General features: G+C 40.4%; 8 protein-coding genes, 1 long non-coding RNA gene and 1 other non-coding gene across 21 annotated transcripts; 2 read left to right on the top strand and 8 right to left on the bottom strand.

Annotated features, from left to right (window-relative positions):
* Positions 1–436: 436 nt before the first annotated feature.
* On the bottom strand, positions 437–57,717 carry ncor2 (nuclear receptor corepressor 2). Of its 3 annotated transcripts, none has more exons than XM_049716699.2 (46): positions 57,314–57,717; positions 46,173–46,374; positions 45,524–45,639; positions 41,284–41,461; positions 39,110–39,292; positions 37,503–37,616; positions 35,406–35,462; positions 34,813–34,865; positions 33,476–33,542; positions 33,076–33,248; positions 32,867–32,960; positions 31,028–31,206; positions 30,188–30,242; positions 30,002–30,100; positions 28,232–28,383; positions 26,462–26,622; positions 25,143–25,205; positions 21,062–21,204; positions 20,819–20,957; positions 18,452–18,872; positions 17,562–17,682; positions 16,785–17,046; positions 16,039–16,203; positions 15,808–15,944; positions 15,595–15,694; positions 14,437–14,538; positions 13,769–13,860; positions 12,208–12,358; positions 11,163–11,312; positions 10,981–11,073; positions 10,634–10,851; positions 10,179–10,524; positions 9,814–10,014; positions 9,465–9,713; positions 8,646–8,741; positions 8,317–8,559; positions 8,031–8,208; positions 7,459–7,940; positions 5,677–5,807; positions 5,400–5,578; positions 5,054–5,188; positions 4,731–4,873; positions 4,601–4,654; positions 3,895–4,092; positions 3,281–3,460; positions 437–2,776 (listed from the first exon to the last, which is right to left on the bottom strand). In XM_049716699.2, the coding sequence occupies exons 2-46, from the start codon at positions 46,275–46,277 to the stop codon at positions 2,586–2,588; spliced, it is 7,149 nt and encodes a 2,382-aa protein (XP_049572656.1). In that variant the 5' UTR covers positions 46,278–46,374; positions 57,314–57,717; the 3' UTR covers positions 437–2,585. The 3 variants fall into 3 exon arrangements, with proteins under 3 accessions (XP_049572656.1, XP_049572655.1, XP_049572657.1); XM_049716698.2 differs by having other exon boundaries at positions 8,646–8,798; positions 57,314–57,715; XM_049716700.2 differs by having other exon boundaries at positions 7,573–7,940; positions 8,646–8,798; positions 57,314–57,709.
* A 16,164-nt stretch (positions 57,718–73,881) lies between these two features.
* On the bottom strand, positions 73,882–77,849 carry LOC125994620 (uncharacterized). Its single transcript, XR_007490654.2, has 3 exons — positions 77,710–77,849; positions 75,284–75,389; positions 73,882–74,738 (listed from the first exon to the last, which is right to left on the bottom strand). It is a non-coding gene; the product is annotated as an uncharacterized lncRNA (long non-coding RNA).
* Positions 77,850–79,059: 1,210 nt separating this feature from the next.
* ep400 (E1A binding protein p400) lies at positions 79,060–99,786 on the bottom strand. 4 transcript variants are annotated; one of them, XM_049762532.1, is made up of 53 exons: positions 99,607–99,786; positions 97,451–98,807; positions 97,260–97,367; positions 97,088–97,169; positions 96,721–96,840; positions 94,797–95,191; positions 94,405–94,704; positions 93,821–94,006; positions 93,601–93,741; positions 93,436–93,514; positions 93,316–93,347; positions 93,182–93,239; positions 92,993–93,076; positions 92,406–92,516; positions 91,850–92,040; positions 91,597–91,774; positions 91,379–91,515; positions 91,131–91,300; positions 90,804–90,978; positions 90,572–90,708; positions 90,118–90,304; positions 89,658–89,827; positions 89,384–89,565; positions 89,032–89,196; positions 88,504–88,656; positions 88,321–88,376; positions 87,934–88,223; positions 87,497–87,699; positions 87,155–87,324; positions 86,576–86,772; positions 86,353–86,464; positions 85,939–86,229; positions 85,761–85,835; positions 85,291–85,425; positions 85,161–85,205; positions 84,898–85,051; positions 84,534–84,769; positions 84,233–84,406; positions 84,097–84,144; positions 83,871–84,007; positions 83,692–83,748; positions 83,526–83,604; positions 82,720–82,887; positions 82,580–82,625; positions 82,392–82,498; positions 82,109–82,313; positions 81,715–81,836; positions 81,349–81,585; positions 81,003–81,177; positions 80,788–80,921; positions 80,346–80,507; positions 80,195–80,272; positions 79,060–80,020 (listed from the first exon to the last, which is right to left on the bottom strand). In XM_049762532.1, exons 2-53 carry the CDS (start codon positions 98,774–98,776, stop codon positions 79,730–79,732), a joined length of 9,051 nt encoding a protein of 3,016 aa, XP_049618489.1. In that variant the 5' UTR covers positions 98,777–98,807; positions 99,607–99,786; the 3' UTR covers positions 79,060–79,729. The 4 variants fall into 4 exon arrangements, with proteins under 4 accessions (XP_049618489.1, XP_049618488.1, XP_049618487.1 ...); XM_049762531.2 differs by having other exon boundaries at positions 81,715–81,842; positions 84,534–84,766; positions 99,607–99,785; XM_049762530.2 differs by having other exon boundaries at positions 81,715–81,842; positions 99,607–99,785.
* LOC125965913 (small nucleolar RNA SNORA49) lies at positions 86,866–86,993 on the bottom strand. The gene has a single exon (XR_007480008.1). It is a non-coding gene; the product is annotated as a small nucleolar RNA SNORA49 (small nucleolar RNA).
* Positions 99,787–100,149: 363 nt separating the features above from the next.
* On the bottom strand, positions 100,150–111,184 carry ulk1a (unc-51 like autophagy activating kinase 1a). 2 transcript variants are annotated; one of them, XM_049762535.2, is made up of 27 exons: positions 110,675–111,184; positions 110,509–110,601; positions 110,126–110,167; positions 109,075–109,107; positions 108,950–108,986; positions 107,675–107,848; positions 107,510–107,583; positions 107,327–107,428; positions 106,487–106,545; positions 105,673–105,755; positions 105,441–105,491; positions 105,265–105,353; positions 105,022–105,178; positions 104,874–104,934; positions 104,316–104,408; positions 104,072–104,188; positions 103,862–103,989; positions 103,644–103,744; positions 103,402–103,508; positions 103,171–103,286; positions 102,901–103,026; positions 102,040–102,194; positions 101,734–101,906; positions 101,526–101,644; positions 101,222–101,379; positions 100,996–101,131; positions 100,150–100,887 (listed from the first exon to the last, which is right to left on the bottom strand). In XM_049762535.2, exons 1-27 carry the CDS (start codon positions 110,762–110,764, stop codon positions 100,829–100,831), a joined length of 2,733 nt encoding a protein of 910 aa, XP_049618492.1. In that variant the 5' UTR covers positions 110,765–111,184; the 3' UTR covers positions 100,150–100,828. The 2 variants fall into 2 exon arrangements, with proteins under 2 accessions (XP_049618492.1, XP_049618491.1); XM_049762534.2 differs by having other exon boundaries at positions 101,734–101,909; positions 110,675–111,183.
* A 174-nt stretch (positions 111,185–111,358) lies between these two features.
* adgrd1 (adhesion G protein-coupled receptor D1) lies at positions 111,359–137,291 on the bottom strand. 4 transcript variants are annotated; one of them, XM_049763768.1, is made up of 26 exons: positions 136,921–137,291; positions 136,789–136,819; positions 136,168–136,284; positions 135,512–135,610; positions 133,888–134,010; positions 133,620–133,796; positions 131,994–132,251; positions 131,064–131,131; positions 130,271–130,417; positions 130,134–130,184; positions 129,154–129,274; positions 128,804–128,911; positions 127,884–127,959; positions 127,013–127,154; positions 119,147–119,220; positions 118,444–118,567; positions 116,281–116,384; positions 115,235–115,346; positions 114,966–115,119; positions 113,980–114,046; positions 113,705–113,771; positions 113,453–113,544; positions 113,245–113,371; positions 113,126–113,167; positions 112,886–112,978; positions 111,359–112,806 (listed from the first exon to the last, which is right to left on the bottom strand). In XM_049763768.1, exons 1-26 carry the CDS (start codon positions 136,972–136,974, stop codon positions 112,711–112,713), a joined length of 2,724 nt encoding a protein of 907 aa, XP_049619725.1. In that variant the 5' UTR covers positions 136,975–137,291; the 3' UTR covers positions 111,359–112,710. The 4 variants fall into 4 exon arrangements, with proteins under 4 accessions (XP_049619725.1, XP_049619724.1, XP_049619727.1 ...); XM_049763767.1 differs by having other exon boundaries at positions 129,154–129,277; XM_049763770.1 differs by lacking the exon at positions 135,512–135,610 and having other exon boundaries at positions 129,154–129,277; positions 136,192–136,284; positions 136,921–137,290.
* A 602-nt stretch (positions 137,292–137,893) lies between these two features.
* stx2b (syntaxin 2b) lies at positions 137,894–143,838 on the top strand. Of its 3 annotated transcripts, XM_049763824.2 has the most exons (11): positions 137,894–138,156; positions 138,224–138,298; positions 138,363–138,462; positions 138,997–139,071; positions 139,167–139,240; positions 139,426–139,534; positions 141,299–141,372; positions 141,511–141,648; positions 141,874–141,984; positions 142,247–142,364; positions 142,623–142,786. In XM_049763824.2, exons 1-10 carry the CDS (start codon positions 138,127–138,129, stop codon positions 142,340–142,342), a joined length of 882 nt encoding a protein of 293 aa, XP_049619781.1. In that variant the 5' UTR covers positions 137,894–138,126; the 3' UTR covers positions 142,343–142,364; positions 142,623–142,786. The 3 variants fall into 3 exon arrangements, with proteins under 3 accessions (XP_049619781.1, XP_049619784.1, XP_049619782.1); XM_049763827.2 differs by lacking the exons at positions 142,247–142,364; positions 142,623–142,786 and adding an exon at positions 143,175–143,838; XM_049763825.2 differs by lacking the exon at positions 142,247–142,364.
* An 885-nt stretch (positions 143,839–144,723) lies between these two features.
* Positions 144,724–210,976, top strand: rimbp2b (RIMS binding protein 2b). Its single transcript, XM_068650162.1, is given in 30 exon segments — positions 144,724–144,774; positions 144,852–144,983; positions 153,535–153,672; positions 175,887–175,970; positions 179,944–180,033; positions 181,048–181,170; positions 182,686–182,790; positions 185,396–185,446; positions 185,672–185,692; positions 186,956–187,157; positions 187,372–187,520; positions 187,808–187,887; positions 188,972–189,081; positions 189,161–190,036; positions 193,394–193,545; positions 195,006–195,659; positions 195,771–195,920; positions 196,549–196,722; positions 198,166–198,915; positions 199,815–199,923; positions 200,405–200,530; positions 202,696–202,877; positions 203,238–203,406; positions 203,539–203,580; positions 203,954–204,057; positions 205,158–205,184; positions 205,677–205,748; positions 206,611–206,745; positions 209,684–209,745; positions 209,747–210,976. Coding segments are annotated over 30 exon segments (5,172 nt in total). The 5' UTR covers positions 144,724–144,771; the 3' UTR covers positions 209,847–210,976.
* A 443-nt stretch (positions 210,977–211,419) lies between these two features.
* On the bottom strand, positions 211,420–220,461 carry piwil1 (piwi-like RNA-mediated gene silencing 1). The gene is made up of 21 exons (XM_049762311.1): positions 220,309–220,461; positions 219,763–219,868; positions 219,267–219,369; positions 218,869–218,997; positions 218,514–218,728; positions 218,272–218,393; positions 217,552–217,632; positions 217,211–217,408; positions 216,978–217,086; positions 215,990–216,113; positions 215,703–215,820; positions 215,003–215,117; positions 214,755–214,942; positions 214,597–214,669; positions 214,256–214,456; positions 213,768–213,871; positions 213,627–213,697; positions 213,397–213,550; positions 213,194–213,319; positions 212,958–213,105; positions 211,420–212,038 (listed from the first exon to the last, which is right to left on the bottom strand). The coding sequence occupies exons 2-21, from the start codon at positions 219,844–219,846 to the stop codon at positions 211,922–211,924; spliced, it is 2,580 nt and encodes an 859-aa protein (XP_049618268.1). The 5' UTR covers positions 219,847–219,868; positions 220,309–220,461; the 3' UTR covers positions 211,420–211,921.
* Positions 220,462–233,817: 13,356 nt separating this feature from the next.
* On the bottom strand, positions 233,818–235,983 carry fzd10 (frizzled class receptor 10). The gene has a single exon (XM_049762312.2). It carries the CDS (start codon positions 235,605–235,607, stop codon positions 233,856–233,858), a length of 1,752 nt encoding a protein of 583 aa, XP_049618269.1. The 5' UTR covers positions 235,608–235,983; the 3' UTR covers positions 233,818–233,855.
* Positions 235,984–273,609: the final 37,626 nt, after the last annotated feature.

The following is a 273,609-nucleotide window of genomic DNA, read 5'->3' on the forward strand; positions in this document are numbered from 1 at the left end:
ATTTAAAGATGTATATTGTAACTGAATTTGAAAAAATAATCTATATCTTGGACTAGAGGTCATTTGTGATTTTGGAAAATTAAACAAAGCAGGTAACACAAAAAGGTGTTTTCTTCAGGAATGCTCTACAGTTCATGTTTTAATTGTAAATACAAATTGAAAGCATGACTGCGTGTTATTCAACACTACATATACTGAAACCTGATCTTTTTTTTTTTTTATCTCTTCTGTAGCATGCCCTCAGTAGCTTCACAGGCCAACCGTCCAAGCTGACTGCTCACATGAAACATGTTTTCCCAGACCAGTCCAAGAATCTGTTCTCGTTTCAGTGACAAGGAAAAATACACACGCACTCATGCCACCTAGTGGTAGAAGACCTTTACTGCAGACCTACTGTCCACTTGACACCACGTAATGAAGACACCAAGACTATGAATGGCAATAAGCTTTTTATTTAAACATTAAGGCAGTGTCTTATTCGTTTCCGTGTGTACACTGCTATCCACAAAGCTTGCTGGTGGGCATGTAGAATTTAACCCGGTGTTTTTTTTTCTTTTCTAATACCAACCTAGAAGCAAGCCACATAAATATTTACATCTATTAAGTTTTATATACAATCCTTGCTATTATACAGTGGGTTATAATTATATAAAAAACATTATGAACAAAATGCTTGAACAATGTTATAATTTCCCCCACAGCCCTGCCCTCCCTCCAAGGACTACATCAGATATTTTGAGACGTAAAGTAACTGTGGTTGGACAAAACTGAACAAAGGCAAAATAAAAACATGTTAAACTTCAATTTAGTATCAATGGAAAATCAATGGATTAGTCTGTCATCCGTTGAAGCAACATCTAGATATGGCTTAGTCTGTTTACGGTCACATCCTTAAACTTCATCATGACCAAAATGTGGAGACTGATATATTGTTTAACATGTGGCAAAATTACATGAGCTCCATTTGTCTTCACATGGGAAAAAAAAACACCCCACTCCCACCTTAAAGATGGCCGAGATGAGCATTGTGCAGGCGTGACATGCTTCACCATCAACAGGCAGGATGGAGGAGGGAGAGGAGGTAGTCCTAGAATAGTCAACACATAGATGTCGCTGTGCTCAAATAAACTACAAGATGGAGGGAACTCCACACTAGCAGATAATGGCATCCAACCTTGGACACTTAACACATGCCACTTCTTTTGCAATCCTTTCCCTCTGGAATCCCACTAAATGCAGGTGCAGTGAAGTTGCCCGTCACAGTTGTTACCATGGAGAAAACATCGACTGCAGGACTGATTGCTTCTATGTGTGGTTTCGAAGCTTGGCGGGTGTAATGTGTGACTTACAGATGCACTAAGACATTTCATTTGCTTCTCTGCTAATACAATTCCCTGTATGGACAGTAGAATCCCTGGCAAGGGAGGGGCCCAAAAAAATAAAATTGTGCGTCACTTGGTAACTTCGGTACTGTGCGTGTAAAATAAATGGCACTTAACACTAAGAATATATTATAATGTACAAAAGCCGCACAGAGGAGAAGCTAAATTGTCTTCCCCTATGCAGTACAAGGTCAATGGTCAAACTGTCACAAAAGCTCAAAGATGAGATCCTGGCAGGCCAGCTGAAGACGATGCAAAGGACTGAGGTACACCTTGTCAATGTGAAGGAATAGCTCGACTTCTCCTTCACTCACGTGATTGTCGCTTGTGTTATTTGAAATCACTGGTGGTGAGAACAAAGTTAAACAGGTGAAGCACGGGGACACCTTCCACCACGGGATGCCATTGCTGTTTTCGGGTCCATTTGTCAGCGGATTCGCCACTGCGCCATTGTGAACAGGCCATCAACTAAGTGCTTAATATCCAAAAAACATTTCAACAAACACAGATTCGGTTAATATAAAAACAGCGAGAAAGTGTCACTTGTCTGAGTGCCATCATGCGGCTGAACGTCTCATGGGACACCTGACATCAGCAGGCCTCGGCCGTTCCTCTGGACTTTCGCAAATGTATGACGACATCAGCAACGAACAGCATGTTTACCCTGTAAACCAATGATATGACCCTCCTGTGCTCAAATCCCTCCCTACCCGAAAAGCATCCCTCATTGCAGATCGAGGACCACACATACAGTATAATCATAGAACGTTCACCATTAAAACGGACTTTAAAACGCTGCAATCGTTTTCCAATCAAAAGGCTGGACTCAGTTTAAAGAAGAAAAATAACCAGGAACAAAGAAAAAAAAGATTACTTTTGTGCCATCCCTAGCAGTGTAGACACTAAAGAAATGTTAAAAGGGGGTCTTCCAAGTTGGGCTGCTGCACTTTAAGGCAGGAGCGGCAGCCATCACATTTGGGAACCAACTGAAGTCACCAAGAATCCCATCCATCAACGAGAGTGTAAGCACTTGAGTGCGGCGAAGGTTAATGCGCCCGAGTTGCTAAGGCCAATGAAGAGATGCAACATGCTTTGAAGAGTCGTCCTTCCAAGAATCCTGGAGTGGGGGCATGTGGACTGCAGAGTGGAATGGTGTGGGATGATTTTGCCTAGGTGCATCTGCGCGTATGCTGGCATTGCGGGTCACTCGCTGTCAGACAGGGACTCGTACTGAGACATGAGCAGCGGCTTGGGCTCCTCCTCCCAGGTGCGGCCCTGTCCCTGACTGGGCACATGGCCGACTGGCTGCCCGGATGAAGGGGAGGGAACTGAAACCGTCCCGCCGGGGAAACGCATAATCAATGGGTTGCACGGGAAGGGTGTTGGCGTTGAACCTGAAAAGAAGCACATGGGTGTTGATGACTTGCTGGGGCACTCTTCGTGCGATTTACTTATTCGCTATAGTTGTACTAAGTTCATCTTGTTTTTCCTTTTTTAATCACTTCACTGCTTTCTTTTATATCAAACAAATTATTTTAGGTGCATTACCTGACATGTTTCGGCGGTTTCTTCCGCCTTCATCAGTCTGATGAGACCGCCGAAACATGTCAGGTAATGCACCTAAAATAATTTGTTTGATATAAAAGACACCAGTGAAGTGATTACTTATTCGCTGTTTGACCTTTGTGAATTCACCTACGTAGCTTTATTTTTTACAACCGATCCTCCATTACTCACTCATTGGCTGTTTTGTGTTCAGCCTAAAACATTTAAAAAGTATTACCATCTTGTAGTGCTTTGGCACCAAGACAGATTTGCTCTCCTACTGGCAAGAAACGGCATTGAAAGGAATTGAAGACTTTGCCTGAGACAAAAAATGAGTGCTTTGTCACCATTACCTGTGGAGGAGGGTCGGTCTTCCCAGACTCGGTTAGTCAGTGGCGTTCTTCTGTTACAGTCTCCTTCTGAGTGGACTGAGGACACGGAGGACGGCCTTTCACCCCCTGACAGACCGGGTCCTGGAGACTTGGCCTTGCGCCCATTAGAGCGCCCACCACTCTTTGAGAGCTTCCCACCACCTACAAAGAGTAATTGAGGATCTTGAATCTGTTCCAGCATTTCAAGTCAGACCAGATGTCTCTAATCCTGTTAACAAAACTATGAAATTAAACTATGATTAGCATTTTCTGTGTTTGATACAGCTTTTGTGTTGTGTATTTGCTGAGTAAGTGCTGTTCCAAAAAAGATTGTAGACTGCAGCAATACATTTGCTATTAAACCAGTCCAAGACTATTTGTGCTATGTGCTCTTGCAACAACCTTCAGATTATGTTTGTCTTGTTCTGTAAACTTATTTGGTTGAGTCCGATTTGTTTATTTGCCTCTTGGAGTGGACCAAAATCAATTACCAGTAGAAATGGACTGCACCAAGTGGAAAAACAAGCTAGTCTAATGACGCGCCCTTAGACCGCTGGCCACATTAACAGGTTATGACATTTGGAGAAACTTGTCACCTTGTGAGAAAGTCTCCTCAGGTCGTCCATCATTTCCACTCATTGCAACCGACGTGAATGGGTTAGCAGCATTGGCTTGGGAGCGTTCCTCGGGCTGGTCATCGTATTTTCCCATTAGGGCCTTTCTAATAATGGCCTCCAGACCTATGGAGCTGCCAGGTGTCTCTGGAGCTGGGTGGCTGCGGACACTCACGGATCCTATTAAAGAGCAGGTAAGGGACAAATTTATTCTGTGTTTGGATTAAAAATAATCCACTGAAATTGTTAAACAGTGGATGAGAGCAGTTGCTGACTCACAATTATAACACTGCTCAGTAACACTGGACTTGCTCAGTTCAAGAGTTTGTGATACAATTAGTTTTTGTCATTATAAATTAAAAGTTGTCAGTACTGAAAATGTGGTGTTTTCTTCAAAAATCAAGCTCCCAAATTGTATATATCAGTATATTTTAAATGTATTTAAAAACAAATCATATATATTATATAAATGTATATTATATAAATATTTAAAAATCAATTTAGTTCAATTCAATGCACTCACATCTTTTAAATCAAACCAATTTATAGATTCAAATTGGTTTTTGCTATACCCCGAATGGCATAAAAGAAAAATATCGACTAAGACATGGAGAAAGCCATAAAAACATCTTCGGTCAAAAAAAGAACATTAGTTGTGTAGTGATGACAAAGAGGGGAAAAAAGTAACCTGCTGTTGTGGATGCTGGCATATTGAAGATTTCAGTTCCAGGCTGACCTGCATCTGAAAGTGTAATAAGTATGCACAATTAGAAATTGTTATCAGGGTGCAAAGGTAGCAACGCTTAGGTAATACTCACTAAAATCATTGTCACTTCCTACGACAGTCATCTTCTTGATCATCTCCTGCTTCTTTGATTTCACAATCGCGGAGGTGTTCTCAGTCAGCTTACTGAAGAAAGCTGGAGGCTGAGAGGTGTTAGGTGGTGAACGGGAGGTCATTCTGTGGGAGGGAAAAGAACTCTGTCAACAGCACACACACCTGAACCAGAACTGTGAGTGCTAAACACACTTGATAAAATGGAGGAAACCCATACATGAAGTCTCAAAAGCAATGCCAACTCAAAATGATTTGTTTTAATGCAATATTTGTAAAGAGATCCAAAGAAACATTAGGTCTTACGCTTGCTCTCCTTGTTCATTAGGATAGGACACTCCTCCCTGGATTTCCGGCTCAGAGTTACCCCCAGCAGGAGATACCGGTTCAATACAGTCATTAGAAACACTGATTGGAGAAGACTTGGACTGAAGAGGAGACCTGCAGAGCACACACAAATAAGTGACCTTTTTCTAGACATGTCTCCCTTACTTAGCCTCATGTGTCTATGAAACATGATCCGTGTAGCCTATTAATACATTTATTAGAGGTCAGAAATAAAATCGTGAGGAGTCATGCCGGCTCTCTTTGCACAACCACAAATAGTCGATCATGTTAACTGCTGGTGATCCTACTTCGTAATGACTCTTACCGGTCTCTGTTACAATCCCCCCCAAGGCCTTCGGGATAGCGGGTCACTTGGGGAGACTCCTGGGCAGTGGGCGGGGGCTGCGAGGCACTGGGAGGACGGGTCAAGTCCAGGATGGGTGAGCCATGGTAACCTTGTTGATGCTGCTGCTGATTCTGCCTGTAATCTTTCGTTATCACCTCCTGTTGCCGCAAAAAAAGTATTGACATGAAGTTGTACCACGCTAAACTCAACACACCACAACAGTTACGATTTTTTTTTATTTTTTTTGTGGACTTACACTGATGTGCTGAGCCAGGGTGACGACCCTTTGGCTACCTTTGACACAAGGAGAAGGTGGCTTCTGACCTGGGGACAGCCTCTCCTCAGATGGAGGACGGTACAGAACATGTGACTCCATCTTCTGTTGAGCTGGGAGTTAAAAACAAATACATTGAGGTAAAAAAATTCCAAACCTATGGAATGTGCTTGGTACGTTCAAAGAAAGATAAGAAAAGGTACTAAGAAAACATGCAGAATTAAAAACAATCTTTGTCACATGCCATAAAATGTCTGATCAGGAAAGAGGCCAGGTAATTATTTATCCTTTAAACAAAAAAAACAGTGTTAAAAAAGCAACAATCAGGCAAGTAGATGTTTTTTCCCTTTTGATAAGAACTGATATTTTGAAATGAATTTTCAACTTATGGAATCAAAATTGTACTAATGAAATATGTCCTGCATGGCTGCTGTATATTGCTTTTCCAGCAGGAAGAAATTATTTATAAAGGTTGCCATAAAATACATCTCCCCGACAGTATGATGCAGGGGATAGCAATGATTGCGTGTAATCCCTCAGAGGAGAAATTCCTCCAAAGGGACAGTTGTTTTGGCTTCTGTTTGCTCGTAATGAATGACAAGAATATGTGTAAACAACATCTTAAAATAGCCCACCTTTCTCCCTTGAGACTTTTCTACTTGCAAGTGAAAACCAATTAACAGCATCAGCAACACCTATGAGACTGATGTTCATGTTGATTTATTTTCAGCATTCTTAAAATTAATAGTAATTGCACTTTTAATATTAATAGGGCAGTAAAAGTACGGAAATGTAGCAATAACTCAACAGCCCATTTTTAGGATTAAATAACAATAGCAATTCTGAAATGGCAAACGTATTTCAAGAATATCAATTGATTGAGCATTTGGTGTGTGTTTGTGGAGGTTGGGGGTAGCCCAGGAGTAAATTATGACAAGCAGCATGCAATGATTTAGTGGGCAGGAATCAGCAGTACCCCGTCTCCCTCTCTCTGACAGGCCTAAAGCTGCCTGAGATACACTGTGTAGCATGTAGCGACTGTTTGGTGGTTGGCACAGCTTATAGCATTTCCGGGCCTACAGGATTAATGAGGCAAAGGATCTCAATCATACCAAAATTTCAACTTAATTTCAATTGTGCCCACTACCACTTTCAAACTATTATGCTTTAAGTGAGTTGCTAAAAGGGAGGGAGGAGGGGTGCCTACATGTGAATTGTCCGACAAGTCTCGGATATAAAAACAATAAAAATAAGAAATTAAGTGATTTTCTACTTGATGTCTGTTTAGCAATCACTATTTGAAGCTGACCCCTTAAAGGTTTCAACTTAATTTTAATCGTGTCCACTACCACTTTCAAACTATTATGCTTTAAGTGAGTTGCTAAAAGGGAGGGAGGAGGGGTGCCTACATGTGAATTGTCCGACAAGTCTCGGATATAAAAACAATAAAAATAAGAAATGAAGTGACTGTAAAATGCCTAAACTTTAGATTGCATCAGTTCTCAGTCAGACTCCTCGTTTCATGTTAGCCAGTGAAATGGAATATGGGGTATGCAAGAGTTTTGTTTCCCAGAATGCACCCTTGGTGGTCTTTAAGTTTGTAAAGAAATTGGGAAAGAATTGATATAGTGTAACAATTAAAGAAATAAAATGTAAATGAATAGACTGATTCGATAACGCCAACCACCACAGCGTGCAAAAGGCCACAGACTGACGGGGGCGTGTCTGGGTGATAACAGGACCCCAGGATCCACAGCTTCTTACCATCAGTGGCGCTGCTGGCAACAAGCGAGCCCGTCTCTGGCATCCCCGTTTCACAAGAAATTTGACGCATAATAATCGCGTTTATGAAGTTGGCCGCAGTCATGGTGGTCTTACCGAGTGCTCTGAGTTCTTGTTCCTGAATGGACATCGGTTTGTTTTGAGTCTTTTCCCTACTAGGTGTACCACTTTCCCCACGGCCGGTAGGGTTATCCAATTGCAGGTGTGGTGGTCGTCCCGAAATCGAGGAATAAGGACCTGGGTACATTCCTCCCTGACTAGGGCTGGAAAGCTTGGGGTCTGACTTGCTAGCGGGCCCGTGGTGGTCTTGGACTTGCTTTAGTAGTCCCCTGCTTTTGCCATCACGACTCTGTTCTTTGGCGATGCTCGAGTCTAGTGTGGGTGCGTAGGCCTCAGGGGGCAAGCCAGTCCTTTGAAGATGACCATGGTAACCTTGGTATCGGGAGGGTCCCGAGGGTATGGATCTGACAAGGGGAAAAAAATGCTGTGAGTGCCTGTGTGCATTTAGCTAACTCTTAAAAACGTTTTGTTTGAAACACTTATCAGTAATTTACCGTAACACGGAGGAACCGGAGTGTTCGGCAGAAAGATTCTTGCTTCCAGTGTTGTGCAAGACACTTGGTCTTTGCTGCACATTCTCTTGGGTGCGAGGGGACACTGGGGAATGCTGGTGACTGTATGGCTGGGAAGAAGGTCTCACAATGCTACTACTTGCTAAGCTGTGCTCTGTACCTGAGGCACAAACAGGTAGACATGCATTCACAAAATAGAGCATTTCTTGTATAAAATACATCTTTTGTATGTAATGAAAAAAAACAACAGTCACAATCTGCTCCACACCTGGTCGCCAAATGGGGGCATGCTCCACATTTGCTCCACCCTTCTCTCTGTCCCGATCTCTATCTCTGTCACGATCCCTTTCGCGATCTCTCTCTCGTTCTCTCTCCCGTTCTCGTTCACGCTCGCGCTCTCTCTCCCGCTCTCGGTCTCTCTCCCGATCCCTGTCACGATCACGTTCTCTTTCGCGCTCGCGTTCTGATGAGGAGGAGGTGCCTTGCATCTTGTTCATGTGCGATGAGCCGACTATGCAGAAAAACAGAGAAGCAATCATTATATCAACAACAATTAGTGGTCCAACCGGTAACAATTACTGGTGTGACTCATCATACCGGGTGAGATTGGGGGAGTGGTGTAAGGCCTGCCAGGGAAGGCGGTGCTTCCTCCTGGGATGTAGGTGATACGATCCATTGGGGAGCTGGCTGTCCCTGCAGAGGGAGGGACCAGGACAGGTAAGTGCGGCACCTGAGAAAGATCAATGATTCCTATAATAGAGGGGGAAAGAAGAGCAAAGCAAAAAATGTTTTAATGGTAAATTTCCATGTTATGGTTTAAAATAGGGGCTTCAAAATCATTTTAACCTTCGGCCACGTCGGCATTGCGATTGCCCTCAGAAGACAACTAAGTGAAGAAGACGTCGCCAACATGATCAATGTGTCGTCATTAATAAGAATAAAAATGTCATTTTAAAATCAAGATAAATATTCCCTTGCAACACCTAGCGTACGTCTTGTCAAAGTTAAGGGGGTGTCAGAATGACAATAAACAAATAATACCTTGTTCTAAGATAACACACTCAAATCAATTATTTGTTTTTCTAATATTTGTAAACTGTGAAATTAACAAGCTAATGAGCATAAGATAAAACGTGTTTTGAACTCCTCATATATTTGTGCAAGGTACAGTAGAGGCTTAAACTCAAACAAAGCAGTAACATGAAGCGAACCTTCGTAAAGGTGAACCCAGAAATACCAAACTATACTACACACTCTCACGCTCTCGCTCTAATGACGAAAGAATCTCTCATTAGGTCACTATATGCTTTTGTTCAAGCCCAACCTTGGTTGTAAGTATATTTTGACTCATTGATGTACAAATTGGTGGAGTGCCGTTAACCCTTTAGCCAATGAACACCAACAAAGTGGTCTTACCACGAGGGGCAGCAGAGTAAGGCAGGGAAAGGGGCTGATCTCGTGGTGTAAGGCCCCTTAGCATATCTGAGCGCTGGGCAGCCATAGCAGCTGCTGCAGGCCACTGGTGCATTTGCTGGGAAGTAATGTAGTCATTGAGCAACGTCTGACGGTTCTCGAGGGCCGCTGTGTCTGGAAAGCCCCGGATGAGGTAGGGATAGGGATGAGGGTATGCCGGGTTGGGAGCCAGATGGCGAGGCAAGTAGTAGGCTGTAAAAGGGAAAGAGAAATATGCTGAGGGTTAAGAATCATCAAATGAATGCTGGATAAGATGCGCCAAAAGTCTTTTCATGCCAAGCAGTTACTGTACCTGGGTCAATGGGGATGCCACGAGGCAGAGCTGCTGGATCAAAGGCTAAGGGAATTTGTCTGTAAACATCAGCTCCAAGGCCTTGCAACAGACGCTCATAGGTCTGTTGGTCAGGAACCCCTGGGAGAGGGGATTTGGTGGAACTCATCTCCCTTGGGGTCGGTGTGGCTTTACGCTCCTGAGGTTCTTTCTTATTGCATCCTAGAAAGAACACAACAGATGTACAATTAGGATTAACTATTGAACATGACATACCTGTTCCTTTTGTAATATTTGGAGAAAATCACACTATTCATCCTAAATTTTACAGAAATCATTTTTGAGTAATCCCTGCAGAGGTAGTGGAAAAACCTAAAAGACCTCACCATCATGTTGCCTTTGACTTGTCTCCCTTGAAAGAGGTGAGCTACGATGTGATGGTCCAGGGTAAGGGTTTCTTAAGGTGCCTTTGTCCTCGTAGCCCACTGGGCTATGGTGGGATTTACCTCCCTGCTCCGAAGTTAGTGTGAGCGGAGAAGAGCGTGCTATTGAGCTAGCGGTGCTGACCACTGCACTAGGGCGTCCCTTTGGTGCCTCTTCATAGCGTCCCCTTTCTGTCCGCATCTCCAGGTGAGGGGGCGTGTTATGGTAGGAACGTGGTGAACTGGCTATGATGGAGCGAACATCATGTCGTTTACCTGAGCCAGCAGCTTCCTGCTTCATGGGTGCTCCCTAAAGATAATTATTAACGACATCAAGGAACATACAATTATCTTTTCGAAGATAAAGTAATGATATTTACAAGACACTTGGATGCATTTGGAGGAAATGTGTAGCTTACCTGTGTTATAATGCCTTCCTTGGCTGACTGCCTGAGCTCCTCCCTAGGAATGAGGTGGATGGAACGTCCAGCCTCCTTTACTGTGGGCACCATAGCCTCCCTGCCCTTCATTGGGTCGGACAGGAGACTGGCCCCACGTGGTGGAGAGTTTTCTCTTTTCATTTGCTTGGCCTCCCTTCTCAAGTAGCTATCCTGAGGGTCCAGATGACGTGGTATACCTAACACCATGAGAATATATGATTTAAAGAGAGAATATGTGGGAATGGGACAATCTTCATACTAGTTCTGTTCTTGAGAACACTCAGCAAATACTTGGTGAACAATTGGTGAATCCATAGTTATTTTACCTTGTGAAATGGAACCGCGGATGTGGTGAGCATCTTTATAGGATGCGTGGTGTGGACTATCCCTGTCATGAGGCATGGCTCGACCGATAAGACCTGAGTTTGGACAAGTGGCGACATTTGTTTAATACAGAGGCTGATGAAACCTGAAAAATCCAAACAAGATCAAATCTAGCAGATGCTACCTTCACAGTTGGATGCCGAGAGTGAATCCCTCATTGGCAGACCACGTGAGATGCCTCCCTCCATGACATCATAAGGACGCTTGACTCCAAGAATTTCGCCAGGTTGGCCTGACCCTCTACCCTCGTCTTTAGAGGTTTGAGAAACTGGACCTACGCATTTGAAAGAGAAAGATATTATCATTTTGTGTTACATTCACAGACACTGGACAGACTTATAAATGCAAAACTCTCGTTTATGCTCCTATTTTTCATTTGCTGACTCAAAAACTTTTCACAGAGAATTGGAAATTTATATCATAAATTTGAATAAATCAGTTTTAATGAACACTTTTCATTTCCCGAGATAGTCCAACAACCTCAAAGGCGTGGCATATTAAGATGTTGACTGGACAGCATTTTCACTATACAAGACAGTTGTCAGACAGCATGGATGGCGGCGTCATAGGTGTAGGTGTAGCTCATGGATGGGTACATTTTAATGACGGCAATTTGAATGTACTGCAATATCGTAACAAAATCCCAAGGCCCATTGTTGTGCTATGCAGCCACAGCAATCACCTCATGTTGCAGCACGGTAATGCACGTCCCTATGTTGCGAGGATCTGCACACAATTCCTGGAAGCTGAAAACATCCCAGTTCTTGCATGGCCAGCATATGTACCGGACATGTAACCCATTGAGCATATTTGGGATGCTTGGGAAACAATGTGTTCCTGCCAATATCCAGCAACTTTGGACATCCATTGATAAAATGGACCAACATTTCACAGGCCAAAATCAACAACCTCTATTTATACAGTATGCCACACATTAGAGGTGAATGGATTATCTTGGCAAAGGAGAAAGTGGTCAATAACATCAACCTAGACCGATTTGTGAAGAATATTTGAATGGAATAGGCTTCTTATGTAGTTCAAGTTCAGGATTATGAAAGATGGGAGCAAAAACTTAAATGTCACATTTGCTTTTTTGTTCAGTGCACATACTATGTTCTGTATTTAAGGATATGGTTAGCACAGACATTGGGTTGGTGCAAAATACTCACGGTCATATGTGAGGATGTGACCACTTATTCCCTCATAGACCACATGACCTTTTGACAGTGCGTCATCCCGCTCCCTGTCAGCACGGCTTGCACTGTCCTCTGTGATCAGACGGGTTATAGTTCCCTTATACAGTACATCAGCCGGTGTCCCCTGTGGACACAGTGACAACTCAGACCCATACTCACCATTTCACTATAAAGTAGATGGTTGAATTGAGGAAGTGGAAACTCAAAATGTCTAATAATTTGGTTAAATCGGCAAAACATAATCTTGACTTTCAGATAGGGATGAGCAATCAAAAAATATATAATCGTGCACCCCCAATAGTGTGATAGTGTTTCCAATTGTTTTTTGTTTTTTTTTCAACTTCCTCTTTTCATTAATTGTTTTTGAAGGACCCTTATCATGTTACCAGTAACAACCTTTGGGAGATTTTAGCCATGTTTAAATGCTAACTTATTGGGACAAACTATACATTAATTAATAAACAAACACATACACTGTGTGCGTGTGTGTGTGCGTGCGCTTGTGCGTATGAAAAAATTAAAGCTTACCAACTGACTGAAATGAGGCAGTGATTTTTTTTCCACCAAAATTACAGCTTTGCCATTTGAACATTCTACTACTACACTGTGATAATTTTAATTAGTCAGCCCCAATCTCAACATTTACCAAAAATTTATCTATAAATGATAGCAAATAAATGGCCTGCCACAAGACAACAGCTTGTACACTGCTCATTTTTTCTTGACTAATCTGCCTTCACAGACCGAATGAGCCAATTGGATATTAGATTACAGCGGCTTGGTTAGAATTAATAGATTCGGACACAGCACACCGAGTACTTGTTGCTAGGGTAACTAGGCCTCGTCACAGCAATGGTTATGTCACAGATGCAGTCCCTGCTCCACTTGGTCTGCTTCATGACCTCTCTCCAATGCTCTGCCCCATGCTCTGCCCCATATGAGTCCATGATTAACAGTGAACGAAAACTAGTTATATGGATTCAGATGGAGTTGAATTGGGGGATAGCCAAACAACCGTAATAACGGGATAAGAAATTAATATTACAGTATGTGAAGTCTTTTCTTCTTGTGGCTCTTCCCAGGTGACCTAGCGGTTGTACAATTTCATCAGCTCAACACTGATAAAAGCCTACAGGCTCCTCACACTCTTTCTCTGGCCTGACAGCACACCACCTCAATTTGACTATTTTCTTTTGCTTGTTTTGGTTACAGTAAACAGATGGATTTTCACTTTATGGAGAAAACCCACACAGATACTCCACTTTCCTCCCACATTCCAAAAACATACACGTTAGGTGAATTGAGCATTATGAATTGACCCTGGGTGTGATTGATAGTGTGAACGGTTGTTTGTCTATTTGTGACAACTAATTCGGGGTGTACCCCGCCTACTGCCCAGAGACAGCTAGGATAGGGATGCCGTCGTAGTTGCAAGACAAGTTAATGATATAAATACAGTATAAAAATCATGTAGGTTTAAAACACTATGATAATCATAATGGAAAAAAGCTAACTAACAACAAGTTCAACTCACCTGAGTGATGGAGCCACCTCTGTAGGAGATGGAGGAATCTGGATGCATTCTGGTCCCCGGGATACCTTTTGTGATACTACCTCCCTGGACAGCTAGAATTTAATTTAATTTAAAAAGGTAAGATTGATGTTTCTGACACAAGATGCAGCGTATATGACTTTCAATGATATTAACAACTTAACTTGTACGTACATGCCTGGAGATTTCCATATCAATTCACACATTAGCATTCCACAGAAATCCATTATCTCGGTAGGTTTTTCTTAATTTCTGAGTTATGCGCATTTTGAGTTGGGAACCCTTTGAATTTGTATGATTGAGATTACTCGATTCAATTCCGGTTCCTAATGTTTGTTGATTGCGATTGGTTTTTTTTTTGGGGTGGGAGAAAAAAGTAATTAGAGAGCTAACCCTCATTTCCCCATTCAAACAAATTATATGTCATGCATTTGTTGCCATGATTACGGTGGCAAATAATTTTAAGACATTACTGCCACCTTCTTTAGCACGCGATAAAGAAGGTGGACACTCGCAGTAATGTGCATGTCTTTACTGTCTGTCTTTTTTTGGGGGCGTTTTTTTTGCACCTGAGAATAAGTCGTGGGACCAGCCAAAATACAGAAGTTAATATTATTATTATTGTACAACAGATTTAATCCAAAACATACCTCTACCACCGTCATGAGGTGTGCCTTGGATAGATGGGTTGTCTTGCAAGGAAGAGCTGCGAGGTGACAACTGTTCTTGCTTGACAACAGGAAATGGACCACCTATAAAATACAGAGCGGTTTAGTAAAAGCACAAAAAGAAAAGAGAAATTATTATTACCCGAAAGATGCACTTTGCTATCAGGGCTGTGGACTTGGACTCGGGGACTCGGTCGGACTCTGTCATTTTTGCCGGACTCGGTGCTGATTTTGCCCGAGTCCACCGAGTCCGACAATAAAAAAAATACGTTCAATTTTATTTTCATTATGCTGCTGAGAATGCGCGTAGGAATACTGTCCACAGCCCTGCTTACGATCAATGCGGCCACGTTGAGTTGCACTTAGGCTAATGTTTACATTATGTACCAATGTCAAGGACGATTATGTCACCCAGCTTATATCATTGATGTGTTTCGATAGTTGTAGGGTCGTCACTAATTATTTGTGTTTAGATAAATGTCTCAGCTATAATGGTGTAATTAATGATTAAAAAATATTATCTTACATGTCCTGTGTTTCACAATGGTTATTTAATTGGGCGAGAGTGTGTGTTTTCAAGCGTTTTGCCTCATGCTAATGGAACTCAGGGCTAAGGGTGGGCTTCAATGACTATTTTTGTAAAGCCACGCATTTAATACCATGTCAAATAATATATTCGAGTGTAGGTTATGTTCCAATGTATCCACTTCTGTCGGTTAAATTGTCAACCGTACATTTATGACTACGCCATGAGTGATCTACGTTATGAACTAGTACAACTCCGGTAGGGCAGGGAAAATGTTATCGACCCGACGTCCGATTGGAACGTCGCCTCACTTTTACGTCCGCGCTCTCAGCAAGGGATCCTATATAAGCCGAACCAGCCAGTGTGAAAGCAGTTGCGTTCGTTCTGCATATATAATTAGCTATTTTGTCCCTCGGATAATCATGGCATCCAGAAAGAGTCATGTGATAGCCTTGAATAAAGACTAAGCATTCACATGAATTAACAGAAAAAATGGACAGCCGGACTCGGACTCGGTGGTCAAGAGGCCGGAGTCCGACCGAGTCCACAGCCCTGTTTGCTATCCATTTAGTCAGAGACAGGAACTTAGAATAAAACCAAATACATTCACGTACCAACTTTCCTCTGATCAATCCAAGACAAGCTCATCTGAGTAGAAGGCATCTTTCCATGTTCGAACCCATGAGCTGGGCTGTGCAACTGTACAGGAGTCCCCTGGAAAAGCATTCACTTGATTAATAATATCCGCAATACTTGAGCATATGTTTGCCGTTACCTAATTTGAAGCTTTCCTACTGTTCAGAGCAACCAACTGTGTTGAAATCTACCTGTGTGATAGAGCCTCCAGGTTTGGTTGAGGAAATAAGAGGTGGTGGCTCTGGTATAATGAGGGGTCTCACTGCTGCTTGCCTGGCACTATCCTGTTGCAAACCAGGAAGTACTGGGTGGCCCACTTGCTGGAATGCTGACAAGGAGAAGAAATGATGAACAAATGAGAAAAGAAATGCATTGGAAAAAACAAGAAAATGGGCTTAAGGAGAATAAAGATAGGACTTTACAGTTGAATTGGAGCAGGTGCTGGTCGTGACTGATCTTGGTCATGTCTCGTGGGGACATGGGGAACGGGGACAAAACTGGTCGACCCAAATTAGTGGACCTTAAGTCATCCGGGCCCAATGCGGGCCTCTTGATTTCACCATGTGATGAGAAAGCCTGCAACTTTTCTGTAAAAGCAACACATATTCTTCATCATCTTGCATTTCTTCTTTTTCTAAATTCTTTTTTAGTCTCTTTCTTGCAGGAATGTATAAGAGTTTTTCCACAGTAGTCTTTCAAAGACATGACTGATCTGATTTTCACATCCAACAAGCTCATAGTGATCAAGTGCACTAATCACAAGTGATCAAGTGTTCTGGGTCAGTAGGGTTACAATAATTTATCAAGTGCCTCTCAGCCAGTGTCCCAGAAACACACGAGTATACAAGTGACAAAAATAGAGAAAGCATATAAGCAGACAACTATGGAAAAAAAACCCTAGTTCAAACGCTACTAAATGTGTTAAATAAACTGCCAAGCATCATGCATGAGTCTTGGCGCACCTCAGTTTTTTCTTTTTTTGACAACATCGGCCAAATTAGAACAACTTCAGCATGTCAACAAAAACAGTACAGCTGTAAATCAATTAGCCCATAAAGTGTTTCTCTGACGTGTCTGTTTAATATCAATTTGTTTGCCAAAAATCGTACCGCTTGGCACTATAATAAAGTCAACATTATATATCCAATAGGCAATAAAAGAGGCGTACCATCCTTGTCACCAGTGGAAGGGCTGCGTGGGCGGATGCGAGGGCTGCTGCTATGAGGAGCCTCCCTGTCTCTTTCTGTTTGTTGGGAATAAGGCTGCTGTTTGCTTGGCTGCCCTGAAAGCTGCTGCTGTTGTTTGACCTCCTGAGACGACTCCCCATGAGCCATGGTGATCTGCTGCTGGTACAGTGCCAAAGCATGGGGGGGCAAAACAGCCTTGGTACCCCCACCCCGCTGATTGCCTTGGATTGATGCTTCTGGGATCTAGAAGGAGATCAATGGTTCATATTATGAATTTGCACATTGTACTTAAATCCTCCTTCGTGTAATTCACATAATTAGGAACTTTATGCAGTGTTCGATGATGATTGTTCTACTAAAACTTGAAAAAATAACTTTAATCTCTCCAAACAAAGCATGAAATTGCATCAGCTCATGGTTCATGCAATGTTTTAAAAGTCAAAGACAAATTCAAGTCTTTTTAAGGTACATTTTCAAGCAATTGTCAAATTGATCGTTTTTGTTTGCCTGGCATGATACTACAACAAACTGTGAATTTTGTAAATGCAGATAGTGAAGAAATCATAGGAATAGCTAGGTAAGTTTTACGCAAGGTTTATGCAAACATTTCATTTGTGCATTGTTATTAAAAGTCCTATGATTTGGTCTGATAAGCACAGTATGTGAAATATTCAGTTTAAATTTAGTTTCATATACAAACACTGCTTTGATGGAAGGGCTCAAGCACAAAAGCGGAGGTTGGAAAACAAGTGACTCACAATGGGTGGTATGGCAGCAGCCCGCTGTTTGAGCTGTTTAAGGTCCATAGGCTTCTGCAGAGGGGAGGATATGACCCCATCATGAGTGTAGTTTAGAAGGCTTGGACGGGGAGAAGTCATTCTGCAGATATATAAAATAATATAAAAACATTGATGGATGCATCCACTTCCAACATTTATAACTGTATATAACTATGATAAAAACTACAGCAGCACAACTTATGTATACTCAATATAAAATAGCAGAAAGACACAATAGAACAAATGAGAGAAAACACACACACACACGTTTCTTTGTTTGCTTTGGCAGAGGGCAGCATTTTTCTCAGCTCTGCCAGTGTGTTCAATTGGCTCTCATGGAAAAAAAAAAGAAATGAACAAATACAGCGCAAACAAGACTAATCATTCCTCCCACGCACTTTGACACCCATGTCTTGTGGCCTCATTCACAGGCATGCAGATTTACAAATTACACTTAAACATGCACATTATAAGCCATAAGTGCCACTGAAACAATTTCGCTGACAGAGAGGGCCAAGTATGCAACACATAGCCAGTGGCGGTTGGGGCACTATTTAAGAAAGAAAAAATAAATTGATGCAGTGATCCCACATTTATCACAGGGGTTCCATTCCAAAAATGATCCGCAATAGCAGAATTGCTGATTATAGGGTGCATTCATTAATGATTCTGATTGGAGTGCGCTGTGCACCCCGGCAACACACGAGGGTGAGCTGCCACAGCACCCAACTGTTATTTTGCTGAAAACTAATGACACAGTTTCCGCATGATAGAATTCTATTTTATCTGGAATTGTTCAATGCATAGAAAAATTATTGGCAAATGTAAAAGATGCATATATGGCATATAAAACCTATTGTGCATTTCACCTGTTCTTTTCTGTGTTGTCTGCCTCTTCCACTTCATCAGCACTGCAAGTGGCACTGGAATCGCTGTCCCCATGGGAGCCTACTTTAGCCCCATGCTCCTTCTTTGAGCTCTTCTTGATATCCTCAGCCTCTGTTGTTAAAGGTTTTTTGTCTGTGGCATCGTTGCTTGGTGATGGTTGGGTCAGCTCCTTGTTTGTCTCCCCTGTTTCAGTCTTTATTTCCTGCTTGATGGAGACCTCTCCATCTTCTTTTAGAGGAGGTTTCACATCTCCAGCCTGCTCTGTGCCAGTTCCAGCTATCTCTTTATCCCCAGTATTACAGCTAGCCTTGGACTTATTAGAAGTCTCTTCCTTGGCCTTGGTATCATCAGCTGAATGTGGTGATGGCAAACTCTCTGTGTCCGAGCTGTTGTTGGCACCACCTACCAGAAGGCAAAGCAAGGGACTTGTGAGAGAGTTGGTATGATACCAAATTAGAAATATGCGGCCTCAGATATAATTTGTCATACACTTGAATAAATAAATGCCAACGTTCAAATAGAGGCCTCATTTTCCTACTCGGGAATAAAATCAATATGCATTCAAATCGATTACCGCGTAAGTAGGTAAGTTTTAATTAGCTTCTTTTTTTTAATTAGGGTGTTATCCCACAGTAGACATGGCATGAAAAAACTCTGCAGTTGTGTCTGCCAGAGCAACACGAGGCAAAAGCTGCTAAATGTTTCAACAATGACAAAAACAAAATAGGTATCGGGAAAACAGTTTTATCCTCCTCTGACAAGAAGAGTATGTGCAACTCATTGGAGAACAAAGAGGGAGAAACACTAAAACTTTCTAAGAAGTTGAACAGAAGAATTTTAGTGAAAATGTTTCATGTGGATAAAAAAAAACAAGTCGCGACCAGAAAATTAAGAATGATGCTGCTGTACTCGTCATTGAGTGACCGAGGTCATAATGCAATCTAGAAAGTGCCTTGAACAAGTACTCATACCCTTTGAACCTTTTCACATTTTGCCATCTTGCAACCACAAATAAATGTTATTCCTTGAGATTTTATGTGGTCAACCATCACAAAGTGGCACATAACCATAAAGTGGAAGAGAGGTGATATGTAGTCTTCTATTTTTCTTAGCAAATAAAAATGGAAAATATATGATCTTTGAAACCCGTTTCCTTCTACTTCACGATTATGTGATGCTTATACATAAAATAACATAAAATCTCAACAAAATAAATTCAAGTTTGTGACTGCTGGGAGTCATAAAACGTGGAAAGGTTGCATGGGGTATAAACACATTTTCCAGGCACTGTAGTATATTAGGGTTATTAATAGATGAATCGATGACTAAAAATTGATTGATCGTATGAAAATACATTGTTGACGAGTCACATCTTGAAGCAATGAAAATAAAATTGAATGTGCTAGAATACTTTGCTGCAGCCAGCATAGGTGCTGTTGATTCTGTCACAACTATTTTGCTGGGAACAAGACTTTAATGTAAAACAGGGAAAGTTCAATTCAATGCGGGGCTCTCAAATGGCACAACAAAATTTGTCCATCCATCCATTTTCTATACCACTTGTCCAAATGAAGGTCACAGGTGAACTGGAGCCTATCTGACTTTGGATGAGACAAAGGTGGGGGAGGGGGGTCGCCAGCCAATCACACGGCATTAAATTCAATATAGTTTATCAGCACTATATACATATTGATATTTAAGATAATCAATATCCACTATTACCAAACAAAGAAAATGTATCTGATTGCCCATTTCTAATTTATTCCTAATCTAGCATTCGGAACATAAGAAATGGCGGGCATTTTTTTGGAATTAAAAAAAAAAAAAAAAAAACGACAGGTATTTGAGCGCTTCAAATATCCTTCAAATCCTCCATATAACACAAATTCACAAAAAAATTACAGCTGAAGTACCTGACCTATTCCACTGCCCACACTGCTCTTCTCACTCAAATGCTTCAGTTTGTACTTCTTGCATTGAGTTAGCTTTGAAACATTACAATAATATTGACCTGATGACATTTTAGAGTTTTGTACGAGTAATTGATGGTTCTTTTTAACTGAAACTTATTAGCCAATCGGAAAATGGGGTTCCCCGAGAAGAAGACGAAACAGAAGTGGGTCCAAGAAAATGTTGAAATAATCAAGTTGGTGTTTTTTGGCCAGATATTCTATAGGCGATATCACACAAAATCATTTTTTCTCAACACAAAAAAACCCTCAATTTTTCTGTTACCCATCATCCGCTATTCAAAATTCTCTGAAAATTCTGGTTGAAGTGGCCACTCCACCAGACTTTGAATTGAATTGTTTCACGGTGCAAATGTTATCTTTCTCGATTAAGTGTACCTTCTCCATCTTCAGGTGCTTCTTCTTCATTACCACTAGCCCCTGAGCCTTCCAACTCTTCTTCCTCTGCAGTGAACTGGGCAGTGGCCTCTTCATTTTGAGGGGTTTTGCCCTTGCGGCGCGCCTTTCGTTCCTTCTCCTAAGTTAAGATCCAATACACAAAAATTAATTTAATAACACCAAATAGGTCACAACTTTGAGAAGCTGTGAGAAAACATGTCCCTCTCTCTTTTTCTTGCTTACCGATTTCATTTTATGTTGCTGCAAAATCTCATCCAGTTTTTGCCTCTTCTTGTAGTTGAAATAAAAGTTTTTACATTGTGACACAGTTTTTGATCCCACCATCTTGGCAATGGCAGACCAGTTCCTACCATACTGAAGAAGACCTGCAACAAAAAAGACCAAATTCCACAGTGTAACAGACAGAGTGGATAAGAGGAACATTGGCAAACTGCCATTGTATTCCGAAATGCACAAAACCATAGAAATCTTAAGGGGAGTGGTAATATAGCAGCAATGACATCACTAACTCTCCCTCACTGAGGTCACGCTGTGTTATATTCTGACTAACTTTGATGTGACCCAGTTCCGAGAAACCCTAGTCCTTACCTCAGTCACCACATGATTGTGCCTTTAACAAGACTCTCCATGAACCCACCAGACCAAAGGAGGATAGAAAAAGCCGGCATGAAATTCACGTCACATGTGCTCAAAGAAGCGGTCACCATGTTTGTGCAACAGAGGCCAAAGACAGATAGTGTAGAATTTACTGTGGTGGTTCCTTCCCCTTCAGCGTGTGCTGTTAGCTAAAAGCAACCCATTTGCCGTGTGCGCTGTAAGCGGCTTAACCTACACCACCCACTTATTTCCTGTGCCAGTATGACAGGTCCTGGCAGGGCACGCTCTACGAGGGTTGTGGGGGTTAAGAATAAGCGTGGAACCGACACCTAGCGGTGTAACCTTATACAAGCATTCAGAGGTCACTTGCATCTTGTTAGTCAATGGAGAATGGAAGACAACAAGCACTCTTTGATATTAATCTTGAAACATGACTCATTTTATGCCAGCTCTCTCAAATACAATGCATCTTTGACATAAATAGCTGTCACTGACTGATTCCAAAGAGATGGTGACTAGAAACTAATCCGACACATGCAAAGCAGTGCATCATCTTGCAAGTGTGAGATCTCTAGTATTCCTTTCATAAAAATACATTAATGACAACACTAAACAAGCTGCAGGAACATTTGAAGGGTCTTGAAAACTGCACGACAACTTGTCCAGAGAAGACATTGCAACTAAAAGCTATAGAAAAAAGCAGACTCATATGTTGTAACTAATTCCATAAGACATGTAGACAACTAGTAAGGCTTATATTCGAGAGGGTGGTGCCTCATGTAAGCTAATTGCCATCTCAAACAACCTAGAAAAAGCATTCAATAAATTCAAAGTTTTAAGAGTTCAATTATTCTAATGAATAAAAAGTAATGACAAATATCAATACCTAGTTTAATCCTTGTATGCAACTGTACTAAGCGCATTCCCAAGCAGTTGACTCAAAGCCTTAGAGGCAGGGGAGACACGTGGATCAAACATCCAATCAGTCAAGTTATTCCGAAGCAGGTGGTTGCCTCACACCCAATCAGGACCCTGAAGGGCCTTAAGCACCACCCAGAGACGTCCAATCAATAGCTGGTGTAGCCAGAACGTGATTGTCACTGTGTCACATGCCTGTTACTTCAGCCGCCGTCTTGTGGCCCTTCCGGATCACACGATCAGACTGTCTGATCTCTGGAGGGAGAGCCTGGAATGCTCTTCAACATGGGGCCTTCCCATCCGGCGCAAAGACGAAAACAGCTCAATCCCTCCACTCTTACTTCCAGCTGGCTTGTTACTTGATACGGGGTCAGGTTGACATGCTCCAAAACACCACATGGTCCTGGTCTCTCCCCATCGCTCTGCTATTCCATAGAGCTTCAGTAATTGCAGCTCTGTTTTTGTGCTGCGTCTCTCTTCAATGGCGGCCGTCTAGTAAGACTTCCACAGGAAAGTGGGACTATGAGGCTGTGCTCACTCACCCTCTCTTTCTCTCTCTCCTCATCTGATCTTTCCTCTATCTCGCTCTCTTTCCCCTCCCTCTCTGTCAGCCTACCCCTCCCCCTACCTCTCTCTGCCAGCAGGCACCACCGACCAGTGCACACACAAATGCATGAGTACACACGAACTCGAGCCCTCTCGCTCTCTCTCTCTCTCCTGTTAATACTTTAACACACAGACACAAACACACACTCAGGCGGTCCAAGTGTAAACAGAGGGTGCAGCGAGGTGGGGGAGGGAAGTAGGGAGGGAGAGAGAGGGAGCGAGAGAGAGTGACAGAGAGACAGAGAGGGGGGGAGAGAAGCGGGGATAAAGAAGTGGAAAGTAAGCAAAGGGAGAAGATGGGAGGACAAGGAAGGCAACAGAGTTGATGTTGATACCATGAGAAAGCATAAAGGCTTTCACATTTTTCCTGACTGACCTGCTTTTCATCTTGAATGTGACCTCGCCAGTCTATAATAAAACAAGAGTAAGGAGAGAGGGCAAATGGGGGGCGTAGGGGGTCCCCTCACTTGCCAAATCTTCCACAGCTCTTGCCAACTTGGACTGGTGCCATCTCCCAAACCAAAAAGTGGACAGGGAGAGAAAAAAATAACCGAGCAACAGTGGAAAAGAAAGATGGTATGTGCTTTTCTACCTGCAGCTCCTATATGTGGGTTCTTCCACCAAGTGGAGTGGGGGCCTTGAATTTGAACTTGCATGAATTCTAGCCAAGAAGTGTGCACACACAAACACACAACTTGGCTCAAGATCCAAGAGATACAACCTTTAACAACACACAGGCCCGCACAAAGAGATTGTGCTTGTGCATCTAAAAAGCAGCCTGAGAACAGCTCTTGTCTGTTGGGCAGCAATGAAGATGGCTTATTGTTGCAATACTATCCTGAAAGGTAGGGAAATATTCAAATGACCTGTGACGTAAATGTCTTTTTTTTTTTTTTTTTTTTTTTTTTTTTTTTTTTTTTTTTTTTTTTTTTTTTTTTTTTTTAGATCTTAAAGGAGACGGCCACATCAAACTTGCAGACAATTAAGGCTATTTAACACATCAAGAAACTAAAAGAGGGAGAGCAGTGAGCACCTTGATGAACTGGGGGGGTTAAATACATTGGGGATATACTCTGGTCTATTTAGGAGAGTAGGGTGTGTGTGTGTGTGAGTGAGTGTGTAGTGGTGGTGGGGGAGCGTCTGTTTGAAAAATGGCAAGACTTTGTCCTTCTTCAGCTCTGGCTGCTGTCGCTGGAGTTCAGTGATTACATAAGCACTCCATAGAAGCCCTGCATCTACCCAACTGCCGGGCTAATCCTCTGGGATGGAGCACCCCACTAATCCCACTGCAGGAGAATGGAACTGAAGACATTAACCGGGATTACTACACAGTCCTGTGTTCAAGCCAAGCAGTGCCAGATATAGACAAAAAATAACCCCTTAACAAACAAATACTCTACAAACAAACAACCGCATTGCTGGGACCAATGCACGTGTAGCCAAAGAGCAGCAGGGGTCACAGTCGGCACTAGAGCAACAGTACTATGATTAAAAGGAAGGCTAGATTTAATTATTCAGGCGCAAAAAGGGACACAAAGCCACAGAGCAGACGCAAATCAGCAATTTGCAGACCGCAGGTCTCCCTTATTAATAACATTCTTAGAAAATGCTCAACAGCATTTTAATATATGCAACACAGATTACCCCTTTTGAAAATTCACAAATAATTAAGTTTAGATTAAAATGTAACATCAGCAATATCGTCAAAGTGATGATACAGTCCTTTGTGGAATCCCGATCTAACTGAGGAATTATAAACCACTGAGAGTGAGCCGCTTAATGAGTATCATGTACTTCGCACAACATACAATCGCAGAGTACAAGTGTGAGGACACCGGGCACAGTATCAGAGACCTCTGTGAATCAGCCTGGGTAAATCTTCTGTCAAGATAATAAACAGGCAGGTTAATGACTGATAAGGGACAGACTTTACAGCCACCATGATAAGAAGACATGCTGCCTTGACCCAGAGAAACGAAATGGTTAGCAAGAGCAGCAGCCACAGTCCACTTGACACACACAGAAACAGTTTCGAAGCACGTGGCAATCGCTGCCTCACTAACAGGAAGGCACAAGATCATCATTTGTCTGGTGTGCTTTCAAGCCATATGAGGCATCTCTACAATGAACAATAATGTTACAAACAAAGTCATAGAGGAGGGAAAGATTTGTTGTGTGTTACCTTTTTTGGCAGTTTCCATCTCTTCTTCAGTCCAGCGAGAACTCTCATTCATTTCTAGATTGGCTGTCTCAGACACACACACATACACACACATACACACAGAAAAAAAAAAATAAGTAAGAAGGAGGAGGAGGGGGGAGTGGGCAGTTGCAAGTGACGAATTCAGTTAGGGAGTGACTGACAAGAGGAAAGCAAAGAGCAAATTAGAGAAGAAAAAAAAAAGACAATATGTGGGGGAAGGGTATTTTAGCTACTTGCTAAAAAGGCACTGTTGCCTAGGTCACTGGGGACTGTTTGTTTTAGATGGAGGAAGCAGGAAATCGAAGTGGAGAAGTCAGTTAATGATTATAAGCAACAACTGGCTTTTCCCTCGCTACACAAGTTATTAGCTGGAGTGACCCTGGCCCTGCCCAACACGTAGAGAAGTTGGCTCTTGTACGTTCTCTACATGGACCTATGAAGGACAAAGCAGCCAGCCAAGCACTGCTCTGAATATTGAGACAACGAAAGAGGGAGTCTATTCAGACTTTCTGCAACTTAAATCACTGGGGAGTTCCACGTGATAAAAAAGTGAACAAAAATCAACATGCAGAATATATTGTACTGTGTACACACAAAGGATGATCTATTAAATATGTGTAACCAATAGAAGAATTGATGTTGAGTACAGCTAATTGACAACCTCTGAGGACTCGTTAGGGGAACAGGATTGGCACTTAAATAACAGAGTGGGAAGAGGACAGAAGGGCCAACAGTGCACTCTGGTGGTATGGGACAGGAGCATTATTTGGAGCGATAGTGAGTGTCTGAAAATAGTGGGCTAAGTGGTCACATCCCAAACATCTGTCTGATCTAATAATAGTTTGGGAAGATGATAATTGCCAGAACACTGAATTTAAAAGAAAGAGCTGAATGGAATATTGGATTGCCCCTTCAGTGGAACATTTTAAACTAAATCTTCATTTAAACCACTATTGATCAAAAGATATGTTTCTTTCTGCATTTACAAAAATGTGTATAATCCAATTCATCTTCTCTGTGGCTCACTATGTTGCCATACAGTTAAATACTATATCTTATATGCACAATGAACATAATTACTGTCGATTCCAAATAAATGTTAATGATGTAATGGATAAATATGATAATACAGTTGTCAGGAAACAGACTAGCATCTCTCAATGATGAGCTGATTTTTAATATTGGTCCACAGGGGGACACTTAAACTATGAGACTCTATTTTGACGTCCAAAGAACGTACAGATGAGCTCGCATAACCCCCACAACCTGCTTAAGTGAAGTAAACCACCAAGACTGACCGAGCTCATTGTTGGCAGGCGGTGTGGTGGTCTCCTCCACCTCACTGGTCATCGAGCGGGTGATTCGGCCCTTACGGCGCCCCTGGCTGTTGGCTGTGCGTCGACCCTTGACAGCCACTGCAGGCTCTTTGTCTTCTGCGTCTTCCCCAGACGTTTCATCTCTGCAAATCAGAAATGGAAAATTTACAAACAACATTCAAACTCAACTATAAGTCACGTTTCCAAGTTCAGCTCATCTTGCTAATGTACAGTATGGAAAAGTATTTGCCACCTTCTTAAATCTTCACATTTTTTATAGTGTACCTACTTTACTATATAAGATCATCAAACAAATGTAAAGATCAGACAAAGATAACTCAAGGAACTTGCTCCTCTTCTTAAATCGTTAATTTACTGCGTCTAATTTACATTTTCAGTTCCTTTCCACTGACCACACCTAAAATCTCCAGATTACCTCCAGACCTGCTCAATCACGCCGATGTGAAAAGGCTGCAACCGAATGCCATGATCTAAAGATATTCAAGAAGAGATGAGAAATACAGAAACTGACATCTATCAGTTCATAATTGGTTTCAAAGTTATTCGTGAACCATTAGGACTCCAGCTAATCACATAGTGAGAACCGTTATCCACAAACTGAGAAAAAATGGAACAGTGGTGAACCTTCCCAGGAGTAGCTAGCCTCCCAAAATTACAGACACAACTCATCCAGAAGGTCATGAAAGAATCTCAAACAACATTTCAAGAACTGCTGGTCTCCCTCGCCTCAGTTAAGGTCAGTGTTCAATGACTGCGCAAAAAATGAGAGTTCCAAGGTGAAAACCATGCTGACAACAACAAATATAGAGGTTCATCGTACTTTTGCAAAACACATCTGAATGATTTCCAAGACTTTTAGCAGACCACTCTATAAACGTATGCACCGGTATGCACGTATGTGTCTCCAAAATATCTCCGAAGAGATGTGAAAGTCTCATCATCAGTTATTGGAACCACTCAGGTGTTACTAGGGGCCAATTGCTTTTTCACACTGGGCCTAGTTTGACTAACTTCATAACTGACAAAAAATAAATCCATTTTCAAAATGGTAACTGCACACACTGAGTTCCATTCATATTAACGTGAGGTACAGGTGTTTCTCCGAATATAGGAGAGTACGAAAGCAGAAGACTCACAATGTCTCACTACAGGCAGAAAGTAGATAATGCCTCATCAGCATGACACAACTGCTCAAGAATGTACATTACCTCTACAGTACAAAGTACAAGCTCAGATTAGATAATAGAGTGCCTGCCTACACAGATTGCGTGCATTCATCTATTGATTTCCAAGGAGAACAGAAAGAGTGCTATTCCATCTTCTGCTTTGGTATCTGTCGCTGTTTGACAATATTGCACAAAGCTATCCACCCACACACAAACAGATATCATCTGTTTACATTGTCAACAGCAAAACCACAAAACAGAAGAAGCCTCTAAATGTGTTTCCAGAGGAAAACAGCTGTTTTAATAAGGTGAATAAATCGACTTCCAACCTGTTGCTGGTGGAAAGTCTGGCTAGAGATGCGACTTTAAAGAGCAATAGGACTTCAGGATGAACTTTCTCTCTAAAACATAAGCAAGGCATGAAAGTAAAGCGACTTGAATGAATAAAAAATTGTGGGCTACATAGAAGTGCTTTTTTCTATAGCGTGATTTCAAAAGGAATTTATACATTGTGATACAACTGTGGACTAAATGCTCTCTCTGTTGAATAGATACATTGGCTTACTTCATTCCATCCTCCTTGTCTTCAGCTTCTGTTTTGTCCTCCTCCTTCTCTCCTTCCTTGTCTTTCTCCTCCTTTTCTTTGTCTTCCTGACTGTTTCGGTTGACTTGCTGCTGCTGCTGCTGTTGCTGTTGCTGCTGCTGCTGCCCGCCATGCTAGAGATTATGGGAGAGGGCATACTGTCAACCCACATGATCTACTTATGGTGAATCAGAGTTTTCACTTAATGAGACTCAACATCAGCGATGTCATTTAAGCCTCAATGTTATAAGTTTGTATTCAGTGAAATGACAAATGGCTCAAGCCTTTCTAGCAAAATAATTTGACAAGTCACTCCTCATTTATAAATTTCAAAATCATTTCAATTAACATTTTCTCTGGTTATGCCTTTTTAAACACGTTTTGTGTCAAAATACTCTGAGCTGCTATAGGAAAACATATAAAGATACTTTAACAGAAATCACCAAACAGATCAAGTTGGTAACACTGTTGTTTGTATCTTGTTTATATAACATTCATTCATCTGTACCATTCATCCTCACGAGGGTCGCAGGCGCGCTGGAGCCTATCCCAGCAGACTTCAGGCAGTAGGCGGGGGACAACCTGAACTGGTTGCCAGCCAATCGCAGGGCACACATAGCCGGACTATCATTCACACTCACAATCACACCGACGGGCAATTTGGCATGCTCAATCGGCCTACCAAGCATGTGCTTGGAATGTAGGAGGAAACCGGAGTTTCAGGGGAAAACCACCACAGGCACGGGGAGAACATGCAAACTCAACACAAGAAGTCCAAACCCTGTGCTGTGAAGCGGACGTGCTAACCATTGCGCCACAAAGCAATCTGATTTCACAGAATTTCATGTAACTAAAAAGAATGCCAATGCCAAAGGCAAAACAGGATGTGAAAGTTCAGAAACCACAGAATAACTGTTCAGCTGTATGACTTTTGGTTTTGAAGAAAACACTATCACTTCCTCACCATGCCTGTCTGGGTTTTAGGGTGAGAGTTCAGATGAGCACTGACATTCAGGCTGATAACTATTCATGCACTATTGACATCATTGCTATTTGTGATGTATTTGACATTGCTGCCGTAGGCCAAAGCAACACCTTCATTTTATGATGATGATCTCAAAGCAGAATCTTTAACGTGTGAGACTGACAAAAAGAGTGAGAGGCAAATTATAAAGATTAAGAGCAGGGCTGAGGGATGACTTTGATGATGGGCCTATTTATTAATTAATATGAATAAACAAACTTTCACTATTATTATTATTAATATTATTATTATGATTATTATCTGCTTCAAGTGGAGTGCAACCACTTTTCCAAATACCTTATATGTAGCTGGCTCCCTTAATAAATCGTCAATGACGATAATGTCTTGCCATATCTTGGCTATTTGCCCCATTTGTCTAGTGAGACCAGATAAATCAATATCGCTGTGCCAGTGTTATACCGGTGGTCATTATGGGACACTTTGTACCATCCCCAAATTAACCACATCGTGTTCTGTTCTTAAATTTTATGTTTGAAAAGGAAACACTCCATTTGCAATATACAAAGTAGAAGAAAGGTTAGCATAGGTTATTCCTGTCTGACTTGTTTCACCAAGAGGTTCTGGCATTTTGCCCAATGTATGACAACTACAACCTCAGGAACGCTAATCACTTTAAAAGTAATATTGTCGTTCGTTGAGATAGCATGTGTCCCTTGAAACATAAGATGACATGATTAGAAGTTTTATAGATTGAAAGCTGACAATACCTGGCTTCTTCCTCGCCGTCTGTAGTTTCTTCGCACAATGTTCTTATAGTTCTCATTCTTTTTGGTCAGATAATAAAAGAGCACACATTCTGCCACCGTCTGAAAAATGAAAGAAATGTGATTTGCCTGGGAAACGTGTGATTTCCTGAGAAGATCAGATTTCTCAAGTGAACACAAAACGCATACCTTTCTTTCGAGAAAAGTTGCGATGAGACCAAAGTTTTTAGGGTGTTGGATGAATCTGTGGAAGACGAAAATAAAAAATATACGCCCTGAAGAATCGATATTTTAAACATCACTTGCATAAAGCACTGAGCTCTAAAACCTCTTATTTTAATATTACAAAAGAAGAGGGATTTGTTTCAGTAATAGAGTACATTGTGTATTCAATAGTTCATTAGTGTATTGTTTAGTTGATGCTGTCAGTAATAATCACATTTATTGTACATCTTTATGAAGATAAATTCAACCTGCATGTTAGAACATTTTCAAGTTTGTATCACAAAAATCTAAAAATGACTCTTCTTTCTTTTGTTCCGGATAAGAAGAAATCATAACATTTTGTGTGACATGTTTTGAACTGGACATTCAGTCAGCGCTCCTGTGTGGCTGTGCTTCAAATGTCATCCCTCATTTGTAAAAGAAAAAAAAATGGGGAAGATTCACTTCCTTTCCTACAACTTCCTGACCCCTTTAACGTTCACATTTAGTATAATCTTGTTCAAAGAACATTGAACTAGTGCTGGATACCAATATATCAATGTGTAAATGCTAATGTGGGTCTCAGGTCTTTACAGTGGTCATATCTGAAAGTTTTTGGTTTGAACCCATGTGAACCAATGTTCTATGTCATTGCGCAAGATACTAAAATCTATTTTTGCCCCTGATGTGATGTTTGGCAGTTTGCATGGTGACCTCTACCATCAGTCAATGAACGTGTGAATGAGCCGCAATGCAATACTGTCAAGCATTTCACATAAACACACCCCGTTTAGCACCCTTACTATACTGAAGAGTTGACCTTACTTCTCTCTGAAAGTGTCCTTCTCTTGCTCACTCCACATGTTCATGACCTGCCGGTCCTTGTACACCTTCATGGGGTCATCCATCAATCCATTCATGTTGATGAACTTGATGCGTTGCTGCTCAGCATCAAACAGCATCGGAGGGATGACTGCCAGCTGTCGCATTTGCTTTTCAGTGTTCTAATGTTCGCAGGTGCCACACAAAAGACACACACACACACACACACACACACACGCACATTAATAAACATCCATGAATGAGACAGACTATTTTCAAAAAGGAAGGGACCTAAGACGGTGCTCATTGTTGTCATGAACCGGAAGTAACATTACAGCGGTTTTAAAGCACTAGAGGTCAGGCGGCAGGGGAGGAAGTTAAGCTTCCTCAGCAATTTTAACTACTGGTGACATTTTCCACATGAAATGTGAACTCTACACACATTTCCCTCTAACTCTTATCTCAGGGAATGAAAATGCTCCAAATGGTTCTGCACTGCAGGGACAGTTATTAAAGGCAGGCAGTGCCTGAACATCTATCTTACTGGTAGAGAACAGAATAGAAAAACTTTGTACAGTACATACGCACGTAGTGAAATTGGGGTGGGTGCAATGCTAGGTTTGTTTTTCAAGTAATACAAAATATAGTATAGAAAAATAATATAAATACAAATCAATATTAAATTGTGCTTTGCAGTATGCAATGGCACCGGAGCAGAGGATGTTCAACTGTACTATATTTGCAGTGCAAATGGCAATAAGGTACTTGTGTAAAGTAGCAGGGGAGCAAAGATTTCTGATTGTACAAGTAGGAGCAATATGGGAATTAGTCGATATTGGTGTTATTAGATCAGTGTGATGATGCCTTGTGGGGAAAGAAACGGTCTCTATGTCAGTTCATTATGGTCCTGATGTACAAAGTGCCTGTCCAAGAAGGCACAAACAATGAATAAATAAGAGTGTTGAATATTGAATAAATGATAAATAAACAAATAATAATAAATAATAATAATAAATATAAGAGGAGCAAAAATGGAGCAAGTGTACATACAGCAGATAGTGGACTTGGTTATGGTGCTTTAAAGTGTTAATTGCTTTATTTGATGTTTTCTCTATTTTTTATGTTTTGAATATGTTCAAGATAAAGATATAAAAGCATGTGAAGTGATCAACTATACTAAAAATAACATGGGAAGTGGTCAACTATACTTGTAAGTGATGTCTTAATGATCAAGTAAAAATTTGTGGAAAAAAAAAATATATAAGTCGCTCCTAAGTATAAGTCGCCCCACCACCCAAACTATGAAAAAAAAAACGCGATTTATAGTCCGGAAATTAAGGTAGTCTTCATTGTGGCATGTCTGTAATTTTGTTGTGAAACCTATAATTAACGTCATAACTCCACCTTACTTTTTATTATCGATGTTGCTCGAGCTCCACATTCACCTCTCGAAACACGTTTACAAGACTTCAATGAGCTGTCTATGACGACAAAACTAGATACACATATTTGTTGAACTCGGGTATCCTAATTCGTGCTATGTTATGTGAATATGTGTGACAATAAAATTCCGTGAATCATTGAGGAGACTGACTGAGCACCATACAATATGGGATGAAGAATAATCCCCTCACACTCTGTTGGCAATGTTCTGTGCGGCCAAATCGTTATTATAATATTTCATTCTTTATTCATATTTTTCTGTCTTTTAAGGCAATTCAACTGTGTGAGATTGTGGTGTCCTAGCACCCACTATTGACGGAACGTGAATGATTCCTTGATTTTTACAAAGTGAAAAAAATGTAAGACAAGGGACACAGAATCTTTGACAGAAAAGATTACCTCATGTTCTGATATTCCGTCAATGATCTCGGAGACCTCATGCTCACTGCGAGCTGCAGAAGAGCTCAATCCGCCGCCTCGCTGCCCAACGCGGCTACAAAAAAAATATGGTAGAATAAACCATATTTCACTATTTGAGTTCTTACAGTATGTATTGCACATGACATCAAGTCAGTTGGAGTCACTGGGATTGAAACCGTGTAGCTCACCTCTGAATTCGTTCCTGCATCTCTCTCTGTTTCCGAATCTCGGGGAACTGTTTCTCGTAGTATTCCCGTACCTTGCTCTCCTTGGCTCGGCGCCGAGGATTGTTTTCAATGCGCTCCACCTTTTTCTCCCAGGCTTCCATCAGTTGGTCATAACGCTGGCAGAATTTCTGCTCCTTTTTTTACACAAAAAGGCAGGCATTTTAATTTACTATGCTGATTCTAATGTAACTTAGACTTAGCTGTGTATATTTTGTGATGCACACCAGACACAAGCAGGGAGCAAGGAAAGATATTAGCGTGAAAGGAACCATAACCCTTTGGATCGAAAGTCCTAACCGATCAGCCACTGACGCTCTAATGATGAATTAAGGTAAAAAAATATTGATTTTTCTACACTTACCCATTGCTTACGAGCATGATTTCTTCTCTTGAAGTATAAGATGAGTTTTTTTCTCATTGCTTGGTTTCTAAGAAGGTTGAAAGAAAATAAAGTGGTATGAGGAAAATAGTGGTAAAGCAAAAAAATGATGCTATTTTTTTTTTACACATTTGTCACTTGATTTCCCATGACATTTATATATTCTAGATTACCATATACAGCATAAAAAGCATCCACAAACAACTGACAATTTAGAATGGGCAGGACAGCATGGGGGACAAAGAAATACACTTGTCTTGCGGCTCCTCAAACAAAGGTCAGGGCCAGTAATCTCCTTAGGCAGGCGCTCAGTTTGTCTCTTTCCTTGCTGCAAGACAGCGTTTTATTCTTGACACTTAATCTGTCAGTTGTAAGGTCACACTCCCCGCTGATTGATGTAATCTTATTCTACATTAGTCAATTTAACCGAGCAACGGTATTACAGGCTAGGAAAGAAGACTACAAAGTGGGTTACTATATACCACAGAGAATGGACACAGAATAGAGCTGAGTTTTTTTTTTTTTATCAAATATGTACTTTTCAAGATGTTAACCTCCCATCGCCGATGCATTCCTCAATGGTGGCGACTATGTGCAACCAGTGGCGTTTTACTCTTGATCATAGCTCACAGCAAGGATCTGTGATCTTTTTTTTGAAATCATGTACATGAAGTTATATTTTTCTTGCTTTTAGTCCATTTTAATTTAAGCAAATAAAATATAGAATTTAGAGACCATCACATTTTTCAAACAATGTTGTCTTTTTAAAACAATTTATAAGATACATTTGTAGTAAACTAAATAGTGATGAATGAATGATGTGGCAATAGCCATCATTTTTACATTTTTATCTTGTTTCAGAAAAGAGATTCATTTCAGACCGGAGTTGCCCATCGGGCACACCATGAAAATTCCCGTTGGACTTCCAGGGACCGCTAGTTTCGAGGATTAAATATTCTTAAAACGCCTTGATACACTAATTTGTTTACAGTATAGTGTATAAATTTTATTGTCTAAAGAAACATTTTACAATTGATTCGGATGCAAATTTGAAACGAAGTTGTCGTTAAAAAGTGAATTGGATTTTTACGGTCATTATCAATCAAAATAATTACTTTCACACCGTAGCAAACAACCAACATGAAGTCATTATTTCTCCTACCACCCGCAGTTAGCTTTCATGAGCGTGTGTGCATATAACTCATGATTTGCATGACAAGAGATCAAGTATGCAACATTTTAAACAAAAAATCTGATTATATTATTATAATTTATATTTATTATCATTTTGGCATAGGAAGTTGTGCAGGCTGACTTACATTTTGATGTTCTCATGGTACTGCTTGGTATCAGAAGGCTGATTGTACAGTGGCTGAAAGAAAAACAACAGCTTCACAATATGCTCAGTTCATGCATCAGCATGGAAGCAGCAGATTACACCAAGATCGATCTGTTGCGTCATCACATAGATCATTATAGATGTGTGACTTAATAATTTGCTAACTCTTCTTTAAATAGCAAGAAGGGACACTGCTCTAATTAATGGAAGTAACCTAGTTAATATGCTATTTCTTCCCAGAGAGAAAAATTCACCAACTGTGCAAGACAGGTGAAGATGGATGATGTTTTGACAGTGCAATATGTAGGAATAATGGATTCTGGTAGAAATAAAGTACAATACTTAAATAGGATATTCTATTTTTGAAATATGCATAGAAAAGATCAGATTTCCATTGCTTAATGAATCTAGTGTAGTGCACTTGGAGAGCTCCTTCACAACCATTCAACCGCTTGCGCCCTGATTGGTAGGAATGATGCAATTCAAATACATTTTCCCATGTCACTTATTAAAAAATAAGAAAAAAAAAATATAAGAATAATATGGAAACAATATGACCGATATATAACTCACCAGTTCTACCCTAGGTCCAAGTCCCTCCAATATTCTGTGTGCCTCTTCTGCCTTTTTCTGGTAAGAGAACACAAACAGAAGTACTAGATTAGCCGGCAGCCTGCACCTCAGTCATCACCATGACAACACAGTGAGCACGCTCACTTGAACACCTCGACTCCACTGGAGCCGGCTGGGTGGCTGGATGCAACAATGGAGCGATGGATGAAGTACATTGACTATTAGAGCTTTTAGCGCAAGCTGGACCATAGTTCCTCCTTACTCTATCACTACTCTTGACATAGAAGAAAAAAGTCTTACTTTCCCTGAAATGAAAGGGAAGTAGCAAGGGGCAGAAGAGATCGTGGGAGTCGAAAGAGTCAAGCAAAAGCAGCAGGCGGAGTGAGAGGGTCTGTTTTAAAAGGGCTTTGTTGTTGTCATGGAGACCTCTGATAAATGATAGAAATTAAAAGATATATTCGAAACTAGATGTGCATGCACATTAACTCCTCATGGACACCACGAAAGGTTAATTGGCAATGCCGGGAAAAAGGCGAAAAGGTTAACGCTCACTTCTCCTGCTCTGTTGTGTGGAAAAACAACTGGTTCTGCAGTATTAATTGCATACATCACACTAAGGCATCAAATTATCTGACTGGCATACTAGGTACCTGAGTATTGAAAACAGGATCTTAATTACTCAAATTGTTTATGATACTACATATTGTATACAACTGTGGTTACAAGTTTCATACATGGTCATGTATTTATTTAAAAATTAATTTCGTGGCTTCAATTTATTTAATTGACCGGTTTAATTTCCTAGGTCCAATCATTTAACATGACAAAAATTGGGTGCACATGTTTTAATTGATTCAGAATTATCTGTAATTATCAAAGTTAAAATAATAGGGATCATTGTGACTAGTTTTGGAAAAAAAACACTTGAATATAAAAGCTGTATACTGTTTTCACACTTGAAAAAATACTGTTAAAAGCCCCAAATTCATCTGAAATTCATGGTCACGTTGACTGCAACACTGATTTGCATCCCTTTTTATAAATGCACTGACTGGCCGCAATTTCATAACTGCCTGCAAATGGAAAAAGGCCTTTTAAGAAATGTCACCTTAATACAATGTTAGTTTTGATTGACGCTAAAATAAAAATGCTCAACATAAATTGTGATAACACACAACAAAATAATTTAAAAAATGCTCAAAATAAATTGTGATGACACACAGCAAAATATACAGAAATGTACTTGGGAAAAAGACATTCCTAATGTACTATCACCTACTGCAATTGAGCCATTTTCACGAATTCATGTATGAATCATCATTATTATGTTTTCATATACTGTAGCAATCTAAAGTCATTTTCACTACCCCTAGCAATTTTTTTTCAATGGAGGTAGTATACTGTTCTTATTCATCTGTCATAATCTGAAAAAACTCATCAAAAGGTTTGTGTGTGTGACCATCTCTTGCGGCGTGGTTCCAATTTGAAGCAACATGGTCATTCGGGGTGCTTTTGTACTGCAGGAGAATATTTACGCAAGATTTTAAAGGTCACTTAAAATATAATTAAAATGTTGTAAAGTCACATTCAGTACCGGGGGCATAACAATGGCCAACATCATGTTGAAGCAAAGACGATTCTGTTCTTGTCAAGCAGAATCCCAGCGTATGGGGTTCCAAAAGTTACACATTATAGTTTTAACTTCTTGGGTAAAAATGTTTTAAATTATTATTCAACATCATAGGTGACTATATCTTTTAAACCATAACCTAACAAAACATTATCCCAGGCTCTGTATAGAACAAGATTTAGAGAAAATGAACCTTTTTCCGTGCATGTCAAATATATAGATTAGAGGTAAGGTGCAGCCACTAGGGGGACTTGTGAGCACATAGAATCACTTGAAACTGCTGCATATGATTATTTCATATTCTTGCTGCCAACTGAGTTAAATGGAGAGACTGACTTCATAGCATGTAACAAGACATTGGAATTTCTATGCACACTCATATGCTTGTGCATGCATACAAACAAATGCATATACACATACTCTCTCACTTTTGGGGTTAAATAATGGGGGTGTTTTATTCCACTGACCCTGTTCTCATCGTAGATGATCTGTACCAAGCTGCGGTGCTTGGCCTCACTGGGTGGAGGGGAAATAGGCCGCTCAGGCTCATGAGGTTTGGCAGCCTCCTCCTCCAGCTGTTGCTGTAACAAAACATAAAAAAGTATAACACTTAACATGGAAAACTCGACAAAAACATAAAACCTGTAATCTTTCAGATGATTCAAAATTCACTTGCGTCTGTTACATCAACATCACTAAGGCTAAAGATGCCAGTGAATTGTGACAAGGCTTTTAGGACAATGTTATATATTAATATAAGATATTATGAAATAATATGACTTAAAATTCACTTATCCACACCCCTTAAGGCTTGAATAATAACCTATTAAAATGGAAAGTTAACCACGATTGAGTATAAAATCAAAGCGAAAAAAAGATATAAAATAGGATCTACTGCACTAATACATGGGCGTCAAACTCATTTTTTTCACGGGCCGCATTGTAGTCATAGCTTCTTTCGGAGGGCCATTATGACTGTCAACCCAAATAAATGTATGAGTACCTCATATTATATACAGTAAAAGCTACAAAACAAACTGACAAATAACTTGTTTTCAAATCAGAAGCGTAAAAACTGGTCAAATGTTTAAAAAAAAAGATTAAAAGTGAAGACAATTTGCAATTCTAGTAATGACACACGAATTTGATGCACAATTTGAGGGCCTCATAAAATGATGTGGCGGGCCGTATCTGGCCACCGGGCCTTGGGTTTGACACCTGTGCCTAAGCCGACCATACTGTTTCTCTACTAAACATGGCAGGCAGCCAAAAGGAAGAAATAATGGAAGGGATGTGAGTGCTTTAGCAGTCCCAAAACCGCTACCATAATCCAGCTCCTCCCCTGGGGAAAATGTTATTTATAGCTCTCTATGTATTTTTAACCTACTCCTCTCCTACATAAAAAGTGAAGTCGAAAGGCGAAAGGAATGCAGCTGCCTGGAGGACTGTGTGGCACCATCTGCATGAACTAGCAACAGAACTTGACAATAGAAATAACACCTGTACAATATTACCATGCCAAATAAAAATTCACACCGCAGCTCAATTAAGATTTTTTTTTGACATCATGCTTTGTGCATACATACGCAAATGTGTCACGTCATGGACACATTTCATTTGCATAACAAAGAATCCAAATTGAGCATCACACCCTGCTGTGTGAGTGTAGTCAAATTCCCAAGTTCGTCAAACTGTGGTGATTTGAAGACAGGGATCATACATGCTTCATATGTTCATAAATAATCTTAGAGTTGTTAAGATCAATTTTCAGCACTGCGCCGTGTTGTATATTTTCGTGCATTCCATTTTACAACAGAACAATTCATCACATCACATGCGAGCATGCAAACAAGGAAGAGAAGTGAGTGAGACTGATGAGTCAGCGCAAAGGTGTTGTGCCCCTAAGCAAATTAAGGGTTCATTAAACTCATCATGACTCAGAAAAGCAATAATTATGCAGTTATAAATAATTTATAGACTTCTCTTTTGTAACCAGTCTTGAATTATGCTTTTAGCACCATGCAGGTAGAAGAGCGCTATTAAAGCAAAAGTCTATTTCCATAAATGTGCAAACCTGTTTTTTGCGAAGCTTGCAGATCTGCTGTTCCACCATAGTGATCTCCCTGTCGACACGGTCCATGTTCTGGATCAGTTCTTCCTTGGAAAAACGGGCTGGCACCAGATCCAAATCAGGGTCCATGTGTACAGGGCTCACGGGGGAGATTGGCTCAAGCTTCCCCATGGCATTTCCACGATCCTATAAAAAGGAACAACGTTACTTGTGAATAGGTATGAAAGTAGCGTTTTCGTACATGGGGGCTACAGTCCAGGATGATGGTACTACTTACCGTCAAATGAGCATTATTTTCTCCTTTGCTTATTTCCCTGCAGGGCAATCGCTATAAAATATTTTATAATCGATTATTATATCAATCTGTCTATTGATTATCATAATTGAAGGTGTACGTATTGCAAAACCATTCGTACAAATGATTTTTGTTTAGCAAGACTTTATTATGATTTAGAAATGGTATTGTCAATAAAGCGATAGAAATTAACATTTCCCATGACGGATGTTTCATCAACCTTTTTAAACTGATTTAGGTTTGGTCACTGTTTTCCAGAGCTAAAGCACACATTTGCTTATTTTTGGTTAAACAGAAACGATAATCACTTTGCTTTCGTGAATAACAATAGAAATCAGAGAATAATTATTGCAGAGAGGCTGAAATCAGAGGATTTGTACAATTTGAGGTTACACCATAGCTCTAAACAATTGTCAATTAAATTCATAATTGATTACTTGCCAATTCATCAATTAATTTTGACATCTTCATTTCCCTGCATGACAAATTATGTCTTATGATGCATGAAAAAAATTCACAGAACCTTTAGTCTTCATGTGCATTGCCCTTCCCCCCCTTTTTTTTTGCTCTACACTTGTGCTGCTGCACTTCCCCCTCTTGTCCACCATCCTTTGGTGCACTTCAAGAAGTGATTGTATTTGACAGGTCTTACATAATGACTTTAACACCGTGCAGTGTTCCGAGAGCAATTACTGGCAACTCTAAATAATACAGAAAACACTTTGACCATACTTGCTGGTACGTGTGATTCAAGTTCAGGGTCTCTGGGCAACTGAAACTGGTGTCAGAAAGACAACAAAATTAGCAGTTGTAAAGTTCTGAATAATATGTGAAGAAGCCACTTCAAGACCAAATTTGGCTGACTAACTGTTACTAAACACAGGATGTTTTTGTAAAAAAAAAAAAAAAAAACCCACAAATAAAATCAATACAAATAAAAAATAGTTGACTGTTCCTGGGGGCAACATAGCAATGTATTTTAACTGCCTGTGTCCTAAAGATCGTTGATTGATCAAATTTGATTTAATTGATTTCAACGGTCGATAGCGCCACCATGGCGGCACAAAGAGAATGAACAAAAATATTATTTTATTGAGTTTATCAAAGCGCATACTGCAATTTGGCCTTGATATTTGTCGCCAGGAGAACAACGCTGCACTGAGGGACCCCGTTTTTTTTTCCTTAACGTTTGTTTACGACGCTCTCTTACACCTGCAAAGAGCGACTCCACTACAAAAAACATTGCCAGCCTTTTGGAATTGTTGAAAGGAACAAGAAAAGAAAATGTGACTAGCTCACTGAAAAGAGGGGAAAGAGTAGCTAGGGATTCCGCCTCCTCCTACTTTCAATAATTACATTTATCGTAATGGTGAGTTCTACATTTTGGTGAGTTACATGTTTTTTGCGGAACAAAAAAGGTTGAGAGCCATTCAAATCTACATTACAATACTATTTTGGTGTTGGCATGCACAATATTTGGGTTATATTCCTTGTAATGAATGTATTTCATACAGAATAAGACTCAAACTAAGTGGAACCGGAGGGGTCACCATCCGAACCACATGCATTTTGAATGTCCTTTATATCATTTTCACGAATTTCAATGACAATATCCGGAAAAACAAAATGTTCCATGATTTACAGGCAGCCTGTGCTGTGAATGAAGCATGGTTCTTTGGTCAGACATCTCATTAGGAGAATAACCTTACGCATTAAGTCCAGGCCCTTACAAAGGGAATTACACACAAAGATGGAATACGGTCCTTGTTAAATATTTTGTAGCCACTGATTCTTGTAACAAATTGAGAAGTAATCTAGTTAATTTGATAGTTTAGTTCACAAAGTGTCAAAATTGTTATTGTAATTTGCAGCTGCTACTGACCTTAGCAAAATCCTCAGGTCCTCCGACAGGCAACTGAGGACGATGGGATGAGGGTCTTATCAGAGAATCTGGTCCCATCTCCAAACGAGGCCGTTTGATCTCTCCGAACTCCATCTCTGAATGGCTGCTCGGCTCCGGTAAGTAGATGTGCTCATAGCGGATATGCTGCTCTTGTCCTCTGCAACAACAAAAGTGTGTAAAATAAAAATGAAAATCTCTGTAAGCATAAAGTAAACCCAGCTATTCCAGCGAAACAGTGAAAGTCCCAATGTAATTGATGGACCAGCTTAAATCATTTGCTTTTTTGTTTCCCAAGTCCATCTCCATGGTGACACCCAATGACCTTGTGGACAGCCAGCAAACAATCTGAGGTGTTCTGGCCAGTGTAAATCCACCATCCAGTGCTGGTTCTTGGTTGTACACTGAGTTGTTGTTGTTGTTGTTGTTGTTGTTGTTGTTGTTGTTTTAAATCGACTTCCATGGGAACACTACAAGTACCTCACAACCATTTCTGGGCTTTCTAAATGAATTTGACTTGATCTTTTTTTTACTTGACTAGTCAAGTAAATTGTATTCAGTAAACTTAGAATCTCTAAGGAAAGTATAGACTGGCAAATTGACAGGACATAAAAACAACAATAAAAAACTGCCATAGACCAACCAAATCTGTCTTGGAATGCATGTAAATTTCAGTGTTAGTGGTTACTCCAAAAGAAAGCAACACATTCAGGCGCTAAGTACATCTGTCAAGGATATATACTAGACTTCAATTCTTGAAGAAAAGATTATTGCAAATCTGCCCCGCAGTCAGATGCCAAAATGTCAGCAACTTTGCTGCCAGTGTCAAAATGGAAGTGGCTTTTGAAGAGCAGAGGGGGAATACACAACCATAATTGATGCTTTGGGCCCACAATGGCCTAGTGTGTGGTTTGTGTACATACCAAAAAAAAAAACAATCTAGTTGGGTCATAGTGGGGTGGTTTAAAACTACAAAATGCTACTGGTAATGTATAAATGATGGAATTTGAAGAACAATTAAGGATGTTGTTTAACAGAGCCTATCTTATCTAACCACTGCTAAAAAAAAAATCATGCTAAAATTCAGTCACATGGCCAGATGGATAAACTCCCCAAAGCACACCCCCTCCCCTCACTCCCATTCTTTTTCATCTTCATAGATGGCTGGCACTTACATAATCACATCACGCTCAAGCACAACCACCCCCCCTCACCCCATCTCTCTGTCCCTATTTTCTTTCCTCCTCTCGTGAGCGTGCAGAATAATCTGATCCCCGAGGAGGATTTGTCTGGAGGATGAGAGAACGAGATGCGAGTAGTGGTGGGGGGAGGAGAGCGGACAGAACAACACAAACACCAACACCTAACAACCAGCTCCATTAGATTTTCATTGCCTTGGCTCTGATTATGACAAGAACAGAGATTACGTGTGCTGATAGCAGCCTGATACTGTGAAAGCACGGCAATGTTTGTGCGCCTGCCAAACTATCTACTCCAAAGGGGTACCCATGAACAAGTGCTAACCAAAAGGCTGCACTGAGGATGGATGAATGAAATAGAGCACAGAGAGCAGCAATAACCAAATAAATAAATAAACAAGCAAACAAACAGATCCAGATCATAAAATCCTTAGGTTTATATTAAGATTATGTATGTGCCAACAGAGGCTTGTTTCCGAGAGTAGCATAGTTCATCTTGATTCTCACGTTTGCACTGAATCCGTTGCGGAATACCTGACAATTTTTACATAAGCCTTTTTGACAATGAAGTGTTGGACACATTGACAGACAAAATGGTGAAATTTACAGCAGTGAGTAAATCCTTGTTCTGTAATAACGGATCATGGAAATTTGTTGTTCGTTTTTACAGACGGCAGACATCAAAATAAATCAACATCACAATTAAACCGTTAAGAAAAGTAGTTTTTACAGTTATTTAAAATGTTCAGCAAATAACCTGTAACTAAGTGGAAAATGTTCTTTGCAACCATGATACGACCTCATTTGTGCTCTGCAAAGAAGCCCAATTAAGTTGGTTTTCATTTGTAACGCTCAGACGCTGGGAAGACAGAGTAACAAAGTAAGATGACAGCAATCAGTTGTTAACATATGATTACATGGTTGTGAATGTGTACAGTGATTTGGAGCATGAATACAATAACATAATTTTACCTTGCTTTAAGTTTATTCCAGGACAAACTGCTCAACGGCAACAAAGATCCAGTACACTGAGTACGGCCATCGAATAAAGTTCCAGGACTGATGTCAAAGATATTTTTCAAATCCAAACTAACTACATGCTTTCAAAGTACCGGTAATCCCCCTTAAATTGAATGTACTTTCCCAGTCTGATTTGCTCTGTCTTTATACTCTCCTGGAAGTATTGTTCTGATGTTCACATCTTCAAAATGGGTCACACTGGGGCCCCTTGAGTTTGAGAAAGAAAAAAATGACCTGGCGCCAGGTCGGGTAAGTAGGAAGGTTGCCCCAGCACGGTAATGCTCCTCAGCCAAGAACTCTCTGCTGCTTGGGGCTTTATGTGCAGGTGCGTTGTCATGGAGAAGAAGCCACAAGTCGTTCGGCCACATTTCTTGCTTTTTCTCGCGTGCTGCACAAAGCAAAAGCTGCAGGAATTTGCAGATGTGCTATCTGATTGTATGGCCTGCATTGAAGGGGAAAACTGGACATGATTCACATTTACTGGCTAAAGAAGCGAACTGCCCTCTGTGAATGCCCGGCAGCACAAATAACCTTCTGCTATCATTGGGGACCCAACCACAATGGCTAAATCAAGATTAGACCCTTCGAATCATGCAGAACCCCAAAACGAAACAACTCTATAAAACTACCGGTCTATAACCTCCCTCGTTTGTAGATTCAAACAAATGCTGACAGATGTCCGTAAATGTTATAAAACACCAGATGGTAGGGTGCAAGTTCATTCAGTTCCGTGTACGTCAATGCAGCTCAGTCAGTCAGCGTAATTGCCGTCAGATCCTGCAGCCTCAATCTTTCTTGACGTCAGCTGCCAGAACGATTGTTTCCGTGGGCCAACTTCCAAATAAAAGCTAAGTAAGGCCTTGACATCCATGTATAGTTCCTATTTGTTGCACTTTTATTTGGAAATTGCCTAGCGTATGAACACCAGCTGTTGTGGTGGCTGGCTTGACTAGGCTTGTTCCAGCACTAACGACTACAGTCATTGGCCGTCTGCGGTCATTCGCCGTAATAGACGGTGGCCAAACGCGCCGGAGTAGAGCTGCGAGCGAGACGATTATCTCTGTCACTCCGACAGCTCGTCAAAACATGTCCTTGCTGTCTGTGATGCAAAAAAAAAAGTCTGGCCTCTGGACCCACTGCCCTAGTAGAGAAGTGTGCTAATATGGAGGGAGGGTTGTTTACTACGATGAAAAGTATTTCGAGTCACTCGACAAGAAGGCTTTTTTTCGTCAGAGGGAGATAATCGCTGGGGGGGTATATTGCGTTTGAGTGGAGATTTGGATTAATCAAAGGTAAGTACTGCCCAGTGTGGTTTTTATCGATCTTGTCAATTATTATAAATGCATATATGTACAAGGCTGTGCACAATAGTCTTACGGTAGTTATCATCCGAAGTCAGTTTTACACTGCCACTGCTCCGTTGGACGCAAAAGAACTTCACGTGTTCTCATTGTTACCTTTAAGACTTAGTGTTATGATAGGGCACTTCACAACCACTTGTACAAGTAAGAGGCAACACATTCTTATTAAAAGTTATTCATTTATCACTCCAAGCTGTTTTACTATGCAAAACTGGCATCAATCGATTAAACAACAAACATCCGTTAGCTAAATGGTATCAAACAGTAAAAGGCCGGCATGCTAATCAAAATCAGCACCAATGTTGAGTATATTAAAAACCTTCAAACACTATGCAGGGACCAAGCCAGAGCATTGTATGCTTATCTTCTTGTATCATAACTAATAACAAAGGCACTGGAACAACAGGATCGTTGGTTTGAAGTATGTTTTGTCTTTTTGCTCTCAATTATGTTTATCTTTTGTGCACTCTTACTCAACTCTAAGAATTAATAATTGGGCGTTAATTTTTTATAACCAACTCACAACTCTATTTAAATTACCACTGATTCGTGCAGAGCACAAATAGGGAATGTAATCATGCGATACATTATTATAAAATGACACGGTAAGTGACTGGTAATATTTGAGCAGGATGGCCTTACCTCTCATTTCCAGGTTGGAACTCGGAAAGTAAGGAGGGCCGACGGCGATGAGGCTGAGCCAAGTGTGAGCTGTAGTCTCTGGCATGATGAGAGTGGTAGTCCACCATTCCAACTTCCTAGAGAAGGAAAAGCAGCAAATGTCTAATTAAAATCTAGACATTAGATTTATTCATGGAGCAAATGATGCAGACAACACATTTTTTTCAAAAATATGAAGACAAGAATTTAGGATTAACTACAGGTGCATCCTTGTTTGTATTACCTTACCCCAATATGAAAGTACAAATGGAGAAATACTAAGGGTTCATTGAACCCCATCTGATATCTAAGAAAAAATCTTGATAATTACGGCGTGTGGCTGGGAAGTATCCTCCCGACAATGACAGCATGAACTTCAAACAACTAATGAGGAGACTGAGCTGTGTGCACAACATTGAGAAGGGGAATGTTTCTAAAGAAAACCGCAGTAAGAGCCGTTGGGGTCGTGCCTTCTTCCCCAACGGACCCGAGTAATAACTATTACAAATTGTCAATCAAGCAGACAGTGTCATAAGCACAAAATTCAAAAGTCCTTTCATTTAATTTAGCTTGGAGAGTTAAATAGGAAGGAGGAGGTGGCATCAAATGTAATGCGTGCCAGGTCTCTTACTGTGTGTGCCCGCTGGAGCTGCAACGGTAGGGTGGCAGGGTTTGGCAGGTGCCGTGTGTCCATCGTCCTCCGGCCCGGTGGCACAGACTGGGGATGAGAAGACATTGTGGCACAGCCTCTTCCTCTAGAGACAGGAAGTAGGTGTGGTTGCCAAGTCAATGGCTTTTATGTGCATTATGGGTTGTTTCTTTAAGCCAGCACACTGTAGAGGAAGAAAAAAAAGAAATTAAATACATTTCAAATACAGTAACGAAAAAAAAATGCATCAGTCAGAACAAATGGAAATAGTTCAAGCACGCGCTGGCGACTGATTATAACCAAGAATGCGTTCTGAAATAATTAGAGGGGAGGGCGCTCTGCCTCTCCAAATGTGCCCATTGTACTGCATTGAGTTAGATACCTCCTGCTGCATTGATTGGCTGGCTGCTGCTTCCTCACATAACACATGCACGTGCGTGTATGCGGTGTACCACTATGACAACAAGCGTTGTTTCACAAAACAAGAAATCAGAGGAGAATGCTAATTGTGAAGGAGAAGTAGTACAGGTGCTAAGTCAGACCATACAGACGATAAAAAGAAAAGGGAAACATGGTACCAAGTAGCAGGCGAAAGGTAAAAAAGAACTGCTTTTAACCATAAACCGAAAACAGAATTATGTCTGACGTTGTCCGATTCTTTAGTTCCATGTTAAATATGGCAATGTCGATATTGCTGTAGTTAACATGCATATCACACATGGCATGTTTTTTTGTCAATATCATGCAGCCCTAATGTAAACGTAGTCTGCGTGAAGTAATGTAAACCCCAATGAAGAATGGCATCATTTGTAATTTTTACCCATGAGAGCCAACACATGCTTGTCAATGGTTGTGGAGATCAGTGTCTCTGTGGTGCATGACATATACCAAAACACCCTAAGTATCAAGTCAATTTCCCCTAACAATCAATATTTCTATAATAGTGATATCAATAAAGTAAGGCCACATTCTGAGCAGCTTGTAGGAGTCAGACGTCCCCTTTAAGTGATATATTTAAGAGAAATTTGCCATGCTTAAAATTACGGAAGAGGATTAGGGCCAGTGAAGAAAAAAAAGAGGGGGCGACAAGATTCTGACTTGTTTTTCTCCGAATTCTGACTATAAAGTGAAAATTCCCACCGTACAAAAGAAGTGTTTTTAAACTAAAACACATTTTCAACAATATGGGTTCATCCAGTAATGGTGCTCAATATTAACAAGTGTAGGAACTTGCACTTATGTGCTCCCTGAAAAACAAAATGTGTGCCTCCCTATAATGGATATTCCAAATTCCTGGAATTACCCAGCTGTTGCTGAAATACAAGGTATTACTGTATTTTCCGCACTATAAGGCGCACCGGATTATAAGGCCCACCTTCAATGAATGGCCCATTTTAAAACTTGGTCCATATATAAGGCGCACCGGATTAAAAGGCGCACCTTCAATGAATGGCCCATTTTAAAACTTTGTCCATATATAAAAGTTAATATTTGGACACGCACTTTTGAGAAAATTTGAGGTTTTTAGGTGTGCCTTATAGTGCGGAAAATACGGTAATAGAGCTTGCCCAAACATTAAAGGATCCTGCTTGATACGAACCAAGCAACATTTGATGTGTGTCAATTCCACAGATATTCCTCGGGGAAGTACAAAAACAAGTACGGCAGTCACAAGAGCTGCAGAGGACAACAAACCTGACTCAAGAAATGGGACCAGCACAATGAAAGAGTTTTGACATAAACTCTAAGGCGAATGGGGCCTTCCAGACGAGAGGCTAAACACATGCACTGGCGCTGCTACAAACGCCCACAGGCAAGCCGCTGGCTCAGAGCCAACAATGAGGATGAACTCAGTCACCTCACTCCCTTACGCTAGCACGCTTTACTTAGCCACTCTTTGGAGCTCTCCACAGAGTGGAGTGGGTTTTGGCCTTCTGTGGCCAATACCGCATCACAACCACCCCCACCTTCACAATGAATTGTCAAATGGCTGAGGAAATACTAGTGGGGAGTACAGCAGGAACAGGAGTTAAAGCTTTCTTTTTACCATTTTCAAATAAGAACGTTGAGGTTTTGGCCTGTTTCTCCCAATTCAATAACGTTTCCTTCGGGTCTGTGTAAATGCAAGGAAGGCAAAGTTTAAACAAAACTACATTCAAATCATGAAAGGTGGAATGAGGGGGGACTGGTTTAACAATAAAGGTTTAAACAGTATTACTACTTATAATATATATCTTATTGTTGTATGTGTTTTTGCACAACAAAGGACGTCTACTTGTATGTAGTCCCTTCTGTGACTTACTATGCTTCTGTATTTATTGCAACCTGCTAATGACAAAATAGAACTTGAATGTGATCACCATTTGAAGAATGAAAGTCAGTGCAGTCGATCCTCAAAATTAGCAGTGACGAAGATCAAAATAACAGTAAAATCAAAAACACGAGGTTTTCAATTATTCACAAGTTTGGGAGTATTATATTCATATTCTATAAGTAATAGTTTATGGTTTTGTTTTTCATTTATTTGGGACTCACAAAAATTATCAGATCGATAATTATCCGACCAACGTTGATTTAAAAAAAATGATCTTGGAGTATAAAAATGGACCCAGAAAGTACCCTATTTTTCTGAGAGACCATATGCAATTTGAGGACAACAAAAGAGCATGAACGCTGAGGGGTGTTGTATTAAACCACCTTTATGTGGTATAAAAGTCCAACTATGGTCTTATTTAGAATCAATGATCTAACCACAGTCATGTTTCCAATGTGAACATCGCCAATGACTGGCGGGCCTGTGACCAAGATTTGCTTGTTCCAGCTGTACAATACACTGTATGCTGGACTGCAGAGCAGCTATTGCATTTCCCGACACTTCTTTTTCTGCCAACAGTGTGAAATTACATAAGTGTCAACCCTCCCCCTCTCTATGAGCCTCAAACGACAACTCCTTGGAGCCATGGAGGCACTAGATGAAAACAAGGCAACTCCTTGGAGCCATGGAGGCACTAGATGAAAACAAACTACAATGATGACAGTTTAACACACGTTTTACCTCTTTACTTTTATCCAAACTAATCAAGAGCCACAAATTCAAAAGCAGCGGCAAAAACCTCAGGATACAGTTGTTGTTGTTCACCTGAATTAAGATCAGGTCGGCACAGGCATCCAATAGATGTGTGACTACCAAAATAATACAAAAGTGGAAAAGGCGGAAGAAAAAGCTGCCAAACCCTGCTGCTGCTTATCGTGTAGCCACATGAATAAATAAATCACATAATGCAGACGATAAAAATTTTGGAAAGGCCAAAGCAATAAAAAAAAAAAAAAAACTATCAATTGTCAATGATAAATTAATCATGCGATCACTACAGGAGCCAAAATCCAAATGTATGAAAGTTTTTAATAAAACATTTGGATCATTTTCTATATTTAACAACATGAGGGCTAACACGATGAGTCAATTAGTCACAAGACAATAAACAAGCATTTTAAAAGGAAGCACGTTGTGACTGATTTCATTTCTGACACAAGGACAAGTCATATTTGAAAGCTAACATTAGCACGCAGGCTACCACGTTTTATGTAACGTGATAGTCCTGTTGCACACTAACTAACATGTTGTAGTGTCTTATGGATTATGGAGGCATTAGTCTGTGATGCTCAATCATCTGAAAGGGAAGCATGTCTGATTTCATTTCTGACAACGTACACTGATGATGGTTATATAAGAGCACCTGCTTACTGGTATTGTATGCATGGTATTGTGATATTCTGTGATTTACGTGATCCAATTAGTCAACTAATTGTAACTACAGTTAATTTAGTAGGCAAGCAAAATAATTGTTTGTGACAAACCCAAACTACAGAACGTAATAAATACATAACTTCACCACTATAATCAATCAATAGAATTTAGATGTCATATCTGCTCCATAGGGCTATTTGTGAAATGGTGATGCACAAAATAGCAAGCCTACTTTGCCACATCTGAGCCCCTTATGACATGGTGTGAAAACACGCTGACGCTTGAGGTCTCAAATCATGAGAGCTTCTCATGCGTATGGGCAGTGTTATGAAAGCCCACCTGCAATTCAAGCTCCTCATGTCAAGTAGCAGGAAATAAAATGTGAGGGCTGCACTTGTCTTCTGGGCTGACCTAGTTCCTCTTCATGCTACTTAATTATTCAGGAGCTTTGAAATGTTTTTCTATGTGGAATCATGCAATCCTAGTGGCTCTGTCTGCTTCTCCCAACGGCAGCCTCACGATTATTCTATTTAAGCATAAGAGGCTTCTAGTGTGTGCAATGTGTTTGAAGCGCTGGATTTACACTGCAGGTCCAAGTGCCCAATTCAAATTTACTACATTCTGAATTATTTTTTTATTAATTTCTTTTTATATGTACATTCGTTGTAGAATAGAACCTCAATTTCATGGACTAATTGGAGGGAGCGGGCGTCCATGACAGCAGAGTGTCCATTAAATTAAAGTACTTTTATTGAGACCTAAAAATACCCAACATAGTACAAAATTATTGTTTTGTACTTTTTGTGGCCTAAAAACGCCCACTAAGTACAGATTTATTGTAAATAAATATATTTTAAAAAAAAAGCTTCAAACTGTTTGGCAAGTTTTAAAGATTAGCCAAAATCAAGGCATGATGTCTGTGCGTTTTCTTTTTTTCACCTCTGTTGAGGCTGGATTTCATAGATAAGGGCTTGACCCAAAAAAATAAAAAAACAACTGTATCCTGTACCGAAAATAGCATGTTCAGGAGACATGTACACATACTACATGACAAGAAGTCGCTCCAATAAACACCAGCCATAGATATGAATAGCTTGATACAGTACGACGCTCTTGTTTTGAGCTGCGTGTTGAAACTTTGCATTCCATTACCTTTGAAGGGACAGTCGGTCCAGCTAACATTGCCGCCTTGTGGACACGTCTGTGTGTCTGCGCTCCCCTCCTGGTGCCAAAAGCAGCACAACCCGGAATTACATGTACCATTCTGTATGCTGATTGAGCTAGTAAATAACAATGGACAATTCTGGAACAAACAGACCACTACTTTGTCTGTTAAATTCGGCGTCAGTTGGTTGCAAGTGCGCTTAGTCGAGGTTCCACTGTATTTAGATTCTGATGAACATCTGCACCATATAAAGAAAGACCTGTATGCCTTGAATCTTGAAACTTCTAATTCTACATTTTTGACTCGCATTACTCACTCACTACAACTTACGGACACCATACAAAATATTGTGGTGATCCTTCTAATAATTTTACAGGTTGGCTAATATCGGTTCCAAGACAAGACAAAAAAAGACCCAAAAAAATTCTCTGATCCTCATTCCAAGAAAAGTATAAGTAGCATTCATCACAATAACATTCCTTCTCGACTGTGGTGCCAGTTGAAAACATTGCCCTTGTCGTCACAAATTCCCTTCCTCCTGCTTCTTAGTACAACCGCCATCAGCGCAACAAGTTTCCACGCCATGAAAGACACTTTTCAATGCAATGGTGGCTCATGTTCGCTTAGTAAAGGGAATAGAAATAATGTTCAACTGTACTGTAACAGATGTACTGTAACAAATAGCAAAATTCTTACCGTGAGTCTCTTTTCATAAGTCACGCATATATAGTTCTGCCATGAGAGCCCTCAGGAATATACAATATAAATGTTGGTCCATTTCAAAGAGCTCTAGATGACGCGTATTTGAATAGTGCCACTTATAAGCAGAGAAAAAAAATCTGATGTGTCATTCGAAACAATTCACCTGTTCACCCATATCTTGATTTGATATGCAAGGTTAGTTAAGTCACGGAATCCCTCTAAAACAAAGCCTTACCATGTAAAGCCAGGACTAACCCGGTTCAGCACAAGCGCCGTAACTAGCAATTACAAGGTACTTCACTCTCATGCCTTTAACTGTTTGTTACATGTCACTAATGTTTGCAAGGTCATCACCCCGTCGGTGTATGTCCTGGACTGCCCTTAAATACAAGCCTTGCAGAGTATGACAAACAAACCGTACTGTAACGTGTATTCCCAGCAGAAAAGTCTGGCTAATCAAATGAGATAAATATATCTCAACTGCAGCCTGGACACAAATGAGAATAATGTCCTATAACATGCTGTCATCTGTGTTGTGCAACAGAGTCAAGTGAATCACTTACCACAGAGCCATTTCTAATCCCTGCTAATGCGCTGTCTGCCTCTCCTAAAAAGGGGTGACTGGTTTTAACTGCAACTGAAATTCACAGGCAAGAACGTCACAATTGAAAGCTTTGTGTGAAAGATAAACAAAACAGCACTGTAATCTGGGACTCATGTAACAGTTTAATCGTAGGGAAATCTTCTAAATCCCTTTGCTTCGACTATTTTTAGTTTACTGTTTACAATGAGAATTTAAGACTTGCCTATTGAATTGTATTGTATATGTTTCAACTATTCCACCACCACATGGTACCCGCAATCACCAGGTTACCTGTGGGACTATTTTAGAATTAGCCAGTCAAAGACCGGGTCTCTCAGCCAGTGGAAAAAGAGTGGCTCAAGAATGATCAATTAATCACTTGAAAACTTCCACTTCTTTGGTAGAATAGACTGACAAGACAATAGTGAGAAAACAACTGTTCAAAAATTAGTCATTCTCTTTGAACTGCTTTGGAGCAAAATAGATGTTAGAAATGTGTGAACTAGTCCAGTGTAACGGTAATGACATCATAAGGCGGCTCGAGTGACCATCACCATACTACCTTCGACGCAAATCCTCCCTCTCAGTCCAATAATACTTGATCCATGTCAGAAAACGGCTCTGACGACAGCCACCACGATACCTTTGAGACTAAACCTCTTCAATCCAGTGGCAAAATAACCTTTCCTGAAAGAATGTCAAATAATGTCCACTAACACCTTTGATGGTATTCCGCTCCCCCCCCCCCTAACAGCAACTCCACGATAAATATGCCAGAGGGTAGCTCCATGTCGGAAATCAACTCAAAACAGGAAACCTTTCAAGAAACACGATGGGCTTGAGCAGTGCCTCACTCATACAATCAGAGGTCATAGAATGGAGTGGAGAAGACTCAGTTGGAAAACCACCAAGCATCCCCAGAGGGTCGCCAATGACGGGAAGCCCCACACTGGCTTCAAGTGATGCGTCTAACAAAGCAGTTAACATTCCCTGAACAAGGGAGAAGGATTTGAGCAGTGCTGCGTTATTGGTAGTGAAGAAGAAGATAAAGATAGATGCCATCCATCCAGTATACAACGTTACCGCTGTTGTGAAGAGTTAGAGAAGTTGATTCTCTTGTTGAAGATTCACTGTGCTTAAAGCAAGTGAATAGAATGACTTTATTGTCATTGTATAATGAAATTAAGATATTCCACCAGTGGGAGGCTGCTGCCACCGGGATCAATTCGGGGTTCAGTGTCTCGCTCAAGGACACTTTGACATGGTCACCAGGGAATGAACCTACCACCTGCAAGTTGGGAGACAAACACCACCACCGAGCTAGAAAGGTCATACAATTAAAATGAGAATAAAATCAACTGGCCTATACTACTTTTTTATGTATTTTAAAACTTTACACTAATAAAATATGCAAAAAGAAATGACTGAAAAAAGAAGGCTGATAGGAGACCATTCTAAGTTAGTTTTTAATTAATATAGTCACTTTGCTGAGCTATCATGGAAATGTGAGAACAGATGTTTTCAAAATGAGCGTCATAGTGACTGTTCTTCTATTGGGTAATCCAGGAAAACAAGGAAAGTGCTAAAACTTTGCCAGCTCATGGCCAATGCAAGTAAAGAGGGATAATGTCCAGTTCAATGGACCGTTGACTGTGAGTAATCGATAGAATCTCACCACACTGACGTTAATAGAACTCTCTTAAACCAAACCAGGACCAATCCACTCGGAGCTCGGCGAGAAATGCCAGACAGCTGCTCTTTCTCAATCGTTAAGAAGGAAGATTTGCTTGGGAGGAGGCTAGGCTCATGGGAGGCTGTGTCATGGTCGCAGCCTCATATTTCCTTCTTTAGTTTCTGCATTTCTACTTGGCGAAAATGAAAATGTGCACTGGGGCATTCTAATATTGGGCTATCTCTCTTATAATTCACACACACACACACACTCATGTTCGCACACACATACTGTACATGCATGTATAGGATGTGTGTCACTTTCAGTGACATAAAGCAAAATAAGCAATTAATAAGACATTAATATTTTTTACATCAATCTCTTTTTCATGGCTGACATCAGTCGTTAGCGTGTTCAGGTGTTTGCTAATGTAGACGTCATCTCATAGTTTATTTGTCCATCCATCCATTTTCTATATCACGGGGGCGTGCTGGAGCCTATCCCAGCAGTCATCAGGCAGTAGGCGGGGGACACCCTGAACCAGTTGCCAACCAATCGCAGGGCACACAGATGAACAACCATTTGCACTCGTACTTTTTGGGCAATTTGGAGTGCTCAATCGGCCAACCAAGCAGGTTTTTGGGATGTAGGAGGAAACCGGAGTGCCCAGACAAAACCCACGCAGCATGGAGAGAACATGTAAACTCCACACAGGGAGGGCCCGAGGTGGAATCGAACCCACACCCTTCGAACTGTTGAGGTGGACATTCTAACCAGTACTCCACCCAATTTATTTTTAGAATATATATTAATTGTAATAGAAAATTTCTGTTCATAGCTCCTGGCGCTCTTCCATAACATGGTTCTAATAAGACCTCTATAAAAGGTCTACTATATAACAAAGTTTAAGTAAAATTGAATTTTTTTTTATCATGCATCACTACTTCTGACAAGTTTTTTCCTCATGACAAGATGATGAGGAAGCTTTGCTAATTGTCCAACTAACCTAAGCTTGACATAACTACTCATCAAATGTGGCACGTGAATTGAGTCCTTGGGTAATTGAGCACCTTTTTCACTGAAGTCTGGCAGGAAACATGTTGAAGCATTGTCATTTTTTAATAAAAGTATTGGTTCAGGTCCTTGGGAATAACCTGCAAAAAATATTATGCCTCAAAAAGAGAAAGTTGTTCCTCAAATTAAGTCACGTATTACCAAAGAAGTCATTGCAAGCCTTGTCTGGTTGCAGCAATATCGTTATGCATCATCGATAATCAGCTCGCTCTGATGCTGGGTTGACTTTTACACAGAAGCCATTTTGACACTGCATTAAATTGGCGTATCAGAGGCATAACAGTGGAACTGTGAATTGTTTGTCTGCCCTTTTCAGACAGAACAAGAAACTGGTGTGTGTGCTTTGGCGCCACTGAAGTCTCACCAACAGTTAATTAACATTTGAGAGATACAGATATTTTTCCAGAGACATCACAGTAAAAAACCCTATAATTCGAGTACGGGGTTTACGGTCCATGTATTTCACAGACACATAAAAAGATGGAGGACTATGACTATGTTAATACATAATTGTACTATGATGCTCGAAAAGGCAGAACACTTTTGATGTTGAAATGACATGTTTGCCAATTTTTTTCAGCGTTATTACTGTGTCATAGTAGTGTATTACGACAGCTTTAAAATCATTGTCATCTTTGTTAGTGTGAGTTCACATTTAGGTTGTGCACGAATGTGGTGACTCGAATTGAGATGAAGGGAGAGCGCAAGAGAGAGAGAGAGGCGGGGGTGTTCAAGATGAACGCTAAATCAGACTTTTCAGATTCGAGTCAAATGGGTCATAGCTTATTTTACTCTGTACCGTCACAGAGGTATCTTTCTGTGACAATACTCACCTACAGTATGTGTCTCCATCATTGAGGTTTCACATGAATTATTATAAATGATGTACAATACAGTACATATTGTACACCGATATTCCATTGTAGATATACTGTCAGATGAATAGTAAATATTTTGCAAATCAGATCTTCAGCGTAATTGCATGAAACGTTCTATATTGTGTCTAATCACATGAGTATTAATTCCTACCTTAGCTCAAGCATCACTGATTTCATCATCATCCATCCATTTTCCGAACTTATCCTAACAAGGGTTGTGGGCATGCTGTAGCCTACATCAATTCTCAGTTAATCTCTAACCCTCCCCTGAATTTTCCAAATAGTTTCAAAGACAAATCTAATAATAGTAGCCATTCATTTGGTGTTCAACAGTTTGCCACACCTGAGGGAAATAATGATTCTGAAAAGATAAATATAAGCTTGGCCTTTAAGATGTTGTGTTTAAGATTATATGAGGACAATTCATTGGAAGCTTCCAATAAGAATACATCTTTAATATGCAGATCGTATGATAGCAGTGGCTAATCACATTGTGTTAACCTTAAATATCTGACAGCATCATGTTCAAAACATATGTTGCAGGCCTGGTGACATCGACTGAACAATATTTACGTCAGACAAGATGAAAATGAAAAGAATTCGAGTACCTCCAAATTTTACGTAAATACGATTGCTACGACACGATGACATCCAATCTCAAACAAACAGTATGTTAGTTTATTTGTAACTGAAATCAGTAAAAGGCATGTTGTCACAAATATACCTAACACATACTGTGTGTTGTGCGAAGCACTGTTTACACGCGCAAACCGGGCGCTTTGTGTGCATACAGTAGTTATAAGCAGGCTAGCAAAGTTAGACTGACAACACATCTAAACAGACATCACCTCAAGTAGACAGTTTAAAAATGTCTGTCATTGAACTATGCTGTGGGACGCCGTGATTTCAAATCCGACTTATGCTTCTACAATGTATTTGGTGTCATAAAATTGACGTAAGCGAGCCACTCCGCAGCTATGACAGCTAGCTTGGTCCGCTAGCACCTTTAGCCTCTAGCAAGCTTAGCCTAGCCATGTAGCACGTGTTTGTGAATTATAAAATAATCAACTTGATCTGACAATGGGCGGCGAACCAAGTAAATGCTGCGATGACGTTAGAAAGCAGATCGACGCGACGCCTGCTCGCCCTTGATCGTTTGTGAAAACGAGTAGCTGCGATGTTTACGTAGCGTAGAAAAGGTCAATACTGCTAGTATGTGGGTTTCTCCTCCAAAGAATGGCTGGACCCTGAGACAGACCACCCTCAAAACCACGGACGGAGAGCAATGGAAGCTAACCAACCTTAGCGGCGGAGCAAACGGGGACCATTCAAAGGCGTTGTTGTACAGTCAGCGAACGTAGTCCGCTGTGGCTATTAGAGCGCTTCTCGCTTCGATGGCGTACGTCCCCCGTGAATTACTCCACACCAAAGAGTTTTCCTTGTCATTTGTTCCGCTGAAGGTTGAGCTATGTCGTGCCCGGTCCTGCACAATGCGCTGATCTGCTGCTCCCTGCGGCCGACACCACAGCGGGACTGAACCGCCTCCCTCTCCCCCTTTCTCCCCCCTCTCGCTCTCTCAATAAAGCCGCATGCTCACTCGCTCTCTCTCTCTTCCTTCTGAGCACATCCGATAAACCTGATAGCGAGTGATGATGTCCTTATGTCACGACTCGTCATCAGAGGTCCGCTTATAAGTATGGTCCCATTTGTTCAGGAGATTCAGACAGTCACATATTGACGCTTTGACTTACACAAACAAGCTAATAATGATCAAGTCATGAGTCTTGAACTTATCTTCAGCCTTCAAACAATGGCTCATTTTGTTTCTAGTGTGCTGTCACTTTGACTCATTTGCAGTGTACAGTGCAATTGTCGCATTTGCAGTGAAAAATCATCAATATGCAATTTCACTTAAAGTAGGACCAGACCACTTTTCCACCTTCATAAATGTTTTTAACTCTTCAGATGAAACAATGACTTATTTGATTGGTATGGTTGTCATGGCCTGACGGCGTCTGTATCGCTTTTACTGGCACAAAAAAACAGTCACACACAAAATAATTGATTTAACCTGTCGGACATTAGGACCATGCTTCTCGCCCATTAGGCATGTTTTTGTTGCGTAATATTGCCTTTATTGTTTCTTTATTTACTTGTGCCTTTATTCGCTTGTTGGCAAGCTGTGATAAAAAATAAATAAAAAAAAAAGGTGTGCGTCCTGCCACACTGACATGCTTTATAGTCTATGTCACTTCCCTCCTTTGTTGCAAAGACGAAAGTCGATGGACTCGCCGACGCGCAATTACTGCTGGCGTAAGCTCCACAATATTGAAGCGGTTCCTTTGCGACCGCTCTCGCCACTATATACTAAGAGGCAGCAGACTCAATTTAAAATAAAATACAGTAGAAAACCAAAGAAACTTTTATTCTCAACATGATATTGTTTGGACATAATCCTTCACACAGCCACTGGAAACCGAAATGTAATTTAGTTCAACTGCAGGCGAGAGAGAGAGAGCTCAGGATTTCACAACACTGGCATTTGTGGGAAAAGTGGTCAATTTGGCACCACTATAATCAGTAAAAACTGAACGTTCCCGATGGTGCCTTTAATTTCCCTTTAAAAAATAGTTATTAATTACAAATATATATCTGCATCTGATGTAAGCCAGTGATGTAAGATCTTCTATTGCTTTTCTATTTGATGGCAGAAGACTGTTTTGGGTTGGTGTGCCATGATATTTTTCATATGTAAAGTGGGTGCTTTGTTTCAATAAAGTTTTTTTAATCCTTTTATTTATTCGGCAAAGGCAACTGATTTATTGCACACACTGTTCATGACCTCAAAATGTTATAAAACAGTCAAAATTTGTATGATCGCATGTGTTTTATATTCGAGCCCCTGAATATAGTGTAAACAATCAAACGCAAAACCAGAAAGTCTGGCCTTAACTGAGCATGCCAACAAATTTATACTGGCACTGACACTTCAAACCTTCTATGATAGTTGGCAAACTCCTATAGAATTATTCTTTTTTTCTCAAATCACACAGCTAAACGCTCCAATATGGTTTTAAAATGAATTGATTCCAAGAGAACACATACATATTATGACAAATGTTCATTTGAAAACACGCACACACACATATTTGCTGAGAAAAATGTGTTTTTCTGGGATGATCAATCAAATAGTTTTACATCATTTACTCTGACAATCAGTGACCCAATCTGTGATCCCATCCCCCTTCCCTCTCCTGTGTATTTACTCTCACAACAGAGCAAACGTGAGGTTCCAAAAGGGGTTGAAAACGAGCTCTTATAGGCCAGGGGGCATACATCTGTGCTGCTTGATGCCCACTGAGAAGTACAAGCTGTGACTACAGCGACTTAACATTGAAGGATGTATTTTGGAGATCAGAGCACCACACGCTGTGTTAGTAGTTGATGAGCGTGCTCAAACCGATCTCCGACTAAATGGTGTGAAACCTCTCTGTCACACCAAAACAAAAACACCACACAGACTGCAGGTATGACCTACCCCCAGCCGCCCTGAAAAAAAACTATTAAATTAGTGGGGCTGAATGAAGACTGCATTTGCTGTTTTGTGTTTGTGTCAATGACGTCGGCCAGCTGTCTATGCAATGTAACTATGACACACTTCCGACAGGCCATCTATCTTGACCTAAATTTCGGTGGAGCAGACTTGACTGATGTCAGGGATTGTTTTTCATCCCTGTATTTTTCTTTCTGCTCTGCGGTTTGGGAGATCTTCTCTAACCACTCTCTCTTCATCCAGCCGTCGCAAAGCAGCAAAAACAGCAGCTCAATCCCGGTCAGTCAGAATAATCTATCTCACATTGCTGCAATGGCCAATTTGTCAAATTGCTGATAAGACACAAATGTTTCTCACTTCATGATTCACTGCAATCTTGTGTTGATTTTTTTTTTTTTATGGCAACATCTAAGCTGTCAACAGAGATTTCAAAAGCAGCCGGTTGATATGTGCATTGCACACACTCGTTATAGCACCGACATCAGGAAAGAAATCATGCTGAACAGGGAGATGGCTAGAGGGAACAGCCTTATCAAAACAGGAATCTTAAAAGGGTGTCACAGATTAATGGAATCTATATGACTGATTGGCTTTGGTTACAAAAGAAATAGTACCAGATTGCATACCATCTTTGCCATGTCCACACACTACATACATGTGGCTGATGATGAGCACCAATTTGTACATTAAACTCTGCTGCAGCGGTGCAAATATAGTGAACTGAATTTTCAGTCAAATCTAACCTAACACAAATTCTACATTCATAATTGATCCCATATATGAGCTGGGTGTTTATATGAAAGTCACAGAGGCTAACTGGTACATTATGTAATTTATAATACCGGTTTAATTACATGCCAAGTTCTTTCTCTGACCCTGCTGGATATTTTAGCTGCTATATAATTCACTCTACCGACACTGGCATTTATTACTGTCAAAAGCAGAATTGAGTCGAGCGATCCAGGAAGGTTAGTTTACGTATCAGATGTAGTGGGAGTGATGCAAGTAATATCCTTAGAGTCAAGGTTTCCTGTGCGAAGTCAGGGCCACGATGTATTTGCAAGCACTGGATTTTATCTAACCGGCACCTTCGCGTAACAATGACAGCTCTGAGAGCAGTGAATGCAGCATCTCACTGAAAAGTCTAACAACGGCCTGCATTGTTGGAATTCCGCCTTCACTTCCTGAGTCTGTCTGCACCTGGCTAACAGCCAGCGTGTGCTTTTCCGCCATTTTCGCCTTCCTTTTATTAGGATCATACGTGGACTATATTTTGCTGCAGAGATGCTAAAAAGTTTTACAGAGGAGTATTATTTTACTAATCATGTACTAATACAGTATTTATTCATCAGTGATGACTGTCGGAGTCTTTTTATAATGTGTATGCAATGTGATGGCGTAAATCATTTCAATGAAATTTCACTGAATATTTAGCATAATCTCTGATCACATAAATGCAAGAATTTAGAGGGACATGGATTCAGGCTAATGTATGTAATTGTATGTATGTCAAAAATATTTAGAACTCTCCTTTTTCCTCATTGTTCCATTTGTTTATATCACATTTGACAGAACCATTGCATTTTTAGATTAAATTGACTGTACGTTCCCAAAAATCTAACTTTTATTCTGTGGCCCCTATATAGCACAAATATTTTGGCTCAGTTATAGCCTTTCTCAACACTCACATGCATATTCCATGAAAAGTATGACCATTAGAAAATATAGATATAAAATACGTTCAAGTAATAGATAGCACAGTGATTCAGTAACACGTAAAATTTTCAATGTTTTCCTGCCACCATGTTTTTCTCAAATCATTCCCAGATTTTCTGTCAGTGACTCCCTTCGGCATGACTGACACATTCACAACATCCAAGTGAGCCCCTGTGATGAAACTGGCGCATCAAAGCCTCACTCATGCGCAGTCGACCATCTGTTGGCTTGCATGGTCCATGGACCTTGTTTGGACGTGTTTCAACGAGATTGTCATGACATTCGTGTTCGTCACTGGGTGAACACGCACTCAAAAAGAACACATTGCTGTCTTTTTTTGTAATGGAGAAAACATGCCTGGAGAGAGTATGATTCAATGCTTTTTGGCTCTGTGCCCTGAAAAAATAAGATGCAGGCACCTGATAAGGCATATGTCAACACAACTCATGGAAGTGATGTTTACAATCCTGGGTGTTGTTTGACGGTATGTTTTTCTCTCACGCCAGAGACCAGAGACATTGACAGGAGTAACATTTGATCTGATCCACAATTGTTCACAATCTTCCTTTCAAAGAAAGAAGAATTCCTTTCTCTTTCCACCAAGGACAAAAATGGTTTTGGCTCCAATTGCAGACCCACTGCCTGGGCCAAGAGGTGACTTGCCTTTTCTCACCCAGCACAAATATGAGCAAGAAATGCTCTGCTTGGTGAACCTGCAGTGCTGCAAATAAGCCTGATGCCGAGGCAGCACCAAGGGCTCTATTTTCATAGACAGGCCAACGTGCTCTTGGCGTAAAAACCAGCGCATTTTCATTTTCCTGCCGGGGCTCACGAACTCGCACAGTTCAAGGCAGTTTCCGAGTGCTCACTTTACATCATTTGCAAACGGGGATCTCTTGCTGTTCCTTGTAAATAAATATACTTTGAGCGTGCTGATCTCCTGGGCCGACTTCAGCAAGTCTGTTATGTTTGTACCAGGTAGACCACACCCCTCACCTGCACTGAATTCATTGGGAATGAGAGAAGCCGCTTCAATTGGCTGTGTCCGGTCCCACAACGGCGCAAACGCCCATTTCTAACTGTCTACAAAAATGCCAAAACTCATCCCGCACACTTAGACTGCTCAACATATACGTATTCTAATAATAGTGAGTCACCCCTTCAGAGATCATCAGTCTCGGTGAGGTTTTCGTCCACATCTCAGAACCTCCTAGGTATGAGACAGGCTGAACACTGGGAATTCTGAGAATGGGGAAGGACGTGACAACACCATACATGGGAGTAAACAGAAGAATAGTGACATTTTGAGGGGGAGGTTGCAAGAGGTGGGGTTCATAAGAGTGCAAACCCCCCATAAATAAAGCTAATGAAATGGCATTTGAGTTTGGAGAGAGGTGGGATGGCTGGTTGAGTCTCACCCACTCTGATTTATCCTCAGTGTCCCTGGGAGCACAGTGGGTACATCCATTACCTCACTTCATCAATAACATCCTATGGACAGGGCCAAAGGCCCGCTTTCTACACCGACACCCACCCAAGGGACCGGCTCAGAAGACTCTCTCGGCAGGGGGGAGGGGAAGTCGGTGTAATGTAGTCCCACACAGAAAGTGCAGAGCAAAAATGTCTCGGCTGGGGGATGGGTTACTTTACATGAGCTGTGCAGCTCCATACCTAGACCAGAACAGTCTCATAACACGCATACATATGTTACAAGCCATGGAAATGGGTGCATATGTTTGTCTTCAATTGCATCCTCCCTGTGCATGATTAAGCCTACAGTACATTCTTCAAGTGAGACGTCAAGCCAGTTTTGCAACGCAGAGAACACGATACATGTGACACAGATAATGCACGCTTGAAGTCTCTTGCACTCGAAATGAGGTGAAACGTCACTAGAGCTTTATGGTGTGTGGTTAACAGAGCAGAGATAAGAATAGAGTGCAACAGCGGATACTGTAATTCAAGTAATCTGTGCCACACACACCCCTCTCTGTATGTGTGTGTGCATTAAAATGTGATCTTTCATCTTTCTTGTAGGGAGATCACACGGTAGTGTCCGTGTTTGTGTCAGGGCTGATTAAGCCTTTCACGGTGGACGGGATTTTCAGCTGCGTACCTAAAAGCAGGAAGCTCACGGCTCAATTGCTCCAAAAAGCCCCACAATTGCGGTCTTGTCAGTAACACATTTTTTTTCCACGTGTTACTCAGTTATCAACAAATTACATGTTAGATTTTGATCATGTTGAGGGTATCACTGAGTGAGTCAGAATGAGAATGCCGATTTGTTTGCGATGATGTGCTTCAATATCACCTCGAGGTGTCCAAAACAAGTGAATCAGTATGCTAGATTTCTTCAAAAAAATATGTGCAGGAGATATAGAACATAGAACAGCACTTGCAGTATCTCCTCAAAGGGTGAACTGCGAACAAATGTGAAGTACTGTATTGTTGTTTGTCTGATGACACTTTAACGAGCAGCCGTTTACGCAACTATATGTGTTCTGACATGAATGAGGCTATTGATGGTTATGAAAGATCTTTTTTCTAAATCCCAATACCAAAGAAAAACTCCGTTTGCCGCAGAAATATATAATACAAATATGTGCTACTTACTCTGAAAACCAGCTATGTGATTTCAGGGCATCTGATATTTAGTTTAGGTCCTTATCAGTTTAAACCTTCTGTAGAGAGATAACGTGTGGACACACAGGTTTGAGTCCAATATTGGACGTATACACTTCAACAAAACTATTCACCAGCTGTTTGTGAATCACACATATTTGATGGTCACATCTCCAGCTGCCGGGAAGCTTCTCTCAACAGAATTCTCATTTTTAAACAATCAAGACAATCTGCTGTCCCTGACTCAACAGACACTCAACTCTTACTGCGCTCTCATTCCTAATGAAAACAAATCGTGTCAGGCAAAATCTCTCCTCTTTGGTGATTGGCCCATGAGTCATTTCATTAGGGAGGTGGTTGTGGGGGGGGAAATAAGATGTACTATACACACTGACAAATCATCTAAAGCTGTTTCGGTGAAATTGCCTTGTGAAACATTTGCAGTCTTTGTCATCAGTCAGTCGATATACCTTGCATATTTTCAATTTGTGTTTCCCAAAATAATGGAACATCTCCACTTGTAAGAACAAGGAGAGTGAATGTCAAATTGCTGAACACAACAGTTCTAGGTTTCTCTGAAGTTCTCACAAAGGCCTTAGGCACAGGTGGGGGAATTACTCAATCTGTAGTGGCATACCATACAACAGCAATACTGCAAAATTATCCACGTTATTAATTTGTGTACTCCATTTTCTCCAATCTTAGTTACATCATTGAAGACATCCGGTATACTGACTATCACCCCTTGCAGAAGCTCTTACACACTGCACTTCATCTCCTCACCTCCACCCCCTCACACCCACACACAAACACACTTACACACATTTGTTAACAATACAAACTTCAGGGAGGTCTGCACTCTACTCTGTGGTATTATATTTAACATGAATAAACTATGGCAGGAATCACGCAAACATAAGATGGCCGTGATTCCCTAGTAGGTCCCTTTGGTGTAACAAAGACATTTGCCAGAGGCAACATAAAATTAGCATTCATTTTCTGTACCACTTATACTGTTAAGGAGTGGGGTGCTGGAGCGTATCACAGCTACATTGGACAAAAGTCAGTCAACAACCTAGACCAGGGCTGTCAAACTCATTTTTTTCGCGGGCCGCATTGTAGTCATAGCTTCTTTCGGAGGGCCATTATGACTGTCAACCCAAATAAATGTATGAGCACCTCATATTATATACAGTAAAAGCTACAAAACAAACTGACAAATAACTCGTTTTCAAATCAGACGAGTAAAAACTGGTCAAATATAAAAAAAAAAGGAGATTATTAAAAGTGAAAACAATTTGCAATTCTAGTAATGACACACAAATTTGATGCACAATTTGTCTTCGCGGGCCACATAAAATGATGTGGTGGGCCGTATCGGGCCCTGAGTTTGACACCTGTGACCTAGACTGTTTATTACCAGCCAATCGCTGGGAGAAACAACCAAACCTTGACTTGCATTCACGCCAACAGCCAACGGGAACTGGACCCAGGCGAGCGAAGCACTTACACCAAGTGGCTTCTTGTCGAAATTATATTATCTGTGTAAAAGAAATAATAGACAAGGAGACCACATAGTGCAATGTGTGATAGTATGTATCTATGCATGTGTGTATAGGACTACCTATTACAGAAGCAATTATAGAGCTATACTCAGAAAAGTAAAGTTCATCACACGGGGAGAGATATTTCCCATCTCGTTTCCTTTTCATTGTCGTCTAAAGCACACTCAAAGGAATGTGCTGCCTTTTACGAGAGAGATATCTCATTCGGTTGCTTCTGCCTGTCTTTGCTGGCACCGAGGTCAAAAGGCATACGCAGCCCTGGCCGGGAAGAAGGGAAAGTCCATCAAAAAAAGCACTGAAACAGCGTCTGTGTCCTTGAAAGTGTTGATGCAGGGATACTGACTCACTCCTATTAGAATAACAGCAACCCTGCAAGTATCACTGGAGCTTTTAAGCATTCACATTTGCGGTGTTTGGATTTCTGCTTGATCTGGCCTTGTCTCCTCGAGCACAAAGGCGTGTGCAGAAAATAATCTTTGCGACAGCTCATTGTTCTGTTAGGTGATTGTGTTAAAACAGATTTATGTGCTGGACAGCCTACACCTAAGGCGAGTGCAATTTTTAGAGTAACACGCAAGACAGCCCGGTCCTTTGGCAACACACTTCAGAAAAATTCTATTGTGACTGGACTCCATTGTGAGACAGTAAAAGAAAGAGTTCCGTGGTAGGAGACTAACAGGAGAAGAATTTCACTTGAGACTGCCAAAGCATGTGAGTCACATCCGATCTGAGAGATTCTGGTCAGATGTGAGAGAGTGGGAGTTGTGTGGGCCGTGCAAATATGATCTAGAGGCTGCCTGTAAGCGTTTGCTTGTCAACGCTAAAAAATGAATCTGTCCACCTTGGAGGATCCTCAAGGCTTTTATCATGTCATGAATTAGTACTATGGGTCTTTGTGTGCTTTCCCCAGTACGGACACGATGCAACATCTGAGCGTGGTCTACAACAGTTATTACGCAATAAAAAGCGTAGTACACTGGATACAGGTAAAAATAACATGACAATGATAACTCACTCTGTAGCTTTATAAGAACAAGATAGTACTGTAGTGGTAACAAAAAGTGTCTTTTATGCTGACTTTGAGTCAAAGTAGTAATGATGACATTGTGACATTCATGTGTACATTCAAGTTCTTGGCACAAGAAAGCAGGCTCAGCGTCATATTTGCCGCTTATCATCTCATTGTTTTACATTCATGGACCAGAAGTGTTTTACTTGTACTGTAAATATTTATGGTAGAAATTGCATTAGTCCTGCATTAGTTTTGTACATGTCAAGCTAAATTTCCCAGGATGAAAAAGTTCAGTTTTGCTTGTTGATATAATATAAATTATGTTAGCAAGTGGACTGCTTCTTTTATCAATCAAATTCCAATTTTATCCTCACAGGGCAAACAAGCCAGCGACGTTTGCATTTTTTTTCAATCTCTGGTTGGTGTCTCAGAGCAAACCTGTCACATACAACTTCACAAAACACAGTGATAGCAATCTGCACACATTAACATATTTAATAATCAGCTTTTCCGATGTGTGTGATGTAATTGATTATATTTGTAATCTTTTTTTCACGTTATTTTTAGAGTTGGATTAATTCCAGAGAATCGCCACTGAAGACCATAAACATGGCCTACCGTTGAAACAATTTCAGCCCATTCTCAAAAAATTTGATATATTTTTACGACAGTGTGCATGCTTAATTATTTCTCTTTAGTGTACAATACGCTCGCCATCTCTGTTTGGGTCTGCCCCATCCTGGGAATGGTTTGTGCCCAGCCAGGTGGCACTAATGTGTCTATTCTACTATGTTTCCTTACAGGGGTCGAGGGGGGGCTGGGTGATTAACACACAGGATGTGACCTTTAATCCACTCGCTGCTCCTCGCCGCATTCATCTCACCTCACCAGAGTTCGGCTCTGATAACAGATTAATTAATGATGCGCCTTTGATGTGACGTTAGACTGCACCAGGAACTATGCAAGCACAGGTACATAAGCACAGCTAAAAAAGTTTTTACTTTTTGGCTATTATCATATTTAGTATCTGCTAATATAAAGACAGCTATTCAATAATTAAGAATTGAACTGATTTTATTTTATTGTGAATGTGTCCTTGGTGTTAAGAAGCGAAAAATAGAAAAACGTACGCACAACATAATAGCCCACTCTCTAATCAAATGTTTCCATGTGTTCATGAGTCTCCATTGTTGATGTTGGCACAAGAACTATCTCTCATCAGCTGTAAATTAGAGCATGAGAAGAAAAGATGCAAAGGCTGGTAACAAAATCAAAGTAAGCTTGAGCACTGTAATCATGATAAAATTAGTGTTCCACTATTGTGTTGCGTTTAAGGTAGCATAACTAAGCGTAAAAGATAATAATTATTTGTTGTCTTGGATTCTATGCATACATTATTAAAATTATTAAAAATATTGATGGCCCGTTATATTCATCTTGACGGAACAGACGATGGTGGGTTCTAGCAGTCAACAGTACTGGATTTCTCCTGAATTAGAAGGCACATACTCTCAGAAAAAAATAAAATAAATATTGGATTTCCATACATCAGCTGGAAACAATCATGACTCAAAAATGCTCTGCATGCCAGATGTGTATTGGGGGGATATATTTCATTCTTCTGCTGGGGGAGCACATTAGTCGAGATCAGATTCTACGGGACAGATTAAATGCAATGTTACAGAGAAAACTGTCACACCGATATATCGTGCTGTACATAAGTCACTGGTTGTATTACTTCAAACAATGACAGGAAATAATGTTTTTTTCCTTTTAGTTTCATGAATACATTTGATGGCACTTAATGATGATCACGACATGACAAAGTTAACACAAGAACATGAAAGATACTAATGGGAAGATATAAATAGTCAAACACTGTGCATAACAGAGACAAATAATAAAGCAAGGCAGTCCCTATTGTTTATTTTCTTTGTCTGTGTGATGTGAATGACAGAATATGAAAAGGGAAATAGTTAGACTATGACAAACGTTACACCAGTAAAGTTGAATGAGTTCTTCCTCCATCCCCTTGAGCACCCCACCTCTTCCTCCAATGTAAGGCAAGAGGACTCCATTGCCTCATGACTGTGTGTATATGTGTGTGAGATTTATGTGTCTTTTCCAGACTCAGTTGGAGCTGGGAACATAGAGCCTACCCCCAACCTCCCCCCACTTACCCAACAAAGCTCTCTGAAAATGTGTGTGAGAGGTTTTGGGGGATGTTCCCCCGAGAGGCAAATAGAATTAAGGAGCCAACTGGAGTCACTGAAACTATGCTCGTCCTACTCGACTTAGAGGAGAAGCACACAACTGAGCCTCTCGGGGCTCCTTCTAGCAAGTGCCTCTGTTCCTGCTTATACTGCTGCATGCCCTTGTAGTTGTAACCACAGTGATACGATTCATTTGCAGTGGTGTTTTTATATGAGTGGCCACTTTTATGAGGCACAGTTCAATGGCGTCAATCATAACTACCCAATCCACTATTTAAAAAAAAAAAAAGAAACATTGGCAAATGCTAGTCAAGCCCATTAACGCAGATTGCACCATTTACAGGTTAACATTTTGTATCTCATTATTACGCATCAAAATGTGTTCTCGTCCATCAGTGTATTTGCTTCAGTGCTTCTACATCCAGTGGAGTTGTTTCGATCACACACCGTATGTCAAATGCTAAACTCCCATTTGTATAGCAATAATGAGTTTTAAAAGCGGCTTTTGGATTAAAGAAGCAATTTCTATTCATGCGTCTAGAGTTGCGCAAATTGTAGCTATCCGTTTTTGTGGCTTGTTGCTTCAACAATGTAAATACCCACAATAATGTAACAAAAAAAAAAAAAAAAGCTGTTGCTGTGTAAAGACATTTGAAAGTTTTGGATAAACAATGGATAAAGCAACCACACACAAAACACACCCATCATTAGTTCTTCAGACACTTATGTCACACATTTATTCTGGTCAGACTGCAGGCTGGAATCCATGAGGACATCTCATGTTGCGCATCAACACTTCCATGAGGGCAGTGTGAGCTTTAAGTAGGTTAGAGGAAGGCATGCGCACTCCACTTGGTTCTTGGAGACCTCCAGGCGGTAAATGATTGTGTCAGAGAGGCCGCTGCTCATTATCGACGTGCTCACTGGCTGCAAGTCGTAGCAGCGGAGCAACTCCTGCGGCCCAGCAGCTGCCGCGCAACGGCCGTGGGTGATGGAGAATGTTATGGATCAACTGTAGCAGCATAGCGTGCACAGTAACGCAGTGCGGAGCACAATGCATCGCTTTGTATTGATCCCATCACAGCAAACTGTGGCATGTACATGCTGTTTTATGTAGCTGCAATGATGAATGCTGTAAAGCTTGTGGCAGCAAAATTGAGCAAGACTGAAAACCAGATGCTCAGCTCTACTGCTCTAGTTCTTTGGACTGAATAATATTGAAGACTGAAACTGGTATTCGAGTAATTTCAGACATCTTATTTGGCCTCGAGTACCTGATTATTTACGTGCACACCCAGGAAGAGGTCAAGCGAACCGCAGCAACAGTAGCTTGCAGATCTGCAGGTCTGCTGAAAAGATTATTTTTTTATTTTTTCATAAAATACTTTTAAAACTGTATTTTATTGACCACCTTCAGTTAAGATTAAGTTTTTAAAAATCAGCCCTAAGATTTTCTTCACTATTATGGTGCATGTGCCTCCACTGGTCTAAACACGGTTTCATTTGTGGAATATGAGTTAGACAGCAAATTTGAACCATTTTTATGTATCTCAGAGGACGGCCATTTTGCCACTGTCGACTGAAAATGACATCGCAGTTGCCCGTGAGCCTGTGTGTATTACTCCTTAGAAAACTGCAGCGGACCAGACATGATATGCTAGAAATCAAGTCTGGCTAGACTCGTAAAAAATAACTGCTTAATGATGCAGCAGTAAAATATACACATTACTAACCTGAAGCACTTTCACTGTGACTGCATGCCTTTCATGTAATATGAAGCAGGGAGACTATGGGATCGTTTGTCAACCTGATTTGACGATGATGTTGAACCTGAATTGAGAGTGAGGTCCCATATGTACCACACATTTCAAAAGGTGTCCTGCGTGCACTTAGACAAAGTCCGTCGTGCACAACAAGATAGAGTTTGCAGCCTCGCATACCTTGTGATATTTACACTTGAGGAGCACACGCTCACATGGGGGAAGGGTGGCGTATGTAAGCAAAGGCATATGATCCGCATGCTGCATGCACCTGAGTAGTCTGACATTGAATTCTGCTATCTCAGTTAGGCAAGCTCCTCAACCCAAGACACATGTTTTCAATCTAGGTCGGCCCAATCCAGGCGTTGCCCAGAATTCCGTGAGAAGTATCAGGCACACAGAGATAGAACAAAGCGATAAACTTCAATGATGTATCCAACAGGGATTGCCTACTTATTAGAAATAGACTGCTACTTCTTTGGTACCGAAAGGGTTAGCAATTTGATACACACCATTGAAATATCAAATTTTGTTACCATGCAACAGTCTCATTGGTTCATTTCATTATTTACAGCAGATTGTCATGAAGATGTTTACTTGTTTACCTTTTGGCTTTGACATCAGACAGTGTGGACTGGCCTAAACATCTCGGCTGATCACGTCATGGGAAGCTAAACTTGGCCTGGGAGGAACATGATGTAAATTATACTGTATTTATTGTTTAGTGACATTTCACACACAGCTCACTGTAGTCTAATGGGCTCAAGTTTCCAACAGACTGGAGTGAACATGTTGAGAGGAAGAGGGGGGAAAGACGATGGAGAGCCGTCGGTGGGGGCGGATCAGGACAAGATCAATGGGTGTGACAAGGAGTGCAGGAGGCAGCAGGGGCCTCCAAGTAGGCCAATAAATAACATCCTAGTGAAACAGCCCCCGCCCCGCCGCGCCTCTCGATCCCCCCTAGCCCAGCCAACAGGGCCCCTTTAGATTATCGGCCACCATGTCGGGGGGATGGAAGACCATGGTGCACAATACACAGCTCATACGGGATCGTCACTCACCTCCTGCTTCCATTTGTTGCACATTCATCTTTCAACATGTGTGTGAGTTTGTTCAGGGGGTGGGGACTTGGTGGAAATGGGGGTGGTAGCGACTTGGAAGAGGGGTGAGGAGGTTATGAGTGTAAATGGTGGATCCTCTACTTTTTTTGTTCCCTCACCCCATTTCTGCGAAACACTACCTTATATTCTGTCATGTCAGTTAATGGGGGCTTAAATATTAGCCACAACGACTTGTAAACCAAGGCTAGAAGAGGAAAACACATTCTTGCATACAGTCAGCTCTGCCTGAAAGACTGACCATGATTTTTATGTCACAAATTTATCTATTAATTTTTTTTTTTTAAATTCATTAAATTGACTGTCCTATATGGATGGCGAACTCTGATCTTTTTTCTCTCCATACAACTCTGTAAGAAAATATACTGCATATAAACCTTTGATGATATAGATTCCACCAAAAGGTATTTTTTTCACATTTAGTATGGGCCTAATAATCCTTTAAAGTTAGGTAGTATAAATAAAACTGCATTCAACTACATTATTGTCAGAGCTGCTTCCCAAGATAATGCCAGCTTACGACTTGAAGTATAAAATGACATCTATTTTTTTTTTTTAATTCCAAAATGGTTGAAGTAAAAAAGAAACATCTAAGCGATTCTAAAATAAACATATGACTAAAATGTCACTCAGTAGAGCACAGACCTATGCTGAAGTAAAAAAAATGTGTGGAAATGTCGTTGATTTGTCCATCTGTTCGCTAGACAGCAAGCTAACTGTGGTAAACAAGAAGTTTTGCAAATTTTGTATGCACAATGTGACTAGCATTCCAATGCCGGAACGAAAAATTTAAATCAATTAAAACTGTGAGTTTCGGCATTTCTATTTTTGTTTACATGCTTAGAACACAACCATTGCAGTCAGAATGAGGCTTGTAATTGACTTAGTACATCCTGGGAGCATTCCACGCACGTCGCAGCAGTTGAGCTAGACTCGAATGTGTAGGTGGATGTAACGGTCTGATGATGAAAACATTTATTTGAACATTGAAATGTCAGCTGTCACTCACAATACAATACCATGTACACTTCAAGGCATACAAATAGGCTGTTGTGATGTCTGCCAAAAGTCAGAACCTGTAGGTAGTTGTGGCCACAGCAGGTTGTTAGCAGAGATGATACGGGGGTGACTTTAGTGTCTGCCAAAATTCTTAAGTGAAGGCAGCGGCTACAAATGACTAACAGATGCTCTTGGCTGACAATTACCTGTATGCCAGAACAATCAGCCTGGACTTTGCAGGCATAAGTTGTGTGACCTCCATGAAACTATGCTAGGAGAGTTTTCCATGCAGAGATTTTCGGATGTCAGCAGTAATGAAAAGACAAATTATGGAAAATTTAATACATATATGTATGTGTATATATTTCTTAGGTATGTAGGTTGATAGATGGATGGATAGATAGATAGATAGATAGATAGATAGATAGATAGATGGATAGATGGATAGATGGATAGATGGATAGATGGATAGATGGATAGATGGATAGACAGACAGACAGACAGACAGACAGACAGACAGACAGACAGACAGACAGACAGACAGACAGACAGACAGACAGACAGACAGACAGACAGACAGACAGACAGACAGACAGACAGACAGACAGACAGACAGATAGATAGATAGATAGATAGATAGATAGATAGATAGATAGATAGATAGATAGATAGATAGATAGATAGATAGATAGATAGATAGATAGATAGATAGATACTAGTCCTGCGCATGAATGAGTTTCACACCGGATGCCCTTCCTAACACAAGTCTTGGCAGTTAGAACCGGCCTACAGTTTGCACTGGGTATTAACCAATAGTGATACATTGGAGTTCTGCTTCGCTCAAACAGAAGAAAATGGAAAAGGTTCATGGCACCTTTCTGCCAGATTCTGCATTCAAAGGTAGCAAATGCACCACTTTGAAAGTGTGCCAGCCAAGTTGCCATGTCTACCTGTCACGTTGACACGTTTTAAGTGCCTCAAAGGTTTTACAAGATGGCTTCATAAGACTCTCTTGATTTCCATTGGGGTGCTGAAACTTCTTCAAAACTCCAATAAAGCACCACACAGCTGTGCAAAGTTCAACACCTTCATACCTTCATGTCAAGAGTTTTCTCTGTATTTACACTGCAGATTTGTAGAACCCAGCCGCCAATGCTGCTAAAATATCATACACTTCAAAAATTTTCAAGTGTTTGTTGAACAAATACATTTATTTATCGGTGTGTTGAATAGAAAATTCGATACCCTGCACAATGGCTGCCGGGTTTCATCGTTTGATTTTATCCATGATATTAAGTATGTGCATTCATCTACGCAGACAGCATGATTTATTTCACAATGTATGAAGAAAGGGTGAAAAATAGATCCCATTTCACTTTCAATGACCAGTCATCCATTTTCAGTGCTGCATGGAAATGTACTTGAAACTATCTCAATTGTGAAAAATACAGTCAGCGTCTCCTTCCTTTCAAATGCATCCCTGTGGTGCGCTCATTCTCATTCAAGCAGCCTTTAAGAACCAGCTGCTGCTTAGTATCCAGCAGTGGGCTCGCACATTATTTCTGAAAGCATGTGCAAAGTCCATTTCCATGATGGAAAGCACAGATGAAATTTGGAGGTGTATATTTATCCATCCTAGATGGCTCTGTGCAGTGTGTATTTGTAGAAGGATAAAACACAAAGGAAAAAATGTGTCATATAACACAGTGCAGATGCTTGAAGCATTCCGGCCTTTTTAAATCCGATACCCTGTAGATTTTTTTTTATCCTTGTCTACAATTATTACTTAGAAATTACATGCATTGCTGCCTGTAAAAATCTTTTTTTTTTTTTACCACCACCACTGATGTGGAAATTTAAGGTAATGTTTTGTGTTTGTCAAATGGCATTAAAAATAATCACCTCAATCAGCTTTGTTTTGAGCATAGGGAAATATATAAAGAGGAAAATCTGTCTTCAGTGCATCCAAGCAAACCCATGTTGACAGACAATTATTTTAATTGCAACGTTGGCTCTCTGAATGTTGAATAAACTGAGCACAATTAGGAGAGAATATATCTGTCACCCCCTTTCTACCTGTACTGTTCACGTTCGCAGGGTAGTTAGCGCTTATTCCAGCTGACTTTTGCGAGGCGCCGGGGGTGGGGTTACACCGTGGATGGCATCACCTGTCAATGACAGCATTGCCAAATGAAGGAGATGCCAGGCAAGGGCCAGTTACACCAAGTGAGGTGGAGCTTAACCATGTTTGCAGGTGGCTCAGACCCAGACGTGTTTGTCATCGGTTCTTCAATCAGAAGAACTCATCGAATGCATTATGATTATCACCTGTAATATATTTTTTCGTGCTGTACTTGTGTTAGAGCATTTTTGTTTTTTACATTTAAAACTCAGAATCTTTTATTAAATGTTTTACCTCTTTACTTTGTATTAGATAAAGATTGATTTTGATGATGTAAGTGGCAGTTGTGTGCTATTACAGTTAATTCTGTTTTTGTACAGTATTATTGGTTTCTCTAATTACAACAGGATGATGGTGAAAGTAGTATATACGAGTTTTAAGACTAAGACACATTATGATGTGTCTTGATTCAAAGAAAAGCATTCATATGAAACGCTCATGTTTTTTAATGTAGTAATAATAAGTGTTTAGAACTGCAGAGTTTGATGCATAGGTGGAGAGAAAGTCGAGCATGCACTAGCAGATACTCACTGCAATCCTCTTTATGGTTCACAGCCAGTCGCTTAGGAGCAAGCACTGCATAAGAGCCTTGCGTGGACGATCAAAGCAGCCATCATCGTATGCTGATACATTTGGCCTGGAGACGAAAGAGAGGAGACAAGCCCGTGAAGATGGAGAATGATTCACATGGAGGACAAAGAAGAGTGGGTGCATGGGAACACTAGAGATTTACACTGCTGCATGACATTTTCAGTGAGGAAGTGGAACGTGGCAGCTTTCTTTTTACATGATGAACATTTAGTACCTATCACACACACGCACGCACACGCACACACACAGACTGGCTGAATTCTGTGAAATCAGCCAGCAGGGCTGTGACTCACCATTTGTGTAATACAACAACCTGCTCGTACAAGCCTCAAGGAGCATGGCAACGTGCACAAAAGTGCGTCTGAAACAGGTATGTGGGGACGACGTTGAAGGCAAAGCAAGGCAAGGCAAGGGAGTCATATTTCTTTTCCATTGTTTTCAAATAGTTAAATAGCTACCGTGCTGCTTCCTGCAAAGATACCATCAGGACAAAAAGTATCTTATCTAAAAAACAACAACACTGGAACGCGAGCAACAATTTAACAGTATATGTTGCCAGCTTTGGGAGCCACACCATCAACAACACAAGCTCATTAAACACAGACCCTTCCAACCCTGTGATTTGCACCAAAGGGGGTCAGGTGGTTGCCAAGGCAACCTTTCAGCTTAAACGGCCTGTGTCTTTTTCTTGAATATCATAGGCAGCTGTGTGATCGGGATCGGTGGACCATTAAAGTCATTATGATCAGGATCAAGGTGCAGTCATTCCTTCCCACCTGGCTGACACCTCCTCCATCCTCCCTTTCGCATCAAATCCCCCGATTTCCCCGTCCCTGCATCTATTGTTTTTAAGCCCAACCTGTTTCTAAGGCAACATGTAGACAATCTCCTTCACGCCAACACGCATAATGAAAACATCATCCCTGTTTTCAGAGGCTGTCAATCATTTTGGCTAAGTAGCGATAGGTAAACTGCAGTGGTGAAACCACAGCCGCCATCTGATTCTCATTATGATAATCTTCACACCAGCTTTAAATATCCTCTTCAGGTTAAACGGCTCACAAAGGACAAAGAAGACAATGTCAATGTCTTTGCATACGTCTTTCAATGGAAATTTTACTTCCTGTAGTAGACGGTGTAATCCATGTTTACACTGTCGAGTGTGAAGTTTAATATCGGGTTTATGGCAGGAAAACCATGGCACATTTATATAAGTCTTTCCTGTGGGCCTTCCCCATGCACACGCACACGCACGCACACACACACACACACACACACACACACACACACACACACACACACACACACACACACACACACACACACACACACACACACACACACACACACACACACACACACACAGCCACGACGAGTGGGAGGTGTGATGCCAGCTAGCGACATGTTTGAAATGTGCTCTGAGTAGTCCACTCTCCGTAATCACACTACGGCAGCTCTAATCCATTGAGGTCTGCCAGCTGTTTTGTTCGATAGCGTTAATAAATGAGCTCTTTTCAAATCGGACTTCTATCTAAAGCATTAACCACACTTTATGGGTGGGTATGCGTGTTTCATGTCTTTCGTTCACATCTTGTCACTGTGACACCTGGGTGCATTTTTCACTGCCTGTCCAAAAAAGCACCCGAATTTAACCAAGCAAATAACTGTTCCTCTGTATAATTAAAGTGGCAATTATTGTCTTTAAAATGTCAACTTGAGTTAGTTATTCAACCCTTTTTTATTATTATGCACAAAGGCATATGCTGTGATGGTGGAAAACATGCTCATCTGTTACTGAAGGGTTACAAATTGCATTAAAAAAAAAACTATGCAGATGGCTGAAACTGCGAAAATTGGCTTTAAAGCTTTCCAAGGCAATACAACCCGAATAGTCATGAGTCATCGTGTTTTCCAGGAAGCGGTGTGATTGGAAAACAACCAAAATGAAAGTAACATTTTCCCACACATGATGTGAAAAGAGCTCAAGGAATTGTGACTGAACAGCTGCATGGATTTGAGGGAAAACACAAAGGAATCATGCAGCAAACCGGGGGGAGACTTTTGATTATAAAAGATCCATAAAGATGGCACAAAGAATGAATGATGAATGAATGAATGAATGAATAAATAAATAAATAAGAGGGTTCAGGTTGTTTATTGGCACTCTCAAGAGAAGCTTACTATCAAACATGGATTCAAAACCTCCACAAAACTTTTCCTTTAAGTTTGCTACCTTAATGCTAACACATCATGGGAAACACGACTAACAGACTAACAAATAGCATGCATGGGGCATTAACGACTCTAGCTTTGTTAACATAAATAGTGCAGTAACACATGTAGACAGACAATATAACAATACCCACCGTCACACTTTCTTTATCGTCTTCAATGAACAACTACAATTGCGGAAATCGCGACTGCCATGTAGTTTATCTTTATGTCTATTTTATACTGCCTCCAGCTGGCCAAAATAGCGCACGTCAGAAGGAGTTGCACAATGTCCATTAAGTTACTGCAAAACATGTGGTAAACTATTCTTTACATTCTTTCTATTTAATTATAACATACTGTCAGAGTCCTTTATTTCTTCTTAATACCTACAAATTATGGAACTAGTATGCCTGAACATTTGATAACCGGTGAAATCTATCACAATATTGTAAAGTTGTCCCATAATAATGCTCATCCTCGGATTGGTTGATTAGATCAGCCAAGTTGAATGCAATGCATATTATTTACAATAGTTTAGGCTTTTGTTATGTTATTAATTAATTGAAGGCTGAGGTACCAAATGCATGGCCCACCACTTAAAAATACAACAGTGGCATTTGTATGGCAGTCTGCGTGTTAGCCACTCCTGCTCTTGCTGAACATGCTGAAAATGTACTCATTAAACTCTTTGGGTTTTCTTTAAATTGTGAGGTTAACAAGGGGAATAACACATTTGCGAAAGCATAAAATGATTAAACCAATGCTTAATATAGACAAGGCGCATCTGATTCAGCAGATATGCAGCAAATGATTCCAGCCCAAAGAAACCAGCTATGGCCGTCTGTTGAGAAATGGGCATCTTCTTCCAGCTCACCTCCCACGTCTCGGTTTTCGTTTAGTGGGGAGTGTGGCTCGGATATTGAGTGCTAGAGCAGTGAAGTGGGGGGTTGAGCGTTGAGGAGCAGATGGGAAATTTCAATGAGGTGGAAAATCCACATCATGGCTTTGCAGGGCATTGATAAAGCTGGTACAACAGCACCCTCGTGTGGATAATCCAGAAAGCAAACTACGCCAATTTTGCTCACATTCCTAGTATGTGACAGTACAGTATTAGTGTATCCCTCATCTATCTTCGGATAACTGTTGGTCACTTTTCCACAGCACTTTAGTGCATTTAGTGCACATTTGCTGCTTCATATTTCTTGCTCTGCTGCTCACTTTGAATTGCGTGACGATTCTCTGCATCCTCTGCACAACTGTCATTTTTATAGCACTAGATTTTTGCGTGATGACTCACTGCATCATTTTCACAGCTGTCAATGTTCAGCAATACAACACTATCTGTAACCCGTGTGGTCTAAACCAACCATACTCTAACCGGAGAAAAATATATTTTTTGTTGTGTCTTTAGTTAATTATTTTTCTGAATATACTTGGCTAACAGAAATGAGTCTGATTCTGATCTCATGGCTACAGCTGCCGTAAAAACTCACAAGACTTCCTGGCACTTAGAATGGGTTTAATGGAAAACCAATTAAAAAAAAGATGTCTGTGTAAAAAACAAAGCACTTTATTACAATTAGGTTGAAAAAAAATGAAAACACAACTACTTTACAAGTACAAATGTTTTTTTTTCACTGATATTTACATTTTCTGACATCAATAAAAAAAAAGGATTTATGATGAAACCCAAAGTACTAACGTACATGTTTACAGTGTATTTTGTTGGAATAAAAAAACAACCAAATAACTGAAGGAACGTGCACTACTCTCCTTTCAGTATCTAAACACGACAAAGGAATTTGTTGACATGCAAGGGACTATTTAGTAATACACATTTGACAGCTCCATATCAAAACGCCTCAGATATCCAACAGGTTCTCTTGGTCAGGCTGAAGGCCAGACAACGACTGTGTTGTGTTAGAGACATGAGGGTTCATTTTTAGTAGGGGTACTTTTCTTTTTGTATTTAAACATTTAGAAATACAACAAATGAACAAAGTCAGAAACCCACCATGGTGGACTTCTTGACAAAATATGATTTCAACATTGGAGAATATAATGCTGACCGACAGTATGTACAGTTGTTATTGGTGGTGGGCTGCAAAAGAACATGTGAGTGCAAACAGGGTGCACTGCGGGGAAAAACTTCGATTGAATTCACTCCCCCCCCTAACTGCTCCCCCCGCTGGGCTTGGCAGGCGGTTTGGCCCTTATGCCACCCTGGCGAGCTTGACCTTTGGTAGGCTGCTGGGATTGAACGGGCTGCAAAGCAGAAGAGTCTTGCTGGGCAGGGCTGTGGGGGGGCGGCGTCTGAATCTGCGGTGAGGCAGCCGCGGTGACCACCTGCTGCTGGATCAGCTTCTGCTGAACGACCTGAGCTGTAGTGGTGCCGGCCGGAATCATCTGCACCTGGGCTGGCGCTGATGTGGTCAGCGTCACGGTTTGTGGCTGCGTTTGGATCTGATATGGATGAAGGGATACACAACCAAATATTACGAGGACACATGCCTTGTATGATTTTAAACTCAACTATACTAACTCAAGTGACTGAATGACTCCCTCCCCCCCTCCATCCCTATTTTTGCTTGCTCGCTCCCTCCCTCCCTCGCTCACAATGCTGAATGAAGATCCTACCTGCTGTGAAGAAGACACAATTTGCTGAATGTTAGCCACGGTGGGCTGCTGCTGCACTATTTGTGGGAGCTTTGCGACCTATTCAAAATAATAACAGTCAAACAAGGAAAACCACAAAAAGTTGATCACACTTGTTAGTGAAGTACAGCACCTGGATTTGCTGAGGTCCCGTAGATTTCTGCGTCTGAGCGATGGATGTGGTGAAGAACTGGGGCTTGATCCCGGGTTGAAGTTGTGTGGTGGTCGTGTAGGTCACCTTCTGTTGCTGCTGGTTGGGCTGGGCAGCCTGTACCGTAACCTGCTGTGTGCCAATCTAAAGAGGAACGGCATAACAAAACGTTTATGATGGATATGAAATGGCTACACCCCTGCTCAAGTGCTGGGTTTTGGTGATATAAAATACATTATCTAAACTCATTTGGGAGGGGATTTTTTTTTTTTTCCCCGAGAGAGTGGTCACACAAGTGTGCGCTCCTATCTCGGAATGAAGCTCATGCATCTGGGATATGGGGTGGGCTGACAATTTACCTCACTAAGGGGAAAAAAAACATACTTGAAGCTTTCCAAACTTAGTTAATGCAGACCCTGGTTACCTTCTGTTGCACTGTTGCCTGTCCTTGTTGTGGCTGTCCCGCCTTCTGCTGGGCCGCCTGGACGGCTGCCTGTTGCTGCTTCTTCATCTGAAGCAACTGCATCTGCGGGAAGGACGGCGTCAGCACAGGACCACCTGATCAAGAAGAGAAAGTTATATTTAGAAGCATGACAGGCTAAGGCTCCTTGAGGCTTCGAAAGCATTTTGGTAACATACCCGTTTTCTGGGCCTGGCCAATAGCCACGCTGATGCCAGCTACAGTGACCGGCAGAGTGGTGACACCAGCAGATGATACCACGGCTGGCACGGAGACCACGGGAGGCTTGGTGAGGGTCATCTGGGCCGTCTGGCCAGTCTGGGCCTGAATCTGACCCTGGGTGGCTACTCGGGTCTGCAATTGGAAAACAGAAAGCATGTTGAAGAATGATTAATGAATGTGCACATTGTCCATAAATTCATTAAAAAAATAAACGATTTAAAACATCTATCGTACGACAAACTTTTCCTATATGCCAAATTCCTCATTATATCACACAAACTACTGAGAATAAGACACATTTACCAGTCTGGCCACCTGTAGATTGGTCACTGTGGTGCCTGTCAAAACAGAACCAGATCTTGGTGCCGTGACCGTTGCTAGCTGAGGATTGGCTTGAGCTGCTTGTGTGGGCTGCACTTGGGCCTGCTGGGCTCCTGCAGCATGCTGGCCCTGAGCTGCGGCTGCCGCCACTGCTGCTGCAACCTGTTGCTGCTGCTGTTGCTGCAGCTGCAACTTATGTTTGTGCATCTTTAATAATTCCTGTCAACACAAATCCTTAGCATTCAATTACAACTCCTCTACTTGAAATGTATACATGTCACAGCAATCTAAAGAAAACACAGCTTTAGTTTTTGGTAAAAACAAACAAAAAATGTCGGTACTGTTTACCTGGGGTTTGCTTACGGCTTTGATCTGAGGAGAGGCAGCCTGCTGCTGTTGCTGAAGCTGCTGTTGACGAATCATCTGCAGGTGAGCCGGGGTGAAGGCCTTTGCTTGTGCAAGCTGCATTCCTGTAGCTTGGCAGATTACAGCACATTCAAATCAGTGAAAGAGTATGGAATACTGGAAGGGGTTCACTCATGTTGCCTGTTACGCAGTGGGCACTTATTAAGGGGGTCTGCAACACTGGCTGACCTTTTGAAAAACAACAACTCTGAGTTTGCAGGCATGTCAGTGCAAGCAGTACAAGTCAGCAAGGACACAGTAACAAACTGCTTAATTAATGGGCCAGCACGACTGGAAGGGTAAAATGAAAAATTGGACACTGAAGCCAGTTCATTACCTTGTGTTACTTGAGTGACAAGTGGGCGCGTCTGTGCTTGGACTGGGCTCAGAGTGGTTGAAACGACAGTCGATGCGGTTACCGGGGTAACTGCTCGAACGCCCTGCCCTGTAGCTATGGCAACCACTTCAGCAGGGGCGGCAGCCGCTGTAACTGCTCTCTGCTGGCCGTGGACTACCTGCGCTCCAGCGGCAGGACCGGCGGGCTAGTAGAACAACAGACACAGCTTCCATGAGGACATCTTTTTCTACAGTGTGACATTTGTGTCATCGTCATGACTCACAGAAAGGGTGCCTGGTATGACTGGGGAGGCCAGGCGCTTGTTGGCTTGGAACGGACTCGGAGGCACTCCAGCAACCGTGTTCACAATCACATTCCCCCCAACAGCAGCTGCAAGACCAAACCAAAAGAACATATTCAACTATAGCAAAGGCAAATGTCCTTTATGTGAACTGAATGTCTATTACACACCAGCCTGGATGGTGGTTCCGGCTGCGGCGTTTTTGATGGCTCCAGCCTGAAAGATATGACAGGCATGTATCAACAGCTGCACATTTTGGACCACACTAAAGGGGCCAATTGTAAAGGAGGATTTATAGACTGGTTCTCACCAGAACAGCTGCATTAGGAACTGCAACAGCTCCAGCTGCAGTGGCAGTCTGAGAGACCTGAGTCTGAACCTGGGCAGCTGCAGAGGTCTGGCTCGGTGTAGTCTGGCCTTGGGGAGCTCCAGCCTGTTGTTGCGCTAGCTGCTGAGCCTTCTGCTGCTCAGCCAGGGCCTTCAAGTACACATACAGTACATATTGTGTTGTAAGTATTCACTACGAGTACTCATCAGTACCGAGTACTGATACCTGAGGGACTTGTATACTGTAAATTTCATTTAACACAGTGACAAAAAATGTGACCTTTCTTTTTGACGCAGATGACTGATGTGCCAAACTGCCATAGTGTATAGGGCCAACTACTGCTGAGGAGGATTTACTCAATGTCCGATTTTATTTGCCTTGGGGTTTTGTAAAGCGCTTTGGGCACTGTATGGTGTAGCTTAAGCTGGTATCGTTACTCGCTCATCCCTGGATCAATACATTTTCTGAACCACCTATCTTCACGCAAACTCAGAAACAAACAGAAAGGCCAGATACTAATATACCAGCATATTTACAGGTTTAGAGACGCAACTATGTCATGAGAGCAGGCTTTGGATCGGATCATATAGCCTCTGCTGCTTTGCAATACAAAGCAACAAAACGGGCGACTGAAGTCATAATCATGCGACACAGCCAGTAGCTGACGTGATAATCTCACCACAATAAAATTTGTTGGCAACACTTTCAATAATTCTTTGTATGGATTTTAGCAATAGTGTATCAGTCATGGAAATTTTCTCCAACTCCTCAGTAATCCTGACAATTACCTTTTTCTCTTTGGCGATCCTTTCGGCACGTTGAGATGCCACCTGAATGGGGGGCAGGGGCTTGTCGTAGCTTATCCCACTGCATAAAAGGAATGGTTCTTAGGTTTTGCTCTGTAGTTTTTGATTCATACAGCATGCTACAAGAAAATCACAACAGAAAGGCTACCTTTCTGCCAAAACAGAGGCATGTTTGGGATTCTTCTGGAATGGATTCATGCCAAGCCTGTAAGAGGAGTGGATTTAAACACATTCAGAGATTGATATGTGAAATGAAACGTGTTCCTCTCGAAGTATTGATAGTATTGTTTCATTGCGCAAGTTAATTTTGCCTGATGCTGTACTCACAATGGTTTGATAGGTGGGCTCCTTTTGCTCGCTATAATTTTCATGAGCTCAAAGCGGCTGTTATAGAGCTGAATTTGAGTGGCGTTGTCATCTTGCGTGTAGATCTGGCAGGTCCTTAGAGGACGGCTATTCTTAGACTGAGTGAAAAGACAAGCATGGAAGAAGAAAAGTTTAGTGATCCTAATAGTTGTGGGGGAAAAAAAAAAAAAAAAAGAGAATATAGCACCTTGTAGATGCTCTTTGTTTTCTTCTTAGGGTTAGCCTCAAACATCAACTGAAAATATTACAGATATTGGTTAAAATATGCCAAGTGGTTGTTTCAATATTCAGTTAAACAGTGGTGCACTGAGATGTTGGACTACCTTGCCCTCTTCTCTGGGAATGATGACGTTCTCGTAGCGGCTACGACACTGCTTAGGAGAGCGGTAGATGCGGCTGCAGGAGTTCACCACATCACTCACCAGATCCCAGTTGGGTGTGTGTGCAGGAGACACGATAGTCAGGTTGAGGGGCAACTCGAGCAGTTGTTTCACAGCCTGTAATAAAAAATTAGTCTTTGAGTCATAATAAGCATAAAACGTATGTGTTTCACCGAGATGCAGTCAAGGGACGCTTGTAAGATACATCTCCCCAAGAAAGACACTAGTGGGCTGGGCTAAGTACCTGAAGTAGAGCCCAGTCTTCACTGATGAGCCACTCTGGGTTATCCTGACCAGCCTCCATGGTGGGTTTAACCAGTGAAGGCAGAGGCTTGGCGAAGGGTGCTTGCTGCTTGAGAGAAAAGTTCTTTTTCTGGTCTTTCCCTTCTCTGCGAACCTTCAGCATGCTGGCCTTTTCGAAAAGGGAGCGTGGTGGAATTACAGTTTCCCCATGGCCCTTCTTCTTCTTCCTAGCTGCTGCTGAAAGAAAAAGATATTTTCACTCGGAAAATTAGTGGGAAAAGAAGGCACCAAAATGGGCAAATTGGTTTGATCTAAGAAGTGTAGAATAAAGACAGTGAGAGTAACATGATTAGAGCGTCTTGTACCTGAGGGGTCCAGTTTCAGTCTCTTGTGCTCCTTGCGGACGTAGATTGGAGGTAACTTGGCCTCAGGAATGGGTGTGGTGTCATACATCAGACACATTACAGAGTCTATGTAAATATCATTGTCATCCTGTGGTGGTGTCGGTGGAGTCCAAACCTATGTTGTGATTACAACGAAAAAACACATTTCTATACAACTGACAAAGAGAAACTTAGGGTAGGGAATATGCCCAAACACACACACACACACAAAAGACATCTCTTACCGGCATGATTTCTGTATGTCCATCCTCAGCAGTAAAGACATACTCCTAATGAAAATAAAGGTTTGACAATACTGTTAAACATAGCAGATAACCAACCGGTTGTGAAAAGCAAGATTTAAAGACCAGTCACCATATTGTAAGCGTCTTCTCTTGTGTAGGTGAAAAGCTCTTCGGCTCCCTCCATCAGCTCTCGGTCCTCCTCCTCCTCTTTCAGTTTTTGCAGTTGCTGCAGCTCCCAGCCCCTCTTAGAACACTCCAACCGCTCCTGAGCAGAATGTCACGAATGAGTTACTCAGAACATTATGACTGTATTGCCCATCTGGAGATTTTTTCGAGTTTTTCCTTGCCCTTTTGGGAGCTTATGATCAGGGGATGCTTTGAGAATAATTGTCAATTTTGGCTATGTGAAGCCCTTTGAGACTGTTTGTGATTTAGGGCTATACAAATAAACTTGACTTGAGTAGTTGAAGAGTCAAAAGCAGTCATGTTTGCATTCATTTGAATGCTGGTCCAATTTTTTCCCGATTTGAAACGCCCGCTCAGATACAACGATTAGACCATAATTCATATGTATACCACATGAGCATCAGATTGTGTTACCTTGAGAGCAGTTTCATCGTCACTGATATGAAGGTACTCCAGGTAGTTCAGAGCATATCTTTCAATTGGAGTGAGCTGTTTGAAATAACGCAGAAACAGAAATTCATGATCCAACCAATATTAAAACTGCTTCTCTCTATTTGGTCAGTGACAAAATACAATCAAGGAAGGTACCTACCTGTTCCATAACTGCATTCAACTGATCCATCTCAACAGGCTCTTCTTTAGTCTGGCTCTCTGACTCGTCAGCCAGTTCCGAATGCATGCCTGTTATCTCTGCATCCTCTACTTTCACACCGTCTGCTTCTGGTGAATCCTCCAAGTTAATACTATGGAGAGCTTGGATGTAGGGTCTAGCTACTTTTGGAGAGATGGTCTCGGAGGCTGATGGCTCCTGGTGAAGGACAACAAACTCCTCCACCTTTTCCCCTGAGCCTGCCTCCACCTCAAACAAATCCTGGATTGTCCGCTAGAATTAGGCCAGAAAAGAGTCATTTACCATAAGTAATCTAATAGGTATGTATTTTGAAATGAACAGGCACGAACAGCTCTTCTGAGAGTGAGGGACAAAATAAGGATGAACTGATCTTACTTGTGTGAGGAAAGCCAGAGTATAATCAGTGCCCTGTGCAGCCACCTCTCTGATTAGGTCCTTGGTTCCATTCTTTAATAGTTTCTCCTCAATCGAGTTCCCACTCTCCAATCTGAGCAAACAAACATGGGAATATCTTGACAAACTCCCAAATTGTTGAGGTCGTGAACATAAACAAATATGTATAAAACAAGAACTGGTGAGTTTGCACAAAATATATTACCGGTAAATGTGGATATCTTTAGCGCGCCCAAGTTTGTCACACCATTCCTGGGTGCGGGCATCCATGCTAGGATTTAGGTCTGTGTCATAGAAAATGATGGCATCTGCATCAAGCATAGTTCCGACTGAAGCGCAGCAGTGGTTTGTGAGGATGCTGCAGAAAATTGGCCTGTTCCTGTTAAAGGTCCTTATGGTCTCCTGCAAGGAGAACAGCATGTGAGTGCGTGTGGGGGGAATCTTTCAAACAACACAGCAGCAGCACCAACAACGGTCAGGGGTTATAGCTATATTGATGTGTGCAACAGTTTTGGCCCTGTCAGGAACAGAATCCAGCAGAGAGGGAAACATGCACAATAATATATCCCCTTGAGCCAGAACTCTGCACTGTCACTGGGAGGTTCTGGTGTTAGACGGGGAGGCAACAACCTCTAACATTCCATTACAGTCTATGACAGTATGTGATTTGCTTGTCATGAGGTCTCAAATTCTAGAAAGAAACAGCTATGTCTCACTGACATTTAAAAAAAAAACATGCTACATGAGGTGTATTGCCCAACACAACAACCTTTATTTTTTTTACCTGTCGTTCATCTGGAGTGTAGCTTTCATCCACACGCACATAAGTGAGCTGCCTATAATCGAGGAATGCCTCCAGGATATCAAGCATCTTCATCATCTGAGTTAAGATGAGGACACGGCGATTGTCTGACCTAAGCTTCTGCAGCAGAATGGCCAGGGCTTCTAGTTTGCCTTTGGATGGAAAACATATATAGTTAATATCCTTCTTAGGTTTGCCTTTCACCCTCTGCACGACATGCACTTTGGGGGGAAAAAATGCACAGCATCAGATGAAGAAAACTGAACATCAGTGTAGACTGACTTTGACTAGATACGCAACAGGTGGGAAGAGAAACTAACTAACCTGAATCCATCTGCATTAGCTGATGATCCGGAGAACAGAAGTGATGCCTGGCCACCAAGTGGTGTATGTCACAAGCATGGGAAGCAAAGGATTCCTGCAGGTGACTGTGGAATAACCTTTGTTTTATGGTGTAAGGGGTGGGAGGATTGGCTGCATATAACTGAGGCGGTGGCGCAACAGCTGTAGGCACCACGCATAGCAGCCTACATGGTGAAAAGAGGAGAGTTTCTTTTAGCCTTGGATCATTATGACACTAAATGCACGATTGAACATTTTAATCTATGTAGAATTTCAATTATGATCACATGTAACTGTTTATTTTATACTACAAGCCATAGATAAATTAATGCCCTCCAAAAACCTTTTCTAACCTTGTAATATACAATTCAGTTTTCTTAAGCACTCAAGCTTCAACAATGTGGTAAAACAGTAAGCACCCTTTGCCAAGGCTGTTGGTAGCTTGCATTCGATTCTCAAGAGACAGCAGAGCAGATTGCAGTGCAGAGGTGGTTGCCACAAAGGTGTTCTGGGCCCTGACGCAACTTTCCCGGCCCACCCACATCCATCCTCCAGCAGTGAGCGCAGAGTGGCCAGGCTCTGAGCTCACAGTGCACGCCTGCAACAAGTCTGACCCATATAGAACTCGGCGGCTGCAGCGTCGCTCATTTGCTTCAAAGAGAAGGCTCAACCGCTGCTTAGCCTGCCGGGTTTTATCTTCTGAAGACTCCTAAAGGAAAATGACAAGGCCACACTTTTTAGATTCAGTACAATACATTACAACTGGCCCGTAGTTTTTCAAGCTGTCTCTGAATTAATGTACATACCTGTGAAGGAGGAGTCGCGAGCCTGTTAGAGGTTGCTGAGGCATTTGTTGTCACACCTATTCCAAATATACTGTATGAGCTGAAGGACACATCCTTGCAAGTCGCATTCTATTGCTAATCGTTGGGATCAAATCGGCTTCGAAAGACAAAATGTATGATATGGAATGGTAATGGATGAGTCACCTTGCTGGACCGTTGGTGGAGCTGGATGAGGTGCACTGGGTGAAGCTGAAGCATTGGAGTTAGGGACAGCTTGTGCCATTGTTTGCATAACCATAGAACCCTGGGGCCTGATGATTTGCTGCCCAGGAGCTGACACAATTTGTAGAATGTTTCCTAAAAATCAAGCAATTACAATGGGTGCTGAATTAAAGACATTACAAAAAAGGTTTGTTATGACTGTCGAGGGAAGCGGTGCCAATATGTTCAGGCTGATCTGATGCAATCAGTTAAATGATCTTTTTAGGACAATGGCTGAGCGGTACTAGGTACAACAGTTTGTGATGATCGAGCTCAAGTTGCTACATACACTGTTAATACAATACATGAATGCATCATAGCACACAATTATTTTTTTTAGCTCATGTTGCTACACTGTTAATACATGAATGCATCACAGCACATAATTTTTTAAACAAAAACACGACGACAGCACAAATCACAAGTTTAATGATGATACCTGGCCATATGCCATATTAACAACTTATCTACCTTGGAGCTGCAAGGGCTGTCCAGTGGTGAGCTGGCGAAGTTGACTGGGGGACAACGTGAATTTGTTGCCCTGAAATTGCAGCGTGACAGGAGTCTCTGGCTGGGAGATACGATTCTGACTTCCAGCTATGTTGGCCAGCTGAGCAATTTTCACTGCATCCCCTCCTTTTTTTGAGAAGGAATAATATAAAAATATACAAAATATAGCAATATAAACTTCAGCCTGAATCCCTACTATGGGTAAAAACTATTGAACAAAAACAAAAAGCAATACAAAGTGTTGGATTGGTCGTGTGTGTGGAGGTTACAGTGCATATTTAGCTAAATCCGATAAAATGAGTTGATTTCTTACCTTGAGTTGCTGTAGTAGCTGCAGTGGTGACTGGGGACTTTCCCCTTGCCTGGGCTGAGTTGGATGAGGAAACAGAGTTGGTTGTAGCAGAAGAGCTTGTTTGGGGATTTTGTCCTACTGCACTTGTTATGGCAACTAGCCGCCCTTCTGGCTTTGTCCCATATTGCACTGGCTGGAACAATCTAATTAGGTAAGACATTACAACATCACAATGTAAAAAAATCTTGTAATACTCAGTTGATTAAAAAAAAAGAAAAAAAGTTCTCTTTCAAACCTCATTGGTTTTATTGGACATGGCTTGGGATGTGGCGGTGGTTCGGGACCACTGTAGATCTCCTCTATAAGCTGTTGTGTGACCTTTAGTTTGGGCATTACTTCTTCAATCTGATACCGAGTCAGCTGATTCTCATTGCTGATCAAATCAAACAGGGACAGGGCTGTATCCTAAAATGATAAAGTCAAGGACAAGAGATGATGATGATGTAGCATATCGCTGTCATAAAATACTGCAAGGTAAAAATAAAGAATGGTAAAAAGAACTATGACGCTACTACTATCATAGTGCAGCAATTTTGGTACTGAGGATTAACAGTATCTGAAAAGTGATATGAGCAGTATGTCAAAAGAATATAGGTGAGATACAGATGAATAAATCCATAGGTTGAACAGGTCTTTAATTTGCCTAACTATTGTAGAAAAGTATGAGAATCTGAGTACAGATAAAAAGTGTATACTTTGTTGGAGTCATCCTGCATTGCTTCCAGTATGAGTGATGGGCAATTATATTGCAGAGGAGTGCAGAAGAAGGAGCTGCTTGTCTCTCGAGGTACAACCAAATCCGGGTGGTTGCACACACGCTGCAACTGCATCAAGACTTGAAGCACGCTGACAAAATGGCCAGTCTTCAGAGCCTCCTGGGATCTAAAACCAAAGCCATCAATGAACACGTTAATTTATATGCCTACGTCTATAATCCAATTGAAAGGCGATAGAGGGAATTTATGGTGTACAATGTAAGTAATCAAAATCAAAAGTGCATCAGTCCTACAATTAACAACCGCTGCAATTTGACTTTGTTAAAAACACAACACAAATTGGTCCTCTATGATGTTCCAAGTTGCTGAAAAGGTCACAAAATGTGAATCATGCGTGTCATTTCCTTGAGGTTGAACAAGAAAAAGATCTCACCTAGGTTGAGTAAGGATATCCTCATACAGGCTCTTCTGTCTGCCGGAGAGGCGACACTTCAGGATGTGCTCATACTTTTTAGGCAACTGCTTTTCCACTTCCCGTTTGGAGCGCCTCAGAATGAAAGGCTGAATCATCTAAAGGTAAGATTAAGTAGGTAATGCACAACAAATCCAGCACAGTATGTAGAGGAGTTAAACTCCACAGCTATTGTTAGTATTAGTATACCAACCCTGTGCAGACGAATGACAAGTTTGTGACAGTAGTCCTGATTCTGATCAGTGCCTGCCTTAACAGGGAAGTCAGAGTAAGGCCTTGTTATTCCTGGCATGAGGAAGTGGATCATAGTCCATAGCTCCTTTAGAGTATTCTGTAGTGGGGTATTGATGAGGAGGATCCGCTGCACACTGTACAATTCACGAGAGAAGAAGGGGGAAAAAAAAAAAAAAAAAGAGTACTTATGACACTGTACATTATCACATCAGTTAACAGATTTAAGTGATTGTGAAAGAATGTCACAAGCTCAAAATGGCATCATCAGAAAAATAATGCTACTCACCTTTGAAGGGCAAATATGGTTTCCCAATGTTTTTCAGTCATATTTTTGATGAGTTGCACCTCATCCAGAACCAGGTGTCTCCACTTTTGCCTCAGAAAATGGCTGCGGTCCTTCATCAACAGCTTGTACGATGTTACACATACATGGAAGCTGTTTTCTTCACGCCACCACTGGAGATCAGATCAGCCCAGATGATACGTTTCTTGATAAAGTGATAACATAGTTTTCATTACCACAAAAACACCTACCGTTCTCTGTGATTTACGCTCTCTCTCCGTTCCCAAATACAAGAGGATTTTAAGGCCAGGACACCAGCGCTTGAACTCCACTTCCCAGTTGAGCAATTTGCAAGTCCTAACCACAATGAGGTGTGGACCCCAAATACCTGTTGGAGAAAAAGAACATTTATTACATTAGATATGATACATTTGCAGAAACCATGCAAATAACAGCAATAGAAGCATACCCTCTTGGCCAGCTAAGTGAGCCATGTAAGCAACGGTTTGAACAGTTTTGCCAAGGCCTGTTTCATCAGCGAGGATACCATTTAGGTGCTTCTTGTATAGGTTTACCAGCCAGTCAACACCAATTTGCTGATATTCTCGCAGTGCGCCGTGTAGTAGAAATGGTGCCGGAGTCAGAGTCTAGTAAAATAAAACAATGACAACATCAACCAAAAATATGTGAAATGATCCGTTCAACCTGTCTATGGGTCTTACCGAGGAAGTGGACTTGAGGGTACCCTTCGGCAGAAGAAGCTCGGTTGCAGCAGCCACCTCAGATATGTCCCTTGCAGGTTTCCCCTCAGAATTGCAAGAAGAGGTCTTGTCGGGACTACGAAACTGGTCCACAATAAGCAGAGAGTCTATGAGAACTGCCTCAGGTGGACTCCTTGCAGGACACGTTATTGCTGAAAATTACAGAGCAATAAATTTAGGAAGGAAGGAAGGACAAATAAATATATCTGCAAAAAAATGGCGGCATCTTCTGTTAAGGAAATAATAATTCACAATTGTCAATTAAATACCTTGTAACTACAGACAGAATAGAAACAGAGAGAAGACTACAATGCCTGGATTAAAAAAAAAAAAAAATCTCATCTATCCAAGACATTCTCCCATAAGCTTTGACTTTCCACTCATGCCAGATTCTACGTTATTCCAATGACCATTGTGTTTTTCCCCCCTTTTTTTTCAGTCCAAATGTGTAAAAAAAAAAAAAAAACAGAACAAAAGAAACACATATACAAAACATTTTTTCAGAGCACACTGGCACCTTCAGTCTCTTCATCATCCTGATTACTTGACGGACTTGGCTGAGGCCAATCAAAGCTGTCAGCATAGGCACCGGCATATTGCTTCCTCAAAGCATCCAGGGGCAACTCAGCTAAAAAATTACAAAAAAGTAATCAAGTAAGAAATACTGTATAGAATTCTGATATACAATGGCACCCTGACTCACAAGTTTAATTGCCATGACCATGCTCTTAACTCAAATCAATTCTATTGATGTGAATGGATGCCAAAGATGCATTCTGGCGCCTCCTAAAATAAATCGTTATACAAATTGTTGTTTCTATTGTAGTACGATAGTGTATTGATGTGAACTTAAGTGGAGCGGCTGAGAGTGACTTGTAGCTCTCCTACATAAAGGGATGTTTTCGGGACGAAAGTTACGACAGAAAAAAACAGCACATTTAAAGTATTCTCAACATAAAACTGAGTAGGCTTCAAATAACTTTGATTACGTTCCCAAATGTATGGTTTAAAGTTCAGTGAAGTAAAAGCAAAAAATGCTAATATCTTACACAGTAAACGTCTAACAGAGGGGCATCTGGACAAAGAGGCATAGAGAGTAATTACCATCTTTGGCAAGCTCAACCAATTCTGTTTTGTAATTGGCTTCTCCCTCCGTAACTTCTTGTTCCTCTATTGTGCTCTCTTCATCTAGAACACACACAAAAAAGATATTCAGGCATTTTACATTAGGAATTTGCCCTTCACACCACGTTATTTTAATTAAAAAATAAAAATTGATTGTTTAAAACATACCCGCTTCAACACTCAAAGGTGAATTAGATTTTCTTTTTCTATACACACTGTGACGCTCCTAAAAGCAAAAACATAAACAAGATGTACAATGTGATTTTTAGATGATCATATTTCTGTTAAAACAGAGAACATACCTCTTTATCAGGTGTCTCTCCAACAGAGTGACCTGGTACAAGAACAATTTCAGTTTGTATGATGTTTATTATGCTTTCTTGAGTATAGAAAAATAAAAAAATGAACTGAATAAGCCATACCTTTGACTGATGCTTTCTGTAAACTAAGCGCTCTAATCCTCTTTTCATTTATTTCAAAGTGAAGTTTAATCTCCACAACCTGACAAAAAGTGATGCATTAAAAAAATTTCAATAAATTGGTAGGGATGTAATTGTGAGTGATGACTGAAATTTCAGGAAGCATACCTGCTCAATGTTGGACCAAAAGAATTCCACTTCTCTGGCAATTGTGCCGGCAATGTGGCGAAGATGAAGTTCCCTTTCTTTATTTGACCTCTCTTCACTTTTCCTCTGCTCTTGATGGTAACGTGCACATGTGCGTGCCATCTGAAGCAGAATCAAAAGATATTTGGACTTTCTATTTCAAATTCGGAAGTCTAGAGACCCTTTAACATTTCCCTCATACCTTCTTTGCAGCAGCCTCTTTCCATCTCCTCTCCTGGACAAAGTCAGCGGCCATCCACTGCATCTCCTCCAAGAGGTAGTCCCAATGGGACTTTGGACGAGAGGCCTCCACAACTTTGGGAAGCCTACTGGCTGACCACTGGCCATCCTTTCTTAGTTCAGAGATGCGTTGGTGCACTTGATTCTCCTAAGGATGAGGAGAGAAAAAAAATAAGTCACATTGTTATCGTCATGATAATTTAAGACTTGAAAGTATGTACTTAAAAAGTTCATTCAACCAAAGTTGTAACAAAAAAAATCTTTCTTCAATGACAATACAACACATCTCTTTACAGCACTTTCACAACAGCTGTTGTTGTAACAAAGCACTTTACGTAAGGTACAACAAAATAACAATACAACAGAATACATCACATGACTAGAAATGTCTTTAATCTGTTGCAGGCTTTAATGTACTTCTTAATGAAGACTTACAGCTTAACCAAATGCTATTAAAATTAACTAAATGGCTTTGCTTCCACTTTTTTCCCCTCATTTATTGTGCTCATTCCAGTGTACTTACAGATATGTTATCGTGAAACCTACCAGTTTAGCTTGCTCAACTTGTTTATCTTGAGAAGCCTCCTGCGACGACTGCATGGTCGCGCTTTGACCAAAGCCGCTCGTTTTGATGCCGGAAAAACCATTGGTTCCTGCCAGTTTGGACTGGGTGCTTGGGTTTGTATTGGTAGCAAGAGGGCGCAGAGGACTTGTTGGTTGAGTGGTGGGAACACAATTAGAAGTAGGAACAGAAGTAGACGACATGGAGGAGAGCGATATTGAGTTGGTCATATTCCTTTGAATGGGTTGAGCTGACTCTGCACCAGGACGACCAAGAGTCACCGTCTACGGGGAAGGAAACAAATCTTAAGATTGCATCATGATTCAAAAGCGAACGCAAGTGCAAACTGCATATGCATGTTTTCAGGCAGACTGACCGCTTGCCCTGAGGGTAGCATTGTCTGGTTTTGCTGCTGCTGGGGAGGCAACTGGATGTGCAGACCTGACTGCATCTGCTGTTGGAGCTGGGCCTGGAGTTGTGTGTGGGGATTTACTGATGCCATGATTGGGCCACCTGTCTGCACTTTCACCTGCGCTTGGAGCTGACCACCAGGTTGGACTGTGCTCTCCACAATCTGAACCTGCTGGGACAGCGTCACTGGGGGACCAGTCATAGGGAGGGCTCCTTGTGGCAATCTGCTTGGCAGCTGAGGGGGTGGCGTATGTAGGCTAGCTGCATTCTGCACTGGAGGTCCTTTGGATGGGTCATATTGTTGTTGATTCTGCTTCTGTCCTGCAATCTGGACCACTTGCGGAGCAGGCGGCATCCCGCCTAGACACATTAAAAACAAATTATAGAACAAACAAGGGAGTGATGTAAAAAGAAAAAAAGATGTTTGTATTTCCTTATAGTGACCTGAAAATGTCTGCTCTTGCTAGAATATCGATTTTAACTGAATACAGGTGTTTGGCTTAGCTTTCCCTGAATAATAGAAGCCAATGGTGAATTAAATAATAATAATTTCATGTTTTTAATTGGAGCTCCTGAGAACAGCGCCAAATGAAATAGATGAACTTGATTGAACAGAAGTATACTACTTCCTGATGATAAACTAATACGGCAAAATGATTACAGAAGAAATGAAATTAATGTGGTCATCTACATGTCTCTCAAACAAAACATTACATAGATTAATGCAAAATCAAAATATTGCATTTCATGTTGAATATGGTACTTAGAATGTCAAAAACTATAGATGCAGAGAGATTTTGAAAGAGTAAAGATGTTTAAAAGGTAAAGGAAAATGGGGGGAAATTACACACCAACAAAAAGACAGCGAAAGCAAAAGGGAAACTAAAAATACAAAGCAGATGCACAAAAACGGCATGTTTCACATGCATGAAAGCGATGTCATTCTAGCAGTACTCAAGGCATCTGAATGCCTCATTTAACAGCAAAGCACAGAGATGAGCGAAAAGACAAACACTGGGTTTTGCAGACAGCGGGCCTGAGCGGAGCTGTGCAATCTAAAGCAGCGCCTGCCTTACCTCCCTGCACGTCTCACCACCAACACCCGGCCCTGACACACCCACACCATCACAATCGCAAAAACCTGTCCGCTGAACACAAGTCCTCCATATGATTCCCCTCCTACTTAGACTGAGGGAAAGAAGCCAAGTCAGAACAAAATGCCATGAAGTAACATGAAGGGAAATCAACGCAATGTGACCATGAGACACATGAAAAGGTTTTGGAAGGATGACTTCGAGACCTTGTTGATGCATGTACAACTGGAGAGTGAAAGACTTGGCAATGGGAAACCAAAAGACAGGGTGACATCAAATGGAGTCATTCAGAGGGCAAACCCACAAGAAAGTGTGCTCATTCCCACCGGGTTCCCACTTTCTTAGATCCGACTGCAGTTTAACCCACCCACCAAAAAGAAAAAAAAAAAGAAAAAGCCATCATCACATGACAGTCAGTCAAAAAACAAAATAAAAAAATTTAAAAAAAAAAGAAAGAAATGGATAACAAAGGATGGCCCAGAACACGACAAAAGGAAAATGAAAAGACAAGGCATCTTCCCAGTGTGTGATGACTATTCTTCGCAGTTGGAAAATCTTCTTCCCATTTCATCCTGACAGAGTTGAGAGTTCAGAGTGTAGTAGAACTAAGCCTGCATTTCCTGAGGAAGGACTGCTGAGAAATCCAGCATCTGAAGGATCAGCTGAATGATGCTGCCCGAAGTTTATTTGTAAAGGGGGCTGTTTTGGCTCAGATACTTAAGTCTTCTTCATGTGTAGAAAGGGAATCATCCAGCGGCATAAGAAGGAGGGAGGGCCTCGTTGTAGCACCCCTACCTTGCGCAGTTGGCATAAGCTGTTGGAGTGGCACGCCAGGCGATCCTAAAGGAGCTACACCAGGATGCTGGAAAATCAGCCCATGGCGACCAACGTCAATCCGGGATCTTTTAGCCTGATCTGGGATTTAAAACACACAATACCCTCATAACGGGGGAAAACAAGTACTCTGCACAGGGCAATGACCTTCGGAAGACCTCACAGGCCAACTCGCCTTCCTCGAAGAAAATACTTCAACATAGAGCGCTAGTAGAGGATGCCAAATATCTAAAAGCAGAAGCAATTAAAGGGAGAAAAGAAAAAGAACAAAAACCAAAGCAAACGGGGGAAAATAGCAACAGACAGGAGTTTTGGATCCTCGCCCTACCTGCTTGCACCATCGCCTGTTGCCTCTTGAAGGCATCCATCTCAGCGGGGTTGGCAAGCGTGCCAGCTGGTCCTTGGAGACCCTGTCCCACGGGAAATTCAAGGGAGATGTCCTTGTTGGCTATCCATAACCCGTCGCAGACGATGTTTCACATAAGGATTGCATTTATTACCTGAAATTGCTGCTGGGCAGAGAACGCTGCAGATACATTGGGAGGAAGCTGTGTTGCTATGGCAACAGGCGTCACTGCTTGGCCATCTTTTCCTGTGCCAACCTTTACCTGAGAGAAGCAAAAAGTTTTAAAGGAGCGCTATTCAAGGAAAGAAGGAAATGGTTAGCATTCAAATCTGGCTAACGCATTACCTCATCGTTGATAACCTTAGATTGTTCCTCCTCTTCCTCCTCCTCTTCTAGATCCAAGTCGTTCTGTCTTAAGTAAGTATACAAGGGAACACAAGGCTTCTTTTTGAAAGCCAAGTAGTCCATCATGTTTCCTTGAAGATGCTGAAGAAAGAAGAGTTCTATGAGGTATTCCTTGAACACCTCCTTTAAAGTGTCCATCTTCTTGGCATGGTGCTCTAAGCACTGTTTGCGTAGCTGGGCAATCTCTGGAGTAGAAGGAGGAATCTCCTCTAACCTCTTTGGAACCTGTTTTTTAACAGTGCCTACTGCAGTGTTGGTCGCCGCAAGTGGATTGTTGGTATTTGCTTGGGAGGGGCTGGTGAGTGAGGGGCTGGAGGATGGGATGGTGGAAGGGATCGTAAAAGATGCCGTGGGTGAGGATCCAACTGCGGCAACTACTCCCTGTGAAGTCTTATCAAATATCACAGGGCGTGCGAGCTTTCCTTGTATGATGCTGCTGATTTGTGGAGGTAGGTTAGAAGTGGTAATGTGTCCAGGGCTGCCCAAAGTGGAGAGAGCAGTACTGGTAGCCACGGGACTTTGAGGTCCAAGATGGTGAATGGTGCCTCCGGTCTGTGAGTGAGGCTGAGAAAGACGGCGTTCCCTAACTGAACCTGGTGCTCCTGGAGAAGACAGTTGAATTGGACCAGGTGTCCCCTGTGTGATCTGGGCCAGCGCTGTGCCATCCTGGTATACAAAATGACCCGTTCCCGATGGACTGCCTAAACTGATTTGACGCACTACCATACCTGCCTCAACAAACCGTGTCGGGCTCTGCCCGCACACACCAAGGGCAGCTGAGGGGGCTCCAGGCCTTGTGACGCCTTGCAGTGAGACTGGGCTATGCTGGGTGGGACTTTGCGGCTGCATGGGTTGGGGTAAAGGCGACGTGACCTGGATGTAGGATGATGGCGCATGCTCAAACCTCCATTGTGGTGTCGTATGCTGGAAGCCGGGGGACGCCGGGTTTTGCAGGGGAATCTGAGTTATGGTGATCTGCTGGTTGGCAGTCACCATTTGGCCCACATTTTGTAAAGTGATGTTCATGTTCTGACCAGTCACTGGGCTGCGACTCATGATTATCTGATAATTGGGAGATTGGGGAGCTGATGGGCTGGCAGCAGAAGAAAACGTGGTCACGGGTGACTGAGGGTGAGCAACAGTAGTTTGTTGCTGTGAAGCTGCCACGGTTGCTTGCTGCTGCTGATCCTCAGCTTCTGAGGCACTAACAGACTTGGGTCTTTGGAGTTGTCGTTGAATATTCTGCGACCCACTTCCATGGTGCATTGCGTGACACTCTTACACTACCTCTCTCAATCTGTCGAGAAAGGAAGGGAAAAAAAAATCAGAAAACTCAAAAATGTACATTTGAATGTATGTTTTTCCAATGTAAATGTCAGATTATATCCATGACAATTTAGCTTTTAAAATGGAATTATGTGCTCAATATTAGAAAAATCTTGAAAGTGTTGTTGTAACCAAGAATACTGTGCTGCACGTCTTCAACAGCATCCAACGTACTGTATTACATCCAATACCGACAGTTCATTTGTGTCTCATTGAAAGTAGATGTTGCGTGAAAGGTGAAACTTGTGGCCTCGATAAATCCACTTAAACTGTAGGCCCCACAATTTAGTAACTGCAATAAACTTGCATAGGAGATATATGAAATAACGTTGCATGTATGTATATATTTTTTCATTTTACTTGCAAAAGCCAATAATGCATTTACATTTCCATGATAAGTCTCCATAGGCTGGACACAATATTGATTCGGAATACTAACGATGTCAGGGTTAAGTGTCCTACGGTAGATCTTCTGTCAAAATAACGAAATCGCTCAGGGGCGTAACGTTAGCGGTAGCCACCCGGCGAACACTTCATGTACTTCTATTATTAAACCTGCATGTTTGCCAACTCTGATAGTAAAGATTCAACGATAGTACACATACACTGCACATAATATATGGCCAGACCTTATACAATGCTATTTCTGCCCACACAAATACCCTCGCTACGGTGAGCGTGCTAGCAAAAGCTAAGAGTATTAGCTTGTTATTGCTAGAAGGCCAACATTTACAAAGAATATATTAAACCGTATATGCTACATTACTTACATGTTACGGGTCTTCTTTCGTCGTTTAATATTACCTACGTCATTTTATAACAAGATTGATGTAGTAACAAGCATTATACGGCGTATATGAATGTAACAATATTGCTAACGGATATTCAATGTTGGAAGCTAATTTCATTGAGCAACATGGCGACCAGAGCGACCTATGGCTTAACCCGGTTGTAGTTCCGTTGTACAGGAAGTTGAGGGCGAGAATAATTTGCTGTTGTTTTATATTTTATAAACATTTTGTGTACGTATTTTAAGGTAAATTTCTTTTTAATAAATAGCGAATAATTGTTGTGTTTGCCATCGCATCACGCATGGGATTCGGGCGTATTTGATTATTCAAAACACCGGAGAGATAACAAATGATGGGAGCTTGAGCCCATGACATTGTATATTATGTTAATTAAACGTGACGTGAGTGAATCAAAATTGTGTTTGGCGTTTCCCCTCAGTACATCATTACAAATTTAGAGTGATTACAAGCTTTAACAACTTGCTTTTACGAAGCTGACACACCATTTAAAAACAGTAGAGATATAAAACAACTCAAATGCGTCTTTATTCTTTTGCACAAGAATCATACACCACTACATTAACTTATCAGCAAAGCGTTTTTCTACACAGTACGTACATCTATAAAGTCAAAGTCTAATGAAAATGTACACATACAAAAATATGTGCCATGCACCAAATCTAAACATAACATTACCACTTGCATGACAATAAAAGTAACAATGTGTCATTCTCATTTTCAATTAAAATTGTTCTACATGTTATCAGACACATCAGGTGACAACCCCACTTGAACAAGGCACCATTACAATAGTTGGTCATTCAGCATTTTTCCACTCCTGTCCGTCAGTTAACTTTAGAGTAAACACCCCAAATCATAACTTTAGTTTCAAGTATGACCTACAATCAGGCAAATCTATGTGCAAAACACACATAAACAAAATATACGTAACAAGTAATGAGCGGGCTCATCAAACAAATCATTGTTTGAAAGTCTCACTTCAAGATCAGATTCAAGAAAGTCCAGTCTTGTGTGCACATGTCAAGATTTTAGATGCTGGACTGTGTGCTTGGAGCAGGCACTCCAGTGGTCATTCGCTTGAGAAAAATAAAAGTGCTCGTGGATGTCAATGGGAGAATCTATCCTCTACATTGCAATGAGGTGAATGAGGAATGACAACACAGGTTCTGTGAAGGCAGTACTACAACACTGGCACTGCTGTTTGCAGAGCAGAGAGGCGTCGTTCGATACACTGCTTGCCTGGGAAAACAGATAACTCCATTGTAATAACAATATGGCCCAGCATCAATGGCTTACTGAAAAAGAAACATTGCAATGAAGAAAACATATGATCTTGTTTGCACTTACATCGTTCAATACTGTCACTGTCCTTTCCCTCCGTGACGAATCGGGACAAACCCTCCAGAAGCAGAAGAGCTTTATGGTATCGCTGGACTACTTCTATATCACAATGGAACATCTCATCTAAAGCTGCAGATTGTACCTGAAAGCAATTTTAAACACAAGGCTGAAACAGTGATGCAAAATGAGCGGTACATGCTGCACATCATGTGGGAGTGAGAGGGGATCTCACCATCTGCACAGTGTGGCAATAGATGAGCTTCTCTGCTGTGAGTCCATTGAAGCGATCCATTAGCTTCTGCTTGTCCGTCAAAAATGTTTGCAGCCGATCGCTCATGGAGCGACAGCATGCAATACAGCTCTTGTACAACTCATTCAACTTCTTGATTACTAAGTTCAGGAAAAACACAAGATTATTACTTATTATTATTATGAGCAGGCTCAATGACATAGTTTCACATCACTTTATGTTGAACACATGAAGGAAGCTATTGACACAGATATAATGATTGTCACAACACCAAAGGTCATTTCACCTTGTTTGACTGTGGATGAAGGAAGCAGTCGACCTTGCTGAATATTTTCTTTGGCATTATGCAGAGCCGCGGACAAAGACTCTACTGCTTTCATATACAACAGTAACTGTTCTGCACAACTACAAGGAGAACATGACACCAGAAGACATGCTCAGTTAAATGCCAGGAGAACAGTGTATTACGAAAATGGTCAAATAAATGTGCTGACCTCCAGTCTCGACTTAAGAGGCTGATTTGGTCTGTCAACAGACTGTGTTCTAGAAAGGAAACCTCGGGGCTGCTAATGGCATCCAGAACCGGGTCCTTCGAAGAAGCCAATTCCATGATACAGTGCACAAAAGCCAATATGAACTGGAGGTCACCCAGGGCATCTGTATGGACCTGCTGTGGAATAATCAAATGCATAAAGGTTTGTGACTAGAGAAAGTTCAGTTGCATGATCAGTTACCTCGGTGACATAACAACTCGCAGTCAAACAACTTGCTGACCAAATATTCAGCAAAGATATGTATACCTCCATCAATGTATCTTCGGGGAGCTCAGGAGGATGAAAGGCCAAACTGCAGTGCGGAGTAACATCCATAGATTCAGTCTCATTGCTTTTACAGCTTCTTTGATAACGAAGGGGACTGTTGAGCAACAAGGCTGTGGTAATGCAGTTGGGTGAGCCTGCATTAAAAAGTAGACAGCTCAAGCGACAAATAGTTTGTAATTGGAATAAAGTTTTTGTTAACAGATCACTTTACAATACTTGGACAAATGCATTACAATCAAGAGCTAGTATTTTATGTTTAATGGTGACTGAGTTCCAAATATGATATGTAAACAGTGGTAAATTGAGGTAAGGTTTCCTATTGAAATAAATGATAATGGAATAAATCCATTCCAGCTCCAAAACAAAATTATACTTAGCTTTTTATATAGTGTGTGGTTAAAAAAAGATATAATGCCGTATAGAAATAATAAAACACACTATAATAAAGAAATAAAAACAAAAAAGGGGAGAAGGCCTATTAACTCCTCCATTCAAAGAGTCTTTTTCCATAACATGGGAAAATTCTGATTAATTAATTTACTTTAAAATTTTTATAATGTTGTTTTCTTTTGATTCATTAGTTAATTTAGGCATATCAACATGCCAAGACCATTCCTATACTGAAAATAGTACCACAATTTAGGTACTAATTTCTATGAATATTTTGTAGGTAACCCAAACTGTTGCCTACATTATTAGCTCACGATATGAGCCTTTTCAATCATTTCTATTCTGGGCATCTTTGTTTTGATGATTAACCTTGTTGGAGGCCAACCAACTATAGGGAAAATTATACAAATATTTTGGCAAAAAGCCAAATTACATTCACTCATCAATTACCTGTCAGCATCCTTGGGAACATAGTGTCAGGAGGAGTGTTTCCAATAGCAGGAGAACCCAAGGAGAAGACTGCAGTTGGTGAGCTCCCCGATGAAGCACATACTGCGTGGCAGCCAGTAGGTGGTGCTATAAGTTCGAATATGTCAAGTGTAAAGGACAAAACTGCCACACACTAATAAGTAATTCTTGGACATACTATTGTGGTCTGTGCCTGGACTATACTACAACGACAAAAAATTCTGGTTGAATTAAAATTAAGGCAACTACTACCTGCGATATCCATGGTCTTTTCATAGCAGAGGCTTTCATTACTTCTCGGTTCAAGAAGTTGAGCTCCAAATGCAGCTTTAAGCAAAATGCCAGACAGTCTGCCAATGTTCTGTGATCTGGATATTCAATATACACAGAAAGTTAATGAAGCAAACATTTAATGATTTATTAAAATCAAACAATCTCACTCTTCTTACTATTGGCACCACAACAATAGCAACTTGTTCTGACCTTTTAAATTGCCCATTTTTGTTAGAGGATTTATTGCCATGGTTGGTGCGGGAAGCTATTGCAAGAGTTGGACTCTGCGCGTCTGACATGGTCCTGCATGAATTATCCTGCGACAAAAGTTTTCAAAAACAAACAAACAAACAAACAAACAAACAAACAAACAAACAAACAAATAAATACTAGCAGGAAACACAGAACATCCCAGCATAAACTGAATGATTATGTGAGCGAGAGAGACTAACCTTGTTGCTGGGACTCTCCGTCTTGTCAGGGGACTCCATGGGCCATCCAGTTCTTGTACTAATAGGTAGAGTCTGATCTGAAGTCCTTGGGGTACTTCCCACTAAATGACAGAAAATGGGATCCCGCTACAATGCCTATATGCAGTATACTGTTCTGTACATCATGGTCAATTGATCATCTGTTGAGTTTGGCTGTGACACATCGGATTTATTCGTACCACGAGGCGAGGACGGAGGTGCCTGGGCCCCTCTTCTAGTTGGACTTGAGGAGTATGTGACAGGACAGGAATCATTAGACCCGCGTCGTGAGGAACATTCACTCGAGCCAGCATAACAGAGGCGGCCCCTGGAGGATGTATGAAACAGTCACACAGAAAATCATGTGAGTTATGTGTAGAGAGAGATAAGAAATAGAAGTGTCTCTATACCTGGTGGAGTCTTGTGAGCCTGAAGGTTGCAGATTCTGCTCCATTCGCCGGTAGTTATGGATCTGAGTTGGGACTGGAATAGGCTCTGAATGGCTGCGGTCAGACACGGCAGGCTTCCTGTATGGATGAAAACGTGCCAAAATACAGAACAGTAAAATATATAATATAGTACACGACAGAACCAGCCGAGTAAGAATAACTCATTCCGTCTTAGGCTAACAAAACCTATCCCAGACTGTCTTACCCAGGAGGCTTGGAGTGACACTGAAGCAAAGGAGAGCAGGGAGATGTCCTGCCAATTGATTCAAGATCTCTCTCTGTTCTAGGTGGGCTTCTCCTGAGAAGATATCAAAAGTATTTTACCATCCCTCAATGCATCTCAGTGCTGTGAATTATTTCTGTTCTGCATGTTTCATCGTTTAATATGTCCCCAAAATAAAACAAATTAGGGATGGTCGGCCACCCTCTTGTGCCTATTTTATCGGTAACCAAAGGCATACATGTCTGACAGATGTCCATTAAGATGCCATTTCTGTAAATATATGATATTGATTATGCAATGTTAAAGAAAATATAGGTCTTTTATAATCATCCATCTTTTTTTTTTTGAGGGGGGGTACTACTGGTGTCGATACTTGGTATCGGTATTGGTCAAAACTCAAGTAGAGTACTGGTATTGGTCTGAGAGAAGTGGTATTGAACGTCACAAAAATGAATGGCTGAATCAATGTGGCCTACTAACTCTTCACAGTCAATATACATTCCCACAGCAAGTCAGTTGAATATAATATTCCAAACTCACCCAGTGTATATCAGGCAACTTTCAATGGGCGATGCACTGTCCTCCTCACACGTGTACTCACCTGCGATGCAGTGAAATAATACATCACTATGGTAAGTTGTAACTGAATTGTGTGCTATGCGAGTTGGTGCATGAGTGCAATTCTTACCGGGAGACTCAGGATGTACCATAACATAGTCTTCGGGAAAAGACAAACTGTCCCTGCTTCTTCTTCTGGTTAGTTCTTTCGAGTGGAAGACAACGGTGTCTGACACAGGAGAGTTTTTCAATTTGGCCTGATGGCGATATTTCTCTTCATTGGAAAGCTAAGAACAAAGTGATTTAATTGAAAAAACAAATTCTGCAAAATACATGGTAGTTAAATTTTCAAAAGGACATGAGAGACACCCACCTGAGGAGAGGCTGGATGGGATGTGGAGGAGCTGCTAGAAGAGCTCCCTGAGGCAGAACTAGGATAGAAGCACATCGATGTTGGAGAGGCTGTTCAAAAAGAGGGTGCTTGTCTTTAGATTTTGTGAAAACAGTAGTGGATATTATGTACTGAACCAAAGGACATAGCGTACATACATTTTCTAGAGGTTGAGCTAGTCTCCAGGAAAGGATGATAGAAAAACTCATCTGCAAAAGAAAATAGGAAAGGACACGTTTAGCTACGACATATCGCATATAAATTAAGAGATTTGTTTTTGTAACAAATGGCAGTGGGTTTAAAATGAGTATTGTTCAGCCCTTGTAAATAACCATCCTGAAATAAAATAATGATGAAAGACCACAATATTTTAAAAAGGCTGATGTTTACCAAAGCTGATCCTATCCTTGTGGTTTCTCTGAAGAAGTCCCAACAGGAGCTGTCTGAGGTTACTTGAAGTCTCCTTTGGGATGCTGAGGAAAAGACAAAGATTTCCTTTTTATACAAACATAGATGGTGATATACTATGGCATAAATAGTATACATAACAAAACAGAGTTCAGGTGCATAAGACTTATTATTATTATTATTATTATAAGACTAATTTAGAGCTTCTCTATGTGTTGCATTACTATTAAAAAAGAAAGCAAGGCCAGAGGGAATAGGTGAATTCATTGACTAACTCGTCGAACGGTCGCATTCTGTTTATTCAAGGAGTGATGTGTGCCTTTCCAGAGCCTTATTGAGTTACAGTATTTTATGCAACAGTGTGTTCACAATGTGTGCACTTGTGTGTTAAAGGTCACGTTTTTTTTGTTTTTTTTTTTAAACGCGAGCTGTAAAATGTGTCATTTTCTTGCTAATTTATAGTTTCAAGACAAAATCCTAGCTATAGTCTTTGCAGGCTGCGCGTGCGTGCGTGTTTATGCAGGCGGCGCTTTGTGGGTCACATGGAAAATGATAGCAGTGCACTTGCTGGCAGCTCCAAGTAGGTTATATATAGAATGCGCCAAGAAAACAACCAACCTTGCCTTCTAACACAAAGTAAAGTCAAGGATGACATGGCCAAAAAAGCTGAATTTGTGCTCAACGAGACAGCTCTGTAGAGTTCTTTTAAAATATTTTTTAAACACCTCATGCGGTTGTTTTTATGTATGTTTGCATGTACAGTTGATATTGTGTTAGGTCCAAAAGGTGCACCAACCTTGGTACAAGGGTCCTGTTGCATTCATAGAAGAGGCGCAGCTCCTGTGGTGTGTTTGCCTATACAATAATAAAACTGCATTAACAAGACATCATTCAAACACACAAGCACTCAGAATCATGGTCACATGTAAAACTCCATACTTGCTAAATTTCTCAAGAGCCTCTCACTGCAACATTTATCTGTGTTGTGTGTGAATAAAAAGTTTGATTTAAACATTACCATGTGACATGTAGTAGTCGACACATTAAGTACTTATGTATGATAAGTCACTTGAAGAAACTCATGTTTGATGCTGCTTGATAAATAAACATCGCCCCTGTTGTTAGATAGCGTTATCACTGTTTGTAGCTTTGCTGATCTGCCAAAAAGAAACACTTCCCTGGAAAAATAATCTTTATAAACCAGGGAGGTTAGTGTGTGACAATCAAACAAAAAGCCATTGCCGTCCTTCTGATCATAAAAAAAGGGGAAGCAATCCACAAATAGGGTTGTGTAACAACATTTCCTCGAAACTCACAACCACTTGTGCGTGCCCGTCCATGTAAACAAGGGCCATTATGAATATGCATTCAGTTTTTTTCACTTTATACTGGGGACCAAGGTGGGTGCCAGGCAGCTGGCATGTGATATATCACATTTCTGTTTTGAACCATGTTTTGAATTAACAATTACAAGAACATTCTTTCTAGGAACAGTGCGTTGCTCAAACCACATTTATGAGGTGTTTTGCAACAGACTCCAGCAAATGCTGTTTCAAAACATACACAAGAGACTCACATTAACATGCTTGCACAAGCCCACGTCACGTCGAGTATGATTTTTGCTGGTGTTACTCACATGAAATGGTGCCTTCCCAGTTAGGCATTGGTAGATAATGGTGCCTATGCTCCACAGATCAGCTTTGGCATCATAACTGTGGGACATGATAACCTCGGGGGCCTGTGTCAAGAAACACTGAGTATCTCATTGCCATTACAACACTTGGGCACAGGACACAAAGCAAAGGGCCTAACAACTCACCATGTACATGGGTGAGCCACACAGTGTTGCTGCCATAGTGTTTGTCTGAAGATAACGCGCAAAGCCAAAATCAGCTGTGAGAGACCAAGAAAAAAAACATTAAACAAATGCAGCTAGACAGTATGAAGCATTTTCTTCTACTATACATCTCTGTTGAGTTTTTACCTATCTTAACGCTCGTGTTAATGGAACTGGACCTCCTGCCCTTCGGGTGGCAGAGCAAGATGTTCTGGGGTTTCAGGTCTCTGTGCAGGATGCCTTTGCTCTGTAGAACCTTCATGGCCTGAGCAATCTGCTGTAAGAAAACTCGGATTGTATCTTCGCTTAACGTCCCCTTAGCTGTGGGTAAGAGTAAGGAACATTTACATAAATGACCGAGACAGCGGAATGCATTACAATTAAACAGCATTCCATCATGTGTACGGAAAGTCTGGAAATATATTTAGAAGCATTTATAAACGTCCAGTCCAATTGAAGCTCATCAAGCACTTTCTAGATCAAAGACCAAGCTTTTCTAGCACCTTCGAGTACTGATGAATTACCTATTATCAATATACACATATAACACACGCACGCGCACGCACACATATATTTATGTATATACTGGATGTGAAAAGTCTAGACACACACATTATTCAAATGCCAAGTCTGTGGGATAAAAAGAGACCAAGACAATTAATTTCAAAACTTTCCACTAGAGCTGTCAAATTTAAGTGCTTAACTAACAACAAATCAATTATCAAATTAATCAACAACTATTCTAATAATCGAGTTATCGGATGGCAGGAGATGGCAGTGTGACCTGTTCTGAGAAGTGTTCTAGTGACTCAGACTCTTAGAAAGTATCACACACCTGACAATATTCATTTCATAAGTTTGTTTACATATACAACGGCAGATACCAGGATGATTGCAACATTGAGACAGAACTCCGATCATCACATGAACATTACACTTTGTGGAAGAGAATTTGGCAGCAGTGTTTTTCCACCAGAGGACTAGGATAAGTGTGTGACAGATGGGTGAGGTCACATGGGTACTCTGTAAGCAGGCCGCAAATAGCTGGCAATGCCCCCTAGCAGGGACACAAAACAGTCAAGTCTACAAAACAGGAGACGCTGACAGAATTACACTAGCACTTTAAATTAGCGTTCAAACTGACTGGATAAATTTAATAAATGAAAAATCAACTCAGCAGTGTCAATGTACATATATCTTTGAAACCTGATGAAGGGCACCATTTTAGTAAGTAATGTTCATTGGTCATTCGCAGAATTTAAATGTGGTGGAAATCACGTGGCACATGACAAAGCTACGGCATGAATAAGAATCTATAAATAATTAATGGCCAGTTAGGGTTTCTACTCAAATTACCTTATTACAAGGCAAATTTGGGGGTTTAAGTGCAAGGTATGATAGGAGCTGCATGAGGATACTTACATTGAAGGTACTCGGCCAGGTCACCTCCATTGCAATACTGTAAAGACAAGAGATGTTGTAGTAAAATAATGTAATAATGCAGCCATATCAGGTAATGTATTTTCTTTGACCACATTTATACATACCTCCATGACGAGATACACAGAGCCACCTATTTCCTGTGGATGAAAACAAATACAAAAATGATTATTGATTTTACAGCTTTTATTTAGTACTTACACCAACAATTCATTCACCAACAATGCAAGCAGTACAGAGACCACGTTAACAGTTTTGGACCGACAGGTGTCTGAACCCATTAACCCACACACACTCACCCCCTCCCCGTGTCCTGCAAACCCATTACCACTTCTGTTCAGTGACACTGAAAAAGTCACACGTGAGGTGAAATTGTGAGATGGAGCAAAGTGCAAGGGTTACAAGTATAAGGTGTCAGTCTTGCTAACATGGAGGGTAGGTGAAGTGTGTGTGTGTGTGTGTGTGTGTGTGTGTGTGTGTGTGCGTGTGCGTGTGCGTGTGCGCGTGTGCGTGTGCGTGTGCGTGTGTGTGTGTGTGTGTGTGTGGGGGGGGGGGGGGGAGGGGGGAGTACCTTTACTTTGTCATTTGTGACACCAACACAAAGCTAAATGGAAAATCCAGCGAAATTAAACGATGTCTTAAATTAAGTCTTAAATTATTAAACTCGTAGATCAATTTAATACCTGGTGATTGACTTCTTAAAAAGTGTGTTGCAGCCTCACTCGAAGTGTAAAAGCTTAAGACATGCGATTGTGCATCTGGTGCAAGCTGATGCTTTAGAACCCATTGTTTAACTGTCCATCTGCCACAAATAAGAGATTAGGTCACAGCTTTGTGGTTGTCTGGCAGGTGACAGCGAGGCAGGCAGCTATTCATTGACACAAACTACTAAATGCAAATAATAATAACTTCAATAATCCATTATTTTATTTATAACCTTTTCGGAGCTGGGGCTTGCTTTAAATAATATCTATTAGTATTATTAGTATTAAAGTAAAAACGCAGTATTCAACTTCTACATGCCTGAAAGCTTTCAAAAGGAACTAGACAATATACAGTTGTTTGTACAGTGGCTCTCAATATTTCATCAAACTATGATGGCATAAAATGGTAAAAACGTATGTGTTTTTTTAATGTGGAAAATAAAATCAAACCCACCTGATAGTCTAGTAGTCTGACTATATTTTCATCCTTGAGTTCCTGGAGGTAAAAACACCCAAAGACAACATGAAACTGATTAAAAAACAACGACAACGGTTCATTGTCTTGGGTTTGTTATAATCAAGCAGTTGTAGTACAAGTGTGATTTCTAAATGGATATGAAACCAAATGGAATTGTTATTATCACTCTCAGCAAGATTTTCTTCAAAGAACATCGAAGGTGATGTCATTGACACAATAAGCAAGATGATGCACGTTCTTTGGCATCTCCAGATGTTGCTCAGACCTTATATCAATTGTTTTGAGATTCACAGTTCTCTTATTTTGCATTTTAGAAGGCGAAAGAATCTCCGGACACACAATACACTATTCTTAGTTACCTTTAATATTTTGATTTCTTTCCCAAGTAGAGAATGGGATTTAGCCAAGTTTTTCTTATTGATGCACTTGACAGCCACTTCCCACTCATGTTTCTGGACAAACAAAACAACGTATTAGATACGATGTTCAATCAGATAAATGTCGAAACTCACTGACATCAGTTACCTCCTTATGTCGTCCTTTGAACACAACCGCAAAGGCACCGTGACCAATCAGGTCTTTCCTGCTGAACTCAAACTTCCCAACAGTCTCCATGAGGTCCCTTGTGCTTGTCCTATCCAGGCTGGCTTGGGAAGTTGACTTACCGAGGCAAGCACACACGCAGCGCCACAAAACCTTGGCTGGACGCGGTGAATCCCATTTTAAAGTCCAAATGTAGAATCCTCACACAGCGTTAGCATTATTATTGAAGACCATGTCGACGACGAACGAAAAACGTTGCTGTCACTTGACAAAAAAAAAGTTAAAACACGTGCTACAGGATGTAAACAAAGATATGTAACCCGATATTTTTCTTTTAATATTACAAACGATTTCCTCCGAATGATACAGTTGACAAAACTAAAGAGACGTGTTAATAAAGTGAACCGTCAGTATTCAGCCAGATATCATATATTTACTTGTTTGGCGTCCTCCTCACCTTTTATCGCTGTCACTCATGTTACCAATGAGCATGCGCACCAGCAACAGCTGTTTGGCGGAGTTGCCTTCAATGACACCTTGTAAATTAGTGTCTCACTAATATCGACAACTAACTGCTAATTGGTAAGGGCAACTTGATCAAACTATAACAAAAATCAGAATACTGTTAATTATTACCATTTTGTTGGTCATAGAATAAGGCACAGCTTTTTTCTCAAACATTTTTAATAAAGATATTTGAACGCACAAACCATAGTACCATCATTTAAAAAACAATGAAGGTCACATACAAAATTGAATGACAATAATAATCAAATCTGACATGTGAGTGTTTGCTTAGAGATTTACAGTAAAATCCGTTCTTTTTATTCTGTTGTTGGTACAGTGTTGATTCAGATTAATGACATGTACATGTCATCTCCTGTCATTCTCACAGTTATGAACAAAAAACAATCCTGCTATTATGTTGTAGACATCCACCTATAGGATGCCTATCCCAACATTGGTCGAGAGGCTGAACGGTTTCTCCAGCCACTCGCAGGGCACAAATAGGCAAATACTCACACCTATGGACAATTTAGACTACTCCATCAACCCACTATGCATATTTTTAGAATGTGGGAGGAAACCAGAATAACTGGAGAAAACCCAGGCAGGAACAGAGAGAGCATGCAAACTCCACATACCCCATAACCTTTGAACTGTCAGGTGGATGTGCTAACCTGTCATCCACCGTTCCACCCATTGTACATACTATTTCAATTTCAACCCAGAACGTATGAAATATCACCCTAGAAATAGGTCAGGACTTTGTAAAACTTCACAGAAACGTGTCCAAAACACACAATCATTCATTATTCTTAAGAGAACATACCATACTGCATCTTGCCAAGATGTGAGGTATTGCTAATACCAATCAGCTCATTTCAAGAATGCAAACAAAAGACGCATAGACAGGATTTCTGTTGAGCTATTACACATCGTAAAGGACATGACACAGATGTTCCAATCGCAAAATAAATATATCATTCATAACATGTAATTCATTTTACTGCAGACTCATGGTGTGTTATTTTACAGTTGACTGTGTTGTAACATCTCCAAAAGTGACATGTTATTATTGTTTTGAAGGTAGCTAACGACAAAGTTAATTAGGTCACTTTCCCTGTTGTCATCTGACTAAAGTAAGACATTTCAAACCAGGAGATCTTATTCTGCAAGAAACTGGAAATAAACGTGAGCCAAATAAACTGCTGTGAACATATAGACAAGTCTACATATAAATATAGACACTCTGCTGCACAGAGTATCCGAGTCAGAAACTGAATAATGCTGTATCACTGAAACCTCACTGAACCCGATCGGCGGGAACGCAATGTCATTAATGAGACACTCCTAAGGCGAGTCAATTTGTCTTTAAAGGTGGAGCTACACATCATCCCATTTGGCATTCCTTTCACTTGACTGAGCTGGGTGTTGATCACATAAACTAGCGTGGAAATACTCAGGTCATTGCATGTCATTCTCGACAAGTGTCCACGCATTGACAAGGCGGTGGTCTACACTGCCGAGAGGTCAATACGATTGGCCGAGTTGGTGCTTTTGTCCCATGTGTTCATCTTAGTTGGGGATACACCCTCCTTGTTTCCATTCATCTACAAGAGAGAAAAGTGGGAGAGTGTTTAGCTCAAGTAGTAGTTAACAGTTGCACAGCTGTTGCACGCAAGGTCTCACAATGTCAGAGTTGAAGGGCTTCACGTTGACGTTTCGCATAGAGCTGCTGGTGAGAGACCACACTTTGGTCTTGTGTTTGAAAGCAGCCCTGACCTACAGAGAGAGGACACAACATTACACCATTGGACATTCTGGCCAAATTCAATATTGCTTGAGGGTGTGTGGAGATTTGCCTCCCACGAGGCTTAACAAAAGAAAACACAAAAATGACCAAAACATTTCACATATTGGGCAACATACCTCAGAGTTAAGGAGACAATGAAACAAAAAGACAAAGAAACCCTACAAAGGAAGGAGAATGTTGTCACTTTAGGAGGATTTTTAACTTTAAAACTTTGGGGGAAAGTTAAGCGATTTACCTGCAAAGAGTTGAAAATTGCAAATATATAAAGGAATGGCAAAGAGTGCGTGTTGACAGCCAAAACTCCAAAGATCCAGGAAATGCCAAGTATAGGTAGAAGCACTGCCACAGCCTTTACAGTCAGCCTTAAAGGACAAACCACATTTTTAGTTAGTAGTTTGATAATAACTACAGAAAATCTTAATGGAGAACAGAGTCACACTCACTTGACTGCATTGGCATCCCCATGAACTTTGTAATTCTCTCCACTGATACGAGATATTATTCTGGTTACCGAGATCAAAATTCCAACATTTACCTGGTAATCAGAGAGGAAATAACAAGTGAGATTAAGAAACACTATATAAGGAAAGAAAATGACAACTGGTTTCTACTAGCTGGGCTAGACAAGATTTTTACAACAAATTTAGATTCCAGATGAAAAAAAAAAAAAACATGTACATGAATGACTTACTTACCACAATGACACACAGAGCGGGTGCCACAAAGGCCCAGATGGCTCCATTTTTCAGGGACAGCCAGCAGCTGAGAAAGCAATGGCAGAGGAAACCTGGCATGTTATTTTGCCTTGTTATATGTTATTATTTTAGAGTGTTTCTGTGTAAGAAGCAATTTTTCAACAGCCTTCAAATGATGATGATGCAATGCCACTAAGTCACGATGGAGTATTTAATTAAATTCTGTGTTATTCAGTGACGTTTGTTTTTCCATCTTACATGCAAATTACACTTACTTGTCAACCTCGCCATAACTGCCCAAAGCTGATGTCATTGACACCACGCAGATCACCAGTGGAGAGCCTAGTACAAAAAAAAGTAAAATATACCTTTAACTGTTTAAAAATTCTGATACATGTACTCACGATATCATTAAGTATAGTTTTTAAAATAAATCTTATCAGGATTGACAGTTATTTGGCAAATACATAACTGTTATGTTGCTTAACACTGTTCATATTGTTCTTTCCCTGCACAAGACTATTGTATTGATAGTCATAAACTTGTGTATTTTCCAGGAACTATTTCCAGTTACTGATTAACACACATCATGGTGATGGCACAGAATTGTATTTAGATTGGCACAATAAGTTCTAATTCCATATGATTAACTAGTCAACAGGCACTATGACCCTATTGATTGTTATGTCATCGAAGATAATGTCCAATATAGTAACTGTTACTCATTGTCAGGCTCAAAGGTTCTTTTGTACAGTACACCAGGTTCAAACAATAGCGCTAGAAGTAGATAAAACCTCCAGCCTCAATGAAATGCACTGTTTACGTATACTGCAAGCACATTGTAAATGGATGTAGACTCCCAAACCAGTCTTCTAAGCATAATTTACATTTGACCACATAAAAAGACCTACTCTAGGGTGGAATAAATGAAGCAATAGGGGAAAAAGCATAATGTTGCCACTAATTGGTTCAACATGGGGAAGGGGGCATTCAGCCGCAGCAATGGTATACAGGACAAATATCCAAGAATCTTATTTTAGAATAAGATCCGGAGAGTCAACTCATACTGTGGAATGCGATTCAAAACAGATGTACACTGAAACATGAACGCAGTTATTTACTTTTCAGTTCTAATATGTGATGAGTAAAATAGTTAAATCACATTTAGAGTAAAGACTTGATGTGAAGACTCATTCGAAGTGCAGCCAATAATGGAATGGCACCAGTTTAGTGAATCCGCACTCACTAATGACTGACTTACCCCAACCAATGCCATAGTAGTATATGTGTTTACTGCCTTCAGAACCAAACACCTTGACCACCATGCTGTAGAGGTGGAGGCCCTCCACGAGCATCCAGGAAAATGCGCTCAGAAAGAAGAAGTGAAGCAGGACCGCCATGATCTTACAAGGCAGCTGGCAAAGGGCACATAAATATTGGTAAAAAAAAATGTCATTTTGTTGTCTCATCATCACTGAGACTGTCACAGTGACCAACCAAAGTGACCAAAATTGTATATACAATAATTACCGTTCCTGGGTCGAAGCTGGCACTGATGAGCAGCAAAATCTCAGCCACAAGGATGGCAAAAGACAAATTGGCATGGATGTGGTAGCGTTGGTTCCGAATGGTACTCACTGACCTGCAGAGCAGCAGAAAGAGATGTCAGATATTCAAATTGTTGATGAAATTATATTAAAATGTGTTGAATATAGTCTTATTCATAGTTTACTAGAAAATGTGACCTTCATTGTTCAAACTTTTGTACATTTAAACATTCATCTGCTCTTGGGGGCAATGATTGGGCAATTGTTTCACACATGCAAGGAAATATTGAGCTGCATTCGAATCCCATTTGCACACTTTTCAAGAAGAATGTGGAATTTCAATGAATTTTAATAAAGTAAATTGAATGGATGCATGGGTCAACAAACAGATGGGGCGATCAAGAGATGGATGGATGGATGGATGGATGGATGGATGGATGGATGGATGGATGGATGGATGGATGGATGGATGGATGGATGGATGGATGGATGGATGGATGGATGGATGGATGGATGGATGGATGGATGGATGGATGGATGGATGGATGGATGGATGGATGGATGGATGGATGGATGGATGGATGGATGGATTATCCATTTTCATGTAGGTTTGACACTTATATTCTTAACATTGCACCAAACACTACACTAAGATAGGTATTTATATTAACAGTAGGTATTAAAGGTCATGGGTGAGCTGTAGAACACCAAATCTTTCAGTTTGATTTTTTTCTTCTTTTTTGACTTTGCTCTCCATTATATTGTGTCACTGATGGCAACATACCCCGAGTTGTTAAAAATATTCTGATTTGGATAGTATACAATACAATAAAATCTTTTTTTTTTTTAAAGTCACAATTTCACACCTTACCTTCACTGTATGTACGTACATGTACTAAAATAAGTTTGCTATCGGGTGCAAATGTGACCCAAACCAAGTGATTAAAAGTGGAGATTTGCATGAGGCGATATTCACACATCAGTGTACGAAAGATACATAAATCTCAAAGTGATGATAATGATACTCACGATAGGACTGCAAATGTGACGAGAGTGATGGCCAGGCAGAAAATGGAAATAGAGCATCCAACATAGCCAATGGTTGACAGTGCCACCCGGTGGCCCGTGGAGAGCTGTGCACAAAGACGCATGCACTGATTTACAATGCGCTACATCAGAAATTGATGACAGCATTTTGTTGACAAGTCAGTAAATCAACGAAACGGTTGGAATTCCTTTCGCAGGTATGGTTACCATTCTACAAAAAATGATCACGGCCGTCAACTTGTCAATCATTTAAAGTACATAATACACATACTTATGCATATTGCCTCGTCTCTGTGAGAGTACAGTAAAATATCGATCTTTATTGTTGTGCAATGAGTGAATTTTAGTGAATACTGACACCGTTGTACTCCTTCATTCATACATTGAGGTAGGCCTTCATGCAAAATGTTATTTTAGAGTCTGATCTATTTCAAGAGGTTTATTAACTGTCTTCATATGTGCCTTGTCATTACCAGAGTAGAGTAGTCTTAGACATCCCCAAAAAGTCTATGTGGTACATTCCCTTGCAGCTGAAGGATGAGGCAGACCGCAAATTACAGAGTGACTAAGGGGAAAGAATAGCATCAAATACACTTCAACATTTAAATATGGTACTGGACCGCTGAGTGGTTCTCTATTTAAAATGAACAAGCGGAGTTACTGGCCATACTCCAGTCACTCATACTGTACATGGTGTTGGCATTTGAGCATTCACTAGATGCAAATAGTTAAAGAAATAATGTAGGTTGGAAATGAGTTTCTGAATGTGATTGCCATAATAAACCACATAGTTTGATAGGTAAACTTTCGTGTCCATCAGTGGGCTTCTTGAGTCACTGTGGTCTTGAGGGCTAGACCATTGACCGTTGCAGTGACCCAAGCAACCACATTCAATGGTGGTTTCCTCTAGTAGTTCTGTAGAAAACCAGCAGTGAAATCAACAAAGTGATTGTGTAGGCCTGCTCATGATAGCAAATGGGCCTTGAAGATCAGTCACTAAACTAAAGTTAACTGAATCGCACACGACCTCCAAACCTAAGAGTTTCGAAAATCTGTTCTACATACTGTAAATGCGCTGTTACTAGCTGAGATAACAGTGCAAAATTTGCAAAAGCCTGCAAAGGCTGTGGGGATGACGTGTATCATTATCCTTCAACATTGCTGCCAGCAAAACTGTCTGCTCGTGATTTGCAGCAAGCGCTGTGCTTACTTTGTCTCTCGTTTCCCACCCCGGCCGCCTGTCAGTCAAACAATATACATACTTTCCTCCTAATTCTGAGGCTTTTTGCATCTCAGATAGCAAAACACTAAGAGGGAGGACTACGTGTGGTTCCAGTTAGACCGAAACGGAACTGATTCATTTTTGGCTATCGTTGTAGTATGTTTACATATTATTGCTTAATTAGGTTAAAAATTGCTAATGTGCAGCAGATTTTGATTTGCATTAGCTCTCTCAAATGGGAATTGTGTTTGTATCTTCCAAACACATGCATGTAGGTCTGCTCTTCATCTACATCCTTGCGCTGTCGACAAGCGAACACGGCATGCAACTGTTGCTCTGTTGCCTTTTATCAGGCCCAAAAACCACATATGGTTATTTAAAGTTACATTGAAAGTGACATTATATGCCTCACAATAATACAGTAGAAACATGATTTGTTTTCATCATAACAGAAAGATAATCATAATAATTAAAATGTTATACTGTAATTGAATATAATGAAAGCATATACAGTGTACTGGCACTGTTATTTTATCAATGATTAGAATTTTGATTAAAAGAATTAAAATAAAAAAGTCATGCTGTATTTATATACTATATAATATATTTTTATATATATTTATATATATTTATATATATTTATCTCTGCTTATGTGTGCTTAAAATTAGATAAATAAATACATTTATAAATAAATAAATAAATAAATAAATAAATAAATAAATAAATAAATAAATAACTGCAACATTAATAAAAAAAAAGAAAAATTAAAACATGCAAGAAGTCAACTCTGTCTTTAGAGTTCTGAAAAATAGGGCACAAAGGCAGAATTCCTTAAGACCTATTTGGATGCCACTTGATACTGGTCTGGTGATACACCAAACTTAACTTAAGGGACTTAAATGTTCAGAACTAAAGCCCATACCTTTAAGGGAACCACTTGCATAAGAATGGCAAAGTTGGTGAGGTGGTTGCACAAACACACAGAGTATGTCATGTTTCCCTCTGAACGCACACAACCTTGATTGGACCAAATGCCCTCTTTGGAACTGAAAAAAAAAGACCTTCTGTTACTTACAATACAAAAATAACTACCATCAAACATATTTATGTGACATATTGTTGCTTGCGTAGATTAAACACAGTGACCCATTCTGAGACAGAATTATCTCCACTGAACTCGCTGTGGCACTTTCCCATTGTGGTCACTTTTTCTTTTTTAACTTTAGGGTCAAAGGAGAGTCAGACAAAATAGAAGACACAAACATACTCCCAAAGAAAAAAAGAGCAGTGGTTTGTTTCAACGTGTGGAAACTGTGGCAAATTGACTAAGAAAAAAAATCATACTGTTCCATTTACCAGGGCCATATTCATGAATCATGTATGAGCAGCGCAACAAACCACCACAATGCTTATGCCACTAATATATTTGGAATGTTTTAGCATTAGTAATGGTTACAATTAAGGTATAATGCATGCACAGTTTCAAGACTTACTGGCGACAGTATGTTTAGCACAAAGTCATACATACTATAAAACACACATCAGAACACTCCATTCGATGTTCTTGTAAAATAAAAATACTGCATGCAAATCACAAACATGTCAAGTCACAAACATGAACCCACCTATAGTCCAGGAAGGCACAGTACAGGAAGACTTTATTGGTTTGATTTAACACTTGTTCCTTCTGTTCTTCACTCTGAAAAGATAGATATATGACTATTAAAAGGGCTTTTTTTTGCCTTGTAACATGTAAAAAAACTAACATAAGCATAACAAAACGAACACAGCATACCATATGCTACAGTATATACTTCCACCCAGGTACGAATGAAGTACACTGCCCTTCGTTTTAGTACACGGTGTATTTTATTCAGAATCCCGCATTTAGATATAATTAGCACCACTGACATCATTACTTTGCCAGAAACAGCAGCTAATCTTCTCTTCTAATGTTTCACAAGCTGGGAGAATATACAAATAGAGATATTTGAGTATTCCTCTCTGCACAATCTCTGTAAATCCTCCAGTCCTCTACTCTGCATTCTTCACTATAGCTCACTCCAAAGGTTTTCAATAGGGTTAAAGTCTGGGGACTGAGTTGGCCGTCTAGTGAACTATTTTTACAATTTTCAGCATGAGCGTATACTTCTGTAATAAAGACTGAATTTGTTTTAATACTTTTAAAACATCTTAACCTGGGGGAACTGTATTTTGTATTTTTTGACAGACATACACTTGATATGACAGACACTCAGGTGACAACAACCAGAATAGTGAAAAAGTAAATGCTGATAGATTATAATGCACTTTTTACAAAACAACTGTAACTCAAAGATTTGTAGTCCCCAAAGACAGTGACCTAATGATGGTGCGCAGCAACCGACTTTGTTTTTTTGGTCAAAACGCAACTCTTACTCAGCAGGCCGCACATGTAGACCGAAATTGCTCACCTCTTCCTGCTTTCAAGTGTCAAATCATTACATGAACTGCGTCTGCACTATTTCCTAATGGAAATGTGCAAGTCAGAGCGAAATTGACAGTCAGACCATTTTCTGGCCTGTTAGTCCAGTGATTCATTCATATTTCATCGCATAACGCAACACCTTGACTTCATTGCGGGACCACTCTCGCTCTCATTATGTTTGTTCTGATCAAGTGTGACCCTCAAGATTACATGGAGAGATATTTATTTGGCTTATTAGACCATAAGAGCAAGCTTTGAGGAGCTTCACTTGACTGCACTACTGAGATTTTTATCTGCTCCTCCTTTGTATTTGGTGTGTATAAAATCACACTTAGGAGAGCCAGGCTGTAATTGGCACTTTGTAAGTGCCACTTTATTGTGTTATATTTGTTTTCCGCAATTGCAGTGCAATGAAAGAAGGCTAATTATGCAAACCAAGCACTGAATAGAAAGCATTCCTTGTGGGAAAGTGTCCACAACAATCAAAGTCTTGGCATGAATCATACTCAAGCTCAGACATAAAAAAAGTGTGACTTAATAAAGAAAACGTTCAGTGACTTTGAGAGGTGTCAAGTCACCGTGAGTTGCCAGAACAGCTTCAGTGGGTCAAGTGGCATATGGTTTTGGTACAGTTATGTTCCCTCACTGTTGAGAACCATTTTTTTTTCAAAATGCCAAAATATCAACAATTAGGCATGGGCCTTGGAAATTGACAGTATGATATATTTTTGTCTCTAAAATGTATTCTTTTGAAATGGGTAATTTTGTTTCATTGAATGTGCTCCAGAGCTAAATGAGTATATGTGTAAAGAAAATTTAGATTATTTTTATTTTTTTATTTTTCTAACTAAAATCCAAATATAGTTTATACAACAGTAAAAAAAAATCTGAAAATGAGCATCTGTTTCTCTGCTTTTCTCCACTTGTGGTGCAACGCCAGAGCAAAAATGAGCTCATGTTTGCTCCCTTGGTCACTAGTCTGTAGTTTCCCCAGATTGTAGTCATACAAACTGTCATAGATGGTAACATACATTTCAAGACATCAATATCTTAACATTATCTTTATTTGGGTATTGTATTCAATGAGTTTATTGTTTTATTGCCATGTGTGTGAAGGGTATGCATCACGTTTTGCATACATTTTGGTATTGAGGTGGCATTAAGTCAACAAAGATTTTTAAATAAATAGGATTTATAAGGTTTTACGCCATCAAAACTGTTTTTTACATTGAAACAAATTGGAAAGCACAGAAGCTGGTTTGTATTAAAAAAAATATATGTATCATTTTTTTGTTGTTGCTTTATAGTTTGGTATAAATTGTTAATTTTGATAAACGAATTAATTAGTGATTTTAAAGAAGTGCCCTGGGATTGGTTGGCAACCAGTCCCGGATCCATCCCGACAAAGTGAGCAGCTTCAGTTCACCCTCGGCCTGAATGATCACATGCCATATGTAGACAATGGATGGACATGAAAAAATGTGGCTAAATGGTTTGATTTACCATATGTTGTGTGACTGAATTTAAAGGAGCATACACTATATTGTTGAAACTACATTTTTTGGATGATACAATATCACTCTTGAGTGATTTCAATGTTTTTTTTTCCTACTCCTTCCAAGTTCTTTGGTTGTTTACACTTTGATTGTTGAAAGTGATGCATCCTGGTTATGTTTTATCAATTCACTCCTTGGCTCTTGTCCAGCTTCCTTTGTTCCTCCCACTGATTATTGCTAGTGTTTGTTTGTTCATTTTCCTGTTATTTTAATCAACAGTCACTTCTCAGTTCCTGTAAGTCTGCTCTTACTTTTGTTCCCACTCCACCCATTGTGACAACTTGAACCATTCAGGGTTCTCTCTGGAAACATCCTTATTCATTATTTTTATATCAAAGTATTCACATTTCCGCCTTTAATTTGTCACCCCTCTGTTCTTTTACTACATGTGCAGCTTGGCTTGGCTTAGTTTTCTCTCAAGCAACTCTCTGCTTGTGGTAGATCCAGAATGTGGTTTGGAGTTGTTATCCGAGGAAAGATGCAGGACTTCGAAAGTCACTGGTGAGTGTTAAAATGCGCTTAGAGATCTGGCCGAGCACACCACTTTGTTCCCGGGTGTCCTATAAGGCCTCAATAGCGCCCAGCCAAGAGTGCAGCTGGTTGCTCCAAGTCTTTATTAACAACAGAAGGCAAGCAAACACCATTGTGGAAATTCCTCTGAGCCTTGTAAAACCCAAAAATGAAAAAGAGACTCGACATTAATGAGTGACAGGATAATAATAGAGAAGATTTGGAAAGCGAAGACGCTCGATCTGAGTCAAACAGCTTTTTAAAGCTTCTCTGCTGTCTTTGTTGTGATATCTACAGCTGTTACTTTGACATCAAGTCTTGACTGCTCTTTTCAATTTAAAAGCAGAAAAAAAAATCAAATTTAACAATGACTATTGTTTTAAAGCCACATCATCCATGAGGATAAACAGGACAGAGAAAAAATAAATGTATTTTGTTCCAAAGAGATATCAGTGCCATGCATGTGGTTTGCTCATCTGATTCACATTTAAAAGTTTCATATAACAACTTGGGGCTTTTCTGCATGGGGTTTGTTTTTCCTTGGCCTACCTTCTACTTGATAATAAACATTCACATTAGATTAATTGAAGTCTCTACCTCGCCTATAGGTGTGACTGAATGTGAATTACCAGTGTATGTCTTTTGATTGACTGGCGTCAAGCAGTTCACCGACCTAGAGAACCATACATTTAGAACATTAAACGTGTGGTTTAAGAAAGGGCATTACATTTAAATGTCTTAGGTATACTATATAAGAGAATAAAGGTAAAACTGTTCCTGTCAACCAAGCAGCTGTATCAATGAGGAAAAGTGGTAGCTAACATATTGTATTTGTTGACTATACATGTATAATGCAATTGGGTGAGAAATACTGTGCAATGAGCACGATAAATAATATGACAGTAATGTACAACAAAAGCAGTCAAATGATTGCTGCACCCTAGCAATAGTAACGTATAACAAAGATGTCCCAGAATCTGGGTCAGACCACTGGCAGAATGAAAAGCCAGTGATTGGCTTTGGTAAAACCTCTCAGTATCCAAAGTGACAATAAATGTCTCTTAAAGTCTTAACACATTGACCAACTTGAGGCCAATTGAAACCTGAGCCATCAATAGCGGAAACTTCAAATACACATAGTATATAAATTCTTTATTTTTATTTTTTTGTCGACCGAAGGTCAGTTACGTGATCTTTACAGTATTTTCTGCTCTCGAAACATAATTATATTTGTAATTGGGCCGCACTGTTTAATATCCGAAAAACAATTCCACATCATAAACCATCTTGAACACAACTCGAAAATATCACAACTGTATCTGCCTCTCAGACAGATTGCACATCCGGCAGCAATTTAGATTCAACACGGAAAATCCCATTTAATATGTCCCAAAGCTCCCATCTCGGTTAAAGGTCTCGTGTTATATCTACAGTAATTCATTTCTTTCTGGATGTAGAAGAAATGATGAATCTTGATAAAACGTTTTATTTTTGGCAGCTATTTGTGTGAACTTGTGGTATCTGTTGCAGTTATTATATGTCTGTCCAAGTGGTTTTTCATTAATAACACTAAACTAAACAATCACGCAATCTCATTTCAACACAAATTTCAATTGTGTTGCAAAAATATGGGCAGAATTTGGTTAGTTCGTGCAATGATATGTGTCTACTAAATACAATAACAGGTGGCAATTGAGAAACATTTGTGGTGTTTGTATAAAAAGCACTTGAAGACTTTATGAAATCCCGGTCAGCTCAACTGATGCAATATGTCTATTTTTTTTTAATCATCATACAGTATATGGACTTCCAATTTGAATTCACGCAGTCCCGAGTGAGATCATTGTGTCAAGGGATACATTATAAGACATACAGCTGTGGTTATGGCTCAGTCTCTGAAGTGGACACTCAAAACAAGAAGTGTTGATAGGAATGCCGTGAGTAAGGAAACTTTGGCAAAATAAAACAACTGGGGGGTCAATCCTATTTTGTAATTTCTTGCACAGTTAAAGTTTGTATGAAAAAATTTTACTTTCCCACCAATGCATTCATTTTAATTCCCATGGGCTTTCATAAGTGACCAGTGTAATGTTTCTTTGGCTTTTGTAAGTAGAGCCATATTGAGTCTCGGCAGAGTCATTTGAGAATAAGGAACATATGGAATCGTACACCATGATCTCACAGAAACCTTGGATTGGCCACTGCGGCGCTTGTAACAGGGGCAGTACCCGAAAAATTGTCATTGTTGGTAAGAAGCTTACTTTCAAACCGCCTTCTTCTGACTGAGCTCATGCTCTTAAAATTAAACAGCATTTTAGCAAAATATCATCATTTTATATTTGTTTGATAACGTATTAAGACATTTTAACTCAATGATAAAATGATTGCTCAAAATTTGATGTTTATGTTTTGTTCACCTTGAAATGGTAACTTCTTTTCCTATTAGGAGAATGATGAAGAGGACGGATGAGCCTCAACAAGCAGCAGTAAACAGTTGTATGTAATTTACATAAAGGGATTTGTGTTTTGCAATCTACAATTAGATCGGAGCGCTCATTTTACAAGTGTAATAAAGCTCCATTGATGAAGTGCTGCCTCCACAAGGAAAAATACAATCCATACTGTGTTTGTGGGGTCTCGCGTGCGCTTTGTAGTTCACAGTAGCTTTTTTTTTTTATTTGTGACTAGCTCCACCCCTATTTGTCATAGTAATGTGTTCTGTATTAGGCATTGACGTCGCAGTGGGCTTTATTGGCTCAAATATATAATAACGTGCCACCCCCTCAAAAAAGGTTTATGAGGAAAACCAAGTAGAAAAGCAAACTTTTCCACATTAGTGTAGGTAAATTACAAATTCACATTTGGACATATCGATGCTGATCTGAACTTTTTTTACCTGTCACCATTTGTTCCGACACGACAGGATCAAAATCTGGTTTTCCGAGCCTCTCATTTTTTGACCCCATTAATCTTCTTTGCTATTGAAGTACGTAAGTCTTTCCATTTATTTACTTGGTCCTGCTGCTTTTAGGGAGGAGAATAAGACGTCCAGGAGGTGTCAGTAATTTTACTCAAGCATTAATGTTTAACCACAGAGCCCAAATTCTCCCACTCTCCTTTCCCCACCTCCTCAACTCCAACCTCCATCCGAACAAGTCAGACAGCGCTAATAAATCTCTGATGGTGCCAGGTTCTAATCAACATTCAGTTGAGTGGCGTGAGAAAGCATGTGGGCCTCCTGAAGTCCTGATAACATTTTCTCTGGGAACTAAACTTAGCCAGCCCGGTGCCATGCAATGCATGAATGACCCTTACGGGAATGGCGTGACCTCATTGTGCTGTTACAGTAACATCAATCAAAGAGTGCAAGGTCACCAAACTTTCAGTGTTGAATTCAGCGTCACACTTGCCATGACTCAAGGTTGGCAATTCCATCAACCGACATTAAAGTAATTTCAGTCCTGACATGAGTCTGATAAGGAAAATTGATGACATTTGGAACCAAAACCTATGCACCATGCAAGTGACAACCCGCCAAACTGTAACCATAGCAACAAGAAAGACTTAAGAGAAAGCTGATACTCTTCCATGGACATTCATTCGCCTTTTAATGAAGTCGCGGGTGCTTGTCAACTCCCTGACGATAAGCAAAGAGGACGAGCTGCAGATCGCAAACTCTACACATGTGCGCTGGTGCCACGAGAGAATATCTGAGGTGCAGACAATAATAAGCAATCTAAAGAGCTACTTTCAGATCTGTCTTTCCTTCCTGGGTTGAAGGCAGGTTGCATGTCCATCAGTAACTCCAGAAACAGTTGTACTTTTACTAAAACAGGTTAGTGCTGTAGCGCAAAAAAAAAAAAACAACTCTCGATGGACTAAACATATGCCTAATGCAGAGTAGCTAAATTGAAATCATTAAATATTATTCAACATTCCTGTGAGGGAAATGAAGTGATGCTAGCTAAATTTAAAACAACTGGCCCAGTTTTAAGTTTGAATAATAAAAGCATATTTATATTATGACAGCATTATACTTAATACATGAGTAACCTGTCTCACAGCGGTCATTTCCACAGTAAAATACAAACACCTAATAGGTCTGGTAAACATCTCAGATGATTTTAAGGCTTCACAGAAAAACATAGTGTCATTGCAGGGTAAACATTTATCGCATCAAGGACAATTTTTCTCAACAAAGCTGAATTGTTTCCATATAACCTTTTACAATTAATAAATCACTTCAACCAAAATGAATGTGTTTTGTACGGAGGGTTTGAGCAGAATTATAGTACAGGGGCTTAAACCCTCAATTCTATTAAAATACCATGTTTAAATGAGAAAAAAGATAGCATGCTAATTTTAATGACCGCAAAGGATAAAAGCTATCACGTTTCTACCCATGTAAGCAGCCATATATTGTATGATGGTCATTTTCAAGTAACTTTTGTGGCGAGTTTCAATCTGTTTCTGTGTGGAAACTGGCACAGTCTTCAAAGTAGTGAGGAAATTGTTGTTCAGAACTGAAATTTACTGCTTCCCTCAGAGTACCATAAGGCTGCAGGTCAAATGTGCATAATCAGTTCGCCCTCTGGAAGCCATCCGCTCCATGAGGGAAAAGTGAAGGAAATTACGACAAGTTTTGCTCTTTGTGCAAGCGAATGCCCAGTTGCAATAGTCTTGGTCAGTGGTTTACACCCATCTTCTTGCATAAAGCAACACCAGAAATAGAACTTGTACATTTCAAATAGGGACGTCCATCTACTGTAACCACAGGCAAATCATAGCCCTTTGATAAGGTGGGTGTCCCACACCCTACATCTGTATCTCCCAAACTGGAAAAAACTAAACATGGCATTTTCCCGGTATGACTGACTCACCCACAGTTAATGGAACATCAAGACATGAGTCAACAACAAGGAGACCATGACAGTTGGTGTGTTATGTTTGATTCTCACCAAGATGTGGCTGAGAACGATCTTGATGAGCGGTGCCCCGGAGAGGTTGACTGACAGGGTCGGTGATGGCTCCACATTTAGAGAGATTAAGCAGCTTGCTACCTGGATTTTATGATCCTTAAAGTCAGTAGCTTCATTAATCCTACAAGATATAGAAAATGTATGGTTTCAATGAGGAAAGTTGACAGTAAAACAGCAAGGCCAAGAAATTGATCAAATGGAAGTGATTTAAGAGGACAGAAGATGGATGAATGGAAAATCACAGTATATTTAAGTTATTCTGCCTTCAAAGACACCACTTTAAGTTATTCTTATCATCAGTATTATTATATTCCTTGTGCACATAATGAAATGGAAAAAAAAACCATCAAAATTGAAGAAAGAATTTTACAAACTACTTTAAATCCATTTTTTTTCCTTCAACCTAATAGCATCATTCACCATAGTTAACAACGTGACCAATGGTACAGTCTATTATAAACTGGATCTTCTGTATACATATTACGCCTATTTTCGATATAAATTTACCAAGTACGTATGTCTGTGGGAAAAAGTGAACGCTTGATCGTAGTTATGCCACATTCAGGAGGAATTAAACAATCCACACCGGGGTGAGACAAGGTTTGGATTGGTGTAATGGAGCTGTTGCGCTAATAGCAGGGTGTATCAGTCAGTGGCGCTTGAGTGGTGAGATGGAAGATAGGCCAGTGGACAGATAAGACCCTGACTCCAGCCATGAGCTGTTCAGGAAACATGGGCGCCTTAGAGTCAGTGGACCTGACCGCCCCCCTCATACACACACACAGGAAGTACCAAGTTTGAAGCTCAACTGGCTGCAATAATCAACAGAAACATTTGCATTCCATATTACCTGGTCTTGACGGGGATGATTTCTTTGTAGTAGCTGTGCATGTTGTGGTAAAAAAGGCCAACGATGGTGGTTTGAGCTAATGAGAAAAAAAACAGGACAGTAAGTAAGTGAGGGCTGAGAATGTAAAGCAGTGCTGCTAAAATACTCATGAAGAAGAGAAGTTAATTAACACTGCTTTGCTGCCGTATGCTGACACCGGCCTCCAAAAAGAACACTTGAATTTGCACAGTAGTGAAATGGAAAGGTCTGTAAGCCGTGCATGTGCTGGTTGGGAAACCTTGTGAGAGCTGAAAATGACTTCACCAGTAGAGCAGGGGGTCGAGTCACCCTCCCCTAATCTGACATATCATCCACAATGGTCCCACCTTAAAGCTCTAAGATAAACAATGGCACTGCAGGAAGTTCTTAATGTTCCCTTTCCTCTTTTCAAAGGCTTTTAAGCCTGTTTCACTAACTTTGGTTCACATCTAACCACGGGGGTCCCGCACATTTGCTTGCGGGATTACGTATTTCTTGAACTGTGAAATTCAAAAGCCATCCGAAATGTTCTTTGTAGGTCAACACAATTTGTGTGCGGCCAAGTAGAGGCAGGGGAAAGTGACCTATACATAAAGTCCAACATGCCTAAACGTATGTCTCATTCTTTTTAACGACAGAGGGAAGTGGGGAAAAATGTGCTGTCTCTTATTCTTGCTGTTCTGAATGAAAGAGTAATTACTAGCCTTAAAGTCAGAGCTGGAGTTCTACAGTACACCATAAAGCCGAACAAAGGCGATCCTTGACACTCTAAGCCATAGCATGGCACTAGTTTTAAATCTTAAAGTAATTTAGAGGCAAATAACATCAGTGAAGGATTGAGTGCATGACACATTCCGACGCAACCACATGAAGCTGTGACTTTTACATAAAAGATCACTTACACTGCATGGTGAAAGCCTCCCCGGGTACAGATATGTAGTTCTTTCCCTCTGTGGGGAAGCGGTAATGTGGCAAATTGTAGTTCTGGGGCAATTTCATCAAAGTATAATCTGTGGATCAGCAATGACAAAAGAAGAACCCATGAGAGCACGTAATAGCATTTGTGTTAGTGGCAAATTGACCCACACTGGTGAAAAGGAAGGTGGAGAGCTATTTTTGTGACCTGCTTTCGTTTGCTGAATAATCAAACCAATGATGTCAGCTCGATGCTCCATGTCCCTTTGTCTTAACTGTCTTACCACACAAACTACAAACAGTGAGTCACTTTTTGGACCTTTCACATGGTACCGACCTGCAACAAATGATGTTCCTCCCAGGGAGATGAGAGAGTTCGGGCTGGGCTCCAAGTTAGCCACCATGTGGTCCATTACTCGGTCCACTGTTTCGATCAAACCGCTGACCACAGGGCCGGACTGCTGCATCACATAAACTTGCATTATTTTACAACCTCGCTTTAGTTCATGTCAGAGTATGAAACATTATCGTATTTTAGGATTTTATGTGGCATGTTGGAGGAGGGCCTATTATTAGATTCCCCCTCTCATGTATACGAGCGTCAATGACTTGACTAATTCGTGGGTTAACAATATGTGTGTAATCACACACAGTATACAAATGCGAATTAGTAGCTTGTAAAATCTTGGGAGATTCAGCACTACACACAGCCTTTGTGCATTTGGGAAAAAGTTGGTCAGTTGAGTTTGTTGTGGCATACCTCCAGTATGTGTCATGTGTATTAAATAGTAACCTTAGAATTTGCAAACAAATTCTACCTTGTGTGTACTTCTAGCACTCAGTATGAAAATGATTTGTCACATCTTCATGGATACTGAAAACACTCCTTGCATGAAAAGCTACCAATGATGTTTCTCAAAGCGGAGAAGGTGAGGCTATGCATTGACGACTATCTTTTGCAATCTCCCATCTGAACATCTGTTTCAGTTTGCAGAAACCAAAACAAGCACGTTTATTTTGAACACTCAATGTTCTGAAACCGCACACTTTCCTCGGGCACTATTATGCTTGGATGTGGAATGACTTTTGAGCCAGGAATTATAGCACATGAAGCCACACATTTACAGTATATTACATCGATGAGTAGGTGTTTTATACAAACAAGTGCTATTTTCGACTTTCTCTTGCCTGTCGTTTTTGTATGCCGTATCGTAGTCTTCCAACAATCACCAAGCTCCCCAAATCTCTTGAATTTATATTCAACACATTGCTGCTTTGTTTGGTGATTTCATGTTTGCACAGTGTGAACTCATTTACCTCTGGCAGACCAGGAGAAGAAAGCACTTCTTCCACATTTTTGAGAAAAGCCTGCGTGCAGCGAAATGAATGACAACAAGTAAGATCACATTGTCAGTTTATGACAATTTGTCTGTTGTGTTGGACGGTCGCCAGACCTGTGTGAGGTTGCTGGCTGTGTTATGAGGAATGGTCCTATTGGGTAGAGCCTTCAGAAAGCCCAAAACTGGAATCGACTCGGGATCCTGGGAGCTTCGGACCTCATGCTTACTGCTGATGACAGGAGGACTCACTTCAACGGCTCTCTGAGGAAACAACATTTACAATCACAAGACCGTTACCAAGGGCAGGGAGTTCCTCTGAAATTAAATATAGAATGCATAACACAAAAAGATCAATAAATAAAAAGATAAATGCCCATAATTATGTTATTGTTGCTTTTTTTGTAGTCTGGCACATTAGTTGACAGTGAGGGATGTTAACATGGTCAATAGAAGAAAATTAATGTTTTGAGTAAGCACGAATAACAGCAAATATTTTCAAGAAAATTTAGTTTGTGGGACACTCTGCATCGTTCTTTACAGTAATTCAACACCAATTATGTATTTAGATTACACACTACGGCCACGCACCATTCTCTCTGTTTGTGACTGCTTTTTGACGGCAATGCCGTGCTGAACAAATACGTAGCAAAAGCCTCGATGTGGAACGTGCCGCAAACATAAGATGAAGATCTTATTGTGGAAATTCACCAGTCAGGATGTGGTTGCCAACAATTTTCCAAGTATAATGTTCTTATTTGTGAGGATAAAACTGGCATTTTAGAGTGTGCAATTTAATTCATGACTCATATAGTAGATCACTGTTTGGTGTAATTTGTATTATTATAAAAATAGCACTGGCATGCAGTGCTGATGCCAAAACCCATAAAATAGCTGATGATGAACTTACCACAGTTGTCGTAGTGAAAGGTAGTTCTTTGAAGACACTCGGTGTTGTGGCAGACTCTATAGCATGACCTGGAAAATTCAACCCAAAATCCTTTTTATATTTATTTAGATTTAACCTGACTAGACTACCAGCTGTGAGGTCAACAGATTTTCTCATGCAGCAGCAAAGAATGGCATGTACTCAGAACGAGCATACAATTTTCACAAGAGCAGTAAAATATTCTGAAACGGGCCTCTCTGCAAGGCCAAGACACATTTTATGTCTTTGTTGTGATTTAATAAAAACAGTTACCCGCAAATGCCTAAATATGGATGCACTTATTAGACTGAGCTATTCCTGAGCGTTCGCCTCTGATTTAGTGTAACATTGCAAAATATTCTTTTGTAACTGTAACATTCAAGCTGTAATGTTTAGATTTTTAGAACAAACTCAATCAATCAATTATTTTTATTTGAACAGCTCGTTTACATGACAACTGTAATTAGAGACTGCATTTTTTAACATCAGCCATACATCTTCAGACTGATACAGGCCAAATGTGTACACAAATTGCTCTATTCCATTGAAATGAGATTCAAGATCCATCCTCCTGTGTTATAAAAATAAAATGAAATGACCTTCACTCGTGCAATCCACCATACTTTTGCTTGTTTAAAGCAACACTTATATGGCAGAACTATGCGCACAATTACAATGATGGCTATTTGCGGACATTTTATACTGTGCTGCAGTGTTATGAAAGAGCCCAACTGTGGACTGAAGTTGAGCATTAGCACTAGCTATAAACTATAAGCAAGCTTGTAACCATGTTTTACTGTCCCTGCCAAAGAAGTGATAGATAAATAAATCTTTAGACACCTCTGAGTTAGAGCAACTGAAATTGGACTGGATGACATTTATCATACGTTTTCCATAATGTGGTGTTCTTACCTATAGCAGCACTGTAGTAGAGAAAGATCTCACTGGGCAGAAGAGCTCTTTCCCAGATGACAAACTCATCAAAGGCTCCTGTTACATAATGGCCATAGGTCTTGTCGTTGCCAGTTCCAATGACAAGGTCAGGGTAGGGGTCGCCGTAGTTTTCAGAAATGCTGCCACTTTCATCACCAGCAGTAAAGGTGCCATTTATGTAAACCTTCAGACCCGCTGTCTTTTTCCATGTGAAGAGAATATGGGTCCAAAAAGGCCCTGAGAGACAAAAATGACGAATCACTCTTCTCAAATTCTATAGCATTCATCCTCTCACAAACTATTTCGTTAGAAAGTTCTCAAGGTGACGTTTGATCCTTTTTAATGCTCTATGTGACAATCATTATCCATTGTCCATATACTTAAGAGTGACCGTCTGTATCAAACCGTCCATCCCATCTAACTTTGGTTAAGAGGCAGACAACAACCAAGACTGGTCGCCAGCCAATCACAGGACACATGAAGCCAAACAACTAGTCACACACAATCACACCAATGGGCAATTTAGATACTTCAGATAAGCATGTTAAACAAAAAAACAGGCAAGCAAAGAGAAAACTTGTGTAAACTCCACACAAGAAGGTCAGAGCCGGAATTCAGTCACTTAATATCAGAACTGCGAATCATGGACGTGTAAACCACTAGCTCACCATGTTGCCCATTAGTACAATATACAAAAAAGTTTCAAGCAAAACAGAATAATAAAATAACAGTTATACACTGGGCAAACAAGTCATTTGAACTCTAGAGATATACCAATGTATCCTCTCTTAAATCTTGTTTAGTACCTCAAGGTTCTGTGGATTATTAGAAAAGTAGATCTTTTTTTACATTCTGCAACACTTTATGTCATGTATATATTCTGTCAGTATCTCTATCTACAGAGTTCAGTCACTTTTATAAACCCAATCTTTGTTCTGCAAACTTAATTGACAACATCAGTTTCAGTCTCAGCATTAGCTGTCTGAGAAACATGTCAACCCAAAGTAGATCTCATCTTTTGTGGGTAAAATCGAAACCAGGTGTCACTGCCAAGCTATTATTTCCATTTAAACTTTCACCTTGTAAAACATATATGATGCACTGTGACACTTGAGGTCTGTCACAGGACACCTGAAGGCTATTATCTACTCGCAGACCTTTTCCCTTGACAACACATCTTTCCCCGAAAGGTCCACGTCATACTGGATGACAACCAGATGACCACTGAGCTGCTGGAACCCAACATATTATTCAACAGTGAAATGTGATTGCAATGGTGCACAAAACAAAAAAATCTGATATCTGTGAGAGAAAAACTTTTCAAAATAAACGTCCATCTTGTTTTATCCTGTTTTGTCAAAACAGGTTTCTGGATGATAAACACTCATGACTGTACTGCAACCTTTAAGCTTTCATATTTACGGTCTAAAGTTGGCCTGAGCTATCTTATTGAGCAAGGCTTTTTGATTTTCATGTTAGTTCTTGCCTGTGATGTAATCATGAAATTATGTCTTTGTCAGTGTCAATGCAATTATGAAAGTAATAAAATATTTATTGTTGAAAATGAAGAAACGCTGCATCAACTCAACAATCTATTGGTGGTACCTGGAACTTTGATATTGACTTTCCATCGATGGTTGTTGCCTCGAGTGTAGAACTCCACATACCCTCCAAGCGGGTTAGTGTAGACCGAGAAGCCATTTGAGATGACTTTACCTCCGGATGCTACAGCGAAACGGGATTCTGCTTCATGGTTCTTCCAAAAAAAGGAGAAGGTGATTCCTGTAAAAGAAGACACATAGAAATATCTAACATGTCAAATAAGATGATTTGATAGACCTTATTGCCTAACACCCTCTCTATTAGTACCTACCCTCAGGGCCACACAACGTAGGGTCACTAATGCAAGAGTTCTGGTAGCTTCCAAAATGGAGAAAGGTACCACCGTTGTCTCCATTCAGGAAAATGCCATTGTTGACCATTCCTTCAACAATATCTGTGGCAAAAATCAAGAATAGACCTAAGCATTTAGGCATCGTAATCACAACACTCCACTTGCATTAATTGTGTTTTTCCAAAGGTAATACAAAGTAAACTATATTGTTTGCTCCTGTACATAGTATTTACAAAATTGTATTATTTTGATTTTGTCTTTATTCACCACAATGAAGTTAAAAAAAAAAAATCTCTATCCAGGGTGAAAGGTTTTTTTGTTCCAGAAAAACATGACCACATAAAATTGGTGTGGTTCTCACCTGTTACTTTGAGACCCAAATGTTCCTATTGTTGCCAAATTGCAACCCGCTTTTATATAACGGAAAAGCAATGGTTAAATATGGCCTCAGAAAACACGAGCACAGCACATTATACTTTTAAATACTGTTTCAAAAGAGTTTGAATACGTGCATCAGTCAGAGGCTGAGCTCTACTGTATTTGTTAACAGAATTAGGAAGTGCCGAGAACACAAGGAAGAAACATTTGTTGTTCCTTTCCTAATATGTACCGTATTGTGCCCCTCTGCACTGTACTGAAAAAAAAACCAAAAACATTTGTACGGATATACGTATTGTTTTTTTTACTTGCTGTCTGCAACCCACCCAAAATGGGTCAGTGACCCACTTTTGGGTCCTGACACACCAGCTGAGAATAATAGCTTCAGACTAACATTACATTTTCTGGAATTAGATTATTTCAACAGATCTACCCAACTTGTTTCAGAATGATCTATAGAGAAAGGCGTATGGCGAAAAAAAGGAACAGCGTTATGGCCTGGCAATGTGTAACTTCTAATGGAAACTGAGCTGAAAATCGTAACAAGCTTAATCCAAATGTAACAAAACGAATAGGATGCCAACCTATTAATTGACCCAAGTAATAAAAATACATCTTCAGAATCCTTGCATGTCCAAAACTTTTTAGCTACCAAAATATCATGTTTTTTGAATCATTAAAATTGCATCGCCAAAAAGAGCAAATCATTGTCCTTACTTTTGAATGGTCAATAATAATAATAATAATAATAATAATAATAATAATAATAATAATAATAATAATAAACATGTGGGGAGTCACCGATAGTATAAATTTAGGGGGAAAAAATATATGCCATGTTTGCTGTGGTTGTTATTATTTGTCTCGTTGTCCATATAGGGTACCCTGAAAATTCTCCTCTGCATAAAGCGTCTGTAATTCTTGTAAATATTTTTTGTCTTAAATTAAAGCAGAAAGTGTACACTTCAATGACATTTTGATTGCATTATTTCACATCCATGGTGATGATATTTGTATGAAAGCAAACTAAATTCAACTCGGTCACTATCCAACTGTTTCTTGACCTAACAACAATACAACTGTTGGTTGGTGTAAGGAACAATGTTTAACATTTGCTACATGACAAAGGGAACCGTGAGAAATGATGAGGCGTGTGCAGAAAGGACAACAGGAGGCAATGGGTGTTACACAGTACATATGGATGTCTCAGTGGGCAGATTCTCACCTACTGTTGCAGAAATGTTAGTGTAGGCAGAGTCATTGGTATACACATAGGAAGTGTTATGGGAGGAAGGGAGCACAGTGTGCTTGTGGATTCTGAGAGCTGGACAGAGACAATGGAGAGACAGTGATGTGATTCACACCTAAATGGACACATAGCAGAGGAGACAGTGAAAGACAAAGACAATGAGAGGGACATGATGTGCAGGTATGAGACAGAGTGATGCAGAGCGGAGTGACTTGGATCTATTCACTCTTCAAATGAGGACATTCCTCAATGTGTGAGTGGCTTCGCACATCATGCTCAAGTCTATACCTGATCCCTCTTCAATTTCATCTCTTTACTAAGCATGACACCATAGCTAAAATGTGCTATAGCCATTGTTCGGGGAAAAAAAACCCAAATGTCATCAATTTACTTGTCATAGTTTTTTGGAATTGGCGTTATAGTTTTAATGCTTTGAGTAGAGCAGATATTTGAATAAACAAGCATATCACATAAGTGTATCTCCTTTATCACAAGAGCTTTGATCAATCACATCAGCTCATTTTTAAAAAGGAATGATGATTGTGTTGGAAAAACAGTTAAATGAAGTCATGCATCGTTCAAACGGAAAAGGACACTTTGCTGATGCACAGGTTCCTCAGGGATACACATACTTATATTATTTCCGTTAACATAACCTGGTCTGTTTCCAATCTGGTCCCACAATCCATGGATCCCATCCACAGCGTCAAGAGGCCAATAATGTGAGGCTGTGGACAACACCTGGAGGCCTGGGAGGAACAGATCAGGGGTCAACATGAATTTCCAAAGTTTTTGGGGTTTTTTTTTTGCATCCCATTAATCAGAATTCATTTTCCTGACTCTGAGAATGTTTTAACATTGAAAACAGCGCATCACGACATAGTCAAGAGTTTCTGGTTTGGAATCTCTGCTCATCCCCTCCTGTGCAGGATTCGAATGTTAATTCTCGAATGTGGGTTTTCTTTGAGTAATCTTGCATCCTTCCTGTTCCAAAGTTAACTTAATTATCCATATCTATGAATGAGAGAGTGCATGTTTGTATGTTTATGTGTTCCTCTTGTCCAAAGTCAACTGGGATGCTCTAATGAGAACAGTGTTACATAATGATATTGATAACAAAATAAGAATAATGGATGGATGAAGTTTCTAGTCTCATAATCCTTGCACATATTCGGCCTATGGTTTTGCAAAACCCCCGGAACAGTGACATAGAAAAATGTGTATGTGCTCGTACAAATGAACTTTTTTTCTACCTGGATGGTGATGCACGACTTGGGCATAAACCTGTAAAGAAACCAAACTGACTTGTACTGGTTGACATTTACCACAAGAGAAGATTGCAAGCTCATCTGTAAATACTGTTGACATTTAAGAATATATCTTACCTTAACACACGTAACAAAAGCTGCTAATAGATGAATTCCCACAGAAAGTGCCATGTTTTTTAGTGGGACAACTAATAAGAGTATAAAAAAACCAATAAAGTTAAATCCTCAAGTAAAAACGAATCCAGAAGTCATCCATTATTCCAAGAAACATTAGATGAGGCACTTGCCCAAAATGTAGAAGAATTCAAATTAAACAGCGTTTGATTGAGTAAATTTCATTATATAGAAAAAAAAACGTCCAATAGTAATAATGATAATAATAAATTAAAAAATAGAATCCGTAACGATTGTTCCAATATACATATAGGAGTCGTTCTGGTGTGCCGAGGAGTGCAGCCTCACTGACTTGGACTGAACTTTGGAAGGGAAAACGTAATTTTTGGAACTTGTGAGGAGGGGCGTTGGAGTTGGGAGTAGATGACGTTATTTGTACGTACGGGATGGCGGGATGGACTACCACCCAAATAGAGTACAGAGCATACCGTCGGATGTAGAGATTTATACTTAAAGCTGCTGTTTCTTGAAAAGTTTTAGTCTCATTAAATTAGACGGACAACAATCACCACCATCGTTTTAGGGCACTGTTGTTAACTTATAATATGTAAAATGCGGAATATAATAAAAATAATATTATCGGTATAAACATGTAGAAAAAAGGCTACTGTAAACAATTTTCCAATTGTAATTCCAAAATCGGAGCACAAAATTTCACATTCTTCTAGCTTTTCATATATTGGCTTACACTGACCCCGTGTGGCCTCCTTGTTCATTGAATCACGCATCTATTATTTAGTGCGCATTCTCTTCTGACACGTCTCTTCAATTAACTTTATTTCAGTATATATGGCAACTAAACCCACGATGTATTATTGGAAAATATTTTTTTCATTTAGAGATTCATAAATAATGTGGAGGTGTGGTTTTAATCAGGATTATTGTTTGATTGAGGTTGTGTCATCTCTAGGGAGCGCTCGGGGGAGGGACCTACAAAGGCGTCTACGGGAAAGTGTTAGTGAAGACCTGTGAGAGAGAATCATTCATTATGATCACACTGAAAACAAACTTATGTCTTTGATTTCATGATGCGTTTTGTATTTTGTTGCACACTCGCGAACACCCGCGACACATGGAGCACCAGGACCCGGAGGATCGATTTTTACTAGAATAAAAGTATACTGTTCTAGAGACGCGCTGGCCATTGTAATGAAGGATCGACTGGTTGAGCTGACTGCTGTAAGTCTCTTTTATTCCTTCTAAATCTTTTGTCATTCTTTGGATTTTTTTATCTTGTCGGTTTCAGAGTAGAACATCGACAGAGGAAAATGTTGCAGTCGCAGTGGACCGAGATGGTTTCATGGAGGGCTTCTTCAGGAGGGTCAGACGCTGTCATTCAACAAGTGTGTCATGAATCGGGCTATTCAAAATGTTGTCTTTCGTAGGTTGAAGAGGTTCGAGGGCTCACTGATCGGATATTCGACCAAGTGGAAGATGTGAAGAAGATGCACAGCATGATACTGTCTGCACCTCACCCAGATGACAGTAAGTTTCTCACACTGTGTGAGTTTGTGTTTGCCTGATAAACTTTCACTTGGGTCATTTTTATTGCACGTTTATTTCTACGTTTGTTTTCTTGGTAGATTTCAATGCATCATATGGTGAGGTGTCTGTAATACCTTTACGTGCATATAAATAATTTACAAATATGTATCTATAACTCACCAAAATAACAACAGTTATGCTTAGTATAAATCAAAGCAGTTCCACACTACTGTTAACTACAACAATAAGGAACATTTTCTTAAATCAATAATTGTCTGACAGTGTAAATCAAATCTGAACACTGTCATCTAAAAGGAAGATCTTTTCTCATTAGATGGTATAATGTGTTCAGTTCAGTTCAGGCTGCTGAGCGTAATGGCGGTTGGCCAACATTAAACACATAAAGTGTTAATTTGTAATGTGGAGGCATGTTTTGCATCAGTTATGAAAGTCACTGGGGAGCTTCAAACTATTACCACTGGCTTTTGCACAGAAACTCACTGTATTTTTCATGTTTACATGTTTTGTGTACAGAAACAAAGGATCGTCTTAATGCGCTGACCAATGACATCAAAGGGAATGCCAATGTGGTGCGAACAAAACTAAAATGTGGGTCAAACTGCAAAAGTAGTATCAAGGCGCATTGTACACAGCATTAACGTTTCCCGTGTGTTATGTTACGCCATGATGCTGTGCCTCTGAAGCCATGGAGCAAAGCATGCCTAAAGATGACACGACTAATAGATCCTCTGTTGACTTCAGAATCCAGAAAACACAGGTATCTATTTAATTAGATATTTTGGATTTATTTGTATGTCATTTGGCTGACTAATTTAAAGACTGTACTGTAGAAACTGTGTGTTTACGTACACCCCACATCAGGAAATTAAACATAAATATAGAAAAGGGATGTTTGAAAAGAAAAGTCTCATCCTCTGTCCTTGTCCTTTGATTCATCTCTAGCACATGATGCTGTGCAGGAAGTTTGTGGAGGTGATGACCCAGTACAATGAAACACAAGTTTCCTTTAGGGAGCGAAGCAAAGGACGGATCCAAAGACAATTGGAGATAAGTAAGTGACAAATGTTAACCCGTTTGTCTCTTTATGAGGTTAGAGTTCAAATGTATGTGAAGTATCACTACTACTCAGAGATACAAAGCGTTCAGAGCAAGAACATTTTTGAATGTCAGACAATCAGGGATAAAAGAGAGGCAACAACAACAAAAAATCCCTGTTAGACAGGATCCAGGAAACAGATGCCACCAGTTTCCGCCTTTTCTCTAAATAGTTGCTAAACAGACATTGAGGGAGTGTTAATTTTTACAGGCTTACTCAGTCTGCCAAAGCCTTTTTTTTTGCATCAACTGAAATGTGTTTGTCTATCGAATTAATTATGTTTCATGAATATGATCATTTTTCTTGTTGATTCACTGGAAACGTGCTCCTACCTCAACTGTGTTTCTAGGTGAACATAAATACATTTATTTCCCTAAATGTTTTGTCAATAAGCTCTAAATTCACCACTTTAAAATGACTGTGGCAAGTGTGTATTTGAGGTTTTGCCATTAAGCCCAGACAATAATGAAAAATAGGTCTTCTCCCCCAGGCCCTAGAGACAACATTAATGAGAAGCTTTGCACTGTAGCTGGTAAGCCTGATACTGGAGACTCTTCTGTGCACTGTGTCCATGTTGCCGGGACAACGGCAAGAGGGCAGGGCGGCTTGTGTAACACTACTTCACCTGTCTTTGACACGCAGTACTGTCTTGGAGTTTTAACAGCAAGTGACATCACATGGAATGACCTTTTCTTTACATTATAGTGATGGATTGCATTTGAATGAGATGTGAATGGGGCGTGTTTTGCGCTGTTAGGCTGAGTCTCGCTGAGGAAAAGTCTGTACAAAAGGGAGTGTGACATCCATAACTACTTTCCTCTCCAGGGAGGGAGTGGTTAAGCAACAAGAGGGATGGCTTGGGGGTGGTTCTGTTTGTATAGCGTCACCAGCTGTTTCTCTATGAGAGGTGTCTGTAGGATCCTGAGTTCCTTCTAATTACTTTTATTTCGGGGTAACCCAAAAGTAGAATGACTGTAGGCCTATAGTGTCAAGTTAATAACATGCACGACCTGTATCAGTGGCTATTTTATTTTTTTTATCAATGTTCTGTACGCACAATGCACTCCAACAAGAAGAAAATGGAACTGGTGCCGTTATGATTGCCTTCAGTTGTCGTCTAATAGCAGTAAAGCCTTGCCTTGATTTGTATATTCAATTAAAGTAAGTACAAACTGCACCTGCATGTAGGAAATGCGGCGTTTTATTCATAGCACTCCCCCCTGGGAGGACAAGAGAAACATTATTGTTAGCTCAGGCAGTTTTGTGTGGCTTGGTCTCATCACTCAGTGGTCTGTACACAGAGCATCTTCACAACAGAAGCACACTAATCTGTTGTTGTGGGATTAAACAGATTGCAGTGTGTTTTGTGTTATACCCCAGCTTTTGTTATTACATTAGTGCAAAGTCATCTTTTTAAACAATATCAGCCATCTATCCGGCAATCCATTTTCTGCTGCTTATCCTGTTCAGGTTCATGGGTGTTCTGCCTATCCTAGTTGGGTCACTGGGCAGTGCGCAGCGTTATTCACAGACAACCATTCATGTTTAAATATCTGAATAAGTGAGTTTTCAGGTAATTTACCACTTGTCAACTAATAGCATCGTTTTTGAATGTGGGAGGGAACTGGTACTATCAGCAGTGTAGCATGCGTGTTGAAAGTAACGTAATATTTGTGTGTCACAAAACACACTCTAATTTAAAATAAATAATAATTTCAGCTGGAAGAGTGACCACCAATGAAGAACTGGAAGACATGCTCGAGAGTGGAATTCCATCCATCTTCACATCTAATGTAAGCGTATTTTGAACTCATTTGTCATCTCACGTCCTCCCAAAATAATTTAGCTTTTTTGAAGCACTGCAATCATTTTACAACTGATTTCCTTTTTTTTTTTTTTTTTTTTAATTTTATTATTATTTTTTTTTTTAGATAATCTCGGACTCTAAAATCACACGTCAGGCCGTGGATGAGATAGAGTCACGGCATCAGGACATCATACAACTGGAGTCCAGCATTAGAGAGTTACATGCAATGTTCATGGACATGGCAATGCTTGTTGAAACTCAGGTAACCAGTCACCATTGACCCACATTGACACTTGTTTTTAAAATACAGTACACAATTGAACTTGTGTCTTAGGTTTAAAAAAATCTGTTTATAGCACCATGATCAGCATTTTGACTTAGTGGTTACATTTCTGCAGTGGATTTAACAGGATTTCGCTTGCTCTCCAGTTCTTCCCTGTACAAACCACATTTGCCCAAATAAGAGTATTCATAATTTCTCTTCTAGGGTGAAATGGTGAATAACATTGAGAACAATGTTTCCAATGCTGCTGAATACATTTGTCGAGCCAAAGAAGAAACCAAAAAAGCAGTAAGATACCAGAAAAAATCCAGGCGGGTAAGTCATTTATCATCACTCTCATCAGCCAGAGCTGGCACAATCTGATGAGAAAAATACAAGAACTTAAGCAAACTCTGTCTTGACATAGACAATATTGCTAATTTTTCAGCAACGCTGACTAACAACTACTATAAAAAAAATAATGTGAAACATTTTGTTCATATTCCTAGTTCTATCGCAGTGCAATAATGGTAATTTCTATTGCCACTACAAATTGAAGGTTTGAAGTTGAATTAACACCACATTCTTTGCTCGGCAGAAATATATAATCCTTGCCTTTGTTCTCCTGATCCTGCTTGCTGTCATTGCTTTGATTGTTGGCTTGTCTGTTGGACTAACTAAACCTCCTGCCTGAGACTGATAACAGCCAGCAGGAGGTAATAGCATCCACACCCCTTGTCATCCATCCATCCATCCATCCATCCATCCATCCATCCATCCATCCATCCATCCATCCATCCATCCATCCATCCATCCATCCATCCATCCATCCATCCATCCATCCATCCATCCATCCATCCATCCATCCATCCATCCATCCATCCATCCATCCATCCATCCATCCATCATTTTCATTTAAATTGTCTTTCTTCAGTCCAGATATTTACGCCCCCACTTTTTTTTCCCCCCAACAGAAGTTGCTCTGCCTTGCTGTGTGCGGACTTGCAGCTGTCCTCATTTTACTCATTGCACTAGTTGGTGCCTTTGTGTGAAGGATTACCTGGGTCACAACCCCACAGTAATCTCTTGTTCCTGTAGTGATAAAGCTTACAACAGCGCCATCTCATTCACCATATAACAGCATTACAGGGAAAACACAATCAAGTATGATAACTTGTCCTCTGCTCTTCTTTGCACCGGTACCGACAGACCTCACAAATCTGTACATGGCGAATGTGTAACGTAGTGTCACTGTCCACAACATTAGGTACAACTAACTGCAGTACCTAACAAGTTTCAAATAAAAAAAACTGTATCAACATTCCTTTCAATTCATTTCTTAATAATTATTGATTAGGTCATGCAAGTGTACCTACTGTTGTGGCTTTTGAGTGTTGCTCTCTGTGATACAATTACTATTGACAGACAGATATTTTGAAACAAAGGATATATACACTGTACTATTGTAGATGAATTTAAATTTAATTAAAAAAACATCTGACATTTCTTCTTTTGTGCTTGTATAGATTAGAGCTGTGGAACATGTAGCATAAAGACAAACAACAACAATGCAGATGTAACAGTGAGATTTATGTGCCAGAGTACTGCTTAACTGCAGTAATGTCCTGCTTACTTCTCGCCACTGTGAGACAAACAGGAGAACAATGCTCCAGCTTAAATGTTTTATAAAATCACTTGATCTTTTTGAATATGAATTATTTAAACAGAATGTAAGTCTCAGGACCTTGTTTGCAATACCTATTGAAATGAAGAAATGTAGATTTTGTGTCATATTTTCCACTTGTTAGTGATATTGACTGAAGTAGCATATTTCAACAGTTTATTTAGACTACAATAACCAAACCTAAATTGTATCTTCTCCATCCCCCGTGCCTTCGCTTTTTGATGTCATTTTAAAGGACACATTTTATTCTCTTGTGGTAAAACAAACATTTATATTGATGACGTTTGACTTAGTTTCAACAACAACAACATCTAAATTGTGCCTTTTCTACCCCCAATTAAAACCTATTTTCATTGTGAATGTGACGTTAATATGCCTGATGTCATCTTAGGGGCACATTTTACTCATTGTGTTAAAACATAATCATTTGTATTGTTTGAATGTTATCAATTAGATTTTATATCAACATTTTGTGGAGTACATTACTAAAAATAAAAATAATTTCCAAAAGACATGACTTCATTCTCATCATTTAATATATCCCTTTGTACTCTTGGGTTTTAGGCTGAGCTAGAGCATCCCAGCAGAAAAGCAAAGTATATATTTGTATCTGGAGATTAAAAAGAACCTTATAGACAAGCATATAAGGCTAAAGGCAATAAGAGCATCTACAAGCAGTGTGACAACACATTATTCAGAAATTTAAGATTCACGGGACTGCAGCCAACCTCCCCGGATAAGGAAAATTGATGACAAAGCGACGGAAAATAGCATATGGTAAGAGAACAGCCCAGAACAACTGCCAAAATAATGAAAGCTGAACTCCCAAGGTCAACGTACATCAGTGTTGGATCGCACAATCCGTTGTTGTTGAGCCCGAGAGGACTATGGGAGACAACCAAGGAAGACGCCACTGGTGAAAATAAATAACCTCCCCCACCCAAAAATACATTAGTAAAATACAGAACTGCATGTTGACAAGCCACAAAGCTTCCGGGAGAATGTCTCATGAATAGAGCCGATAAAACTGTTTTCAGCAAGTTCTTAGCAAGGCATATCAGTTCTATTTTCAGAGATATAAAAATGAAGCATAACGAGGAAAGAACACTGTGAAATATAGAGATGTTCTACTTTGTTTTGGAGCTATTTTCTTTCATTAGCAGAGAGGTATCAACAGTTTTTTCCCATGTATTGTAAACACAACACAGGTTTGATACTATGGCAAGCATGTAACATTTAATTTTTCTTTTGATTTTAATGTGTTTCTTGTGACAGCTGTGCTGTCTTTGCTGTCTGTGTCCCGGCAATAATCCAACATCCACTTATTATGTAACCCTGCTGGATGCAGATATTTATAATCTGAAGTTATGACATCATCCCGACCACCCAGCGCAGCTGACCATGACAAGCATTTGGGGTGGCATGCAAACTGGCTTGCCATGGTAGGTTGTTACTTGTAGTCAATCCGCAACATGATTGCTACCAGGCTTAATTTTTTTTTACTACCCTTTCACCCCAGGGGTCAATGGGTTGTGAGAAGACTTGCAGGGTGGAGAAACTCCTGAAACGGTGTCAGAGGGAGTGTGTTGTGAGCCTGAGCCAAAGGTTACCTCCAGCAAAGAGGAGCAGTCGGATGAAAGGCACAGACAAGGTGAGTCGAGTCGACTGCGAACGAGCTTTTAATTCAGCCATGTCTGATCTGGACACAAGCCGCACTTGTTGATGCCTGCAGCCACAATTTGACCTCACGTTGCTCTCTGCAGCTCCAACTAATGAAAGCTTGCTGTATGCAGGTTTCCGTATTCAATTGGCGAAAGTGACTTGATTTTGTATGAGGGTAAAATAAAATGCTCTGGTTACAAAGAAATACTGTAATACAAGAATCAGGATTTTGAAGGTTTGCAAAATGCAGATGAATGAATGCTATCCCTGGTGCAACTGCATTGGGTCAAAGGATCATATTAGGATGAAGGTGGATTTCACTGCTTTGCTCTCCCAGGTTTAGTAAAAAGCCTCAAAGACTTATGAGTGTCATGACTCTGTACTGTGGATCTGTGCATGTGGAGGCTGCACGATTTGAGCAATGGCACTGTTTGACGTGAATAACTTGTGACTTGTGGTTGCCCTCGTGAAGGATGGCTTGATGTTTTTGTTGATAAAATCCCACAATATTTACAGTACCGGTTTACATTCACTTGGGTAAGAGGTATTTCTCGCTCTCTCCACCCTTTCTGTTTAGATGTGTAGGAATGTTTCAATTTACCTGAAAACAAAGGCTTACTTTAATCCAGTTACATCTCTCCTTGAGCTGTATGCAAATTTTCCACACAAAACAAAAACTGCCTGCCCTGTTGGTGAGTTGCTAGTCTACTTTCTGACTATTGTTGAAGTGCTCTTGAGCAAAGCACCAACAGTACCCAGTCTTTTTACTACATACTTGTTTTTTCACTATAAATTATATATACGTAAATTTCCATGGCTTTGACGGTTTCCACGAAGGTTTTGTATTGTATTAACCAATAAGCATATAGGACACATTACCTGAACTGAAAGGGTAGGGAAATAACACTCTTGCTCACTGGGGAAAACTCCTGTGCATCGTCAGCAAGCCAAGGCACTTTTAACAAGCCCACACCTGCTCACCTCCTTTCTGCAGCAGCAACTCTAGATTAGAATAAATTCAGAGGTTCAAACAGCAAATGTTTGTTATCATTAAATCAAATATATACAGTACATTCCTACATTGCAGCATTAACAAACGATCTGCTCGGCCATGATACTTTGGAAAACACATGACCCGTTTTTAAAAATGATTGCGTCATTAACTAGAAGGTTCCTTAGAAGATGACCGTCAACCTTTTTTTTTTTTTAATATTTAATCAGAGAAACTTTACAAAGGGAATGTCAAAAAAGCCGTTCAAACCTCCAAATCTGCCTCAGTCATCTTAGTTCAGAAACGACTGCAGCTCCACTTATGCCCTTCGACATCATTTTGACAGCTGTGTGAAAAGGTTTGCCTGCATCAAAACTCCAAGTTGGGCAGGAATTCATCGACTCATTATGATAACACACACAAAGAAAATCAATTCAGTCATTTATGGCATAGTAGAATTGGCATTAGCACATCTCGTTATGAAGTTGGAGTTTAAGTTGCATGGCATTTCTCCAGGTAGTCCTCCCACGTCTCCACAAATTCTCCATAGTTGTGGTTGTTGCTTTTACTGAAAACACAAAGATAAGACTCCTTCTTTGGATGCTCACAGCCCATCCCTTTTTGTTTACTTACAAGGCAGAAGACACTTGACATCAAGCTCGTATGATGTTGTGGAGCATCTACTGATAAACGGCCCCTGTACGATATAAACTAGATTGCTAAGAGGGTCCTGCTCGAGGGGGTGGGAAGGCTCATGGTTGCTAGGCATCCACACTAAGGAAAGCATATTTCTTTTGGGCCACTCACCTTGCTTTTCCCCACAACAAATGCAGTTGTCTTATCAGCCACAGAGGGCAGTCATGGCGCACTGCTTTGCTACACTTTGCCCAATGGTGGAAAAAAATAGAATATTCCAAATGATCCCTCCAAATTTTCTTCTGTACTTAATTTCCTGATCTTTGATTGGATGCTTGCCAATGTTTTTGATAGCTGATTGGTTTGGTCCACCATTCAATGAATGAGATTTTGTCCTCCAGAGTCCATGGGTGCACCCCATGACCCATCTTTGATAAAGTATAAGCTTGAAGTGCTGCAACAAAACTAAATCAAAGACTGATGGGGGTAGTAGAAGAGCCTCAAATGACCTTGTGAGTCCCAATCATGGATGCTCATGGGTGGGAGCAGGATAGAAGGTAGATGGAAGGCTAAATTGACAAGATTGTGGGTGACTTCCGAATGCAAGACTGAGATTGATCAATTGTGATTCGGGAAGATGAAAGGAATCCCGATAATGGAGTACTTGCTCATTGGTGTTGTGTACCGCACTGCCTCTGCACTCCTGCGTGCTTGAGTCTTGTGTGACTAAATGTGTGTAAGAGATGGAGAAAGTGAGCGAGGGGGAGAGGGAGAAAGGAAAGGGGGCGTGTTGATGTGTGTGCTCTGCTCTGCTGCACAACTGTGGTAGTGTGAGCTGAATGATGCTCGATGGCTGGCTCTCTCACTCCCTCCTTCCCCACCTCTCTCTTTCGTTCTCTCTTCCCGTGCACTGCCTGGCTGTGCTTCTTGCTGCCGTGCACTGATGAACCATTTTATGCTACAGAGCTGCCATTGACATCATTTTCTTGCTTGTGTCCCTGTCCTTGGAGTCCTGTGGGAAGCACCTGCCACGCCACTGGTCCTTTTAAGTGCTACTGCTAAGGTATGTTACCATCTGCTGTCAAACCGTTTTTTTTTCTTTTTCTTTTTTTTTTCTCAACAATCCAGGGTTGTTTTGTTTGCTGTGCTGCAGAATCGCAGAGCTGCCGCTGAGGGATAAAGATCTTTCATACTCTTAAAGGTTAATATGTCTGAAATTACTCGCCTGCCTTTCACTTGGCTCTCCAACACTCCAATATGCCCGTGTTTGCTGAAGTAGACCCAGATGATTGCATTTCATTTGCATGCAGTGGGGATTCAGTTCATTTATTTGTGCTTTTTTTTTTCTTATCAAAAGGATGATGCAGTGGGTTTAAAATAATACTTGGCTATTTTTATTGTCATGGATGGTATAACGTGATTTGGAGGGTTCGCGTCAGGTCCAGTTGAGACCGCCTCGCCTGCCAAGAGGCATTCTCTCTTAAGTCTAAAGTGAAGTTGCATTAATAAATTGAAGATGTAAATTCTAACTTGCAAAATCAATGGTGCAGACCAGTAAAACACGATTGAATACAGACTGCTCTGGTTGTTTGTGGGTCACAAAAATGCTGTTGAATGTTTGTGTTGCATATAATTTCACTGTGTAGGTTGCAGACAGCACTGGAGAGACGTGAGCTTCTGAATGTTGTAATCATTTGTGCATGGTCAGCATTTCCCCACAACATATAAAACCATGGATGACAGCCACAAGGGAATGCGGGTAGTTTGTACACGGGTCGTTTGTGTGCATGCCGGCCTATATAGTATGTGTACACGCACACACACGCACACACGCACACACACACGCACACACACACGCACACACACACACGCACACACACACATGCAATATGATCAAGTTCTCTGATGACAAGCTCCCATTCATACTGTAGCTCCTCTTGCCCACCTTGACAAGCACAAATGCTCATTCATCATCTTGCAGTTTATCCCTGACCTGCCAGCAAGTGGCTTTTATCTTCCCCATGCAAAGAGAAAAATATATTTTTAACTTTCACTATGAAGCAAGGTGAATAAAGTGCTGTTGGTGTGGAAAAAGAGCCTTGAATGGAATGAGTAAATGGAAGGAAACACATTTTTGTGCAATGTGTTAAATGGATAAAGATCGCTGAAGAGTTTTTATCCATAAAGCTGGAGAATGTGTAAGACTCTGCTTTTGTTTTGTTTTCTATTTGAGTTTATGACATGTGATTCTGGAAAATAATCCTTGCTGTATGGAGAACCTACTTTTATACAAAACACAATATTATTTAGTGTATTTATAGGAGATTTATTTTAGCAGAATAAAATGTTATGAAATTTAAATTGATTGAACGTAACATTAATTTAAATACCATATTGGAATGAAAGTAAACCATTTTCACAACCACTTTATTTTGAGTAATTTATTTTGGCAAACAAAAGTGTTTTATTCTCAAGACATTATGGGAAACATGTTTTTTTAGGATTATTATTCATGAGGGATTTAATGGAATGTGGTCAATGTTGTACATGCATTGTGAGTTTGTGCATAATTTTCAGTTCAATTAGTCTCATTCCAAATGTACTACTGCGATGTACATTAAGTAGCCAATGTACTAAAATTATCTTTCTTTTATTGGGGAGCCCCTAGTAGAAAAAAATGGGCTGAACATGGGGGATCAGTGGATGTTGTAGCTATGTCCGGGTGGCAGAGTGTGGTCGTAAGTGACTGAGGCTTGGTCGTAGTAACAGCTGGAACACTGCTCCTGCTGGCGCCAGAATGTGGTCTCGGTAAGGCACGTGACCCGCAGTGTGAGGCTTTAGTGATATGAGCAGCAAGGCCAGCGCGCAATGTTACATAACACTATCTTCAGCGGGAAATGGCTTCAGAGATGCCTTCTGTAAGGCTCCGTGACAGCCGAGTGAAAGTGCATTATCATCGTTAGCAGCCATGTCACTTGGACCGTTTATTGGACTGTCCCGTGCATGACAACGCAAGCAAGGCTTTAACACAATAGCACAATAAGCCCTGATTTGCAATGTCTGCACACAAACCCTTTCTTCTTCTTCAACATAATTCTATTCATCCATTCACCTTTAGCATGCATCCTTTCAACACGGCAGATAAATGCATGTCTTGTTTACCCCGAGAACATGTTTGTACTGCACAAATGCTGCTCAAACTCAAATGGAGTGCAAATTGATATCATGTGCCTGGTGTCATGTCTGCAGTCTGTCTGACGTTCAGGACGGACTGCATGCTGACTGTGCCAGAGGTCGCCTCAGGGATATGAAGACATTCATAATTGATGTTTGTGGAGTTGATTAGGCCTGTTCATTCCCTCGGATGGACAACACTGATTGGGGAGTTCATGTGTTTGCCAGAGTGATGCTGACATTGTACTTCTTTAATTTCATGGAATAATCAGTTTAACGTGTTTGTGTAAGAATAAAGGGCTCATATTTAAAGGTGTATGCAAAATCCACTACAACATAATTGTAAATTTTGTCGCTCACTTTCATAACAGCTTTCTGAAAAGCATTTCAGCAAATTTTGGAGACAGTTTATCCCAAAGACACTTGAAGTAGTTGAGGTGTTAGACTATGCCTAAGGGGCTGAAATGACCTACAGTAGATGCAAAGAAATCAAAGTTACATGGCACGAGTCTTTCTTGTGACTTTTTGTCAGTCCTTAAATTATTCGGAAGCGCCAAAATTGCATTGCTCAAGAAACGATATGGCGTAACTATTTTTGTTCTTTAGCATTTGCTCAAGCTTACGTGAGCTTACGTGGTCTTGCACCTGCCATTCAGACACAATATTTAAATATCATCCACTGCACTGGATCTCTTTCAAAGTAAAATGATCATGTGACTTTAGATATTTTTCGCCAAGATGCTGCCAATTAGTGCAGAGAGGTGGTTTGCTAATTTCTGCAGTGTGTGATTGTGCCCAAAGTGTTTTGTCTTGAAATGCGATGAATTTCAAGCCAAGAGTTCAGTCACAGCCTCAAGTTGCATTCTTTTTTTTTTTTCACATCTACTTGGAATTTTGCATGGCATGTCCTCATTTTTGTGCATTAGTTGTCATGCAGTATTGTGTCTCTTACTTTGATTCCCTTTGCGTTTTGCATTTTTAAACCATGCTGACAGGCAACCCTGACCCGTGCCGCACTCGCAGCCTTAAAAAATATGAGAAGCATCCTCTGATGTCACTGGCTTTGTCTGTGATTCACCCTTCACACCGCCTGTTGGAGGTTAATTGCACTCTTTGATAGCACATTATTGGCAGGCAGGGCTCCACACGGAGAACAGGGCAGTTAATATAAGGCAAACTTGCTGCTCCACTTTTAACTTTTGGAATGATTAATCGAAAGCTAATGTGCTCTGGAGTCAATGCTGTGTTTATGTGGGGGTGTAATTGATGCTAATGTCATGATCAAGTGGAATTTCACAGTGGATTAACGGGGAAAAGCTGGGCTCTACTGTACTGCACATGGTGGCCACTGTTATTCCATTTGCAATGATTCATCTTCATTAGTGTGATAGGGCATGCATGCTGCATTGTTTGATGCTACTTTGTAGAAGTCTCTGTGGGGTTCTTCAAGTCTCCTCCTGTCCCATGCAGAGCCTTAAATGAAACTGTAAAACAGCTCTGAAGATTAATAGCATAAAAAGGCAGTCAGGACTCATAAAGTGATTTATTATATTTGTTTGCTAAATAGGGTGTATGTATCACAGTGTATAATAAAAACATAACATAACAATGGAATGCAAATATCTAAAAGGTGGAATAATTACCAATCTGGACAGTTGCCTGCCATATTATGAATAGAGGAAAACTAGCATTTTTACCATTATATTCTTGCTCGGAACCAATGTTAATATTTGAGTAGGCCAGCAACGAGAGACGCAAATTAAAGTGTTCCTTGGTCCGCTGAAGAACTAGGACGCTACATACCACTCTTGTTATAGAATTGAATGAAATTGAATGTCAGTTTAGTTTGAAACTGCTCTTTTCACTCACCCGTGAACATTCAACTTTAATCGGTATAATTTGCTTGTCGTAAGCTTCACCACCTTTAGCACTTTCTAATGGGAAAGGCACAAGCAGCATTTATCACAAATTTTAAAGATCTGATCTAAAACTGGCAAACATGCACTATGCATTCATTCAAATGTAATTTTCTTGTAGTCTAACTCGAACTCTATCAAGTCGTTTGCAGCAGGGATAGGTCAACCCCATGGGGTATGAATAATTTCTCTCTCTCTCTCTCTCTCTCTCTCTCTCTCTCTATGCATACTATGTCCTTGTTGATGGATCGTTCTCTCGAATTCTGACCCCAATAAGCTAACTCGCTACTGCACCCTATATTGGCCGCTATACATTTAAAAAATAGGGGCCTCCATGTACACCATCATTGAGGAGGAGATACTGTTAAAGTCAAGACTCCAACACCATAACCTTATGGGAGATTTAAATAGATAATAAATAATGATAAATAGCTAATATAGCACATATGACGTTTGAGGCACTTAAAAGGACTGCAGGGTTTGTGATGGGCTACATGGCAGTACAGACACAGATGTCTGTTTGTGTTAAGGTTACGGCACTGCCTTCTGCTATGAAAGACAAACACTAATTGCCCATTGGCCCTGAATTGGACGTGTGCAGCTGGGGACATGCACCTAAAAATATCTTTGCTCGTTCCCATAAGTGGCGGGCACATGCAGCAACATTGCATTAATAGTCATTACTAATGGATGGCATAGACAAGAAAGGTTATTTTCTGCCTATATCCGTCACGCCAGGAAAGAGATCAAAGTCACACCAGCAGGGGTTGCACAGGACGCTCAGACTTCAGGCCTATCCACTGACCCACCCTTCAAGTGCTGGTGGAGATGTCACATGGTTACAGCCCAGCAAGTAACATGACATCTTGTGTTTCGTGTGTGGCCCCAGCAGTTTCCATGTTTGCCACGTCAAGACTTTAGCTCCGTGCAGAGTTGGCCCGCCATGCTTGAGTTGTGTTACACCACTGCCACTATGGCACAAAAGCTGCATCTGGTTCCACCTCATTGGAGTGATGAATAATTGAAACCTTGCATTATTATCATGCAAACGTGCTAATAAAACAGATGTTGCATCAGCATTTCTGGCGAAGAATAGAATTTTCATGTGTGAATCGCATTGTGATTAAATGTGTCTTTTTATTTCATTGGAATAGCCAATCGTTTGCTTTTTCTGTGTGTGTGTGTGAGAGAGTGTGTGTGTGTGTGTGTGTGTGTGTGTGTGTGTGTGTGTGTGTGTGTGTGTGTGTGATTAAAAATGGAAAAAAACTGCTCAGTGGAGCCTAACATGAGTTAAGAAAGACATCCATTATCCCAGTTAACTGATGTCTTATGATATGCACAGAAAACAAGCAAAAAAAACGTGACTGCGCTTTTTCCTCATTGTGTGTTAAGTATAGACATTTTGTAAAAGTTAACTTTGAACAGCTTTCATTCTTTGAAGGCAAAAACGTGAAGACATAAATGAAGGATTGTTTGCACGAGTGTGGCTGACAGATGTGTTTGTCCGCAAAGACCCACTGCTGGCGCTGAGCAACTACTCAGCATACACTTTAACTAAATCTGAGTGCAAGGCAATTTTTCTCATCAGTGGGCTTTTGCTGCAGCAGTGAACTTTATGAAGGTTTTGAATTTAAAACTTTTTGAAGGTTTTGAATTTAAGCAAGAACAAACATGGTGGGGATATATTTTAGGCCCATCGTATTGTACCTTGTCAATGATAACCAGCCTAAGAATATAGAAATGTAATTCCTGAGAAAATACAAATTAACTCTTGATTGATTTTCCAACTTTGTCTTTTTTTTTCTCTCTCGCTCCTGGTCTAGCTCAGAAATGAAGTGGTGCCACTGCAGCGCCACAGTGGACAGCGTTTGGACAACCTTTGTCTTCTAGAGAACAGCAGTGCGGCCCTGAGCCTCAACCCTGAGACGCTGAGCAGCCAGAGGCTAAAACAGAGCTTACTGGTGAGCTCACTTTATGAAAGGTTGCTATAAGCTTGTTGATGCTAGACTGGGCAAGGGTCAATCCGAGGGGAAATGTTCACTCAACAAAAATAGAAACTGTTTTGCTATACTTTTCAGATATGGACACATCAAGATGCGGTTTAAAGGTCATGATTATTACACAGGTCTGACCTGAAATGCTCACCATAAATGTCACCAGTCTCCTAGTATATGCAGGGCGGGTATTAAATAGCATTTCAGTAACATGTCCTTGTCCTCATCAGGCTTTCTTCAGGCTGCATGCAATTCTCTTGGGTTTCCTTGACATCTGTGCTTCAATATGAATGAGGAGAATCGATTAGACCCCAGTGTAATCCTTGCAAATTGGGATATGTGTGCTTGTGTGTTTGTGTACTTGTCATGCTAGAATCATATGAAAGTGTTTCTCATTCTTGGGACAAAAACACTATAGTCACTATAATGTAAACAAAGTATCGTATTTTCCGCACCATAAGGTGCACTTAAAAGCCTTTAATTTTCTCAAAACCCAAAGGTGATAGTTTTAGTAAGATGCGCTTTTGTGTGGACCAAATTCCAAAATCTCTATATTTTGTTGTGTGGCTGCCGCTACAGGTATGTGATATGTAGACGTAAAATGTAGACCAGATGAACCAATGATTGTATGTTGTACGTAAAATTCATAGACCGGGCGGTAAACCAATCAGAGAACTTTAAGTAATACATAGAGAATGTACCTCCGCCGTGATTGATAAATAAATACGATCAGTTTGTGCAAAACAAACAGCATTAGGACCCTTGAAAATGGTATAGACAAAGAGACTACTTACGAGGTACAATTCTAGTTTTTGGAAAGTCAGGATCATTGCCAAAGAGCAACATGACAAGGATGAGACAATGACGAGAAGAAGCTTGACTTGAATGGATTTGCGTATGAATATCGATTAACAGTTGTGTGAGTACAGTACAGTACAGTACATGGTGACAACTGAACACACCGTTTTGCTCCCATGACGTTTTTTTGTTGTTGCTTTTGTTTACCGTAAGTCTTGGCATGCATGCGCCCTATAATGCGGTGCACCTTAAGTGTGGATTAAGTACAAAAGAGCCCCTTCAATTGAGTCTGCGCCTTTCAACCCAAAGCACCTCATGGGGTGGAAAATAGAGTACATGAGGTTAAAGTATGGACATAATAATGATGGTTCTCTAAAATTATGAAAAACAAATGTACGTGGGCATGCAAACATTTTATTTTTAAACACTAGGGCGCACACATTATTCTTGTATATCTTCCCTAGGTTCTCAGCCCAAGTTATGGTTTGCAAAAACATTTTCTGCAAGATTTTCACACGTGTCAATGTTCGATATTTGAAAGTTTTTGCATCGCACCAGCTGTGGCCTGTATGGGTGTGAGCTTAGCACAACTCACTGTGACTGTTGGCAAAAATATGAGTTGGTGTGAGTTTTATTTATAAATTCCCCACCTGCTTGTTAAATAACTACTTGATGATTAGCTTGTCAACAATTTGTCTGGGACAGATTGGATGTTTACCTTGCAGTGTAAGCTACTGTACAACTAATACATATCGCGGGCATCAGCAAATTTGGACTTAGTTAGTCAAAGTGTTTCCACTCAATGTAATTTAGTTTTAGTCATATGTTTTGTCATTTAAATTGTTTTAGTTTTAGTCTGTTTGAGATTGATGAAAGATTAAGTGAAATTGTATATACTAAGCAGGATATTAACTAGAATAATAATAAATTAGAATATTGTAGACAAAAACTACAGTAAATTTAAGAATAAGAAGTGTGTAAACAGTAATATGTAAACCTTCCCTTTACCTTTCGAAAGTCATTACGTTCACCTAGATCAGTGATTCTCCCTCTTTTTATACTTGAAAGAATCTCTGAATTAATAATATAATGTTACGGTGTATGATAATGTTACTAATGTTATTATGTAGCATATATACATACATATGTATGTGTATGTACATATATACACACATATGTATGTACGTACACACATATATACAAACAATCTCTTGTTTAATCATCCACCCATACACATAGTGATTGAGCCTTTGAATAAAACTGGAGGGTTGAGGAGGGTTAGCAAAACATTTGAAATGATTCACTTTCTTTTCCGATCAAAGTTACACAGTAGCACTTTTTGCTATTGCTGAGAATATTTTTGATATCATTATGCGTCTTGCTGCGCTGCTATGCTGGTGTTTTGTGCACGCCTCAGTCAGCAGGGAAAGCAGTATTGAAGAGGGGGTGGTTGGGTTGAAGCCTGGTGATGTTATTAGTTCCCTGAAGTGGAAAAATAGATGATTATGGACCCTGAAAAACTGGGGTACTGTTAGTAATTACCAATATTGCATGGTCCTACATACTGGATGACTGAGTGAAGTGGTAATGAAAAACTGACAGAGCATGAAGCTTTTCAGCAAGCACCATTAGCCCGCAGCTCTGTTGTTCTATGATGGAGATGCAATCATCAAAATGGAGACAACGCTGTAAAGGTCTCCTCCTACACAGCTGTCTCCACCCTTTACATTAATTCTACGTCATCTATTATGTAAAGTGTCTAGACCTCTGGGATCACCTGAGTGGAGAAAGCTTTACATTTGATGTGAACCTTTGTTAACTACACAAAGTTTTAGAAAAAAACTTAGAGGATTGAAATAATTCAAGTCCCCATTAATCAATCATAAATCGAGTGGCCATTTTAATTTATGAATACAACACAATGATTGTACTGTTATTGTCATTTGATGGTTTTATATCAATTGCTTAGAAGTGTTTTGACTTTACAATTTAGTTAGTGGAGGTTAGTGACATGATTTCCGACTTGCATATACAGCCACCCAAAAAAGGTGTTGTCATTAATATATTGGCCCAAATATACCTTTAGTTGTGCTAGGCATTTGAAATAAGGAGATTGAAGAAACAAGGATGAACTGTATTATTAATACCTTTTTGACACTTTCAAGACAGCGCAATTTTATTTTCAAGACTTGTTTCACACCAAAACCTGACAGAAAGCATTTTCAAGAAAAAACGTGCTTCCGGAAGGTAAACCGTGTTGCTAAACACTTAAAGTGCATCTTTTTCAGTTTATTAATTTATGAAATGATTTACTACAATAGTATGACACAAACGTGATGATGATGATTACTGGTATTCCAGTTTTTATCATCTCCTCTGCTCGTCTCTACTCACACGATCACTAAGAAAGTGTCCAATTACCGCTCGACCTCTAAACATGTCACTGGCAGCAGCCATGATGTCAAAAGGGGACGAAAAATGAGGGATGTGAACAATTCCTCCCTGGTTAACTTTTACCCTCATACCTATTCATGTGAGAGAGCAGGTCGCACGGTCGAGCCTGCGGGTTCAGTTAGACCACATTTGGTTTGCTGGTGTTGTGAATCATCACACAGAGACACATTTTAGTGACGATCATAAATATGAACCAGCCAGAAAGGGAAAAGCTGTCATTCTCAGGCTAAATAGCGTCTAGACACTGTCAGGGTTTAAATGTTCCTCTGAACAAACACAACTTAAGTTAACTTGATTTCACGTCTTCTTTTGCACTCTACCATAATTGCCCAGATTAATAATTTATTCCGGTTTATTAATATTCAGAGACATAAATGGGAATATCATGCAAGGGTTTGTCATCTATCTCTTTTTTTTTTTTTTTACTGTACAGCGGTTTACTTACACAATGAACAGCTGTTCCACAATGTGCAGCTATTCTGTTTCATTCATTAATGGTTTATTAAATCTACATTATCAATATGTCTGCTGTTATGGAGCAGTTGAGCCAAATCCTGTGATTTTTACATTTGCACTTTCTAGTGTACACCTATTGATGTGGAAGGTCCTCCTGTGCTGGGGGGGACAATCTCATGTTTACATCACTTGTAATGAAATTAAATTCGCGGGGCGCCCACATTACAGGCATCCACCAATCCGCAAATTAAATTATCCCTCTTTGTTAACGCTCAATGATGCTGATTGACACAGGGACTCTGCACGATTCACTCAGCTGTCTTTTTGTTTGTTGGTTTGTCGGTTTGTTGGTTTGTTTGTTTGTTATGATGACCCAATCCATACTTGATCACATCCCAACTTCGCCTGCAGGCGGGAAATTGACGAATACTTCATCAATAGGCTATACAGTACAAAGCAAAACCATAACATAATCATAACATTTATTTCCTGGAGATTTTTAATATTTGCTATACAACAGTAAAATACAACTAGAGACTTGTCATGTTAAAGACACTGCATGCCTGCTTCAACCTCTTGCTGGATATTTTGTAGTTGTATTTCATCCATATTTCATCCTATGCCGGAAGCACACAAATTCTCTTTGCACATGCACATTTAAAGTACCGTATTTTCCGCACTGTAAGGCGCATCTAAAAACCTCCAATTTTCTCAAAAGCCGACAGTGCGCCTTATATATGGACCAATATTGAGCCACTACGGCAGGTGTGTCCAAATACATGGACTTACTATATATGGACAACGTTTTAAAATGGGCCATTCATTGAAGGTGCGTCTTATAATCCGGTGCGCCTTATATATGGACAAAGTTTTAAAATGGGCCATTCATTGAAGGTGCGCCTTATGATCCGGTGCGCCTTATAGTTCGGAAAATACGGTATGTATAGGAAAATAGTCACTTGTGCTATTTAACTTTTTAAAAAAGATTTACAATAAACAGTGGTTACGTTGTTTTATCCTTGCATGACAGATTTTTGACATTGCAGTTGTTTACTAATTGCCGTTGGCAGTGATCTTATATGCTTGCTAGCCACATTTTGCCTAGTTGTCATTCCATCCGTCTTTTCTTTTCATAGTTGGTTCCTAGTCTTATGTAGATTAGATTGCGTGTTCTTGTGTTTGTCTCCTACCCAGTATTTTTGTTCCGTGATTGAGTCTTCCGTTTAGATATTTTTCCCTCCAGTATTATTTTCCTCAGTCGTCCTTCTAGCATCGAGCTCTCGTTGTGCTCCACCTATTTACCTCGGTTTGTTATTCTCTTGTTATTGTTTCGTGTCACCCTGTTGTTTCGTGACAGTATTTCCATCATAAATATGTGAAGAACAGACATCAAACCCTCTGAATCATGCAATCAAATAATTGGGGCTGGGGTCTTGTCTCCAAGTATCCATTGCACAGCACAGACATTTTTTTTTATCTCCTCCCAAATCAACTTTACAACATCAGCCCATAGAGGTGCTTGCACTTCCATATAAACGTACCTTCCTCATGAGCAAGTCATTTTTTTTCTTGGGAAAAATGTGGTTGTCTGTGCTCCGCCATGTGTCACGACTGTCAGTGCACGACAAGTGCACCGCCTTTAAAGGGAATAAGAGCAGCCATTTCGTTTGGACATGATTGAAGTCGACTGTGTTCACTCCCACAAAGCTCCCCCTTTGAGATTTGTTGGCTCGTACTCATCTGCTAAATTATAGGCACCTGGTTCTGTGCAGATTTACATGGCTACATGGTTATGTTGGTCACCAAAGTAGATTCCTACATCTTTATCATTTAGTGTGTTTTTACTCATTGAATTCTTTTTACACTTGTATGACCATTAAGATGGTTGAACTATTCTTTTAAATGGCTTTATAGTTTATAAAGGTTTATGAGGATGACAGTTTTTAAATATTCTTCTTCATTTTATGTCCATTATTTCTTTCTGTGAAATCTGTGGTTGACCAGCAGCTTGTGTATGGTTATGGTTATGGTTGACCTCTGGTTCCACAGTACTTCCAACAAAACACACACACAAAAAAAAAAATCCACAATAACAAGCCGTTAGTGTCCAACAAAATTGGAAAGTTTGCTGAGAAAAATGAAGATAATGACGGTATCCGAGCAAAGCACCTTGAAGGGACAATTGGAGACAGATGAATAGTTCAATGCGACGTGACATGTTTAGCTATAAAAAAAAAAAAAAAAAAACAAGGCCACCCTGCCAACTAGAAATCCCAGAGAGGAGTGGCAGGGAATTAAAACCATGAACAATGTTCGCCTCAAGGACAGAAGAAAACCCTCCCTCTGGGGCTCAGCTGACTGAAGCTGCCGAGTGGCTTACAATAGGGCTGATACTGCCTCTTTTGTCGAACTTTGACATCATAGAATCAGAGGTCAAAGCAACTTAGCACAGAGGTGGAACTAATCTAGACGAACAACTTCTAGTTGAAATTTCAGCCTATACATTAAAGTTACACCTAGCAGTTTGACACTTAACGTATTTTCCGCACTATAAGGCGCACCTAAAAACCTCCAATTTTCTCAAAAGCCGACGGTGCGCCTTATATATGGACCAATATGGATTCGTGGATGAGAACTAATTTATTAAAGTAAGCTTTACATGTTTATTTTGTGTAATGTGTGATATTAACGTTTGAGCAACGTTGACTTATTGATATATTGTTACTGTTTTCACTATTTCGAGTGTTACTATATTGTGATTGCATTAATGTTTGAGCAACGTTGAGTTATTTATTCTATGTGCCTTATAATCCGGTGCGCTTTATATATGAACAAGGTTTTAAAATGGGCCATTCATTGAAGGTGCGCCTTATAGTGCGGAAAATACGGTAAATAAATCAAAGTAGATACAATTAACTGTTTTGAATGAAAAATACTTTGGCATGAATAATTAAAAAGTAAGGAAGATACATTTTCACTTACGATGTGAGTAAAAAGTGTGTCTTAATAAGTTTCAATGGGTTTAAAGCAAGCGATAGGGGTATTATTTTTTTAAGGGTGTCCCTATTGCAGAATTACTACAGGGGATTCTAGAACAAATAGTCTCCTTTCCGATGAACGGGTTTACTGTAAAGCATTATATGCCTGACTCAGAGGCACTACAATCAAAATAGTTCTTAGACGGCATAATGGGTTTACCACAGGTTGGCAGAAGCTCATGTCTTTTGACCAGCTTGAAAGCATGCGCGATACAATGGAACTAAATCATCTTGTGCCCATATGCAGGATTTCAGAGCTAAATCTTTGCCAAGTTTCTCAATCTGCAGCCAGTGCATTGAGCTTATTAACATTTCAATCTGCTACAGGCGGTCTCTGCCGCCTCACACAATGAACGTGCCCTTTTAATAATGTAACCGGTTTTAACAAGATTGTAAAGTGTTCATCTGACTTTCATAAGCCTGTTAGCAAAGTGACAAAATCATATGGTGTTATGAGAAACACTATGACTGTTTTTTAGTTTTTCAGTTTACAATGTATTCTGGTTTGTCCAAATTTGGAGCAGCATGCAGGTGGAGTAAAGGCTGAGCTTGTTACTGTTTCGCCCCCGCAGCACTGATATTTCGCTGTAGGTTGATCACGATGTGGGGGATTTAGATTGGTCTTCTGGTAACTGATAGTGCTTTGCTGAACACTCCCCTTCTCCACTGCTTCATCTATAATGTACGTGACTCTGCACAGAGCCAGACCCTGAAAATCCAGCTTGTTCTTGGCCCGTGATAGTTTCTATAATCCCTTTATGTCGGGTGAGCTGTCATTATTTTTACACTCTGATACAGATTATGTGACACTTAAATTAGTCCAACTAACAGAGGGTCAAGGCAACCTGGATTTTGACGGTGTGGACTGGTGACTGATTTGTATGTGTGCGTGTGTGTGTGCGTAGATACGTACCTCTGGATTAATGTGACCTTCATGGGGAAGATGAAAATATTGGAGCTGGTAGACATTGATTTTTGGACTGGGCGTTGGTATTTATGGACACAGTCGGTGCATAAATATAAAAACTGATACGCTCTGTCCTGGAGCTAGACTAATCGGACTCTGCGTATATATAAATTCTGTGTCTGTGCGCTTATCCCCTGATGGAGATGATGCGACAGATTTATTGAAATGTTACTTGATGGGGGCGGGGGGAATTATTCAGTGCGTGTGTTTTGTGATGTAATGAAAGTCAATTATGATGCCTGTCACTAGTAGTCTAGCGCTAAAATCATTTTACAGAGGTGATTACAAAATGTACATTACGTGGAAACTCAAATGAAACACATTTGTACAATTGAATTTGGGAAATATTTTAGGGGAAAACGGGCCACAAAATACGTGACATCATGGCATATGTCACAAGAGTTCATTCAGTGAGCATTAAAGCATTATCTTATCTCTGTGTTTAATTTTTTTTTTCTTGTATGATTGTTAAAAATATTAATATACTTTTTAATATATGTGTGTGGTTAATAAAGGTTTTATTATGGTGACCGTTTATTTAAGTAGGAATTTAAATAAATAGACTGACTATAGTCCTAAAATGCTCCATCCACTACTACCACAAAAAAAAAAACATTCATGGACAGGAGTACAACAATTCATCTACTGAGGCCTAATGATACCCTTCAATTCGATCAATAAAGCTCCAGATCGTCTTAATTCTAATTATAGTTAACAGGAACAGCACACCTTTTAGGGCAACAAAACAAGGTGGATAGTCGTTTCAACGCTTGCCAGTTTTTCCCTCACTTGAACCACAGCATTTTTCATGAAAGCTTAAAACAGAACCTCTTTTGTTTCATTCCATACATTTCACAAAATGATTTGACCAAGTCACCAGCTTTGTTTTCAAAGCTATGTCCTGTAAATCAGAAAGTGTTTGTGCTCAGTGGAGTAACCTTAATTAGATTGCTGCCTGGCTGGAATTAAAGGCCAATGCTGGCTGACAGCGATTCTCATGGAGGCAGAGGAGCTGACTGATAAGCTGACCACTCATATGTGGCGTACATATGGGATGCAATTGCTCCAAAGGTTGCTTTCTCTTCACGTTTTGTTCAGTGTTTTTTTTTTTTTTTCTTCTTCTTGAGAGCTCATTGTTACCTTTTCATTTTACTCTCTTGTGACTTGCTACTTATGTGATGTGAGACGTGGGATGATTCTCACTTCTGAGGTTTCTATGGAGTTCACCAGGGAAAGCTTTTCTTTCTGGGTCATTTACTTAGATCGCATCTCTTCGCTTCACTATTTTTAAATAAGCTCAGCTATTTTAAGCTTGTGAAATTAGTGCCACCTCAGAATCCCCTCTATATCAAAGTCATGAATGTGCCAATGCTAGCAAAATCACTGGGCAACAACAGCATACCACCTTTTTTCTTTTCCTTAGCGTATTTTACTGTGGGGGAAAAAAGTTTGTTTTATTTTCAGAGACGATAAATCCATCATGGCTGTTTGACCTGTGTTCTTCTGACTATTGGCTGCCCTGTAATACAGAAACACATTTAAAATCAATGTCAAAGGCTCATGTATTAAAATTAAGTTAATTGGTGTAGATGCCTGAATCAATAAAAACAAAGCACATTTTCACTATAATTATATTTTCCTTCCTTTTGTAAATATAAAATGTACTTTTAGTTTTCATTGTTGTAAAAATCCATTTTCATTTTTCTTTTATTTCCTTACCAAAAACTTATTTTTTTTTCAGATTTTGTTAAGAAAACCATTTTACATTTTCTTGCTACCATTGCAAACACTGTCCTGTTTATGGGATGTTACGCCGGCCTTGAGTTCATATTCATTTACGTTCCATGCTGCATATCAGCTGCAGTCTTTAATGGTGTTTTATTGGGAGAGTAGCGCTTTGTGTGCAGTAATTTAATCATGAGGCGGGTTGCGTCATGGACTTGAGCCGGTCTTGGGTATCGAGTTGCACACAGTTAGTGTGGTCTATGACACTTGTCTATATGTAGCCACATTGATGCCCGCCAGGACAAACCTCTCAAGACCTGCCCGTTGTAGTTGTGTGGATATGAGGGAACTTGTCATTCAGTCTTGCACCGTCTCTGTGTGGGAGAAGGTAAAAACAAAATAGCCTTTGGAATATTATGATAATGCTTGGGTTAGTCAGTTATTTTATTGAAACATGTAATGATTCCTGCTTATCTAAACAGCAAACTTTTTGTAAGCTATGTTTTGTTTCCTCTTTAGTTTATGTGTAAGCCTTTCTTGAAACAGGCATCATTCATTTGAATTGAACATTTCTGGTGTTAGAGTTGAAAGTAGAACACTGCTAGAAAAACAAAACAACAATCAGTTCAGAGGAACTCAAAAAACATTGAGCATTCAATGCATGGATAGTGTATTGGTGATAATAAAGCAGTTTAGAAATTTGCAACAGGAACAGGCTGGTGTAGTGTGATGTGCGTGACGAGTGTCATGGCGGGAAGTGGCTGGCTTATGCTGAGTGAAAACTGCGCAGTATAAGGAGCAGGGATGTCAATCTGCGGTGGCTAATATGTCAGTATCCTAACGTTCATCAACCTGGGGGTATTCGTGACATTAAAATCAGTGTTTCTGTGTTGTGTTTACACATGCAAGAACGCACAATTTTCTGCCTTTAAATTGGCAGATTTTCCTCAACGACCATTCTGTATCCATGGAAGTTCAACTATGCAATGGCTGATTAGCTAATGAGCACAAATTGCAGCATAAAGCGGGGTTACCCACCTAAGGACTGGTTCTACAGTCATGTTTCCACCAATCAATAAAACAAAGTTTTGGTATTCCTATCTGACTTGTTTCCATTATGGTGATGTGAAGGCAAGATTGCGATAACCGAATCAGTTATTTAAATAAAATAGGATCCCAATTCGATACAGTTCAAAGCTGACATTGTAGACCGTAGTGTGTCAAGCTCTGATCTAAAAAGAACCATTTGTTGATACGCTTATCACGCAAGGCAGTTAAAATGATGGAAATATTTATTTACCAATGAAGTTAAGTTGACACATTTTGCTGTGAATATTCGACAATGATTTACGTTAATTAATTATTAAGTTAAGTTGTATTGTCACTACTGTCTTTGTAATTTGCATTTACTTTATTTTCCCAACTTGTGGTCGTTTTGTGTGGTTTAATGTATTAAGTTGCTAACATTGCAGAAAGATGAGCAGATTATTATTCAAATATAACACATTGGTCCTACACGGTCTTTCCTGATGTCACATTCATATGTTATGCTTGGAGCAGTTGTGCTGACTGTTACATAACACTTGACTGCATATATTTAAACCAGTGATGTGTCCTTGTGTTGCTTTTTTCTCATCTGTGTTGGAATTGAAGCATAATGATAGTTTTAAAGGTAGGGTGTATAATATTTTTGTGCTTCATGGCTACCATAAGCCCGCCACTTAAAGAATAACTCTACCTTTTTTCTCTGTGTGCACTGATGATGACTCACACTCCAGCACACCCTGCAGAAAACTCCTTTTGCACAGAGGAGGGAGGAAGAGTGAGGGGAAGAGATGAATTATTTTTTGTTGCTTCCAAAGTCATATCTGTTTATGTCACCGACTCCACCTCTTCTGTCTGAGCCTTTGTGCTTGGTTATAAACGTACGCTTGGTTATAAAAGTACTCATCGATATTTCCAAAATTACAAATCTATATTGAGATCGATTTTATTTATTATTATTTTTTTTTTGCATTGCTAAGACCTCAAGTGTATTTTTTTGCGTTAAATTTTCCCTTGCAGTAAGGTGGCTCTTTGGTGTGTGAGCTTTCATAATTTGAGGCCATTCATTCATTCATTCATTCATTCATTCATTCATTCATTCATTCATTCATTCATTCATTCATTTAGCTGGAATGCATCAGATTAATACATGTTTAATCAAGATCACACCCTTCAATAATTTGGTGCCATTTATAGGATTTCTTGATTCTGTCTCTGCAGGCTGCTCTCCATTCAGCGAGCTAACATTGTGTGACATTTTCAGTGAAGCCGAAGTCCGGCCTGCACATGCCGCTGCAGTGCCGTAGGTTGGCTGCCGTCAGGCTTTTGCATCTCTGGAAATAGAAAAAGAGCAAAGAGCCTGAGCGTGATTAATGGCCATGTAGTATGTGTAGCAGCAAACACAACAGGCCTGTCTGCCGCCATCTCCCATCACACGACCCCACAGGCCAAGAATTACATAACAGATCTGCAAAATTGTTCATCCAGATTCTTAATTGCTTTAATTTATTATATGTGTGTGTGTGTGGGGGGGGGGGGGGAGGGGGTTGCAGCTGCGAGGATTTTGAAGCGAGGTACACACACATGCCAGGTGTGTAATTTTGATTTCGAATGGTGGATTTTTGTATTATCGCTGGGCTCTCTACCAAGAGATGCTTGATCTTGCTGCCTCGTGCCAGTCTGGATTTGACTGGCATTCTGTTTTTTTCCCCCTCTTGTTTTAAGAAGCAGCTATTTTTAGCACACTGTGTCAAAACATGGCTGCGTCATCCCGTGTATGCATGTGCGCATAGAAATAAATTTGCTTCCCCACAAGGTCTGAGTGCTCCCTTCAGCTACATGTGCTTAAGCCCCGTTTGCATTACTTCTTACTGAATGCATGCAGCGCCATTACGCAACGCTGTGCATCAGCTACAGGGCCACCGGGCCAGAATGGCAGCCAGTTACCAATCACTCTCCCGCTCGTCTCCCCTCCCCCCTTTTTCATCTTATTCTGTTTTGCCCTGATCCCCTTTTCATATCTTTTTAAAGCAGGAAGCGTAGTGCTGTGATTTGTACGCATACCAAATTGCTGCAGACATGTTTTAAGCAGTCAGTAAATGCATGCATGTGTTGCTGTTGGCGTGCTGTCTGTGTGCTGGAGTGTGAAGGCAGGTCAGCGGAGGCCAGCGCAAGAAAAGAGGATGATCTGCCCTTAGTTGTCAGCAGCGCTCCACTGTGAATAAAAGATTATATTAGATGCTCTTGTATTTTCGGCAGGTTCCAAAGAGTTTTAAAGGTGCTGCAAATTAATAATATTGGCTGATAAGTGTGTAGTTTCACGTGAATTTCTATTTTGTACAGAAAATCTTTATTTAACCACTTATTATTTATTTGTTGTTTAATAATTTGACATTTGGTACACGAGCTAACAGTCCATTAGCTTGGCATTTCTTGTCGATAGTGAATACATGAAGGAGCTTGCTTTCTTGCTTTTATCTGTAATAGGATATACGTAGTAAGATAGTAAGGCATTTGTTCACAGTATTTTTGTATGACCTCCAACTGTGTTCAATGAGAAGCATTCATCATCTGACATGGTTACCTTGCATATCTATCAGCTTATACTACAATGTGACCAAAATGCGCATTGAGAATTGATGATCAAACCTTCGCAGCAGTGATTGCGCCATTTTATTTTTTGTTAGGCAACCTTTTTCCATGGGTACTGCAGGGAAATATTCGCCATAGTATCCCCGCTCGGAAAAAAAATTAAAGTTTTTCAAATAGAGCTAGTTTTAATCAGTTCGCCATAGTATCCCCGCTCGGAAAAAAAATTAACGTTTTTCAAATAGAGCTAGTTTTAATCAGTTTTTAGGGTATGTTGTTGGATTTTTTATTTTTTATTGTGTGCACGTTTAAAAAAGGCCGCTGTATGCTAGGTTTTGTGTACAGAAACTCAATTCACACATTCAACAATTTAAAAAAAATAAGCAGCAAACAGCCATCCACAAATGAAATGTAGGGACTCTATAATGGTTTGTAAAATTGGTACTGTATAATATTTAAGTATAGAGTATTTGTGCAGTTGATCACATTCATTTCTGCAGCAAACAAAATAAGAAATCGAAAAAAGTTATTTCACATCAAAATACTTGACTTGCACTGTGCATCATTTGACTGGAATCAAGCTGGCTATTTATTCAGTTTTTCATTACGATGCAAAAGTACGAGATTGCGAGATAAGTCACTGCCCAAAAATTACTTAGATATTATTTTATGACCTTGACCATATTTGAACTAGAAGGTAATCTCTTAATCGGAGAACAATGCCCTTCCACATGAAATTGCAAAATGATACTTCACACTTTTTTTTGGTGTAATCCGTTCCAAAACATGTCTGTCTCGGAACTTTCGAGGTCATAAATGATTTTTTTTCTCGCCCAAAGTCGGCTAACAGACTCCAGCACATCTATGACCCTAACGAGGATGAGCGCTATAGAAAATGGTTGGTTGATAACAATATATGTCAAGACACTTCACACTAAACCATCATTGTGTCTCTGATGCAATAATATCGCTTGTAAATGTATTTTTGGTTGTGTGTATTTTATTCTTATCTATTGTATTTGGTGCTTTATTGACCTATTGAGCAAGACACTGAGATGCTCAGGATACTTGTGTGCAGCATCCTCACTATAACATCCTTCCCTGAGTGCATGTAAAAGAATGAAACACACCATTTGATCTTCATCTCAAGTACGGGGATAAAGGATTCATTCTTAATTGAAAGACTCTAAACCTCTGGTGATTTTCCCCTCCTCACTTGTCTCTCTTCTCCTCCTTTGAAGCCTCTCATGTTGCTGTTGCACCTTTGATAAGAGGACAGCTGCTGTTTACATTTTCCAATATGGAAGAATGCCACGCTGCTGTCACCCATGTGGAGGGTTGCCACTTGATCTAGGGCTCAGACTCCAAAATGTCTATTTGCACTGCAGAGGTGTTGGCAGGCAGGGGCATTTCTTGTCCCCCTTGGGCCTCAGTCAAGAAAAAACATGGAGCCTCCCAAACCACCCAAAAAACGGCGAGCCAACAATTACTAAGGAGCCCTATGCCTTAGTGAGGTATTTCTGACGTTGGCGTTGTAGTGCCAGATTGCTCATTCATATTGTTAAGGGTGTAGCCCTCATTTCAGAATTTGGAGGAACAAATTGTCTAGGCGTAATCTTAGTATTGAAGCGATTCGTTGACCTGATCCCCGGATGAGAAAAAGCGAGGATATATTGACATTCATGGAGCAGCAGCTTTCTGCCTCACACTGTTTATATGATAATTCTGTATTCTATCACTCCAGACAAACAACCCACTTCCTGTAAACACGGATCCTCTTGCATGTGAAATCACAACTCCTGTCACACTTACTCCAGTAAAGTTGCAAAGGTGTGGGATTGTGTTGACTCTTTGGATCATTTTTGTACACCTCCAAAGCTAAATTCAAATAAAGTGTAAATCATAAATACAATGTTCTGTTCCTCCCTTTCCAACCACTACATTCAATTATACAGAATAAATACACAAAAACAAATAATACACTACAAAGACAATATATTTAACGTTCAAAATGATCAACTTAATTGTTTTTTTCCTGCAAATTTTTACACATTTTGAATTTGATGCCTGTAACGTATTACAAAAAAAAAAGCTGGGCATGTTTACCACTTTGTTACATCACCTCACCTTTCAGCAACACTCGCGAAAGGTGGGGAACTAAGAACAGTAATTGTTGAAGGTTTGGCCATCCTTGCTTGATGTACAACTTCACTTGCTCAACAATCAGGTGTTTGTGTCATATTTGCTTTTGCTTCATACTGCGTCACACATTTTCAGTGGGAGTCTGGATGCCGGTGGGCCAGTCAAAATTCACACTCTTTCTCTATGAAGGAATGTAGATTGTTGCTTGGCATTGCCTTGCAGGGACTTCCCTGAAAAAAAAATAATTGCTTGGCTTGCTGTATATGTTGTTGCAAAACCTGTATCTACCTTCCACATGAATGAACAGATGCTGCCGTTTGGGTTTTGAGCTATTGATCTTTTTCTCATTGGCTCAGAGGACACGACGTGCATGATTTCCCCAAAACATTTTGAAAGTTGGACTCGTTAGACCACAGCACTTTTCCACTTCATCCATCTCAGATGAGGTCAGGTCGAGGGAAGCTAGCGGCGTTTGTGGCTTTAGCTTTAGTTCTAACTTGCATTGGTAGCTATAACAACGAACTGCGTTAACTGACAAAGTGAGAATAATTTTCTGAAGTGTTCTTGAGCCCATGTGGCAATATCATCTAATGCCGTATTTTGATGCATTGCTGCCCAAGTGCTGTTTTACAGTAGGTGTTTCCGTTTGACACTGTCAATAAAGTTAATAAAGGACCCAAAATCACATCTGTGGTGTCACCTTTGGATTACGCCATCATTTAAATGAAGATTGAGTGTTTTATATTTCACAGCCCTAGATATTAACAGTGGCTACCATATTTGTATACTTTAATGCAATAGTTTTACCCTGTTGACGATTCTCTCTATTTTTATATTTTTCTTTAGTACTTTTTTCCCACAGTTAACACTGATTTTGGCACTTTAATTGTGACGTGTTATAGGGGCCTGTGAATTAGAAGCTGTTACTGTCATCCTAGATGGAAAGTGCAAGGCTCTATTTTCTGTATTGATTGTGCCAAACTTCATGTGGGGCAAAATATTTACTCTTTATCTCCCCCTGGGCACCACCTGCATCCCCTTATGCACTGTGGGTCTTTATGATCATTTTACACGGAGATAACCTGTTAGGTTAAAATCCATTGGTCTTTTCCATGCCCGTCATCCAGCCCTTGGCAAACATTTATAGTCAAATTTAAGGGAGCAATGTCAAAGTCCGGCACACATGCACGGAAACAGTAAGAAATCCAAAGCCAAGGTGTGCTCGCTGTATTTTGGGTTTGCCATCTGGAGAGCACGCTTATGGGTCACCAGCCGTTGAAGTGTACTTAATGATTGGAAAGGCGGAGGAGAGCCGTCTTCCGCATCCAGTTGCTCCTCCTTGCAGGATGGAGCAACATACTTTTTTTGCTCTGGCACAGCATCAAAGTGGGAGTCGAGCCACCATAGCTGATGACATCAACAGACGTTGCTCTTTGGATGTGGGAAGATTTAAATTAGTAGTTTGTGTATGCAAAGGTTCCCTCATGACATTTTTCACAGGGGATCTTTACACCGAAGAAAAATAGCCACTTGTACCTGCAACGTCAGATCACTTGTCCACATTGATATCAAAGGTGCTAATCGATTTAGTTGTTGGGCTGATTTCTAAATGATTGTCATTATAACATTATCAAATGACAATCAGTTCTGGCACACCTGTTTGGATCATTATGCCTTCCTTGAAATTATCCGTCTTAACATTCCATAGGTCAGTGATTGGGCATTGTGATAACATTGGATCAGAACAAATAGGACAGCGTGTGTGTGTGTGTGTGTGTGTCTGTAATAATCAGCTTATCCGGTTGCGGTTCAAGCTGGCTGCTTTGCTGTGAATTAATTTGATCATAGCGTGTTTTGGACTGTCTTTCTGTGCTGGCCTCTGCCTGTGCATCACAGCGATGTGAGTGAGGTAGTCATCAGGAGAAGGAAGGAAAATGTGGCTGATCCTCTTTACTCTTCACTTCATTGCTGATTTTTTTTCTTCCAACAAAATAATTAATTTAATAATTGAATTTTTTTACCGCATCACATTTGTGAATAATGTGTCACGTTATTGTATGCCTGACATGTGGCTGGGCCAATTGCTCTTTGGTCTGACCTATGGAATGTCCTCATTATTCATTTATCATCTGCTACATTCCATTAACCTTTTGGTAATGACTGCAAAATATGATTGAATATTTTGGTGAGCATTTTATTGAAAGCTCTGTGTTATGTTTATATGCTGTTAAGGTTTTAATGTAGTTCACTACATGTTTCCTATCAGCAGTGTTTACAACTTCTTCGAATATACATAGAAAGATTAGTTTATAGGCAGAGTTTAAAATCCAAATTTCTGTGTAGTCCTATCAATTGTATGTAAGGTCAGGGTGATCTAGAGCAGTGAATTACAGCCAGGGGTTTGAAGGAACGTTTGGGTGCGGTTTCCGAGATGATAAGCAAATATTCTCAGTCGTTTTATTAGCCCATCAATGAAATGGTATGTGTGCACTACAACTTATTCATAATTAAAGGTTAATTGTCAGTATGACTGCATGTTTTTTTAGCAATATTGCTAATATTACTGATAATAATATTGCAGAGATAAAACGACCAAGAAATAAAGTATTGATATTGTTCTTCATATATTTATTGTAAATAAGGTAGTGCAGCTTTACCAGTTTTAGTTTCCTGACAAGGGCGCTCAAGAAAATAATTTGTATAGCAGTGTGTGAATATGGCATGATGTGACAATAACGCGAGTTTTGGCAACAGGGACTTCCAACTTTTGGTCCCGAGATGAAACCTGACTTGAGAGGATTTTCTCTACTGTATGTATCTGAGCCATAATTCACAGAGCTCAGCAGTCTTTTAGAATAATCGATTGTTGGAATAGCGCACCACTTTGTATTTTTTGCGTAGGGAGTCAATCCAAAAAGAAATAAATATGCTTCTAACTACCACAAACATGCTCAGTTCACTTTGTCAAATTGGTTTTCTCCAGCCATCAGCCACAATTAAAGCTTGCTGAGGTGGAGTTTAGTGCTCTGTCAGGGGGGATGGAGATTACCCAGTGAACTTAATGGCCATCTGCAGAATCTTGGCCTGAGACTCCAACTGGGGATGCGTAATCTCGTCCGTGTGTGGGCAGCAGTGCAGCAATGGGCTCTCAACATTTGCTTGGCTGTACGTACAAGCAATCGTCAACAGTTCGCAGTGGACCTTCTGTCAGACCATTGGTTACAGCAGCAGAAAGAATAAATGAAATGATTAAATGCTAATATTTCCCTGTCATATCGTAGTATGATCTCCTTCATGTCATCTCGTTAATCATTTCATCATGCCCAAGTACTACACAGGCGAATATAACCAACCAGTGTATATAACCCTCCTATGTCTTTGTAGCAGTCTGCTGAGTCACTGTAGTTTCCTTTATGAAGCCAAAGTCTCATCTGACATCTTGGTGTTGATTCAATGAGATTATCAGATTTGCAGTCCTCTCTCTGGAGATCTCCCATACACACTCTGTTCTTTCAAATTAGTGCTCTGTTCCAACTTCATCTTCCCACGTTTGTATTATTTGTTCCCAGTTGCTCTCTTTCGCTACCTTCCTTTTCATTGTTCCCCATTGTCAAGGCCTTGGTAAAGTTCTGCTTCATCCTACATGATCGCTATCTGCCTTTCACACTGCTCGTGTTCTTTTGCCTCCTCTGCATATGCGCTGTGCCGTTGAAGTGTGATAGAGTCATAACACATCAGTAGGCTGGTTGTGCGTACGGTGGTGGCTCTATGAGGTCACACCCTGCTGATAGTGGCAATGGGTATATCGAAAGAAAAGGAGCAAAGGAGACAAAGAATATACAAGGATACTCATCTCCCTGCTGCTGCAGGATGTTTAATATGCCCTCGTCCTGCACTTGTACGGATTGCTGCATAGCTTGACAGTAAATCCTGCCTGCAACCCATTTTTCATTTCTCTGTTTACTGCATTTGCACCGTTACTTTTGTCCTGATTTTTTTCTTTTATTTTTAAAGTTACATTACATTATTACTTGAGACTTAATTAGACATGGCATTTTTTGTCTTATGTTTTTAATAATCAAAGGTGTAGCTATAAAAATATAATATATCAAAGTTGTCATCTCAATTTGATTCAGACTGCACATTCATACTTAGCATAAAAATATCTAATTACACGTTCAGATGACTATGCTTGAAGTTTGGTTAATTTTTGTTTTCATGTTTGTTTTAATGAAGTCACAAATGTAGATTTTTACTCAAGGCAACAAGATGCCGCTGATTAATTTTTGAGTGCTTGTGTCTTCCTGTACATCTCGGAATCGCTCAGTCCTCAATATGTGTAACACACACACGCATACACGCGCACACACGCACGCACGCACGCACACACGCACGCACACACGCACGCACACGCGCACGCATTGACAGTGAAGCATTAGTAGAGTGTTAGCATCTATGGCTGCACACCCGGTCCTAAGCTGCAGGGGTTATGTAACGTAGTCTGCCATTTCAAATGATCTCAAACCACAAGTGAGTGTTGACTGTTGTGTACTTGACTGCTGTGTCTGGCCTAGCGCTGTATCCTGTATAGTCAGCAGTTAGGCGTGACTAAAGACTGAGCGGAGCTGGCGAGGGGTATTAGTGAGTAACAGTGGGGAATTCTCCATCGAAGACCCTGTTGACAGAGTGCCAACTCGGCATTCGTGGCCCCTCTGCTATCCTCCGTAATGGTCTCACGCTTCAAAACATCTCAGCAGAATTGTAATATGCAAACGCCGTGTCTGCCAGGATTCGCCCTCAGTCTCATAATTATAGTGGAAGTTAAAATTTTAAAACCCACCCCGGAATAAGACGATCAGTATCTGTGTTTGAGAGCTTCATTACAGTGTATCTGTTGTTATCACGAAATTACCCCCAGTGGAAATAAATGGCATTCAAAATACACCCCCAAAAAATCAGCCGGGGCAGGATTACCCCACCCCCCCTCCCTTTTTAATACACTATGCATATTGAACACAACAGAAGATGAAAGAGACAGGCAAAGTGTGTGTAATGAGGTTCCCCCTGCTTGCCTGTGATTATGTACCGAGCTTTCTCACCTACTGAAGATCAGAAGAAGCTAATGTTGAGATGGGGAAGCCCTCCTGACTTCATTAGTTATTGCTAGAAATATATATCCAAACCTCATTTTGAGAAAATGTTGCTGGGCACTCGATTCTGAGTAGTGATTCAGAAGCAACAGAGGCATTTTTCTCATTGTCCTCTGCAAACATTTGGCATCTGTCGCCTTTCACACAACTCTGAAAAAAAACATTCAAAACAAAATTACATTTCAACTTCACATTTAACTCGCAGTGATAGCCACGCTAAACATCATACATCCAAAAGTATCCCTCCCTTGGACTTTTTGACCTTTTGCCATATTTCAGGCTTTACAAAAAAAAAAAATAGAAACATGTAATTATTTTTTGTGAAGAATCAACATCAAGTGGGACACGGTCACAAAGTGCAACAAAATATTTGTAGTGAAAAAAAAAACGTGCCTCTCAGATACTAAATACACTGTGTGTAAAGGAGTACTGTACACTCTCAGTGTCTACCTTATTTGCATTAGCGCCAGCTTGATCCAGTTTAAGGAGATGGTCTTCCTCATCCGTCTTCATCTGCTGTGCACCAAACGCCTCCTCACTTACGCAGGAGCTCATTACTCACAATGGCAGCCATTTGAATCTTTCATCAGAGAGAATTTTAATTGTGCTCTTGCAAATGTGTTCGGAACAATCGTGTCTCCAAAAGCCTGAGTGCTGTGTGTTTGTGGACGCAATTATGAATACGAGATTCAATGTGCACATTGGTATTGATGATGATGCCGTCTGCTTGTGGAGACTGTTCACATTGGAAACCAGGCCACATGGGAGACGACAAGCTGTCGGTCTGGGGAGACACTATGTAATTCTCCGTCATTTAGTTTCGATATAATGGCGCCTTGTAGTGTACACATGGGTACTTTTTGATTAGATTGTGTTGTTTAGCTGTTTATAATCCCCCTGAGTTGTAGGAACATCTGTCAGCAAAATAATTGTATTTTGCTTTTAAGTTCAAGTTAGATATAATTCAGTTTTTCATTCTCCTCTTCCCAAGCTTTAATCCTTAAAAGTCCCTCAAAATGAGCTGTGGTTGCCCTTTATTGCCTTACATTGTCTGTCATTGTCTCTCATCTAAATGGAAAAAAACAAACAAGAAAAAAAGCAGAGTCGACGTGCTTACGTGTATAGAGTTATGATTAATGATGAAAACTATCCATTCTTTTTGTTGCGTAAAGGGAAATTACTATGAATTATAGAACATTAAAGGGTTGAACCTCATGCATCCTCCTCGCCCTGTTCTCTGACCTTGTGCTCCCCGTTTTATTGAATGTAGCTGGCACAGAGGAGGAACAAACAGATGCAGGGCCTTTCATTTAAGTGTATTTGATTCTGCAAGTGCCCACGTGTGTGTGTGTGTGTGTGTGTGTGTCTGTGTGTGTGTTTCTGTGGCCCCCTTACAGCAGAAATGAGCACTCAGTCATATTTGATGGAAACATCACATTTTCTTGCAGCCCACTCCTGAGAAAAGCATATGGTGCTGACACATCCAAGCAAGTCATCCTCCATATGAGAGTGAGGCAGATTTATGTTGTGGAAAGAGGTGAAAGACATTTCACTTAAGATCACGACATCACGTGATGAAATGAATTCAACAGGAGATTTTAGGTGTGGTCTCGATTTCTGAGTTTATATCTGGTAATGGGATGCAGTATACATCAGGCCGAGGTGCAAAGAAACAAACAAAAAGAAAATATGCAGAGTTTTCATTTTATATTCTATTATTTATTTGTTAGTATTTAACATTGCCCTCACTTCCCATTCTCTCCGGAAGCTTCTGTTATAGACCCAAGCCCTCTGATGTTTTCATCTCTTTACTTCTAGGAGACCGAGATCAGCGCCAAGAGAAAGGAGTGTGAAGCGCTTGAGGCAGAGGTGAAGAAAAAAAATCAAACATGTCAGACTTTGGTAAGTGAAGAAAGCACCCCGGCCTCAGAGTAAAAGGATGCAGGCGGAAAATGATTCCGTTTCACTGTCTTCTAATGAGAGCTTGATTCTTAGGTGGTGATGACAGAATGTGACAAACGGTAGCAATTAAATCCGAGTATGTGATGCTACGACGCAGATATGCTGTATGTGTAAGTGCTGTGGTTTTTCTGTTGTCGTTTGTGTTTAGTAAATACAACGCGATACTTGTTATTTATAGCATAACAATAGTGTATGCTGTCATATTTTAAATGATATGTCTTAAAGGACATGGTGTCAGCAAAAATGTTCTTCAGACTCAGTGGTGCCTGGTGACGTTTTCTACGGTTGGATGCTACATATAGTAGATATATGGCAAAAAAATAATTTTGCAGATTTTGTGATGAGTTTCATTGTGTCAAGTAGAAAACACTATATTTCTAATAATATATTTGTTAGAATTGTTTTATTGGACTGGAATCTAGTCACCTTCCCATTTTGATTTTACACAGCTTAGTTAGTTGGATGTTTTTTATTGAGTGGTACTGTGAATAATGTTTTCTTTCCACCACAACATAATAAACAACATAATGTGATCTTGGGGCTTTCGCCTCTGCAGTTACGTCAATCCCATGTGGCAGATAGATAGAAGAGATTTTTCTGTTGTTATTATTTTATATTACACAGTGGATAAAGTGGATTTGGCTCAGACATTTTATGTTCCAGTTTAAGAGAGGAGGTGACTAACTGCTGCTTTAATGCTTCAAAAGTGGATCTTAAAATTTGGTCCCAACAGTCTCATGGTTCCGGGTTGAATTCACTGCTGTTGTTTACGTTGATACAGTACAAGTCCACATTCGAAAGTTAATTTTGTTTAAGATGAAGAAGCAGGAGAAGCATAGAGCTGGGGGATATTTAGCACTGATTTAAATAACACTTTATGAATTCATCCCTTCTTATTGTCAAGGCCCTCTTCTTTTGACGAGCTCTCTTTGTATGTGGTTCTCTAACACTCCATTAGCAGGATTTTCCTTACAGCGCTTCTCTCACATTCTCAGCCCACAGCTGCACTTCCCCTCCTGCCCATTGTCAGCCCACCAAGGCCACACGCAGCGCGCTCCCCAAAGGACAAACTGTCCCCAAATGGCATGCAGGTTGTTTGCCAGTACAGCACTTATCTCCTCCTACACTGAGCTTTTGAGTAGCGCCACACAAACACACAGCAGAGCAGTGAAGATGACTGAAAGCGCTTCGACTTGACAGTAAAGTCACATCCTGTTTTGTGCAAACTGAAGTTTGCCCTGACTTATTCTTCTTTTGTCACCCTCTCTAAACGCTTTCTTCGAGTGGTGCAGACATCTACAATCAATCACAACAATTTGCTTCGAAAACAATGGGAATGCTATAAATACAGCAACAGTTCAGTTCAACAACAAAAATTGCTTTTTTTTTTTTTTTTTTTTTACTCAGCTTGCGCAGATAAATTAACGGACACGTGTTTTTTTTAATTACATTACAACTCAAAGACAGTAATACTGTAATCTAGCAAATATATAACATTACATTTGAGGAGTAATATGTCCAGCATTATCAGAAGGCAGGGTGTGCAAACAGCTAATAATGATTTTAAAAATCAATTAAATTGTCGATTGCTTTGTAAATTAATCGAAATATTTTAAGGAACACTTTTTAATTTCCGTCCTTTTATTAAAAAAAACTGGACCTTATTTTAAGCTAACTGCAAAAATGCACAAGCATAAATTACTGGTTTGGTCTGTAATGTGTCAGAAAAATGTCAAAAATATTGATCATCGTTTTCCAGTCAAATCAAATGTTTTATTCAATCAGTCTGCTGATGAGGACCACAGAAATCGGATAATATTTATTGATGTGGACAATTAAAAAAAGTAGCTTAATGATGCATCAGTTATTATAAGTCATCTCTGATTAATTTGATTAATTAATTAATTAATTACTTCAGTCGCACCTCTGCTTTACTCCATTTGTAGGTCTTTGACAATACTTGGTTCTTTTAAGGTCTGCTACAGATTTTGAAATGAGGACGTTCTGCTCGTGAGACTTTATGCAATATTTTGCAACATTCCCTTCAAAACGAGATGAAAAGAACTTTGGGGAAAAGGGACAAATACCTTAATGGAATGTGTAGCTACACTCTGAGTGCTGTTGGAATACGTAGATCTCAGAAGTGTGAAGTATTGAATGAATATTTTAGAGGACCTACGTCATGTCTGTTCTAACAAGTTGATGTTCACGTCACTCGACAGTCAACGCAGGCGTTGCCATCTGGTACCTTCACCCTCGTGGTACAGCTCTGTCCATCAGCCCAGCACGTGTCAGCTCTTACCATAGCAACGTTGGAAGTGACACTTGAATATGTACTGCGCTAATCAAATATCAATAGAGGCAAAGAGCAGAAAGTCAACAAGTCGAGGGAGTGCAGCGCTCCTCTGTGCTGTCACGTTGCGCTCGCTATTTGGTGGCCTGCTGGCTTGTTCCTCTTTCCTTCAACAGCGTCGAGGTGTTTGCACAACACAACGCCTTCTGTTAAAAGTGTGATTGGCAGCTCTTTTATATAAGCCTCATGGCATGCATTTTCACAGTTTACACTTTATGATTGATCATATTCTACAATGCTTGCCTAACAGACAGACTCCCTTGGTCAAGGCAATGGATAAAATGGGGTCGTTTTTATGTGTGTAGAATGTGTGTACAGAGCATCAATAGGTGAGGCGGCTGCATCTAGTGAGGGAGAGAGAATAGAACAGAGTGTTTGCTTTATTGGTGTGTTAAATGGCACCACTGAGTCATCCGTCAGTCTGGTTGACATTAAGTACACATCTGTGGTCCACCGAGCTGAGTCAGGCCATGTCTAGACATAACCCACACTTCAATAAACAATAAGGAGCAACTCCACCAATACACTAATTGCATTGCATTTATTATTCAAGTAATTACACGGACTAATATAGATGACACAAATGTTTTTGTCGTACATTCCCGAAGATTCGTTCAATGCATTTGCCATTTTGATAGATAACGCAGGAATTGCTCCCTCAAAATGTGTATTTTTGGAAGATTACAATGTGTAACCGTCAAAGCTTTGGAGGGCAAACCAACTGCAAGAACGCTTACTCTGAGAGGCAACACTATATGGTCTTTGTTATCACTGTTGTTTTTTTGTGAATTGTCTGAAGCTCTGGTGGCTTAGCTTGCAATCTACAGCGTGCTGCCTCTAATTGAGGGATCAATGGCTATGAAAAGATATGGCAATCTAATTTGCGTTTTGAAGCTGTAAAAGGCTAAATTAACGGAGGCTGAATCCAAATTCAGGCTTCTTTAATTCATGAAAAAGCAGATCCTAAATGTCAGTATATACATAATACACTGAGCATTTGAGAAGCAAAAGTAAGTTGAAGATTTTTTTTTTACTTTTAATGTCAAGATCATGTATGACACGTTATGTATGGGGGGGGATCTGGGGGGGAATAGCTGCGTCGAAAATCTGTGTAGCATCGCCAGCATTTTTTGGGGAGATTCTAATTCACAAATAATTATTATTTTCTCAAACCCCCAATGTATCTGTCAAGTCCCCATTTAAAATCCTGGAGGCGTTCTTGATATGACTCCACCTTTCTTGGCTTTTGGCTTATTTTGAAATGATCATTTGTATTATGCAAGGCAACAGTTAATAATAAATGCCATGGAGAACAATAGCCAAAATTAAACAACTTGTACACGTGTGCTTGTGTGTTTGTGCATGAGGAAGTTTTCCGCAGGCGAGGAGGTGCCTACAGGCACAATCTTGGCTAATTGCTATCCCTGAAAGTTAAGTCAGAGAATATTAAACACTCTTACAATAATGTAATTAAGAGTACAAGAAAACACAAAGCACTCTATGTATATATACGTATATATATATATAAACCCAATTTTTCTTCTGCCTTTTTATGCGTAGGAGAATGAGCTTCATGAGTTTTTCCAGGAGAACACACACTTAAGCCTCCAGTTTTTCAGCGGCAGTCATAAATCATCCGAATATGAGAGGGTAAGAGCCGACAACCAAGTTGCACACTTTGCTGTCATATCTGATTTTAAATGAGCCGATGTTGAACTTGCATGCATAAAAGTGAGAGTCTGCCAGTTTGGGTAGTGTCTTCACAACCGCCTAAAAAGCAGTCAAGTGTAATATTTTAAAGACGCAATCCATTTAGAACAAAAGAACAGTAAGAATTTAACATCAGTTTGCTTAAGTGGATTGTGGAAAATGTTGGTATAATTTTCAGAATTTTGTGTACATCTGCCTTGCTAAATGTCAATTTATTTAAGCGGTTTCCAAATGTTTTCATTTTTCTACCGATGGTATGATAGTGCCTGTGTCTGATGTGGGACGCAAACAGATCCTCTGATTATATATTAAAAAAAGAAAACATTCACCCCTCTTTAGTCCCGATGACCTTAAAAGGCTTTTACAGTGAGTACACAAAACTCAGCTACTAAATCAACAAAAACGCTCAGTCTCCATGGGCAGTAAGGCAATTACATGAAGGAGTTTATTGGCAGATAGTTGCTGTTAGGGTTGGAAAAGAGTGGGATGCTGATTATTGATGTCCTCTCAGGACTGTGGGGCAGCTCTTGATGCAGCTGCCTCTGAATTGTTATCATCGTGGCTGATTATGAGAAAAGCACACGGTGAGCCTTGATTCCACACAAGTGCTGTGATTCCTATTAACTTCTGAATAGAGCAAGACACCAAGCAGAGAGCACCTGTCCTGGGACTGGATTACAACATGTTGGTACTTAAACAGTTTCTCCACACATGGTTCGGAAGATGACCTTGTTCAGTCCACATGACACATGATTGTTTCAGGTTGCTTATTGTACTCTCCCCTGGCTTTTGTTTGTGATTTACTTTTTGGATGGCATTTCGGAACTAATGTTGACATATAGTATCTCCCACATGCCCTTGTTAGAATACTTCTGCGTTATGATCTATTATTGAAAATAATCTGTGACAGATTTTCAGTTTTGTATTTATTCTCGCTTTGTTTTGTGTACACAGGTGAAGTCTGAGTATGCCCGACTCAAAGATACGCTTGGTGCTGTGACGCAGGAGAGAGATTTAGCCCTGTGGGAGAGAAACCAGCTCCAAGGCAAACTGGAGAACCTAGAGCAGGTGCTCAAGGTGAGAAAAGAAGCTTCATGGCTACGAGAATATCTTCTTCGGGTTCCCAATTCAAGAGAAAGCAACCTTTTGCCAGCACAACTCCCTATACACGTCCTTCTGGCCATCTAACGTCCCTGATATGTCTGTTGCCTCCGAGTGTCGTGCTGGAAGTGAAGGAGAAGAAGCTAGGACTTTCTCCCCTCTATTCCATGCTTTCCCCATCCCCCTCTTCCCACTTGCCTCTCCCCCCGCTAGAATTAACACAGCTACGTCTTTCCGGGTAGCAGAGTTGTTCATCTCGTTCTGAATGCTTCTTCATTGGTGGAATGCGTACAGACACGAATGCTCACCTGGCTATTAGACCACAATTGTGTGGAATGTGATTGATGCATGAGGCGGAGTGCAATAGCCAGACTGGGTCACCCCCCATGATGATAATATCACCGACACACACATTATCCTTGAGCTTCTACTGGCACGCCTGTGTCATTGGCTTCTTTCACTTGATAGTGTCACATACGTTCACTCGACGGGGCATATGAATGGATGACAGGTGTATTGAACTCCGGCGGTACGGTGGAGCACTGGTTTGAATTTGGAATTTGCTCACCTTTTTCATGTAACCTACTGATGATACAAATTAGATTGGAAGTAATGAAACTTCAGACAAGCATTGTGTTACCTAAAGGGGGAAGCAAACTTGGCTTGATGTGTATCCATGTCTTTGTCCTCATCCATATGTCCCATCCATTGATCTTATTAGTGCTGCCGATCACTTGGTAGAGACTACTGTCACATAGCGATTGCTGTGATAAACATTGTGAACGCTGAGCGATGAGCTTTCTCGGCCCAACACTGTACCACACCATGGATCGATTGCAAGTGGGTCACAGGGCCAGCTGCACAGGTCAGCTATGCGTTAAACTCTGGGGCGCTGTCAACCAAAGTCTCTGTGCGAATGCTAAGAGATAAGCATTTGCACTAAAGCTGTTGTAATTAAACAGCTGCTTCTCTTTGCTCTCCTGCTCAATAACAGCATCATCGAGTCCAACTCAGGCTGAGTGAGCTCTTACTTTTCTCAGCTCACACAGTTTCAGTTACATAATATTGGACTTTTTTACAGAATGAGATAAAGCGCACGATCACAGCCAGAAAAGCCGTAGCGTCACCTCAAAACGATTACTCTGATGTCATCCGTCTTGCAGGCTGATATGCTGTCAAGTATCAAGCAACATTATCATAGTGCTTAATGATTTTCGTTTGGCATTCTGTCTCGGAAACAACATCTCTCAGATTCACACATAATTTATGAGAGAACTGCAGTTTCGCTCATCCTTCAGGGTGTCAATTAGGTCAGTACACTGTTAACCAGCGAGGGCACATGTAACACTTGGATTGAGTGGAAACGAAGAGTGAAGACCGGGGATGCACTTTGCATTGGCTCTTAATAGCACTAACATTAGCCGTCTTTATGCCCTCCCACACAATCCCTCTCCCTCCCTGGTTCTCCAACCTCTCATCCCCTGCGGACAGCATATGCGTGAGGCTGCGGAGCGGAGGCAGCAGCTCGAGTTGGAGCATGAGCAGGCCTTGGCTGTACTCAATGCAAAGCAGCAGGAGATTGACCTGCTTCAGAAGGTAAGAGAAGTCAGGTTGTTCCAAGGTAAAAGCTGCAGACATCTTGACGGCTGTTCTTGTTTGCTCAGTCAGTGTTAGTGATGAGATTCAACAAGCTTTTCCGTTAGAGCTGAGGTTTAGATACGTTACAATAAAAGTGAAAGTCAACTGAAAGAGTCCTCTCACCAGGCATCTTTCCAACAATTAGTCATCCCTGGCACGGCTGTCCACTGAGCCCCCATCCCTCAGCTCTCCCTTCCCTACCTAATCTTTTCCGTAATATTTCACAAGCACTCTTGTCTGTCACAAGCAAATCGTGCACTACAATTGGAAAGTAGTTATGACACCTTTTAGAGGCCTGCTTAGACCAAAGTGCTAGCTAGCCAAGGCAGTTTTGGTACTTAGCCGTTTTTTTTTTTTTGCACACTGGAGCTGACTTTAATGTCAAAGCGAATGGAGCAAAGGCTGAGATTGTTGATAGTGTGAACGTGATAAGAATTGTCACCGGTTCTGTCTGCACAGCTCAGTGTTGTTGCTGTAGTGTCGTGCTGACTTCACAGTCAGCCACTTGCAGGCGGCGTTTTCTCTCATTAGCAGAAGCTCATTACTGCCTTATCTGCCTTCAGACGCTCTGCATTCTCTTAAATTAATTGCCTGCAAAATAGATTCATGAAAGTGTTAAGTCAACATATGCTGTCATATTTTCTCTCAACAGATGTTCCCAGTTCTTAAAAGAAATTCTTTTTTTTTTTTCCGTCACAGTTTTAAATCATCTCATGGTTTGTAAATACCCTAATTATCATCAACTTAAATATGCGAGCACAACACCACCGACAACACAATTGCATTATTGTCAGCCATTCTTTTTGTTGATTAAGGCTTTAATGGCCAGAACAGGTTTACTCATTTGCTCTTGTTAACATTACAGAAGAATAAGAAATTACGGCTAAATTGCTTGTCATGGCTGACATCTGGAGTCCACTGTATAATTGCAGAACCATTTTTTTTTTTTTTTTGGCTCAGATACATGGAGTGAACTAAAGCACAGCAGAATTAAATCTCCTAGTTCAGTTATATGAAGACCAACCTGCCTTTAGCAAAGTACATTAAAAATGTGCATTAGTAAGTGCTGTCAGGCACTTCATTGTTATTTTCAGCTGAGTGGTGCTTGAATGCAAAGTGTCAACCATGCTCCAAAAACTGAACAGTCTTCAGTCTGTTTTACTTGAAGTTTAGTTTGTTTTCCCCTTGGCAATGCTGTGTTTGTGCACTTGTGAAGACAGTAAATGAATTGGAGTTCTGATTCAATCAAATTGTTGGTATAGGGTAGCAAACGTCCTGGGTGCTGTTTGCTTTTGGCAACAAAGCAAACTGAGTTGGATCCATTCCACATGGCAAATGAAACAATTATGCTGTGGCACAATAGTGATGGAAGCACAGTACAGTTGAAATGGATAAAACTGTTGACTTAACTCGCATGTCATCAGAACTTTTTGAGCAGGAACAGGCTGAAGGAAGTGTCACGGATCGGAATGGAGCAGGGCGGCCAAATGTATCTTGGACCAGGGTTTCTAGAGGAAAAAGGGAGTTAGAATGGAGGATGAGGGGACAAACCAACAGAACCGGCAAACTAACATAACTTCCTAATAAAACCAACAACAGGACTGACCGACAGACTTGATAACAGAAACGGAACTGACCGACAAAGACGTGAGACAAAAAGACATCAACAATCCGAAAGGGAGTGACACGCAGACAGGACTTAAATAAGAGACAGGTAACGAGAGGAAGGTGACTGTGATTAGTACATTGATTGTGAGTAGACACAGGAAGGGAGGGGCGAGTACTCAGACGCGGACAGAAACCATGACAACCGACACATAAGAATACAACTGGGGACGAGTCGTGACAGGAAGATAACTTGTGGCAACCCATGAATGCACTTTCAAATCATTTTCAAGACTAATGTAGTCTGGAAATTGTCCAAATTTTAAAGTCATGAATGAAAAACAATGTTGCTGTTGTTTTTTTGTTATTTTCTATTGTTACTGATGGTGTCATCATTACACCATCAGTAACACTTTAATGGTTCACTTGTCAGGCAGCATGGGTTCAATTTAGGGATGCACTAAATTTTGCATTTTGAACTTTTAAACTTTTGAAACAATAACAACATGGCTGAAACGGGATGTTGTGATGATACAAGCATGTGCCGACGGCCCACTGAACTGAGCGAAGGTGGTAAACCTTCCTTGTGTATAACTACTTAATCTAATCAGAACCTCTAAAACGAATGTGGCGTTCTTATATAGATAGAAAAAAAGGGGTTATTGTGGTTCATTCTTGAAATAAGAATGATGTTATTATACTTTGCAACTATTGCTAACATTGCAGCCGGTGATTGAATGTGCATTTGGACTTGCAATCATTGCCTAGACTTGAATACATTTAAAAGAAAACATACTTTATTTTGTGAATATTGCAAGAGTAAAATCCAAATTATTTCACCAGGAACGGTGAAAGTAAATAATGAATTTGTAGTCATTTTATCACTCAACACCACAGAGTAGAAAATAAATTCCAATCATGCTGACCTGATCTGAAACACTGTATATTTTCTTTCCAGGCTCAGGTTGAGGCTAAAAAGGAACATGAGGGTGCTGTCCATCTTTTAGAGGTGAGCTTCTGGACTGAGGGGCGGGGCTTTGTGTAGTTATTCTAGCGGACTCTGTGAAGTCAATATAATGGTTGGTCAATTGCTCATACACAGACAGTCATGCTGTGCTCACTGTTTTTCTAAAGTTTAGGTTAATGTTCTTGTTGGTTTTCTATTAATATGTGCATGAATGATTTCTTTTCTCTCTTTTGTTTTTCTTTTTACTGTGTCATTGTTGATGCTTAGAACCACTTGGACAGCATGCAGGTATTTCATAATTGTTTTTATTGCTGTGTTGGATATTTTAACATATTTTCCTTTATCAGTGGAGGCATATCAGTTTATTCTTTGATAGTACAAATGGATTAACAGCTAGTTATGAAATAAATGTGCAATCCAACACAAAAACACATATATTGGTTATATTTAGGAGGATTTTGGTTTTGTGTGCGTCCTCTCCTTGGGTCTTGCTGTCCACCCACCTCGCATTTCTCCTGGCTATCAAAGAAAACTCACACACTAGCCTCTTGAACATGACTGACAGTATAAACAAGACTTCTCTTTGCATTGATCATAGAGAAATATTCATCCTATAATCCTTAATATTTGATGAAAAGATTCGACAAATAAAACTTTCATAGCCTGCATAAAGTAAAAAGGTGGTTGGCTGATGTCAGTGACGTCACATGCAGCAACATTAGGTACACCTACACAGTCGAATGAGATCCAATAAAAGAGCTATGCATGAAACAATAGGCATTAATGTAGTGAATATGTGTTGATCTGCACTGCATCGTTCTGACAGCTTTATCCTTTTTTTTTTTTTGCTGAATTGATGTAAGCATTACAGCATCTTTGTTCAAATGAAGACTGTAATTTGATTTATTAGATCTTATCAGATTCATATGATGCATCTAATGAAGTGCCTAAAAGTAAAAGCCTAGGATCCCAATCCTCCGTTGTGTAGTGGCAATCAATATATAATCAATGATTGTTGCATGTGTTGTATAGTGCTTATTGACCACAAGTGCACACAGCGGCATGTCGATGTAAACTACTTATCTTTCCAGTTCATACATAACAGCATGGAATTACCGTGGTAGCCTCACCGTATGGGCAACAACAAAAGCATCCATAGTGGTTAAAATGGCATTCACAGCACTTTTTTTTTTTTTTGCTTTCAAATTGTGAGGTCAAATATTGTGCAAGCCAGAAAATAAGGCTTCAGCACCTAAAATTGTGGTTCTGTTTGCCTGTATGTTGTATGATTTAAAATAATGAAGCCACCTTTTTCCATATACTATATGCATGTTGGTCGTGATGTGTGCATCACCATTTTGTTTTCATCTTTCAATAATTGTCCATATTCTTTATCCATATTCCATTGTCTATTGCAGCTATTGTGGCTCAATGTACAAACAATGACAACCTGTACATTTCATAACTTTTCATTTGTTTGTTTCCCATCCTACTGCTACCTCTGCCTCTTCCCAATCTCATACCTGTCCCCTTTGCCCTCATCGACATCAGGCCAAAGTGCGTGAGCTAGAGGAGAAATGTCGGAATCAGAGCGAGCAGTTCAACCTGCTGTCCAAAGAGCTGGAGAAGTTTCGTCTGCAGGCGGGCTTTGACATCCTCAGCACTGAATCTTTGACAGTGTGTGAATCTCCCGCCTCTCCCAACAAATCCCTATCCCAGCTTCTAAATGGATTGGCAGCCCCCATAGGCAAAGGTGATCATTATTATGATCTTTACAGTAAGAAAATGAATGCTGTCATGCTCTGCAAATATATCAATATCATGTAAACGCCATACAGTATCCAATTGACTAGAATCGACCATAATTTATTGCACAGTTCTCTACCTAAGACGGAGTTATTAGTTTTCGCTGTCTTGATTTCAGCTCCGTTGTTCGGATGTGATGACATGTTTTGTATGATCCACAGGCGGTGAGACTCCGACAAGCAGAACTTTGATATCGGAGTTCATTCGTCCATTGCAGACTGGCGGAGACAAACCGGAGCTCCTCTCTGTCAAGCCAACATTCCTTACTCGCAGTCGGGGCAGCAGTTCAGCAAGGACGCTTCTCTCAGAGGTTTTTGAGTGTGTTTTGTATTATCCAGTTGCGTAAATGTAGACAGTGAATGAAGGAGAAGGACAACATGTAAGAGTTGAATGCAATTCCAGCACTATACCTCCCTTAACGTACCCTGGTTTGTGAGGCAAACAGGCATTTCCACAGTTCTAGTTTCTATATTTTGGAAGTGTTTGGCCTTTACAGTTCAGCTGTCAGTTATTTGTTTTATTACTTCATAACCCACTGACTGACATAGTTGATCAATTTGAGAATGTCTTTGAAAGAACTGTATTTTCTTTCTCTAGATGGACAAAGAGCTCGGTTCCACCACCAGATCTAAACCGCGGTTTACGGGGAAGGTCCGTCTGTGTATTGCTCGCTACAGGTATGTTTAAAAAGGAAAAGAAAACATTCAGAGAGTTTGAAGGGAACAATAGGGCATAGTCATGAATGCCAATTACAAAAACAAAAAGAGGAATCTAATTAAAAAACAAACAAAAAAGGAGCCAGATACTCAACCCCCAGTTAGGTGAATGTGGAAGTCAGTATAAGTCACTTTAAGGGCCTTAACTGGTGGAAAATTACCATTTACAAACACGCTAAGGTATTTTGGCCATTTTTTCCTCCATATTCAAATCTTGGTATCAAAGGCACACTACATTTCAGTCCCGGATTTACCATGTATGTCTGTAGATTTCCTATTGGCCCATCACATTCTGATGGGGTCCCTCAACCTTCTCACTTTGTGATCGAGGTCTGACATGTTTTTCACATTCAGTCAAGGGACTTGACAGATTAAACGTTGACGCCAGATATCATATTTATTACCCCAGCAGACTTGAGTGATGCTCCCTTATACCCCTTTACAGACCACGAGGGTCTTGTCAGATTGTAGTTGAATGAAGCATGGCATGGTGAAACGTGGCAAAACGTGCACTAAACACGGGACAAAGTGATAAATACATCTGCATCCCGAGAGACTATGGACCACCTCAGAATATTATTAGGCTCTATTATGTACTGTCAAGTTTTGTTTTGTTGACCCCATTTTATAACGGTCGACTAGGTTTCATATGGGCACTGTGACTGCCATGGGCATTTTTTCAACAGTTCTGGCCCGGTCCACGGCAATCACAGATTGCCTGTCACATTCTCAAATCCCCCCCCCCACCTCATGTTGTATCCTTTCCATTTTTTTCCTCAGTGGCCTGAAATGTGATTGCCATGTCTGCCAGGATACATTATGTTTGTAATGTTACTGTTACCATTAATTAGACTTGGCCAAAATATAGGATCGGTAGTTTCTCTTTTTCATCAACGGTGTCTTCGCTAATAATTGTGTGTGTTTATTATTTTGCCATCAATTAACCTTTTAGTATGAAATATAATTGTTGCTCTTGTGGTAAATCCTTTTATAGTATGTTTAACAGGTTAAGACTGTTGATGACTATTTTGTGCTTTTGTGCTAGTTATAATCCTTATGATGGGCCAAATGAGCATCCAGAAGCAGAGCTCCCCTTGGTGGCAGGAAAGTACCTCTACGTTTACGGAACAATGGATGAGGATGGCTTTTATGAAGGTCTAGTGCCTCACATAGTTTATTCTATCTGAATCGTACCCAGAAATACCAACTGTCTATTTCCCATTTTGAATTTTAGGAGAGCTCCTAGATGGCCAACGGGGGCTCGTCCCCTCCAATTTTGTGGATTTTATACAGGAGGAGAAAACCTCTGTTCAAGACTCAGTAGCTAAAGAACCTGGCAACCTCAACCACAGTAGCCTGGGACCTCAGAGACTCGGGGTCAGCAGGGGTATCACTGCAGGTCTAAGCAGCCTGCTGTCTGACAGTAAACAAGGCTGTCCAAACGACAGTAGCAGCAGCAGCAGCCTCGGTGCGGACCTCCTGGGCTCCTCCAGCAATGGGACGGGAACCTTAGACGTCAATATTGATGAGGTCGGTGAAAACATTGTGCCTTATCCTCGCCGCATTAACCTGATTAAACAACTGGCCAAGAGTATCATCATTGGCTGGGACCCCCCTGTGGTTCCTCCCGGCCGGGGGTCCATTAGTGGCTACAATGTCTTGGTGGACAAAGAGATTCGAATGAGTGTCCCTTACGGAGGCAGGACTAAGTCTCTTATTGAGAAACTTAATTTGGCAACCAACACCTACCGGATCTCCGTGCAGAGCATTACTGAGCGCGGCTTGTCAGACGAGCTCCGGTGCACGCTGCTGGTGGGTAAAGATGTGGTGGTGGCACCTTATTACCTGCGGGTGGACAACATCACACAGGGCTCAGCTGAGCTCTCTTGGATGCCCAGCAACAGCAACTACAGCCACACCCTCTTCCTCAATGGCGCAGAGTACGACATGATAAAGCCCGGGGGGTATAAATACCAATTCTTCAACCTGAAGCCCATGACGGTTTACAAAGTGAAGGTTGTGGCACAGACACACCAGGTGCCTTGGCAGCTTCCAACGGAGCAGAGGGACAAGAGGGAAATCTCTGTGGAGTTCTGCACTCAACCTGCAGGTGAGCCTGCACATGAACTCACTATAAACCATACTGTGCATTCAGGATACAGAACTAATTATTCATTCATCACTAACACAAATAGCACTAAAACAAATTGGAATGATAGTTTGACTCATACTACCTTTTTTGCTGATCTTGTAATCCTGCTGTGTGCGTTGCTTGAGAAGCAAAGCAAAAAACAGTTTGGCTCAAAAAGATTCCATTTCACTGAAACTAAGGTCTTTTAAAGCTGGCTCATTAGAATAAGATAAGATACTCTCCTGTGTAGACCTAGATGGTTTACTTTGATGGTTTCCGACCACTACTCAAACACATTGAATAGGTCCTGTTAGGTGTTAGGTGATCGACTGGATCAAGCTAGAACTAGTTGTCGGCCCTAATTACAGGCCTGTTCCACCATCCAAATTAAGCAACAGTGCAACCTTAACATTTAGTTGACATGATGGATTGGATATTGTTGAACATGTTTTTAGCATTTTGTAAATGTGCAGGTCTCTACTAAATTTTAGAATATGAGCTTGTTGATGCTTTTGTAGTTATAAATGCACTTTGCCTGCGTCAATCTGATGCACGGACCCCAGCGAGTCTATTTTTGGTCCCGCAACGTCAAGCACGGCATGCGTGCCGACCACACAGATTTTTATGCAAATGAGGGGTGCTGCGACACAAATGGCGTGTTACGCCCGATTCTCCCTTTGCAAAGTCTAGGTAAATATAAAAAGAAAGAGTGCGCAGTTGGATTGCGCGTAGGGCACAAATATAGGGTCCATTGTCTAACTCAGTCATTGTATGGTGCTTTGTCCTGGTCTGCTGTCGTAGGGCTCCTACGCCACTCGCCTGACCTGGATGAAAGTGCTTCATCTTGTTTTGACAAAGGTGGATGCTGGTTGCACATAACGTCTATTGTCATGAAACCAAAATGAAAAGTTGAAAGGAGTTTTGCTAGGTGCTTCGACTTGACTCTTTCTTGTGGCTAGATCTAGTTCAGCTCTTCATTTAGAAGCTCCAAAAGGGCATTGCTCAATAGAGAGTATGTCGCAATGGTTTTTGTTTCTGTTTTGTGTTTGCTTTTCAGGTTTGAAAAATGTTTTCATGAGCCGAAAAGGTCTAAAGTCCGACTGTCATTTTGCGTTGGTTTGTGCCTGCGTTTCATAACCTAGGAAAAAATCTGTGATCGTAATTCGTCTCAGGTTTGACAAATCGCAGGATACATATAGAATTAGTTGATTTGCATAAATTTCTCTCAGACCGTGCAAAATGAACCGTGTGGCAATTTTGCACAATTGCCCGACATAATCTCGGATGTGCCCAGTTAGCAGATCTACTTCCACTCCTATACATACTGTGCCTGATAACGTAAATATAATTGGTTTTGTCAATATGTATCCTGCTATTGGCTGACGACCAGGCCAGGGTTTCTCTGGGCCAAAGTCAGCTGTGAAAGGCTCGAGCTCACCTGCGGCCCTGATGACAAGCGAAATAGAAAATTGATGGATAGTTTTTCATTATTTTTCATTGGACCCACTGTTCAACACTCTACAGCGCATGAAAGCAGGCAATTGTGACAATTAGAATCAGATGAATGTATTTGGGAATGTGTGTGTGTGTGTGTGTGTGTTTGTGTGTGTGTGTGCGTGCGTGCGTGCGTGCGTGTGTGTGCGTGTGTGTGGTTTGGGTCTTGGCAATGTAAGCAGAGAAAGGAAGCGCTGTAATTGAATGAAAATCAGAATGCTGCACAGAAATGGCAAGATGATGAATGGAGAAGGGGGCACCATAAGACGCGTCACGCTGTGCTTTTCCTGTTGGCATCTGATCGGAAAACCTGATGAGTTCATTACATTATCCATCCATTGAACAATTTAATTAGAGATGATTAAAAGAGTCTCCTGTGCACTGGACAACGTCTGGGCGAACTGTGGAGCCTTTCAAACTCAACGTGTCTTCCTCAAACAGTTTCTATATTCATTTTTGCACTTTGGAAAATGGACCAGCCTCAAGTTTCTTGCCATAAATTCTGTGTCTGCAGCTGGGATTAATGAAAGTAACAACTGCCCAAAATAATTCACTTACTGCTCCCAGAGAAACTATTTGTTCTGACAAGAAATTTAAATATCACAAGTTGAAATAGACTCGTAGAACAGCTATGGCTGCCTGTCTAAGACTGTGTTTTGTCTTAGTGGAAATGTGTCGGCACTAGTATAGCTTCATACAGACAAACACTTCTAAGTGCATCTAATTACTGTGTGCAGCTTGCTCCTTAGTGCACGCAGCACTGACAAACTCTGAAAATAATTGTGTTCCCTTGTCTTATTGTTGAACCAACATTATACGATAACTGGCTGATTGCTGAATTCTAGTAAATGCAGTTCACTCAAGCACATTTATTCAGAAATCAGAATCAAAGCTATAGTTCTCCTCCGTATTCTTTTTTTTAAATGTTTTGATTGCCCTCGACTAAAGTTTAGTGTCGTAAACATTGCCAATATTCTAGATATGTATACACTCGCCAGCCACAACAATGTGATAACCTGAACATAAAGTGATCCAATACAACTTCCAGCTCAAATGTAATAGTATTTTTGGATAAAAAGAATGGTATATTATTGACAATATTTTTATGACCATAGTTTTAATTTTGTGGTGTTAAATTGCACTGCATTCTACATACAGCTCTTTAAAATATTTTATATTATTCTTACATGTATCTAAACAAGGAAATATGGAGTGCATTTAGCACATTATACATTTGCAAAGCCAGATTCACCAACACGTTGCAGCGTATCAACTCACAAAACGTTTTTCTTGTTAGTTTTTTTTTTTTTTTACTTTAACCTCCAGGTGTTTCGTGCCTTGGCCAACATTAAATTGGATATTTTTTCTTTGGTCCCATTCATTCTAGCTTAGCGCAATGCTAGTTTGTCTCTCAGGTTTGGCGTGAGTTTTTAAACTCCCTTTCCATCTGTTATCATTCTACCAACGGCTTAGTCAGGTCATCATTTCATTTATTCCAAATGTATTTTTTGTTTTCGCAGATCCACTAAGCAGTGTTTATGTTGTCAGAAAAAATAATCTTACAGTGAAAAACTTTAAATATTTTATCAAGGGGTCTTGTGAATAAAGATGTTATTGAAATTGTATAAATACATATGTATGTAACATTTATGTGGCAAAATATAGTATTGTAACAGCAGTTGTGGCTCATAATTAAATATAAGATACTGTACATGTTGGAAATAAATAAATCACTGACGGTGGCACTGTGGGTTTCACATCAGTTCAACTCATCAGAGGAGTGGGGTTAACAAGTTAGTTCTAACTTTCAAGACTATTTATCTCCCTGTTTGTGGTCCCCAGGGCCTCCGCTCCCTCCACAGGAGGTTCAGGTCCAATGTGGTCAGACACCCGGGGTTCTGCAGGTGAGATGGAAGCCACCGCCGCTGACTACAGCTGGTACTTCCAACGGTGCCAGTGTCATTGGATATGTTGTATGCACAAAGGGAGAAAAGGTACTAGGTTGTTTTAATACTTTTGTGGCAATGTGAATGGTTTAGTAGTGTTCTTTTGCCCCCTTCTGGAGGAAGGGAATAATGTTAATATCCAAGCAAGATAAAATTGTTTGAATGTCAGCACGTTCATCATCTATAAAGTGGCCGCTCCCCTGCAGATAAAATTCACGAAAAGTTGTACGTCATGATGACTGAATACAAATATTTAGTTTCACTGACACCCCCCCCCCCCCCCCCCTTCAAAAGATTCATCATTTAAAATAGGGTTTATGAAATTCAAATACGAGACCCTAAACTTTTGTGTTATCGTTATTGGATATCATAACATAAAATGCCCTATGAACTTTACAGGTGAACTGTTCAATGTACATATCAAATTCAGCTTCACAAATTTTCAACTCAACATTATTTATAAAGCATTCTAAAAACCACAGTTGCATACAAAGTGCAGTACTTAGAATAAACATCAGCCATGACAAAACAAACCATTAAAAGAATGAATTCATGACATAATAACACTAAAACAACGTGGAGTTTCATGCTGAGTCAAAACACCAATGAAAAGAGTGGCCTAACATAAACCACCTTCACTGCCAGCCATTTTAAAGCATTTGGATGTTTTCAAGAGCTGTGGGATATTGCGGTCAATAATTTTATGGACACCAAACTACCAAATGTAAGAATAAACACTTTCCCTTCACAAGGAAAAAAAAAACGATTCTGTCGTTTTCTGCACTTTTAGTAGTAGAAAAAGGTAGGTTGCACAAAATGCTCCCTGTGGACTCAGAGACTGTGCTGACCTTATATCTAAAATGGGCCATTGATGTCATCTATTGGTGTTTGTGCATCAGTAAAGTTGTTTCTAAGTTTGAGATTTACAGTGGAGTCGCCGCAGATGCTCTCCCATCTATCCTCAATGAGAAAAAAACCCCATAAAGACAAAGTATCAATGGCAGTGAATGTGTTTTTAATAACGGAAGGTCATTCCAAATGTGGGGACCGGTAATGGAAAAAGCTTGATCCCCTCTGAGGCTCCGCTTAGTCCTCTTAGTTCCTCTAGTAGTGTGGTCTGGTCAGAAGCACGAGGTTAAGTATGTAGCGGTGGAGGAGCTCAGTGTAAGGTCGGGCGAGACTATTTAAAGATTTAAAAATAAATCCAAGAATTTTGTGAAAATCCAAGAGTTATGTGTTCCTTCCTACAAGTTCCAGATAAGAGACGAGCGGGCAGCAGCATTTTGGACCAACTGGAGACACTTGGGGGAGGACTGACTTACTCCAAAAATAAAGTAATCCTGCCGACATGTAACGAAGGCATGGATGACAGTTTCTACATGGTGTTTCTTGGCTTGGCTTTAATTTAGCCAGCCACCTAAAATGAAAAAAAAAAAGATGAATTCAACAACAGCACCAATTAGCAGATATGCACACTAAATTGTTGACGCTGTGGTTGTTTTGTGCAGATTGCAGAAGTCTTGTACCCGACAGCAGACTATGTGACAGTGGAGTTAAACAGAATCAAATGCTTGGAGGCCAGGGAGGTCATCGTAAGGACGTTATCAACACAAGGAGAGTCCCAGGATTCACCTGTGGCCATCATCCCGCATAATCTACTGGGCTCCCCTCGTCTGTCGCATCGAACTACTGGGCCCCCACACACTTTGCCTCACCCACCATCTCACCCACCTCTCCCCCAAACTCACCCTCCTTATCCATCCACATATCCGCCAATTCATCCCCAGCCACAAGTGCAGCCTCTGTCTCGAGCCCAGCCTCACGCACAGACGCACTCGCAGCCCATCTGTCACCCTCCGCCCCACGCCAATCCTCAGTTCCAGCGCCCGCCCGGGCCCAAGTCAAAACCGCTCCTAAGTGCCAGAGAGCCTGAAACCAAAGAGCACGAGGCGAGCATGCGGCCAGGCCCACCCTGGGAACGCTCCCCTTCACCGCTGCCTCCGATGCGCGGACCCAACCTGGAGCCGCCGCCCTTTCAAACACGCCGTTCGCCCTCTCCTCAGAGGATCCTGCCGCAGCCTCAGGGAGTCCCCATCCCCAACACTATCGCCAAGGCCATGGCCAGGGAAGCTGCTCAGAGAGTGTTTGCTGAAGGCAACAGGGTACGATGATGATGTATTAAAAATGTCATCATAATTCATGATTCATAATAATCATAATAATTAAAACATAATATAACATGGGATAAATGTCAGTGTGATATCTTGTATCAGGTGGAGAAGCGGAACATCTTCAGCGAGCGGGGTAACGCCCTGCACCCACTGAACTCTGATGAGGAGGAGGACGGTTATGATTCTCCTCATGCAAGAAGAAGAGGGGCTTCGGTGGACGAATTTCTTAGAGGCTCGGAACTGGGCAGACAGGTATTATTACTACACGTGTTGTGTTAGTATGGATTATGAGACGTCACACATTTGTTTCACCATTTAAAAGTCGCGTGCAAAGGCAGAGTACGTTTTTGCTTATTATGGCGACAAGTGGCGCAACTCACACGTGCAACAGAGAGAGCCTACTCATTTTTGTTAAGTTCTCTCTCAAGCATTTTTTCTTTTAAAGTGGAGCATGCAAAAAGCCACCACAGTGTCATTTGTACAGTTTGTCATTCTTAACTGAGCATTCATTGTTAATTAAATGAAGGCATAGTTTTTTGTCATTAAAGTTATTTTTTTACTGTACTGTTCTCATTAACTGGCTGTTTGAACTGTCAATTGTGATGCTATGGATGAAGATTTAACAGTATCTTAAATGTTATACTGTTAGAAATGCACCATAAATGTACAAAATAATTGTTGCAGTGTAGATCAGGTCACTCCCAGACACACATTTCATTTTATTGCTTTAGTGCACATAGCTATACTTCTGCCCAAAAATTTGTGTGCACTCAAATGCAGAATGTGATCTTTAACAATAGTAACCTGTGTTAACTTGAGAGAAAGATTATGATTTTTTGTTTTTTAATATTAGGCTCATTTTTTTTACGTTTCCTCTTAGCATCATCATCACCATCATCCCCACCACTACAGCCACAGCGAGGAGTACTACACAGAGAGCAGCCGAGGATCAGACTTGTCCGACATTATGGAGGAGGACGAGGAAGATCTCTACTCTGAGATGCAATTAGAAGAGGGCCGTAGGAGGAGCATCAACTCTCACAACTCTCTAAAGGTACGTCTGCTCACTTTGTCCTTGTAGTGACACAGGGTAGGGGGCAGATGGCGGGTGGTGGGCATCACCTTTTCAAGGTTTTTACAACTCGGCCCGCTGTGGCTTGGCCTGGCTGAGTGCTACTGCTTTAGTTCAGCTGAATTTACTCATCCTGCCCCCCCCCCCCTTTCCCCAGTTGTGCTTAATGCAAGGCTGAGCTTAGAGAATGGCTACATTTACAGAACATACTGTACAATAATCTGTATAGCATGCTAGGGGTTGGAGGCTGAATACTAAAACAATGTGCATTTCTGAGTTGCGCTGCATTTTTTTTATGTGCTTTGTGTTGTAATAGACATTTTATATCAGCAAAATGCTAATGTTTAATTGCAAAGGGTCATGGCATATCCAGTACACGTGGGAATCTCATTTAAGTGAGCACTTAAATGTAAATATTCACTTTTGCTCATGTCTGTCACGTCTTGATATTTAGTATTTACGATCGGCGGTGGTTATCAATACAATTCTGTCTTCATTTGTTCTGTGTGGATGTAAAACCATTACGGTCTCAAATTGTCATGTTTACAAATTTTCAATCAAATTGTAGTATAATTACGTATATAAAATTCACAAAATGTATGTAAATGGATGTAAAACCATTAAGGTCTCAAAATGTCATGTTTACATGCTGTCAGAAGTCAAGTTGCTCCAAATTTTCAATCAAATTGTAGTATAAAAATGTAAAATTCACCAAAAAATATTTATCTATGTATTTACTTTATTTTCATCATTATTTTTTCATTGCATTTTACTTGTTTAAAGAACTGTTGCAGTTGACCTAGCCCCTTCTTCCCAAAATACTTTCAGCACATAGAAAAACGAGAGAGGTGAAAGCCGTTTACCATTTACAGCACATGTATCAACTAATTAAAATTAGAACAATGAGCTAGTCTATTGCTATACAGGTGGAATTGCTGTCTACATTGCAAATGTAAATGATTACGAAATATCTACATACTGTGTTAAGTGGCACTTCTATGCCCTCAGCTTGGTTTATGGAATATTACAAGTAGAATTCATTTCTTTCTTCTCTACCCCTCAACAGGTAAAGCCTTTTCTCCACCACCCTACTTTTTCATGATTTCCCACTTTCACCCCCTTTTTGCTTATCCACTCCGTGTCCACGTTGTGTCTGTCAGCTATCATTTCACAGATTCCTGTTCAGAGCATGCCATTTCCTCTTTTTCACGGAATGAGACTGCATGAGTTGCTTTCTTGCCACAAATAACTAATTATGTCTTTATTTTGTCTTCCCTCCTATTTACTCTATTCACATGTTGTGTTCTTTCCTGCCTGTGTTAAAACCTCCAAACACGTGTCAACTCCCCCTACCAAAACACTAAACTGAACCTTTTGACCTGACTCACTGAACTGGGAAAACATGTGGAACTTTGCCTCGTGGAGGCATACTACAAGCGTCAGGACCTTGCCGAGGAAAGAGACTGCTGGGACCTCCAGAGGGAGGTAGTAAAGCAGAAGTCGCTCCGTAGCAAGCGCCTCCACAGCATCCCTGAGGTGGAGGAAGAGACGGACGGTGTGGACAACATGGGCCAGCGCCTGTGCTTCGAGGAAGGCGGCCGGCCGGGAACGCCGCGCGCCGGACGAAGGACGTACAGCCATGACGATCACATGCACAAGCGCGGCGTCACCTCCGGCAAGAGCCTTCGCCATTTGCAGCGCCAGCGCTCTTCGCCCCGCTTCGCCGACATCCGCTACTACTGCAATCCGGAGGACCGCATCCTGGGCCGAGCCAACCGCCAGAACACCAAGAGTCCCGACAGCGGTTTGGACTGCGGTAGTGAGGAAGAAGGATCTCTGAGCAGGTGTCATCGAGGTTACTATACCCAGGCGGCTCCCATGCGCATCATCCACTGTGAAGGTCCGGTAGAAAGGCGAGCGCTCGCCATGGGCCGTAAGAGAACGTTGACACGCCAGTGCAGTGTAGAGGAGGAGTTTGCTGACATTCCAGTGACCTCTGCAAAGTCAGTCCACACCGGTGACTTTAAAAACCGGGAACACTTTGGGCCACGGCACTACTCCCGGGAGGGGGCCCTGAGTGAGGCCAGGCTGAATGAGCTGGACAGAGCCTATTACAGTCCTCACAGGGGGGGCAGGGCCCAGTCTTTGTCCAGGCTCCACTGGGACCAGTCGCTGGTGTGTGACTCGCACTTTCTGCTGTACTTTGCAATCAGCAAGCCTCAGCCATTTTTGCTTTCTGAATGTTGTGTGGTTTTCGTCATGATTACCCTCTTTCTCATCATTGGATGGTTTCATTTTCTGATCGCATTTCATGGTTGGTCTGATTTTATGTTGTTGTGACTAAGTTACTTTGCTCGTTCCCTGACTGACAGGTGTTTTTTTGTGTTTTTATTGGATACGGCCAAACTTTCATTTCCCTAAAGGCCATTTTAACACGTTTTGAGTTGTCATGTCTTTATGGCTAATGAGCAGCAGTTGCTAAGCTGCTTGACTGTGCAAAGCGTGGTTAGTTTATGCCTTCTGTCTGCTGGCTGCATAAGTCATACTTCATGACTTGTTAGTGTTGTGCTCGGAGGTTAATTGCAGAATCTCATCTCACATACACACATATAAATTCCTATTCTCCTGTAGTTATTAATTAAGTCACTCCACCTTAACTCTTTTGCTTGTTATGGCAAAAAAAAAAATCCTATTTTATGATACTGTAGTTTGTTGATTGTCATGGTAACTTCACTTATTTTCGTAACACCTTTGTGAATTTCCTGTCATGAAGCTGACATGCACAGAGCAAAACAAACCAAACAAATGGTCTTTAGTTGTGCTACTAACCCCAAACCATGGTCCTATGTTGGGGGTTGATTTGATTTACTTGTTTCTTTATTGTTTGTTTGTTTTTGTCTATGATTTATCCTCCCTCAGGACAAATGGATTCGATCATTTGCTCCTAAGACTTTTTAGTTTTGACAAACTTGTGGGATTTTTTTTTTTTTTAAATTATTGTTTCAAATGCCAACTGTTTCCCCGTGATGTAGGTAGCCTATTGTTGTAACTGTTTGTCTTTTCTTATCCTAAAGCTCATTGGAAACTCACCACCTCATGGAAATGCCAACCGTCTGGACCATACAGGGCGGAGGCCGGTTCACATTGGCACCCCCCCTCAGGGACGACCCATCCCTTCCATTGGTTAGTGAGGTCACCAAATGAGGAGACGCCCCATCCCCGCCTAGAGGGCCACTGATGTCTGTTGCGATCAATACCATGTGTCTCCCTTTCCCATGTGAGCCGAGCTGTACATCACTTCCATAGCGCATTAACATCTTGTGGCCCCTTTATGTCAGGTGTCTGCATACCTCGTAGCTACATCGTCATGAGCTGGACTGGCCAAATGTCCATGTGCAGTTTTTGAAGGAGTTACAGCCCTAAGCTGTGTGTTTACAGTGGTCAACAAGTCACCACTGCAACAGTGCAAGCATTGCTGTTTTACATGACTCAAAAAGGGAGTCCTAATTGCCTTGTGTCTTCCACTTCCCCAACCCCTTGTCCCTTACTTTAGGGCAACTTCATTCAACTCTCCCAGCATGATTGAATGAGCTGTGTGACGTTGTGTGTGGGTGTGTGTGTGTGGAATCTCTGACCGTAATGCTGTGATTGGTGTCTTCTGTAGAGATCACCATGGACAGTAACAGTGAGGGGAGTGAGGGGAACCTCTCACCTGTCAAGGACGATGTTTACTATGGCAGTGTAGCTCGGCGAAGGATATGGCCATCTATGTCCTCAGAGGATCAATATGGTACGTGGCGCAGCTTCTCACCAAGAGTTCACCTCGACAAAGCCAGAAAAAGGCCAAGAACGGCAGCGATAGCATCACAATTAGTGTTCTTTGCTGGACACTTAGTTCATTTACCTAACTAGCATAATTGAATGAGTGAACAGGGGAAGATTGGCCACACCTCTCTCCACCTCTACTACCTCAAGGCCAACTAACTTAAGCACCCTGCCTTGCAATGCTTTTAAGCACTAGTTTGGTTCCGTTTGACATTATTTAAGTTGACCAGATTAATATTTCACCATAATACAGAGACACTGAAGTTGATTTGGTGAATGGATTCAAAGTTGTCGTGAAGCACTGTTAGATCATTTTTGTAATTTATTTGTGGGTTACACTGTGACACACATTAAAAGATCAATCACTTTTTGCTGCCAAACTGAACTCAACTGTTGCTGCAGCTTGATGTAAAAATGGCATCAGCCCACCTGTTTTTTCTTTAATTTACACTTCCCTTTTTTTTTTAGACCGGGTTGCTCTTGTCACTCTTAATTTCCCATAAACAGTGGAACTTCTAGGGTGGAACGAAAGTTGTTGTAAGATGCTGATCAGGAAAGGAAATAGGAAAAAAAATCAAGGTGTTGCTGTCATAATTCGTTTATTAAAGGCACTTGTGTAATTTGAGTCATTTGTGGTCCAGCAAGTGAAAAACAAAGTTACAATATAGATAGGAAAAAACGTCAATAACAAAGCATGGAACTCTTGCAATTTTTGGATCATCCCACTTCAGTGATTCTACTGCCCCATACAGTCCAAAATCACTTACAGTGTTGGGAAGAATCAGTTGCATACTTATTAATTCTTGTTCTATCACAGTTGTTAACTTCAATAAATCACTTTTTCCATTATCCAAAAGGCTCTTCATGAGACCGATTGTTCAGCCTGACTGTTCTGCCATTCAAACATTTACATGAAGCATGAAGAACTGATCCCAGATTCATTCTTTCCCCTCCTCACTGTCCTTTATCTGTCATTGAGAACTTCTAGGGTTTTTGATATCCGTGTTGATTCTCAGTCGGTCGTGGTAATCTGCAAAGGTTGAATCAAGGCAACTGCACTGTTTGTTACCTTTAATCTAAAAGGCTTTGTCAGATGTAAACTTTAGGTGTGGTGTCCCTCTACATCTTTCTCTATTAAATAATAGGATACTGTAGTTGTCGCTCAGTGTGGTCAGCCAAACGGGCGTCCGGAATGCCAAACAATCGTTCTTTGACGAACCTTCCTCAAATGGGACTACAAAATCCCACCTCCTGTTTTTATCTTCAGGCTTGAGTCTAGTGGTTTGTTTTCTCTTGGCAGATTTGAAAAAAGCCCTGTTTTTATCCTCAGTGAGTGAAACCCTTCCTGATGTTAGTGGTGTTTCTGTCTGTGTCCTTCCCTGACCACGTCCCCCAAAAAAAAACGACGTGTCAACTGTGATGTCTTCCCTTCACGTACTTCTGTCCACAGAGTTGATTGATTTGTTCAGTAAACAAATCTACTTTGAACTGACATTACCATGCTTGAACCAGTGGCTGGACTTTCTTTCTGCTTTTTCCCATGTATTTATTGGCCACAATTCAAACAAACAACCAAGAATATCCCAGTTGCCTTGATTCAGTCGTTGTCGATTAGGGTATTTAACGTGTTTTCTGTGTCTGGTACGAGTGTCTGCTCTCCTTTTTGTTTCCACTTGTTTTTGCACATGGCATACAAGCATGGGATTACCAACCCTGGATGTAGGAATGCTTTCCTCATTATGCCCAAATCAAGGAAGGCATGGTTTTGACTTGCCCTTTGTGAGATAAGGCAGTGAAACAGCAATGAGCAACTGCTTCTTGTATTGTCCTCATATTGCACATTTCTCCCTTCACCCAAAAAGCTGCTCAATGTTTTTCTGTGATGTCACGCACACAGCTGAGCTCATATGTGTGACAACAGAGTCAAGCTTGCAACGTAAAATACGACATTCAAATCATTTGAAATTGAATCGAATAAAATCATTTGAACAGCATTTGGCTCTTTTTGCACACATGCATGTCAAGTCTTTTCCTGTCAGCTTTAACAAACAAAATCCTGCTCTCATGGCCACTGGAGCCCGTGTGGCTGTTTAAGGCTTAGTAGCAGCAGAAGCCTTCTCTCTGTTTCAGACAGCTATGGCGGACGCAGGCACGGCCGGGATCGCCGCTCGCAGGATTACTTTGAGGAATCAGAAGCGGATGAGCTGACACGTGTCTTTGTGGCCCTATTTGACTACGACCCGCTGTCGATGTCTCCAAATCCTGATGCTGCTGATGAGGAGCTCCCTTTTAAGGAGGGCCAGGTCATCAAGGTAAGGGCTTGGCCTGGAGATACTACGGATATCCGTCAAGATCCATGTCTGCCCTATGAGTGTTTCACTGATAAATGCCAAAATCAGGCCCAGGAGTATGTATATGGGAAGTTTTCTGCCCAGGTCTAATCCATCCTTCATATTCTTAATACACAACCAGACGTTTACAAATTGTATTTAAATCCAAAAGTGTGTTTCTTTTATATTATGCCCATAATTCCAGTGATCCTAACACCTTTTGGAGATGTAATTGTTTTTTTTTTTCCCATTTCAAATTAAAGGATCGTGTTATCCTTTTCTTTCCATTTGTCTGTCAGGTTTAAGCTTGCTCATCCGTTGCCTTCATTTTTGTCCCTGTAGGTGTTTGGAAATAAAGACACGGATGGCTTCTACAGGGCAGAAATTCGAGACCGAGTGGGTTTGATTCCTTGTAACATGGTCTCTGAAATCCAAATAGAGGATGGTAACATGATGGGCCAGCTACTCAAACAGGGCTTTCTCCCACTCAACACTCCTGTGGACAAGTTAGGTAAGGAAATGTTGCACACTGGCACCATGTTGTTGTCTCTGGGTTGATTCTCTGCTGCTGACTCCTTTATTTTTCTCCAACATTTCCCATTTTTGATTCTTTCCTATGAAGTTAACTGTGATCGTTTCAAAGGTGGACGCTCAATAAATCGCAGGTCCAGAAAGTCCAAGCGAGGTTTGTGTCCTGTCTCCTGCTTCATGCTTGATCTTCTTACTCCTTAACATTTTCTTTCTTTTAAAGCTGCCTGAAACTTTGCTTAAATTGTTAACATCAGTTTATTCTTCTAATTAAGACTAAATATATTCTGTAGGAATTAAGTGACAGTTCAGTGAAATTTTGGTTTTCATGTTTTCTATTTTTTTTTGTCCACTTTGGCCCATTTATTTTCTTATTTACTTGATTTCCTACTTGCACCACTGCTACAATTAATTAGAATAATAATTATTTACTGACACTGAGAGCCTACATTGTGGTCAAATTTACAAATTGCAAGCCACTACAAATGTGTGTGCCTCATGCTGCTCCTTTTGTAACATCTCGTTGGCAGAGAGGAACAGACGGAGCGGCCGTCAGCATTCGATGTCAACCCGCAGAATGATAGCACTGTATGACTACGATCCAAGAGAGAGTTCCCCAAACATTGATATTGAGGTACTGTCTTAGTAAACACCATCTTTGTGGAATTTTTGTTAAAAAAAATGGAATGAGCACTTCAAATACTCTAATAAATTCAGGGAAAAACAATTTCACTAAAGTACATAATTTATTCTACTGCACATACTGCTTTTTCCATGACACTAAAAACTCACTTTCTTTGGAAATCATCCTCCAATTTTTAATAATTTTTGGGGGTATGTGCTCAGGTTGAAGTGGCCATTCCAACCAAACTCAACATTTTGACAGACTGTCACTTTTGGGAAATCTTGTGACATTACTATATACAGCTCAAGCTGTCCATTTTGTCTTCAGCTCACATTGTTATCATCTGTCTATAAATAAACATATTTTCTCTTCCACTTCTACATAATAGGTTGATGTAGACGTTTGGAATCAAACATTTGCCCACCTCATGCTTCTATTTAAGTTAGATAGCCTAACACCGCACTCATTTCTTTTCCTGAGTATGTAAATGTAGACGTACCTTTTCATCACTGAAAAACAATTGTGCTTGTTACTCCATAAACCGTTAACAGTAAACGTATTGAAAGAGACACATGAGTTTTTAAAGATGTTTTTCAAACCTTGTTTAGATTTTGACAAATAATTCCAAACATTTTATTGATATTTTCTTTGTGAGAATGTCTGGAACAAAGAGCCAAGGATCTTAATTTTATCAGCAACTTTTAAAATCTTCTAATAAGATCCAGGATATGAAGCCATTTGTGAAAAAAAAAAAAATACATATGGCAAATGTTTCATGACTTTTTATATACTTTTCAATGTTCTTGTGATTTTAAAGTTAAAATCTGGCCCAGGGTATCAACAATTCAGGACGTATGTATAATTGAAATAGTTTGGGAAGACATGATCGTCATATCGTCTATGTGAGGAAGCACTGAAAATAAGCAGTTTTGATAACGGATTTGGCAAACAATTCTCTAGCAGCAGGCGGCCTATGTCAAACTGCTCAATCTACTCTGTCTAATGCTTAAGAAAGGTTCAGGTAAAACATTGTTTTTTTTTCCCCCCATCCCTTGGTTTTTACTTACTCTCACCTTTCTATTGGCACTCCCACCCACCCAACGACACAGTATGAGGGCAACAGACTAGATGACGAGGTGAGTGATGGTGAGGAAGATGCATTGCTGTCTGCTCTGTGTGTGTTTTTCTTCCTTAAGTGTTGGGGTCCAAAGGAGATGGTGGCGTTCACAGCTCTGAGTCCAGAGCGGTCACAAATACAAAGCGCTTCACAATGCCTGAGCTAGCATCTCCCTTCCTCACTGTGGTCTTTGTGTCAACTTGTCTGCGACATGCTTTACATACACCGCTGACTGTACTATGACTGTTTGGCTTGTTTGTTGGACCGAGAGGATATCGCAGAAGAGATGCGCCCACTGTGCTGCCACTTTCTCTTCAATAGTCCCAAGTTTTCACTTAACTCCAGTCCAATCGACACTGGTGTCCATTAATGTGATGCTTCACATTAATTTGGAGGACACAGTTAGCGTGTGAACCCACCCTTCCCCCCCAAATATACGGAATGTATTTACAAAGTCTGTAACGACATAAGTGTAATAGGCTTCGTGTGTTCTGATTTTCCATTCTGACAGGCTGAATTGACATTCTGTGCTGGAGATGTCATCACTGTTTTTGGGGAAATAGATGAAGATGGATTTTATTATGTAAGTAGCTGTTTTCAATTTCCCTTTCAAACATTCCAGACATTTGAAAAGAAAAATCGTAAATGGGGTAAATTTGACAATTTCACATGAAAAAAAAACTATTTGGTCGGATCAGAAAAGAAATCTAATCCAGTACTGGTCAAATACCACACAGTGAAGTGAAAGCCATTGTAACCAATGGGAGCATAAGGGATCAGAATTTTCTAACATATCGGTTTCCCCATGAGAGCTCTCAGGAATAAGGTGAATATATTCCAAAGAATTTTGTGTGTGTTGTAACGAAAGGGTTGAGTGGCAGTATTCATGATGCTTTTCCACCTCCAAAACTGGGTACAGCACTACTAAACTGGCCAGTATATTCCCACCCTGTCATTGTCTAAATAAATATCTGTGACGTTCTGACCTGGTTATTTTCAGTTTTACTACATGCCAAGCCTCCCTCATAGGTCTTTGGCGCCCTCCCCTGGGGAAAATGCAGACATTGAAATTTCTTAAATGGGATGCTGGGAATACATTGATTAAATAGTGTTAATATACACACTTAAGATCCATGTAATAGTATGTACTTCATCCTCACAAACAGCACATGAGCAGAATGAAGCAGAAAGCCACATGATTGATTTTAATGAATTTTTTTTCCGGGTAATATTTTAGTCCGAACAACAACCTTTGCCGCTTTTGACCAACTAACTGTTAGTTAACTGTATAGTGCAGCACTGTAATAAGACAAAATGTGGTTCAAGTGGTGGGGGAAAATATAAACTGTGATCCTACGAGTGCGTGTAATTGCGTGAAGACAAAGTGCTCACAAGTAGCACATAAATGAAAATAAGTGTCACCATCCTTATACTCCTTACCTTAGGGTGAGCTCAACGGACACAGCGGTCTTGTTCCTTCCAACTTTCTAGAAGAAGTGCCTGATGATGTCGAGGTTTTTCTCACGGACTCACCATCACGATACCCGCAGGACACTCCCACACGGATAAAGACCAAAAGGGTACATGCTCCTTCGCAGTACTAGGCCTCTCATTACGTTTACTCCTCTGCTTCCCGGTTCTTCCTTTCCCTTTAGTTGTGTGTGTGTATGTGTGTGTCTGTGCGTGTGCGTGCGTGCGTGCAAGCGTGCGTGCGTGCGTGTGTGTGTGTGTGTGTGTGTGTGTATGCGTGCGTGCGTGCGTGTGTGTCTCATTGGTCAAAGTGCAAGGACATTTTGACTGATGGTGGAAATAGATGTGAACGATCGACTATAATAAAAACTAATACTTGGCAGAACTATTTTTATGTTTATGGCAAAAGCTCTACAATGTGTAAAACTGTACATTGATATCAAATATTTATAAAGCATTTTCAATTAAAGTATAAACTTTGTAATTGTTCTGTCTCAAAAAACAGCAGTTAAACACCATTTGTATTTGAGTGGACTCTCTCTGATAAGAGTTTCATGTACAACATAGCGTTTAGGCCAGCATGACTAAAAGATCACATGCATGAAGTTTTCAACATTTTCTTGGGGAAAAAAAAAGTCACTTTTGTACATTCTTCTGAATGCCTTTTTGGGGGGCCTGGGGTGGGGGGGATATTGCTCTATTGCAATGTAGCCCCCATTACCATTGGAAGTGTTTATTTTCAATGTTATTTTAGTCTAACAAAGACAAGATGCAATGATTTAAAAAAAAAAAATGGCTGCCATCCAATATTTTTCTGTACTGTATTCCAATTTGACATTTTCTATCATGCCAACTATTGAAATCCCATCATCACCATATGTATATTTGTTATTTTTTTTCCTCACCTGCTTGGCAAAACAGAAGAAGAGTGTTCATTTCACACCTTAAAGGCTGTGTTTCCGTCACGTAAGTGAGCAACTGAGGATACCAAGATTACGTTCCCCCCTCGTCTAATGCAGATGACATGGGTACCCTTAGTTTCCGGTATGCAATATGTACACTTGATATGCCATTCCTTTTTAATGCTGCAACACTTTTAGGCAGGGTGACGGTTGTTCTCGGGTTTGCCAAAACACTCAACATGCTGTTTTTACTGTGTTGCTAGGTAACAGTAGCCATAGCCAATGCATTAGACAAGACGTGTGGTATCTTCAGTTGTTTCTCCTCCGAGTGTTGTACATGACGGTGTCTGTCCCCTTAAACAAGTCTCCTGCTGTAACTCGTTCTAAGCTAAAAGGCGATTTTGCACTGTCCCCTTCCCTCAGATGTTCCAACCCAGTTAACACCGCACTTGCCAATAATCATATGTTCACTTTATCCAAGGTTAGGGATTAGAAAGTACTGGTATATAAACTATTTCAATGTAAATACATTGTCAGAGATCTAAAAGGATTTAAATTGCAATAACCGTATTTTCCAGACTAAAAGTCGCACCAGCCACTATATCTATCAATTAGCTGCCGTACTAAAGGTTGCATGGATACAGGTATGTCAACAATATGTAAAGTTCAGATGGTAATATTGTGATGGCAAAAAGAAGAAATGGCGTCCCCTAGTGCTAAGATTTATCTGACAATACATACTTTAATGGTGCCATTCAGGCCTTTGTCGCTGTCTAGTTGAAATGTTTATTTTTCTATTATGTACAGAAGTTCTCTGATTTGTTATTATGACCAGCGTGACCGATAGGGTTACTACCATACTGTAGTGCCCATGATGTATAGTATTCCCATTTTCAGTGGACATTTTAAAACAGAGCGGCTCGGTGCACACTGGTTCTTCCCGTGCCCGCGTGGGTTTCCTCCGGGAACTCCGCTTTCCTCCCACATCCCAAAAACATGCATGGTAGGCTAAGTATAGGTTTCACCCCTAGCCAAATCATGCAAAAAAAAAAAAAAAGCGACTTATAGTCCAAAAAGTACGATAACTCTTATCCGTGTCTATAGCAGCAAGCTGTATTTAAAACAAAAGTAGAGGATGATACTTTCTTTAACGTCAAATGTTTTATACTCTAGAAGAACAAAGTCACAGGGAATGGACTAAAGTTTTGGGACACCTTTCCATTACATTTCCAGCAAGTAAAAACAAAATAACAATAGGGATGCGGTCTTCTCTTTGCATATATGACAACTACAGTAGCTTCCACTCTTCTGGGAATACATTCACTTGTTTTACATCTATCCAGAAGAACTAAGTTGAAGCCATAATACACTACTCGCAGAAAGTACAGAATATTTTGGGGTGAAATCTCACTGCACTGTATAACCTCTACAGATAAACTTATAACCTCTAAACTTTTGAATGCAAATGTCTAACTTCAAGGTTTCAGTATGACTTGTGCATTTGCATTTGAAAGTATAGATGTTTCATTAACCATAAAGGGTATGGTGCATTTCAGGTTCCTCCTAAAATTTTACCAGACAGCCAAATTTCATCAACTTCATGAGTAGTGTCATCCAAATTGTCTAAAATGAAGCCTCAAGTGATGCAGAGGTGCCTCAATATTTCTGTCCATACATACAGTAGTAGCCACCACAGCGTATCTCAGTACTGTACTTGTACGTTTGTAACGTATGTCTTCCCTAAAGTGCAACTTGAAAAGCCTTTTAGCTTATGATTACAGAAAAGGAGTCGTGACCAGTCATTTCTCTGTAACCCAGTTGTATCACTAGCCTCTATAGATACATGTATTTAAGAAGTGAATGTGCAATGTCCCTCCTGTCTCCAAAGGCAAATGAATTTGTGTAAGGAGCTGCCGTTATTTGGGAAACGTCATCTTGTTAAACTGTGGAAGTAAATTGATACTTCCGCTGTGTTGTTCTTGACTGTGGGCAGCTTCCTACAGAAACAAGACAAGCTGTGTTTGTACTCAGCGGGGCCTCAGAGTGCTTCTAGTTTTCTTCTAGAGCTAGACTTGAGCTCACTGATGGTGTGACCGACAGATGACTTTTTAACACCCTCAACTGTCCCCTACGGGTCTCCCATTAGGTTCCATGGGACAAATGGGGTCGGCCCAGAAGAGCAAGCGCTCCCACAGTGCATCCACGCACCCTGCACTCCCATCAGGGCCCCGCTGGACATGCATGCCTCCATAAGGACAAAAGGACTACACTCCGAAGGGAAGAACCTGCTGCTTGGCGCTGTTAACTGACAACTTGACCTTCTTTTGACACACAAGGAACAGGTGGCATTTATTCCTTGATACTTTTACTTTGGCAAAACCTGACAAGTTACTTGTGGAGAGTGGGAGTATTTTACATGGTGCAGTCAGTATGCTGTCAGGAGTACTACAGTGACCACGAGGGATATCCCCAATAAAATAAGCAAAGCAGCAGTCACTTCAGTCTCGTAGGTCAAAGCTCCATATACAGTACTTGCCTTATCAGTTTATTTTTTTAAACATTATCAAATGTGACCAAGTTTCTGCAAATGTCTTATTTGTGTTGTCTACAAAATCACGTGGCACTCAAGAAATGTCCTTTTTCCATACAATCAGATCTGATATTTATAACTCCTGGAGATATTTGCCTCTGACTTTAAAATGCATCCCCTCGCCCAAAAAAAAAAAAAAAAAAAAAAAGTAATATCAGTAAAAATGAGCACTTTGGTTATTTGATGACCCTTTGGAGATTGGATTGAGAGTGGCAGTTAAACTGACAAAAGGCTACCTCTTTAGAACCCCTCTATCCTGGACCCAAACCTGCTTAATTTGAAATGTTGGATCCTGATTCTCAGATGACGCAGGATCAAGGTACTGTAAATGTAGATATACGTAGCCACATTCTTTATTCTGTTTGTAGTGAATGTATGATCAGTTGAAAGGTACTGTTTTTTTAGCTGCCCCCAACAGTACAATGACCATCATAGCGTTAATCCCATTCCATCCGCATGAATCAAAAGGGACACACTGACAAAAACTCTCAACTGCCAAAAGAAAGCTCAAACGTATGCAACGCAATCTGTAAAATGGATACACTTGGTGTTCAGAAATGTCAGTCTATGGTTAGACCAATGGTTCCTTTAGCCCACATTGCTTCCAACCATTTTTGTGTGACTGTTGCTCTTTTGTAAATTGTTTATAAATGTTTATACTTGATTTTCAAACTGCCTTTTTGTACATTCACTTTATAATTATGCAGTGCAAGCGTTTCTCATGGTGTGAAGATCTTTTAGTTTGCAATGTGAGCTAGCTTTATTATAAGAATAATCAGCCTATATTGCTGGATTACTGTGTGGGTGCATGTGCAATCTTTTCTAAATAAATTTGATATTTTTTAACAATTTGCATGTCTGATTGACTAAGAGATGACTCGTTTTTCCCACAAATTTATCATGGTCAATCAATGTATAAGGTATTTTTCGTTTTGAAGAACCCTGACTTTTACGGATGCTATGATGTCTGCCATCTTGAATATGCTAGTGTTGTTTGACACCTTATCCAGGCACATTGCAAAACCACAAGGCAAATCCACATTTATGATACATAAAATTAACCAACACCTGAACACGCATTTTTCATCTCAATAAATAAGAGGTCATCCACTTCTAGGTTAAAGAAGGTATGCTTGGGTGAGTTAAGAGTAAAGCAAAAAAAAAAGGTATAAAGTCCACTCCTTTCTTGCTCTATCACACTAAGCGTATTTTTTCTTTGAAATTGCCCATGTTTATAAAAAAAAGTAAAAATTCTCTATTTAGAACGGACCAGACAAAGGTTACAAATAGCATGCAATTGATTGCTATATCTTTACTTCGAACGTATGTAAAACAAAGAGAACAATACAACAGATGACACTTTAAAGTGCCATATTTGACCAATAACGAAGAATGCTCAAAAAGGATTAGGAGGAAGCATAACTTTTTAAGATTCCTAGGTTTTTAGAGTCCTAGAATTAAGTCGTTTGCATAACATAAGAAAACAAACAGCTAAACAGGGCTGCTTCCTCCCTACAGATAAGAGGTCATCCAGCGCCACATTGGGCTCCTTGTGCAGGCTTTGCCCAACAAGGAAGGCCAATTTGATTGCTCTCTCTTTATTTTGAACGTATATAAAACAAAGAGAACAATAAAACAGATAACTCTTTAAAGTGCTATACTTGACCAATAACGAAGAATGTTCAAAAAGGATTAGGAGGAAGCATAACTTTTTAAGATTCCTAGCTTTTTAGAGTCCTAGAAGTAGTTTGCATAACATAAGAAAACAAACAGCCAAACAGGGCTGCTTCCTCCCTACAGATAAAAGAGGAGGTCATCCAGCGCCACGTTGGGCTCCTTGTGGAGGCTTTGACCAACAAGGAAGGCCAATTTGTGGGCATACTGGCAAGGGGCAGGGACTGCGATGATCCCCTAAAAAACAAAACAACAACAGCAAATAGTTTACAAGGAAATCCCCCAAAAAGCAAATTGGTATATTGCATTAATGATGGAAATCGTCAGGACTGGGTTGAGGTAGGAATGTTGGACAACAATATTTAAAGAAAATATTTTTAAAGCTACAAACAGAGGACAGTTAATTACAAGCACCTATTCCAATGATGTGGGTTCCCGTTGAAGGTCCTTGTTCTAATTCCTATTCCAAATCATTCGTGACTTAGATTATTTTAGGGAGAAAGGTCAAAAGATTTTAATCAGGGGTGACCCTTAGTGGCTGACATCACAGGAGCGAAGGAACATTTGCCGTTGCCCATTTTATTCCACTGCATTGTACTGCAGTGCTTACTTTCTACACTAGGTGGCAAGGCAGGAGAAGCCTAATTTTAAAGTCTCAACAATTTGAATCAGTCAAAAAAAAAAAAAAAAAATGCAGAATTTAGAATAAAAATTAAAATACCGTTTTTATTGTCATTTTAATAGGTGAAATTGTAGAATTTTAGGTATGTGGCATTGGTTGGGATCAGCTGAACAGTAAAGTTGGAACGCAATCAGTTTGTAGCAATCAAAATAATGTAGAAATTAGAGGAAAAATGAAATCCTAATGAACGTTTTTTGTGGGTGTTCAAATGGGGAAATTTTAGAATTTTTGTAAGTTGCAGTTTTGGGCATGTAAAATCTTTTTTTTCAAGGTGAACTGAATGAGCATGAATAATTTGAATTTCAAATGGAAACAAAGTACAATAAATGTAAATGCTTGAATGTGCAATTGGATATGAATGGTGAATTTATAATCATTGTATTTTTTTTAATATACCTTTTACACATCCCGACCTTCATGGGAATTGGGGCTTGTATTTGTTATTTGAGGGGATGAAGTTTAAGGTGACTTTACCTGCCAATTGTAGTACATGTGGCACAGCTTGTAGGTGAGCCGCTGCATATGGTCAGGTTTCAGTCCACTTGTGTCATACACAACATTGTAGTGGGTAGGAGAGACACTTCCAAAGGTGACAGCCTGGCTAATAATGTAGAAATCGTACCTGGCAAATGGAGGTCAAAATAATTTTTGTCCTTCCAAAGGAAACATCATTACAATTATTATGGATAAGCAAAAAGGCTTAAATGTACCACTCCGGACGTGTGACTTCGGAGTCGACGACTGTCCCTGGAGGTGGGTTTAAAACCTTTCCATTGCTGTGCTCAAAGAGCCGGCAGTTGATGCGCTTTTTCACCACCACCACGCTCAGCTTGGGCCTGGCCAAATGGACAGGCAGTTCAAAAAAGCTCATCAGTGCCATGTTTATTCAAGGGTCACCCAGAGGGACACTCACATGTAGTCTTGGCCGATGGACTTGATGGATTCGACAATCTGGGCCACCTCGTAGTTGACTATAGTGTGCAGCTGGCCGTCCCCCACTCCATCACGGTACACAATGATGCGGGATGGAAAGCATTTATTGAATTTGTAGTAGTCTTTGAGCGCACCTGCAAAGCAGATTTTCGCTGATACTAATATTCTGTGATTTTTCACAAGGTAGTTATTTTTGGATTATGAACTTGCCAGCAAAGGCCATCTTCAGTCCATCCATAATCTCTTGACCTCTGCTTTGCAGTTTGACCTTCGAGTACCATCTTAACATAAAACAAATGTTATACATTGTGACAGATTAGCAGCAGCTATGCATTGGTTCTATTCACAAACCTGTTCATGTTCTGATTGAGGCTAGCCACCAGAGCACCGATGGACCTTTTCCCAGCAGCAATATCGTGGTAGCAATCCACACCCACAACCATCAGTTGCTTCAGCTGCACACAACAAATGTCACTGTAACGGTGTTTGTTTTGGGTTTTCTCTTTGTGTGCATGCATTACCATCAGAAACTGATTGCATGTTTTACATATTGTATGGGCTAACATAGTGAGATTGATATTTGTTCGCTATACGTACATATTGCCTTTTCTATATATTTTATATCCTTTTTACATTTTATCTTGTGTTCTGAGTGCTCTTAATTAACTGTTTGCACCAAGGAAGCAGCGCTCAATTTGTGATGTACTGAGAACGACGACAATAAAGGTGATTCTGATATTGTGCAGCCCTCTTTTGAAGTTTATATCACCCACCTTTAGACAGGGGGAACCATGAACAAATCACTTGCGTAATTTGTAGTAGTCATGCCTGAGACTTACAGGTATTTCCACACTCCAAAGCTCTCCTCCAATCTTGCAGGCCATCTGCAACACAATCTTGGTCGCAATTGTCATGAGGGCTTGAGGTCGGCTGATGGTGCGGGCCACAACACATTGGCTGGGAGTGGGGCAATCCACACAGAGATATTTCTTTATGCAGTCGTATTTGTCCTTCCTGTTGCTGTTGAGGATCACCACCACCTACAAACAAGCGTAACATTTCCATTTGCTTTAGGCATCATTTTAATGCATTTAGAAATAGTTACTCCTCTGCACAGCAACAAAACACTGACTTAATCAAATGCAGATCAATTATGAACAATAACAATTTTGCCACCAACCATCTGTGTCTCAGCTCTGACATTATGCTGCAGGGTTCTCAGCAAAGACTCCGGATGATCTTCATACTCAATCCTAATGGAGGAGAAAGCCCGACAGTTTAACGACAAAGGCTGGATTTAAACTACATGGGTGATTCCAGACTTTTCATGTCCCTCACATGACAGGTTTTTGTAAGGAGATCTTAAGTGGAGCTGCAACTTTATACAGAGTCTCCAGGAGGCCTTGAGCTTCTCTGCTCTTCTGTCGAGTGTAAAGCAGCAGCCAATTTTGTAGAGGTGGGGAGTGAATCACAGGTAACCCACGCATCTCTTTCGACCAGTCAGCTGTTCGGGGGTTGTACCCATACTAGGGGAAAAATCTGTTAATATCAATTTAATCTTAAAAGAAAACAATACACATTTTTACCGATCTTGATTGCTGGAAAAGCCTCTCTGGTGGGAGGACTCTGCCAGTCAGTTTCAGGAGCTGCTTGTCAAAGTTTAGTCCCCACTTCTGCAACTCTCCCAATGCTTCAGTATCGCTATGAGATCATATAAAAAAGCTGCAATGACCACTTTTCATTGGGCTTACTCACAACAGATGAAATAGCCTGATAGTAATTTCATAACACAACCATCATTACTTAAAGTATTAGTTATGGTTTATAAGGCTCAAAGTAACTTTTTTTTAGCAGACCAGTTTGACAAATTAATGAGGGAGCAGCCCTCTAGGATGGGGTGGAGCAATTGATGGAAATTTCCAAGAACCACAATTGAATAAGAAGTGAAGAATATGGACAGTATGTGGCCAATACATTGACTGCTGATAGAGAATTCTATTTTAATATACGTATATATATTGATATACACCGTTATTTGGTTTTGTTTTGTTGCTTGTGGTTCTTGTATTAGTACTGTTTGTATGCAACTATTTAAAACTAAATCAAAATCATACTAAAAGAGACAAAAGGATGGCACCTTGGTATTGAGGAGACTGGTATCGGTCAAAAACCTGATTGATTGAAATAAGGCTGGTACAGTATCAGCTCGATACAGATATTGTGTACCAATACTCACCCATCCCTAATACCAACAAGAACTCAAGTTGGACACAAAAGGAGATTTACTTGTTCAAGGTGGAAGAAAATCTGAGAAGGCGTCCTGCTCTCTGTTCTGGTCCCAATCTGGTGTGCGCACTGAGATCCTTCATGATGGTGTAGTCTGCTCGCATCTTGTCAGTGAGGCCTTGACAAAGGAGATTAATTCGTTTCATTTAATTAGTTTGTTACAACTACTTTGCTAACAAGTTTAAGAGTAAATTGTCTTCGCTCTCTGAACACAAGAATTGCAAAAGTCAATCATTGCAAGCATCAAGGTTTGGATACTATACTATATTATATTATATAGTAAGTACCTGTAAAGTAGCACAGTTCTGGGATAAGCAAAGCTGGTCCAGGAGGAGTTTGACCTGGAGCAACTTTCTTCACGTGGCTGACCAAGAGAACTTGATTGCAGTCAGTGATTTCCAGGCCATATTGCTATGATCAATACAAAAACAGTGAAGGAACCAAATGAGATGTAATACATGAAAAAAAAAAAAAAAACACTCCGTTCCATATCTGCATTACTACTATTCTACTTCAGCTGTGATTATAAGATTTGACTCACGTCTGCCTTCATATTAACATCAACATTCTATTCTCCTTTACAGACAGACCGACAGGGTCAATAACAGCTGTAGACTTTGGCTCGAGCAAGGAAGAGGAAATCAACATAAAAAAAAAAAACTCAAATAAAAAACTGGTTTACATTACTGACACTGGACCAGCAAGCTTTGGTAGATTTCAAAAACTCATTTACATTACTGACACTGGACCAGCAAACTTTGGTAGATTTCAACACAGGGTTCCAACTCTTCTTAAAATTACTTTTCAGGACTTAATTTCCAGCACCTGAATTTCACCCCAGGCATCAATAAAGTATCTATATATCTATTGGTTGTTTTTCCGGGGGGCATCAAATATACAGATTTTCATCAGTAGTTATAAGTGCATTGATTCTTGCCATGTGCATTTGTGTTACCAGTAGTTGAATGTGTGTCATATTTAACAATCAAATATATTAATTTATATTCAAAGAAACCATTACTTTGTGGTGTGTATAAAATAGTAACAGTCAGGTCAAACTTGCATAACTTTCATTGCTCTTCTCAGCGCTGCTAGGAAAAAATTCTGATTTGCTTCATATGAATGAATTATAGTTATGGTATTCATTTTTGGGGGGATGTTTAGACATTGATATTCTTATTTTTATTTTCAGTCAAGCATCCCTGATGGTTGGTTGATTGATTTTCCTCACATCCAGAAACCAGAGCATTCACATAAATAGTTTGTATAACTAACATTTTTGTAGTAGTCCTTAAAGGAGGTGTCTGTGTCCCCTCTCTTGAATGTGTTAAAGGGCGTTTGATCCCAAGCAATATCGTCAATCCTGTAGGTTTTGTTGTTGTATCTAACAATGACACAGACGGGTAGAAAAAGAATAGTTAAGAACAAAGACATTTAGTATGTCAATTGATGGTCAGTGCGTTTCATTCAGCTGATCATGTAGAAACTCATCTCAATGTCCTTCTTACTTTGTGAGAACAATGAGTCCAACAAGCTCCTTCGCACAGATATCACTGAAGTTATGTGATCCACACTTCTGCCTCAGGTTCTCCATAAAGTTGAGCACAGTCTCACTACGCAGCACCTTGTGGCTCACGTCAGTGCACAGCATGATGGAAGACTCGTACTGCAAGATGGCTGTGGCATAGCCCGGCCATATAGTCAGTCTGAAGGAGGGGGAAAAATAATTCAAGGCCATTGGTTAAAAAAATATGACCCAGAAATGTTTTCATATGAGAATCCAATGCTACCCAAAATAAATGTTTAAAATAAATAAATAAAATAGTGTTAAAAGGAGAGCAACATGTACCTGTGCTGCGAGATGTTGAGTGGATCTTTGGGGTTGTAATAATTGCGTCCAATCTGTTGCAAGCCAAGGATTCTCAAAACCCTTCAAAAGAAACAAAGGATGCTCAAAGGTTATCAGACAAATATTAGGGAAAAATGATGTCGCGTTATTAGTCCCAGAGACATGCATGGTAGGCTGATAAAGCAATCCAAATTGCCCGTAAGCGTGAGCGCGGATGGTTGGTTGTCTTTGTGTGCCCTGTGATTGGCGGGCAACTAGTTCAGGGTGTCCCCCACCTACTGCCTGTTGACTGTTGGGATTGGCTCCAGCAGGACCGCAACCCCCGTGGGGACAAGCAGTACAGAAAATGGATAGACGTCGTTAGCCGAATACCAAAAAGATTGTTACAGATAAAAGACCACCCATAATGCACCAATATTGGTCTGTTGCCGTCATTTTAAAGAATGTCACAAGCCAAGCCTCTGCTGCATTTCATAGCATGTAGACATGGTGGACCATCAACAATGCGGGCTTTATTTTACTACTTACTGACGCTGTGTACGATTTTTATACAATACTTGCTCTATTTTATTTCTTACTGAAGCCGTGTACAATTTTTATATAATATTTAAAGAGTCAAAACTGAGAGCATATGAAATCATCATCATCCTCATTTCTGCTCTGTTTAGTTTGTCTTCGTGTTCTGTTTGTGCATATGAAAGGGAAAATAAAAATGCTGACCTTCTAAAAATAATGTTGTACAACTGCAGGCACACTGGTGATGTTGGAGGTAGTTCATTAGTCAGAGTGACCGTTAATTGCACATCCTCTCCATTTCTTGTTCTGCTGTGCAGCACAGTGACCTGGACACATGGCACGCAATTGTGTGCAGGAAAAGGGTCAATAATCATTTATATTGTCAAGGACAAGATTGTTACATGCCATGTGCTACTGTATGTTGTCAATGTGGAGCCTGCCATCACCTTGTCATCAAGTCTTTGAGGCAGAAACAGGATTGTTCCATCAAAGCAGTGAGCAGAGCCCAGGACTTGCTCATGCTGGAATAGGAGGGCTGTTCTAAGGCGACGGGCCTCCATTGGCGGCTTGAAGTCCACATGGTATTGGTACAGAACCCATTGAGGACGGGACACGATGCGAAAGAAATTGGCCGACAACTGAATAGCCGAGCCACTTGATCCTGAAAAAGTCAATATGCAGATATTTCTTTTATAAGAAAAATGTACCCTGTCACTCCTGCTGATTGAAAGTTGTCATTCATAAGAGGTTTGCAGTTGAAATATCAACAATGAATAATCATGTGCTTTTGAAATAACATACCAGTCTTTGACGTTTGGACATGCTCCATCGTCAGCCTGGTGTTAATGCCGCCATCATGGAAATCTCTTCTACGTCCACCTCTTTCTCCTATCTTCACCTGGCGAAATCCAGCTGAGATCTCCAGAGCAGCTACAATATAAGACAGTGAGAACCAGTAGTTGAGCAAAGTAAATAAAATAACTGTCGTATTTCCCAAGGATTACTACACAATTTTTTGTCGTTCAAGATGGTCGCTTTGGCTTAACGATAGATAAATTTACATAATTAATATCCCCTCTGCCCTATATTGTTATTGTGACAAGACTATAGATTAGGGCTGTTTGATTAAGGGTAAAAATGTGTGAGTGCGTGTGTGTGTGTGTGTATAAATAGAACCATGACATCATGTAAAACCATACCTTCTTCAGTAAAAGGTACCGGAGCTTTCTTCTGCCTCCCTCGACCAACCAAACCACCCACTTCTTTTACTGCAACTTCTGGTGCTGGTTCTCTGGACAGAATCTTGCAGGAGCAATAAAGATTAAAAATGCATCATTTGCCATGACCGTTGCACAATCCCTGACTCATGTAAGTCATGTAATATAGTTTTTGACAGAATCTCTGAATGACTTCAGTGTGTCACACCTTCATAAAATGTACATCATATCATGCGTGTAGTGACTTTGAAATGGGGGCATCGCCAGTCAAATCTAATGATGATAGCCCCAATGAAAAATTATTTGCCCAGCCCTGAAATGGGAATAACTGGCTAACCTGTCTAATACTCACACATTTGATCAGTAATACGGTATGACCATTTTTTATAGCATACATTGTTGTAGCATATATGCATCATGTATAAAGCTCCAATTACACTCACATAGTTAAGAAATGTCCCATTTGAACTTGACTTACCCCAGGCGGCCCAGGATCTTGACCACGTGCTCTGCCTCTTGATCGCGAGCGTCCGCGAATGGGCATTTTCTCTTGACTGGCCATTTTCCCTCAATCTCAAAGATTCCTAAAATAAAGATTTTAAAAATTAACATTCTACACAAGAGTCCACCGGGCACACTTCGCCAAGCGTCCGAACACAAGCATCAATGAAAATATTTAACTATCAATCGTGGTTTAGAGCCATTTGCTGTTTAGTAGGCCCCAGTTCGCACCTGCTCGTTATGACGATCCTGACAACCTGCTTACTGTGCTAACTTTAGCTAATTTAAATAAATACCACGACAACCACAAGTAAATATATATATCCTAATATCTATCTAATGCGCATTTGATGGCATCATTGGGCCACAATACATTGCAATATTCATGTACGTTAATGAATCAAAAAGGCGATGAGTCCAATAATTCTATTTCGATACCTCGCCATAACACACTAGTAACAGAAATAAAGCATTTATGTTCAAAGTTCTGATACATTATATACATGTTGTTTCGTGTACTTACACACAAACAACGAAGTCTGTCGATGAACAAGAGATTCTGTGGTCTGTTTGCCAGTTTGCGATAATTGATGTGGTGCAATTGCGAAATGAGCCTTGCATCTCAGAAAATCATTCCGCGTGCAACATGCAGTAGGTCGCCGTGTTAACCATACTAAAACCAAATTATTTGCAAATAAAATATGCCTTATTTAGAATTTAATCAAATACGATACGATACGATACGTCACGAAGTCCGGCAAAATGTTATTTCCGAATTGTTTGCGGAACTATTTCTTTTAGCGCAGTAATCCGTTTAACACGCTGGTGTCAAACTCAAGGCCGGGGGACCAGATACGGCCCGCCACATCATTTTATGTGGCCCGCGAAGACAAATTGGGCATCCAATTCGTGTGTCGTTACTAAAATTGCAAATTGTCTTCACTTTTTATAATATCTTTTTTTTAAATATTTGACCAGTTTTTACTTGTCTGATTTGAAAACGAGTTTTAACAATTGTAAAATTTAACAATTGTGCAGTGGCGCGTTTGCAGGTACAGCAGCAATGCAAAGGAATTTCATTAATTGGCAGTATATGCAAAGATGCACTCCTGGAAACACCTGTAAATCATAAACATACACAGGCTATGACAAAGCTGAGATCGTCTGTTATAAACCATCTAACCATCTGACAGCCATCCATCATTTTAGAGAGCGACTGCAAACCTTGCGTTGATCTACCTGTTGAACTCATGTTCCTTTCATCCGTCATTCATAAACAAAGTCCCAAAAGTCCCAAATACTTGAACTCTTCCACCTGGGGCAGGGTCTCAACCCCGAGCTATAGAGGGCACTCAACTAGTAGTGCTAGTGGTAGTGCTGATTCTTATTTACAGTCAGCTGCCACCTGTTCCAGTGAAAGTTAAAGATGAGGAACCCCAAATATAAACAAAAGTCACAAACAACACTAGGACTCAAATGCTAAAACCTTTAAAGTCATATGCAAATGTGGGTTACATCACCACTAGGTAGGAATAAAACTCTGTAGCAGACTCAGGACCTCCTGAAAATCCACACTGGGTTGACAATTCATACCGTTGTAATATGATGTCCTTCCTTACACACAGTTCAATCCACAGTCCACAAAGTTTTCATTGTTACCGACTTGAGCTGTTTGAAAGTGTCAAATGTCTCCGGGCAATAGCAAGTAACAGTTCAAGCAAGATCCATGCAGGATTCATCAACATATTGTCATGACCATGACATGACAACTTTCAAAATCATGACCAATAATCTTTTAACGGGTTCTAAGGATCATGTCTTATTTTCTGAATAAAATATAAACAAGGGGAAATATCAAACCCATTAATCTTTCATTAAGCTTGCCAGATAAAAAAGAATCGCTTAAAGTATCTTTCGTTACCATCAGTGCAAGCGTAGAAACCCCCTGCTAACATCAAAGGCTTCTCAAAGAAACACAGCAGAGAGTCAGTTCGCTAAATTTGGCTGAGAACCAGCCTGCGTTTGCCTTTTAATAACAACTAACTTATGATGACACTGAGGAAGAAACAACAAATCTGTTGATTTTTGTGACAGGGGGGCAAAGATACATATTTAGTGTCACCTCAAATCAATGTGACAAAGGAAGGTTAAAGGTCACCTAGGACCCAATACTCATAAGACTTACCATGCATCAAAATGGAGTATGCTCTCCCAGTGTCTTTTCGCCCTTCATGATAGAATTTAGAAATCTGATAGGGTCTGACTGAAGCATAAATGATGCTGTTAATGACATCCTTTTAGTCCATTAGCTCTCTTGCAGCGATCACACTAAACAGCCTGGCAGCTATGCCAAGTAGGTTAATGACATGCAATGGATTAAGGTTTAGTATAGTCGCACACTGCTGCTACACTGTCAAACTAATCTAATAAAGAAATGAAACGAACCTCCTGTGATTCGCTATATTGTTCTGACCCTCTCCCTTAACATTGTAATGATACAAGGGCATTCTAAAGTAACCGACTGAAGAAGTCTTCAATTGACTTTAGAAGCCCAGTTTCATATGAGTTAGTCATGGTTCACACTGAATTAAACATGGGAAGACGGGTTTCCTTTTATCTACTGCCAAAGTGCTAAATCTGACCACTGCAACAGATATTCATTCGCCCACTTCAAAATTTCGCTCTTTGATAGTGAAGGCGTAAGAGTTTCAAATGTATCAGTTTGTCCTCATTTTAATGTCTCGTTGTCACAAACACTGCTGGTGTTTGCAAATCTAATTGGATTTTCTGTCCGCTTTTTCTTTTTGAACAAACGCCATCGCTATTTGTGGGGTTAGTCTTTCATGTTATCTTGCACTTTGTATTTGCTTTCTGAAATTCATTTACTTTCTGGTATACAATTAAAATGAATTATGTCTCTGTTGTTCTTGAATGTATATGAGGACAGTGCCACAACATATCGTACTTGGCATGTCCACTGAAAAACAGAATCCGAGAAGAGTGTCCTTAGCTCCGAAGGCAAAGGACACACAATATGATTTTAAACATTTTGAACACTTTTTAAAATGGTAGTCTACACACATAAAGAGTGGCAAAAAATGAGTGATGAGTTGCACGAGATGAGTTCACTCTGTTCTTATAGTTTGTGTTCTCATGATGACTGCACACAGGACACCAAGTGTGGCTGACCTGTTAGAAGCAGCATAGTGCATCCACACCAGCAGAAAAAAAACAAAAGAAAAAAGGAGTAGTAATTTCAGATAAATAACCGAGAGACAAGCTTCAGAGGTTAGCTTGCTGAAATTTCCAGAAGTAATCAAGAAGCGCACTAAGGAGGATATATGTTGTTCATCATTGCATTGGATTTGCTGAACATAAATTGTACTCAATAATTGATTACATTTCAAGCACCATTAACTACTACTACTACTACTACTACTTCTACTACTACTACTACTACTACGCGTGTTTATCCGCTAATCAATAATAGATTCATATGCATTTTGAAGGGCATCTTGCTGGAATAGGTTAGGTAGGATCCCCAAATTGGGTGATGCTTTAGTTTCTGCAATGTCAGGCAAGGCCGACTCGGATTTGCCTTCGACCGTCCTAATTTTGATGCAAATGAGGAACATGGCGCGGATTGGCAGGGAAAAGTGTATTCCCATCCCACAACGGCGCACAAAAGCCCAAACGCCCTCGTTACGCCCAATTCTTCCAGTGCAACGTCGAGCAAAATACCAAAAGATAGAAAACTCCACCCATATGCAGTTCGATTGCGCTCTGTGCTGGACTTGGAAAAATAAAACGAAAATTGGTCCCAAACTGTGTGTGTGTGTGTGTGTGCGTGTGTGCGTGTGTGTGTGTGTGTTTGTGCATGTGCAATGTACATGTTTTTTTACGTATATATTTTGGTTGTGTGGGTCTCATCTCTGCTGGTGTGGGGTGATATTTTTGGAAAAGTAAGGATGAAAGCCTGAGGTCGTGTGGCTAATGAGATACTGAGGCAGTGGGAATGATGGTTTTAATTACTGCCCAGTACTGATCTAAAGGGGGCGATTGGTGAAGAGCATGCTGAGTGTCCTAAGTTGGGAGTTCACACCGATGCCAGTCCTGCTGTGCCTGGTTGCCTTTGATGCTCAACTCCCCTCTGTTTTATTCCCACATTGTGCTTTTTATATTCTTTGCTAGTGATGCTTCTCCTGCACCTTTGTTCAAAGCCAATGCTTTGGAAAAAGGAGCGACATAACCATTGAAATTTCAATTTGATGCAAAAGGCAGCTTAATCTTCTGAGTAAATTAAAGCCTCACATTTCTTACTATGCGATGGCTCAGTTTTCCCTCTTTCCTTTTCCATTAGTCTGAAGTTATTTTTTTCCTCACGTCAGCACAAGCTAGAAATCATAATAAGGTGACACTGTTGTTTCACAATTGAGGCTTTTTGGCTATACACATGCAGATGCTCCAAGCCATTTTGGAATCGATCAACTCTGGCCGCCATTTTGTTCTCAACATTTTTCAGACTTGGGGTCATAAATTTGCTGTTTAAAAGCAGTACCACAGTGATTTTGCAGACTTGTATCGAAACAAAAATTAAGTCAGTGCTAAAGGTAGGAAGGACATTTTTGGTGATGAAAACTTTGTGGTAGATCCATTCTGTCTTCTCACATCTAATAGAGTAAAATTCTACTGGAATGAATCAAATGTTGGCCGTGAGTCCTGCGTCTCCTTGGTTTCTCACAGCAGGAGGGTGTTGCTATGTGTGGGCTCTGTGTTCTCTTGAAGCCCAGCTGTGGACCAAGCCTTGTTGACTTTCCAGAGATCACATGGCATTCTCATTGGGGCTGCCTCTGTGGTGCTCTGCCTCTCCGGGACACTGCTGTGGTCAGCAAAGACCTTCTTCCCATGCTGCCATGACACCTCCCGACTACAAGAAAAAAGGTCAGTGATGGTGAATGTTTGAACTCACCAAGCACAACATTTAAAAGATTGCCTCCTGCAGTCATTTTGTCTGACACAAATTTCACAGAATCTGAGTCTGTATTAATACAAGTATCTAATTGAGTAAAAAGTGTCAATACTTTTGTCACATCTTAATATATTTGCATTAAAACATTGTTTAGGTTTGATGTGTACATTATATAGCCAATCCTGGTGTTTTAACCAAAATTTTTTCAGTGCTGTTCATTTAAGACGAAAATCTTACACAGCATGGTGCACTAATATATTATTTCGCCAAGAATGATCAGTACGCTGCTCATAATTAGACAGTCTAATGTTCATCAGGGACATTTACATTATAATAATTGCACTGTTATCAGTTTAACTGTTGTAGAGTGTTTTTGTTCTCTAACTTCTTCTATTTGATCCTTTAACACAAGATCTGTGCTAGTAACTCTAAGAAGTCAAGGCCCTGACATTGAACAGTACTGGCCCCAGTTCAAGTCCGGCCAACATCGCTTCAAGGCAGACATGCACCAAAGAGCTAAAAGCTAACACCAACTACAAAAAGACTGCTGTTTTCTCGTATCGATTCTTTTATTTTATTTTTTTATCTGAAATCTGCTCTTCGACAAAGGGCTCAGGTCTTCATACCGGAATGCAAAAACCACTGGATGATGACGGCCTGACGCAGACGTCGCCACGCGTTGCCCTGTGATTGTACATACAAACACAGAAATGACTTAACTATTTGATCTAAGATCCCAGATTGTTGAAAAAAATGTGGAAAAAATATCCAAAAGTTAGTTTATTATTTATTATTCTCAGTGTAAGCTTTTTTACAATTGGCAGCCCATAGGTAAAAGGGTGAAGGAATGTGGAAGTGACACAATTCATTAACTACTCAGAATTGTCTGCCTGACACCGCTATGGAAAGGTTAAAGCCCCTGTCAGCCAAACGAGGAAACTGAAACATTATGGACAGGTGGGGTGAGGATTTAGGAGGGAGCTGAATGTTTCTCTGCATCATGACCCACTTGGCCCCTGGGGCCATAAGCTTCTCTCTGCCCTAGCCTGTAATTACAGAGCCAATTGCAGCAGCCATCCTACTCATGTTTGGTGAGGCACCAACATGCCCTACCACCTGAGAGCAGCCACTCACCAGCTTGACTGCTAAATGCAGCTGCAATTTTCCCTTCAGTCTCTTCTCCTTGAAATTGGCCCTAGGAACATTTTTCTGTGACAACTAGACACTAAACAAGCATACCGCCAATCACTTAGTTTCCTTTAGAAACTTCACAGTTGGCTTCCACTTGCTATTTGAACCAGCATAATATTTTGTTGTTGAATTTCATCAACTTGCCTAAAATGTTTGCAGTCAGAATTCAAAAGAAGAATAACCTGGGGTCTTGTTAGTCTTTCAGGATAAATGGTGAACCAATCCACCCACTCAAATCCCACAACAGACAGGGGTAAAATAATTGCCATGTGTTTTGGGAAGGGCAGCTTTTGCATGTTGGGAGGCCGCTCCTCTTAGTTTGTGCTGTACAAAGTATATGCGTGGGGATGAATGAAACGCAGCAACTATTGTCATTGTCCCAAACAGTCTTACTTGGGAGTGTCTTGGTGAAGCAGCATTTTTGGAAAGTCAAAAAGAAGAGGAAACGAGGAAGAATGTGCGACTACATGAGTGTGACAAAATGCTATTGGACTCATTTGCTCGCTATGGCAACCATGCAAGGCAGGGGGGGCAGGGGACCAACTGGCTTTTTCGGCAAGGGCACAATGCAACAAGGCACAGCTGTCTTAACCTAACTGACACCACTGTTGTCTGTAGGTCAAATCCTTGAATATAAATGAACTGACTCAGTGCCCCTTTGCAGTGGTCCTCAAAAGTGTCTCAGTCACATATAAGAAGCTTTCGCTGTCCTCTCTGACCTCCCCTGACCTGCCTCCAGCCTTTTGCTGCTTTCAAATCCAACAGCCTTGATTGAGCAAAGTTAAACAACGCTTCATCCGCACTAGTACATTCCTCTTTCCAGTTTGAAGTCGACTTTGGTGCATTACTTGTGTGGCAGAGGGCTTACTCCCAAATAAGAATCCTTTTGGGCCAGAGGCAATGTCTGTCCTTGCCAGGGATTACATATGAAGGCTGTTGGGTACCAAAAAAAAAAAAAAGACTATGAATGACACCAATTTCCACAATTATAATTCACAATTCTAAAACAAACTCATTATATGAACACATCCTGTTAGTTACAGACTATTCAGTGCTTCATTCATGCCAGTTCAGTGTAAATATTCTACTCTAGACTGGTCATACTATTAAGGTAGAGTAACACAAACTGAAGAAAAAGATTAGACGCTCGAGTCTTTCAAAGGATATTAAGTAAAACATAGCTTTTCATTGTCCTTTGCAAATGGACGCCAATATCGGTTTGAATCTCTTTCAAGAAAGTTTGCGCACACAGGACTGGTTTATTCCTTTCATGTGTGCTCACGAGGGGCATCACACTTCCTTAGTGTGGCGTCAACTTTCAGCATTTCACTCTCACAAGTTGTTTTGTGCTCTGTGTGTCTTTGATGTGGTGTGCATAAATTGTTTGAAAAAGATTTTTTTTCGATATCTTGAATTGTACATGAGAAGCTCTAAATTTAAAACAGAAAAGTTCTTACGTAGAAAACATTGAGTGATCGAGTCACTGGATTACACACATGGTATTTATAAAAAAAAAAAAAACATCTTGCGAGTGAAAGTGCTAATGTAAATTCTCAAGACAACAGATGGCCATCAAATGAGCTGCCATTCACACAAACAAAACAAATCAAAATACGTAACATAATAGATCAGTGACTCCAGCTGCCACGGCCCTTTAGTTAAGTCCTGATCCTGATCAAATGCTCATGTGCTTCCTAATATAACATTTGTTGTCTTTGCTTTCTCTACTTTCTGCCAGCAGGAGTTCTTGCTTCCTTGAAGAGGCAGTAACAAAAGCGTGGGATTGTTTTGTTTGCTTTGCTCATTCAAAGTGTTGTTCGTAATCGGAGACAATTACCAAAGGGCTATATTTAGCTCCATCCATGCCATCTTTTGTTCTGAATGTGAATTCTTTAGTACACACCTTCAAACACAGAGACAATCATTATTTCATCTAGAAGTACATTATCTAGTAAATATGAAACCTTTTAAGTCATATTGGAAAAACATGCCATATGGTTGTTGAATCTAGCAATACTGATATTATTGCGATATTTACCTAAAGAAATGACATTTTTATTATCTAATGACAGTATTCAATATATAAACTGTGCTTGTTGTCATGAATTTGTGTATGATTCAATGAAATCAGAAGACAAAATACCATCATGCTTCCTGAAACAAAATGTGGTGCCAAGTGTCAGTCGCAGGATATGTATTCCCCTTTTGGAAATAATTTTGAACATCTGTGGAATGGAGCTGAAAATGCAGTCTGGAGAAGGTACTCATCAAACCTGTAGAGCCTTTTGTTGTTTGATGAGTAGGTTAAGATACCTGTTGACAGTTGCACAAGTTTCAAAACATTACAGAAACCATTTAATTAGAGTAATTGTCTCAAAATGTCAATCTTCTTTTTTATCAGTAAATATTTATGTACGTTTTTTTCCGTGACCCGAAGTTTTTCTTTCTTCAACGGAAGGATATGGACAATTTTGTCCGCATAAGTGGGCCTGCTACCATCAGCCTGATTACTCTTATCAGCAGCAGACTTTCTGACCCGCCATTGGTGTCGAGGCAACAATATTTTGGTGTCGTTGCAGCGCACTAGTTTTAACACTCAAATGATCACGTGCAGCGATATTAGATACACTTACGAATCCAACACTAAAGGCAACCTGCGCCTCAGTACTTATCTTAAATTGCTTCCTGTATTTTGTATGTTAAAATATTGTCGTTCTCTAACTGCCAGTTCACATTTATTTAAAAAAAAAAAAGGGGAATGAATGAAAATGCAGCTCTCATGGCAACCTGAAAACCATCCGACAAACAGCATAAGTGTTACAAGATGACATTGGTCTGAGTAACTGGATACTGACCGATACGGTAGCTGATTAGAGACAGTATTGTGGTTTAGTTGATGTTGAACTGGAGGTTGGGGTGCAACTTTGTTGCAAAGGTGTGGTCCAGCAAGAACTGTGGTATCTCGGTACCATCTAGGTTTTATTGTGTTTTGTTGGTCATTGGTGCTTTCTTTCTTCTTTTTTCTTTTTTTCTTTCTTTCTTTATCTCTTGCTTGCTTGTTTAATGCTTAATTCTTATTTCTGTAAAGACCTATCTATATTAAACGTAGTGTAGACATTGTTCATTGTCTCCACTGTGTTAGGTGTAGAAAAGCCAATTATTGCAAACAAACAGGTTCATTTGTCGCTGTCCATTGGCTGGCGTGAACCTCAAACGTCTGCATTCCATTTATTCTGCCAACATGTTGTCACCAAGTTTATGTGACAGTTGATTGTGTTATTTCCTTTCATGTGATCTCCCTCTGCGACGTGACTCTTTGTTTAGTTTGCTGTTGGTGTGTTTGAACCGCAGGCACTTTCTTTCAGCAGAGCTCACAATCACTGGCGGATTTACCATTCTTCTCTCCTCCTGTGCATCCTTCCCTTGCTCATATGAACTAACTAACTAACTAACTAACTAACTAACTAACTAACTAACTAACTAACTAACTAACTAACTAACTAACTAACTAACTAACTAACTAACTAACTCTCCCCATGTCACCGTCAATTTCATCGCTGCCTGCCAGTCACAAGCACAGCATGGAGGAACATGAACGCAGATTTGCTCTCACTTTTGAATGCAATTATACACAGGATTATGTGTGTGATTTTATGTCCCGCCATAAATCTGCATCTAATAATGAATTTAGACAATGAACTGAGAAGAGTATTTTTGTCTGAATAGATTTTTTCTACAACTCCTCAAGAGAAGATTCCCCAAGAAGATTAATGTGTCATTTGTGGAATATGAATCAAATAGCAAAAATCTGCCAGCTTTTATCCAACTCGGGGATGGCCATTTTGCCATTTGATGTCAACTGAAAATGACTGTTGCCATTGTTGAGGTGGCAAAGTGGATATTTTGTGCACTATGTGCAGGATGGCTTTATACTCCAATGGTTTCCAGTGAAATCCTAAATTCATGACAGTTGTTCCAGATGACCAATTAATATCACTGTTTATATATTTTTTACCTTTCTATGCAATACTGGCTATACTATTCTGTACACGCTTAGACCCGATAAGCATGTATAGCATGTATCCGAAAAAGACATACGTATTATGGAATATGAAAGCAAATCATCAGACTCATGCCGGAAAGCAGCAGAACTTGCCGCCTGACTGATGTTTTATTCAGTCTGACTAACCGGTCCTCAGAGGAAGTGTGTCGCTGGTCTGCTTATATGCTGGGGGAGGGTCCGTTTGCACAGGTCTCCATCAGTTAACACTAATCTGCCTGATCCCGCCCCTCAAAGTCACTCGCTTCTGCACATGCAAATAAAGATATTCAGTCATTTTTCAAACCAAAGGCACTATCAAACACTTGTTTGATCACTCGAGGGCCTGCAAGGCAGTTCATTAAGCATTTGAAAAAGTGCCCTGCCTCCTCTTTGTATGAGGAGATCTCATTGTTGCCAGTTTTTATGTAATTACTCTCACCTTTAAGAGCAGATGATCAACCGCCTGCACGGCACACTGAAGTGTATTCGTGTGTGTTTGTGAGCTATTAGGCGCTGCTGTAGCAGCACATCGGGCATGTATACAGTACTTCTATTGCGCTTGATTTGCTGCTATACAGATCATTTGTGAACACCCACTCATGCTTGAACCATAATCCTCTGAAATCTGGATTTGTGCCCCAGAAGAACTTGAGGGATGTGAGGGAGCTTTCATTGCATTCTTTGATAACTCTTTGGGTCTATGAAACTTGCTCCTCAAACTCTAAAGCTTTTCTGTCGTTGTTGTTTTGATAACCATCTTCCTCCAAGTTAGTACAAATAACTCCTCAGTGAGAAAACCATTTCATTTGATGCACCAACTCACAAATAAATTTTTGAAAGGCAACAGAATTACATTAAGATCAGCTGTCTCTGAATATAAGAGTGAAGAAGAGTATGGCCTAGCACATTAGAAGGCACCCGCCCACCACCGAGCTCTAGTTGGATTCCTTTGTGTGCATGTCTGCGTGTCATGTATAAGTCTATGACATTGAGAGGGTCGGAACGGCTTTGCAAAAACAGACAGGCCCGAACTAGTAAACAGGTGCTCTTGAAGCAGCTGAGGATGAAGACGCAGGGCGTGTCTAAACTGTCTGATCAAAGAGGAGCTGCCTCAGACGCCAGTCATCGCAGAAGTGTGAGTTACGTCACAATCTCTTTCAGTGAACTTTATGGCTGCTTGCAACAAACACAGGCAATTTACACAGGTTCCTCTATATACGTACAACCTCAACACACAGTGGGAAGAAGGTGTGTCCATTCACTGACGTAGTGGCACAATTGAAAGAACTGGTGAAGCTACTTTACCTCTTTGACTTTAGCTCATGCGATTTTGTTGACGATTTGTCTTAAGCTTTGAACTAACGCTCTGTTTCTGAAAGATGTTGGTGAATCCTGTCAGATTAAACACAATTCAAGTGTTTGAATGCACCTGATCTAATACGTAGAAAAAGTTCTAGGCTTTAAAGAAATTCAATTCACAAAGACATACTGTGACACCCTCCACTCTTGGAAGAAAAAAAAGAGAAGGAAAAAAACTTTCTTAACAGCAATACTTTTGCCATTGCTCTGAGCGGAATTTCTTCCCTTTGAAGAGAGAAGAAGAAAAGTGAAGCTTACATGGCTGAAGAAACCCCGGAGGTGGGTGCAAACTGTCACTTATATTTACAGCCTTCCCAGACACCTTAGGGGCTCTTTTCCAGGTGGCCTTCGTAGAAGGGCGCTCACCTTCCCCTCCTCCAAGTTAGAGTATCAATAGGCACTGCTGTACTTTGATTCAGACACATTGGGGTTGTGAGTCATGTGCTTTTGACTGTAAAAACAGGTTGGGTTGATGCAGGCACTTGAATGCCCTCAGGAGCAAAAAGCATTATGTGGTTTCTGAAACAACCGTCTACCAAAAACAGGACTGTATGCATAAGCTTTAAACTCTCACATTCAGGTGACGTGAAATGAGTGATCATGTATTTCCTTTTTAATTAAAAAATAAAATAAAATAAAATAAAAATCTGTGTCTTCTAGTCAAGATACTAGCAGTTCTTAAGAGCATGAACCTAAAATTCCCAACATCTCTGTTTACTCCTACTGCTTTTCGGATGTTTCCGTCAATAATAGCCGTTTTAAAGCCCTACCAGATGTGTCTTTAGAAATGCCACCATGCTTTGCTGATAAAGAAGGAAAGAGATGACAGATATTTTGTATTTTGGGTTCACAGCAATCCTCTTTTCAAAGTCAAACCCTTCAAACTGTCTAATCCTGTACTGAATGAGAGCAGGATTATTGAACAAGCCCCTCCATTGATACACGCCAACACATTCACGAGAGGAGAGAGAGGAAGGTGAGAATGGGCTGAAACAAAATTGAGGATGTGCTGCAAGAGTCGCACAAAATGTTGTATAAACATTAATGTTGAAAATGATCGTCCTCTTCATCTGTCATGTTTATAAAAATATCGTTTGAGTATTAATGATAAAACATGCTCTATATAGGAAATTGTGTCTTAATAACTGAGCAAATATTTCATATTATCTTACAATATACTGTATACTCACTTGGCCACATTAGATTGTGCAGATTCACATTCTAATGCAATCCCATCAATCGGCCTTCACAACCACTGCAGTTTAATAATGTTCAGTTTTTGAGATTTTAACAATATATTTAATATTTTATTCATTGGAGTTGTAGCTTACAGTGATGAAGGACTGCTCTGTACTACAGCCAGCGGCCTACTATTTTGTTCCTCTCAATGTAAGCTTTACAAAATATGTACTAAATACATAAACAGTTCTCAGTCGGATGTTTTTCAATTCAAGCTACAAGCTCAACAAAAAGCACAGCGACATTACTCCTTTCCTGATGGCACCTTGTAAGGCAGAATTTGAGATACGCCTCTGGTTTTGGATGTGATTCTAGCTGCACCTAATTTGCGGCCACTGAGCGTCTGGCGGCAGTTCAAAATTTTGATTGCCTGTAGCGTGAGAAAATATTTCTTCTTACATTACTGACTCGTCAACATTTATAAGAATAAAAGCGATATTTGACATAGTGACGGCACCGAGTAAGATAAATGTAAAGCATAACAACGGCAACTGTTCCAAAACCAAAAACAATTTCTGTGTGGGTGTTAGAAGACAGCAATAATAACTCAACTGCAACACAATGCAAGGTTGACCAGCATTTAAAACTAGAACGTTTTTTTAATAAAATCTGCAGTTTTAGAAATACATACAAACATTTTCTTGAGCTATAAAACAGCAACTGAAAACGCAATAGCGCGCACAAACAACTTTTCAATACAGAGTGCTTAATTAATTTACAGCATGGATTTGCCTCACAAAAGGCAGTGGAGAAGGTCTGGGCCGCTTTTCAGCAGCTGTTCTCACTCCCAGTTCAAACATATATGACGCCTAGCCCCATTTCCATTAAAAAGCCTCTAAACACAACACTCATCTCTGACCATTTGCCTCCATTGTCTCTGGGGTCCTTTCTTCGTCTGTAATCTTCCACTAAACAGTACAAGTGTCTTTGCCGCGTGGAAGCAAAACATCTATTGCACATTATTCAAATAACCCCATGGCACAGCTCAATTGGTTATTCCACTCTTTTTCTCATAATTGAAACAGCACTTTTTTTTTCTCCACCAGGATCCTCAGCTGGATAACAGAAGAGAAGCATTTTTTTTTTTTCCACAAACAAAGGCAGCTCTTGTTCGAGATACAACAAAAAAACGTGTTGCATGATATTCAATGCAGCTTGCATAAATACATCATGGCACTCTTGAATAAAATGTCTCGTGGTAAGTGTTTTTTTTTTTTTTTGGGGGGGGGGGGGGGGGGGGGCAGGGTTCATACACAGGAAAAGAGCCAGCTCATACGCATGTGGGAGGGGGCCGCGTAGGTTCATACTTAGAGGTGTGCCCTTTGAGAGACGGGTGAGGTTTCATGTATGGCCGGCTGCTGGTGAACACACTGCTTGCCTTCCTTCGCGTTCTCTTTCGCAGTTTCCTGCTGAACACGTTCTGCCACGACTGGAGGGTCTTGGAGGTCCAGATCCACATGCCACTGGTGATGCCCACCACCAACAGCATGAAGATCTTCACCATGAAAACCTCAACGACGGGGATGGACGTCGTCAAAAGGCACTCGGACTCTTGTACGCCGTTGTCCTTACATTTGTCCTTCATAGCAACCACGCGCCAGTAGTCCATGTTGAGTCGCTCGTAGAAGTAGCAGGCGATGACACAAGTGGCCGGGACGGTATAAAGCACAGAAAAGACCCCGATACGAACCATCAACTTCTCCAACTTGTCTGTGTTCTCCCCCTCTGTTTTCATGATCTTCCTGATGTTGAAAAGAGCCACAAAGCCAGACAGGAGAAAGGAGGTGCCCGTGATAAGGTAGCAGGAGAGAGGAATGAGCACAAAGCCTGTGAGAGCTTTGACATCCATGCTGCCCACATAGCACACACCTGTCAGCTCATCCCCCGCCACCTTCCTCATCACCAGGATCATGATGGTCTTCACAGCCGGGATGGCCCACGCCGCGAGGTGGAAGTAGCTGCTGTTGGCTTCGATGGCTTCGTGACCCCACTTCTTTCCAGCGGCCAGAAACCACGTGAGGGTCAAGATCACCCACCAAAGGGAGCTTGCCATGCCAAAATAATACAAGATCAAGAACACAATAGTGCAGCCGGTACTCTCCAGGCCCTCCTGGATGACATATTGGACCCCGTTGTCCCTGTCGCACGCGATTCTGTCAGCGCCCACAAAAAGTCGGACGAGGTAGCCCACGGAGTAAACACAGTAGGACATAGAAAGGAAGATGATGGGCCTCTCTGGGTATTTGAAGCGCTGAGGGTCAATGAGGAATGTAAGCACGGTGAAAGCGCTGGAGACAAAGCACAGGATGGACCAGATGGCCATCCATACCAAGGAAAACTGCTTGTCCCCTTGACTCCAGTAGACATCCACCCTCGGGTAACATTTTGGGGCACACGACTCGCTTTTCTCAACATAGTGGAACTTGCCAGAGTTGCTGCACGGCTTCCTGCTGCCGGTGTCCTTCGGGTGCAGATCCGCTCCATTCAGGGGACGGTGCAGTCGGAAATCCGGCGGCTGGGTGTGCGAGACTTTGGGAGGCTCATCCGAGCCGTTGTTGGGCGCCTCCATGCAGAGGTAGTTGGGGTCGTTTTTGGTGGGTAGACGTGAGCAGTCCAATGAGTCCGGCCAGGGGAAGTTGAACTGTTCCAAAATGGGTGAGCATTTCACTTTGACCTGTTCACACATCACTCTGCAAGCAGGGATGGGGTTGGACACCTGCTCAGTACACATGGGGGCATAAAGCGAACAAAGGAAAAATTTGAGATGACTGTGACATCCAAACTGGATCAGCGTTGCAAATTCTTGCAGCTTCATGGCTGCTTCTTTTTGGTTGTCGTGCCCCATGAGATTTGGCATGCGGGTCATGTTGTAGCCAATGTCCTTACACAGGGGGATGCTGATTTGTTGACATTTCCCCTCTCCTGGCCAGTCTGGGTCAACGGAGCTAATGGCTGAGCCCTCACTGATGCATTGCACCAGCAAAATGAACAGTATAAGGCTCGGGTTTGCAATTGAACACATCCTCACTACTTGAGTTGAAAAACAATAAACAAACTGTCCATCATTGGTTATCTTATACAACTGCAAAGTCTTTTATGAAACCAAATCAGAGTGGCTGAACTTACGCCGCTTTCTGTTGCGAGACCACCTTGCCCGCCAAACTTCAATAAAAACATAAATCCCACATTGGTCCAAAAATAGAGTTTTGCAGAAGAGAGAGTGCGTTGCAGCCCATGCTGTCGGACACCCTGTTTGTGATTCAAGAGTTGCAGCATGTGTGTTCACTCAATTTTCATGGCGTGAATCTCCAAAAGCCTCAAATGTGTCCATAAAAAAATCTCTTTGACCATGCATTCCAAGAGAAATCACACGCAAAAGTCCGAGCACTCCATCCTCTCGTTTTCCGTCCAGCGCTGTCTGCAGCGGCGTGCTTCCCGTCCCAGCGCAAGAAGTTGGAAGAGCCTCACTCAGAGTACAAGTAGAGCGCCTCCCCTGCTTTTTCCTTTTTTTTTTTCGCCCTTGCTTTTTTTGGCGGGTCACAAATAATGACGTCCGACTCAAATAAACATCCTTAGCGATAATATCACACGTTGGCCACAAGTAGTATGGAGCGGCTGGCGCTCCTAGGAGGCGGGCTGTTGATGCGTTTGGTGGCAGCGCTTGTCTGAGCTGAGCTGCTCGGAGCCGCCTCGGTCCCGGTCCAACCTGCCAAAAAGATCCGCCTTCAAAGACAGCCACTTAGCATAAGAAAGATGACACTGACACGCGGCTTATTTCCTAATCGTGTGGAACAGCTTGTTCATTACTGCGTTTTAAATGGCCCCGCAGCCTCTTTGGTTGTGCACAACTGCAAACTTCACACACAGTGCAATGTGAATATGTTTTTTTTTTTAAACAAGACATTTTAAACATTGCACAATATGCTTCCAGGACGCACCGCGTCAAATGCGCATTACACCAGAAATTTCTGGTGTGTTTAAGTCTTGATGAGACGGGATTTGTTTCTCACCCTGGTTTTCCCATGCGCGTTATATTTTATATTTATTTTCCACGCGTCGCACACTTATAGATACAGTCACATTCGTGCCAATACAAGATAATATCGCCAAGTTAAAATTATTTTTATTCAACAATATGGTTGATAGCTATATAGTTTTCAACGCTTGAGAGCATCTTACAGGGATATATATATATATATAAAATAAATATTTAAAATATTAAAATATTTACACCATACAGTAAACAACCACAATATTTATTTTACATCTCTTCCAGTCTCAATTAAATCTTAGCATTACTGTAGGTCAAGTTTATCAATAAACATATATTGCCTCTTTGTACTGTAGCTCGTGACAGTGCTGGCCTTCCTATAAATAAGACATACGTCTTCGTGTTTACCTGGACACTGAGGCTTGCAATGATTAAATATTTAAAATAGTAAAAAAAAGATGCATTTGTAGGGCTTGATATAATTACATTTGTTGGGCTTGATATAATCTAAGACTTTCCATGTACTTGCTTATGTATTACTCTTTAACACGGATGTGGTTTTGTTCTCCTTAGAACTAAAGCAACTTGCTGCAAACAGAGTCACGTGATATGTTTTTACATTGTTGTAGAATTAAAAAATATCCAGGCACACACTCAATAGCAATGACATTCAGTGTAATAGTATTTGTTCACAATTGTACAAAAAAGCTCATTGATTTTATTTTGTTTGTATCAAAAATAAAATTAGATGGCTTATGTGTAAAAAATATCACCACATTTGAACAAGTCCCACATAGAATAAATATTTGTGCAAAAATGTACAAAAGATATCTCCCAACTGTAGTTGTGAAGAAGTCTGTTTAATTTGGCCTATTTAAAAACACCATCATTTGCCAATAAAGGAAGTAAGACAACAATGCATGAAATGTTTTGATTTATTTTTATGCCACTGATCTGGCATTAGGAGAATAGAATAGAATAGAATGGAATAGAATAGAATAGAATAGAATAGAATAGAATAGAATACGCGACAATACAATACAATACACGACAATACAATACAATGGTCTTTAATGTCATTTTAGTTCACAACGTTGTTCCACTGTGGAATACAAATTATTGAAAATCATGAGAAAAGCAATGACTAATGTAAACCTGCTGCTGGTCTGCAGATTGTCTGGGAGTGTCAAACATTCACATGACCATTCTAAATATGTACGGCATTCATTGTCTTCCCATGAGTCATTTATTATCCGAATTTTGAAAAACACATTATCTGAACTGCGATGCTAATCAAGGCATTATAGCTAGGGAAATTATAGCGCAGTCTAGTATGTTATATGAATTGATTAGCTGATTGGGGTAGTGGTCAAATCTATGGGCCTCATTCACAGACCAAGTCTCAGACAAACAGAGAGAGAGAGAGAGAGAGAGAGAGAGAGAGAGAGAGAGAGAGAGAGAGAGAGAGAGAGAGAGACTCATAACTCAATAACATTATATAAAACACTTCAAACAAAATAATAAAGGGTTGCTTCTAGTCATGTATTGAATTATTTCTACCCTTGTTATCAAATTTTTGCTACTTTTGGTGGTATCCGGAATATCAAAGGTAGTGCAGTCAGTGCTATTTGTAATGAATGCAATGGCCTACTATTTACAAATACAATGCAAGTGTTGTTGTAACAAGAAGGCTTTCCAGTTATTAAGAAAGGTGTACCTATTTTTTAGTTTCAAAATGGTCCAGCAGGCCGGAAGATATCGCTGCATGAGCTGGAAAAGACAACAGGCCAGTTTTTTTTCTTTTTGGGGTCACACGCACATGCACACCGTCATATGCGGGAATCGAACTCACGGTGTTGCACACAAGACAGGCGAGTGTACACCATCAGTAATCCCCAGGACACCAGAAGTTGTCCTTGTGTGCCAGATTAGCTACTTCATGCCTGATCATATGTACCGGTGTAACTTTGGTTGTCATGTTAAGTCTAATAGGAGGATGAAATATTAACAATGAGAAGCAACTCTCAATATGAAGTAATGTTGTTCTACATACAACACTATCCATCCAACCATTATCACAACCTCTCATCCTAACTATCAATAAATACAGTTTTGCTTTGATAATAATAAACAAAACTCAACATAGGCATCTTAACTTAACAATTCTGATATGAATGTTTTCCCAGCACACATTAGATTCAATGATGACACATTTCACATCTGTGGAGAATATTTATTAAGCAAGGACAGCACACTTCAAGAGAAAGAGATGTGCAGATCATGCAGCCAAAGCATTTTTTTAGTCAAAATTTGCTTGTCTATATTGTATGCCTCTCTTGATTGTTAAGGGGATTCGAGACCAGTTCATGTCCTGCAAGAAATCAGGGGACAGCTGCAGCCCGCCACCACCAACACAAAAGGGTTGTTTTTGAGAATTTAATGAAATTGTTGACTTTTATTGCCTGTTTAAAACAAAACTCCAATTGGGGGTGGAACTCCCCTAGAACAGATGCAAAAGAAATAATACATAATATTATCACTTTGATGAACCTTATAAAGATGTAGTTTTATGTCAGACTGCTTGTGCAGGGCCAGGTTGGTGTGACAGACTTTGGGTAGTACATGCTTTGTGCATGTTTATGAGATCCTCCAGACCTCCACTCACATAACCTTGTAAAAAGTTTTAAGCCTCAAGATTTATCCGTGGTATTCGTTGGCTATGAAATACACATCACATATAGCAGCAAGGCTTTAAGTGCATTTTTACAAGAGTACCTAAAGTGCTTTGAGAGGCATTTCAGCAATGTGCCTGTGCAAAATGAGAAACCTGGCACCAGTGTGCATAAATGGTTTTAGCACAATGTATCTCAATGGTAGCATTTCAGCTGTTCAGGCTCAGCGTGTGGAGCAGCAACATATACGGGGTGTGAAAAGAATACACGCTCGCTCTCCTTAGCACATGTGTTGCACAGATTCCTTTCATCCAGTTATTGGTGTTAATACTAAGTTAGCCGGATCGCCATCAGAAAAATACACTCAGCCAATCTTATGGGATCCTACACTGTGGTTGGAGTCAATGCTTGGTTATTTTGTCAATAGAGCTTATCAATTCTACTGTAGCAATATTGAAGAGACCCAAACTGTATTTTCAGCAGCTCTCTCGGGAGAAACAAACCATTCTAATTTGTATATTCAGATTAAAACATTTGTTACATTTGATTTGAATGTTAATTATAACGCACACGTCAGCATTTAAAAAGGTATTAATGACTTCCAATTTGTGACTATGTGGGAATTCTTCAATGTATGGAACACATTTAGTTTTGGTCATATACAAAGAAAGCTATTGTCACCTCTCATAAGGGGACAACAGCTGCCATGCCTGCTTTTTTACTTTCACATATGCAGGCTGAGCAGAAGTAAAACAAAAGTAGTCTCATGTGTACATAAAACAATAGGTCATAAAATCTATTCCTGGGGCTTTTACTCATCATCAGTGTTCCTGCCATAGTATTGTAAAATAAATCTACCCATCCATCTGTCTTTATTACTGGTGCTTTAGTAATTGGAAACATGCAGGATAACATTGTAATACATACTTTTTAAGAAGGCAACATTTGTTGGAATGAATCATCGTTGGAATTTTTTCATTCCCGTCTCTCTGTCTGTATGAGCGTTGTGCTTCTCATGATGACGATGATGGCTTTGAATTGTAGATGGTAACAGTTTGAGTCAAGCCTGCCTCGTGATTTTATTTAATTGTTCTGTCTTGGACCTGATTTCAAGTACAACTGTCCTCTTATAGAATATTTGTCATACATTTGACACGTGCACGCACACTCGCATGCACTCACGCACATCAAAACTTTTTTTCATCTCTGCAACCCCAACAGTGAGAGAAGGGGGAAACCTAGCCCTAGACCATCTCTAAGAAAGTAACTGTGAGATAATTCTGTAACTAATAAAGTGAAAGAGGGTGGGCTTTGATGGGTGAAGCTGAAAAGATATTTTATTTTTTGTGTGTGGGATTTGCAATCTGTGATTCTATGGTGCTTGCTGGCACCCCTGCTGCTAGGCTCTGGCTGGAAGCTGGCCCCCCTCTGGCTAATGTTATGGAGAATCGGAGGAATTTTATGGCTGTCTTTTCCTCCGGACTCTTTTTTTCTTTTGTTCCCCTTTGAAGAATGACTTTAGACATTTTATTTACATATTTAACCACGGATGAAAGAAATGAAGGGCACGCAAGCAAAGCTCCTCAGGTTTTTAAGGGAATTTTGATTCATAGTGTCAAAGAAGCTGGAGCTGATGCATTTTGTTCAAGTCTTAAATTTGATTGATATCAAAGGGTACGCTTTTAAAAGGTTTTTGAAGACAACAAATCTGTTTATGCCATCCCTGTATATAATAAGCCTCATCCTGGTTCTCTTTGACCCTTTTGGATGATTTGTCCTCCGTTCCAGCATGTGAGGTAAGCTATGGGAGAAATGGGTGACATTTTGGACATGTTTGGTATTGTTGGCGGCATTGAAAGGCCGTGTTGATTAAATGTACGGATGGGGTAGGGCTCTAATCTTCTTAACCAAGGCCCTCCTCTTGGCTTTCAGAGAGCACAATGAGAAGAAACAACACACTCAGCTGGAGGTGAGACTATTTGTTCATACGCTCCGCGCATTGTCCAAAGATCCTGTTCTCCCCCCTGATCGCACACATTCAGCGTTTAGCTCAGGATGATCCCCTTTATCAACATAATCTTTTATTTTCTCCCCTATTGCCACTCAACTATTTGAGGCTATTACTGAAAAATACTTATTTTTTAATCAAATTTTGGTCTCATTCCAGATTTTTCTACTGAAAAATTTAAAATGAATTTTTAATTGTGACATGAATGTGTGTTTGAATTTAATAGGCGCTCCAGTTTTTAGTAAAGGGTCAGATAAGTTATTGGGAAATGCACGAGTGAAACGATTAAATATTAAGGAGGCCTGACTACTTCAAAGCCTGCAGTGTTTGATCCTTGTGTTTTAAATAGTTCAATTAAGTAACTTATTAATGAGGGCTAATTTGTACCACCCCTTTTTTCCCTATCTTTTTGCCTTGCCTCACAAGAATACGTCACAGCCAATGGAAGGTGCAACCTTTGACCTCATTCTTTGTGCCTTGTGCTTAATAAAAGGAAGTGACAGTTTTTGTAACCTTCTAAGTGTTTATAGATTAGTGTAATTATAGTCGATGGTGGGCCTTGAGAGGCTGCTTGCCAAGACAGCCTGTTTCAATGGCTTTTTGTTTGTTACGAAGGCCAAGTCGGTCTACGGTGAGTTTGCTTTGAATCGCTCTTCCACGGGATGGTCATTTAGGAGAAGAATGAAGAGAGGGATAATTGTTGAATTTTACAACTTATTATTTAAAAAAAAAAAATCCGCCCCAGTGAAGAACTGTTGGGTGACTTTTTCTTCAGAGTCACACAACACAACAGTGATTAGTGACCCTTCACATGAACGAGGAGGAGAAAAAAGTTTTAAAAAAAAGGATGAAAGATTTGTAATGTCTGCTTCGGTGAGGGACACTGATGGCAATATTATTACCCAAGGTCCTTGTGGGGGTACTTGAGTGTGAATTGTTAATCAGGAAGGCCTTCACTGGTCTAATCCCTCTTTGAGTGGCCGGCCGGAATCAGCGCGTCAGGGGAGACTCCCCACTGCTTCTGGCTGTGGAGGAGCCATTGAATAGGACAGCCCTCCTGTCCCATTCCCACAGTCCCCTCACACTGTGCAGTGGAGCCATGCATGTCTGCACACACACATGTTCACACACGCACACACACATATCCTGCTCTACTCAAATTAGATTAGAACCTTCCCTCTCTGCCCAGCAAGGCGCTGGTCTTTTCTCTGCCCTGGTCATTTATCCTTCCCTTTTGTCTCGGCTGTATAAAAGAGAAACACGATCCCAAACACCTTCTCTTTTAAGAATTCACTGGTCTGAAAAAGATGAAGCAAGGACGTCTTTAGTGGGCCTTAGGTGATGCTATAATATCATCATTCCTTTGGTGTGTCACATCTAATGATGTGTGGATGAGAGAGGTCGGATGGGAAGGAGGGTGACACTGCGCCCGCATTGAGAACAGCGCCAGCTGTGCGTCACGTCAACCTGTTAGCACACATCACCATCGAGCAGCGTTAAGGGTCTCTTTATTGTACGGCCTGGCTAACACTGTCCAACGTTTACTCTGATCGGCCGTAGATCAGCGAAAGCCCTGTAGTATTAGTTGTTTTTATACCTCCTGCCTTTTGTCCTTGCAAACCTGTAATGGACACTGACATATGGACAAAATCAAGGCTTCAACTCACAGGGTCTTTTGTATTAAAGCCCTGGTGGAGGACCACCCCCCGCCCCCTCCCCAATGCTTCTATGTGCAGCCAAGCTATCCCAAAAGCAGCAAATTGAGATCAAAGTCAAATTAAAGCTGACTCGTTCAAAGCAAGATAAAAATGTGTGAGCCTGCAGCAATATTTTCGCTATTGATTTCCTCCTATGCTTGCACTCGGTGGGACTGCGCTGGATGTGCTGTGCTGAGCGTCGGTACGGAGACTCCGAGGCTGCTGCGGGGGAAGAGGAAATGGCTATCAATACAGACAGAAAAACACAACCATAATAAATAGGAACAGACAGCTTTTCCAGAGCAGCGGCTGAGATATAAGTGATCTGCTTGTTTTTCATCGATATCCAGTGCTGGGGGCGGAAACAACGAGAGCTTGGACTGGCAATTGCGGCAATGAGCATGGAAACAACAGCTTTGTTGTGTGATTTTTGTGTAGGCTTGTCAATGTGTTCACAGGCGAATGGAAGTCATTTTTAAGGCACCACAAGAGCAGCACACACGTTTATTTACTTTATTCACATGGCCACAGACGTTTCATTGGCCGTTTTGATTTGCCACACAAAGAAGCAAGTACGAGTCTGCCTGCCTCAAAGCAGATAATCAGTATACTGGTTGGTCTAGAAAGCTGTACGCAAAAGCAAACAGAATGAGCTTCTTTGAAGTCAAATTTAAATATAAAGGCTTATTTTATGCTTCATTCTTCAGGATGTCAACAAGGTGTGAAGCGAGGAGATTCAATGTCCTGGGACTTCATCACAGTGAAACCTGAACATGTTTAAGACAGGATGGAAGAGAGAGTGTCTGCAGACCCACAAATGTTTGTCATTCTGATGCAATTGGACTTTTTCTGGATCTTTGCACATTCTTGCACATCAATCTTCATCCACTGAAGAACAATGAAGGCGAGATGTCAGACGGGTGAACACAAATCTCAAATGTCAGTCAGCCGACACTAGGGGTTACAACAACTGACAAAAATGAACTTTCTTTGCTACCAGCATCCAGAATACATTCCAGGTCGCAATCGCATATCCGCCGTGCTCTCCTCACCTTGCGGTCGTGTGGTGTAACACCTGGGTGTGCTGAAAGGAACCTGAATCATGCGGAGGAAAGACTCTTTTAATCTGTTTCAGATATTGTTTCATTGCTGTAAGCAGTCTTACCTCATCTATGAGGTTTCCTCCTCAGACAGGGTATCATGTGTATCTGCAGGCATTCCTCGGGCTCAAATATCAAGACGGCACTAAATAACTTGTCATTCTCATTCCTCGCTACACTGTGCATTAGAGACATTAGTAAGCATGTGGGCCATATGTTGTGACTTCTTAACTTGAAAAGATATCAAAAGTAATATGGGGAGGAAATATGAAGTCAAGTAGGAGTCATATTCAAGTGTAAAAAAAATGCTGGGAAAAAAGTTTAACGCTCTACACATTATTTGGGGGATAATAAAACATTTTGCTTTCACAAATTAATCTTCTTGTCAAACAAAAGCGATAGCTGTTAGTAACCCAGTTACGGAATGTGCTGTGGGGCTTTATTCCTTCTCACGCTTTTATTCCAAGTGCAATGGCTGTTTGACTTCTTTGTGTGTGCTGATCAAGACGTGTCCCAGACAAAAATACCCAACTTAATACTTCACATTTTGTCCCTGTGCTTTCTGAGCGATGATCAAATGAGGAACCTTTGACAAAAAGCCATGCGACTTCATTACATCCCATTTTATACGCTTGAATGTTTTCCACTCAAGCAAATCGGATGGAATCATTGGGGAACAAAACTGTTATTGTCTTATCAAATAACTCAGGAAACTATGTTCCTTTGTCTCTGTAGCGGTATATGGCATGTGCTAAATTCATGAGTTAAACCATGTTGCGGTTGTGTGATGTGTTTTTTAAGGATCAGAATAATTGACTATTTATTTAATACTGCTTTCAACCGCAAACAGAATAAAAATTGTGTTGTTCCAGCTTCTTACTGCTGCCCTGAAGCCTGAAAATTCACGTTTGGAAATGGATCTCAAAGCAGACGTTGTGAAGATAATTGTATGATTTGTGCAAAACTATTCACATATTTGAAAAGTGTTCAATGCGAGTAAATACGCAACAATGGTTGTTTTAAAGTGCTGTATAAAAGAAAGCTGAAGTGAAGAAGATCTAAAATGCCATTTAATCTTAGATGCGGCAAGACAAGCAAAGTTTGCTGCTTCATTTTTTCCCCCATATAAGTATAATGGCATTTTTGGAGAGCAATCATCCAAACCTTTATAAGCAGGTCCAAAAGTGGAGGTTTTAGAAAACACATTGTATCGCGCTGGTATGATGTCATGCTGTCTTTGTAGGCAGCTAAACTCTCCCTGTCCGGTCAACCCACCCTGCTTGTGGAAACAAAGGATAGATCCGAGATGAATCTTCAAACCTTATGGCGGAGGGGTGGAATGGAAACACACTCCTAGGTGACAATGTTTTTCTTGTCAACGGTCTGCCTGCCTACGCTGTGTTGCTGGGATCACCCGGCTGACCATGTTCATATCAGAATAGTTGAGGCAGCAACATGAAAGCGATTTACCAAAAGGTGTGAATGGACGTGTCCTGGAGCTGAAATACCAGCTTATATGACAAAACCACAGAGGGAGAAGTGGTGAAAGAGAACACTCAAAGCAGTGAAAGATGAAGGTGCTTTGGTTGTCCGCTCAGACTGGAGGAATGGTTGTGACAGCACCTCTTTTTTATATTTGTATTATTGGGTCAGTTCCCAAAGAGATCCAGGGTCAGTGGAATTCGTGTTGACTTCCGATCTCGCTTACCTGCTCAAACTACAGAAAGATGTCAGTTCTCGCCCTGTTTAAACAAAGCAACACAGATGACAACAGTTTCTGACACCCAAAACATCCCTGACGACATCATCATCCCTTTGGTCTTTCTCTGCAGGCAAATGGAAAAGGCATAGTTCATCTTGACTTCTCACCATCTGGAAGAGATGAAACACAAACTCCAGCTGCCAGCTTCTGAGTGATTGACTTGTCCGACCTTATTGTGACCACAATACCGTAAACGTTGCGCAACTGTGATGATACATGATCCTAAAGTTGAGTTTTACCTGAAACTCAGACCACTACACTGGTGAGTCAGATTTTGTAGTTTAGTTCATGTCAATGTTTATACGTAGGGGTGGAAAGACACAGTAATCTCTGATAGTAAATTAAAACCCTTCTATGTAACTTAAAAGGCTGAATGATTGAGCAAACAGGGTGAATGGCTTGAATGAAGATTTTAGTCTTATACTGCTCGAAGTAGCCCGTTAGGCAAGATTGGCAAATGCTAAGGCCTGGGGGAACAGCGCGTTCAAATCGAGAAAAATAACACCATCGGCATAATTTATCAAAATTAGCTATTACTATTATCATTTAACTTTCAAATTGGAAACACTAACATAGATTCGAATGTAAAGCAATCACTATAAATCAAAATAGCACAATTGTCATTGTTGATTGTTGTGCGTATTTATATCATATTATGATCAGCATTATTTGTTTTCTTATTCAATGGAATTTTCTTTTTCTTTTAAATGGCTAAGGTTGTAAATTGGGTCACATGGGATCTCCATGTTAAATTAAAAACTAAGGTATTGTAAAACCAAGCTATTAGATTTTTTTTATTGTGGTAAATTCCACATGGGAGGAGGATCCATATGAAATCGGATCCATATTAGGTGGGTCACCTCCCTTAACGCTGTAGTCTGTCTGTGTCAGTTGAAAATATCTTACTGTAAATTTGAGATATAGGTAACGTGAAACCAAAAACCAACAATGTATATAACGTATATAACATCTAAAAACGTATATAAAAAGTACGTATCTAAACAGGAATTGAAAAGTTATCCTTTTGAGAGCAAGAATTTCTCAGATAATCCCGATGACTTATTGTTAAGTGTCCTTAGGTCCATTGAAAGACTCTATATGCAGTAAATGTACGTTATATTATGATGAAGAATCTGGCGGGCACTGTAGTTGGGGTGATAAGGTGAGGAGATCTAACCAACCTACATACTCTACATTTCATATATGCATTTTCAATGCACATGCACTCCACAATGGACAATTCCTTCTCAAAATGTTCTTGGTCTTTTGCTGATGAATTTGCCCGGTTTTTAGCTCTCACTATACGTTGGACCTGAATCACCAAGAATCCACCGACGTGAGCTAGGGTAGGGACCTGTGGGCTCCCATTTGCCCAAATCAGCTTCATGCGAACATTGTTGAGCGCAGCACAGACATCCATGCTGACACACATCAGAAGTACTAAGAGTTTGGGTTTGTTTGTTTGATGCCCTCTTTGTTTGGTCTTTTTTGTGACGTTTTCCTAAGGGTGGGGGAATGGGGGTTTACTTTTGATATTCCAGCTCCCATGGGAGGCTTGGGGGACTGCACCAAACGATATTCATTTGGATAATTAGCACAAAAACAACCTCATAAATCACTTCAGGTTGTCACAGCAGGACATCAAAACATCTGTGTGACATATCTCATTAAGATGAGATAGGCTCACTGGCCTAGTTTTTAAAAGAAATAACACAATTTCATCAATCATGAGCCATTTGAGGACCCTCCTGATTCAATACCATACATTTTCTAAAAATATTTTTCAGGGTCCCTGTCTGTCATGGGCCTTCATGTGGGGTGTCTTTTCCATGACGTTTTAAAGGTTGTGTGGTTCCAATTGTAAAGAATGTTATAATATCCCTCCAATTTATGTTGGGACTGAACAAGATTGTATTACTTGACTTATGACATATTTGAATCAAGTTGTGACTTGCTCGAAAGCTCAACTTGACTCGTTTGATTCTTTTTCCCACTAACTTGGGACTTGCTTGAAACTTGAAAGTTACGACTTGAGACTAAGTTGTGACTTGCCCTGTGTGACTTCCTCTCACCTCTGCACTTGAATAAAATCAAGCAGTTTGTTACAGCAAACACTTGTTGCTGGCCAAACGCAAGTAGTAACATGTAAGCGAAATCCAACCCACTGGTTGTCAATCTAAGTAAAACTGGGCAGGCCATTGGATCAGCATTACGGTGTACTTAGATAAAAGCGATTCCAAACAGGGAAAATTAGATGTGTTGATTTGATTGAAGAGTTTGTCCTTAATGACAGGCTGTGAATGGCTTCGATGGTCTCTGCTTAATGTAGCTCTGCTATCTGTGACTTGTGTAACGTACTGCACAGTACAACTAGCAATCAGCTATGACTGAATTTTATGGTACGCTTTGCTCTGCGAATCAATCCAGTGAGCGAAATGAAGTCAACACTTAACATGTTTTGTTAAGTCATTGCGAAAAAAAAAAAAAGCAAACTCTATTTGGCTTTAAACGCATTTATTTTTCTTAGAAGTTTGATATTTTAACCATATTTTGTTCGTCTCTGAAAATAGACTTTTGTGGTCATTATTTCTTTTGTAAGAAATGTCTTTACTGCATTTTGCCGAATATTGCACTAAATTTGAGTATCTATTGTAGGCTTCTATAAAATTTGAACTTAGCTTTATTTCTAGAGACATCTTGATGCTTTAAGACATTCACATGTGGCTGCGCTCGATCTACAGCATAAACAGGCCCTGTGTATTGAACGTGAGCATGCAGCTTAAATGTCTGATTTGTGTGGTGCCAATCATTTCATCTCTCCCTACTGGCACGTATTAAGTCAAAACATTAAAATGATTAATCAAGATGTCATTAACTACCAGGGGACGCACTTCAATTGGTGGGGCAAACAATAAATGGCATCCTGTTTATTTGAAGAGATTATACTGGGTTTGTTCCCATCTGCCTCGTGGGAGGAAATGGAGTCCCTGGTACAGATGCTGTTTGTCAGAAGTCAGAATGGTGCGGCAGCAATGAGCCAACATGCACCGGCGGTGATTCAAGCAAACTGAAATAGAACAATGGATCCTCCAAGCCCATATCCCATTTCAAAAGGAACACTGTCTAGTTTGTTCCATTTTTTTTCCATAGGCATGAAAAACGAGTCATCCTGCCATAGCATAAAGCACTGTGCATTTTTCTGATATTTTCATGATAGTCTCTTTGAAGTCTGTTAGACAATCGACATGCTTCTGCATAGCCTCAAACCATTTGGTCACTCTGAAGAATTTATGATGCTGATAAAATCCTTTATTTACAGACTAAATTTTAACATATTAAATGTAATGTCCGCTGTGGAATATAAATGTCGACTGTGTTTTGCACATTAAGCGTTTTTTTTTAGTTTTATGATAGACATGAATGAATTCAGGCCCCTTTTCAAATGCCATAAAATGGGAATTATAAATTGGGCAATGACAGTACCGTCATTGTTTTTTTTGGGTCACTTTGATAGTCTAGTTTATGATCCCAGATGTTGGCAGAGGGATGCAATCCCCTACAAAAGACAATTGCAGCTGTGACCGCTCGGTTCCGTGTTCTGCTGTTAGAAAATAAGAATGACACAAAGGGTTCTACATGAGCTTGTGGCAACCTGCTCGGCTTTTTCTCAACCAAAGCAAGTTTACACATTTTATCTGTGAGTGTAATTGCCATTTGTGTGACCGGAAATGTCAAACAATTGTACTTATGTTAATAACGTAAGGCTGCAGGCAAACTCTTATTTATTTATTTGTACTATGAGTATAGTGGGTATATTTTAGGGGTGCAAATAAAACATTTACGAGTGCACTTGAATCACACATTTTTACATTGCTAAACGGATGGAAGTGTGTCAGCAACAAAAAACATTTCTAAATTAAAAATAAACGAGTCAGCATATGTATTGGCCACATATGCATGCAGAGAATTTTGTTGCAGTGCCTCTAATATCAGGGGCAAAATGCCACCATTTAGGGGCAGTCGAGATAACACAACATTACTTGAAGAACAATGCTTTGCCAACCTGAAAACGCAACAACACTGTACAATATATTATAAGATGGTTTCCAATTTGTGAAAACGGAAGATACGCAAATGTGTTGTGGATTTAGAATTTAGAAGTTGACTAGTTGACATGGTTTGAATTGTTCTTCGACTGCAGAATCCAACTGCGCTTCACCTTGAGGTCACCAAACATTCTCTCTCAAGATTCTCAGCAAAAGAGCAGAATTCATGATCTCATCAATCAAGTAGCTAAGCAGCTAACCCTAACCCTAACCATCACACTTCAAGCCCATGTTTGACTGTTGGCATGAAGTTATTTTTGCAAAGTACTGTGTTACATTAACACCAGACGTAACAAGACACACACTTTCCAACTTTTGTCTTCTCAGCTCACAGAATATTTCTCAGAAAAGTCATTTATATAAACTGAGACGAGAAAGACCAGCAGTTGTTCAGGTGTTGTCCTGGGATTCTTTGTGACCTCCTAGATGAGTCAATTGCTCTGCTCTTGGGATAATTTCTAGAGGGCAACTTTTCACCCAACATGGTTCACTGGTGTCTATGCTTTATGAATGGCTTTGTAATCCTTTGCAACTTTTTGAAATCTTTTGACTTTTCGTAACATCAGACAGGTTTTACTTAAGTAATTTCTGGTTTGAATAGGTCAGACTTAGGTGTGGTCAATTAAAGTGAACTCATCTTTGCAGAAAATGTGACAAGGAACAATTATTCATGATTTAACAAGTGGGACAAGTGTACATTTTTCATACAGGGCTAGGTATCTAAGAAATGTTTTTTCCCTCTTTTTAAATACAATCTCAATTTCAAGACTTTTAGGAATTTTACGAGTTATCGTTGTCTGATATTTACATTTGTTTGATTATCTTAATTGCAAACATTTGAGAAGATGGCTTTATAGGAGAATACTTTTGTAGTCAGTATGTGACATCATATCCACTGCATGAACTGATATCATAATGTAGAGAGGTGTTTGTTGTGTAAGGTTGTGAACTTGTGGCATTTTTACATTCAGTGGGAGACATCATGTTGCATTAGTATGATATCAGCCATTTACATACTGTCGCTGATGCCGCTATCAGTAACGCACCAAAACACCCCACAGGGTCATAAACACAAGTCAGCTAAGGGTATAGCATTCCAAACTTGGCTGTGGCAGACGGCAATGAACTGTACCGTTTAGTAGAAACGACTATGGCTCTATAGCTTGTCCACCACACTCTGACCTAGCATCTGCTTGTGAACCCATTGATGTGTCCACTGTATTCTGCTTCCTTTTGTGTAAATTATATGACATGCGTGAATGGATCCGTTCTCTGCGTGCCTCGGGAGGAAGCAATATAAAAGCCTGTTGTGGTGGACGAGATGGCCCCGGCAGCTTCTTACCACCGATCAGCCAGAGGCAGCAGTGGGAGTCGAGCCTCTCTGTAATTACAACATGGTCCTAAAAAGCAAATACCAAGCCCTAGCAACCTCAGCCGGGAGACAGAGAGAAAAGGGAGTATAGTGCAGAGGAGGGGTTGAAAAAAAAATAGGCAAGGAGAGTTAAGAAGCGTCACAGAGAGCGACCCCGCAATGACCCCGTCTCTCCAACAATCGTCCCCTGCCAGCCGGAGCCAGGGTTAAGGGCGAGAGCGAGGGGCCGGGCGGGATCCCCTCCGATTTATGACTGACTATAAGGCCCCTGAAAGAAACCCAATCACCCAGGATTCCTGCGCAGCATGACTCTGGCTGGAGAGAATAGATAGCCCAGGAGAGTGTGGGACCGGGGGCTTCGGCAGCGGAGCCAATGGTTCATATACAGGCACTGACACAGAGGGAGACTGCTGCGGGGAGGGCCGTTGGGCATTGGCTCCATTATGTGCCGCTCTCCGCATTGAGCGTGATATCATTACACTGTGCCGACATCAGATGACTGTGCCCAAACTCATCGTCTGAACTCCCTTTGTCTGACATATTTCACAACCTGGAATTACATGCACCCGGCTAATTGCTCTATCTGTCTAATTAGTAGAAATGGAATGGTTATTACATTTCAACCTGCTATCAGTGTCGAGTGGGAAAAAAAGAGGCAGGCTGAGAGCAGGGCATGAAAAGAAAGGGAGAAGGCAGCTGTCTTTTAAAGCGGGGTAAGCCGCGCTCCGAGCTACCCCGCTGATCCATTAGCATATCTGAATGATCCTTTTCCTGCACAGCCACCACCACGCTGCAAGGTGGCACATCTGAAGAAGGCGCCCTTTGAATGCGCTTGCAAGCTGGGGAAACTCTTATTTTTCAACTCGTTTGAAAATCCGCAGACAACTTGATATTTGAGAAGCCAACAAAAACAAAAGTGTGAGGAAAAGGGAAAGAAAGTTTCATATTTCAGGAGGACAGGAGTTTTACAAGCTATTTGAAGCTGGATACTTAATAATTCACTTGATGCTACAAGCGGCAGTCAGGCAGTATGGAAAAATACTCATGCACAACGACTGCGTTCATCACCTTTGCATTGTCAAAGGCGAGTGCATGACAACCTCTGGATCAGGTAGCAGGATTCGGTTTTTATTAAAGGCGCAAATCAAAGCAAAGTTCAGTCGACTTGGATAGGCTACGATAATCTTTTAATGATCCTCAGAGGGAAAATTCAACTGTTACAGCAGCACACAGCAGATTGTTTGAAAAATAAAAATAGCAACAGGTAAATATACCTACGAGATATACAACAACTTTTTTGAACAATGAAGTGCCATGGGTATTGTAAGTAGTTGTGGCCCACATTGCACAGTCTGATAGTGACACGCACAAAGGATCGCCTCAAGTGCTTAATTCTGCGTGCAAATATTGGCGTACGATGTGAAGAATTTGTATTTACAATAACAAACCATTTCGAGGAGCGAATATGCTGTGCCTACTCTTTGCAAAGAAAGGTGTGTAACTTGCAAACTATTGTCTTAAAACTGGTTTAGTTGGGTTCCTTAATTTTGTGTGGCACACCCATTTATATGTATCATAACGTATTTGCGAGTAACACTGAACTAAGCCTTTTGCATTTTGATCCTCGTTCTATTTGGTAAATGTGTCAGAGCTTAGTCTTTTCCCCCTTTTTTGATCAGCCTTGAAGTTGGTCTCCCTACAGCCACAAAGCGGGCTTCTATTGACTGGTTCCAGGCAGCGTATTGATGGTTCCATAATTTGGGCACAGGAACACAAAAAGGCAAACCCCCGCTGGGCTCAGCACGACAGCCCAGTCAGCAGGGAGGCTTGCATTTATTAGCCTGGGAGAGGAGCTCCTGCAGAATTAAAGCATATTCACCCACCCATTGATCTCTGTCATGGAAACAATACTCGCCTCCATCTTTGGCAGCGTGCTCGGCACTGCACGCTCTGAGGTAATTCGGGGGCCACAGACAACAGGATGGCTGACACCACAAAGCCCAAGTTTACTATTTCAAACGGAGAGGAACAGGGTCAGAAAAATAAAAAGAAATGCAGGCAAAGCTATTTTAGATGATTACTGCCCCATTTAATTGCAATGTGTGGTGGATCGGGATGACTAGAAAGTGGCTCACGCTTTAATTTGCTTCTGAGGATGATTAATTATGGCAGCTATGATATTTTCAATGCTGTTTTGGTATCTCATCAATTTACAGGATGGAGGTCATCCTGCCTGACGGATCATAGCTGCCTGAGTGGTCAGGCTTCAGCCTCACTCAACTTCCCTTCTAGTTTTTGGCTCTCACCTTATATGAAAGATGCATTGCATTGTTGCATGGCTTTTGGCTCTAAAAGGGACCTTGGTCAAGGTTAATATGTCGAACAAAGGCAAGATGGAATTGAAGCAATATGTTCAGCTTTCTTAGTCTGCTAATCGTTTTCATCACGAGCAAGAGCAAGGCTTCTGCTATCTCCCTCATGATTTGTAGCACTTGGCTTATGAGAAATACTAAACTCCCTTTAGATCAGAGATGACTTAAATCCTGGAGGGGGCCACAATTTTTCATCAGAGCTACTGGGGGGCAACAGAAGGCCGCACACTTCCTAACAAAAATGCTATTTGAGATATGTATATCTAGCAATCTAGCATCTACAATATCATTCAAGGACGGCACAAAACTTCTGAACAAAAACATTTGTGCGAGAACTTTTTTTGTACATTGTTTCACAAAAATCGACTTACTTAAAATGTTAACTTTGTTGAACTTTTTTTGGCCAGTATCATGGCTGCCATCCAGTGGTGATTGGCGATATTACAACTTAAAACGACAGTTGACCACTGCATATTTGATAGCCAAAGCTAGCTAGCTCATGTACATGTCACATGATTCATCTTTTCCACCATGTATTAGTTAATGAGAAGCAAACTTTTTTCTTTTAACAGACATCAAAACAAGATGGATGTGATTGACGTATAATTAGTCATATAAGTCATTTTTACGTTTACTTAGGTACAGGAGTTGAATAATTAATCTGATTGTGCCTCTTTTCAGTTATGTATTAATGATAACATCACCATCTTGCACACTACAATTAAACCAAATTCACCCATCAGTGAAAGTTGCAGCAATACAGTGCATATGCAGACGTCGTCAAGTGTGTGTGATTGCGTACGCACAGACAGACTTGACTGTTGACCTAAAGAGCTCGCAGAATTTGACGGTTCCCTCGGCAGCTCATATCCAAGAAGAGGGAGACTGCCGGGACCGTCTGGTCAGCTCCTAACACACAACACGGGGCGCAAGTAAACACAAGTCACAAAAAGACGGAGAATGTCACACTTCACACATAGTTGAAAGGCGCGCTACGTCTCATTATGCCACCTAGAGCTTCTTTTGTCAACTCGGGTTTGATGTGTGCAGGGGAAGGGTTGACGAAGACTCTGTGGCCTGGTATGAGGCCTGCCGCTGCCACCTTTGAAGTCACTGTCGGGACAAGGTCTTTCATATTTACAGAAAAGAGAGGAAAACTCAAGGGACTGCAATGATTGGCACACTGTTGTTAGTGCAATAAATGGCATGAGCTAATCACCACTTGCACCCGCCCTGTTCATCAACCCACATGCAGCCCCAGGAGTTTTGAAAAGACTGCTTTGCACGCACATTTTCGGGCTCTTCTAACATGAAACTTGCTTTAATCTATTCTTACAAAAAAGGCCATTCAAACATCTTACATAAATTATGCTCTTAGCATTAGAATCAAAGGCATATGCCATCCCTCCTCACGCTCTCAGCAAACTTTTTGATAGACAGTTATCAACGCTTGCATTATGGGCAAGGGGATGTGTCTTGTAATTCCAAAGGCGACTTTGAAACTTGACTGCATCAGTTCTTACATAGAAAACAAAGTCCCAACTCATCATCATTTTTTTACAGAAGAAAATACTGTGGGAAAAAATGTGATGCTACAACACAAAAATGTTCAACAACTCAAAATTCACAACGACTGCTACGACCTACCTATCATTTCTCAAATAGTAATGTAAAGATGTTGCCGCACTCCATTTATATCTACCAAGTATATCCCCCAAATATCAGTCATCAAACAACTTAAGGATTACATTGAGTACATTATTAGTTTGATTATTGCCAAGAATTTTGGCATGTTTGCGTTCGTTGAAAGGTTAAGTCTGATTTATATGTTTGTGTTGAAGCTAATGTAATGCTGGGGAGTGCACAGCTGTGTGTACCTACACCTACACTCAACACGCCTAAATGATTCACTCACGCTTGGACAAATTGTCTGATGAGCACAAAGACATTAAAGTGAATAGATCTGCTTCGACAAGCGTTTTGTTGGTTCAACCAGAAAAGAAATGTAAACATTTAAAGTTGTGTGCATGTGTCCTTCACTGTACATTTACAAATTATCAATCCATCCATTTTTGATATAGCCTGTTCTCACTAGGATGATCTGGATCCTATTCCATCTGTTAGTGGGTGAAAGGTCACACGCAGTACGTATTCCATTGTATAATGTTCTTAAGGCTGTAAGAATAAATGACTCAGATTGTAATGTAATGGATTTTGAAACTCGTGCTGACCACAATGGCGCTGTGCCTGAATGTAGAGGTAGAATTGTCATCATTTTCTACTATCGGTACAAAATTGCACAAAATTTCAGAGCGTGTGAACTGATCAATAAAATGCAAGTGGAATAAAGTCATTTGAGGGCTGGGCAGTAGTGTTGGGGCAGGGTGGGCACAGACTGAGGTGAGGGGTGGGGGGGCTGATGGGGAAGGGTGTGTGTGTGTGGGAGGGGGTGAAAAGACAAATTTTAATCAAAACAAAATGGCAACAAAAAATAGACAAAAAATATTTTGCAGTGTTTAAAATACGACATGAATTCTTGTCAGATCCGTTCTTTTTGGTAGTCAGTACAAAACATTTCGATGTGTACTACTTCTAATCTCTATTTATAGAATACGGTAGTCGTTGTTTGTTCAACAAACCACAGTATTTAACATGCTTTGCTTTTAAAATTAAATAGTAAGAATTTGTTTGTCAGCTGTCAAACACCTTATAGTACCGATGGAAGCTTGGGACACGCAAGTCTTCTCTGGTAAACAAAAGAGAGAGAGCGTGAGAGAGAGAGAGTGTGTGTGTGTGTGTGTGTGTGTGTGTGTGTGTGTGTCTAACAGGGACTGAGTAAACAGACTCTGTTCTTATCTTTGTTCAAATAGAGTGGAAAAGGAAAGTCAGGGCGGACACAAAGAGAAGGGGTGGGTAAAAACAAAGTCTGGTACATGATAATGAACAAGGTCAAGTGTGCACTGAATGGCTCAGTTCAGTCAGAGAGAGAGAGATAAGGCCCAACCTGCTGACAAGGTGTGTGCAGCTGAGAGGAATGGGGAGGTCAGGTAAAGAAAGCTCTGCAGATGCAAGCAAAGCTCTCCACATGCTTACTGACAGTGAGTTGATGGCAACGCTAACCTGCCAGCACCACCTGCTGGAAATTAGAAACCACTGCAAGTAGCACTCAGATATGCTCATGACATAGATAACATGTTAGGTCATTGATTATAAAACATTACTGATTGATCCAAACCTCCCTGATCAGGAGACATCTTGAGGAAAATGGGTGAGTGAAGGAAATTCATTTATTGATACACAAAGCTGACTTTGGTTTTGTCTGGATGGGATTGATTTTCTTGCTCATTGATTATGTTGGTTTTGGATCTTAACTCTAGTGAAAGCCTGCTCATAAAGGTCTGTGTGACATTTTGTGTTAAGTTGCATTCCCCATATTTTCAGCAAGCGTAATTCATCTTTAGGAGTCTGTTTTCTATTATCATACTGATAATTTGTTTACCCAAACATTCCCTAAGTCTCTTCTTGAAACACATGTAGGCATAAATTAAGGCGGATTTTCTTGGTGACACTCAACAATTAAACCACAAGTATCTCTTTTGCATGCTTTGATGTCTATATGTTTCTTCTGTTTCTGTAAAAGTGAACTTTAAAAAAGCCCCGAGCTCCTCATCTGATGCTGAGCATGACATTTCGTATGATTTCAAACGGCAGCAAATAAAGTGTGAAAGGGCGACAGGCTCACAGCTTACTCTCACAGAGCATAAAGGATAGGATTAGTTGAAGGCTATCTCTGATGTGTCACTCATCTTCTTGGAAAGAGGAGGGGAACGCAAGATAAAACGAGCAGCAAAGCCATAAAAGGAGAAAGAGAGCTATGCTTCAATAGATATCTGATACAACTGATCCAAATACCTCAATCGCGGCCTAGGACTCTGATCTCATGCTTGAGAGAAAGGGATAAAAACCCTTTGGGGAGTTTCTAGGCCTCGGCGAGGATACGCTGAGGTGAGCAGGGTCCGCAGGACATTAGGCTAAATTTTGACCAAAGCGGTCCTTGAAGATGTAACGAACTGTTTCCTTTCACTGAACACAGTTGGGCTCTGGTGAGCGTGGCGAAAACTCAAGGAGTAAGAAGGCTGACGTCAAGCTGAAGACTGTTCACCTGCTTAGGGTTCTAGAGGTCCAGGAATGACCATACACTCATATGAGTTGCTCATATGGAGACTGAAAGATAGTGAAGATTGAATTAAGAATGACTGGAGGTCATTGAATTCGTAGGAAGCTGTCATAGGAAGCTCCATTCATTGTGCTACTCTAAAGTCTATTTTGCACAGAGATGCCAGAAAATTGCTCAAACAGCCATAATTGAATAGCTACCGTTTACACAGAATCCAGTGCCTTCACACAGTCACATGGCAACCACCAATCATATAATTTCACATGTCATCTTCAGAATCTGGAGTGATGTACTAAAATTTCAGGACAACCATAGTGGCGTTCAACTAGGACATTATCCCACCTCTGTCATGCTTCTCACAGTGCTTCTGAAGATGGAATATTGTCCTGTTGAAATCTCCAAATTGAGTAGGTGCAGTTTAAAATACAGAATGCCAACCTGCAGTGTAAACAGGGATGCCGGGCTCCATGATATAAAAAACAAAACCTCAGACAGTAATAGCAGTTAATGGACAGTATTGTTGTTTCAATGTCGGGCATCTAATGTTTCAAGATAAACATCAATTTTCTATTTCACTTATGCCTATTAGAGTCGCAGATATGCAACTTGGAATGATGGTTGGGGTACAGAATCATCTTTATTGACCAAGCTGGGTTGCTGGCTTGGTCAAACATAGCAGTAGCGTGATTAAAATATTAAATATTGCAACATCTTGAGAAAAGCACTATAACACTGTTTCTTTCAAGAAAGCAGTAGGGCACATATAGACAACCATTGAGAGTCCTTTTTTTTTTTTTTAACCTATCATGGGATGGAGCTAAAGGGGAGGGCGCAGGGGCACAGGCCCGCCCCCTCCCCAAAAGATGTGTCAGGCCAGATAATTGACTTGTGAGTATCTTCTGATTTTTCCAGGATTTTTTTTTTCAACATTTAAACACATCCCCTGCAGGGAACATATAATAAATATGTATTATTTTCTGAAGAATTGTTTAGATTTGTAAAAAAAAAAAAATGTTTTGTTTTGGATTCCCTCTGAGTCATCCTTGGTCCTCCCTGCCCAACTCCCTGCCATCCAAGGAAAAAAATCCTAGCTCCACCAGTGCTACCATGCATAGCTCGAACATTCTAACTTCAAACAGGAGAGCCAGGATTCCAAACCACACCTCAGAACTATGAGATTGAGCTGCTGTATTCGGAAACTACAAAAGGTTCAGTTTGACCTTGCACATGACCTCCTCACCTCCACCTTATTATCCCACTATTTTCTCATGTATTTTACCCGTGCCTGTCCCATTGCTACTAATGTACCCATTGTCCTTTTTCCAGCATTCTTCTTTACCCTCACACTGACTTCCTGTAGGCCTATGCTTTGACCCAGTTTTGACTATCAACCTTGTCTTTATTGACTAATCATGAATGTACTACTGACCTTTTTGTGTTATTAATTAAACAGCGTGTCTTTTCAAATTTATTTGTGCTTCGAATTCTGCATTTAGGTCCAAATGTGCATGCTGCTGTTCTTGACAGACTTACAGGAACTATAAAACCAGACCGTCTAATCCCACTTACATGTGTCGACAAGCTAGTGTTTTCTAAAATCTCACTCATGCACACCACGAACAATTTACAATTCTCCAACAATCACCAGTCTGTTTCAATATTGTTTGCTCTGCATATATTTATTGCTGTTATTATTGTGGTTAAATCCTACTATTTTTCTTCATTTGCACAACATCAGGATGACACTCTCCAAATTCCTATTGGCTGCTCATCTCAAAGAGTCATCTTTAAGTAAAAGTAATATACTGACATATTTATTATAGTCCACAGTTCATTTTTCCATTCATCCCACCTATTCTTTCTAAGAATTAAATCCAAGATGTGATCATCTACATGATATGCAGGCTGACTCGAACACAAGATGGCAGCATAGCAGCATGGACTTGAGTTACTTCCCTCTTGACTATTTACATACCCACCACGTTTCCCCTGATTATATGTATGACATAACATGATTACACACGTGTCATATCTGTCCATTCACCTGCACTGTTAGATTGCCATGGTGCCTAACCCAAAAACTCCTCACGAGTTCACCGTCATTTTAGTAAGAAGAAAAATCTAATAACACGGCTGACTAACTGCTCAGCCTGCTTGTCATGCTGTTGCGAGCTTGCTTGAAAGAAATATGCATACATTAAAGTTGGATTCTGGTTGTGGGTCGTCATCTAAACAAGCCTCTGGAGATGAAAGAAGTTTTGGAACAAGAATTTATTCCTGTTAATCCTCTAGACCCGATTGCCGTTTGCCAGGTAATTCCTACAACTTGGCCCTATCAGCAAAAAGGAATTTAGCTGGACAACGTGAGGCCCCTTCGGTCTTGCAGACTATTTATATTTTAAGAACACTGCAGGGGAAGTCCAAGATGCTTACAGTGTGTAGCTACATAGCTTGTAACCTCAAGAACTTTTTTAAAGCTTCAATCACATAGTAGCAGGCATTTGTGAGTATGTGCATCTACACTGAACGGAATTCTTTCAATACAGATCAAAAAAGAGACCACGCATGAGGTATACTACAGCACACAACGCTGTGTATCTAGAAGGGCTTCCCATCAGGATTCATTCCATCAGGTTTCATGTGCTTCCTGGAGCATGAGCGAAAAGCTTATCTGTCTCTTCAGTTCATGCCCCATGGAAGGAAATGGGGATGGAGCTGTCATTGACGCACCTTCACTGCCGCGTGTCAGCACAGTAGAGAGAAGCAAAAAGACATACACTCGCTAATTCTATTCAAAAGATATTCAGGCATTGTTAGGGTTTTCCAGGTTATCTTTATCATAGGATTATGTTGGAATGCAACAGGTAATAAATACCTTACCTTGTCCTCCTTATCACAAGATCGTAAAACATCCCCTGAGATGTTTAGACTAGAGGACAAGGGCTTTCTATTCAGCCCACTCATACCCCCACTCTGTTCCTCCTAATAAATATGCCCTTGCAGGAAGGAGACCTTTCAGACTTCATTCGATAATCGCTGTTCAGACAGCGACGAATGGACTCTCCACCTGCAGGTGTCTAAAAGAACTTGCTTGTTTTCTGTTTGGTTCTTGCAAAATAAGTTGGAGTGAGCAAATCTCTAACATTTTGGTGCCGAAACCCGGGATCCTCATACCCACCATCTGACCGGCGAAGGAGGACGTGCTGCATTGTCGACAAGCCAGCGTCCATTAGGAGGACCTGGAAAAGAAAGTCCTGGGAAGAGAATTCTTCGCTGGGCCAGCATCTTAGGTCTGCCTTCGTCTGACAGAGGTGGATTGACGGGATCCGGCGGTGCAACGAACCAGGGGACAAGTAAGTTAAAGCGCTAAAGATACGGCTTTGGTTTGTCCGGGCTATGAGATACGGCTTTGGTTTGTCCGGGCTATGAGATACGGCTTTGGTTTGTCCGGGCTATGAGATTCGGCTTTGGTTTGTCCGAGCTATGAGATTCGGCTTTGGTTTGTCCGAGCTATGAGATTCGGCTTTGGTTTGTCCGAGCTATGAGATTCGGCTTTGGTTTATCCGAGCTATGAGATACGGCTTTGGTTTGTCCGAGCCATGAGGCCTAAAAAAGCGCTGGAGTTAGTGTGATTGAGTGTGTGACTGGTAGGATAAAATGACTAAAAAGCAGTTCTAGCGTTGATCCATGGCAAAAAAAAAAAACAGGCTAGTAATTTGTTGAAAGGTCAATTTAAACCTGCATTGAGGATCCTCAAAGAAATAAATAAGTAATAATAGTAATAATAATAATAATAATAATATTTTTGAGACAGAGATTGTAAAACCTAAAACTACTAGAATTAAGATGGGAAATAAAAACGGTAAATCTCTACCTCTTGACGGAGATGAGAAGTACATGGCGAGTAGATTTCTTAATTGTATGCAATACATGCCAAAGTGGAAGAAAAAGTATGGTGTAGAAGGGAAGTTGAAAGTTGAAGTGTGGAAGATAGTGGTTGAAGTTTTGGAGGACAGTGTGGCTAGGAAGATAGGACTGAAAAAGAAAAGAAAAGAGAGTGAATTGGATTGTGCTAAAATGTGGTTGAAAGCTTCACAAGAAAGAAGAGAACAAATCCAAAAGACAAAAGATAGAAAGTTGAATAGTGATGAGGCCGCCATTCAATTGAGATTTGAAAAAGAATTCAGGGTGCATAGTGGCATCCCATTCAATGATACAGCTGAGAGTGCTTATCAACAACAGCTTAAAAATGCGCTCCTCACTAATTTCCGCGCTGAAATAGGCAACTGGGTGAGGAAACATTTGGTGGAAGTGGATGTTGCAAGTGTGACAACAACTATGCAATGGGCCAGACATGCTGAAAAAGTGATCAAAAAAGGCAAAAGTTCTGATGTATTTCATCTAGATAATGATGATGATGAACTAGATGAAGATATAACAGTCTTCTTCCAAGGGTCCCAGCAGGTTAGAGGGAGAGGTAGAGGCCAACAAGGTCGCAGGCCGCCATATAATTCAAAACCCCCACGAGATTCTGACAACTGTTGGAACTGTGGGAGACGAGGACACTTCGCACGAGAGTGTCGTTTTGCAAAACAATATCAATCAAAGGGTGGAGGAAGTAGCAGAAGAAAAGCAAAATTTTTAGCATGACAAGCTTCCTCCTCTTTGAACGCTTATGCTCATACAGAGAAAGAAAGAATAGATGCCCATATGACAGCAAAACATGTCATTGTCAGATTATTAGAATTTTTTTTAGATTATTAGAAATCCTGTCCATCCAAGAAGTATGACAATGCTGTTTGTATGCCCAAATTATAAATGACTAGAGCTCAAATTGTGTTACACTGAAGTTAAAATATGCAAATCAAGTGGTAAAGAAATGCAACTTGCTTCTAGAAGATAAATAAATAAAATTAGAATGTGCTGTCCTCGTGTGCATGGGAGGGACCAGCTCATGATCGACCACAGGAAATGGCCAGCCTGTGACGAATCATTGTTGCTGGGAACTACCTTTTGCATGCGAGAGCTGTGCATGTGTGTGCGTATATGTTAAAATGATGAACATTGGCTAAAGTTTTAGTATAAAAAAATTTTTTTGCTAGACTGTGGTCTATCCAATTTGCACCGCAGAACAGAAATGATTTTGAAAGATAAAAATGAGAGGAAAAAGAGAGAAATCTGTTTGCAAGCAGAAACTAATCCACACTAGTGCATGTTAAGTGTCGAGCCCACATGAAAAATTCGAAGAAGAAAAAATGACAGAACATGCTTTCAAGAATTGGAAGAAGCTAAATTGTGAATTTAAGATTTTGCAATGCTACATTTAATAGGAATAATTGATTGGTTGTGTTATAAGATTATACAAAATTCTAAATGCAAGCTAAATCTGAGAGATTGAGTTCTTCAAATTTAAAAACAAAGAAAAAAAAAAATTCAGATTAATTTGCCAATTGTTTGTTTTAGTTAAGTTTTTTTTTGAATTGGTGGATTGTTCTACCAGGAAACCTGAGTTGGAAATGATATATGAATGTTGTGTGGTGAGCTTGGATGAATTGGGACCAATGTGATAGAAAGACTCCTTTTTGGAGACTGCGTGTGAGATGCAAATGAACATTGATGAATGATAGCCTGAATGAAAAGAAATTACAGGTTGAATGGTTGAAGTTGTTGGCGACTACTATGGAAAATTAGTAGAGCGACTTTGATGAAAGAATGATTTTGAGCAGGTTGAATGTTAGAAAGAAACACGTAGCTTTTGGATTGATAATTAACTAGAAAAAAAAAAAACAAAAAAAACTAGAGAACCAGTAACACATGTAGAAGATGTGTGAACTGAGAAATTGAGAAGCGTTTTGGAAAGAAAGTCAAATTAAATGATGATGGAATCGTATGTAGTAAAGAACGCATTCTCCCAAAAAGTTTGTCAAGGTGTGAGGCATGGGCGTTGCCAAGCCTCAAAAGGGGGGGAGTGAGTAGGACAGATAGTGGAAGATAGTAATAATACAACACTTTATGACAATGAATTTTCGAATACATTTGGTGTTATATTGTGGTAAATTTTTTGTTCTGGTGTAGATAGTTTAGCAACACGAGAGATTTAGAGGTTCAAAAGAAAGACAGTTAAAAGAAAACATTTTTGATTTGGACAATTGCAGGCTAACAGGAACATGAGAAAGATAAGAACTACGAGGTGGGATCCAATTTCATTGGGGAGACTGAGAATTCACAGCACCATACTCTAAATCACATTTTTGAGCAAGCATGACAATAACATGTGAGAGGTCAAGACATACAGATCAGGGCTTGATGTGGAAAGCAGACCTCGATGAGTTGATCTTCAATAATGATACAGAAGACAACATACTGTCTGATTAAATTGGAACTATAGATAAAATGTAGCTCAAAAATAGGATGAGTTGCAGGATTTACGATATAAAAACAAGACCGCTGTTATTAGGAGAATTTGAAGTTTGGTAAACAAACATTACCAGCAAATTGATGGAAGCAGCTACATTTGGAGATAGTCTTACAAGTGTTCAAACCAGTCTGTCGTTCTCAGTGTCAGAGTCCCTGAAACCCAATCCGAGACTTCGCCTGCAGCCGTGAACAACTACAAAATGGTGCCTGGCTCTGAAGCACCTTTGACCTTTGGCGAAGGACAAGAAAAGACTGCTGTTGTGCTTGGAGGAGGACAAGTACACTCCAGAGGAAATACAACATCCTCGGGGACGAGAAAAGACAGTGAAAAGCGGAGGAACTCACAATGATGAAAATTGACTCATTTGAACAATGGACTCATTCAAGAGTGATGGATGGGGTCGCTCTGAAGCAACAACAAAAGAACACCAACTTGATAGGGTGAAGTGCGGCAAAAAGATATGGACTTGGAGTGTCTGACAACCAAATCGCACTCCTTGCTACGGCGTTCCCAAATTTGGTGAAGCTTGGTTCAAAGTGGAAGGGAGGTTCATTGTGCACTGAGTTTGACAGAACTGAGGAGATTTGATAAATAAATAATTAAAAATTTGAAAAATACGTAGGGGTACAGATTATAATCAGAGATTGAACGGATTTGGATAAAACAAATAGGCTAAAACGGTAGGAAACAAGAGCAAGATCTTATATTTTGGCTCATCAAGCTTAAGACGTAGAGGTCGAGTTATATAAATTTTAGAACAGGACATTTGGCAGTCAGGAGGAAGCTAGGTTGCTCAATGTACCTACTCAATACAATAGTAAGTTTTTTTTGCACCACAGTGGAGGTTGGATGGTCAGAAAGTTAGGTACGTTCAATTTTTGACATTCACACAATCATGCATAGGAGCCACACGGCGACAGTTAACAAGACAATGACTGCAATAGGGGCCACCTACGACTGCACCGACATGAAAAAGTAGAAGTGAGAGAGCAGAGTATGGGATTATATGCTAAAACGTCTGCTATACAGTTACCGATAGGAGATTCTATCAAGAGAAGCTACATGAGAGATGGATTAGAATCTCTTTGTCTGCGTGGGTGCGTGTGCGTGTGTGTGTGTGTTCACACCCTGTGTGGATGCGAGCGTGTGAGGAGAAAGAAGGCATGGGTAAGACAATCTCTTTTAAACCAGGAGGCAATAAATGGGAACGTCCCTGTCATAAATAGTTTTTGGTTAAAGGGAATCATTAGGAAGTGTTCAAACTCTTCCCGCAAACATTCCTATTTGCCAGTTAAATGGGCACTACAATTGACTACGAGAGTTGCAAACAACAGATGAAGAGCAGTCCTTGGCAGATTATATGATCAGGACGCTCAAACTGTGTCAAAGACAAATTTACTGCCGCTTGATCTTTCCTCCTCACAGGTCGACAACCCCATCAATCCAGGAGACTGGGTCTACATCGAGGTCATCAAAGGAAGGAACTGGGCCAGCCACGACGGGAGGGAGCATTCCAAGTCTTGCTGACTACACATGTTGCACCCAAGGTTGCAGGACCCACAAATGCATTAACGACGACTGCTCTCCAGGAGGAAACTGGATGGGAGCTTTGGACATCACCGCTGTGTGCCAGGATGAGAGAGCCATTTTCAAGGTGTAAGGGCACTACTACCAACATGGCTGCACCATCGGACGGGACCTACTTCATTCAGAAGTTCAGTGGCACTGCCTCACCTGCATCCTATGAGTGCACGTGCCTGTTCAGTACGGATCATGGTTTTGTGGTCACAAGAGTTGTCCGATGCTGCCTGCCAACTGGACACGAGTGTGTGCGCCGGTGTGTGTGACAGACCTCACCTACAGACTAGAACATCGTCAGCTGACGAAAACACGGGCACATATACAACTTCTTAGACGTGACAGATGTGATAATGATAATGAGACGTGGATTGCGTAGATGCTGTTCTGTTGAGCATGTTTTACAGAAACTTGATGATTTGACCACCGAAAATGCTTCACAAGTGATGGATACAATGATGTACTGTTTCTGTGTTTTTGTTTTTTATTGATAGCATTCTGGTCGCCTTAAGGCAAAGGGACCGTGTAAGAATTTTCCTGCTAATAACATCTGGCCAGCAGGTTTTTCGCTTACACAATAAGTTTGATCTGGGGTATTAAGGTAATGCCTCATCTTCACTGGAAAGTGTTGCTATCATTGTTTGTTGTTTTTATTTTTCCTATTCTTCTTTCTTCATTATACATATATATGTGTTTTTTTCTTACTTGTCTTTGTTGTTTGGGGTAGCATAATCATATGATAAAACAGGAGGGAGATGTTAGGGTTTTCCAGGTTATCTTTATCATAGGATTATGTTGGAATGCAACAGGTAATAAATACCTTACCTTGTCCTCCTTATCACAAGATCGTAAAACATCCCCTGAGATGTTTAGACTAGAGGACAAGGGCTTTCTATTCAGCCCACTCATACCCCCACTCTGTTCCTCCTAATAAATATGCCCTTGCAGGAAGGAGACCTTTCAGACTTCATTCGATAATCGCTGTTCAGACAGCGACGAATGGACTCTCCACCTGCAGGTGTCTAAAAGAACTTGCTTGTTTTCTGTTTGGTTCTTGCAAAATAAGTTGGAGTGAGCAAATCTCTAACAGGCATGATTGTCTCCCCCGCACAAAAAAGTAACCTTTTCTTATTGCAACCTCTTCAGAAGAAGGTGAGCCGGCTGGCTCCAACCAGAAAATGTCTTTGAAACAGATAACCCATCCAATATCAGCAGCTAATGAGGCAGAAAGAGAAGCTGCAGCAGACAGACACTATCATCTCTGACTTGAACATTTTTCTGCACAAGATAAGCTTTGTCAGAGGTCATATTTCATTTGATAGTTTGACCAATTTCCAGCGCTATTTTTGGAACCAGCCGTAAACTTCATGGCGAGGCGTGGTGAATGAGCAGCAAAGTTTTTCTTTTGGCTCACAGGGGAAATCTGTTTGTCTGGTTTTCGGGCTTGAATCGCAAAGCACTTTTACTCCCGGTGAGAAGATTACTCTCATGTTTTATTGAACATTGCCCTCAGCACCTCTCATCCTTGACAGTCTGATTCCAGGATGACCTTAATGTTTAACCAATGGGGTGTTGCAATTCACTTACAGTGACCCCTCCATAAACCTCATTAGTCTCTCAGGTCCTATGGGTGGCCTTTATAGGCCACTCTGGCAGTGTATTACTGTCATTTCTGCCCATCTTAACTGTCCTTGCCCTTAAATAACCCCTTATCTTTGCCCTTAAGTTCACTGTACAGACAAGGCAGACTTTACTTTTATTTCTGGTTCTCTCAAGGTGCACCTACAACCTCATGTTTTAAGCGTCTGTATGTTTCTTTTTTTTTTGTTTCATTTATTTCCATGCCTTTCATTTTGCAGCTCCGGGTGTTACCCTCAAATCTGGCATCAAGACTGTTCTATATTCCATTGGCACGTGACGTTATCAAAAAAACAACCCTATTTTTTGGAAGATGGATATTATGCTTGAGAAAACCCCCTATTGGAAATTCCATTTTGGAAAATTATTGTATATTAATATAGAAATAAATGATGCATGATTGAGATTAATGTGAGACGTAATAATTTAATCTGTGGGGCTGCAATACTTAATTTGAAACTACTACATCAGTGATTTCTTTCCGCCTCCAGACAATTAAACTGGAAATTAATGAGATGATAATAAATAAAAGATGATCATTGTGGGGAAACAATGTATTTTTTTTATTATTACGTATTTCCTGAGCTGCATCCTTTTTTCCTTTTGGTGTAAAACATGTTTTCATCGCTCTTTCCAGTCACGCTTTAATTTGGAGGACTTTATTTAACAGAAACATCAAATAATCCTTATTCGGGCAAAAAAAAAAATATTTTCTCATTCTAGTGAGAAGCTGTTTTAACTTTTTAACAATCGGCAAGTGTCTTTTAAGAAGACACACATGAGACATCGGGTGACATCAGACTTTTCCTGTTTTGCCTCCCTTCAGTGGGGGAGGAGAGAGGCAAAAGACATTGAACATTTTTCTTTTGAAAAGTTGAACGTTTTGATGTTTTCTTCTGAAAATACCTTTATCCTGCAGAGAGGTCCTGAACACTTGTTATTTTAACAGGCATATGGCAAAAATCAAACAAACAGCACGTTAGATGACTGAATTCCCCTCTCAATTCTAACCATCTGAGTAGATTTATGCATTTTGTTCCCCCGTTTGTCAAGACGTGTAAACATCAATTCAAGCCCCAGTCGAGCGTGAGCACCAATTCATGAGAAGTGGCTGCTGTCACCCTGTTAAGAACCAAGATGCTCTTGTGTGTGTCATGCACAGCCCTGTCCTGCCTGGGTGAATCTGATGTCTCCGTTGTAGTGGTGGGATTACTCCAGGGATTATCAGGATACTGGCAGCCCACATTGCAGGGACACAGATGACAGTTCTCATCATGTTGTCTCTCGCTTCAACCTTCGTTGCTCCCTCGTCTGGAAGCGGCACAAACCCAAGATTATATGCATACGATAGCAAGCGAAGAAGACATACAGCGTGGATGTTTGCAAGTGTCTCGTGGCCCATTTTAGCTGGATTAGCAAAGGCATCGCCAGGGATTTGGGGCCCCCCTAAAAGGAAAGTTATTTGAGATGCTTCGACATTATTTTCCCCACCAGATGGCACTGTTTTTTTTCAATACATTGTTTCATTGAACACAGAGAAATGCTTGAGTTGCAAAATCAATCTCTAAATACAATGAGTTAAGACTGAAAATTTTCAGAATGTATAATTTTCTTTTATTAAGAGTGAGAAGTTTGCAACACAAAACTTGACAAATTTTTATTAGGGATAACACTTTAAAATTTTAACTAATTTTAATCGAAGATGCGAGCAGACTTGTCTAGATTTTTTTGGTGCTGAATGTGATTCGGCTAGTTTTTCTTTGGTACCTCAGGTGCTCTTAATAATAATAATAATCACAAAAATTTTCTTTGCATTTGTTTTTGTAGAAACTAGTAATGAAAATACTTAGGGGGAAATGTACTGGAGTAAAAGTGCACATTTTAGTTGCGAAATATAGTGGATTAAAATTGGAAGTTGCTATCAATATCAATAAATAAGTAAAGTACTTATATGTGAGAATTCTACATAAGTGTAGTAACAGTATTTGTACTAGAGCTGCCTTTCTACCTCTAGGTGTGTTGAGATGGAAAAAGTTTATGAGATCTCAGACCCATAAAACTGCAGACGTTTAAATAGTGGCAAATAAAATATTTTCATTGCAGTACATTTGCTTGATAGGTGCAAAGGGAGATCAAGGCATGCAACCATTTTAGAGTGAATTCTTTTTGTGACAAAACTTATGATCAGGGCTTGTTCAGGCTGGTCCAGAACCATGTTCTAACTTTAGAGACATTAGAGAATCTCCCATGATGCATAGCGTGTCTTTCAATCCACATCATTACCATGCTGTATCTGTGATGTACTGTGGAAAACCTTTTATTCCTCTCAAGCTACTGTATTTATTATTTTTAGTTCAGTTAAAAAAATGCATGGGGAACTATAGTGGTTAGTGCATCTACTGTAGCTCATAGTCAGGTGGTCCTGGGTTCTTATCTTTTGGTGTTTGAGTCTAAATTGTCCATAGGTGTGAATGTGTGTTGAAATTATTTATCTATATGAGGGGTGTGCAATTCGTGACGCTAGAAAGTGGCTCTTTCATGTCTTTCATTCTCTCTGTGACCGTGGAAAATAAATATTTCATTTTGAATGACATTTTTCTTTTTTGATGTCACTCTAAATTATCAGAAAAAAAGGATGCAAGGGCCACATTGCAAAAACCAATCATCCAAGAAATTTGACTTATTTTAGCATGTATTACTTTTATAATTTGTAACGAACTCCTAAAGGTGATAAGTCAAATAGTTTTTCATGGTTTTGTGGTGGCCCACATTCAACCACAATAGATCCCAACCTGCCTTGTGAAGAACGTCACAATCTACATAACACCCAAGTGTTGAACAGAGGCTGTGATTTACCGAAGTCAAATTCCTTGTTTGGCATGCTCAAACATGGCGAATAAAAACTCTTGAATCTTGAATAACACGTGGACAATTTGTTTACCTAAGGATGTTAATTAACCATGAATGTTACATGTTCCCATTCTTTTATTCTGGAACCAAAATATCTTTAAATCTATTTGAACTGTTTTAGTTGTGAATCTTTGCAATTCTAGAAAAGCTTTATAAGTCGAATTTGTTCAAAGTTGCAGCCATAGTCGTAATTCTCAGGTGCGTCGTACCCACGGGTGTCGTGGGTGTTACACCTTTTCAACACCCAAACCCAATAAAGTTGCAGGTCCTGTCAAAAGTAATATTTTGTAAGAACAGACAATGGACCACAAATGGCCAAATGGCAGTAGTTTGGACACCACTGGCCTAATTGGCCTAACTAAATACTAGCGTGGCATACTACTATAATTGATAAACAAGCATAACCTACTATTTAGTGGTCCTTTTGGCAACTAATGCTGCTTGACTTACAATCTGTTAGGCTATAATGGATGGTTTATTTCCCTGTTATCTAACTAAGAAGGCTATGATCGCTTGAGCGATCTGTTACTTGGATTTATGGCATCGACGTGCTCTCTTGACATCAAAATGAATAGCGTGCTGTCAGTTTACTCAGCTCGACATTTACTCAAACTAAATTCACAGTGGTGATCAAACTATATCTGGTGAGTATATCTGGCAGCTCAACCCCAAATACAACCATTATTTGTCATTTGTATTTGCTATTTGTCTTTTCAGTTTCAGATCACAAACAACCTTCACATTCTTTTCTCAACCGTCAAACCTGCAGATATAAAAAGAGACAGTGCCGCATGCATATATGTACATCTGAATAAAATTGTCTGCCTTCCAGCAGAGGGTTGTTCAAGCTGGAACAAAGCCAAGTAACATAAGTTAGTGCTTAACATTTTATATGATTTCCAACTAAAAATTGATGCGAACACATTGTTGCTGATATATTGATGCAGTTATGTCAACCTGTTCCCCTGAGGAGCGTCGACCATCAGGCTCGAGTGTTTGAAACCAGCTATGTTTGTTCACGCGTCTGCTTTGCACTCTTAAACCTTTCCAGATTTGCCATTTATGTTTGGGAGCGGCCTGCAGCGGCTGCTGTAATAGAAAAACCTCCAGTTGCCTCCCGTCTGTGAAGGACGCAAAAGCCATTTTCTCTGTGGAGATAATAGGTAGAATGCTTCCTGCATATCAAATGTGTCTATCACTGTTGTATCCACGGATGAACATAGACCCACCAAAGAAAAGAGAGAAAAAAAAGAGTCATAGCGACCTAAGCAGAGAGCTCATTATTCATTGTAGGCTGAGGAAGATACACTTTTTGAAGGTTTGTTGGGTGAAAAAGAACAAATAATTCCTCCTGCAGGTAGAAGCATATCTAATTGCCGAGCGCGGATCCAATTTTGTGCAGTCTGTTTGAGTAGCAGATTTAATGTGTGTTGTCTGACTTGACAAGTGCTGTTCTTATTCTTATTATACATTTTCTTATGTGTTTTATTTTTTTAACTGTCTGGTGTGGTATACGTCTGTATGCCACCACCAGCCGCCTCCTGACCTTCCTTTTCTCCATCTTAACAGAACTTTTTCTTTTCTCTTTTAGTACTCTTTTTGTTCGTTTGTTTGTATTTTACTTTAATAATTTCTCTCAGTGGAAATCTACAAAACGGAGAAGCCTTGGTGAACAAAAGAACCGGCGCCTATATATATATATATATATATATATATATACATATTCTCATTTTATTCTTAATTAAAAAAATAATTTTGAAATCTTTGAGGAATTTCAATTCATAGTACCATATTTTCCGGACTATAAGGCACACCTAAAAACCTAAAATTTTCTCAAAAGCCAACAGTGCGCTTTATAGTCTGGTGCGCCTTATATATGGACCAAATTCCTAAATTTAAACTGGCCCGAAGCATTGTGTCATGAAATCAATCCTAAGTGGCCCGCTGAAGACTATGAATCATGAATCAAAAAGACTATGGATCATTATTTTGTGATTATAAAGTAATTTGATGTGTCTGAAGTTGAAATTAAAAAAGATAAAATGGAGAGTGATTTGATTTGGATAAAAATCTGTCATGATGCATTATTGGTGCGCCTTACAGTCCGATGCGCCTTAAATAGGGACAAAGTTTTAAAATGGGCCATTCATTGAAGGTGCACCTTATAGTCCGGAAAAAAACGGTATTTTGAACTTATCAGACTGGTTTATGAAATTGTAATGATTTATTCGTGTAAACCGCGCACAGTGCTATTCATGCATTGTCTATTACTTCTGTACATCTCTGAACTCTTTTTCTGTAGCCTAGTTTTCTGCTCTTTCTTCTCTTGCTAGAAAGATCAACCATCTTTGCCTTTGTTAAATTTTTGAAGTTACCTCATAAGGTTTATGATTCTTTTTTTTTTTCCCGCTCCACTTGGGGTCCCCAATGTGTGTGGGATGATACTGTGCTAAACATCACAGAAAAAAAACGCCGTAACTAATTTACTTTAGGTACTGCAGTTACACAACACATGCTGACTATCAGTATTATTTATTCCCACTTATGTCACTTTTGTACATTGAACCGGAAAGAAGAATGTTCACAATCACGGAATAATTTGATACATTTTGATGTGAACTGTAAACAATTACTTTGTTTTGTTCTGCTTCCAAAAAAGGTTTACATGCACAAGTTCAGGGTTATGGCCTGTATATGACTGAACATAACATGCGCCTTGGAAAATGGATGGATAAGAAAGAATGAAAAACAGCATCATCTGTTGTGTCTGTCAGCACAGGCCACTTGATGCAATCATGTGGATGTAATTGCATGCACATAAAGAGAAGTCTTGCTTGAGAGCAAGCCAACCTTGAGCAATACGGCTACTATAGAAGGACAGCTTTATTCATGATTGACTGAGTCACTTTTCTGAATGTACTAAGCATTACATGTTTATGAGGAAAAACCTTGTCGGACTACAACTAAAGTGCTACATACCAGGGAATAATAAAATTAAACTTTTTTACTTCAGACACATTAATTGAAGAAGAACTCAGACAGATTCAAGAGGTCAATCAGTTACCTACACTTTAAATCATAAGTGTCAACCTCAAGGCCCGGGGGCCAAATACGGCCTGCCACATCATTTTGTGTGGCCCCCGAAGACACATTTTCCATCAACTTTGTGTCATTACAATTATCGTCACTTTTTAAAAATAGAGATATTGCTAGCAATTTTTAC

The sequence above is a fragment of the Syngnathus scovelli genome, chromosome 3, assembly GCF_024217435.2.
Source record: "Syngnathus scovelli strain Florida chromosome 3, RoL_Ssco_1.2, whole genome shotgun sequence".
Classification (NCBI taxonomy): domain Eukaryota; kingdom Metazoa; phylum Chordata; class Actinopteri; order Syngnathiformes; family Syngnathidae; genus Syngnathus; species Syngnathus scovelli.

Excerpts from the sequence above, each read along its gene's own strand:
- ncor2 (XM_049716698.2), bottom strand. The coding sequence starts at position 46,277 with ATGTCTTCTCATCCCCAGTCTGTGCCACCGGGCCGGAGGACGATGGAC. Across the intron at positions 20,958-21,061 it reads AGCAACATAAAATGAAATCG|GAGAAGGAACGAAAGGCGCG; the intron begins GTAAGCAAGAAA and ends ATCTTAACTTAG. Across the intron at positions 18,873-20,818 it reads AGCACCTGAAGATGGAGAAG|GTGGTGCCAACAACAGCTCG; the intron begins GTACACTTAATC and ends GCCTTCTGGTAG.
- ep400 (XM_049762530.2), bottom strand. The coding sequence starts at position 98,776 with ATGCACCATGGAAGTGGGTCGCAGAATATTCAACGACAACTCCAAAGA. Across the intron at positions 86,230-86,352 it reads CTCTGGCTTTCCTCACACAA|CGGACAATCCAGGATTTGTT; the intron begins GTAAGATCAGTT and ends GCCTAATTCTAG. Across the intron at positions 82,499-82,579 it reads CGGAACCACCATCCAGGCTG|CTGCTGTTGGGGGGAATGTG; the intron begins GTGTGTAATAGA and ends TTGGTCTTGCAG.
- ulk1a (XM_049762534.2), bottom strand. The coding sequence starts at position 110,764 with ATGGAGACTGTTGGGAAGTTTGAGTTCAGCAGGAAAGACCTGATTGGT. Across the intron at positions 104,409-104,873 it reads AGTTGCCTGATATACACTGG|GAGAAGCCCACCTAGAACAG; the intron begins GTGAGTTTGGAA and ends ATATCTTCTCAG. Across the intron at positions 100,888-100,995 it reads CAGTGACAGTATTGAACGAT|GCAAGCAGTGTATCGAACGA; the intron begins GTAAGTGCAAAC and ends CTGTTTTCCCAG.
- adgrd1 (XM_049763767.1), bottom strand. The coding sequence starts at position 136,974 with ATGGCACTTTCTGTGGGAATTCATCTATTAGCAGCTTTTGTTACGTGT. Across the intron at positions 132,252-133,619 it reads AGTCAATATCAAAGTTCCAG|GGCCTTTTTGGACCCATATT; the intron begins GTACCACCAATA and ends TTTGTCTCTCAG. Across the intron at positions 116,385-118,443 it reads TGCAAGTGGTTCCCTTAAAG|CTCTCCACGGGCCACCGGGT; the intron begins GTATGGGCTTTA and ends CTTTGTGCACAG.
- stx2b (XM_049763824.2), top strand. The coding sequence starts at position 138,127 with ATGAAGGATCGACTGGTTGAGCTGACTGCT. Across the intron at positions 138,463-138,996 it reads TGCACCTCACCCAGATGACA|AAACAAAGGATCGTCTTAAT; the intron begins GTAAGTTTCTCA and ends TTTTGTGTACAG. Across the intron at positions 141,373-141,510 it reads CATCCATCTTCACATCTAAT|ATAATCTCGGACTCTAAAAT; the intron begins GTAAGCGTATTT and ends TTTTTTTTTTAG.
- piwil1 (XM_049762311.1), bottom strand. The coding sequence starts at position 219,846 with ATGGCCAGTCAAGAGAAAATGCCCATTCGCGGACGCTCGCGATCAAGA. Across the intron at positions 215,821-215,989 it reads AGAACTGTGCTACTTTACAG|GCCTCACTGACAAGATGCGA; the intron begins GTACTTACTATA and ends TCCTTTGTCAAG. Across the intron at positions 215,118-215,702 it reads TTTTCTTCCACCTTGAACAA|CGATACTGAAGCATTGGGAG; the intron begins GTAAATCTCCTT and ends ATGATCTCATAG.
- fzd10 (XM_049762312.2), bottom strand. The coding sequence starts at position 235,607 with ATGTGTTCAATTGCAAACCCGAGCCTTATACTGTTCATTTTGCTGGTG.